Source organism: Cygnus olor, chromosome 3, assembly GCF_009769625.2.
Source record: "Cygnus olor isolate bCygOlo1 chromosome 3, bCygOlo1.pri.v2, whole genome shotgun sequence".
Lineage (NCBI taxonomy): Eukaryota > Metazoa > Chordata > Aves > Anseriformes > Anatidae > Cygnus > Cygnus olor.
Genome location: NC_049171.1, coordinates 35323708 through 35612065, shown reverse-complemented (window position 1 = coordinate 35612065; position 288358 = coordinate 35323708). Strand labels below are relative to the sequence as shown.

General features: G+C 39.1%; 2 protein-coding genes across 6 annotated transcripts; both read right to left on the bottom strand.

Annotated features, from left to right (window-relative positions):
- Window positions 1-62407: 62407 nt before the first annotated feature.
- BCKDHB (branched chain keto acid dehydrogenase E1 subunit beta) lies at window positions 62408-188114 on the bottom strand. Of its 2 annotated transcripts, none has more exons than XM_040554012.1 (11): window positions 188014-188114; window positions 185344-185421; window positions 183391-183459; window positions 166407-166540; window positions 165583-165738; window positions 161082-161190; window positions 153381-153478; window positions 148210-148320; window positions 116669-116755; window positions 68044-68196; window positions 62408-62736 (listed from the first exon to the last, which is right to left on the bottom strand). In XM_040554012.1, the coding sequence occupies exons 2-10, from the start codon at window positions 185405-185407 to the stop codon at window positions 68056-68058; spliced, it is 969 nt and encodes a 322-aa protein (XP_040409946.1). In that variant the 5' UTR covers window positions 185408-185421; window positions 188014-188114; the 3' UTR covers window positions 62408-62736; window positions 68044-68055. The 2 variants fall into 2 exon arrangements, with proteins under 2 accessions (XP_040409946.1, XP_040409947.1); XM_040554013.1 differs by having other exon boundaries at window positions 62408-62738; window positions 68047-68196; window positions 188014-188096.
- Window positions 188115-233278: 45164 nt separating this feature from the next.
- On the bottom strand, window positions 233279-265696 carry TTK (TTK protein kinase). 4 transcript variants are annotated; one of them, XM_040554008.1, is made up of 23 exons: window positions 265615-265696; window positions 263105-263284; window positions 261883-262030; window positions 261557-261779; window positions 257813-257919; window positions 252622-252765; window positions 250264-250372; window positions 250101-250176; window positions 249926-250023; window positions 248835-248934; window positions 248027-248123; window positions 245917-246098; window positions 245670-245803; window positions 244319-244445; window positions 242292-242384; window positions 241476-241633; window positions 241240-241391; window positions 239627-239751; window positions 239273-239356; window positions 236678-236854; window positions 235873-235963; window positions 235521-235615; window positions 233279-233946 (listed from the first exon to the last, which is right to left on the bottom strand). In XM_040554008.1, exons 3-23 carry the CDS (start codon window positions 262028-262030, stop codon window positions 233857-233859), a joined length of 2610 nt encoding a protein of 869 aa, XP_040409942.1. In that variant the 5' UTR covers window positions 263105-263284; window positions 265615-265696; the 3' UTR covers window positions 233279-233856. The 4 variants fall into 4 exon arrangements, with proteins under 4 accessions (XP_040409942.1, XP_040409945.1, XP_040409943.1 ...); XM_040554011.1 differs by lacking the exon at window positions 265615-265696 and adding an exon at window positions 265409-265465; XM_040554009.1 differs by lacking the exon at window positions 265615-265696 and adding an exon at window positions 264962-265081.
- Between the last annotated feature and the right edge of the window lie 22662 nt (window positions 265697-288358).

Sequence of the window (288358 nt, the reverse complement as noted above, 5' to 3'; positions counted from 1 at the left end):
TTTGACCACCCTAGAAATGCAAGTGTGGGAAATGCACATATTTGCACACATGATCACGGTATGAGAAGCAGTATAATAAACAAAATTTCCTTATCTCATGCCTTCCTCCATGCTCTGCAAAAGCCTTTCCTTCCAGCACACATAGGAGGGTACGATGGAACTGGACACACCTGAAGAGAAACAGATGGCAGAATGAGGATGCTGCACACTCCTGCCCATGTAGCTTGTAGAACAGGGCTTAAGGGTATGATTCCCAGGACACAGGCATGTCTTTGCACATCAAAGCTCAAGTTCAGTACGCTGCACAGAAAACAGAAATTAAATTTAGCTTTGGATGTCAAAGAATTGCTATTGTAATGAGCCAGATTAATTTCTGGCATGAACAGACACAATTGTCATTGATTTTGATGATTTATGGGAGTAATTTATCCTCAGTGTAACAGCACTGACTTTTCTGCAGTTACATCACAGCTTAATTTAGCCTGATATTTTTATCAAGGAAAGGAACAGAATTAAAAGACCACGTGTCTCAGTTCAGGCATTTGTTTCCTACTTTCACATTTTACATAGAATGCACTTCTTTAAGCTATATATCCCTCCAGCTGTCTGTTCTCCTATACTGTGACAGCATTCTCCTTTCTTTTTTCTTTGCTGACTGTTTGCATCAGAGCTTATTGAAAATATTGTCACCTGTGATGTGTTAGCTGTCTTACAAGATTACAGATGACTACTGCCTTACACTGCTTCTCTTCTCCCTCTATCTCTTACATACTGACTAGGTTGTTTCCTGGACAGCAAACACCAGATAATCTATATAAAATGTTTTTTATTCATTCCTCAGCCTCACACTGCTTTTTTCCTTTTAATGACTTTATGTCCTGAACAAGTGCAGGGTAAAGATCTTCATGTAAATTGTTGACAACTCTAAAACATATAGACTCCACACATGCTATACAATTAGTAATAAAATCTCTCTTCTCTTTTTTTTAAAAAAAAAAAAAAAACTTCATTCTTGGGCCATTTGTAAAATTATCATTACAGTGAAGAACAAACACAATGCTCAAAATGGATACCATGTACAAGGACATAAGTATCTATTCCCTCTGTAAACCAGATTCTTGGAAACTGCACAGTTGTAAAATCCAACAGCTTGAACTATTTTATCCTGTGTGCTTAATTCATATTCTGGGCATACACTGGCATGAGTGTTTAACAAAAACTGATATTCTGTTTCATTGCAATCTCTCCCACCAGGGGTATGGGTACCCCTGGGAAACTCTGATTTCTCCCTGGTTGGGCACAGATTCATTGAAGAACCAAGCTATTAAAAGTACTTGCATGTAATATAGCTGGGCTGCTATAGACCAACAAACAAGTGAAAGCCTTTTAAAGTCTCTCTGAAATCCTCCCTTCAAGCTTGCAGGAGCAATTTTAAAAACTGTTAGGATGCAACTATGCATCAAGGTATCTCCAGAGAAATCTGTGATGAGGTTGCCACAGACCTTGGACCATAGCACACAGCCCTGCAGGAGGCCAGGAGAAAAAGAAGGAGGCTCCGAGGCAATTGAAGGCATCCTCCTGGCATCAAAAATCAACCTGCAGCTCCACCAGCTCCTCACTAGCTCGTCTGTCCCCACACCTGAGCACATTGGTGCTGAAGGGAATTAGCTACAGCACGCAGAAGGAAGTTGTTGCTGTAGAAAACTACAGACAGCATTTAACGGGTAGGTTTACATATGTGTGTTCTGCTGTTTGTATTCTTTGTGCATGCTCGATTCCTGTCAGAGATGCCCTATCACAGTAATTAACTGAGGTTATTAGTTGATGATATGTTGATATTTTCATACACAGACAATCCCATTCAGTAGATGTAATGCGCCTTCTTCCTCCAAGCTGAGTGATGAGACCTTGCACAAAGAGGTTGAGGCCCCCTCCGACAGGAGGCCTTCGAGGTGCACGGCCTGATCCTTTGTGTCTGCTTGCTCGTTGCCTCTGCTCCTTCAGCTCCACAGCAGAGGATTTTCAGGCACTTCTAATTATATTTGCATGTAGCAACCTTCTGCTGAGCTACTGTTCAGAACAACAGCCATAACAAATAAACAAACTCAGGGCTGCCAGTTCAGGCAGCAAGTGTGCTCGCTCTGAGGATATCTGCCCTTCCCTAGCACCAAGATCACTGACTATCCACAGTGGCCTTTCAATTCACAGTAGTCTTTGAACATTAGACTAGCATGTCCTTGGCCCTGCAAAACCAAAAGTCCTCAGAGACTTTTTTTAACTTTTTATTTTATTTTTATTATTTTTAATTTTTTCTTCCATTTTCTTTATTGGGCTTTCCACAGCCCTGGAAAAATGTCTGCAATATCTTTCATAAACATCATCATTTATTAATGTACTGCAAGCCTGAAACAGCCCAGTTGTTTGGGTGCTTGGTAACATCTGAGGTTAGCTCATGTATAAAGAGGAGCAACATTGGAAAGGGTTTCTCTTCAGAGAACCATGATGATGAAAAGTTGTTTAGAGCTCATCCAAAATTCTGTCTCACACTGGACCTTTAATATAGTTTATTTTGGATGAACTTACAGTATGTTTTTTATTCTCCCTAATAACCACCAGTATATTTGTATGCATTATTTTAATGCAGAGATTTTTTTTTGATGTTATGTGAGAGATGGAGAAACTGCACCTGGGAAATTTGACTGATGTATCTATGCAAGTGTAACAATAGTGTGACAGCTTAACCAAGTGGGTATTAGTATTTAACTTGCTTTTCTTTGCATTTAGTAGTTTCATATGCAATTTGAGTATTCATAAGATAACAAACCAGTGACTCATTAAAAAGACATATCATCTATAGAGTGAAACACTGCAGAAATAATCCAGCAAGTCTGCAGGTTGAACAGATCAAATACAGCAGAGGCCAGAAGAGAAGGACCCACAAAAAACATCACTTTTTTTTCTTTTCTAAATGTGTGTGCATAAGGGAAGGGTTAGGATCATCACGTAATATTCAGGAATTACACGGGAAATACATTTCCCGTAGCAACAGCTGGTTTAGACATTAGAGAAAGATTAAAGAGAACCTATTTCATCTATCTTTTCTTTTAAATGAATGGTTATCTGCCAAACTAGCAGGTCAAAACAGGCACTTCTGTGAAGACAAACATCTCTTCACAAAAATTATATTCTTTCTGTGGTTTTGGTTTTCTTATCTGATGATGGGCAATCATGTGCCATACTGCAAGTTTCTGTGTGATTACTAATTCACCATTTCAGTTCTACATGGTTAGCCAAAAAGGCCCTTAAGTAAGTAAAAAGCAATGCAAAAATGTTAATAAATTCAAGATGTTAAACTCTGATTTGTACCTAATTTTATTAATAGATGCAGTCCAAATTAAAATGTAGCATCAGACTTTCTGGATTTGTTGGCTTTAAAAAATCCAATAAAAAAAAGGTTTGTATTATAAAAATATTATAACCCAGTTTTGTTCTTAGCTCTAGCTCTGTTAAAAGAAAACTAGATGCAAGTAATAATCTCTATAAATGAGTCATTATCAGAGATTATTATTTTTAAATAACATCCAAAAATTTGTCAGGCAAAAAAGAGGAGAGGTTTGACTTCTCTCCTTGTACAAAGAGATTAGGCTCAAATCCTCAAAAGCTTAGATACTTAAGTCCTGCAAAGGGTCCAGACTCATCTCATCTTACCAAAGGATCCTAAGTTAGGAGTCAACACAAATTCCCTCTGAAAGTTCTTCTGAGGAAATGAGGAATACCAGACAATGGCCCAGCTTTCTTAAAGGCTAAATAAACTTCTGAAAGTGTCTGCCTCTTGCTATTGGGGTGCTGGGGGGAGGGGGGGGATGCTCTTTTCAAAAGCAACTCAGGAAAACTAAATTTAAGCCCCTCACTGGAAGGTCAGTGGCTCACTAGGAGTTTGGTGCTTGCGTGAAGCAGGACGTCTGCTGCATGGGATGCACGGGGTGTCACTGATAAACAAGGGGAGGGGCAGAGAGAAACTGGGAAAAAATTATGTCAAAGGACGATGTACTCATGAATTTTCATATAGGCATGTCCTGATGGTACTTGCAAAATTATTAACTGATTTATTTTACTTATGTTAATCAGATCACGTACTGCAGGCAGCATGGAAGAAGCATTTGTTTTCGAAGTAACTTAAATAAAGAGCAGATGGCGGCCTGGTGATTAGGGCCTGGATTTGTTCTCAGTTCCAGGTTTGCAGTCACAACCTATTTATTAGACTCTAAATCAGATTATATCATAGTTGAGCCAATATTCACAAAAATCTACATGGAAAAGCTTACATTTGATAGCTGAGAGTCAGGGTGTTGATTAATCTAATTTTCAATAGAAGGAACTTAAATGTCCTGGCTACTTGGGCTCTGGCATATCTGATTTATATCTGTGGAAAAAGAAGTCAGTTATGGGGCCACATGGAGACAGATCAAAGACCTTGATTGCCCGCCAGCAAAGGCTTCCACTGGGATGTGGGAGACTCAGGTTTAGGTCCCCATTTCAAATATTTCACAGCCTACCTCTCCACAAGAAGAGTCCGAAAGCACCAAACTCCCAGAGAAGGAAGCAGAAGGATATTTGGGATATCTGTCTGTATTGCAGGATAGCAAAGTTTCCAGATCTCTGCCTAAATCAGGAGGGGACAGGGCTTGAAACAGCATCATCCATATCTCAGGAGACTTCCCTAACCACTGAGTTCCTGGACCCTCATTCTGGCAAGTTTGCCACTTGGTCCTCTGCAAGCACAGGGGGATTTGCAGGACAGAAGTGTTCCACAAAAGAGCAGCAAAGCCTGCTGTAGAGAAGTCACTGAGCACATGCACAAACATTACAGTGTATGGCAGGTCCTCATCTCAGACACCTTGCACAGGTTTTTTGTGGTTACAGCTTTTAAGCAAACTCTCTTCAGCACTTTTGGTGCCCATCAGTCCCTCTGATGGTGGCCATGGCTGAAGCTGACATTTGCTGTCTTAGGAGACATATCTGAGTCACCCTTCTCTCTTACATTTTGTTATGGTGATACAGGTCATAGACACTGACCTCTTCAGAGCACCAAAAGAATGGCACAACTTCAGTCAGGTACATCTCATCTGAGGAAAGCATCTGGCACTGCATGCCTCTTGCTGTTAGCATGCAATGTCCTCTCTCACTCACCCCACCATCTTACTAAAAGCTGAGCTCAAGACCAGAGGCAGGCCCAGCCTGAGGCACATGGGAAGCAAAAAAGAGAATTAAACTACTTTGGAAAGATCCTCTGTACAGCACATCCTGATGAATAGGCCAGGACTTCCTGACTGGTTATTTTTCAGTGGCGCAGGGGTATGTCATGTGTTCACACCAGTCCAGGGAGGGCATTTATGTATTCCCCACTAAAAGGGCTGAATTCCTCAGGCAGAGGAAGCTGCTCAGTCTGTCTGCCTGGCTTGCCAAACCTCTCCTCTCTCGGGAGAGTTTTGTTACAAAGAGGGTTTCCCCCTTCTTTCTCAGAGCACATTCAGTCATTTAAATGTGAGCTCTCTCTTTGGATCTTATTATTGCTAGAAATGTGTACCTTTCTTGGAGCTAAAATGGCCATTGTTAAAAACAAAAACAAAACATCTGCATGTGTGGGAAAGTAGGAGCTAGCACAAATAGTCACGACTGCAAATGGACACCGCTTTTCTTTCCAAGTGAATATGACCCCAGATGGTAGGACATGACAAAATGCTGGCAGTCCTTAAAGTACTAAAATAAAGCCCCACTTCAAATATATTTGCCTCTAGAAATAGAAAAGTATCCTCTATATTTATGTTATATTAGTGGTTGGTTTTGGAAGTTTTGCCAGAAGACATCCAGAAAAAAAAAAAAAGGAAAAAAAAAAAGTTTTGCATGAATCATCCATGTTATGGTCTTTATAAACCTACATCATTACCAAAGTATGTCCCAAATTGCTGCATGAATACCATACTTGAAACACTGGTGGGAAAAGGAGGGTATGAAGTTATGTCACAGTACAACTGGTACTCATATGATGGCAAAACAATATCATTCTGTTAGTCTATGAAATTTCTGTGGTGATACTCTAACTTTAAGACATATGACTTTGATACAAAAACAGATGTGGTAATACTCTATTTTACATACGATGCAATGCCTCCATCAATCTGTGGCAACATAACCTCAAACCATAAGAGTAAAATAAGGCTGAACTTATAACTTTCTTAATACTTATTATACAGTGCAGCGTTGCAAAGGCAATACTCACTATAGATCTGATTGAGGGAACTTCTTAAAAGAAGCCACCGACACAGAGATTCTTCTGATGGCATCTTAAAATGAAGAAGGCTAATATATTGAAGACAGTTGTCTTTCAACAGCTATCTCATGAAATGGGTTTTGCATGAGCTCTTAGTTATAAAAAAGAGGTTTATGAGCACTTGCTGGTGGACTTATTAAAATGTCACCCACAAAAAGAAGATAAGCATATCTGTTCCTTCTGCTGCTTTATCTGTTTTGGTTGTTTGTTATTAACCTTAAGAAAGTGAGGACAGTCAAGCACAGGTACAGGTAGCCCAGTGAAGCTGTGCAGTCTCAGTGGAGTTTTCAAAACCTGTATGTATAAAGACCCGAACAATCTGGTCTGATCTCATAGCTGCCATTGTTTTGAGATGGAGGTGGACTTCCTGAGGCCCCTTTGCATCTGAATTATGCTATGATCCTAAGATTATTTATCTATACAATTTTATATCTGAGATAATCTACACTACAGTCTCATAATTCAGCATTGCATTTCCACTGTAACAATAATTCAATCATGCAAAAGTGTGTGGATCACAGACCCTGAATCCCAAGGAGAGCTGTAACCTCCTTCACAGCTGCCAGAATGGCAACATGGTGGGACACAGGCAGTCAAGGGGATTTGTGGAAGAGGATAACTTCTTGGCTCAGGTGTAGGATGGGCAGCTACTGTAGGATATACTATTCACTGAAAAGGAAGAGCTAGTTGGGTATGTGATAATCATGGCAATACTGGCTGCAGTGACCATGAAGTAGTGGACCTGGAGATCCAGAGGAGAGTAAAGAACAAGGTAGCAGAGTACAGGAGAGCAGACCTCAGATTATTCAGGGAACTGGTAGGTAGCAACACCACAGCTCTGAAGGGTGAAGGAGCTCAGGGAAGCTCACAGGTCTTTAAAGAGGGGTTCGTTAAAGAGGGGTTCATTACAATATTCAGGAAACCAAGCAGACTTATCAGGATACTCATTTGGCTAAGCAGAAAAGCCATGACAGAGCTCCAGTGAAAAAAAAAAAAATACAACATAAAGTGGAAGGAAGGCCAGACTATAAAGGAGGAATTTAGAAACATTGTCAGGAGATGCATAGATGGTGTCACAAAAACTAAAGGTCAGCTGGAGCAAAGACATTCAAGGGATATCAAGGACACCACGAAGAGCTTCTAAGACTAAATTAGCAGTAAAAGGCTGAACAAGGAAATGTGGGACTGTCAATAAAGGGGGCAGTGATTTAGAGATAGTAGACAGGCTGATATACTCGACGCCTTTGCCTGTCTTTAGCAACAAGGTCTCCCAGGCCTCTACAGTAAACGAAAGAGTTCAAAGAGGAGAGAGTAGCTAATAGAAGTGAATGAAAACTGAGTCAGAGATTACAGGCAAAATCTTGACCCAGAGAAAAATTTGGCCCTGGGCATATGGAGGAGCAAAACCTGACTGCCAGCATGGATTCACCAGAGGTAAATCATGCCTGACAACCTGATATCCTTATCTGATAAATTGCTTGGCTTTCTAGATGAGTGCTGGGTAGTGGCTGCCATTTACCTTACTTTAACAAGGCTTTCAACTTTGCCTTCCACAATTTAAGTAGGAGTAACTTAAATTAACCCTAGTCAAGACGTTAAGGTATGGACACGTGGAAAAACAAATGAATAAAAGTTCAGCTGGATAACTGTGCTCACAGGTTAGTGGGTAATGGGTTGTAGCCTACCTGCAGGCCAATGACAAAGGAACACCACAGGGGTCTATACTTGAACCTTTCCTGTTTAACACCCCTGTTAGTGACCTGGAGGAGGTAACAGCGCACCCTCAACAAGTTTGCAGTTCACACCAAACTGGGAGAACCAGTCAATATGCACTCCTGCCATCCAGAGGGAGCAGGACTGGCTGGAGGGATGGACCAATTTATGAAATTCATCGAAGAATTGCTAGACTCCCTGGAAGAGGATAGCTGTGCTCCACGCTGCAGCTGCAGAGCTGCTGAATTTCAATGCTGGCTCCTTCCCTCCTCATCAGAGGAAATACCTCTGTATTGAGTCTTTTCACATGCATGCAATGAGAACCTATATCAGACCCCCACACCCAACCTGTGTATCAACGCTACTGAAAACCTGCCGTTGAGTTCTTACTGCACAACTTCATTACAATTTGCTCCTTATAAACTGTTTAGTCTTTCCATACACAAGTGGGTCTGATACAAAACTCATTAACTTTGCAGCAAATCTTTCAGAAGAATGCAACAGACTTTAGATGAAGACCTCTGCAAGTTATTCTTCCCCTTTGTGTCAATATATTAATAACTGTTTCATGGCTTGCCCTATTTATACCCTTACATTCGCTGGTGGCAATGGCTCTTGTTGTTGTTTTTTTTGTTTTGTTTTGTTTTTTTGTTTGTTTTAACTTTGATCATTTTATATGAATGTCTATAATCAACTCAGTTCTTTCAGCCTTGACCCTATTTTCATTGCCCTTCATAACTTTGTAGCTGACCCTGCTTTGATCAGGAAGTTTAACTCCTGAGTCCCTTCATACATGCATCTTCGCATACTCCTGTGAACTGCTCTTCTCTGGTAGGATTGGGGATGAGGAATTTCATTTTCAGGCTGTTTTAAGGAAGAAATCAAATGCAGCTGCAGCACTAACTGGCCTCCTTTTCTCCCACCTTCATCTTTCTCCATACTCTGCTAAGTCCATTAGGCTTCTTTATGAAATTTTCAGCTGATGAACTATTTATAGAAGCTTTCATGACATAATTGTAGCAAATACCTTGAAAACAAACAAACAGGCAAACAGACAAAGAGTTTGGCTCTACTACTAAGGACTAGACCATATCTTTGTTCCAAGACCCAAGACCCATGCCCGGAGGGGTACTCAACTGTGCTGTGCTCAGCAGTAGATTAAAAAAAAAAAAAAAAAGAGTTATCCTCTTAAAAGATTCACATTCAGCATGCTGCTACTGTGAGAGAAAGAGGAAGAAAGGGGGAATGGAAACAGAAGCACATGAAAATTGTTACAGTCCTATGCCAGCATCCACTGATATTGTACATGTACACATACCCTTAGATTCCCAGCCAATTCCTTTTACAATTTTTGTTTTTTGCATGCTTTGAGGAGGTTGAGGGGGAGGTGAGGGGGGAGCATCACATGTGGATGAATTAAATTTATCTTGTTCCTGAGCCAAGGTATTGTACTAGGAATTTCAGTCTTCAGTGATCTAGCCAAAGAGAGCCTAGCAGATTTCTTAAGCATCCTTAGTCACACACATTCTTCATACCAGGAGCTAAAAATATTAAACTCGCCGGCACAGCAAACTGACAGAACAGCTAAACATTTGGTCTGCTAAAGGCATTAACATGGGGAAAAGCTACCCTACAGATATTGACAGTATACTTGAGCACCTCTAGCAGAGTCTAGAGAAGGAAATTTAACACTTGAAAGATGCAAAAAATATTTTGAGTTCCTCAAGTATAAAAGTTGCTTTACTAACCAAAATAAGGGGCAAGAAGGAGAAGAGTGGAGAAATTTGACAAGACTCATAAAAATCTCTGAGACGTAAATAACCATGTGGTAGGAATCTCACAGTTAGGAACTCACAGGAAATACCCATGGTCAGATTTCCAAGGGTACTAAGATGTCTGTGAGCCAGGCCTGAGGCTCTATGGAAAAAAAAATGGATAGGGACCAAAAGGACTTAAGGAGGAGACCTATGACCTGACTTATCATGTTAGATGTCCATGCTAAAAGTATCAAACCACAAAAGAATTGGACAGCATTTTCCAGTTCTGGTAAATATATCTGTTATATAATATAGATATATATAATATATCTGTTTCTTTGATACCAGAATACATTGGGCATTTCAAGTCACGTCCTGTGTATCTCCAGAAGTGCCTCAGGCATGGCAATGCCAAGCAACTCTTCAGGTTGAGGCAATGCAAGGCAGCTTCACAAACCAATGTTCCTCCTGCCCGCCTCATGTCTGGCAGCAGACCTCATCTGGCAGCAGCCCCAGAGCTCACCAACACATAAGGGGGAGGAGGGAGGCTACATTTTTAATCTTGATTTGGAGCTGGGAGATAATCTGGATCTAACATCTAAACCACATCTCAATCCTTCACGAGCATGCTAATTACAGAGCCAGAGGGTATGCTACCAATGCAGAGAAAAGAAGGGAGATGGCAGGAGGTGCTACCATTCCTGTCAGTTGCAGCTGTTTGACTTTTCATCCTGAGTGTAGGAGAGAAATTTCCTGACATCTTGGATAAGGTGCCCAAGACAGGGGCAGAATATAAACATTGTATCATCTCTTCAGAGATTCTCACTGTATCCTCACCCCAGCCAGCACCACAAATGGTCTTGGAACACAGAGGAGATTCCAAATTCTCCTGGAGTGGGAGTTCCAGACAAAGTCAGCATACCTAGCTTAGATTGTATGAATCCCAGCAGTTGAAGAGATTTGCCTAAATCCACTTGGCAAATCCAGCCTGAGGAATGACTCTGACCCCAAAACCTTCTCATAATGCTGTTATTTTCACCTAACATAATGAGGAAACCACTGAAGATAAAAAAAAAAAAAAAAAAAAAAAAAAAAATCTCTTGAAAGAGGTTTTAGACTTCTCAAGAAAGTATGTGAGTAAGACCTGTTTTTGCTGCAAATAAGGACAAAATTCCAATCTCGGGATTATTTTAAAAAGCAAAGCTGATATTGGTTAAACTACAGGTTAGGCAGATGTTCTATCCAAGGAGCCAAATCATTACTATTATAGTTGTGTTTTATTGCAGAGCCTCAGAACCACAGTCACGGGCCAGGACCCCACTGTAATGGATGACATACAAAAACAGAGCTAATGTCCTTCCTGAGAGAAACCCATTGGCTTCAGTGTGATTATTCACACCACAAATAGGCAGCCAATTTGCCCTAATGAATAAACCACCTATATATTTTTACACAAACACACCTGCACACACACACACCAAACAGGGAAAAAAAAAAAAAAAAAAAAAAAAAACACGTCCACCATGAAAATGAGCATATACATCCGAATAAACAGCAATTTGTCTTTTTTTCTTGGAAACAAAGAGATCCATCTTTTTCTTTTTCTTTGGCTTTTTTTTTTTGTGTTAGTAATTTCCAAAGAGGCAGAACGGTCCCATACTTAGAATAGCAAATTTAAGCAGCATAAAAGTTGATTATAAAATTATTTTAATTCAATGTTGCCATTTCTTACTTCCAAATATGATTGAATAGTAAATAAAAACCTGCTAGTAAGTCCTAAAATATGACTGTGATTAGAGCAAAGTATTTTAATCTGTAGGCAAGTTCTATTAGCAATACACACTAACGTATTTTGCTCATGGCCATGATCAGTCTTTACCAAGAAGCTAGCCAAAACATGCCACAAAATTAGAGATGTCCTAGAAGTTGCATGAGAAAACTACTTTCTTGCCTTCTTTCAATCTTAAATAAATAGCAGGGTACTGTGTGTGCTGAAAGGAAATCGTTTATGTTGGACTAAAGCAGAGAAGGAAAAAAATATGCAAAGGCCAGAATAAAAGTAGGCTGGATGCCTGGAAATAAATATGAATATATTAGAAAAAATATTTCAAACTAAGGATGTGAAAAATGGAAAGCCCAAACCAAAACTAGGAAAGGAACTTAATATAATTTGGTTTTATGGCTAAGAAGTGCCATAATACCAGTCCAAAGAAGGGCAAGACTGCTTCTGAGATCTCGAAAAACAGGATACATTTCTACTCCTTAGCTGCTCTGGTGTGAGCCTTGAACAACTCATTTGGTTTCTGCAGATTTGTTCTAGAATTAAGCAAAAATATTTTGCCTTAAATTCCTGCAGATATGGGGTGATCATGATGTATATCCTTGCGGATGTGCAGAGACTACCTGCCAATTGACTTGCAGGATTACAGGTTTTATCTGACTGAAATGATGAAAGCAGAATCTGGGCCTACAAAAATGTGCATTCACCATCACCATGTCTTTCATTGGCACCAGTATAAGTGTTTCCCACTTTAGCTGGAGGAATATGCTTGATCTGCCTGGGCATGCCAGAAAAACACCACTACCCTCTGAGGCAAAGACAAAGTGAGATGACAGCATACACCAGAGGACAATTGATAAAAAACTCTCCTTATTTGCTTCCTACCGCAAAATCTGGGAAGATGTTTTCTTCTAGTGCTTTCTACAGCTTTATCATTGCAAAAACGGAGAAACAGCAGGCTAAAGCTACTAGTTGTTACATGGCCAGCTGGTGATAGAAGGCTGAAAATTACCATGAAAACATGACTGAAATGAGGATTTTTCTGACATTCTGCTTCTGTTTTGAAGCTAATATTATAAGCTAATTTTTTGTTGTTTTTGCTGTTTCATGATGAGCAATCTCTCTTTTGTGACCGCAAAATAAAGAACTAGGTCATCAGGTTTATAAAAATGCACCAGAAAAATAGGGGTCTTTTTAATATAATGGAGTCTGAAAATGTTAGCAACAGAAAGACCAAGAGGCTTTACTGAGAAATTATCTGTAAAGGCAAAGATAGAGTGACTGCAGAAAAAGATCAAAGGAAAGAGCAAGGACAAGGAACACAGGAAGGCCCAGGGAACAGAAAATGTACTGAACTGTAAATACTGAATTGAGGGAAAGAAAATTATCTACAAATGGAAAAGGTAAGAGTGGAGAGAGCTGGCACAGAAAATATTATAAGTAACATATTTTCAAAAGATGATATTTAAAAATGTCATATAAAAAGGCTTTTGAAAAAAAAAAAAAAAAAAAAAAAAAAGAAGAAAAAAAAAGCCTTTAAAAAAAAATGAATGAGCAGGAAAACCCGTCAAATTGAACCAGACAGAGATAGAGAAATAGGCATGTCTGAAGCAATGAATGGTGAGATAGGTTAACAGAGAGAGGGAAAATAGGATTTTAGACAAATACTGGAGGAGTTGTACTGTATATAGGGCAAATTACATGACAGGCAAAGGAGCAATTAGTAGAAAAGACTGTCATTTAATCCTAGGAGCTGGTTACGACCTAACCGGATGAGAAATGTGGTTTAAGTGGTTTTTCTAAGATCAGCATCCCAGAAGCCCAGCTAAAGAACATAAACAGAAAGATGGTGTCAATCACACTTGTTGGAAGCAAAATGGCACAGAAATGGTTTAACTTCATCCCAGAGGGTTAAATGTTGGTTCCAACTTTGTTTTCAGTTTTCAGCCTGAATTTAAGAAAACCCCTCTGTTCCGTTTGTTGCCCAGAGCCTCTGACATTCCACTTCTTAACTTTCTTCCTTTTTTCATAACTGAAAAAATCACTGATCAAACCCAATTCAACAAATGTCAAAGGCATTCAGTCAAAGCCAGTATGTGGTCTCAAAACATCTCACTTCTTGGCAATGACAAAGAGCAAGATGACTGGGTCTAAGACAAGATGATCTTATTATTTTTAAAGAAAGGTATTCATATTTAGTCATACATTCCATCTAAGACATACTATTCAAAGGTTGTTTGTAATTCTAGCGGTCTTGCGCTTCATTAATTCCCACGGGACCCTTGGGGTTTAACTGTCATGTTTAGTCACTGGAAAACTCTCCTCCACACAGACATCTGTTGGCCTGTGTAACTAAACACAGGCATAACCTCTTACTTTTGGGGGAGATTGCACCAGAGCTTCAGGCTACAGAGCATGTCAGAATCCTCCAGGCTCATGTTGGTAAGGATCACCAAAGGCAGAGGGCAGGAATGTCTTGATGCCAGCTACAGCCCTGTAAACTCCAACTATTCATCATAAAGGCAATTAAAATTATTGAGTTATAAATTAAAAATAAACAGGAAGAGCTTATCAGAAATTATAATCATAAGTGTGCATGTAAGTGCACATATATGCACTCAGTTTTATGTACACCTAGATGTTTTTCATAGATACACTGCAGCATCAATCAGTACAGCTGTGTTACCACATAGGATTAGCAATTCTATAGTGCTCAGAGCTGTTTATAACCAGTTGTAATCTTCAGGATCAAGAAATTTAGAGGTACACCTCAGAGGTGGGGCTGGTATAATATAGCTGCATACTGCACTTTCTGCTGCTTTAGGAGTGTGTGCAAGTCTACGCCAACAAAAACTTTAATGGGACACAGGTAAACTCTCAAAGTGATCTTTCCTCCCATCGCTTATGAAAACACTTGGCTAAACTAAGGCCAACAGAAGAAAAAGAAGACAGAAACCCTCTGAAGTTATGTTGGATCAGGCATGGTCAAGAACTTTTGGGTGCCCCATATACTACCATCTGACCCTAACTGCTTCATTACAGAGGTTTGGCCAATACTGTCCACTGTTGCGACTTCTTTGGTTTGCAAGAAAATTATCTGTACACCCTTTATATATATATCAATCTTTACACTTCCAGGCAAAATTCAAAAGCCCAACTTAATCTACTTCCATGTGCTGTTTTCCATATGTGCAGGATTTTCATCCTGGTTAGATGAGACCTGCAGAGTGAACACCTGAGCTTTGCTTGCAGTGAGCACCAAGAGCCCGGAGCACCCCTATTCACTACACACTGGCATGCAGCAACTTCCTGGATCTCGACACATCCAGGAAGGCAGGTGGGCTGGAGTCTTCTTCCAAAGCCAAAAGAATGAGGAGGACTGGTCCTGCTGGCAGGCTCCTATCTACATCTCAAATAATGTAAAGAAGTGATTTTGAGATGTTGCATCTCATAATTAACAAGATTGCCAGCGCAAATAAAACTGAGCCACTTTTTTTTTTTTTCATTGCCTTTTCTTATTTCCAGATTTCTATCTGCAATTACCAGTTTGGGGGTTATATATAGTGACTGCTGTACACAAACAGCACCACAAAATCTGTTTGAACGTGCATTTGTTTCTGTAGGCGCACAGAGCTATTTTTGTTCACATCACTGATAAATACAATTTTCACAATGCTTTCCAGTGTTCTGTTTTTGTTTGCATTATTTGTTTCTGAATTACTGAATCTTATTTATCTGTACTGCCTTAATAACAACACTCTACTGAAGCTGATGTAGGAAGAGACTGGCACAAGTACTACTCTTACCACAGAACTTTATTGAACTTTCTGCACCAACTGTGATTTTTGGCAACCCATGCCAGCCTTTTCCAGCCTTGGTTGATGAAGTCATACCCACAATATCAACAAAGAGAGAGTCAACTTCTGCTCACTCACATTAGGTGGGCTCTTCAATGTGCTCCTAAGAGAAGGTGATGCCTCCAGATACCCCATGAGAAACAGCTTCAGTTTATTTCTGCTGTCATTGCTAGCATCTGCATGCCACATATTCTCTGAAAAGAACACAAAGCAGTGCTTGGAAACTTAGGATCACAAGAGTAGATATGTTTTGCATGTCTCTAGTTCACTGAACACCGCATGACTAATGCTGATGGCTGGTCTTCCTGGGTGATTATGGGAAGCAGAGCTCAGTGCCTTTGTCATCTCCATCTGCTTTCCTAGAAAAGCCAGGGAGATAGTTGGGATTTCTGTGTTGTAACTTTATGTCTTAAGACTTGTGCTTGAGTAAGTTCAGTAGGACAGTTGACAGTCAGTGACTGTGACAGTCATTGAAATGTAGCAAATTAATAACGATGATGGTAATAATAATAGTAATAATAATAATAAATCACAAAGTGTTCTTCCCAGTATTAGTTTTACACTGTATGTATGGTGTGCATGTATGCAAAGCTGTCTGCTCATGCACCCCCCAACCCATTCTTGCCCAGTCCATTAGCTTTTGAAGCTGCTGGATCATCTCAGTTAAATTTGACAAAAGCTGAAGCTCTCAGTGGCTCTCCTTACTGTGTTTCCACAACACATAAGCTAAATTCTTGTCCCTTGACCAATTACAGAGTAACCTGCATCCACTGTTACTACAGAGCATAGTCCTCAAGTCCACTTCCCTAGCTCCACATCTTGATTTCTTCCACTCTCTTTGCCCTGGACCGGAGGTAGGGTGGACGTATCACTTTTAAGTACAGGTGGACACCTCATTCTTCAGTTCCTGCCAGTTTCCCAGGATGTGAGTGGAGAGACACAGTTGGTGTCCTCAAGTAGAGAAAGGTTGCTGCAGGTGATGACACTTCAGGCACACCAGGGCACTTCACTCTGCTAGCTCCAAGCCATTTGTTTCAGAGTTTGTTGCTTCTGCCAGGTTCTTCTTACTTTCACTGATGGCCTCTGTCACCATAAAATATTCATATGCATTCATCTCCCATTTCCCCAAGGAAACACAGAAAAAAAAAGTGAGTCCTCTCTTAATGTTTTTGTTTGTTTGTTTGTTTGTTTGTTTTGTAATGCTGCTGAAACTTTAACAGATCACAGCAGATCAGATTTACACTGTCACAGGTACAAGTTTTCAGTGGTATTCAAAAAGAAAAATGTTCACTCTTCCATCAAAAAAATGAATTTTTATCAAGTATGAAACATTTGGGAGCTGTGTAAATTTTGACAGGTTACAATGGAAGATAATAAAAATTAATAGTACCAAATCTTCCTGTCTTTTTGTGTCAACAAAATTTATTTTATTACAATGAAATTTTGCATTTCAGCAGTTTTTCCATTATTTCATTTTAACTTCTAGATTATATTTTTAGTATTATATTCCTATACATATTTCATTTTTATATTGCAGTTTCGATGTTATCCAAGTGAAATATTGCAATGGCTCTAAATGTAATTTTTTTCTGGAACAACAGGCCCATAACTCACTTATATTCTCTTTATAAACTACATTCTGTAGATCTCAGCAAATAATAGAGTTTGTAGGCTGGTAGTGAACCAAAAAAAAAAAAAAAAGTTAAAGGAGAAATTTAGTTCAAACCACATCAAAACAGAAACTGACATTACAAAAATAAATGAAAAATGGGCTAGGTTATTAACAAAAATGAGGTTTTCCTTTTCTTTTAAAGATGTTAATGTCTCTGCCCTGATATGTCTTATTAGTCATTGATTTTCCACGCTCAGCACAGCATCATAAATGTTTTTTGTCCATTTCAAACCTCATTTTTGGTGAACACAATGGGAAAAGATCTTCATGACTCAGACTTTCTTCTCCAGGAGAGGGTTTGTCCTGTGCCTTCTTTGCTAAAGGCCTCTGATCTCTGGAGATACCCAAGCATAGGCTAGTCCCACTCATGCTCTTGTTTCCTATTTTTCCTAATATTTAAAATGATCTGGAAGCACTGAGGAGCACTCATTTCATGTGAGCTTCTGTCTAGATGACACCTTCATTGCTGTCACCATCCTCGGCCAGAAGAGCCACATAAGTTTAACCTGAAATTTGACAAATCTTGGTGAGTGGGGAGCTAAGGAGTAGTTGCAAGGAATCAGATCCTCTGAAAAAGGAGGTTTAGGAGCTCTCCACCTCCTAAAGTGACTTACCCATCACCAGAAATCCTTTTGGTCTCTGTAGTGACCACAGTGGCAGCTTGCTCACATTACTAACATTGCTCTGCCTAACTGAAGAGTGAAAGAATTATGGGACTTGCCTGAGAAAGAAGTTCTCGAGGCAAAAATAACAAGAAAAAGCAAAAATTATAATGTAAAAGGTTCACCCTCACAGGAAGATGGTTCCAATAAAATAAAAACAAGCAATTCCCTGGGTAGTCATGTTCACAGACCCAAATGTCATATGTTGTCTTGTCTTGGAACTGAATTCTCTAGTGTCCCCCAGATTTTAAATGCCTCATTAAAACACTGCCTTGTTTGGGGTAGTTGTAATGCTTCTTTCTTGTGTGGGCCTCTGGTGTCTAATAAAAATAGATTGGCAGGACCTTTGGAGGGGTCTTGCTCTTTCCTCCACATAGTTGCTTATCTTTGGGAAGATCACAAGAGTCTTTCAGTTTCCACTAAATTTTGTGAAACTAGCCAGGGAACAGCAGTAGATGCCAGAATTCCTAAGGCTGTTCTTTCCCATGTTTTTGTTGTTGCTTAGGCTGCAACACAGTATCAAGAAGCAAGAAAGACCTTGAACAATGTCTGTCTGATTCAGGAAGTGCTCCTCTTGGTCGATTTAAAGTCTAACCCTCTTTGGTTTGATTATCCCCATTTCTGGCTTTTCTTGTTCAAATTTTCTGTAGTATAAAAGAGACTATCTTTATTCCATTGACCTGCTGGCTGAGCTCCTCATAATTATGAAGACAGGATTTCACATTTACCATTTTTTTATCTGACACTTTTTCTAAAACTAGGTGGAATTTGGTCCTTACTGAGATGTTGAACTCATGGGTTATACCCTGTCTTCTGCAAGATATTCAGAATCAATTTAAATTATCTAGAAAGCTCTCCTTTCTCCTGAGACCTGCACATTGTTCTGAAAAGTACCTGCTTTGAATGGTGCTTAAAGTGAAAAAAAAATTCCCATTATGGTCCTCTAGCAACCAGCTTCTGTTTCCACCAAAATTATTGTAACTTTTAATTGCTTATTTAACAGTTCCCAGCAGGATGCAAGGTACTTCAAAATATGTATAAGAAAAAAACAGATTACTGCCTGCTGAAGCTTATAAATCTGATGTGGTAATAAGGCTGACAATAGAATAAAGTAAGTCAGTGGGAAGGAAAAATCAAGTATTAACTGTAAGGCTGCACTACTGTTGATTTATTGCACAGAGTAAAGGAGTAGAAAATCAAGAATTTCTAAACATCTAGGAAATATAATGACTTCTTTTTGTTTTCGGTTTGTTTTTGTTTGTTTGTTTGTTTGTTTTAAGCATCGTCATAGATGATGCATAAAAGCTCAGAGCTTTTAAAGATGAATTTAAATAAAAAGAATGCAGAGCTCTTGTCACCAGCTCAGTATTCTACTTTAGCAGTGACTTCAATGGTAGCTCGATCACACTAACTTACTTTTTTGCCAGAATGGCAACAGGCATGGAATAAAGTCTGAGTCAATGATTACTCTGGAAATATTGGCATCAAAAATGTTTTATTTCTCAAACATTTTGACATTTTGAAATTTATTGACAGCATTGCATTTATAGAATACAAATTAATTAGTGAGGTGGTTTTTTTTTTTACCAATGAATTTTTCTAAAGATATAATTTTCAAATGGAGCTGTTGTTTTGGTTTGGTACATTGTGGACAGAACAAAATAAGAGCACCCTTTTGAAGAAAAATATTGTCATTTTAATAGATTTTAATATTATTCTACAAACAAAAGAAGTGTTTGACTGCAGAAATTACTTTAGGCTGGTCAAACCCCAAGCCTGGCTTGGGAAAACAAATGTAGGAAGCTCTTTATTTTCATTTATTTTTCTAAGTGAAAACTGTGCCATTGATTCCACAAGATTTAAAACTTGATGTGGTGTGAGCCACAAGATTTTATATGGATAGTGTTATTTCAGTCTGAGACATCACCAAAAATAACTAGTATAATCTCATTAGTTTTAAAGAACTTTTAGTTTTATACTTACTTTTGCAGAAATGCAGAATACATTTTATTTTTTTATGGACGTGTAATATCAGTTAAAGGTTAAAGATAGTACTAAAAATTAAATATCCTTTAAAACTATATGCCTCATTCCTGTAAAGAACTCGACGAATCCATGCAGCAAGCCAGTTTAGATTTCTCCAAAGAATGTCATTCTAATTGCGATTATTCACATAGCAGTAGCATCCAAATATACTTCGATGATTTTCAAACCTCAGGGCTTTAAGCAGTGTTCAAGATTTAACAAAAGACAGACACTGCTCCAAAGCACTCAACAAAAGACACTGAGGGAGGAGTGACCACACAAGTTGTGCATGGTCCACGCAAATATATTGTCTGTATGGTAATTACATAATAGTATGGATAAAATCCAGCAGAATTTCTCCCCAGTTTCAGACAAAAAATTAAAAAGAATTTAAAGGAATTTGAAGACCATGACACTTCATACATCCAAGTCATCAGTGAGGTTCCTATTGACTGAGTGACAAAAGCCTTGTATTTCAACCTGATACAGCATGTGCCTACTCCCAGCACTTGCTTACTGAGTCTTTTCTGCAGTTTTCTACTATGGGATTATTGAAGAACTTTTATCAATATTCAGTCATTCTTTCTATACGGTCAAGTTTTCTGCATTTGGAATTACTGAAAGTTTTAAGTACACTGAACTAAATCTTTTAAGTATGTTTATCAGTCTTTAATAAATACTGAATTCCTGTAAATTCACCTACTCCTTCATTTATTACACACTTTAACGTATGTAAAATTGTGTTTTGATGTCCTAAAATATTTTCTACATTCTGATGTCTATGAGATATATTCTGAACACAGTGACACATTTTCTTTGTTTTTTTTTCAGTACTCCATTGTCTGTGAATAAAATATAGCAAAATCTAAACACGATTTAAAAATCTTTTGGCAGATTCCAGATTCAGAAAGATGGAGAATCCAGCAGAGGGAAAAGCCTGTTGTAACCAGAAGTACTTTAAATTTGAACTGATTAAATTACTTGTCTGAAATAATATGATTACATATATAATTATTTTGTTTCACAGTGAACAGTTTATGGACTAGGGGATTAGCTCATTATTAAATTGTTTTTTATCCATAAATATTCATAGAATAATCAGAATCATCTGCAGATTCAGGATGTTCACCAGATGTTCACTCTGACCACTTTGTTGTTGTTATTTGTGCTGTGTGATTGGCCACTCAAACCATATGGCATTGCTTCTAATTGCTGAATCAGTGACAAAGGTTTAAATCTAGATACTGATGAAAAAGTAAAGTTCACTTTCATTATGAATCTTCAAGTGAAAAAATCATGTCCAAAAATCTTTCGTTTTTCATGAATTGTAAATATTTTCACCCATTCCATGTGGACATCCAAATAATGATGAATAACATAGCACATAAAATTAATCCTAGGGTACTGCTTTTTTCTCACAGTTTGTACAAATCAGTCTTTTCTCATTTGATGAGCTCTAACTTTTCCCTGGAATCTAAATTTTAATGACAGCTACATTGTTTTGGAATTTATTATCATCATCATAATAATTATTAACTTTTGAACTTGTTATTTCTTCAATGAATTTAATGTATTGATTCAATCAACATATTTACTTTTCAAAATGGGCTTTCAAATAAATATTTCTGGGCAAGGCAGACCTATTGGCTCTTTTCTTTAAGAAAATAAATACCATTGTAGGAATATTAGGCAAAAAAGACATATAAATTGGCACTTTTCTTAAAGATTTCTGCACATAACAGCACATTTTTTCACAGTTATATAAAAGGCAACTTTTCTTGAATATTTCTGAGAAAACTAACACTTTTCTTCAGTATCTGGAAATGATTCCTACATAAAATAGTGCATGTCTTAAATTTCCAAAGTTTAAGAATATTAAAAACAATGTCCATATGGTGTATTTCGTAATACTAGCCTATTTTATTCATACCCTTACATCAATCAGCATGTTGGTATCTAAATGCATCAAGAGAAAAAGGAAAAAATAAAAAACAACTTCTCAGAGATCGAAGAAAGTAACTCCAGAAAATGAGCAAGAATTTGTTCTAGTCTTAACATTAATCTCTATCTTTCAACATGAACTAATATATACATATATACATACATATATATATATACATATAATATGTACATATAGTTGGTAAAATGACAAATGGGGGGGCGGGGAGGCAAAACAGTTAGACCAATTTGGATGAAAACACAATTTAATCCCACCAAATGCAAGGTGATCAACATAGGAAGAATGAACACAAATCACAGTAATAAAATGATTTTTTTTTTCCCTGAAAATCAGTGACAAGCAGGGTGTTAGGATATATGATGTAGTAGAACTAACCTGATGGTCACTGTTGTCCCTTGTTTATGTAAAATTTTGTGAAGCTGCAAAATGTAGAACCAGTCTTGGGACCAAACAACCACAAAATCTGCTATGCTTTTTCAGGATTATGAAGAACTAAGATGCCAATTTTGGAACACCATGATAATTAGCAAGGTTTCCATTACATTACTAAGCAGTGCATTTGGATAACACATATGCATAGACGGTGTGAAATATGCCACCAGCACTGCATTTACTGTACATGAACAATACATGACCTATGCATGCATTATGAGCCTAACTATAGTTTCTGTCTGTACAGTAGCCTAGCTGGAGCTACCCAACATTCACAATAGCATCCAACCTGCTAGAAGCTACCAAACTTCCAGAGGATCCTAGGCAAGAGTAAAGTATCCCCAAAATTTACTCAGAACTGAGTGGGGGAAATAAAACATGATTCAAGCTCCCCTTCTTCCCCTGCTTGTTGGAACAACACTTTAATCAGGTGTTAGTTTAAATGTGGAAACAGCCCTGGTCAGAGATGCCCTGGTCCAGGTGATGGCCCTAGCTATTTACAGCTGTGCTCCCACCAGCTATCTTTTTCATAAAAGAGCACAACAGCACAACTTGCACAGCAAAATGAGCTGCCCTTCAGCAGCTCAGAAGAGAAGATAACTGGAGGGGTGCTATGAGAGAGATGAACAAGAAGTACCTGAGGCAACAAGGGAAATTACTGGATTCTGGGGAAGCTGCTGTCAGCTAAGTCTTGAGAAGAAAGGTATAGAAGAGGATGGCACTCCTCATGTGGGTAGCACTCCTAGGCAAGTGGAGGTACTTCCTTAGAGCATTGGTTTGGAAGCTCAGCTCTTTCATCAGCTTCAGATAGCTCTTCACTGGTTAGGAACACCGAGTTGTAAACTCAGCCATGGTCATTCTCTTCATGACTTCTCTTCTTGTTTTTCCCCAAATACTGAACAAGGAGTCTAGATTCTTCACTGACAGTCTTGAATTTGACTCCAAGGATCCCATGAGTTTGGCAAAGAGAATACTGTCTGCTAAAAAAAGGAAAGTCTGCTAAAAAAGGGAAAGAGAGAAAGGGGAAGGGGAAGGGGAAAAAGAGGAAAGGGGAAAAAAGGGGAAGGAAAAAAATGAGAAAAAAAAAAGAGAAAAAAGGATAAAAAAGAAAAGGGGAAACAAAAAAAAAAAAAAGAAAAAGAAAAAAGAAAAAGAAAAGAAACCCTAGTTGTGCACCATAGAACAGATCTTTTCAGGATGGGTTAAAATTGATGATGACATTGCTCATTTAGAAGAACTGTTTCTCATTAGACCCCAGAGCATTTCGCCTACAAATTCTAATGCTGATTCAACTTGGTCACTTCACTCTCTGAAGAGAACCATCTGTTTCTGATAAAAATCCACAGTGGTCTTACTGTTTTTTTCACCACTTCTGCAGTACTCCAATCATTTTTTTGTGTTCTTATTTAGCTGGCTTCATTCTTCTAGGCCACTGAGTGTCATCATAACTTTTGTTGCATTTAAAATGTATTTGGAACACTTTCAACAGATGAAGAAACTGAGATGAGGCAGTCTGACCTGTCAACACTATGAAGTAAACTCTTTGGTCCCTCTTTTGGTTTTGTGTTTGTCTTCCATTTCTTCCAGCCTTTGAGTGGGATATTAATACACACCACCTGACTGATCACCATCCAGTTTCAGCCCTTGTGGAAACTCAAGTTTTTATTAAATGACACCAGAGGATGAAGCTGGCCTAGTGTGCAGAGAATGTAGAATGACTGAAGCCAAGGAAAAATGGTAAAGAAATCTAATGTGATGTAAGACAAAAATCCTTTGTGTATATAACAACTTCTATAACTTCATTTCCTATTAGAACCATATACATATACATAGTACAGAAGGATGGTTATTCATCATTTATCTTGACAGCAATTTTCATGTTACTTCATTAGCCGTGGCACCAGATGTTCTCACACTGTCCATCAGGAGGAAGAGCTAGGGAATGTGCACATATATGAATCTGCAAAAGTAAACTAAAAGAGATAATTGTGCAGAAGTCTGTAGCCTAGATTCCTTGTTAGAAATACTAGATTTAAATACTCTTCTGAAAAGGAAAGGTGATATTTTTTTCTTCCAAACCCAGAAGATTCCTAAAAACACATCTCATTCCTCAGAAGAAACCAGAAAGCTCCCACATGGGGCTTGCATTTCATCCACAGAATCTGATTTAAACTAAGGGAGTTGAAGACAAATATTTTTCTAATTTTATGTGTGCCTCTAAACCAAGCTTTAGATGGAAACAGAAAGAAAATGATCTTAAATAAATAACTAAGATATTCAAATTTGTGGTGTATCATAGAGTATTTTTTTAGGAATCATTGTCTCATCACTTTCCAGTGATAGATTGTGGCAGGATATTTTGATTTCTAAGACAGGCAAATTCCTGGACCAAGGTAACCTACATTTGGGGTTTTAAGGGGGAAAGGAGTTGGTGTCTTCACCCATTATAAAGTTATTTAATTTGTATGAGGACCTCTAAACAATACTTTATGAAGTACCGCTGTTATTTAAAGTTTGCGGTGTTATTTTTTCATTTTATTTTAATGGAAATCCATCTATTAATTGGTTTTATTTTCTGCAGGGTGCCATGCCAATTGCTTGATACCACAAGAGAAATCTACTGTCATAGCCACACAAATTTCAAGGAGTTAACTAAAAATTTCTTAAAACCATTTCAGAGGTTTGATTTCAAGTATGTCCTTCGGGACTCTCAACTACAGTTGTACATTTTGATAAATGAAACTAACAACTGGAACCCAGATCTTCCATCTCTGTTTATACACTTTAAAAAACAAGGGCAGCAAAATTTGAAAAGAATGGAAAAGGAAAGGGAAAATAACATAAATGGGACTGAAAAGAATAACAAAAAAAAATCAAACAAATCAAAAAGAAAAAAGAGCAGCAGGCCAAGGTTATGTATCCAGCTTTGCAAAGTATTATTTCCTGATGCATATTTTCCCACAGAAGTGATTCTGTAAAGTAAGAATACCCAGGGCAGTCATTCAGTTCCTTAAAGAAATATCAGAAAGCCACCATGTATTGCTATCCTTGCAAGATAAACAGTTTTCTATTTGTTGAAGACACAAACCAAAAGATTTGAAACTCAGAAAATACATTAAATATTCAGCTATTAAAGATGAAGTACAGCCTTGTCAACTTCATCTTACTTAAATATATATATGCCTTATAATTTGGGATTGCACATTGTGATTGCACATGTTCATTGTGACCTCCCTTAGATAAAATTTTAAATAAAATCTTCAAAGGGGGCTCACTGAAGCCTGTCTTGTCTTGAGAAATCCATCACAGTATGTGTCCCAACTCTGCCTTTTCATCAAAACATCAGCGTGTTAAATGATGTTCATACTTCCAAGCCAGATCACTATTTGAGGAAGGTGAAATATATGTCTTCAAGTCAAAAACCTGTAATTTTGACTGAAGCTAACAATATTCCAAAAAAATTATCTTTGGAAAGACATTTTTTTCAAAGCCTTTCAGTTTTGCAGCTGAACTTTCTCAGACTGTCTTGGGTATATACTCTCCCATTCCTGTTGCTGCCAGCCCTTCTCAGTCCCCTTTCTCCACTCCTTCTTTTCTCTTGAGCTGCCCTTTGTTCAGTTTTCATCTCCTTTCTTGGTCATTCTGTTTTCTGTTCTCCATTGGATTGCTTCTGCAGCTTCATCTCTGGTTTTTGTTCCTGCCTTTCTCTTCTCTTGCTTTCACAAAAACCCTCCATTCACGAGGGCTGAACTCATCTTCAACAGCCTGAGCCACTGGTTGGTTGTTGCCTTACCCTCTGCACTTCATTTGACCTACAGTCCCAGCTCATTCCAACTTAAAAATGAAGGTTTATTCCATTTGGCCAATTACAAAATGCACCTTTCCTGTCTGATCTCTTTGCTGCAATGTTTCCCTATTGTGACATCTCAAATCTCCCTGTTCTTCTTTCCTTTCAGTCTGATTTACCAACTTTTAGTTTATCAGCATTTAGTCTCCCAGCCTACCCACACCAACCATCTCCATTTCAGTTCTCCATAAGTAACACAGATTGTTCACACAAGTGAAATGTGAGGTGTCCTCCCCCTTGTTTTCTTAAACTTCATCCTTTACATAGAATAATAGAATGGTTTGTGTTGGAATGGACCTTAAAGATCATCCATTTCCAAACCCCTGCCACATCTCCCATCAGACCAGGTTGCTCAAAGCCCCATCCAGCCTGTCCTTGAACACCTCCAGGGATGGGGCATCCACAGCTTCTCTGGGCAACCTAATCCAGTGCCCCACTGCTGTCATAGTAAAGAATTTCTTCTTTATATCTAATCGAAATCTTCCTTGATGTTAGCTGCTCCATACTAACAACACTGCAACAGAAGCAAGACTTTTGGCTGGCAAGAGCAAGGAGTATGAAGACAAGCTTAAATCTCCCTCCACCTGTTCATTGTCCCAGTGGTGCAGGCTCAGGCAGACTCACAGAAGAACATTGAGACCCCCCAGGTCTGTCAATCAGGAGGCAAATCAGCTTTGAGCATAAGGCAAGACTGCTAATCCAGCAACTCTGAGATTATAAAATTTCTTGTCATCAAGGAGAGAAGGTGTGTTCCTCCTATGCACTTACATTGTGCAGGACAAAGCTGTACTGACTCTGCTCTGGAGTGGTTTCTGTTCAGAATGAAAGCCCATGTAGCATCCAAACCAAGGCAATATCCACAGTCTCACAACTTGTCATTTCTTAAAAAATAATGTCCCTATAATATTTGCAGAAGTTAAAAATAAGTTTTCCTTCTTAAAAAATGAACTAATGGAATATCTGTATTCAACAGCTGTACAAATGTACCAGACATAGACCAGCAGTCTTGTATCTGTAGCATTGTGTCTGGTACCCAGCAAGGTTTGTTGCAGGGCACTGTTACTGTTTCCATTAAATAGCCCAGGCACAGTTAGTTTTGAAACAGCTTGTTAGACTTAGTGATGTGGGATATTTAGGCAGGATTTGGAGTTTGCTTTTGGACGATTCATACTGCGGTGCTATTATTGGCATATTTGGTGTTTAGACATTTTTTTACTGTCTTCTGTAAACCCATAACTCTAAATAATCTAATTTTTATGCTGTTTTTCTACTGGAATATTATTTCCAGTGAAACCGACCCATGTGCACTCCATCTGATTAAAAAAAAAAAAAAATGAAATGGAAAAACAAATCCTGGCAATTTTCCTGTTTTGAGATCTTGTCAAAGGCAAACGCCTTTTCTTCCCCAAGACTTTTGCCTTCCCCACCAAAAAAATAGATTTGGACGTGGATTTTTTTTCTTGGATTTCTTAATTTCAATTCTTAATCAAATTCTTAAAGAAAACTGGTGGTTAATCAATGGAAAACTATACTGAGAAATAGACCGCTTTATGTCCCTACTTATCTTTCACAGCGCATAACTGAGCACACTCTCAGTGTGTTCTTGGGAGACGGAGCAGAGCTTAGGGTCTAACCCCAATTCGTTGGAATCAGCAGGCTTTGAGTCAGGTTGAAAAACAGATTACTACAGAATCAGTCATCAACTGCCTAAGCAAAAGAAAAAACAGTTTTTATCACAAACCTGCCTTCTTATGTCAGGAATCTCTCAGTTGAAACACCACGTAGCTAAACACAATGTCTGGAATACAGTCTCTGATTTTAGGAAAGCTCTGGACAAAACAAATATGTTTATCTTCCAGTCACCGGACAACCCAAACCACTAGAATGAAACAGTACTGTGGTTTTGTGTTGAATGCTTATAATTAGAGCACAGATTGATAGTTACTTCCTTATCATCCTTCAAATTCTTCCTTAAGCTGTTTTTTGCTAACACAAAAAAGAAGTGGCAATGCTATTATGACTGCTTATAAAGCTAAGGTATATCATCTCCTTGTATTCCTGATCAGACTGTATCCATCTATTGTTTTAAACATAGAAGTTCTTTATTCTATATTTATAAAGTGCCTATTAAAATGGGCTCCAGACCCATGACTGGGAGTTCAGAGCATCACAACAAGATGAAGACAAGTCGACATCAGGCCTTCAGACTTCCCAAGTTCAGAAGGTTTACAATCTGAATGCATTGAAAGTTTAGCTTGAGACATAACCCACCTGAGCTTATAAAATAAGTGGTTTTACATTCTCATGGAATAAAGAAAAAAAATGCATGATCCTCTGGTTTTGATGTATTCAACAAACCATATAGCTTATGTGCATGATATGCCATCATCATTCATGTTGTGGATGTCTCTGTTAACAGATCTTGCCATATGCAAGCACTCCCTTCCTCTTCTCTCGGCTACTACCACGCCATCCGTGGTGAAAGGAGGTAGTTAGAGTACCTCAGGTGACCACCAGCTGGGGACAAGATAATGGCATACTCAGTTGAACAAGAACTACAACCTTGGGCCTGCAACACGAGTATCCTACTCCAGATAGAGCACTACCCTCTCTCTTTCAGCAGCATTTTACCCATATTGGGAGAAGGAGGAAGAGCCTGAGCCTAGGTTTTGCCCAGGTAATTATAGAAAAAGTGGAAAAAAAAAAGAAAAAAAAAAACTACTTTCTAGTGAAGGATTTAACATTCAAGCAATGTGAAGGAAGCTTAAGGAATACACTTCTGTTACTTTTGTTAACAAGAAAAAGCTTATTGGTAGCACTATTAGGAGTAGGAGAGACTACCCCAACCTGCTGGTAGCCATCCTGAGTTTGTTCTTCACTTACTGGAGGGAAAAGACAATTCTCCAGACCCAATGCTGTTGATACATACTTATCAGCCCTTCCCAGGGGAAGCATATGACGATACAGCACTGTTAGCAATGGCTGACAATGGGAACACTCTGCTTTATTATATCGTTCTTCCCTAACAAAGATACTGCTCTCAGGAATCAATTTTCCTTAGTCTTCAGGACTTTCTTCTCCCTGGGAGGTGTGGGCTTGCAACTTGCCACAGGAGAAACTATCACAGTGGGTGGAATGCCATGTTCCCAATTTCTGCTCAAGCGCAACCCGGTGAAAAACAACACAGCATCTGGGAAGGGTCTTTCTCTCTCTTCCAGTGCTGGCTTTTCATTTCATTCGATTCTTTCTTGGAGACCACAGTCTCTCGTATATTTTTAAGTCCCAAGGAAAACCAATCCAGCTTGTTCCTGAAATAGCTCCAGCTCTGTTATGACAGGGCAAGAAGTCAGGGATTTGTTTTTCTTTCTTTCCTGGTTTGGTGTTTAGTGCTTTTTATGAGACATGCAAGTGGCAAACATCAAATTAAAATACAATCAGTCTCGCACTATATTGACAGTGAAGACAATGCTTTCCTTCATACTCATTTGAAAAGTGTTTATGTCTGTAACAATACATGTCTGTCACCTCACTGCATGCAGAACTCAGTGCACCACCTTTTCAAATTTACAGGGAAAGGAATAAAACACTTTTAATAAAGTTTTATTTCCTCCAAAACTGAAAACCAACATTGGAATAGATATAACTACACGTAGCCAGATGCAGATGTACACAATTAAGCGGAAAAAGAATATTTTGATGAAAAAGCTGTGGATGAATCCAACAAGAAAGATTTGGAAAACACCAGAGGTCACTCATAATAGACGTGTTGGAAATGGTATCTATACTTGAATTACTCTGTGAAAATGTACTTCTGTGTTTAAAAGTCTTGCCTCTCATCTTTATATCAAAGGCATTAAAATTGGCAGAAGGGCTGTACTATATCATAAAACAGGAATGATATGCCCAAGAAAATTTGCCCAAAACTGGCTACAGTTCTGAAAAATAAAAGGTAGATAGATAGGTAGATAGATAGGTAGATAGATGAAGATCAAATACAAACACTTCTTAGCGTTTGGCAGCAAAATTATCCTAAATGTGTTTCATTTAGCATGCTTCATCTTGTATTGATAAGATTTAGTCAGTACTTTACACGTAATTGCTCTTACTCTTGCTAGAGCCCCCTGTAGGAGCAGACACAAGAAATGACAAGAGGCAGTTGCTCCCTCCTGTTCTCTCTCCTGAATTTCCTACTGTCATCAGATAGAACAAAAAAACAGTTGTCTCAGAGGCAGAGAAAGGTGACCCAGATGGATAAGACTATCGCAGCAGCTATGAAGTGGACAAGAATCAGCAAAAAAGGCTGCAGAAGGAAGGTGGCCAAGGAGATGCCATGGGGAGAAGAACCAGAGTGAGTTATGGGGAGGGGAGACTCATGCATAAACTTCATGGTTATTTTGAAAAGTAAACACAGTTTGCTCCCAGAGCCCTGCAGGCATTGCACAATTTCTACCTTCCCTTTTCCAAAAGGAAAGATGAAGCCAGCTCTTTTGCCCAAAGTCACAACTGTGGTATTTAAACAGATGTAGGCTGGAGCTCTGAATTCAGGTTTTAGAAAAATTTGGCCAGCACACAGGGGTGTACCTATCAGTGTGGGAAAGACAGGCTTTCCACTATTCCCATCTCTTTTTGTCCCCTGGCTGCATCAAGGGCAGCAAAGATCAGCAGCATGCTCCAAAGCTCATTAGGTGGGATGAGGTGGCACGGTGGGGCTGGTGGGGTAGGCATTGATGTGCTGCTCACCACGGGGCTTTGCGCTGTCATTGCCACTGATGTTCACCACCCCTCTCTTGCTGCCTCCATCTTCTGTGGTGTTTCTGCTTACAGTTCCTTTCTTCCAAATTCTTCAATCTTCGTCTCTTATATTTGGCATTCTGGACACATATTTTTGTCCTTATCATGCCATTCAGATTTGCTCAGAAACATTAAAAGTAATGAAATAACCCGAATCCTGCTCTAACCTACCAAAGCCTCAGCTTTCCAGTAAACAAAGGAAACTCCCATTTGGCTGTATTCTGGTAGGAAAGCGGTTGCAAGTAAACTAACCTCAAATTACAGTGGATATTACCTCTACAGCACATCTTCAGACAGAAAATTTAATCACAGTAAAACCCTCCTGATTTACAAAAGACATTCCTGAAGTAAGTACATCATTTTGCTCTCCTTCAAACACAAAACACAGGTCTGAGGGAGCTTTTGGCAAGGTAGCAAAGGTTAAAAAATATTTTGGAATCAAATTCAAAACTCAATGTCAAAGTAAAATATAAAATTTGACTTTGATATAGAAGACTGACAAGATGATTTGCACAAACTATTTTACCTTTAATCTAAATACTCTTTTAAAATGGGAAGGTGTTTTTGTCTTTTTATTTATTTGTTTATTTATTTTGGAAGAAGAACCATCTGATGCTAATTAATTAAAACTTTCACTGGGCAAACAAAAAGATACATATTTCTTTTACATCACAAAATAGCTGGGGGCGTATTTATTTTCTGAAGACAGCAGTTCAGCTGAGAAATGACATTTTCTCAGAGCTGACCTGAGCTGAACATCAGAACTCTGCTTCAGTCCAATTCAAGGAAGGCTGTAACTGGAATAGGGGCAAATGTGTCTGCAAGAGTTTTTTCCAAGTTTTCTTAGTAAGAAAAAGATCCTTTCATTTCAATTAACTATTCTAAAAGTTCTTTAATTTTTCAAAATTCTATAGCAATGTCAACTTACCCATGAAAACTGGAATATTATCAATAAGGGGATGAAGAAAAATGTATGTCAATGCAAAGAGCAGAAACTTACATGAATAGCACTGGGTCATATTTCTTTTTAGTGACTAGATCAATAAAATTGCATGTCTTCCTAAAATTTTTCTGGTTCTACAAATAAATTACCGATAAACTGTTTGTCTAATGTACATCATGTGTGACAACCCAAAGGCAAATTCATTTTCTGCAATTAAGAGCTCAACAATTTCTAAAAGCAAGCCTCTTGTAACTAACTTCTCGACGTGTTTCCAAAACATCGCACCCCAAGCCTGTGGTCCTTTTTTCATGTTTTGAAATCTCTGTGTTAAGAAAAATAAGCCCAGGTTTGATGTATGAAAATGCAAAGTGCATTTCTGCACATCATTGTGGCCAAATTCCAGATAGGAGAAGAACTTTGCACTTGCAGGTCTACCTCTGCAACTGGTGTCCACCACTGGAAATTTCATCAGGGCTCCAGTCAGAAGAATGGCCAGAAGAAACATGAGGCCACATCAAGAAACATATCCCAGAACAAATCTCCATGGTCAATGGCTAGAAGTTAAAAACCGATGAATTCATATAAAAACAAAATCCATAGCCTAGCAATGAAAGCACAGTTGCAAGGGAGTGGGAGATTCTCCATCTCTACAGAGCTCACAATGAGGCCGATGTTTCTGTAGAGAACTGTTTATCTGAGCAAAAGTTACTGGGATCAATACTGCATTCATTCAATGAAAGTTTATGCCCAGTGTAACAGACTCAGCCCTTCCCATTTTATAGCATACATAGGAGATTGAAAGTGACAAGTATAAGCCTATTTTCTAACAGACAGCAGACGTTACGGATATGCTGTCAAACTACCACAGGGAACAAGATGAGGTGCATAAGATGGTCCATACTTATTTTCCCCAGTAAAAAACAAGTCAGTTATTTTATATTAAAGGCAGAGCAAAAGTATGCAGAGGCGTTATAGAACAGGTGACATATAAAGTCCCATATTGTCACACTCTGGAGTAATACATGAATGATGACAAAATGCCCATTCGTGTGCCACCTCTTGAGCTGTGTGGATTTCTGCAGTTCAGGGAAAGCCCTTGGAAGAGCAGTAGTTGACAAGGGACACATTTCTGTCCCATCCTCTTCACTGTTACAGAACTTAGGAACCCACTTGCTTTCCTTGCAGGGGGCACCTACATTTCTCTAAACTGGCTGCCCTTGATGACAGGCAGTACTCCAAATAACAGCGCTAAAGAATAAGCATTCCCCCTACCAGCTGATGAAAACATATACATAGGAAGTTAAACCAGAGTAATAGAAGCACACTGTATTAAATCTGAAGTGCCCCCATCCTTGGATTTCTTAAGACACTGCCAAACACAGCAGGCCAGTATTTATTAGCTGATGACTAGACAATGCAACTTCAGATGGCTTCTAAAGTGAAATTGATTGTCTTAATTATTTATCTAACCAAACAGTACCTATCAATATTTATGAGTGGCAGGAAAGTAATGCAGATTTACTTTCAAATAAATTTGAGAAGCACTGGAGTAGCTATATAATAGAGAAATAACCACTGTAACCTTTACTTACTTTTCCCAGACCACTTACCCAGAGTGAGTGGTCTGTGCAGAGAAAGGAAAGTAGGCAGTTCTGTAGAGGAACTTTGTACTACAAAAGACAGGATGCAGTTTTCCATTATACGTAAGTAATATATCAGTTAAAGCTGAACAAAATTGTGTAGTCTATATGAACTCATGGTCATTTCACATCATAAATTAATTTCAGTCCAAAATGCAGTCTGCTTTGCTGTATTCTATATCCCTTCTGCAAACAGTGCATTTCAGCAGGTGATGTGATAAAGCAGGAGGAAGGAACCAAGCCACAGGCCAGCTTTCTGCTTTCAGGCCCCCAGCACACAGCAATATTAAGGTTCAATAGGCACTGACTCTAAGCCAAATAACCCAGATGTGTGTGCATGGTGGAAGAGTTTATGAGCATTTTAAAGATGTGTTCGTGCTTCTGGGAATGTTGCTGAAACAGATATTGTTATAAAAAATTTAGCAGAACTGAATGTTAACAACTCTTTTATGCCTAAAACTTCTGAACAGTTGCTGATTATTATTTCTACACTTAATGAAATTTTCACCATCTCTTCCAATAAGTGAACTGAGGAACATCGACTGAGACTAGGAAGGAACAGGCTGAATGTAAATAAAATATTTCTTTGCACAACAGGACATTCAGCTGCAGAAGACCCCTCTGCAATATGCTGGGCATGCTAAAGCATACCTGAGCTTGGCCATGGATCTGCATGCTGCAGCATCCTGTCTCCGGTAGGGTCTCTAGCCTAAAAGAGGAGTCTCTCGATACACCTGTTCTTAACTTGTTTGGCAGCCCTTCCATGCAGACAAAAACAAATAAATTTATGCACAGTCTGAATCCTTGTGCGTGGACACTTTCACTGAAAATATCTCCAGAAAAGACCTGAATTTGATTTGCTATATAGCCAGATCATCACAGGTCATCCAGGAACTTGAACTAAGTAATTTCTGTCTTAAAGAAATTAAAAGCAAGGTACATGGATTGAAGGGGAAATAGATTAGAGGCACTGATACACAGGCCCTTTACATTGGCAAAAAATAAATAAATAAATATATATATATATATATATATATCACAGAAAATCTCAGATCATTCCACAAAATGAATTAGACCTCAAGCTACCAAGTAAGTGTGTGTGTGTATATATATATATATATATATATATATATCACATCAAAATCCCTGTTATTCTGCTGAAGATAAAGGCAGCAGAGAAGATGGCCTCTCAACTTCAGGTGATGAGAAAATGGAGACATCATGCAAGCAACAAAGCCAACAGGATTTGCCACACATACAGCCTCAAAGGGTTCATGAATCCTATCTAGCAGCCAGCTGTTGGTGCTCTGGAGACACATAAAATAGAAATAATAATAATAATAATAATAATAATAATAATAATAAAACCAACAAAGAGAGAGCATGTCAACACAGATGGGGCTTCTTGGAGAACAGCTCTTCCTTAACCTGCTTAAGAAGACCTGCAACTTCTCCTTTGCTCCTCAGCACTGTTAAAGCTTGCCCCATGAGACAGTTATTGCTTGCCCACCACAGATAGACGGTTGCAAACAATATGAAGGCAGGCATGTCAGATTTCTGAAACCACTAACAAACTCTCTCTCACCCTGGATTACATGCCCAAGGCTCATTATCATTCTCCAGCCACAGCCAGCACAACAGACTTTTTTAATAACATTTGTCCGATTTGAACTTTGCACAGCATATGTTCAATCCTTCAGTCCAGAGAGGGGTAGGAGAAGAATATTCCAGATGGTTTAGCCCCTTTTCACTGAGAGAAAGCAATTTCTTATTTTTGGGGCGGGGCCTGGCTTGAAACCTCGTCTATGTTAAATCAAAGAAAACACTTCCCTTGGCTTGAGAGAAGTTACCTTCTATGAATATGCTATTCAAACGTGGGGTTGGAAAGAAAAGGCTGTAAAGCTCAGGCAGCAAGCAGCTCTGCAGTATAACTGGACCTGATCTTCCTAGAAGAAAGCACATGTTCCTCAGCCCCATAGGTTTGCCAAGGTGCTTTGACCTTCATACCACAGCCCAGAGCCCAAATGCCTCCATGGCATGCAGGATTAAGGGTACCAGAATGTATGCAGGGAATGAGGCAGGGATTATGGCATCTCTGGATGTGGAACTGCTCTATCAGGTTAAGATACAATGACCCATCAACAACACAGCAACGTGTGCCACAACTTGCCGCAAGTTTGGGACATGCCTGGAGCCGGGCTCAAAGACTCCTCCAGGAGACAACAGGAATATCGGCTGCCACAAGGACCATGGGCTTGGATCAAACTTTTATTAACTACACATCAAAATCTGCTGCTGAGGTTTAGAGAGGCTGCTGCGTGGATTCAGCACTGGCCGACGGGAGCGCGACACCCTCTGGTCCCGCAGCCACTCCTGGCTCGCGTGCCCAGTGGTGTTTTGGCAGGATTTGGGAGGCAGCTGGGGTCTGTGCAGATCTGGGCAGTTTTCACGCCTGCTATGCATGATAAATGATGGCTTCGCTTCATTTCACTTTTGACTTCACATCCAGAGTACTCTGTGTGTTTCACCTGACTGTCTTTTATGCTGGTATTTGCAGTATAAAAGAATTCAGGTGAAACAAAAAATGCAAAGCCTACTTGAGAGGCTACATTATACATCTCCTGTGTAATAGATGTATGCAGACTGCATAAAATGTCTGCCACTGAACCCTGTCAGTGTCCTGAGAAATTTAGTAAATGCCCCTTGCTGGCTCCAGACCTGAGTCAGAGGTTGAGACACCAGTTTGGGAGCCCACTTTCCCAGCAGTCCTGAGAGTGGTGAGGGTGTAAAGGACTCTGGAACACAACAACAGCCCCTCTTGGTCATGATTTGCTCAGATCAGCCAGGTGTGCAACCACATTTAGTGCACAAATGGCTCCTCAGATGCGATCACTCGTGCCACCTGAGGTCTCAGATGCTACCAAGGCCCAGCTTGAGCACTTTGCTTTCCCCAGCTGTCCTCACCTCCCTCCCCCGGCTCTGGGTGCTGTAACTTGTCTTGTAGGGAGCAGGGAGCAGGGATGGAGAGGGAGGGGAGCAGTGGGGCCCTGCAGCCACAGCCAGTGCTGGGAAGGCAGCTCGGCGAGCTCCACACCCAAAGGGACAAACCTGGCCCGAGAGGGGCAGGGAGGCACAGTTTGCTGTCATGCAAAAGTGGGTGGTAGAGGCCACAAACGCTGCCCAGGAGCATTTTAATTTTCTGTCAGAGAGCACCAGGCTGGCATGCAAGCTGTGGCTGGGGTTAGGACGTCAGCCGCTTGGAAAGATTGAGCGTGCGGCCTGGGCCGAGGTTTGGACACAAACCTGCAGTGCTGGAGCCAGCGCCAAGGCAGAGCCGGGGCCCGACGGGGCACAGGCACGTCCGCGTGGACGGAGCCACGGCGGGTGAAGCGGTGGCCGGAGCCGGTGTGGCAGTCCCCACGGCCCGGTGTTTTCCTAGCTAATATTTAGCTGAGAAGCCTCCAAGGAAAACCCGTGGGGCTCTGGTGCTGGTGATTCAATAAGTGTCATTCTTCCCTCTGAGTCAGTGCGCAGCCATTTCCCATAAACAGGGTTAACAAGTGCTCTAGGGCCGTGGAGAGACGTCTTCTAGGCCAGACGTGAAAAACAGAAGTCCTGAACAGTAGTGTGAAAAGCATTTGTAACTACAGCAAAGTAAAGGGATTTTCCTAGTTCAGTATAAACAAATGGGTTCCCTTCTGCACATTTGGTTAGAGCAGTATCAGGCCCATTTTCCATGGAGAGCACGCCAGCTTTAGAGCAAAGCGAGCCCTGGTTTAGGGTGAAAATGACTTTTTTATTATGTATGAACAAGGTGATATTTTTGTCTGGGTTTTGTCCTGCTTTGAGGGATCCAAGGTCAGGCAGTGAAGGCGAGCATTTCCACTGTAGGCATGTAGGAGACCATGGCGAGGGAGAGGCACCTCCACACGAGACACTGCAGCAGGGTGCAATCCCCTGCTTGAGATAATGCCTCAGTAAATGCCACTGAGCCAGCATGCCGAGGTCCCCAGCATCCAGGGACAAGCATGGCCACCCTGAGCTCCCCATTTCACCCCCCTGCAGTTGGGCTGGGGAGGAAGGGTTGTGCTGGAGTTGCCAGCAGCTCCCTGGGAGAGGTTGATGAGCAAGAGCTACAGCACAGCCCTTGGTTGTAGCTGTCCTTAGAGATTCCTCCCGATGGGAAAATTAATAGTTTTAGGGCAGGGTTTAGGAAAAAAAAAAAAAGCATAAATAATAATAGTGAAAAAATTTCATGCTGCACCCTGAGCTGGGGTGAACCCCTGGAAGGCTCCAGGCTGTTTGCGATTGGTGGCATTGGAAAAACAAGCCAAGGAGCACTGCCTGTCACACCCAGAAGCCATAGGCTGGTTTTACAGGATAAGGCTTCCTGAACTTTGTTCAGCTGGCTTAAAACAGTCCAAGCAGTCTTGAGCCCTTTGCTGCCAGATCACTCCACCCGTGCTTGGACAAGTCTTCTCCGTTCTTCCCTTGTCCAACCATCTGCAGGTTTTTGTTTGACCCATGTTCTCCCAGCTTGCCCTGTGCATCCTTACAGTATCCTGACTGCCTGTTTTCAGACTGCTCCGTAGTGCTTCACACACCTCAGAGGCTTCCCCTACTCCCTCCAGGGTGCCCATGAAGGGGATGAACCACAGCAGGATGAACCTCTGCTGTCAGGAGGGGAGGGACAAGGAAACCTCCCACACCTGCTCATGCCACACCATAGCATTGGTTATACTCACTTCTAGCAGTCACCTATCAGGCTATTGAAAACATTACCATCAACCATTATCTGCTGGACTTCACCTGGCATAGGATCAGCTGCCCTGCAGAGATTCAAACTCTCCAGCCACATATAGCTTCAGTCAAAATTAGTGCAGGTTCTCAGCCTCTCTGGAAACCAGGTACTTGGCTTTCTCCCTGCAGCCCAAACGCCACAGTTCCCTTCTCTTCATCTCACATTAAACAAAAGCTTAGAGACCCTCAGTGGCATTTTTCAAAAAGTTTTAAGGTTTACGGTTTGAAGGTTTAAATTTAATGAGAATTTCTGTTCTCATTTCCTGCAAAGGGAGCCTTGGACAGCCACACTGGAGAGCTTGAAAGAAACTGGTATGCTCAGAAAGCCTGATTGTTCGATTGCAGGCGGTCATTAGAACTCATTGTTCATCAGACTATTTCTTCCTGTTGGGCTTTATTTAATTGCTATTTGGTTTCACCCCTGGGTGTGCTTAAAGGAGTTTTTAAAAAAGCAGGAAAAAAAGTCTCAATTGCATGAAGCTGTTGTTTTTCCCAGCAGGAATGCTTCAGCCAAGATGCAGTTCAGGGTTAAAACTCCTAAATCGAAGTGCCTGCATGTGAAGTAGGTGCGTGGATTCCCATCAGAGCTGCAGCTCGGAGGCTGACTCAACTTACTGTAAACATCCTCGGGCTGCTCAGCCAAAGCACCACGCAAGCTCCGCTCACGCTGAGGGTAGGGTCCAGAGCAGGCATTTTCGGTGCTTTGGGGTATCCCCTTGCTGCAGCTGAGCATGGAGAGGATCGCCTGCCCTGTGCGCTCAGTGCAGCTGGTGGGACCCTGTGGGGTGAGCAGGGGGACAGCCCCAGGCACCCACACCTCCCCCTGTTCCCGGCCCCGCTGCCATAAGACTGCCTTCACTGTGCAACAGCAGTAGCACGCTTGGCACACTTGGGGTTTGGGGAGCTGAGTTCACCCTCTGACATTGTATGAGCAATCATCTGCCACTTTGATTTATTATTTTCAGATGTGATGCCTCTACCGTTTTGTCAAGAAAACTCGCCCTCTGACAAGTTTTGTTTCTCTTTCTTTCCCTGGTTGTGTTGTGACACAGCCGTCCCTTTTTTCTGTGATCTCTTTACATTGCACTGCAGCGCTGACAGGACAGGGTACTGGGGAACAGCACATTTTTGATTTGCTTGCCACTTGCAAAAGGGAGCTCATTTCTTGTTTTAGTACATGGTATGGTTGTTGATCATCACACACCTAGAAGGTTAAATTTAATTGGAGAGCTGCAGCCTTTTGCACCTATTTCACAGATATTTAAATGTCTCTTCTGTTTGCTCCCGCATCTGCCTGTGCTGTCAGCCATGACCCCTCCATTGCTGCAACACAATGCACACAAGAATGGGGTTGTAATCCACACACGTTTTGAAGAAAGGTGGAGTTTTGCTGAAGGCATGAGTCCTTTATGGGGTAATGCAAATTGCTTCTGGACAGAGAGGTACTAAGGAGGAGTTGCTGATGGGTCTTGGTCTTCCCCTTCCACACTTCCAACAAAAAGAGAGCTATCAAAGGCAAATGCCTAATTACTGTGAAGAATTAAACAACTACCCACATTCAAACATTTACACTAATGAGAACATTCTCAGAATTTCTTGATTAAAACATCTGTTTCCCAATTACCCGCTCAAAATTCTCCAAGCTGCAATAGAAAATATAACATGGGTTCAGATGAGAGAGGTGGGGGACTAAGGACACACTTCAAAAAGAAACACCTCTTGATGGAGAGGTGCTAAGTGCCATCCTCTGCCCACCCTTCCCTTTTGCTGAGTTCCACCTTTCCCATTACACCACAGAGAAGTGTCTTCTTCAAGGAGAAATTGCACACCTCTGCAGTGTGTGGCCCAGATGGCCCCGGGGATGCGGATGCAATCAGCATATCAGGTAATTGTCAGGGGTTTGCTCATAAATGCATATTCATACATACGAAACCATTTAATTTAATTTCAGGTTTCGCAGACCTAGAATTACAGCTTAGATTTATAGGTTTGGTTTTGGGTGGTTTTTTTTTGGTTGCTATAGGTTTGACTAAGCAGCAATGGTACCTTTGGGAAGAGGTACAAGTGATCAGAAAATACGTGTGTAGTTAAAGACAGCTATTGAAATCAGAAGTGCTGACAAGAAGCATAAGCACAGTGAGTTAGTTCACTGGGGGAAAGAAAGGACGTTTCTGGAGCATCCCTTTGACAGCAGTAAAATGGCCATAAATGCAACCAAAGTTTCATAACCTGTTGTTTCCAAGATCAATGCCACCAAAGCTTGCAGGCAGCAGCTAGGCATTGTATGCATCCCTCACGGCTGTGACAGCACGGTGCCCCAGAAGCTGACTTCCCATAAAGTAACTGCACAGACACTGCACTCTGGGGTCCCTTTCAGCCAGCCTCATGAACAGCAGGCAGAGGAACATGTTTACGAGCAAAAAAGTGTTACAGGAGCTGAGTGTGTGTATATGAAACAGTGACACAAACAGGTAAATAGCCATTACCTTTAACATTTGGCTCCACAAAGACCTTTCTAAACAGCCCATAGCTCCATTTGAATAATGAAATAATAAAATGAAATAATAAAATGAAAAGAGCAAAAGAGGCTGAGTGCTGATGATATCTGCCCTTTATAAAGGATATTTATTTAGTTTATGCCTCAGGTAAATTGCACAACATCCCTCATTGTCTTATAGTAAATAAGTCAGCATGGTTATGACATTTCCATTTTGCAACACCACAGAAGTGATCGTTTAATAGGAAGTAATGGGATATTTTACTTCCATTTTCAGCACAATGTGCCATCACTGATTTTACAACACACTGACTTCAGGTATACTTTCCTTGTTTAGAAGAGGGGAAAAAAAGGACTCAGCTTTGCTCAAAATCTGCATTGGCTCCTTGATTTGGAAAAAATGCCTAAGAGGGACTTAGCTGAGATTACCAGTCCATTTCCATTTGTGACATTGCACAAACCTGGATCTTGATCCAGAGTTGAAATCCTCACAGTTATCAGCAACATGCCAAATGTCTCTGCTAGAGCCAGGCTTTCTGCCCCAGGTGATGGCGGTGGTACATGACCCTACAATGCTTTGTTGTGTTCTCTGTCATTCCTTTCTGTCCTGGAAATATTTGGTCTTGCAGCAGGTCCTCAGGGCACCAGCCCAGCAAGACTTGATTTAACCCTCGGTGCCTAAAACAATGCCAACTTCACAAAACATCTACTTATACTAACAAGTTCCTTTCACTTAAAAAAAAAAAAATAATAATAATAATAATAATAATAATAATCAAACAGAAGTGATGGGGTCTTAATTACCTCCCAGAATTCCTTTAGCAAAATTAAACACAATGAAGAGTCCAGGGGAAGGGGAAGGAAATGAGCTCCATTTCCATCACACTGGCAGCGTTTAGACCCACAGGGACATCTCCCACAGCAAACCTACCTTGTATTGATGCTGTATTTTATCAGGCAGTTCATCTCTGATGCTACACAAACCAGCTTTTGCTTTTGTTCTTTTTAGTGCAAGTTACCATTGTGCACCTCCAGTCTCCATTTGGTTACCAGTGAGGAGGAATCTTTATGAGCAAATTATCACAACTGCTTTTTATGACTCTAAGTTTTAGTACCATAAGGTAAGTCTTAAGCAAACTGTCTTAAGGATGGCCATGGGCACTTAGGTCCCTTTGCCCAGGTGGCAAAGCCACGTGAGCTGTACGATGTCACACTGTCCCTGGGGATAACAGAGATGGAGTCAAGTGTCCTCTCCTAAGCCTAATCTGATAGATAGGATTAGAAAAATCAGTGAGTATGTTAATAAGATGACAGATTTCCCTGATGGCAATGCATTAAGCATTAAGGCACTCATCTGAGCTTGTCTGACAGCTCAACATATATTGGAACCAGAGTAAACTTCATTAAACCATCACGCATCCAAGCTCTGGTGCTGTTGAGTTTCCTGTTGATGCAGAAGTCACAAGAGTTTCTCCTGCTATTGTAATTGCAAATTTCTCCTTTAAATATGCAGAAAAGAGTCATAACTCCCTTGTGTAATCACCTGTTACAATGCTTAAACTGCCACTACAACCATCAGCGTAATTTATGTAACATCATCACTAGGTCTGACAAAGATAGATTGATAGATAGGGAATGACTTTGGAAAAGCAAAGGTAACAAGGATATGTGACATGTTTAAAACATACACTTGATATTTCTTCAACAACATGAACCTGGGGCTAAAAATCATAAATGTGTCATATGAGACTTCAGCTCCGTATTATTTTCTGATGATATCTGTAAATGAGAGATAAAGTATGTTTTATTACCATGTGAGTACAACCTTCTAAAATGCCCCAGTTCAATAATAAACCAGGAACTATTTTTGTAGGTGAAGAATTGCATGAACATGTAAAAGTCTCAGGAAAAAACATGTTTCCAGAATAAATATTGTTGTGCAACTCTTTATTTAGTTATGTTTTCCATTTTTTTAATTAAGATCTTATCTAAACTACATTTTTAGACAATAGTTATACACTGATGTCCCTACAGAATTTATTCTAAAATGCAGATTTTATGGATTTACCTGCACGAAATCTGCATGAAATAAAAATAGACCAAAGTTTTTGATTGCATAGCCTTTTTGAGGGGGTTCAGCAGGTGAAACAGTACTTATAATATGAACAAAGTTATTAAGAGATTTTTGTATTGGAAAAACAGTTAGGACAAAGTCAGTTAGTGCATCATTAAAATCCCATGGAGGGAGCTTCAAGCTATTTTACAAGCTACTTTGCAAAAGAAAAACTGAGTAAGATTTTCAGTGTAAGCTGCTTGAGACATATGCAATACCTTGTGTCCCCAGTTCTAAAGTCCTTCCCGGTACAAAATAATTTACTACATGTGTAAGACCCCTGAAATCTAGTCATTATGACCGAAGGGTGTTTCACCGAATACAACTTCTCAGCAGCTTCATTTCCAGAGGGGATAGGTGGGCACTGGTGGTGCATGGAAACATGGGTGGCTGCCCAGGGATGAAGGCCTGGGAATGGTGTTGTTTTGCTTTCAGCAGAACTGTTTGGGCCTCGTGACTCACCGAAGGACTATTTTATGGCTCGATGTCCGTTCACATTTCTTAAATACATTCTACATTCAGCACGAACTAAAATAGTCACAGAAGCAACTTACCATAGAAATGATGAGTGCTGCAAGCTGAAAGTAGAAGAAAAGTATTATTTTTAATCATGCCAAATCCTGCCTACAGCTCCAGAGTTTACCTAAGTTCAAGCTAAAATGAGGCTCTCAAACCCTTGCTGAGGAATAAAATAACCTGCAGGAAAAAAGCCTTCCACAGGCACTTTTTTAACTAGTTAATTCGGGGCCTGGGAAGGGACAAGAGCAATAGCCCCTTGCAGATGACATCATGGGCAGGATTTTGATAGGTACCAAAAATTTTGGGGAAGGAAGTGGGAGTGCAGGAACCTTGGTGAGAAGATGTCCATGAGAAGAGGAAAGCGAGGAGCAGCCAGTGGCAGGGGGAGGTGGGCTGTCTTCGTGAGTGAGGGCACTGTTGACTATCAAGTCAGATGGTGATTAAATGACATTTAATTAACAGTTGCTGGTTGCTGAACAGAGAACAATTAGCCTAGAAATCTATAGTTTTATTTAAGCATCCATCAGGAGGTGAAGTTAATTCTTCTTATAGAGAAAATCAGTGAAGTTGTTTTTACACAGCTCAGGAAAAGCAAGACAGCATGGTGTCCAGAAATGTGACTGGGGACAGTCACTGAAGAACTAGCTCATTAAATGTGTTTGTTTTGTATACATATATACATGCTTACTTATATATAGTTTTATTTTTACACCTTCTTGAAGCATTTCTTCACCACACTAATCAGTGTGTTGCAGTACCCTCTTTATTGCAAAAATGATCTCCACAAACATTACAAAAATGATCAACAACATTACAATGACACAATAATCAGATTACAGAATATAGTTATAACTTAGCCTTGGGTTTTGTGACTAATTAAAAATAATTAATCAGGCACTACAGAATTAAAAAGCAAACAAATGAAGTAATAATAATAATAGTAATAATAACAACAACAATAACAACAATAATAAATGTTATTCTTGCCATCCAGTTCAGGGGGGTCCCAAAAGCTTGGGAAGGGAATGAAGTAACCCCTACTAGTTGTCTCCCCAAGACATCAGTCCACAGAGTCCTCAAAACAAAACCAAAAGGTCTCATGCTATTGAATGCCTTGAGAGAGAAAGAAGCTGAAGCTACCTGACAGCAGCTTGTACTTTCTGCAGAAGATCTGTAGCCGGTTGCTCTGTGTGACTTGCTTTCTGGGTATTCATAAACTGCTTGTTTTATGGGGTCTTATTGAAATATGAGGCTGTAGCTCATTGAGGAAACCCGTTGTTTTGCTGTTTCTGAGGCTCTATCAGGAATGAAACCTGCCCACTGGTCTCCGTCACTCCAGACCATGTGTCCATGTAGCATCCCGTGCAACTGCAGCAAAGCAACGCAGTGGAGTTGTAGGGCCTGAGTTAAGTCCTCGGGAGAGATGGGGAGAGAGGGGGCAGCTCTCATATTTCCCAGCAGGTAACCAGGGTCTGTGGGGAAACATGGCAATACGTTCCTCTATTTGAAAGCCCTCAGCAGGGAGCAACTGTTTAGGGCTGACGGTGTGTGAACAAATATACAACTCACGCTGTTGTTGTGAACTCAGGAAATGAGGGAAGGGGAGTTCTGCAGCTAATGCATCCTTTTCTCATGTCCAAGACAAAGTGAATGGGAATTTAATCTACAGGTGTTCACGCAGAAGTGATCACAGAAGTAGTTGAATTAAGCAGACAAACAGCAATGACAGCCCCCTGAGCCCAAACATGTCTTGTTCAAAGAACAAGTACTGGCAATGCATGAGCTGTGATAAAACTGATTAGGCTGCTGTCTGGGAGAAAATTGGTCTTTTTTTGTTGATGTTATATTGACCAGATCCTCTGAGTCTATTAATTCCTTAGAGTTGTGCTTGGGTAACACTTAGAACACTGCAGGACATATTCTTTGAGGAATAACCTAAGTAAAGCCACAGATGCAACACATGCAGAGATAAATGAAACAGAAATTGGAGTCACACAGATAGGCTCTGTTCCTTTTATCAGAAGTCAGGTGAAAATCATTAACTAGTTTTCAGAGCAAAACAAAAGCAGAAAGCCCAAGGATGTGGGTAGGGGAAGAGGTGATCTTTGTAAGCTCTTTTGTTTTGCACCCTGGGGGCTGGGCAGGAGAGCTTTAGCATAGCGCTGCATGCTTTGGCTGGCAGAAGACCCTCTGCAGCTAGTTTGTTCCACTTCTCATTTGGGAACAATTAAGTTTTGATTATTTGCTTTCGTTTCCTGAAAACTCCAAGCAGCCACCAAAGATGAGTTATAACGAATGTAACCTCCAAACAGGTGTCTGAGAGAAACATACCAGGGACATCCTGAAGACAGTCACCAGATTGAAGAAATCATGGTCCTCCTCCTGTCTGTCTGCGGTGTTTTTTGTAGTCCTTAGGAGCCCTACAAGCAGTATTCAAACTACACAAACGCTGTGTCACTTTTCCTTCCTGTTTACATGGAAGTATACATTTGTACAGATAAACTTAGAGCAGCTGATTATTGTTTTACTGACCTCCAGTGAGAGGGAGGGAACATCTGGACAACAATAACGTTAACCTTAGCTGCTGTTGCTGAAAAAGCAGAGAGGCTTTAAAGCAATCTTCTGAAAGCCAGAGGACAGAAACTGGCTTTGTCTTGCAGGCAGCAGCTTTCCAAGCAGTGTGTGCTGCAAGCAGCTCTGCGAGACCGCAAATGAAAAACTGAGCAGAGCTTGTTGCATGCTAGAGGGCAGAGCGAGGCTCTGGAGTATGCAGCAGACGTGCACAGAGGTGTGGGAGAAGCACCCAGAGCACACCAGCCTCGGGTCAAGCAGTACACCCATCCCCTGCTCTCTTCTTCCCAGTAACCCTCCAGAAGGGCAGATGCAAGAAAACAAGATTTCTTTGCCATCAGAGCGAAGTCAGGTCTGGATTTTCAAACGCAGCTCAGTGATACAGGAGTAAAGGTGCCTCCGGTTTTCAACAGGGCTTGTTCAAAGTTACCTGGGGGCTTTGGGAATCCCAGCCCACTTGCCTCAACTACTCATACGGCCTTCATGACTGCACCGCCTGAGCACAACACTGCTGTTACCGCATTAATCTTCCCAGCACCTCTGCTAAGAAGCACAGCTGTATCAGCTCTGCTTTATAGCAAGCAGTGAACAGCAACAGAGACCAAAGGCTAGTGCCACAAAAAGACTTAGGCGTTTTGTTGCCCATATAAAATGTAACACAGATCTGGCAGCATGTACAGCATGAGCATATATGCTCACCCCCTACTTTTACAGTATGTGGGTATGTATTTTTTTTCTCCTACTGACATTATCATTTCACCTGAATGATTCCTTTATTTCTCCCTATTATTTCACACCATTTATTTTTCCAGGAAGGTCTTGCTTTCTTCATTTTGTTGAGCTAAGCAAGTCACTTGCTTTCATTCCCCATGTGGATGATAGAGTTCCCATTCCCTTGATCACCCTTAGAGCCTTTCACCACATTTGTTCCAGTTTATCTTAAAAAAAAAAAAATCACAGCTGATCAGAGCTGGAAGCAATTTTCTAAACAAAATCGTACATAAAGCCTTGCACAGCAGTGTTAATGCTTCCCATCTCTACTGAGAAGATGTTGTCTGTCTCATCTTAAAGCCTGACTAGATCTTTTTAGTCCACATTTTGTCTGCAGCTGGAAGCTCTTCTGCAGCTGGGCTCAGCTGCTTTGACTGCTTGAGAGGCAAAAAGAGGCAAGCCTGCCTCATGCCTCGCTTCTTGATTTACATGTAGCAGACCCATGATGAGTACTTACTTCATACTTACCTTTTGGGGCTTTGCCCACTGAGGTCTTTTGTGAAATGTGTCTGTGGGCACCATGGGAAGGAAAGGGAGGGTAAAGTGGCTGCTATTGCCTTTTGCAGGACACTCCCCCCACCCCCAGATGTGATTATGACCTACCTCATTTTGGCTGTTGAATTCAGGCCAAAGAAACCTATCTTGCAAATCACCAGGAGCCCAAAATAGTGAAGAGGCTCAAAGATGGTTCCCCAAGCTTTTGCTTGTAGACATCCTTCTGTTCTGAAGGCACAGGAGATTTTCTGAAGGTGCAGAGACATCACAGTTCCTTTGCTGCTCCGTGAGACCCCATCCCCTCTCCTCTGTCCTCCATGTGCTCCAAGGAGAATGCCCTAGTGCGGTAGGAAACAGCTCCCTGGAGCTCCTTGTTCTCTTCTTCATCCATCTACCTAAGCGGTTAGTCTCTCTCTTTTTTTTTTCTTTTTTTTTTTCTTTTTTTTTTCTTTCATTAATACAATTCTCTTTGGTGAAATAATCCAGTTTTGAATAGGCCTCCCAGAATATGGGACCCAAGTGCTTTATGAAACAAAACGCTAAGAAAAGGACTGTATTACCTTAAGAAAACGACAGGAATACCAAAGCTGTTACGGTGTCTGATTCCAGCCTTCCTGTGCTTCTGAGGTTCAAAGAAAACAAACAAAAAAGGTAAACACAGCAGAGAGAGCACAAAATAAAAAGTAATGAACATACCAAGGTACGGTTTGATAGAGGCATCAGATGAGCAAGCTGTAATTGTTCAGCTTAGTTCTTAACGTAAGAAACTTCTAACACCAAAAAGTGTCTTTGATCTTAACAAGGGAACAAGTGTCTTTGATATGGAGAAAAATAAGTGTGTTTGGAGAGAGATGTATCTCGCATAATTACAAAAATGTAATCAAAATGGAGCTCTTTGGTGAGCTACAGGCAGCATTGATGTGATTTGTGCAAGGATGTGATTAGACAGAATCTGGGAAGCTGTGGGCCTAGACTTCACTGCACTTGTGAAGAGATGTATTGTGGTCTTTAATCTGCCATCAGTGGTTTGGAAAAAAAAAAAAAAAAAAAAAAAGAGAGATCGAGGTCTAAGCAGAGATGATTATGCAGAAAGCACATTTAGAACTTATTTTGAAGTTGGTCCAAGTTTTATTTCATAGCATTTCTTGACCACATTCCTAGCATTGCATTGGAATGATAATTAGAAAGGGAACTACCTTTTCTAGTGGAAAGCCAAGCTTGTGTTCAGCTGAACTATTTGAAATGATCTGGGGAGGAACCTGCCTTATACTTCTGGGACGGTGGTAAGCAAGAACATCCCATGGTTGATCACATCAAAATTTGGTTCAGGATAAAAACAGTGTCAAAGCCCTGAGACTCAACCTCTTTGTATAAGTAAAAGATGTTTTGACAAGAATCATAGAATCATTAAGGTTGGAAGAGATCTTCAGGAACATCTGCTCCAACCATCCCCCTACCACCAATGTCACCCACTAAACCCTGTCCCTAAGCAGCACATCCAACCTTTCCTTGAACACCCCTAGGGATGGTGACTCCACCACCTCCCTGGGCAACACCGTCCCAATGCCTGACTGCTCTTTCTGAAAACTAATCTCCTGGAGAACGCAGGCATCGATCCTTCTACCTCTCACATGCTAAGTGAGCGCTCTACCATTTGAGCTAATTCCCCAGTTGGCCATTATTTTTTCTAGTCCCACTTTGTGTAACATGGTCTTACTGTTTTGTTACTGGCAGTGACAGTCACAAGTGCTATATGCTGTTATCTTCATAAACAAGGGGAAAACACTAGTACACCAGAGACCTCCCCCCTCAAGTCAATGAGCACAGAAGTGATGGAAAACATCAGATCCATCAGTCATGCTGATGTCCTCATCTGCCAGGCACCAGAAGTCTATTAGTGACTGAGAAACCATCGGTGTCACATACTTAAATTACTGTGTCGTGGTGGCCTGCAGTAATACCCCATAAAAGGCTCTCAGAAATCTTTCCCCAAACTCTCAGGAATGTGACATAACAGGCTTGTCCTCAGCCAGGCTCCAAGCAAGCCCAGCACATCATAAAAAGCACAGTTCATGACTTGCTGCATCCCATTCTGTTACAGACACATGTGCAGCCATGCACACACATCTGGCTGTGAACATGTGGCAGCTGTCACCTCTCCAGCTATTATGGCACTGGGACAGAAAGCTCTGCTCCACAACATGCAGGGCTCAGGATGCGCAGTGACTTCAGGGAAAGGAAAGTAGCTGGAGCTGAAATGCAGTGGGATCCAGCAAAAGCAACCTGGCTTTGTAATGTTCCAGTGTCTCACCGTTAAGTGTAGTAAATAGATTAAATGAAAGCAAGGGAACAGCCCGAGGTTCCCATGTACACTTAAAGTCACTGGCAATCAGATTCAAAAAAAAAAAAAAAAAAAAAAAAAAAAAGAAGCAATGCAAGTGGTATGACTTAAGCTTCGAAGCATTACACTTCTTTCACTTCTTTTTCTGGGTGTAAAAAGACCTATTTTTTAATTCACAATTGGAGCGAATCAGCAATACAATACATGCACAATAAATTAGTGGTTCATCCCTGACCCAGCAGGCCATAACCGTGACTGCCCGGTTCTTTCTATCTGGTTTTAGTCTCTATGACACATAAGCCCAACAGATGATTTCTCCCAAACCGCAGCCTCTGGCTCTTTCATCTAAATCTTTGTAGCTGATCTTCAGCTCATTTAGGTCGTTGTTAATGTTTTGTTGACACAATGCTCTTGGTCATCCACAGTCTATCTTCCCAAACATTTTCCGGACTCATGTTGGCTGTAGGACCTTGCCTGCTTTCCACCTCACTATGTGCCTGACCTAACCAGCTTTTCTACCATAGCTTACTGGCTCTTGTCCAGTTCTCTCAACCATTTTCAGACCCATAATCTAGCATGTTCCCTCAGCTTTTATCCTCTGTCAACATTTTGAGATGAAGTGAACAGTTTTAACTCTCACCAACCATGTTTCCACCAGAAAGCACAGTGTTGGTATTTCACTGCTTTGCCTTGCTACTTGTTAAAGGGCTTCACCACCTTTTCCCCTAGACTTTTGCTCTGGCCTGTCTGTTGTTGCCATACCTGTACAGGGTCACCAAGGAAACAAAATTCCTCAGTGTTACTGACCTTTACTGCCTCTTGTTGAGCTGCATCTGCTGTTCTCCGCCGGCAAAAGCAAACAAGACTTATTCAGGCCTCTCTCCCGTGTCGGACACTGCTTGGCACCTTTGCCTGCATGCCAGGAGTAAGTGCCGTGAGGCATCTGCTCTCCTGCCAACCCAGCACCACCCCAGGGCTGCTGTCTGAGGCATCCCTTAGCCAGCCCAAAAAGCAGAGGCAATTGCCATCACCTTTGCCCAATTTCTGTCACTACGTTAAACCAACCTGTTAGTTTGGGGTTGGGGTTTTACACCACATCCACTGCTGGTGTAGAGTTGCAGTGTTGTTTCTCTATTTCTTCTGCTGTTTCCCAGGTGCTATAACCTCCCCTGGGCTCTCTCCATGCTGCTACCAATGTGAGAAGACCACTTCCAAGGCAGTATTGTTCATGGATGGTCCTCGGCTCTCCAGTGCATTTCTTGGAACCCTTCCAGAATGTATATTTGTTCCATACATCCATCCCTGAAACCTGCCTGTCTACCCCTGACAGCAGCTGCTGTCCCTTTCTATAGACGAGCTTCTTCTGCTGGTTGGAGATCTTGCTGGGATTAAGTATGAAACCATGAGATTCCCAGTTATTATAATTACTGCAGTTAGCGTATGTGCCTCTGTTCTCCACTGTGGGATGCCCCCTGTGGACTGATTGTTGTTTTCTTGATAATTTGCACCACATTTTCACTGAAGTCATTGTGCTCAAAGGTGGTCTTGAGCAAAAGTTGGTATTTTTTCTTACAGGACAGCTCACCTCTGCAAACATTTGTGGTGAGAATCATGCCTGAAGCATCTGTTTTACCTTTCATTTACGTAATGTCTAAATGCCTTTCTCAGTTTGTATCAAAATGTAAAGTGGGATTTGGGGGAACAAAACGAAAAATAATACTTCAAGAAATTCCAGTTTGAAAAGGTTGCTACAAGATTCTGGCACAGAGATCTGAATTAGAAAACTTCAAGTATGTAAACATCCCCAAAACGCTACAAAAGATCAGTCTGATCATATCTACCACATGATTGACTTTGTTATAACCAGAAGCCATACAGGTACTGAACTAGGATTTTTTTTTGATACTTGCAGATATTCTGTAAGCTTCAGAAGGAAATGCTCTGCATAAATATTGCTTGCAAAAGGACTTTTCAGCAAATTTATTAATCTTATGGGATGTGCCAAAGTGAAAAATACAGCTAACTTTCCATGGATTTCCTGTCTCTTTTGGCATGTTCATACAATAGGAAAGCTTTTAGCTTTTTTAATTATTATTATTATTATGGAACATCAATAGAGCTCTCAGGACTTTAATCCTGGTAACTGTATTCCCTTGTTGCAGTGAAACCACTGACCTGTGTACTAGTTGCAACCTAGGAAACCTACAAGGGACTTGATAAAAGTTATTTCTCTCTGCAAAGCCCTGAAGGCACCAGGTAGGTCTGAGTCGTGGTGACCAGACCCAGCTTACACTTGAGGACATGGAAAACAAGGAATCAGCTCTTACTTTCACACTGAGCTTGCCTATAAAAGTTCACAGGGACAATAGCCCTCTCAGCCAGCCTTGCTGAATTCAGTTGTAATAACATGTTTGCTGCAGGATGTAAAAATGGAAATATATGGATATGATAATCCCTCCCTCAAAGCCCGGACGGTGTTGCTTGGGGAATGAGTAAACATGTAAGCTAACACCTATCACACTTTCTTGCATGCTTTTCATCATTTTTAGCTGTACCTATGCTGCAAGCTGAGGGCAGCCAAGTCAGAGAGGCAGTGGTGAGAAAAAAGTAAATCAAGGGCTTTGTTTAGACAGATTTTTCTGTTAAAGAAATTGTGTCAGTTTGGAAATTTTACATCTGCGTGAAAGTATTTTTAGCTACCATTGCTACAAGCCCTGCCTTAAGTCTCTGGAGCTAAAAATGGATCCCAGAAAACAACCTAAAATATAACCCCTTTCTTCCAATGCATTTACCTGGTTGAATTCCAGCTTTTGGCAGACTGGCAGAAACTTGGCACTTTTTTCTTGAATTTTTTTTTCACATATTTTGCACATTTTTTCAAAGAAAGAGAACAACAAAAAATTACAAAAAAAAAAAATTCTTGGTGAGGGATGCAGACTGATATTAGCAGAACTTAAAACAACTTCATTCTTCTAAACACAGTCAAGTCAACATCAAAGACTTAATTTAGTACTTTGCTGGCCAGATTTTTAGGTGTTCTCAATACAAATCACTGGAGAAACCTCATGGTCATTTTTTTTGTTTTCCAACAATGATACAATAAGAAAGGAAAGGGGAAGCAAGGAATTAAGCTGACCATTGGTAATATGTGCAGACTTCATCTCAATTAAAGAACAGTTGACCTGATAGTGTATACCTGACTGAGTATACATAATACAACTATGTATCAGTATGCCATGTATACTGCTAGTACTATGACAAGCCTGAAGTAGAAATGGGAGTGAAGAGGTAGTTTTTAAAGGGATTTAGCTGACCCTGCTGAGGAAGAACCCCCTCAGCCGCTCCCAGGTCAGCCTGTACCTTCCCTTGTGATAGACCGGTCACTTTGGACATAGGCAAGGGTCTCATCCACCTCATTCCATGTCCTGCAACATTTCCAGAACACCAACAGCATTGCACAGGTGACAGAAAGTAAACTGGCCAGATGACAGCCTTTTGTTTGCAGTTGCCTGGCAGTGCAGGACTGCTGGTTGCTGTCAGCAGCTCTGTGAGGATCCCAACAAGAGCTGCTGCAGGCTCCTCATGTGAAAGCAATGCTCCCAGTGAGCTGGTACTGCCTTGGTCACAGCCTTGGGTGTCTGTGGCCAGTCCCTCACCCTCTGATAGTCCCCAGGCACACTGACTGTGGGGCAGTTTGCATTATTTTGTGGCTGCCAGCTCTTCCCAGGAATAAGTCAGGGCTGTGACTGGGGAAAAAAGGAGCAAAACAAGGAGGAAAAATGAACAGTCTTGCAAATAGGAGTCCAGAAGGAAGACCTGGGAACTAGGTGGGTTTCAGCTTGTTCAAGGGTCTACCTGCACACCCTTGCATCTGGTGCGCTGTGGGGTTTCTCTGCCCAGGGCTGGCTCCAACTGCAAGCAAATGGGCAACTGTGGGAATCGTGACCGGCGTTTGGGAACAGGATAATTACAATCTGTGCTCTGCAAGGGTGGGTTGGCTTTCACTGAAATAAACAGCTCAAATCTATGATGAATATCAACATTGTAGGCACAAGGGGCAAGGCAGTAAATTGTAGTCGGATGAAATACCTACATTTAATTATGTCAAATTATATAGAATTTGAGAGAGTTTTTCTGATGCCTGCTATTTAAAGTTACGCCTAAGTGCACTTCCTTTCCTGAATAAAGCAGCTTTTGTTGCAAGATGTGGGCCTGCTTTGTAGTTTATGATTTATAGCCTTCACCACATTTTGTCACTTTCTTGTGTCTTGACTGAGATCTTTCTGAACACCTAATTTCAGACAATGGGGCACAGCTAGAGAGCATGACTATATACAGACTTAAACAAGTACGAGCAATGTTTTGTTGTTGTTTTTTTTTTTTCCTCCATGATACTTAGGTGTCTTGAGCATGCTGTATGCCGAAATATATATATAGCACATGCACATGCTGTCAGTAGTCGTTGTGCCACCCGCCTAAAATTCATGCATTTCTACCTCAGCCAGATGGGGCCAATACCACAAATCTTCATTTATGATCATTTTTGATCCAGCCCCTCAGGAGCACACAAAGAGCCCCGGCTGGCCCAGCCGTGCACCAGTGTGGGAGGCCTCCTGGGGAACATCCATGAGCCGTGGGCCGGGCTCGGCCTGCTCCTTCCTGGTGGAGCTGGCAAAGAAACAAGCCTCCACCTCCAGGCAGGGGACACCTCAGCCCTTCCACCACGGGCAGAGGAGACAAAAGGCTGGTGAGGCTGAAGAGTGGCCACCCACACAGCTCGGGAAAGGAGAGATGTGTGATGGGCTAACAAGAGCCTGAAATGCTCCTGGCCTGATGGGGTGGGTGTGCGGGGACGGTGTTGACAGTGAGCATGTTGGTGGTGGCCCAGGCCCGAACCACTTATTCCCAGGGAAAAATATGGGAGCATTTCCAAGCTGGACCTTCCTCAGCAGCCTGCCCCAGCCAGAGGGACACGTGGTGGGGTGGCAGGACCTACACCAGCCCGGCCAGCATCTCAGATGGCTGTCAGGCATGGCGACTAGGCTGGAAGCAATGAGTTTCTCCAGGCATACTGTGAGCAGTACAGTACAGCCATCACTTTATTTACCAGATATTTAAGGTTTCTGTGCTCCCTGGTAATGCACCAGGAGCATCCACACCCACTGCTCACCTCACTGCAAGGGACTTGCCTTGGAGAGGCCTGGCTAGCAGATTGCTCAGCACGACACCGGTTAACAAAGGGACTCAAGAGCTCCATGAATAGGTAATAAAAGAACAATTTAATTTAACTGTTCCCGCTGGTTGAAAAATAAGCAAATAAATCCAAAGAACCCACTTAGGAAATGACCCCATTTTTCATACCTTGATGAATGATTGTAAGGTTTCGTCTATGGGCACAGACAGATGTTACAAACACAGCAGAAGGAAATGACTAAAACCTGAGGACTGTTTTTCCTTAAAAATAAAAATAATCAAACTTCTTTGGGAAAACACTTTGAACTTCAGCCTTGTGGAGCCAGATTCATTCAAGAGCAGTGTCATGTACTTCAGTGAGCATGTGTCGATATACACACACACACACACAGCAGTTTGCTTTAGCACCTATGTTCCACTGAGATAATTTTAACCATATTAAGAGGTTGAGCAATCCCTTCCCCAAAACAGCAGGCTGAGCAAAGGTAATTCCTGCAATGATGTGATGAACCACCGGTTCTCAAGTGGCTGGGACCAGGACCAGCAGCCCCACTGTGGAGCAGCAAAGTTTTGCCTGTGCTGCAGGAAGCCATGGGTTGATCTTGGCATGGGACAAAGCCGGCGAGAAAAGGACCAAGGGACAGTTGAAGAAAGCAGTGGCTTCAGATCATCTCTGCTCTGCAGGGCTGGTCTCTGACATTCCGACATCCATGTGCCATTGCTGCAGCCACCTCTGACTCAAGCAGAGCAAACACCAAATGAGGAACAGCTCAGTAAGTGATGCAGAATCACAGAATGGTTGAGGTTGGAAGGGACCTCTGGAGATCATTTAGACCAACCCCCCTGCAAAGCAGAGTCACCTGGAGCATGTTGCATGGATGGCATCCAGGCAGGTTTTGAATATCTCCAGAGAAGGCGACACCACAACCTCTCTGGGCAACCTGTGCCAGTGCTCTGTCACCCTCACAGTAAAGAAGTTTTTCCTCATAATCAGCTGGAACTTCCCGTGTTTCAGTTTGTGCCCGTTGCCTCTTGTTCTGTCGCTGGGCACCACTGAAGAGTCCAGCCCCATCCTGTTGACACCCTCCCTTCGGATATTTATACACACTGATAAGATCCCCTCTCAGTCTTCTTTTCTCCAAGCTAAACAGACCCAGCTCTCTCAGCCTTGTTGGTTTTCTTACAAGAAAATGAGATAAAAGTCACTTTAAAAGCTTAAAAGTGTTGTAGTAGTAAAAGTAGCTAGGTTGTAGGCAGAAAGGGAGGGGAAAACCTAACTGAAGAGGTGGGTGGAGGGGCAAGAAAAGATCTCTAGAAAGGAATAACAATTATGGTTACTCTAACCTCATCCATATTCCTTTTTGTTCTGCAGATATTAACACTTGAATGGCAACCTGCCCACTCTCTCCTTCCCAAGTTAAATTGTGTTTTGTGAATAAAGCACAGGAATGGAGGGTTACAACAAGAGATGCCATAAAGCCGTTCAAGGTGCACTTGAACAAGGTTGCACTTTGTTCTTCCACTGCCTCACTGCTATCTCAAGAAGTATCTTTGGACACCCCTGAGGTCAAGAAGTAGGCTTTTGCGTCACAGCAGGCACAAGCTTGCTGCTTTTTTTATGGGATTTAAAAAAAAAAAAAGGGCCAAAACCACACTAATATGACACATATCTCTCAAGTGTCTTCTGCTTTGACTTGAGGCACGGCCCTGCACCAGGGTGGGTGGGCAAGGAAAGCCTACAGTGCTGGGTTGCAGCCGTGGGTCCTCCTGGGGCACCCTGCCCATCTTTTTTGCACAAGCCATTCAAAAAAAAAAGCGAACAAAACTATTTTGCTGCAACCCCCTGGTTAGAAAATAGTGTATGAGCTAGCCGAGCTAGCCGAGCACATGGAAAGCTGCGGTGCTGCACTGCAAATGCGTGCAGGTGCTGAGTAATTCAGTGCCCATTGCCACTGAACAGCAAACTCTCCCTAATGCCTCCTCTGTGCAATCGCATCACACCTGCCATTGAGACCCACCACCTGGATGTGCTGCTCAAGGCCAGCCAAGCACCGTCTCCAAGCTTGCAGAGATGAGCTGGCTCCTCGATTCGTCTCCCGTCACGCCTTATTTCCTGCCTGCTGAGCACCAGGCTGCTCTGACTCAGCTGCAGGAGGAAGGCACCGTGAGGCTGCTGCCTGCGTTGCCATAGCATGCCCTTGTGCAGATTGCTTCTGTCACCCACTGAAGGTCACCGTCCCCGCGTCACCACGCAGTATCACTGCCGCAGCACAGGTGGAGGAACAGTTTGTATGAGTGCTCCTTACCTGACCTGGGGTGAAACTAAAGAGACTTGGGATACTGATGTCGCTCTGCAGACTGACGTTGTCCCTCACCAGTCGGACCTCAGCAAGGTCCGAGACACTGAGGAAGAGGACAATGGCTTTACTATCCATTTGGCTTATGCCAGAATTCTGGCAAGCCAAACTGCCTTTGTATAGAGGAGTATCCTGCTGACACTCACGGGCAGAAGCAGCAGATGGGCCTGTTGTCCCCACCAGCTCCCTCAGGCAGAGCCCAGCGCCCTGGCCATGCTCCTCCACCACCACCCAGGTTCCCTGCTGGGAGAGACAGGGCCAGTCCCGGCCAAGCATGAGCTGCCTCTCCTGCTTCACAGCCTGAGTTAACCCAAGAGGTTCGGCCTGGAGGGGAACCCCCATGTTTGCCTGCACCGCCACATCACCTGGGCAAGTCGGGGGGCTGGTAAGGGCCGCAGTGGAATGTCTGGAAGGAAATCATCCATCCACAGCCCAGGTCACTTAGCTCAAAATTGCTTGGGACTGCACAAAACTGGAGCTAAGGTGGCTCAGATACCACAGAGCTGTTAAAAGCAGTGCAACCGCTGGCGTAATAAATTCAGACAATTTCTGTTTTCAGCAAGTACTCAGCTGCAAGCAAATGGAGTGCAAGTAAAACAGGAATGATTTAATTATCATATAAAATTAATTAATTAGACACAGGAATCAACAGGGAATCCTTTTCAAACACTGGTGCCACATTACTGTCAGTTGTAGCATACTTATCTGCTGACCTACATGAGCAAGAACAGATTGAAGTTTCTGCCCTTAATGTACTATAATTATTTGGCTTATTTTTCCCCCAAGACAGGCTAAAATAAAAAGGGTGACCGAAGAACGTACAATCATTTCAAAGTAATGTAAACCCAAAGCTGGGTTGATTCAGTGTTGCACTGGCAATGTGAAAATAGACTAATGACCAAATCCATCGGTTGTTCCTTCTGGTACAGGGCTGGGGACAACTAACAGAACAGGTTAGGTCACCACGCTGGTAGCAGTAGACTGAGGGACAGGCAGTCTTCTCCCAGCTTCTTGCACCAGTTTCTGCGTGGCCCCAGCATCCACTTTCATGTGCTGCTTCTTTCCTCCCTTGTCCTTCTGCCAAAAGCATGGAATGGGAAATTTTGTTTGAAGTTAAACATCTAACACCATCCATATTTGGGCTGTGACTCCATTACAGCCACTGAGAATTGTATCCTGTTGCCCACACGAGCATCTAACAATGATGGTTGAGATGTCTGAGACTCAAGAAACATCTGAGCTAGCAGGTGTGACTGAGGACCTATGGAAAATCTGAACCCTTCTAAAGTACCAGCTGAAGGCCAGGCAGGATGCCTTACAGCATCTCATTTGGCACTCATTTTGGCACGGACAACCTGAGGCAGTCAATACAATCATTTCAGCCTACAGAGTGAGTCAGACTGCCCTATAAACACTTACCAGCTAGCTCAACTGCTCCGCTCAGCCAAACACACATATATCTTGACACTTAAATATAGGTGGCTTAACGCTGAGCTGAATCCCACGCACAGCTCCAGCAGGAAGCAATGGGACTGCAGTGCCCTCAGCTCCCATTGAATCACCACTGTTGCTCGTGGCTTCGCTGAACTTGAACCAGGTCCGTCATGAATGCTATCTTCAGATATTCAGCAGAAGCTTGAAGAGCTGCAGCCACTAACTGCAGCCAGGGGACATTTGCAGTGCTGGAATTTTGCTCTAAACTATTCTCCTACGGGAACTAACTTCCCAGTTCAGCAACAGCCCATCACCCCGAGGACAATCCTTTCTTTCACATGCACAACGTCCCGTATCCCACCTTGTGTACTTGCTGGGGATTTGAGCAATTTATTTTGAAAATTGAGGCACGCACCAATCTCAGTGCTAGCATTTTATGCAAGCTCACAGAAAAATAGTCAGACATCAGCTATCCAAGTCCCAGAAAACAAAGGGCTCCATTTATATGCCTGAACACAGGCATCTAGTGCCATTTGAAATACCCTAAGGCACCCAAGATACACATGGGGTTGGCAGAAATCACATAAGACCTATGGAAGCAGCAGCTGGAGACCCCACAGGATACCCTAGGGTGTCTCAAATGGTAATTGACGCCAAAGCATAAGCAACTGAATTAAGTTCTAAAAATCTTGTTTATACTGAAGTCAGATGTACATCTCCTGTATCTAACACACACGTATCTTGCAGAGCTGCTAGGCAGCAAAAGAGCTACAAAAGAATTGCATCCTTATTTCAGGTCTACTGAAATCTGGCAGAGCTTACAGACTATGTCAGCTTATTTTGTTATGAGCATATAATGCTCACTGAACCCCATGAGTTGCTGTGATAACAATCTCTGCCAGCTTGCTGAATGGGTGCCTTTCAGTTGCTGCCTCTGAAGTTATGTGGCTAGAACAGAGCTTCAGCAATACACCAGAGCACTGTGAACACCATTTTTTAGGTGCGGAAGCAGGAGAGCTGTCTGAAAAGATTCATGAGCTCGGAATTGATTATCAGACCATAGGAGGGGAAGGTCATTGTGTCAAGACCCATGGCTACCACAGTGAAAACACGCTACTGTGCAATCCTCTCCTAAAAAATGCACAGTTCCACGAGGGAGAATACCTTGAATGATTTATTTATTTATACTATTAACTGGTGCACTGTTTATTACTGCAAAGTTTTTATGGCAGAAAAGTCTGAGCTATATGAAAGGAGACAAACATACAAGCCTTTACCACAGTTAATAAATCTGTGAGCCCATGAAGGCTACGTATGTCTGCCTTGAATTTCAGTCTGCTGTCTCAGGACCCAGCATTGAACTGCGTTCATTAATTATTTCCAGCAATTTGCATTAAATGAGCATGACTAGATAGATTACTAATTTTCTGGACTAACAGCAAGGAGTGATGACACAATTTTTGCTTTAAAATGAGTTACTAATAGCGAAACAACCACCATCCAGGGTAAATCAGACAATATTCCCCGTCACATCTTTTGCATAATATAATTAAGCTCATTAAGAGACTTCAGTGATTAAAAAACAGAAAATATGACTTGCCTTTGGATTTTATTATTGAAGAATTTAATGAGATAGTTATTTGTATGTAACAGCACACACCTTCCGTTCCGATTAGAGTTATATATTATTTTTCCATAACACTCTTTCAACAGCCACCACCCCGGACAGGTTACGTGAGTGCATGCTGCCATCTAGGCAGGGTTGTGGGAACAACACGTCTTTTACAATATTGATCATCTTTGCGAGGGAAAAAAAATATTCTATTATCCAATGTGGAGGAGAAAGGAACAGTTTTTACACTATTAAAAAGTGACACATCACTACTCACTGAAAACACAAAAACTAGCCCCAAGTAGATTGTAGTAGTCTTCTTAAGAGCAAATATTTTCTGTTTATTGAGAAATATATTATTTCTGTATTCCCATACACGCAACTTAAATTTAAACTCTGCAATAAATTAGAAAATGCTTGTATCTATGAAAACCACGAATACAAGTTCTATAGTATTAAGGCTATTAAGACAGCACTTTGTCAGTACTGTATCTACTTTAAATGCTTTGAAATATAGTAATTACACATTTTTAAAAGACACAATAAAAAATCTCATGATTTTCTACAAAGAAAAATATTTTAAATCATTTTTCTTCATAAAAAGCAAATTTTTCCATCAAGCAGAAAAAATATAAAATACATAATGCACCTATTGTATTTAAATCAATTAACAAACTCTACGCACAGCATTTACAAAAGACATACAGGCAGAAGACACTTACAGAAGACTTGACTGATAATGTCAATTTTACCAGAAACATTAATAAATAGCTTAATTTTCAGTTGTGTTATCACAAAATGTCTTCCTCCTCCTTTCATTCCAGCAGGATAATGTGGGATTCTGTAGGGAGCACATGAACTGTGAATGCAGAATCTTACACAACACGGCAGGAGAACCTCAAAAAATTGTAATTTAGCACTTTCCATCTCTACATGTCCTTTGAAGATGGATCTTTGAATCGAGTTCTGCTGGAAAGCAAGCATTGCACCATCTTAGAACAACAAACTACTCTACAAGGATTGCTCCTGAGGTTTGGGAGAGTGAGATGAGAGTTGCCTAGTAGCCCTGAGAAGCCACTCAGAGACGTGGGCACATGCACTTTGGCACCCATAATCAAAAGTGTTGCCCCAAAGGTCCAGTTTCCCCTGGATTTGAGTGGATCTGCCTGATTAACAACCCTCAAATTCATCAGAACAGATGATGGACAAGAAAGGAGAGGGAATATCTACTGACAATCAGAGTGAAGTCACCCTCCTGAGTTTCCTCTCTAGGGTGTTTCATCCATCATCTTGGGAATTGCCCTGAACAGTTTTGTGTACAAAAGTACTCTTCTTTCTCCCTGCAACATCCCCCTGAATAAGAGTAGAAATGTGCTTTTTTGGCTACTGGCATACTTCTTCCCACCTCTCCATTCCTTCCCCCATAAAATAAGAAGCAACACATTATTAAACTGATTTATACTGAGAGAAAAAAAAAATCTAAGTTTAGGTGGTGGAAAAGTGAGCAAAGTTGATACCAGAAGTATTCAGCAATAGGCTTTGAAACTACTGTGCTAGTTCTGTTGCCCTTTGAACAGTCCTGGAATGCAGGACAAGGGAGGACAACTTCCATAGCAAGCATCTTTCCTCTGTCCTTAACTTGTTATATGGAAAAGAAGGACATTATTAAAAATTAAGCAAACATCCATTGACTTCAGAAGCTCTCAGCCAGAAAGGCTGGAATTCTTTTTGCACTTCAGAGCATTCAGTGCCCTTTATGTTAGCACAGGAAAAAACATTCATGTCTAATTTTATTGTAGAGTCTTTTTGACAATTTTGCATTCCTGTGTCCTCACCAACAGAAAATGCTACACGCGGTGCCTCTCCTCCCACCACCGGCATGAATTTGGTAGTGTACTGTTACCTTTCCTGGACAAGTTACCACGTTTTAAAAAATCACTCACCTGCAGACACATTCCACATTGAGATGAAGAATAATAAAAACAGATATTGCATTAAGGTGGAGCAATGGAAATTCTCAACTATAACAACAAAGCAACATAATCTCTCCTCCCTTCTCAAGAAAAAATGGAGTTTTTATTTCCCTTTCAAAAAGGAAAATCAATATTTGGGACCGCTTTACATGAAGCCAACTCTACTGAAAAGCAACTAATGGCACAGGTTAAAGGAGGTCTCAGTCAGACCAAATGCACAAGTTGGTCTGGCTGTCCAAGATTTATTTTGTTGAAAATACAACTGCATTCAAATAGCTTCTTTGGGTTTTCCCAAAACAATAACAAAACCAAGAGACAACATGTGCATAATATGTTTTATTGAATAAAATCCCACTTCTAATATTTACACAATTAAGTTTTAACCTAGTGAAGTATTGCAATGTCTAACATTCATAGAACATCTGGAGTATCTTTAAATACATCTGACACCACTTATTATAGCAATCACCTGTCCATCACTGACTTCTTAATTAATGAGGATTTGAACTTACTGAAAATTAATCAAGATAAATATTAAGAACAGTTGAGTTCAGAAAAAACAGTTTTCTGTGTGAATTCCAAAACCGAAAGACCTTAGTGTCAAGAGTTATGAAGAAGACTTCAGTATTTTCCTGTTCTTCTTCTCGTCTCTGCAGAAGAAGATAAAAGAAATTACAGATCTTAAGGCTGAACATAATATCCACAATTTAAACACCCAACACTCTCCAAGGTAATCTTACTTTTAAAATTTATTATGTCCTCCCTGGTATATTTAAAATTAAAAAAAAAAAAAAAAAATTCCTTTATCAGGCATACGTTTGGACTTAATCCATTTCTAACCATTAATGAAAAGAAAGTTCTTAAACCTGAGCCACTTGAGATGTTTTGCTCCAGTGTGGCTAACTATGCAGATGTGATGTGAACACCATCCTTGTCCACTTAATTCAAGATAAAAATAATAAGCTAATTTAACAAGATGTTTACTTATTATGTATTAAAAGTGTTATCAAAAATTTGAAGCTGCCAAAGCAGATAGACAGAAATTAGAAATGCTGCAACTGATGTCTAGTGTCATGACAATACTAATTACTACCATTTGTACAAAAACTTTATGATGAATTATCTTCCATCCTGCTCTAGTATAAGTAGAGTCATGTGTTGTTTTTTAAAGCTCTAAGAGATATTCTATCCATCTGCTATTACAGTCATGAGGGGTCTTGTAAAACAACTGTAGTCAATACCTTTCCTATTTTGTTGTTGTTTAAAATATATATATATATATATTAATCACTCCTGATCTTGCATGGATTCTCAGGAAGGTTTGAATGAAAGACTAAAATCCCTACGTATAGTCTTGCAACAGCTATCTTAACTCATAGCACTAGTAAGACTGTTATCTTTTATTTGGATTGCTCCCTAGTTGTGAATAAGATATGATTTACTGGCCATTTTCATGTTTTTTTGCCATCCAGCAGGAAAACATTATGAACCAGGAATGCTGTGTTCTATTCAAGCCTCTGGAGGTTGTTCATTCTATGGGTTGCAGATGGTGCAGCATGAAAGGCAAGCTGCCTAGCCTGCAACATTTAGGATTCTGTGCTGAAAAAAAAAAACTGGTTGTTAGTTTCAGGTTAAAAAGAAGTTATCTTCCATAGTCTCTCATTTTATTCATCAAATGGGGAGGAGTTATATTTTTCCTGTGCCTCAAAGTTAACATTTATGAGGTACTGCCTAAAACAAGGACAATAGTAACTGCCTGCAAAGAATAGCTACTAACCTAAGTATCTAACTTAGGAAGTCCCTTCCTGATTCCCAGCACAACTTACTGGCCGAGAAAGGGCAAGCGTTGCTGTCATTTGCAAGCCTCTCCCAACTGGAGCACTGGTTCTGAGCAAAATATATTGGATGTTGACAATATAGGCTCCCCAGGGATGTAGTCACGGCACCAAGCCTGTTGGACTTTAAGAAGCGTTTGGACTGTATACTTAATCATATGATCTGAATTTTTTGGTAGACCTGTGTGGTGCCAGGAGTTAGACTCGATGATCCTTATGGGTCCCTTCCAACTCGGGATATTCTGTGATTCTATGATTGACAACACCTCAAATACATGCTTGAAAATAAAAATAAATAAATTCAAATCTATCCCTTTCATTCCCTAACATCACTTAACCTTTAAGCACCATGCTTAAATTTTCCATAAAAAATAGTTCCATAATGAAGTTAACAGTGTGATCGTGATAATTTTAGAGGTTGAATTTGTAACAGCAATGTTGTCTCTACACACACCACACACACACACAAACTCTTAGGCAGGTGAACTGTTAACAGCTTAAAAATTAATAATTTGACAATAAACCAGAATATGCAGATGTGGTTGAAAAAGCTGCAAAGGTAACAGAAAACCACTTGGCTATTTGCTACAGTCACCCCTCAATATATTTGTGTACCATGAGAGTGTATCTTATAACATTTGTTGGTTGCCGCCTTCTTTCTGTTTCTTCTTTTGCTCTCTCTTTTTTTTTTCCTCCCCAGATGAGCACAGACACCATTTCAGCTATCCAGGAAATGTGTATCCATCTTAATCTCACTGATTTTTTTTCTCTTTATCTTTTCTTCCAACTACAAAGAGTTGTCTGGAACACAGCTGCCTACCTGGAAGCTATTTCTCTTATAGCTAACATAGCTATAAATTTTAATAACTAAGAAGCTGCTGAAAGATACAGATTTTGCTCTTGCCTGTCATTGGCAAGCTCTACAGTACATGCTGTCAAACTATCTTTGAGCAGGAAAATGATCTGTACTGTCAACCTCAAGACAAGCAACTATGTGTGTGTGAGACATTGTCAACACAGTTTGAATAAAACCAAGTATACATTAAGATAATAAGGCTATGTTCGAAAATGACTGACTGTAGCATCCAGCTTCCGACCCTGCATTAGCCCCAGACACAACGTTGTGAGTGAATTCTCTGTCATTTCAAACGAAACTTCACTATCAAACTAAAGAGATGTCAGGCCATCTTAGAAAGGACGATCTGATATGTGCTACAGATGTATTTGACAGCTTGTTTATCACTTGCTTTTTTTTCCCCTACATCCTGCCTCAAAGCAATGGATGAAGCAGGTTCTAGTAAAATGCCGATTATGAGGAATAAACAAGAAAAGAGCCAGACATGCCACCACATTGTATTCACAGGAATGACTTGGAACATAAGCAAAGCAACAACTTTGCCAGCTTTGCCATTTCTGTAATTCAAAAGCCAATCCTGTATCTCTTTCCACCACAGGGAACTACTAACTCCCTTTTCTCTCCAGCAGTAGGACAAGAAGGGGCCCAACTTCTCCAACATCCAGAAGACTATGGTCATCTTCGAGTCCACAGGAACTGTAGCACCACTTCTGAGAAGAGGTGCCCGTCTTCCTGTATATGACGTGGTTTGGAAAACACATTAACCTCATCAGTCCAGAGTGACAGCAAGTAACCTCACTAACGAACGTTACACTGAGTACAAGAAGCAGAAAATGCTAGAACAAATGCTTCCATTCCTCAGAGACATAAAGGTACTACCCTACATGCAAACTCTGAGGAGCAGATGGTGGAATGGAGAACTGAAACGCTGTGTTGGACAAGCACGTAAGACCAAGTGCATAGCACAGCACACAGACAAATAATGCAGGTGACTTTTCCAAATTTTAGTCAATACTACCTTCACAGGAAAATTTAGTATAAACTTCAAGTGTAGAAATTGGACTGTGTGCAAATTCACTGCAATCACACTTCTTTCTTCTCATACATCCCTCACTTTAGCATCCTGTGTAGGAGGTAGGGGGTTAAATTAAGCCTCTGAACCACCCATTTTCCTTGTTTTGTCTCCCTCTGTTTACATAGCGGTAAGAATATTTGGTCTTTTGGGTTTGGTTTGGAAAGAAAAAATTAGAGGCTACCTAGCACGGTCCAGTAACTTGCCTGAAAGAGTACAGACTTCCCATTCTCTTTAGGACAGCTTCACTGACTGCAGTACTGAGGTGCAAAATGAAAATAAAATAACTCTTTAATATGTTCAACTCAGATAAAAGGCAAGGAGAATTGTTGGGAAAAAGACATCATTTACCTCTACAAAAGAGTTTACAACATTCTTCAGTTTTAAGCCTGAAATGCTGCAGTATGTCAATAATGGGTGATTTTGGAGAAATATTCTAAGTGAAACTACTTTATTTTTTAGAGATGCTGCCTCATTGGTAGCTTTCCCATATCACATACAAGAACTCAAGTTTCAGCTATCATGGGAAGCAAAGATAGTGAAATGCAAAAAGTCACCCTGAAAGAAAATGTGTGTACAAATGGGATTAACATTAAGGTATTGACAACCTTCTCTGCCGGGTTCTAATTTAATTCACAGCTTTACGTATAGATAAAGTGGACACAAGAGGGCGCCCCTGATATAGGGCCTACCTTGGACCGTGGTCTTCAGTGTCAGCAGCTACAAATCCCCTTTACGTATTACAGGATCTCCTTATTCCAGAAACAAACTGGACAGTTGTTTTTCGTGTGGTTTTTGGTTTGTTTCTCTTTTGGGTTTAGAAGTACAAGACCCATTGAGTCTTAATCTCAAAAACTATGCTACTTGATCTGCTTAATTAAAGGAAATTCAGAAGACAATGGATTGATATATTTCCTGATGATTAAACTTTGGTCATTAAACACAAAGTTTTATGAGAACACCACCCAATACTTTCTGAAGTCATGGTTGGCCAATGCGCAGATGAATACTTCTTAGTATGATATTAGAATGAAATCAAAGACTAAGACAATACAGACTATGATTAATGAACACATAATATAAATAAATTACTTCACAGACTAGATGCCTGGAGGGCTCTGCAAATAGAAATATCTGTATGTGATCAGATTACCTAAAAGTTATACAGAAGACTGTTTATTAGAGTCAATATTAAATATAAGCCTTATAACCATATTTGAATAGAACTGCAAAACATTGCAAATGCTTCACACATTTTCAGTGCTCTGTGTATGCTTGTAATGCAGTGCCTATATTCAGTGTAGATCGAGACTTACTAGTACCTCACAGGATTACAATACAACCCTGAAGAATGAAAAATCATACAGCTTAACAACATGCTTTGCCTACGAAATAACTGTCTTTAAATATACCTGATCTTACTTTTCAGGATATAAGACATTTTATTTTCTGATTGATTAAGGAAGGTAATTCATTTCAAACACTGAGTTCCGTGGCACTACTAAAAAAATATTTAGACACTTTTCAGACTGAAGGCCCAAAGCCATGTCCCCCTCTGCTCTGCCCTCATGAGGCGCCACTTGGAGCCCTGCATCCAGGTCTGGGGCCCCCCAGCATAACAAGGATGTGGACCTGTTAGAGCAGGTCCAGAGTAGGGCAACAAGGATGATGAGGGCTGGAGCACCTCTCCTATGAAGACAGGCTGAGAGAGCTGGGGATGTTCAGTCTGGAGAAGAGAAGGGTCCAAGGAGACCTCATTGTGGCCTTTCAGACCTTAAACGGGGCTTATAAAAAAGATGGAGAGCAACTTTTTACATGAGCAGATAGTGGTAGGACAAGGGGAAATGGTTTTAAACTAAAAGAGGGGAGATTTAGATTAGATGGTAGGAGGAAATTCTTCACTGAGAGGTTGAGGGACTGGAACAGGCTGCCCAGAGAAGCTGTGGGATGCCCATCCCTGGAAGTGCTCAAGACCAGGTTGGATGGGGCCCTGGGCAACCTGGTCTGATGGGAGGTGTCCCTGCCCATGGCAGGGGGGTTGGAAATAGATGATCCTTAAGGTCCCTTCCAACCCAAACTATTCTGTGATTGTATGATTTGATTCTTGTTAAAGAAAATAAAGGAGCAGTACCTTGCAATCACCCTGTTGGAATGTTTTACAGGCAAACTATCAACGTAAGACATCATTTCTCACCTGAACTACTGATCAGTAGTTAATCATTTTTCGAAGAGCATCATAGCATTTCCATTTGTCTGGGATGTAGAAAGGCTCGAAGATGTGAGGGAAAGGAGTGTCATAGCCACAGACTCTTGAAATAGGAGCCTCCAAATTCAGAAAGCATTCCTCCTATTAACAGAAATATAGAATAAATGTTAGTGAGGCCATTATTTGCAGGAGTCTTGCATCACAAATTGAGGTCAAATGAACTCTGCCAGACTGACAGTCCTGGAAACTGAAACCTTCTATTTATATCACAGCATAAGTATTCCAGACCAGAACATTACTTCCTTTTGCCCACAGGTCCATATTAAAGCAACAGTTTTCTATTAATGTTATTTTCATTTTCTACATGTGTGCTGCATTAAACTGTATGCAGGTTATATTTAGTACATCTGCTATACATCCAGAAAAATGCTGCCAGAAAAAAAATATTTTAGGAACAAAGGATTAAAGAGTTTCTTTCCTGTGCCACTTTTAAACAAACAGAAGAATTACGTAACCTAAGAGTGCACGTTATTTGTTGGATACAAAAGCATCATATTTAACTTCTTTGAACCCTTAGGTAATTAAGGCTCTGTCTGAGAAGTGCTAAGCAGTCGCAGAAATTATGAATTTGAACTTGAATGGATTTCCACATCTCCAACACTTGAATCAAATCTATGCTCTACACAAATACACACAACTTTTGTTCTGTTCAGAAATCAGATTGGCAACTGAGAGCGTTTTTTTTACTCGGCCTACTAAGGCACAAACTTTGCACCACATTAATCTGAAAATAACCTGTGGAAATATGTGTAACGTGTTACTAGCTTTAATAACCAAATATACAGTGGGGTCTCAAATAGGAGAGCGAAGACATGGACCATGACAACTGTGACAACTGGCAAAAAGTGGATGCAGTAATACCTCTTGTCAGATCAAATCAATGTCAACGCTGACTATCGTCTCATTTTCCCCCACATCTTTAGCATATGTGTCCACTTTCCAGAGCAGACAAATGAAGAGACAAAACACGTCTTTTCCTGGACTCTCCCTTATAGATCGTAGCAACTGAGACATCCTGGCCAACTTCCTCTGTACTTAGCTCAACAAAATAGAAGGTAACGTATTATCTACCAGTCTTTTTCTACCAGGTACACAAAGAAAACAGTCAAACAGCTGTGCTTTTCAGCAGCAAAGTGCTAAGTATGTTCTCAAACTGATGAACTGTTTTGAATGAATGTTGCCTTGCAATCAGTGGCAGCCTAACTCTAACATACTATGCTTTCTGTACATCGGATACATGGCAGCATAGAAGGTACTCATAACATATCATGAATAGTTTTTCTCCAGCTACCATTTCTGTGCAGTGTGAATGGACGTATTTATTTGAAGTCGATGGGAGCAAAATATTCAGGAGGCTGTGAGATTGCATACACCGTTGCCACATTTAATAGCAAACTAACCCACCTAGAAAGCTTCAGAGTCTGAATGGGTCTGAGGTAAAGATATATGCGACCAGTAACAAGATTTTTTGAGATCCATTTTCAGGCTCACCTTTGCTTTTACTTGTAAAGTGAAAGATCCATGTTAGTACAAAATACTGGGAAGCAGAGTGTATTAAATCCTTTACCTGTCCATGAGACTGCATCATGATGTAGCACCCCAACCTGCTGGCAAGGGTATTTTTGATAGTAATCAGCCTTTACTTCCCATGCTGTGACTGCCAAAGAAGACAAAGCAATAGCTTTGGGAAAATCCATAAAAATTGCCAACCCAGACCACCCATGATGACTACACGAAACCACACGGGTGTATTCTAGACCCACAGCCTCCCAGTTCCACACCCGACTTTTAGACTTTCACTGCATCACTACACAGGACAGATCTTTGTTTAATGTCACAACCAGCTCTGCGGTAATGGCCCATCCCAAATAAAGTACAGAAAGTTCACTACAGTGCACTGAAAATATTCACTGCAATATTTCCCAATACATTGGGCATCCATGCAGAGACCAGCCCTGTACCTTCGGTAGCCCAACCAGTTAACAGAGAAATACTGTCTGCAACTGGCGAGGTGCTATACTCACCTGAATCAACCCCCAGGCTTGGCTGTAAATATTAATCTCATCATAGCAAAGCCAAGTCACGTAAAATATTTGCAAGTATTCCTTTTATGGAAGTTATCTGTATTTTATTTAATACAGAATACCAATGAAGTCATAAGACTTTTCAGAACTACACTTGTGTTTTTTTTTTCTTTATGGAGAACCCATAACTGCTGTTACAAATAATCTCATGTGGTTTTAAAGCTCAGCAATTCCTTTCAGTTTGAGTATATACAAAAGTTTTGAAACTTTTACAGCTTCCAGAGCTATGTGGATTGCCTTGCCTCTGTGAAGAAGTCAGAGAGAGAAGCTGAGATGAGCAGACTGATGTATTGTCAGATACCATCCAAAAACAAAGGTGGAAGAAATCTACAAGTCTGTCTGGGCTATTGTCTGTGTGTTGACATGTATGCACAACTCTCTTGTATTGTTTTTCTGGAGGTAATGGTGTGTGTTTGTAGAAGTTTATCTAAGGGATTCCACTGTATGAGTTAAGTATTTCAGAGGCAGAAAAAACAGGTCCAAACCCCCAGCCAAACCCATAAAGGAACGAACTTACACCTCACCTGACAGACGTCAACACATTTTCAAGAAGCTTCACACCCAAGTGACTTTGATTATAACAGCGTCACACAAAGAATGTCACATTGTAATAAAGTAATTTTCCTAGAAAACTAATTTTCCTAGAAGATTGGTAAAATTTGCATTAACAATATCCTGAATAAACTGCTTACAGTTTCAGAGTACCATCAGTCTTTCCAATGTATTTTTTTCGCTTACCTTGCATACCTAATTCTAACGTAAATCCTATAGACATGTTTAGTTATTTCACAGAGGATTGTTAGAGTTATTGCTGGCATATATTTTATGATGCAGTGTCTGAGTCAGATGATGTGTTGGTTAGGGAGCTTCCTGGAATAAATCCCACAAAGTCAATGATGAGAAACATGAAATGCTTGCAGGACCTAGCAAAAGGAAGAGGATTCAATTGACATTACTTGATCTAGATTTACTGACAATATTGCAAGAATATTGGCAAGAGCAAATTGCAAAGAAATGCTTCTAAGTTTTTTGTTTGTTTTTAAGACTGTAAATAAAATTGTAATCCATAAAGCTGGAGCATAAAGTTATTAGAATAAGGTACCTGAAAACAGTCAAGAAAATGCAGATTACAGCACTTTTACTTTACAATGTAGAAGTATGTAAAGAGGCAAGAGTCTTGATCTTGCTAAGAGTTTGAAAAATACTTGACTTGCAGATCATGGTTCATCATTCAAAACATACGAGGGCTAATGTTTTTACAATTTTCAATGTGGCTTATTGTAGGATAGCTGGATTTACATACAGAATCAACGATATTCCTGCCATACGCTAAGTATTTGGTCCCCCTCCCCAAAAAAAGTCACAAATCCACACATTTTGCATATGAACAGTCACAGAAAACAGGCTTAAGAAAATTTCATCATAAGCTGACTTAGAGGGCGACAGTATTATTTTTTTTTCCGCAAACATATAGGCTGCTTTGATAGAGATACTACTTCTTTATCAGCAGTGCTTAGATACATTTAGATACCCAGCAGTCTTTTCTGGGGCCCTTTGATTATTTTGGTCTATATTAGGTTTGGAGCCAGTTTTGCTTAAAATATACTAACATAATTCATCAGGTCATGGGGTGTTACCTCTGGAATCAGTTCTAACCTCTGGAACAATATATTCAGGGTCGAGTCCTTTAAATTTAAAGCAAGGAAACTTTTTTCACGTAGTTACAGAATATGAAACTGGCAGCTTGATGGCATTCATCTAACAACTGCAATCTAAGGAAATAAGATGATGCTCTTCATTAGATGGCATTATATTCAGAAGAATCATCAGGGTTAGCAAGAGCCGGATGCTAATACAAAAAAATAGTCCCTGTGGACATATTTCTAACTCATCTTCCCTTTGATCAGCCCATCAAATAGCCTATCTTATATGGATTCTTGTTCAAAGCTGCTGTTGAAAGTTAAACTGCATGAGAAACAACAGGCCACCTGATGAAGAATACGATACTGCCTCATCTGCTGTACAGATTGTTGTGCCAGATTTTTTGCACCTGTGCAACCACACTGTAGAGAATATAATTGAGTATATTAAATATAAAACATCCAGCTCTTTTTAAGGAGTAATTAGAAGACATCCATTATACAAGCCTACCAGCACAAGTACGTTGTAGTGTTTAAAAGAATGATAGAAGATCAAAATTTTACATTTTAAACAGATTTACTCCATACCACTTGGGCATACAAGAGCTGGTACTGCCTGAAGTGTTCTTGCACTGTAAAGGAATGCAAGCTTAAAAGCTTCAATAAGGCTCTGCTTATTCAAGAAAGACTATTAAAAATCTTAAAGGTAAATGTTTTTGAAGTAAAGTAGGTATGGGGTTTCTGATTCAGTGTGAAATGCTTTAAAGTTCAATTTTTAAATGCAGTATGAAAAGTCACACTTGTTACTAGAACATCTATTAGATTCCAAAATTCAGCTGAATTATTTCAACTGAAATATTTTTGTTAGAGAAAAATGCTTAGAAGGGAACATATATGGTTATTACAAGGATTAAAATTAGGATTTTTACATATATTTATATAAATATTATTTTAATTCTACTACTCTGTAGAATATGCTCTAAGCTGGGAAAACTTTTGTTAAAAAATCAATTATTTCTGTAACATTTATGTTCCAGGAGTCTCTCCCATGCTATTCTTATTTTGTGACACTGCAGATACTCAGAAAAGATGAAGAGCTTAAACATTATCACATGGCTACAGAGCTGCTATATGACAACAATGATTTTACAACTCCTTTTTTCAATACAGGAGTTCAGTTTCTGTAAGACGACAAACAAAAAAAAAATCAATTTTAAACACTAACATGAATAGACCAAGTTGGATGGAGCTTTAATATTTCTTTTGGCGTTATAGCTGTTATAATAAAAATAAGACTCAACATAAGATTAAAGTCAATTATATAAGACAAACTGTAGGAAAATTCTGAGGCAAGACTATTTATTTTTCTGCAGACAATAACTGCAAAATTTAGACCCAAGAACTCAGTGACCAGTTGCAAAGGTTTAACTCAATTGCGAAATTTCTGTCAACAAGAATTTTGAATTTTGCCATCTGTAGAATATTCAATGATTTATCTTTTTTAAGTATTTATTCAAATAATATTTCAGAAGGAAAATTCTACAAATTTTCAGCTGTGTATTATCTACTACTGTAAGAATGAAACGAATCCTACTCTAGGCTAGTAATTAGCAAGATGAGCTCATTTATTTATTTATTTACATTGAAACCTAGATAAAGATTTTCAAGGAGGCAGTTGATAAAAGCCAGTTCCATAAAAGGTGGATTTCGTGCAACATCAGTGCTAAGTACAGATTAAGTCTTTCTTCGGTTTCTGCTTATGAAAATACACTAATTTGAACAGTTTACTTTCAAGATCAGAAAAGTTCCCCAGTTTTCAAATGTCTCAATTATAGCACCAGTACTTTCCCTGACAGCTGCAAGCACCAGATTCTGAAGGTTGTTAAACAGAATATGCTTTGACAACATATGAGTGTTACATACTTCTGAACAGTCACTTCTATGAGCTGTGTAAGTGCTATACACCCATGAGACATTCTGAAGTGAAGATATGTTTGTTTTGGTTTGAGTTTTAGAGAGCTTTTTTTTTTCCAATGGCTTAGTCATATTCGACTAAAAATAACTATATAAATCTCCTCCTGTTAGTTGCAATAGTGATACATTTTTTTCCTCAAAGAACTCTGCAGTTATATTTTTTTAATGCTTAATTCTATCAAAAGTTTTTTGCTTTTTATGAGATCATGTTAAAACAATTATTTTATAACTTAGCATGGCTTGTAATGTTTATTTCTTACTAGTTCTTTGAATTTACATAATTAATATCCTGTCAAATACAAATAAATAGTTTGCTGCTAAAATTATGTATTTCATGATTTCCAAATAGATAACATTTTTACTATGAAGTAGATCAACAGTTAAAACAGAAAGAAGCACCGGTGTGTGTGTGTGTGTAAAACAATATTTATAGATGAAGTCCAATATAAAAGATAAAGTATTATAATATCAAATGAACAAGCTTATTTCCAATTAATTCATATTCCTCTTAAATCCATCACGCTAAAATAAAGAATTCACTTCATCTATTTCTAATGAGCATTGAATCTATTTACAGTGAATATATTATTATTGACCACAGTACTTTTAGAATCCAGATAAATAAAACACAATGCAGCATTTTAACAGGAAAGCTTAATCCAGCCTGTTTTAAATCATCTATGAGATGTTGCATTATCATACTCATCAAAAGATAAAATAAATAAATAAAATAAAAAAGGAAGCTTGGTGTATGACTTATTTGTATTAAGATCTTTACCAGAAAGGAAAGGGACAGCATGCAGCATGTCTGCTTTAAATATCATCTTCATCAAAAGAAATACATACAGTGATTGTGGGGGGTACAGTGGACAGGGACATGGGTACTGAGTAATATCTAGTTCTTTTATTTATAACGCACACACATTTAGAAAATAGATTTCTACCATATACCACATAGTTAAAAGTTTTCCCAATAAATGCTGAATGAATTTGAACAAAAAGATGTTTAAAAGATGTTTAAATTGCAAGCAATGTAAAATGAAGATGATATAAGTGGAAGTAACTCCGACAATATGAAATGTAGGAACAAAAACATCTGTATGTAGTAAATCAAGTATTTTCAAAACTGCTCCCATCAGGCAGGATACAACATTTGGTGCCATGACCATAACTGCAGTCCCGTAAGATGATGTTAGATCACTACAGCAACTATGGTGTGGCTCCATACCAACAAGCCAATGCTGTTAATACAGACTCTTTTTCTATCATGCAGAAGTAAAAATAAAATAAAATAAAAATAAAATAAAATATTAAATTAACATTTTCTGGAAAGTCACTATCTAAAAAGAATCCAATATTACTTTTCCGTAATCCTTGATACGTTGCAGATACATATTTCCATGTTTTGCTTTGGCACATCATTAGCAGATGAAACTAATGACATTGAAAGGATGTTTTAATTCCTTTAAGTCACTGAAACATGTTTATGTTGCATATTTTTCCAGACCATTTGCAATTGCTTTATATTAAAAAACAACCAGTTTACTCTGTCAAGCTCATTACTTCCATTTCACAGAAAAGAATGTGCATAATTAGACAGGGAAAACAAATGAGGATAATGTTGTCTTCATTGTCACTTGTACCTCTGGGACTTGTAAATATTCTGAAAGAAGATTTGACCAGAAATTCAGGACAGTGTCCTTCCTATGAGCTGAATTTAATTTTTGAAATCCATATGCATTATTTTTGTAAAGTCATACCTTTTGTAGCTCACACACTGAAATGAACTGCTCACAGGCAAACAGCATTAAATTCACGGTGAATATTTCATAAGCAGTAAAGAGTTCTGTAATTTCAGAAAGGGATAACCAAAATTAACTTCTCTAGCTTCAATAGTTTATGGATAACAGGAGACACTAAATGGCAAGTTTGTCTACCTTAGATTTTACAGAGGGTCTCATCACCATTTATGCAACATAGCCCTGTTACACATGGAGAAATTTTATATGAACTCAAGAATATCTTATTTCTTATTTTACATCTTTTGAGGCTTCATTATTTGCGTTAAGACAACACCAGTTATCTTAGAAATGTGCTGATGGAGCTGGGTTCTCATGCATACACTGTTTTGAAAATTACCTTCAAATTTAGTTTCAGCTAGCTTCACAAATGAACTGTAATAATCTTAACAAAACACCAGCCTTGCATTGGGTTATTAAAGTTCTCTTTGTCAAGTTTACAACACAACCACTCCAGCAAACACTCATGGCAGCAGTATTAACTTGAAGCTGGGACTACACGCTTGGTCAGTGACTTAGTAGTCCTGGTAGCAGAGCTTCACAAAAACCTTACCGAAGGTCTCTCATACAAATTACGTACCCTATACTTCATATATCCCATATATAACCAAATTCTTCAAATAGAAGTTACTTATTCTGTAGAGTAGCAAACAACCTCACAGCATGTTCACTAGACGTTATGTTATTCTATAGTAAATCCCAAGATTATTTTGCAGTTTCTTCAGACCAGTGGCAATTATGACTATTTTGTACCAGGACCACATATTTTCTAAAAGCTTGCCCTAAGCCCCATAGACTGTTACAATGCCCCAAGAGTATCTGAAGATACTTGCTTTATTTAATTAGTTGGCATTGCTAACTCATCTCTTCAGTCCATGATCCTGCAAACTACATACGTTAACATACGTTAACATGGGTAAAAAAATCCAAGTAACATCAACGGAGCTAAAGTGCCTGCATAAAATTATGTATATGTAAAAACATTTGTAGATTGTCATTTTCCCTCATGAACAAGCAAATAATACACATTTGTTAAGATTTTTCAGTGAGGATCATCTGACTTCTACTTACATCCGACACCATTTAATCACAAAGCTTGAAATACCCTACCAATATAATCACATTTTGTACTTTTAGATCATCTATGATCTAAATCTAAATCATTATTCTAATCATGATTAAATACTTTGCAAGCGCATCTCTTAGTTAAGCTCAACGTGCCAGAAGCGACTGCAAGGATTTACTATTAAGAGTTTTAACAACCAGTGAGTGGTATTTTTATTTTTATAGCTGTTTAGGCAGCTTGGAGATTCTTGCAAAGACAGCCTTGTCAATCTGCACATCTGGCCCAGTAAAATAGTAAAACAGAAGTACTTCACTCAACAAACTAATGAAATTATAAGGAAATGTAATTTCAGCTTCTGGTATTAAATAATTTATTTTATACCAAAGCATTTGCAATTGTTTTGACAGCATAAAATAAAAATACTGCCATTTTGATTGACCATCATTAAACATTTCACTATTGCAAACCAAGTCAGCCAGGGAGAAGCAAGTACAAAGGAAATGATCCCTTCCGCGCATGCAGAGGTGGGACCCAGTGTTTTCCGCAGCATTATTTAACATACCATCTTTGTAAAATGATCTCGGGTACGGGGAGATGGACGGGGGGGAGAAGGAAGGGAGGGGGAAATATTATATTACTTGAAACAGATGTATAAGGAATTTTATAGCATATTCTTTAAAGCAAGCTGGTGTTTTTAATTTAATTTATAGGTTTTATAGAACCTACTTGATGATTCAAACCCACAGACAGAAGTATTCTACAGCAAAGTTTAAACTAGTATGTTAAATATCCTCTTATGTAATGGTAAAATAAGTGACTCGTAAGTATAGAGAGGCGATTTTTATTTTACAGAAAAAAAAATATGGAGAGAAATGCAACAAGCTTTTACAAAACGTAAAAAAGGATTACTGTAGAAAAATACTCAAACACTGAATGAACTGCACTGGGGATTGAGCAAACTGTATACAGGCTGACTTAAAAAGCATGAAAGAATTATTTTATCAAAAAACTTCACATTTTTATATGAAATTATGCACAACTTTTTTACAATAATTAGCTTTTCTTCTTTCCCAAAGGTATGTACTTGTTTGATAGCTTTAATTATTTTTCACTACATTGCCTAAATTGTCTTCACATAAACACACTACATAGCTATTGCACTGTAAAGAAAAATTGGTATTACTCTCCTTAGTCGAGACAACAAAATAATAAAAAAGCTTAAGGAAACAAAATACTTTATTAATTTTCCCATCTAGAAAAAGTAAATGCAACTGTTATAATAGAACAAGAGATGTGCTGTAAATTAAATACTTTCATTTTAAGATATTTAATACAACTATCAAAAAGCTAACATTTCATCTCTTCATTTAAGAACTGCTCTAAAAATGAAGACCAATAATATATTTCAAAGGCTCTGAAAGTTTACTTTTATCCCAGAATTAAAAACTCAAACCTATTGACCCGATTGACCTGTCACCTGGCAATAAATGGACAGAAACTGTGAAGTACCCAGCAGTAACATTTAAGAACACAAATGCATTTAAGAACACAAATAAATGCAATAGAATTAATTATGTTTAAACACTAGAGAGACGTAAAGGTAGAAGTTAACAGTAGAGGTTAACTGTATATTCTGAGAGCCTCACTGAAGTTTTCATTGGATCAAGACCAAGTATTTAACTTGGTGCATGTTTTAGAACTGGCCATTTTAAAAATACACACACACACACCATATATGCATAAAATGACGACGTGAACTTTACTTTTACATTAAATCAATTATGAAGTTCTAATTTTCACTCCAGTAATGAACTTCCTGCTGTACATCTAGAACTGTAAATCTTTTATGTAACTTAGCATGTCTCTTCCACCATGTTATCTATTGCATAGAGATTTCTTAATAAAGATATAGAGTAAAAAGTGAAATATCTAAACTGCTGCCTTAGTTAACCTGAAGAAACTGCTAGAATTTTCTTCTTTTCAGTTACACAAAGTGTCACTTAAACTACAGTTGCCATGAAAAAAATAAGCTACTGGTAATATTGCAAAAAAGGAAATTGCAACCCATCGCAGCTGAAATTTTCTCTTCCCCCATGTGACTGTTAAATACAAAAAACTCAAAACATTTCCCTCATCTAAGTAAGTTACGAAGTTATTTCTCTATTTATTCAGTAGGTAAATTTTTGCTGAGATTAATCTATCAACACAAACTGCATTCCAGAGGAGTAGAGACACGAACAAACGGCTTTTGATACCACAAATATAAAACATAACTATGGTATGAACTGGGATTTGTTTCAAAGTTTAGAAGGTCTGATTCTTAGAATTTAATCAGAAAACATCAGTCAATCTCCCTCATCCGGAAAAAAAAAAAATCCACCGTTATTAGATTAAAGCAGGATCCTTTAAGAATTAGGGTCTCTACATCAATTGATTTTTTCAATATTTAAAATACTTTTGGAAAAAACATTGGGCTTCTTGTTTCACCTCATATCCAGTACTGTAATTACATGGTAGCATAAACTTCAGCTATTTGCAGTCACAGAGGCTGGGATATTGACATAATAGGAAGCATAAAGAAGAAGAAACCAAAAAGCAGAGCTCTGTAGAAGTCTGAGTTTTCTTTAGGTTCTTTTCCTTTGCTGGTGGCCAAACCCACTGTTTGGCCAATTCCTGTCCCATAACATCACTTCTGGTGGCAGAAGTAAGGGATGAAGTGCACTGATATTGACGTTCTCTTCCAGCTGTGCAACCACAAGACCAAAACACATTTTTAAACACTGATTATCCATTCAGGGAAATTCCTGCTTCCACCATCCCACGTGTCTTTATTTCTTTTACAAAATCAGACCACCAGGCCATGTCCAACTGAGCAACTTTTCTTTTCGGAACTTCTGAGAAAGCATAAGGACATAGGTCTTGACGAGGTCTCAGAACAGAAAGTTCAGTCTCTGCTACCACAGATGGCCACAGATGGTATCATAAACAGATCACATTTGACTGCATTGTACCATACTGTAGTGATACTGTAGTTACCGTTCTTTTAATTGCAGCTCCTGCTGTATGACAAGCAATCTTAAAACCCTTTTTCTCATTTCAAGCTTAAAGTCATTCATTTGTTCCCAGTATTCCAAGTAAAACAAACTGTGATGGTTACCTTTGGTCAATTCCCATTAAATTTATGAACAGGACTTGCATTCTGGTAGCCTTCATTCTCATTTGGCACTGTGAAGGTGCTCATAAAGCAGGCTCTCCACACCACCCAGCTACCCTCACAGCTCACACAGTCTGGTTTCAATGTTTTTTTCTTAATACTAGTCAACCCACTTCTATACAATGCTCTGCATGAAAACAGTACCTTCTACAACAAAATAAATACTTACTACTTCTACTGTAAGCATCTCTTCAAATGCACTTGCCCTTTTATCCAAGTGCATGGTGTTGGTGGCACGTAACTAAGCAAAATGGATTTTTTCTTTTGGTCAGCTAACAAGCTATATGGTTATGTCAAAAAAAAAAAAAGGTATCAGTCCCTAGCTATGTAAGCTTGTAGTTTACATTATTAGACTGCATCTTGTTTCTGCTTCTGAAAATCTCAAAATCATTCAGGTTTATTACAAGATTTGAATTTTCACTCTATTAACAGTAGACCACCCTTGTGATTGACAAATTCTATTTTTTGTAACTAAGAAACTAAATCGAATATTAAGATCTAACTAAGTATTCTAAAAGTCTGCTAGAAGCTTCTTACAAGTTAATAAATTCTTTTTTCAGACCTCTATCTACCACAATTTCATCCTAAAAGCACATTTCATCATATACCTTGCAGTTCTTGTACTGTCAGGATTTTATTATGTTAGGATCTGTTACGTTGATTCTGGCACAACAGAGACTTTCTATATAGAAAGCCTTGCAAATTCAGTAACAAATTAAGTTTAAGAAAACATCAGCCTGACAAAAATTTGTATCAGAATACAATAACTGAAGAAAACAAGTACTTTACGTGTTTAGGAGGAAATTTAGAATGATGAAGATGGAAAACCAATGTTGAAAAAACAAACAAACAACAAAAAAAAAAAAGCAGGTACAAAGATTTTCTCATTGTGCTTGGCAACCGTGTATTTTGTTTTGCTTTTTTCCATGTGTCAGCTGGTAGAAATACAGCCCACCAATTCTGCGAACAACTGTAAGAAGGATTCCTTCAGACACTGCGGGCATGAGTTTACATTACTGAAGATCCAGCTTTAAGTGCTTGACATTGTCCTTTGTCTTGATCAAGACAAGAAACGTGTTTTGAATATTCTTGGTGGTTGGTTAAAAAAAAAAAAAAAAACCACAGAAGTAAAACTCATATGTAACACATTATTTTCATGGTTTGTATCCTCTGTGAATCCAGAGATACTCCAGAAATTATGGGTTTTGTTGGGTGCATATTTTCCTATCCATAGTAAAAATTAATATTATATCATTTTGAATGCTTTACAATAATAAGAGGGTAAAGTAGCTTTCTCTGAACAATATATGATTTTTCAAGATATTTCTACTTGTTTTAGTGGTCACCACAAATTATGCACAGAAAGAAAATCTTAACTTTTAGTGGTTAATAAACAACTTCAGCCTAGAAGACCCTCTGACCAAGCAAAGCAATAGCGGAGGTTTGCTGCAGTGTGGTGAGCAAAGCATCCTGAAACTCAAGTTGCTGCTTTGCAGTTTTCTTATTGCATATAATGGTTTCCAATAACCAATTATCTTTTTTCTTTCTTATTTGCTATAACTTTTCTAAATAACTACTGTTTGCTGTCTTAAAAACGGATGTTTTCAAGGCTTCTTTTTTCCTGCTTTATTTCCCCCCCAAAATAGGAATATGAAATATGTACTTGAAGTATTTGAATTTCTCGTTTCTAATCAACCAGTCTCTAAAACTCCTCATTCACTGCTGTTCTGTGCCACGTTTAGTCAGTTTCTTTGAAAAAAAAAAAAAAAAAGATAGGCTTTTTTCTTTTATTCTTGAATTTTCCTTTGGAACGGGCCACTTCAGACTGAGTGTTTCTAATTAAGGAAATTGCGGAATATTACTAAGGTAGTGAAAAACTAATAAATCCAAACAACAGGAGAAGAAAGCTATATAACCTGTTTATAATGTAAAGGTAAATATTTGGGGGGCTCAAACAGATGTAACCAAAAAATTATTTCATACTAAAACAAAAGCAAATCAAAACTTTAATACTATTAAAAATTACGTAAAAGCCATGGTGGTTCAGAACAAACTGCAGAATGGAATGGAATCTACCTCGCAGACAGCCTGCCAACACTGCAAAGCAGCTGAGCATCTTTAATTCTCAGTGATCATGTGCTGCCCTCTGAAGATGTTTACTCTTACTGACTTGACTGTGAAGCAGGCCTGGAGTGACTAAATTACATTAGATTAATCTCACCTGAGTAGGAAATTCAAATCCGTGTCATCTCCCTGCAGTGAGCATCTTTACACAAGATCAGAGATAAAACAGTTAAACTACATTATAGTGGAAGTAACTAACACCAAACTGGACTAACATCAAACCTACAGTACCTTGTGCGAGTGTCCATTGATAACAGTAAGAAGGACATTGTCACTTTAAAAATCTTTTGTATTTTTCTCTCTTTTCTGACCTTGTCAATTGGTAAAGGAGATAAATTTATATGGACATAAAATAAATGACAACATTTTGATATGCTACCAGTATACAGATGGTGGAAGGTCTTTGGATCTCCCAAGTTTCTTGATTACGTGCTGGAATTCAAAGTGGTGTAATATTCAGCTTCTGTAGTGAACTCATATAAACTGGCAAGGAAAATGTCTAACAATACACTGGTCCATGCTCATAACACCACGCACCTCTAAACTTGTAGGTAATGCAGCATTCAGAAACAGATGGTCTCCCTCCAGTAGCTCAACATCCCATACAAAAATGGGAGAAGTTCGACTCTCCCTACTCAACAAGAAATCAGAGAACTTCTATCGTATAGAGAATGGTAGGAGATTCTTTGTAACTTTTGAAACTATAGAATTTAATAATTCTATAACATCCATATTTTCTTCACTTAGTGCTGTCACACTTATTTATATGAGAAAGCCTTTTCTTAGTATTCTGAATATAGACAGTGATTAAATATATAAAGATTAGAGGATTTCGCCTCAAAGGAAATTAGGTTTCTCAATTTTAGTCTAACCAAGCAGAATTCCTCTAAAGGGAAGTTGTTAAAATGGTCTTTGAAATGCAACATTGATTAAGTAATCTTAGAATAAAACTGAATTGCTTATTCTGTATTAGTTACTAGGTTTCTTTGCTCATCTGAAGCATTCTCAAAACATGCTCAAGATAAATTGCTTCTCTGAAGCATTCTGAATAAATGGGAACAATTTGCTTGCTCAACAAACAGCAATATATGGTGTTACAAATGGTATTTTCAAAGGCATTTTCTGTTCTTTCACTTCTGCCTGTGGGATTGAACACAGCATAACTCCATCAATATATTATTAGCATATAATTGCATAAATTCTACCAACATCAATGTGGTGCTTAGGGACATGGTTTAGTGGGTAATATTGGTGGTTGGGGATGGTTGGACCAGATGATCTTGGAGGTCTTTTCTAATCTTAATGGTTCTATGATTCTAAAATTCCATGTATTGTGGTGACTTAGACGTGTACTGCAGAATTGACACCTACCACATACATAAGAACATTTAATGTTAGTTTATATATTATTTGGTATTTTCTCAGCAAACTAGCATTCATAATGTGTTTCTTAACTGCAAAAAAGAGGAAGAAAATTAGTTCACAACGACATGTAGCAGCTGCACAAAATGTACCTGGGCACATTTTTCAAGATTCTTGCCAAGATAACACTGAAATCATACACTGCTGTTTGCCAAGATTTTTGTTTATCTTTAACTTTTTGTTGGTAGTAATTTCACATACAGACTTGGTGACTTATACTACTGATTTTTTATATATTTTTTTTTGTCAATCTGTTGCAAGGGAAAAAATCCATAATAAATGTAATTTTTCAGATAATTCTGTTTTTGCTGTGCAAGGGGTACTTCTCTCATTACAAAAACAAAAACAGACAATTCACAGTTTTCTAGCCATTCATAAGGACCTAAACCTAGGCATCGCCCACTTTTAAGCATACTTAGAAATGCTCATAACTCCAAGGTTAGCAGCTATGAAAACTATTTGCTACGACAAATGCTTTGTCAGATATATTTGCAGTGTGTTCCAACATAAATATATTTATTTTTTATTTCAATGGTTCTTTCTTTTTTAAGGAATACAGAACTTTAATGAAACTTGAGAAAAGTTGGAAAAGGGATCTTAAACCCTGCAAAACTCTAAAAACACGCCAAATGCCACTTTAGAATGACATTTTACAGAAATGGCAAGTCACCTTCATTTTAAGGAGAAGCAAAACTAAAAGTAAAAATATTCACTATATTACCAGTCCCTTCTAGGCAGTTTGGAACATGCTGAGGAAAAACATCAAGCGAATTGATACAAGTTGTATAATCTTTTCGGCCTTTGTAATATCTACACTGTAAACTCAAAGCCTTTTCGCTTTCTCCCACAATAAATTTAATTCATTCTCTCTGTGACCACTTATTATTATTTTGACAGCCTCTTATGAGCTGATAGCTCAAAAAGGCCATAGCCAGACCAGCACGATACTGCCGTATGCCAGGCAAATCTGTATTCTTGAGGACTGCTTTTATTACCAGCTTAGGGCAGACAGCCCTATGAGACTGATGCTGTAGCTGAGAACTAGCAAACCTTGCAGGCCCTAGCACCTGAAGCAACACCAGGGCTTGACCAGCATAAAAACTACCCAATATTTTCGGCAGACGGTGAAAAATAACTCTCAAAACAGACCTCACTCAGCTTTTCAAATGGTCATTCCTGATGTTGACACATCAAATAATAGTGCCTCAGCCACATATGGCTACATCTACGCTTCTGTTTTCTAATCTGGTTCAGCTCAGGTATACCTCCATTTCAGCTCAATTTATTTTTCTCTCGAAATTTTATCAATACACACCACAAGACCGTCTACTTGGAGTAGATCTACTTCACTGATAATTAGCTGCTGAAGAATTTGGCTGCACCTGACCATATGTGAAGGCATATACTCACGTCTGCTTTCCCAGAACTAACACTCCTTCTCCAGAAGGAATACACACACTCCAAATGACCTCCCTGCACTGTCATCCTCCTGATACTTTGGCAAGCTGTGTAATTTCCAATCCCCTCCCTATGCATCTTCTCTCACTCTCTGAGTAAATCAGAAAAAAATCTGCCTCTAGGAATCCCTGCAGTTACAGTACACACACTTTATCAGGTGTTGCATCCTAAATATTATATTTATTTCTAAAGAATTATTCAGGCTCTTCACACATACCAAAAAAAAAAAAAAAAAAACTTTCCTGTCTGCAGTTGTTTTAAAATGTTTTACAACTTTTTTTTTCCCTGTAGATATTTTTGGGAAGTTACAATGGTTGCACCTTATGTAATATGACACACCCTAAACTAATATAGGCTCTGCAGAAGCTTCTAAAAACCCTTTATGGATTTTGTCTAAATACACCGAATGAGATATTTTAAATGCAGAGTAAAGTCACACTGAAGATATGCTAAAATCCTAATATATTTGGTACTTAAACCATACTAAAAATCTAACTACATTCATCTGACAAATTAGCCTTTGGCAAAAGCAGACTTATCCACATAGATGTAATTATGTCTATATTATAAAAATGTTGAATATATAAATGCATCAACTTCTTTGTATTACATTGTCTATATGCTGCTACAGCAATAGGATAACCCATACAGAGCATTCATCCATTCTTGCTTCTAAACCGTAAGATAATTGCCTCAGAAATGAGTTTTGACATCTTATTTAAAAAATAAACAAACTAAGGTTATGCTTTAAACAGTCAAAAGGCAGAGTGCAAAGCTTAACAACCAGCTTCACCTGGCCGTGCAGGAGAAAACAAACTACTCACTTTTTTCAGGCTTTGAACTAATTAACCAGCCACACCCCGCTCAAAAAACAAACAAACAAAAAAAAAAAAAAAAACCACATCCTACACACCAATATAAATCACAGGAGTCAAGAACTTATATGTACTTGTCCAGCCTCATTTTTTTTTTTCTTCTCAGTTGGTCAAAAAAATCTTGCTCCTTTCACTAGTTTCTTAAGAGTTGAAGAATGACCTGATCAGTCCTGATGATATGAAAATCAAATGGAGTTCTCTCAACGTTGCCCTTCCAAGAAATAGGTGGTGCTAGGAAAAAGAAGACCACCCCCTATGTGGTATGCAAAAAATAGAGCTTACATTTCTCACCCTAGCAGAAAAATGGGTATGTGTTGGGGAGGGAAATCAGTGGGATTCCGAAAGTGAATTTTCAAAATCTCAGGCAGAAGCCTATTTGCTATCTACATCCTGTACAGGCTGGTTAAATGACATGTCCCAAATCCTGGCAAGAATTTAAAAAAACAAACAAACAAACAAACAAACAAAGCTAAAAAATGAGTAATGTTGGAAAGAAGAGCATTCTCCCCAAGGCACCCCAAAGAAGCAGTGCCACTGAAGAAGGAAACAAGTGTGAGTACAGCACCTCTGCTCCATGGCTCATCATCAGGACCGGCGCTCCTGAACTCCTGTTCCTCCTCATACATACATTTTATCCAATGGCTATGAATGCAAAATAGAGAAGCAGACCAGGAAAGAGATTCAGATTTTCAATCAAGAATGGCACTTTTGTCAGAAATTCCATCTGGAAAGACAGAACTGCTGCCTGTCAGACTGCTAAAACTAAAAAAAGATCCGATGTCGGCATTTTCTGACAGAACAACATTTTGTCAAAGAATCACAGAATCATCTAAGTTGGAAGAGACCTCCAAGATCACCGAGTCCAACCTCTGACCTAACACTAACAAGTCCTCCACTTAAACCATATCACTAAGCTCTACATCTAAACATCTTTTAAAGACCTCCAGGGATGGTGACTCAACCACTTCCCTGGGCAGCCCATTCCAATGCCTAACGACCCTTTCAGTAAAGAAGTTCTTCCTAATATCCAACCTAAACCTCCCCTGGCGCGACTTTAGCCCATTCCCCCTCGTCCTGTCACCAGGCACGTGGGAGAATAGACCAACCCCCACCTTGCTACATCCTCCTTTAAGGTACCTGTAGAATCTACAGTCAGTCCAAATATAGAGGCATTTTATCTTTTTTTTTTTTTTTTTTTGCTAAAGAATGAAAGGGTTGCATGTAATTAGCTTCCTGCCTGACTGCAATAACAGGTTTGCAGGGACTATGTACGAGCAGCTGCAAACAATAGAACAGGATGGTCATTCATCCTCCAGGTCCCAAGTAATTTTCATCTGTCATCTTCTTTCCCTACCATTATTTCCTTGCAAATAGCCACGACTTATAGATGCATTCAATTATAAGAGTCTGCACATCTGTCCCAGTTCATCTTAAAGAAAAATAATGAAACTATATCAGGCAAAGAGAGAGATACTTTATATTTCTACTTGAGTATTTCATAAACGAAATGTGATGCTTGTTTCACTTGAATAACACCAGTCAATGCTAGCCACCCAAGGGGCCTTCCAGGATTTAATTACAGAAACTTGGGCTTGCAGATAACTTATTTTCTGTGACAATGCTGCACAGTATAAGTTTAACTGTACTCAGAGCAGCAGCCAATCTTAAAATACTTTAGGATTCATCCATTTCAGCTGTCCAACAAAAGCATGGAGCTTTCACATTATAATGTGGGAGTTAAGCAGTAGGTTTTTGTTCTTTTTTTTCCCCTTAAATTTTTACAGGAACACCACGTGAGTTGTCTTTGGACTCATAAACCCAAAAGCTGTTTCTTGTATGCTTTTTAGATTACACTGTTACTAGCATTTCTGCCTCCCTGATGGAATATCTTAGGTCTGAGGTTTCATGATTCAATGCAATTATATTATAAAAACTGAAAGTTAAAACAATTCGTTTACACATACATTTATGTTACTCCAAAGATTCTGTAAGCTGAGATCAGATTATAAAGCACGTGGAACTAGACCTGTGTGTTTCAGCTTCAGCTGACAGATGATTCACATTCAGTAAACTGCTTCAAAATAAGATGACTGCACTCCATTTTAGAGTTTGAGTTTTTTTATAATCATAAGATTATACCCTAATGTATTTTTTACACTTAATTAATTACATTTGGCAAAAGTACAAATGTAGCCCGTGAAGTTTCCTTTGTATTATTCAAAACTGTTTTTGACTGCAGAAATCTATGAGCAGCTATACAGAGGAAAATTTTTACTTTAATTTAAAAAAATAGCATACAGAGTTTCAGATACAATACTACAATTAATACCATAAGTTTTACATCTGGAAAACTTAGGTTTCAGATTTACAATGTATCACACAGTATTTTAAAAATTTAAAAAAAAATGCATTTCTGAACAGATAGTGTCTTTCTAATATGTTCTTTTTTATCTATAGAATTACTTTTAACCGTAGAAAATGATAAATGATAAACAGGTCAATTTAGTGAAGAAAGACTATATTTAGGTTACTGTTTGTATTTCAGTTCTGCATTTATATTCTGTAATCTACCGTAAAAAGAAAATCTCATGCTATGAAATAGGCATGAGAATCGCTTTCAAAATTTAAAGCTGTAGTGCTACTGCACGCTACAGCACATGCAAGCAATTAGCTCAAATTGCAATCATCTTAGGCTGTGTTTATAGAAAATAAAGCTTTAAAAATACTGATTTGAAATGGTGATACTTTGCAAATATGCTTGTATACATAAAGATAATTAGAGGTAATTTATTATGTTTTACTATCAAACTATGTAATGAAAAGGAATATACTATGATGTAATAGCAAAAACATTTTTTCTGTTGAATATAATTTTGCAATTGTTACTAATATTTACATAGAAAGACACCCTAAATTCTTTCATTCTAATATTCATTAATTACCATTCTGAATCCTTTATATTATGCAAACAAAAAGGTTGGCTCTAAAATGTCAGAAGGGGTTAATGTTGTGTAGAGATTAGAAACACCAGTACCCTGAGCTGTGAAATGCTTTCAACGTTTTCTTAAAACTCCCACACCTCAGTGAGAGATGACAGAAACAAACACCACAAAGAATTGTATTTTCAAAGGTTACAGTGACTGGAAATTGCAGAAAGTCTATCAGAGGTTGGTACTTAAAATTTCATAAGGAATTGATCCCCTTTGGACTACAGCATGGATAATGCAACAGGGTGATTTGTTTGGTTTGGGTTTTTTTGTATGAAAGAAACAGTACCACACAAATTAAACAACACGCTGAACTTCCTTAGTTGCATTTGTTTTACTGATCAAACATCTTACAGTCCACTAAACTGTGGACCAGAGAACATTTCATTTGTAGAACACTTTCCCAGTTTGTTTTGGGGGGATTCAGCCCTACTGCACTAAGGCAGGACTCTATTTTAGCTCAACAGGTATTTTGGCCATACAAAAAGACAAGCATCCACGTTATTAAATGTTACTGTTTCAGTGACATCAGGTCAAAAATTGTAAAAGACAACTGATTTTGCTTTATACTTACAGTAACTTAACTGGTTGTAATACAGTGACCAGTCCACTTAGACTGCTTATCTGGAAGGCAGCACCTGAAAAAGCAGTAACTTGCTCCATTCATCACAAGTTTGTTTTGATAAAATCAATTTGGTGTGCACTCTTCCATATTTATTTTTAATTTCAAGTAGCAAACACATTCTACGCACTCTCAACACAAGCATTTTCCAGACTTACAACACCACTTTGTCCAGAATATATTTCAAGACAACATGCATCTCAGTGGCTAGCAAAGCTCCTCAGTTTGGCTTCTCGATTTATGCTTGTGCTTTATTCCTACTTCACTGCTGTACAAACTAAGAAGAAAAACATCCAACTTGCAAAGTGACACAGAGTAGCGTACGGGCAGCTTCTGAGGAGGCTCACTCAGTGTGCCACAGCTGTGGGTGTCTTACCTCTGATGAGGCTCTGATGACCACTTTTAAGGTAAGCAAGAGGCCAGATGGGTGCAATTTAACTTCAGGCTTCAGTACTGGGGCTCAGGGAGGGCCTGTGCAAGCGCCTGGCCTGGCCTCACGGAGGTGGTGTCACTGGGGACAGCGATGGTCCCCTCAGCACCTGAGTGCCATACAGGGACCACCCGTCAATGTGGGTGGCACATACAAGGCCTTGAGGTCACAAAAAAAGAACTTCACCCCCCACTTTGGCAGTTTTAGAAACCTAAAAGCAGCTTCTGTTACTCAGAAGCCACTGTGTAAGTTTGCACTGCTGTGAACATTACCCAGAGGGGAATGGCAGCAGCTGAACGTTACCTGACAGAATTTCAAAACACACTTTGGACAGTGAAATATTTCATTTAAAACTGTTTCAACAAAGCACCCCAGACCAGTCCATTGGGGTGGGCAGTCTGACTGTCAGCAACCAGTTTAAGCCACTTGTCGGAGATCTCCTCACACCGTGTGGGAGCAGGGGCCCACCTGCACAGGCAACTCAGGCCCCTGGGACATGGCACCACCGAGATTTCTGCTTTTCGACTGGAGAGGGAGCTTAAAGCAGCAAAACTGCTTGGCTTGAGCAAAACTTCACTTAATCTGACCCAGGCAGTAGTCACGTCAAGAAATAATTAAATCAAAAATTCAGTGTTATTTAGAAAATACATATATATATATATATATATATATATATATATATATATATATCAACTCCAAACTTCAGCTATTCAAGCCATAACGAATATTAGTAAGCTGGAAAATTAGGAGGGTTGTTTTTTCTTATCATTATTTTTTTTTCCTATGTACAGCCCTAGCCACCCCAACGGCTCCTTACTTAATGAAGTGATATCTTTATTTCTCATACAGTGCGATAAATCAATACATGCTGGTAGATACCATTTCAGAGCACATCCTAAATCGAAAGAGCTGCTTCGGAACAGGAAAAAAACTATCCGGCCAAAAGACTGCAAACCACCAGTACTAAAAATTCCCATATGCCTATAGTGTAAACAAAGTATAAAAATACTTATGTGGTATTGAAATGTTCACGAGTTTATACCACTGTCACATACTTGACTATCAGCATGCTTATCTGCACAGCCACATCTTTAACACATTTGATTTATATCAAAGATCACATTTTTTCCCAGTTCTCTAGTGTCAGGCTCTGGCTCCAGCACTTTACCATTTCATGACCTTGCTCTGTGCCTGGATGAAATGAATCTATCTTGGATTAACAGCATCACTCAGTTTAAAACTAACTTAAATATCCAATTTTTACATCTGAAAATCCTAATTCCATAAATATGTAGCACTCCTGAGCTGACAAGAAATTTCCTTTCCTTAATATGCCAGGGTGAAGAATCACACAAGAGACATGAGTAATTGGTAGCTCACCATTTCCCAGCTACAGAATGAAAACTTCAGTGGTTCCAACCAGCTCGGGTGTTTTGCTCTGCAAAGTCTGAATCAGCTTTTCGAAAAAATTGAGTCTTTAGAAGCTACAGTACACGAACAAATCAAACCACCAAAAGGAAATGCAGAGCAGATTATTTCACATACACTGATTTTCAAAAATTCAGACACAAAATATCATTCTCAAAAGTCTGCTGAATACTGCTCACACTTAGCAGTTTGGATTTTATGAGCAATGATTGCAAAGAAAAAAAACAGTAACGGCCTTTATATTTACCCCTATCTTATTTTCCAGAAGAATGTACTTTTACATTCAGGGAAAATATATATTGAAATATGATGGAGAATTCAGATTCCTAATACAGAAAAAAATTGAAAGTCCAGAAAAGTGTCCACATAATTAAAGAATTATAAGCATATAAAATAACTTTCTATAACAAACTATTTCTGTGAAAAAGCCCAACAGATGTGAAAGGGGGTCCTTAAAATCCTTAAAAACATAATATATATTTTGATGTTGTAGTCCCGTTCCAATTTTAATCACAATCCATGAATTTTTTTTTGCACACAATATACATAGTCTCTGTCTATGCAGTTACCAAAGCTAGTAAATCAAGGGCAGAGACATTTTTATATCATAGTTTCAATTGCATTTATTTATTTAACACCCTATTTTGTTGTTCTTTATATCCTTGTTACCCAGAATTAATGTCATCTGTCCTTTACAGTACTATCAATTTGATTCTGTTCCTTTTTTTTTTTTTTTAATGAATTCTGAGCTTTGCAAACACTCCCGAGTTCTGCTGAACTCAGTTCTCCTGTTGGACTCCTTTCTCAATTCCAATACTATTTTCTTCCAGTAATATCAGTGAGAGAATATTAAGTATTGAACTAACACTCTCTTTTCCCCCCTGAATCTGACACTCTACTTAAAAGTAATTGCATTGCACAGAAATTCAGATTTCTGAGTCATTGTTTCAGGACGTCTGAAAACTCAGGCAACTTCCAAATGTATCAGACTGATTGAGCTCACATTTTTAATGTATTCCTTACTGACGGGTAAAGAATTCAAGTAGTAGCTTCTTAATTTCATTTAGCAACGTGTCATTTCAGCTATAGCATTACACTAAACCACCATTTTTGACAGACCTATTTCAGCTGTCTCAGGAATTAAAACACAAGAAATTATCATTTAATTCATTTTCAGAACTTTTAATCCCTACATTTCCCAGTTGCATTGTGCAAAAAAATACCTATTCCTCCCGAATGATTTCAAAGCCTGTCATTCATCAAGAGTAATGTTTAAAAAGGTATGCTACTGCTTCTCTGAGAATAATTTAAGGATTGGATTTGGAAGTTTAGTTTGGTTTAGTTTACATAAACTTCCCACTGAATATTTGCTATTAAAGAGTAAGGGGCTGCTTTTGCAGTCATCTTCAGAAAAAAAAAAAAAAGAAAAAAAAAGTTTAATAGAAGCCTTTAATTTCTCCTTTCCCCTGACCGACTGACACCCTTGCAAGGTGCTCCTACAAGCCAGTGAGCAGTAAAACTAAGACTTCTGGATACTAGGAATCTAGATCTTGCTTGATCAAGTAGAATGCAGCTTTTCTGAAGATGCTATGGTACACTAAAAAATAAATAAACAAAAACCTTTGACTGGGTTTTGGTCTCATAAATACCTATTCACACACTAACATGTGAGAGCATTTTCCCCCACAGAGATTTATAGCTGTGAATTACTATTTTATACCAATCTAGAGGTACACAGATATATTCAAAGGCGTGTGTATATATATATATATATATATTCAAAGGGTAGCTGCTCCTGTTTCATTTTCTCCAACATCTTATTAAAACTTTTCGTATTACACTGCCATTAGTTATTGCCCTGAGTGCAAAATTCTTAATCACTTCCACAGTTTAAAACTGATTTTCTCCATATCTAGCCCTTCAGAGGTAGACATGTTAATCTCACTTCTAAATGCTTTCCTTACTTTATTCAAAATATTGGTGGTATCCAAAGTATAAAACTGTCCTTTGGAATAACCCAATAGTCCTCCTTCATTTGGCACTTAATGCCTACTCTGAAAATGATTTGTTTGACTCTAAATTGACAAATGAGTGTTTCCAAAACAAGTGCTAATTACAAGGAGTTTACTACTATCATGTTTCCTTTCACCAATAAAACTGAGAAAAATACTTCTGAAAACACTATGCTGTCTTTTAAATGTCTGAGCCGATGATATTATCACTTCTTATGGAAAATAAGATTTTCAGCATGTAATTGTTACCAGGCACAGCATTTATAGGTCATCCTTTATGCATAATGTGACTTGTTTTGTGCTGCCTGTTACTCATCATCTCTACAAGTGGAACTTCTCTCTTAACTTTAGTCTAAGTCAGGCATCTTCAGGAACCTAGCAAAAATTTTGGGGTAGGAAATAAGATACAGCAGAGATTATATACCCTCTGTGTGTGCCAGTCTACCTATTTTAGAAAAGGGTCGGCTATTCTTTGAAAAGCTTTGGTTTGTTTGTTTTACATATAATAGAGAAAATAAAATGAGACAAATCATACCTTAATTGATTAAATCTCTGACAATGTGGTATGTATTAAGAAACTGTTCGCTGTACAACTTTAAACTATCATTTTCCTTTGGAGAACATTCATATTCAAGCACATATGTTGCATATGAATATTAAATGTTCACAAATGTAATCGATTCAATATTGTTTTGAATGCTATTAAACAACCAGTTTTATTTCGATTTTCTAAAGTAATGCACAATAAGCAAATACACCAATCCCATCCACACATCTCTGATCTGAACTATAAAGGTCACATGCCGTTATAATTTGTAAGTGAAGTTAGTGAGCTTTGTACAACTTTGAAAGTTTAAAGAATTTATTTTCAATTGTTGATGTTGTTGTTGATTACATCGATGCAGAGTCAGTGGCAGCAGAGCTCAGTGATACAGTAATTCAATACAACTACACAGTCATTGCTGATGAGCACCCACCTAAAGCAGCAGTTTCAGCAACATCAGTTATCTGCTTGCCGATACTGCCAAGGTTGGCAGACTTATTCTGCATTCTAAATCACAGCACCTTTGTGACTGGGAGAAGCACTTTGTGTTGCATTTTGCAAAACCCCTTACAGACCGCACTTGCTTGCTCTGCAATTCGTCTGAAGACAATAGCGAGTTTACTTGCAATTTCACAACACTTCTCTAATTATTTTTATGGCTCCAAGTTAAAAACAAATCAGTTTACCATTAACAGTTTTCCTTAGACCACTTTAAATATTTTTTTTTAAATACAACCATATGATTGCTTTCCTTCCAAAGAACATTTGAAAAAGCTGCTGAAATTAGTGAATAGTGCGATAACAAAAATAAGCAAGGTATGTTCAAAACAAATAGTAAGAAAATGAAGTCAAGTAAATTTTTAATTCTGTAATATGACCATATAAAGTGATAACGTGGAGATCTGAAAGGTTCTTCATCTAGTCCATTGTCCCATAAATGCTTATGAATTGTCTGAGCAGCTAACATGTCCCATAAAGACTAAGCAGTAACGTTTCACCAAGGTATCTTCCAGTAAACCCAAACATAAACGGGTTCAAACACAAAAACCCTATAGAAACTATTCAAGTCAGAAAAGCAGGAGATGAAGTGAAAGCCACTTGTCAACAGCTGCCAAAGCTTATCCAGCAGCAGGGAACTGATAAGAAGTATGTACTAGTTATCCCCGATAACAGATGAACACCCAGGCTGCAACACTGCACTTCTGATGCTAATTATCCCCACATAAACACAACGCAGGCTTCCAAACTTTCCAAACTTAAGTCCAGTTTTCTCTAAATCTGCCAACAATATACAAAACAGGAACCTGGGAGAGAAAATTTTCCAAATTTTCCTCAGCAAACTGTTCCATTTGTCCCTTTTCTCAGGCCAATTCTAGATGCTGCAAAGGAACACATTGCCAAAAACCTGCAGAGAAATCTGATGCTGAAGACGATGCACCCCTTTGGGATACAAAGCTTACCGGACTTCCAAAATAAATATCTTCCTTCTCTCAAAAACAATACATTGTTCACTTAGCTTATCTTTTCCAAATATCTCAAACTGTCATTGCTTGAACCTTAAAGATACGTACATCAGGTGAATGTTTGAATAAAAACTCAATTGACCCGTTTGACAAGACCAGATGAGAGGAAATTTGGGCACTGAGAAGCGTTAACACTACTTGGAGCAAAACCATCCCAGGCTCGAACGGTCACTGCAGCTTTTCAAGTTTACACAATAACTTTTTGCAGAAATCCTATTGTTAGTTTTCCTTTCTGTCCATTGTAAAATTCTAAATTAATTACGAAAATTAATTATGTAAGAACAGACCTAAGCTACTACACTTGTGCCAGTCCAGTCCATTCAGGTCACTGGGTACTGCATAAACAAAATGCAGCCTGACCTTCAAGCTAAATCAGATGGCTCATACAAGGTTGATTTTTTTTTTTTTCTTTTCTTAGATGGACTCTGTGGTAGCAGAGGAAGATTTATAATAACTGACTTCTTCCTCAAACCTAGTATGACTGAAAGAACAAGACACAATATGGACATGAGCTGTATACAACATATTTAATTCATGGTTTTAGGAAGAACAAGAAAGAGCATCCAACAAACCATAAAGCAGTCAGCATAATCTCAAATTCCCACACAGGCAATGGAGCAAGCCATCCTAGATGCCATATCCAAGAACATCATGGACCACAGGTTGGTTGGGAATGGTCAACACGAATTAAATAAGGGCAAACCTTGCCTGAATAGCTTGCATGCCAGGCAGCAGCAGAGGCAGCTGATGGCAAACTGGGCTATATTTGCAAGTCCAAAAGCAGTTTGGTTTTAAAGACTTTGCTTCAATGTCTTTTGTGGTTTCACAAATCATATTCCTTACAGGACTTGAATGTAATACTTGTGGATTAGTTTTCAGCTAATGATTTTTCCTCAGTTCTCACTGTTCTTTCTTTCATACATTTAAACTTTGCTTAGATTTTCATTAAAAAATAATTTAAAAAGCAGGAAAAGAAAATGTGTACACCAAAGCCTGACAGTTACATTTGTCTAATTATTTTATTTTTCGCTTTGAAAGAAGGTGTTAAAGAATCATAACAGATAAGCCCCATTCATACTATATTAGTTCAAAAGAATAAAAGCCAAAAATAATTAGCATCAGCAAGGACTTCAGATTTTAAAAGAGTGAGCACAATGCATTCCTTGTGTTATTCCTCTGTACTGTACTAGGAACTCTGTAATATTCCATCATTACAAAGTGTGCTTGTGAAAGAGTATAAAAATAGGCAAACAAAATAAAGAGCAAAACACTCAAGCTCAGAACACACAGTGCACAAAGTACATTCCCATTGTATTTACCCAGTCATTAGCTATCTGTTTGCATTGTATATGGGGAAGTGCAAAGTAAACTAGAAAGCTTGCTTGCGTAGTCACTGACATCAGTATTGTAGAGTTATTAGACACTGGACAGCCTTCTGCAGAAAGCTTTTACGATTTGAAACCTTTCGAAAATAACAGACCTGGATTTACTGTGAGAACTGAGACAGCTCCAGCCCACGTTGTCCCATTGTCCTGTTTTCCCTAATTAACACTGCTCGGCATGGCGGGCACAGTCCCAGACACTACATGCCAGAGGGAACAAGCGCTCACGCCTTCCGCTAACGAAACATTCTTGAATTTCAGTGTGTGATCATTTAAAACCCATAAACACGGAGCACAGGATGATATATTTTTGTGTTAATAAAGAGCCATTATTTGCCCCCTCGGTCCATCCCCAAACCCTACAAAAATGAAAGAAAAAGTGGCCGTGGCTGCAAAAATATCACCTAGATCTGTTAACGATCTTCTAGAGAGCCTCAGCTCATGTTGCAAGATGCAGATGAGAAAGTGGGGAAAAAGGTTCAATAGGACCAGAAGAAACAGTAGCATGAACACATCTGTTTTGGCCCCCAAAGAAGCCATGCAGGAATAATTCACTGTCATCCTTAGCACAGAACACAGACATGACTGTAGTAGAATGGCTACACTAAACCTTGTTTTTTGCAAGCATGATAATAAGAGAATAGTGTGAAGGCAGCATGCTTACACACATCTTCCAAAAATTAGTTTTTCCTATTATTTCTCATCTAAAAAATGTTCAAACGGTATAGGAAAAAAAATCACTTATATATGAAACTTAATGCAATGACTGTCTTGATTTTCCATGATCAAAGGATATAACTCTCATAATTTAATCCAGTTTGAAATCTTGGGAAGAACAAAACCTCTTTCCCCCACCTTCAGAAAAAAAAAAAAAAATCTTTTTAGAGTTAAAAAAAAAACTTTCATCTTGGAAGTACTTCAAAAATATTTATTTCACTGCTTACTTTCAAACTTCAAAATTGCCAGTAAGATCAGCAGCCATGTTTCTCCACTGTTTTTCGTTCCCATTTATGTATCCTAAGGTTCCAGAAAGCACACGTTGCCACTTCATTCAGAGGAGGAAAAAAAGGCATGTTGCAATATGGTTGCTTTTAATCACTTCAGCTATAAAGCCAACATTAATAACAACTTTGAAAACTCTTTATATCGGCCATCTTCCTCAAATGCTTTGCCTTTTTAATAAACATACTGTTAAAAATTCTGGCAAAATAAAAAGCGAACACAGATTAGAAAACTTTGCAACTGTCTGGGGAAAGCGATGATGAATGTGTAAACTCCTAAGTGATAGGGCTGCCCAGAATGCAGCCAGGAATTTGCCTCTGTGCCTTTGCATAAACTGTCCGAGTTGTAAGGAATAAAGCTATTGCACAACACAGCTGTGTGCAAGCAAATTCTTAAGACTCCAGCATTTGAAAGTGGGTGTAAACGACAGTTCTTAAAGAAAACCAAGGGTTTTCCTTCTAGCACTCAATAGATATCAAAAGGGGGAAGGTGGGTGTATAGAGTCTTTAATTTTTGTCCAAAATGCTGCCTGTGTTATGCTCTCTCTATTCAAGTTAACATGTTGTAAGCTTAAAGTCCAAAATGACTCCATTCCAGTCAATTGATTTATACCAGAGGTGATTTTAGTTTTAACATAAAAAGGGGTTGGGTTGTTTTCTGTTGTTGTTCTGGGGGGAGTATCAAGTGTGTGTTTGATACTTTGAACAACCTTTCTTGTTCTGTCATATGCTGCTGGTACAGTTGTACTTTCCTTCTCATGAAGCAGATGTTTCCTATCATTCTCTATGGACAGATTACACTTGCACTGAATAAACTTTGAGCAATTTGAAAACGCTTTCTTCCCTTTGCTTGTGAGAAGTGTGAAAGTCAAGGAAATGTGTGTGCGTTTAATGCAGCCTCCACAACTGAATGGCTTTCCACTGGCAAAACAATCTGCACGTCCAGCGCACAACGAAACAGCAGCCTTTCCTAAAGCTGCTCCCAAGCTTTTAGGCTTTTTCAGCTTTTTTTCCCTGATTGTTTCAGAGCTGAATTTTAAGTGCTTGCTTTAGGTGCGCTCCTGGCTGTGATACTGGAGTTGTTACTCAAGTACAGAGCTAACCTAGACGTTGGCCCTTCCATACTTCACCATTACTTTCAGCCCTGTTTTGAAACACTTCAGTCACTGGCACTATATATATATATATATATATATATATATATATACATATATATATATATACGTGCTACTCAAAATCTGTGCTATAAATACCTGTCTGAGCTACTCAACTATTGCAGAACCACGACTGGATTAAGACTCACATTGTGCAAACCCTGAAAATGAGCACTTACCTCTGATTTCTCAGAGCGCCAAACAACTGGCTAGGCAGCGAGCACCGGGCTACCACCGACAAAGGTCAGCACAATACCTATCAGCACACAAACAAAGGACTGGGACCTCAGGCTTGCAATGAATTTTTAATACCACAAAAGGCTTTTCAAGTCTGATAAAACTGAATTACTTCCATGGGTGTAAGATCTAAGATGATCTTTGCCACATTTTCAGCAGAACTAACTCCAGGCTAATGATTCAGAGTAGGATTAACAGTATGCAAAACCAAAGCCCACAGTAAAACACTTGAACATTTGCAGAGAAGCAGCCTTTTTTTTTCCAGAACATATTTTAAAATATCAGTGAGGACTTATTTTTAATAGTATGAAAGATAATAATTATTAATTATTAATATTTTAAATGCTAATTAAAGCAAAGCTACCCAGTTATAATATTGTACAGCGTATAAACCTCAATAGGAAACCAAAACTTCACTTTATGTAACACTAAAACTGTTTTGAGATATTCTGCAATTTTATTTAACTACTTGGCAGCGGTCAGATGAGTAAATGGACCTTCTTTTGCAATACATGCTTTGTACAGTTAAAAATACACTTCACTCTGACCGTAGTGTCAGTTACTGATAGTGGCCTGCAAGTTTCAACGGCAGCTTTTCCCTCCTCCTTTCATTCAGACAATAGCGTGTAGAACCACAGCTTATACCAGAAGTTCGTTTTTGCAGTATCAAGCCATCTGTCTGTAAATACTTCTACTGTTTTCATAATACAACTCTAGTACGTATCACTATAATTCTGGATGTGACGTTAAAACATACATGCACTATTTTCATTGAAATTATTAACAGCTGATTTTATTAAGCCACCTGAAGTGCATTTAGCTGAGAAGCAATAATGAGTAATTATCCCCACCTTGAGATCAGAGTGGAGCTTTAATTATTTCTGCTTGCATTAGACTGTTTGCATACACTAAAGAGAAAATATTTTTATCAATTTAACAGAAAAACAAAATAAAAATTATTATACTATACAAAAGCATGATTTTATCACAGTGGTTATTCCACCGTCCAACGAAGGTTATGTGCATGGTAGAGAATATCACATCTGCATCTTTTAACCAAATCAATTCCTGAAAAACTGATGTTCCTAATCACAGGAGGCCAACATTATGTACTCATATAATCACAGAAGTCAGATAACTTTCTACAAGTCATTAAAGGTGCACATCCCTGACATATGAAAAACTGAATTTAGTAGAAAGATGCCTGAAACACAGTTTGGGCTAATTCACAGCTATCCTTTCTAGCAAGGCATCCCATCCATTAATAAGGCTTGCTCTGGGGCAAGTTCAGCCCACAGGAGGGGGAAAAAATCAGAGAGAAGGAAATAAAAAGTAATTTTTATTCCACAAGTTAATTTTATTCTTATTTCAAAAGATATCCTCAATATATTAAGTTAATGGATTTTTATACATATTCACATAATACACTTGCAAGCCAAGTATCAATCTCTATCCCTGGAAAGTCGAATTTGGCCATTTAATTTGTAAGCCATGAAACACACCACAGTTAACCATGAAAACACTGCTACCACAGAAGAAATAAAATACTCTGAAAGTTACAATCCATATTAAGAGAACCTTTGAACAACTTTATTTATTTATTTATTTATTTCCACAGCACTCTAAATTTAAAAGATATTCTCAAGCCAGTAAATAAAGGGACATACATGCACACAAAAACTAATTCATTTTCAGTCACACAGTTATGAGTGCAGGGCTGCTGAAGGACCTCTGCGTAAAAGCCTGCTCTCTCTCGCTTTCGAAAGGTGCCTTGCAGATGCTTTCAGTTAGCCTGGGACAGCTTCTTTAAAGAGTTTGGAAATGCTCGTCCTGCCAAAGTTAACTAAATGGCTTGCTGCTCTGAGTGGTTCAATTGCCCTTGAGCAGGAAACTTCAATATAGATAAAAACCAGTTACTAATGTCACTGGCATTAAGCCATGATGCTTCTTTCCTTTTTCTTTCAACGCTTTCCTGTGAAAAAGTATCACTGTGATCACGTACTTTCTCTCTTATTTCTTCAACAGATGATTTATTGAAGAGGAACGCTAAAAGGAAAAACTGGAAGATGCTTCAATTACCTTTTTCAAGTACCTGATAATCACTGTTTTTCAGGAACGAGAAGTTTGAAGAGAAAGAAGCCAGCAGTAATATTTCAGTAAGTTTCATGACAGAAGAAGATTTCTGTAATTCAGAACACATACTGAGGTAACCAAATACAGACCTCTTGCCATAACTACTTGTTCACGATAAATTTTAAAAAAACAACAACAACAACAAAAAACACAGACGCTTTTTTAAAGAAAGCTACGTAGGAGAAGGACTGAAAAAAGGAAAACAGCATAGTCATACAAATGGCATTTAAGATCAAAGGTTAAAAAAAAATAAAATGACCTTTTCTATTCCTCTACCACAGACCCACCACAACTGCGGTATATTTTTCTGAGGGTTGTGTAATGTCTCTAAATGGGTTACCTTCTATAAATTCCACCAAGGCAAGACACATACTAATTAATTTGCATTTTTGAAAGACTAATGGACAGTGAAAATCCCACTTCCTGCCTGTAATTCAAAAAATAGGATTCCTTCTTTATGGAGCTTTTCTCTTTTGATATGGTGTGGGTGCAACTTTGAAACGAATCATACTGAAGAAATTTGAGTCCTCTAAAAAAATATTACTACATTAGGACATTTATCTTGAGCTATATTAATCAAAGTTACACGTTTACTCTAATAGCTGGCTGCTAAATAACTTCATTTATCTCTCCTATTATATAATAAGCTCTGGTTATTCTTGTAATATAAAATGCAAAGCCATACAAGATTCTGATATAACATAGCTGAAGTCAACGCAACTAGAGAAAGTATAAAATATATATATATATCATATATAAAATGTTATATATAAATATAATATATATAACGTATTATATAATATATATATATATATTAAAATTATATTATTATATATTATAATATATAAAATCACCATTCTAAAAGACCTAGCAACATTCCTTTTTTTAAATAATATTAATCATAACACTGTACCAGTAGAGTACATTCTTGGCGTTTTCTTTTCACAAAGCCATTCTACTTTTCAGAGATTTATTTATTGTGTGGTTAGTTGTTGGTGTCCAGAACATCTGATGTTACTGCTTAAACAAAAGAAGGTGCAGGAATACAAACCACTGCAGGTTTTGCTGCAAAGACCTCTAGCTTTCCAATGCTACACATGTGCAATCAATTAAAGAAAAAAATGAACAGGTGACTCCTAAGGCCAACCCTCCCCTTCATGCACTGACTTGTAAAAGCAGTGAAATACTCAAAAGAGGCATTCAGAATTAAACCTTAGTTCCACTGACTTCACCGCCTGGGCCTAGGTTTTCACCCTGGGTGAACTGGAGCCAAGTGTGCAGTGCCAGAGACGCAACGGGGTGGGAGAGGATGCAGTGTCCACACGACGGCTCTGAAGTCTCAGCAGCCTGCATTTCCTACCACCTCCCTGCCTAAAAGCTAGGCATTTTTGAATGTTACCTCTCGTTGGGAGCCACATTTTATCTTTATTCCTTCCTCCCCTGCAATTCTCCTAATCTAGAACAGCCGTTTCTACAAAAGGTAAGGGAGAAATGGTACTTTTTCCACCAAGTGATGGGAGAGAAGGAAACACTTCTGCCCCCCTGCTTCTGACCAAGAAGATACTTATGCTCCTCAGACGTCAAAGTGACTGCACTGCCAGTCATTTGCTCATGCTTTGTGCTTCACCAGAAAGCAGTCGGGCGATCAGACCTCCACTTGCCGTAGCATGGACAAAAGGCACTTACTCAGTGATCACAGTGAGCAAAGTACTATTTTCAAGCCAATGTATCTTAGGAACAATTCCAGTTGCGCAGATCAACTTTTCCAGAGTCAGAAACTTCCATATATAAAGAAAAGATGTGCTTGGCTCTCTGCAGAGAAACTTTTTTTTTTTTTTTTTTTTTAGTTTCGAAGGGTGTTTCACTTCATGTGTTTTATAAAATGCACACTTCAGTGTTTGGTACAGGGGAAGCAAACCTTCCTTCCTGACTCAGTCATGTCTAGCACTAAATCCCCATCGAGTTTTGCTCCTTGCAAGAAAACCAGGTAAAATGACTCGTGGTGTACGTGCCTACCACCTCATTTCCCACTTAGTTGTCCCCTATTAAACGTGGTAACTAACAAACATTTCCAGCGAGCTGTGGACAGATGCCTGCACTGCTACTGCTCCTCCAGTAAAGCTGTCTTTCAAAATCCCATTTCCATAGCAAACAGAGCACAGCTACAGAAAGCATCGCAGGCACTGACTATACTGAGCCCATGAATCATGCTTACAGCTAGGACAGTAACTCCTGTTCATTCATTTCTGCTGGTGTTACGGTACACAATGCACCTCTCGCCAGCAGCCTACAGCATTGCTGCAGGTAAGGTCAGAGAAGAGAGGGGCACGCCAGCCTCTTCCCCTGTGTTGTTGTTCTTCCCATGCAACTGGAATTGGCAAATTTATTTTTTCTCAGGAACTAATTCTTGGCTTACATCTGCTCCTCGCAAATTTTTAATTACTTTGGTAGCTTTTTTAATTGCCGCGTCCATCACTGTAATGCAGGGCCACGTGCCCACTTAATTCAAAAAGCCTATTGGACGAAGAAATAGGATTCCTTAAGTTCTTCCGCTGGGCCTATTTAAGCTCTTATATGAAAATTGAGCACTGCCACAACTTATCCTACAATCGTACATCTAGATCTGAGACTTGGGTAACTAATGGCACTAACAACCACTAACTAATTGGGCACTAATTCAAGCTGTGTCTGTGCACAGGACAGCAGGCGGTTGCCTTCTCAAGGATGCAGCAGAAGCTGCTAGCCTAGGTTTTAAAGGCAGTAAAACTGCAACCTTCATTTTCCTCTCTACCTTAAAGAACTTAAATGTAGCCAACAGCAACAGTATAAAATTTGCAGCACTCTGGAAGGGCACAGAAGTGCCAAAGAGTTCAAGAGGCTCTTTTTACATCATCTCTTATGAATACATTCAGTACGGAACTGAAATAACTTGATCTTGTGCGTACATGAAGTGCCAATACACACATGCTGTTTTACAGGCCTGTTATGTATTAATTAGAGTAAGACCCTAGAAAACTAAAAGTCAATGATCTTTTGTTCCTTTAAATTTAAGTATTAAAAAACCTTCAGTGAGACATGAATGTGAAAGTATCAATTTTTCTTGATTTTGTAGTGTATTCTTCCTCTCTGTTCTGCACAGATTTTTATATGCCACTGACCACTCTGCTCCAGTCATGCTGCTCTGAACTACACCCGTTGCTATAAGCTCATCATCGTCTAACCAGGTCATTTCTAATGACCATATGAAAGGCCAAGAAAATAAAAACCAATGTGCTTCCATGAATCAACACTTTGCAACCCTAAACCTACCCACTAAAGTAAATTTTTTGACCAAGAAAGACAAGCTGCTGGTATTGGCACCAAAGTAAATCTGACATGCAACACAACTCCAAAACTTCCCATTATTCTTTACCGTGGCTCGCCCTTAGAACTCATGTTATGGTACGTGTGGCCAATAAAGAGTTCTAGCATCCATGAAAGTGTATTGAGAAAGGTTGCCAAAGGCAAGAGGCTTCAAGCACCCCAGAAGTCTTGTATAACTGTAATGCACTGGAAACTGGAAGAGAGCTCACTGCTGTGCTGTTACTGGGACTGCTGGGCATGACATCATAAACTGCTGTTCGACAGCGACTCGTAACTCATTCTGAATAAAAGATAATGCCAAACAAAATAAAGCAAGTAAAACGCAGTATTGCTAGATTTTCAAGCAGAGAGGTTAAATAACCTCTGAATTATTAATTACTTTGCAGGTTGGCCTCAATCCAGAGTCCTGCCACAGGATGTCTTTATCAGACTAGAGTCAGAGTTTCAAAGCACTGTAAAGCCATTAAAATGAATGGGTTTTGTTTGTTTCTTGTTTGTTTGTTTGAAGTAATTTGCATTAAGCAACAAGTTGGTAGTTTGACATGGTATAATATAAAGGTCTGCTCAGTAGCAGCTTTAACATTTACCTAAAATTACTACAGAATAGCTCAGCACTTTGATGTGCTCCTAAAACATCATCAGTTATGTTTACATACCAGTTAAAACTGCTGATGCTACTGAACTCTAATATGCTATTAGAGGAGGGGGGGGGGGGGGAAAACATGTAAAAATACCACCACATTACAGAGGAGAAAACACAAGACACACCGTCATGGAAAGGGTTTTTTTTGTTGTTTTTTTGCCCTCCCTCACTGTCTGGAGGGAAACCTCATTTCTATCAGCTCCGTGGGTTATCTGAAACATATGGTTAGCATCACAATGTAGTTCTAATCAAAGCAGTTTGAATTAAAATTATATTTCTGCAAGTGCAAACTGTACATTAGAGTAAGTATAAACGCAAAATATTTCCTTTCCCTTGAAGAATAATGTCTAACAGCTCGAGAGATTGACATGCTGAAAAGCAGGGAGTGCACAGCAAAGTGCATTTTCATTCTGCCTCAGTGGACAGAGTTTTGGCCCCTTTCAGTATTAGCATGTGGAAGGCCAAACACATTGTTTAAATTTATAAATCACACAGAGTGAACACAGATCCATCAGCAAGATGATGCTGGAGTTCAGCCTCAGGCATATGGACATTTGCATGCCAAATTAAATAGCAGAACATGGGAAAAGTGTCCTCAATGAATACACTAGGAGGATACTTAACATTACACACTCTACTGATTAAGAAGAATCCAGCACTGAACTTGTTCAGCAGTCAAAACTGAACTTTCAATTTAATTTCCCTGCACAGCTACCACTCTCCATATATCCTGCCACTTTACCACTATGTGTTGTCCTGAGATAAACTGCCTGTGCCTGTCCAAAAATTTGCATAAGAGATGGAAAAGTATGCAGCTGCACACTTGCATATCTGTCCAATGCAGGAAAACCAGCTCAGAAGGAAGACATCAAATAGGTTTTTGATGCACCTGGAAGAGATGCTGCCCCCTGCCTAACAGCCAGCACAGCTGGAACCAGGACAGCAGCAACCATGTGTCAGGAGGGGGCTAATCGGCATCAGTGGCAAAAGCATTGATTTGAAAATAATTTGAAAACAATGCCAAAGTTTGAAAACATTCTTCTCTTAGTTTAATGCTTTCCTAAAAAGCGACTGATCTTGCTGGGTACTGCGTACAGTGAATGATTGCCTGGACAGACAGGCAGGAAGTCTAAATTAGCACACACCTGTCATCGTTAGCCACTGCTTCACTCTGTGAACTGTGATCACATATCAGCAAAGTCATGTTCTCCCTGGAGAGTACTTCATTTAAAAATACAGGTACAGTAATGGTTTCTCTGCGGATTTCCTGCAAAATACTATGATGCTCAGACAAGCATCTTGAAAGCTTAGAAAAGGATGTTACTATTTTTACCCATGGTTAAGTAAAACCATCAGTGGAAAAAGATGAGATTTAAATAGCTATTAAAATAGCTCACGTATTTTCAGCTATTTAGTGTTAAGAACCGATTTAACAAGATTTCTCTATTATCTCTACAATACAAATTCAAACAACTGCTAAACTTTAGTTTTGTTTTTTTTTTTTTCAGAATTAAAAGCTGCTAACTGGACAACTTTATTGATATTTACTAATGAATCCCATAATGCAACACACTTATTAAACTGTAATGATATTGAATAAAAATGCCTTAACAAGAAGTGCATACAGCACGCAGCGTTGGACTAGAGAAAAGTAAATGACAAAACTATCCTCACTTCTAAATCTGTACTTCAACTGGAAGCTGTGAAAACTTAAGGATGGACATCTAACCTCACTAATAGACCAATATTTACCTGAAATTAGTTTCAACTGTAAAATACAGCGTGCATATTAATGCATTTGATTAGCTTGTAATAACCGAAAACACTCATCTGTTAACGTCAATGTGATTTTTATTTTTGGAGTGAAAAAACAGCAGCAGAGCACAACACTTGCTAGTGTGTGTGCTCTACAAAGGCAGACAGATGTATTCACAGACACTGGGAAGAACCACCCAAAGCTTCACTGGTGACTTTGCTCTCTCACTTATTAAATACTCATAATGAGGCAGAGCTTATCATCTCTCCGAGCACCTATGGAAACTTCCAAGCAACTGTCACATCCTTGCCTCCACCTCTCTAGAGGGAAAAAAAAAAAAAAAAGGAACTGTTTTAACTCCCACCAGCAGTCAGAAAAAGCTTATTCCAAGCCATAGTTTCTAGACAGCAAGAATCCAAAAACCAGGTAGGCAGTGTACACTTTACCTGGGTGGGAACCCTTGTCTGAATGAGCATGAGTGGGATTCAAGCCTGGGTTATTTATTTATTTACCAGCAATGCACGTGGGTGGTGGGGTCATTTTGTGTTGTCTCATACAGTTAATGAGACTGTCCCCTAAAATACAAGAGAAGCATGTGCATAAGAAATCCCAAAATCTTAATATATGTGCTCATTCTTGCATGGATGTTTTTATGAAATTTTTCACGTAAGTTTTAAGAAACTCTGAGTCAAGCTGCAGACAAATAAGAGATTGTGATTGTTATGATTCTTGTTGTGCCTACAGACTGGACCAATTGCACATACCTACCCTGCATTTACAATTATAAAGAGTGTGTTTGAGAGTACATTTTATAAAAATCCCTCACAGTATCTGAGTACTTCTCTTTGCATGTTATTTGAGGAGTTGGGCTTTGTTTGGGTTTATGTGCTTTGGAGTTTTACACAACACAAATAGATTACTGCGTGTGCAGTCCAATATTTGGCTATATTCAAATCATTACCCCACTTTTCTCTCCTCCTTATTGAATTTATTCCAATTTAGAAGAGAACAATCCCTTGTAGCCTGCGCAGGTAACAGATGCTACTGCTACTATGAGCTTTTCTGTTTGCATTTTAGAGAGATTTGTCTTTCCTTATGTCCCCCAGAAATAAACATGTATGAAGTCTCATGAGCAAAATGTACATTAGGACATAACACAGAATCACAGAATGGGTTGGGTTGGAAGGGACCTTAAAGACCATCTAATGCCAACCCCCTGCCATGGGCAGGGACACCCCCCACTAGCCAAGGTTGCCCAAAGCACCATCCACCAGAACTTTTTAAGAAGTCCAGTCATCTTGTGCTGCATTTCTTACCAAGGAAGACTTTAGTATTGATTTAAGGTATCAGAGCATGAAACCAGATGAAAACTGAGACAATCCTGCGCTATGAGTTAAACTGTCATGAGAGACTTTGGAGAAAGATCCAGAACTCTAACCTCAAATTAGTGTGGAGAAAGTGCAGGCACTACCATATGAATGTGCCTTCTTGTCAGATCATGGTTCCCTTTCGAGAGTGACCCAGGCTGAGAAAGCTACCACCCCTGCCAGACAAACACAGCCAAACCCATACAGCTGGGCTGGTGAAGCATTGATCCCATGCAGGCACTGCATCAGGGGATCTCACATGCTATGAGGGGGAAGGTCCAGAATGGGGGACACAGTGGAGTGAGACCAAAAAACACTAGTACTTCTGTTTGGAAAAGAAAATAGAACAGATCCAATGTTTATTGCTGTATTCGAGCTCTTTAAAACACAGAATAATTCTTACTTCCATAATTAGTATGAAAGATTCAAATTCATAAGTCAAATTCATAATATGAAAGGCCACTTTTTCATATTCATTTTACTGAGCTTTACAGTGAATCTCAACTTCTACTCTCTTTGTAGTATATCAGCTTCAACTTTTTTGATGAAAAGCAGTTTTGTTTCCTTTTATAAATCTTGGTTTTGTAACATTTCATCTCTTCACTTATTTTCTGTACTCCTTATCAAATGTTCTGACATATAAGACTGAGTGCTGAATAAGACAGTCAATATTATCCACAAATTTAGACTTGCATAACTAAAATTGCTTCTAGTTCACACTGCATCAGAAACTGGGAGTTCACTGAACTGTCTACATTCATGTTTTACAAACACGATGAGCATCTTCATGCACCTGCCACAAACACTTTTAACTCAAGCCACTGAATGAGAATTTTATTTAGATGACATGATGACATTTCCCTTATTACTCCCAATTCCTTTCATAGGAAATAACACTTTTTTCCATTATTCTGGGTTAATTTCTGTATGGTCTGATTTTCTTTCCTTTCAATTCAGTTCTCTTTTTTCCACTGCATTATTAAATATTTTCTGCCCATCTTCGATTTACTTTGCTGTGTTCATTCCAGCTTTTATTTATGTTTTATACCAACACTTCCTAGATCATTCTCCTAGTGACAGAACCTGACGTTGCAATCTATAAAACCAGGCTTTTATGGATTGTGATTCCTACTACAGTGACTAAAAGCATGAAAGTGGCAAACAAAATTATGTAGAATAGTAAATGAAGCACTAGACTGCCTATTTCAGTTCTTTCAATTTTACTGCCTATTGTGATTGTGTCAAAGCAAAGTTAAGAAAAATTATTAAATCTGAATCTTTTTATGTGAACTGAATGACCATACTCCTGTACCCACGTTTCAGCATGCTGTTTTATTAAGTGTCCATGCTATATTTAGTCCAGAACCTCTCTATTTAGCTACTCCCTGAAATTGTTTTCAACAGTGAAAAAAGTCTGTGTCTTATGAAAAGCTGTCCAGGCTGACCTGTCCTGAATCATCTTTCTAGTCAACTTGGAAAAATGTGTTTGAGACTTTTATGATTCCTCAAACTGCATAGAGAATTCTTCCATAATTCCTTCATTTCCATAAGTAAGTAGGGCTAACACTTTATATCTCAAATCCCTCCAAATTCTTACGGATTACACATTCCATTTTAACTCAATGCTCAGTTCGATAGTCAATTTATTTCAGCACGTTATGAGAATGAAATGATTTAAATATAAATGAATTACAATTACACTATAAGAATTGCTTCCAGTAAAGACAGACTTTAAGAGAAGTTTGCACCCTGTTCATTTAAACTAATTTTAAGTGGCACTGGCACAAGATTTTATGTTATTCACCATAATTATAAAATAAATCCCACAGAGCGCTCCAAGTTATTATTTAGTTCCTATTGCATTAAGTAAATCCCTAATGCAGACACAGATGCATGATTTCAAACTCAAATCTCTCTCTCAAATATTTTGGAGTACTACATTGCAATCACCTGTTCTAAGAACCACAAAAAGCCATGGAAGATGTCACAGCTTCATTGGGAAAAGCCATCTTAACTTCAGCTTATGGGAAAAATGAAGTAATGGAACCGTATGGAGTATCTAAACCACCCAAATTCTGAAGACATATCATGAAGTCGTATGAAAATTGATTCAGTTCAAAGATTCTGGAAGTGTAATGTTGGGAAGCTGATTTATTTTCATTTTTATTTTTTGCTGATGAAGTTATTGAACTGTTCTTTGTTCTTGTTGTTCAAGCTTTTTTGTTTTCGCAAGTTCTTCCTATGGTAACTCGCTAGAATAAAATTGCTCTGAAGCTGTTACAGCTTTGAAAGGCATTCCTAGACATATTTACTTTTCCTTTTCCTGAAATACATCTCTCAGAAATAGCTCATCTAATAGTTTCTCCTAATGTTACACAGTAGCAGGAAATTACCCCGCTTAGAGCAGATTAGGCCTTATTTTGCAACAGCAGAAGGAAATCTAAATCCCCACCAATCCAAACAGACTTTATTCTATCCAATTTTACATACAGAACTGAAGAACTGAAAAAATAAGATCACATAACTCAATCCTCTGATACGGGTTATTTCATTGAATTTGCTGGGACCTTTCCCCTGATTAATGTTAACCTTTTGTAAGACAAAGCTTGGTGCAACTTTGAGAAGCTCATGATTTCTTCTGGAAGAAATCTGTGGTAGCTGATCTCCCATTCCTCAGATCCCCCCAAAGCATAATCAGATGCCCCATGTCAAAGTAGCTGCTAGGCAATAAGAAAAGAAACTGCACTACTGAGGTAGAAACTCACCCTTAAACCAGCACTGCTCTGTTCTTGCAAGAATGAAGAAAATATGTGCCCTGTTACATCTGTGCAAAGCTTGTGCAAATGACAGTGTGCCATCCTCTTATTTCATAGACAGCAATGAGCTCACACCCTTCTCGAGCCATGTATATTTTTGTAAGTCAGTAAGTAAGGCACATTTTTGTGGTGGATTCTGCTGTAATGTTACTAATGTGCACAATCCAATTTCATAAATTAAATTTCAAAAACCTTAAATAAAATATTCCAAATTAGTAAAGCATCTTCTATTTTTCAGTAACTTAAATACTATTTGTGGATAGTGGGGGAGAAACCACCAAGACTGTTTTGTGACACAGATTTTCTATATTTGCAGGATCAATGCCAGATGGTTTGTGTATGTTTATTTACATTTATTTTCAGTCCTAAAAGAAAATAGTGACTATCACATTGTTGTAACCATAACACAGCATTCCCACACCTAGTCCCATAAAAAGCAGGAAGCTACACATTTGATGTAGAAGCCCTAAAAGACAGGAAAAGAAAAATCAAGCTACTAGTCTGCACTCATGTCATGATCCTTTCCCAGGTACATTTCCTAAACTACTCTACCTATAAATTCCCCCAGCAATTTTAACTCTGTTCTCCTCAACTTTCCAATTTCTCAATACATACTCTGTCAATTTACCATCGCTTCTCAGAAGCGTAGTACAGTTTTTGTCAAAGAGTTTGCATAAAGAAGGAGAAGAAAGGTGACTTGAATAACAAAAAAGGAAATTACATGCTGTACTATGCCAATTCAAGTGCTGATGAAGTCCTGCAGTTAAGTAGTTCATATTTATTGGATCAAAATGCACCAAAAATTAAGCAGAATAGGCTCTAAGGTTCAAACTAGCAAGCACATTCCATCATACACAGAAGCTACATAAATATAGCAAATTGCAACAACTGCCTATTATACTAGTGTCAATTTAAAATCCAATTTTAAAAACAAAAGCTACTTGTTTCAGATTTACATTTCCCTCAAAACTGTATAATTCAAAATGTTTTTAAAGAAATATCAGACAGCTTCTTCAGATTGCCATGAAGTTTTCAGCCACACCCAAGTTTCAAATAATCTCTTCTAATACATCATGAACTAACAAAAATAAGTGTTTGAGACTTCAGAGGAAAAGGCCACCTGCTAATAGAGGAGGGGAAAATATAAGTGCTCCACAGAATTCTCTTCAAATCTGATATGTTACATTGACCACAACAAGACTTATAAGACCTTCAACGTAAACTTAGCTTTCTAATGTATTACATTCCAGAGTGAAAGACAATTTTGAAATAAAACAAAGAGATGGAGTGTTATGCTGGGATAGAGTTAATTTTCTTTGTAGAGGCTCATCTGATTGCTGTGTTTGAATTTTTGATGAAAATGGTACTGTTAACACACCAATGTTTAGTTGCTGCAGAGCAGTACTTACACAGAGCCAAGGCCTTTCCTGCTCCTTGTGCTGCCCTGCCCGTGAGGAGTCTGGGGGTGCACCAGGAGCTGGGGGGGGACACAGCCAGGGCAGCTGGCCCAGGCTGGCCAAAGGGATGGCCCACACCTGGTGGTGTCATGATCAGCAATAAAACTGGGATAAAGAAAGAGGAGAGGGGTACATTTGGAGTGATGGTGTTTTTCTCCCCATCACTACCTGCGATGAGCCCTGCTGCCCTGGCAGTGGCTGAATTCCTGCCTGCTGATGGGAAGCAGCAAATGAATTCCCTGTTTTGCTTTGCTTGCACATGTGGTTTTTGCTTTACCTAGTAAACTGTTTGTATCTCAGCCCATGAGTTCTTGTGCTTTTACCTTTCTGATTCTCTCCCCCCATCCCACCTGGGGAGAGTGAGCAAGCAGCTGGGTGGTGCTGAGCTGCCTGCTGGGGCTAAACCACAACATGACAACATCTAATAGAAAAAAGATCACCTTCGAGTTAGTTTTAGATGAACCTTTCAACAACTTCTCATTGTTGAAACCCAAACTTTTGGTATCTACAGCCCTCTGGGGTGACCAGTTACTGCAGGATTACTACTGCCGTATATTTGGATTCCTTCCCCCTTTACACTGCACGCTCAGCAGAACTGCTCATAAGGGCCTCATCTTTCTACAAAGTGATCAATACAGCTGTGCTCAGAGGCTTATCCCAGTAAAAGCAACCTAGAATAATAATCCCTTCATTTGCAAGGAAAAGAAAAACAAAACTTAAATTGGAACACTGATGGCAGCTACAAATAAAGAGATCTGATAAAAGGGTTATTAACCACCGAAATCATGAAAGACTTCTAAAATGAAGTATTGTTCTTTATCACAGTGTTCATCATAAAGTTCTTTATCACTTTATTCTTTATGTAACTGAGTTTATTTTCCCCTTGTACAATTCTTTGTTTATAGCCCCCTATTAAGTCTCCATTTCGTTCTGAAAATACATCACACCATCATCTTTATTTTGTCAGTATGGCAGCAATGGCAAAAAGGAAGCAGGACTGCAAGCTGCTTCTCTGCAAGGCAGCTTTTTACCACAGACACCAATGAATGAAAGGCAGTCTTCAGAAGGTTCCCTGATGGCTTTAATTAGAGAAACAACATGCTTTGAGGTTGGCCAACCTCACCTGTAAATAGCTCTGCACAGCAGACACTTTAGAAGGTGAAACATTACAAGTCAATTAAAATAAAGCAAAGACAAGATTAACAGAAATGAATAAGCAAAATAGTACAGCATGCACATGACATAAATTCCTTCTCCTGTCAGTGTAACATGCTCAAAGGCTGCTAAGCCAGTAGCTGGCTTAGACCTCCTGGTCCCTCCAGTGGGCAGCTCCTCCAGTTGACTCTCCCAGAGATACCCCCACGTACACCTACCTCCCGACTCGCTCAGCCTGCTGTCCAGCTTGACGTTGGCTGGTGACAGACACTGACACGCTCCTGGCACTCAGACCATACACACCCTTGAATGCAGGACAGAATGTCCCACATGGGAAAAGAGTTAGAAATTGGGTGTGACGAGAAGACCGGACACATGGTGCTGATTGGGCACAGTGCACAGCCGGACAGTCCTATCAACCAGCCCAAGGGCAAGCAGCCAGTCCTTCTTCCCCTTTTACCCAAAATCCGCCTTGTCGGTGGTTGCTGGCTGTCTCTCCTCAGCCCACAGGGACAGCCCCGGGAGGAGCCAGGTGAGGGGCTCCATCTCCCAGGCTGGGCTATTGGGGTTCCCCTGCTGCAGCTGTGCCTTCTGCCCCTGCTCACAAGGGAGCCTCCCCCTGTCACCCCTCTTTGAAACCACCCTGTTCCTCTCATTTTCTTCTTCAACACAGGTGCAAACACTGGATTCGCATTCTTCTACACTGCAAGTTAATAATGTGCTGATGATTTCCACACCCAATTTTGGAGATGACATCTCAGTGGGCCTTTCTCCGAGGCTCTTCCAAATATGCTCCAATGTGTCCCTTAAGGAAAAGAAGTTTAGGGCCCTCCCTGCTGAACACTTCTGCAAGCTTTTATACACAATATGATCAACGAGCAGTATTAAGAGTACCTATATTGAATTTATCCTATCATCTGCTGCTCACTTCATAATACCCATTGAGAACATATAAAAACATCAGTACTAAGGGCAAAGTCTTATCACATGGAGTTTTAACTACACCACTTCATCCTTTTCTTAGTTTTATATGTTTAAGTAATCAGAGTGAATGACTACTTAATGCAATAATGTGCCCCCTTTTAAATATTCTGTACTTGACACAGAAGAGTTCTGATTTAATATGCTCTCCTAACGCTTTTATCTTTCAAATAATGAAAAGGAAACCTTCCATATAGTTTTCTCATGAGTGAAAGCCATCATTTCCAGTCACACTCACTTCCTTGAAATCTACATTACCATGAAATGTTTATGGCAGTTAACTGTTTTGAAATAACCTGTGTATTTTTATTCACCTTATTTCTATGACGAGAGACCTCATGGCAAGGATGGAATAACAATATGGAAACTAACCATCTAATCCAACTGGACACAATTGATTTAAGTCTTATTATTTCCATGTGTAAGAGGAAACTAAAGCCAACTGCAATCCACAGTTTTTGGCATTCTCAGTATGCTTCACATCCAGTAAAAGTGAATTTCACTTTTCATTTTTATTTTTACTGCACACTGATATCAGACATATAGACTTTACGTGATTGTTTAAGAAACATGTTTACATAAATTTAAAAAGCAAGGTCTTTATTATGCCTACTGCTCTTGAAAAAGCTGTTACGTTTTGTAAATGATGTTCTGCTCTCTTTTGCAGAATGGATATTCTTAAAAATAACTAGTATCGAAACTTTCGTACAGGACGCTGAAATCTTCAAGAATAGATACAAAGAGTAACGACAATATAGTTATAAAACGGATCTGAGTCAGCCAAAAGAAACTCACGACGGATAAATTCAATGCCAAAGAGTTATATTTCAATTTATTCTGAAGTAGCATGTGTGATAAATTAACTAATATTTCTAAAGAAACAAATCCTCATTTCCTAAAAAATTTGAATACAAGATTATTAGTTACCATCATGAAACAAATATATGCTTTCAGCATGAACCAAAAGAAACAGCCCTTTATTAAAGGCTTTTAAAGTTCATTTGCTAAATATGTCCTATTTGTCAATATATATATCCCTGGTACGAAAAACAAACCAAGATGGATCAACCACGTGAGTCCCTTTCTTAGTGGACGTCTGAGGAGATTAGAAACTCATTTTTTAGTTTCAGCAATATATTGATCATACCATGAAATGAATCTTCCAGTAATATTTACTGATAAGCTTTTTTCTTCAACTTTTTCTCTCCAACAAACATATTTTTTATGCCACTAAATCTCACTAAATCATGAGATTGATGCCTGACTTTAAAAAAAGTTATCTCCTCGGGTGTTAATTAATAGTAACACACAACACTAAAAGACAAGCACCACTGATTATTTTTTTCACATTTTCCTAAGAATTTAAGAAAAATCATCGCTTTCAAGACTCAAGGTTGGCAGTGCCAAATGACTTTACTAGACCTACTTTAATCAGCAAGGTCACCTATAGAAGGGGAGAAATAGAAGAGGGATCAAACACTGCTTAGATGATAAATGCTTGCTTCTTCATAAAGACAATTTTCATACACAAAGTGAATTATCTTCACAGTAATATTAAAATTAATACAACTACTCTTAAAAAAAGTTTCACAAACACTAATAAACTTAGTTTTCTGACTCCTTATGCATATTTAATTCAAAATTACATTCCCAGAACAATTAACCCCATTATTTTCTAGAAAAAAGGCTAATTCCCAAGTTTAACTGCTGTCTGTATAGCTTTTTTGTGTGAACTTTAGAATCACCTTTGTTTATCTGTTCAGATAAAGTAATGCAAGCATGCACAAATCTGAAATTAAACAAAAAAAATATGAAAACCCCAATTTTTAGTATAGTAATAAACATTATTTCTATACATAAACACACTCAGACATGCAGAATGCTTAAATACAAACAATCTGTGTACCTGAACTGTAGAACTAATTTCAGATGCAAACCCTCCTGTCAAGGGAGCCTCGTGGCTGATCAGCAATCGCCCAGTCTTCACTACTGACTGAAAAAGAAAAACAAATACGAAAATGTAATCAATTACAGCTCTTGAGATTTCTTACCTGTATTACTTACAGAATATATGAATTGTATGATATTATTAGCAGTACTTAAGCGTAGCTGCAATTTCCCTCTTGCATTTTCACTGAAATGAGGAATCATCCCATAAATCTGAGTAATTATTAGAATGTTTTTACATTTACTAGAGAAGTGCAATCTTCCATTCCATTTTAAGCAAATATGAAGAATAAAAATAGATTCTACTGAATTTGAATTTATCCTATCAATTCAAATTGTAACATTTCTGAAAGAGAAGAAGATTTCTAAAAGTCATCAACTTGGATCCTGTGAAAAATAAGACGCACACATGCAAATAAATCCTTCACTGATAAGTCTGCCTGACCAGACCCTAGGTAAAACTCATGAATAACAACCAATCAAAAAGTATACTTATTAATTTATTTTTATTATTATTTTTTTTTTTTTAGCAAGAAGACAATTGTATAGATTAATGTTTCTTATTCAGGTTTTACGCAGCAATTGCAAACATTTTCTAATTTTAAATCTCAAAGTTTGTGTAGTTTATATGGAATTCACTTCAGAAATAATTCCATAGCACAATACATACAGAATGTAACATAAGCTACTTTTAACCAAAAACTGTCTGTGTTTATGTTGAAAGACAATGATGAAAGCAAAATAGTTTAATCTGATGAGAGTACAAAGCTTCAATATAACCAAATATCTTGACGTATATTGCAACTACATGCTAAATTGCTTAGATTTCACAAATATCAGATGCCTCTGGTTAGAAATATGGCAGCCAAGCTTTACTTTTCATAATAAACATTTTACCATTTCATATGGTGCATAAAAAAGTTCCATGAACTTCTAGATTTACATGTTAGGGGAAAGAAAAAAAAAAACATCAAAAGGTTGTGTATAGTAATCTTTCAAGGACAGGACAGTTACAGCCGTATTTTAGAGATAATTACACGGTGTACTGTTAGCATACCAGTAGTTATCAAGAAGGAAAGCCCAAGATACTGGTAGCTATCAACTCAACTTTTCTTAAAGATGTGAACTTCTCCAGTGGGGCAGCTCCAGGCTATCTACTTTACAGAATATATAAAGGCTATGTCTTAATAATTCTGTTTTCATTATGAACCCAGTATTTTCCTAATCCTTTCAATTTTCTAAGGTAGCTCATTGGCTAAGTAGCTTGTCCACAGAGGTACTGGCAGGTCACAGGCCAATAAGCAATGTGAACCATATACTGTACTGTGGAGGAGCCTGAAAACATTCAGATCTAAGAAAGACAGGAAAAGGCAGTTGGAAAATTATCCATTGTGAGGTAGGGTATTTCCTGTATTTCTTATGCCTTCACTGGAAATTCATAGCTGAAGAGCAGAGACATTAAATGCACTACAAATCTGTCAAATACACCAAAACAACAGCTCAGAAAAATAAACACTCCAGTTTAAATTTGATATGATAAAACTGATATGATTAATCAATTTACAAGTTTGGTGTGTTTTTCTTTTTATTGTTTGGGTTTTGTTTGTTTGTTTTGAGAATCCTCCTATTTTAAATGAAGATATTTATTCTTTTGCATATATTTGTTCTGAGAAGTACACGCTTTGAAACATTACAAGCTATCATTAAAATTAGCGCCTCAACTCAACTAAAAAGTACCTGTCAGGCAACCATGCTAGCAAGGCTTGGGGACACTTGGTACCCAACCCAACTTGTTCAGGGCCAGCGTGGATACCTGCAGCACATTGTGCCATATAGAAATACCTTTAAAATACTTCTATATGTTAATACAGAATCAAAATGAGCAGATGTTAATCATTATACTGCATTGCAAATATCAACCTGGATTTTAAGGAAAGATCCAAGTACTGTAATTCCTGAATATTACAGGCTCTGCTGCATTAATTTTTGTTTGAAGTTTCACACTTGTTCCTAAAACACTGTGCATCTTTCAGAAAGACATGCAATGTTAATTATGGCATTTCCAGTGTTTGCAAATGCATCACAGCTATTGCTAAGTTGTTCCAATGTTTAACTGCTTTCCCTGCTAAAATTTTGCATCTTATTTCTAAACTAGTTTGGCTGAGTTCAACTTCATGCTGCTGGTTCTTATTTTTCCTTCTGTTTGCTATCTATCATCTTCTAGGAGAAGCTATCTATTATCACATTTCTGCTCCCCACATGAACACGTTAAGATTGTGATCAAATCATCTCCTACCCACGCTTTCGCTAAACTAAGCGGACTGAGCTTTAAATCTTTCATCATATAGCACACTTCCAGTTCCTTCATCACTCTTACAGCCCTTCCCTGAATCATCTCCAGTTTTTAGTGTCCTACGCCCATCTTGAACCAGCATTCCAGCCTTTTACAGAGCAACACCAAACACAGAGGCAATGTAACCTCGGTACTGCGGTTCTTGGATGCACAAGGCCTTTTGGCCAAAGCATAACCCCACGAGTCCAGTTTCAACTGACAACTGTGATTCCCCATTTTTGGGAAATGATTTTTTTTTGCCTTCAACAAATAATTGCTTTCTGGAATAAAGAGGGAATAATAGTCTACATTCATTATTTCAAGATGCAAAATTATATTTGGATATGCTGAAAAACATAACATGAGCCTGAACCCAGCCCAGCCAATGAATCCAACTTCTCTTTATCAGTGATCGAGTGTCTATTTCTCCAACGGCTTCCTATCTCCAACATTGTTTTTTAAAATCAGTAATGGTTTTAAACGTTTTCCATATCTTTGATAAAAATACTAAACAGGTTAAAAAAAATCATACTATGCAGGACCTCAGTGACTTTACTATGACCATTCATTAACATCGCCCTTCCAAACCATATGATTTAAGTCAGGGTAGCCCTACTGCCTTACTTCTCAGCTATGTTAATTTGTTTTGTGAGCACCTACTAAAGTTCTCAAACAACTTCTCATTGTTGATCATGTATTTCTAAGTTATTTCTCCCTACTTGTTTTTTCTAAGCTATTCTTTTCATGCTTTTATAGATCATTCCTCCTAATAGTTTTGGTACACAGTTTGGAGGGTGGAGTTGTTTTTTTTTTTTGTTTGTTTGTTTTGTTTTAAAAGAAAAACAGCTCTGTAATGCATGAGGTAATTATTGAATTACTGGTCAAAAAATACTTTAGTTCAGCAAAGATAATGGGTCTCTGTATGTCCTCTTCATTTTAATTATATTGTTTTCTCTACCAAAGACAACAGTACCATACAGTAATAACTGCAAACAGTAGCAACAGATGTTAATATTTTTTTTTATAAAGCAAAAATTTTATATACATATATATATACTTTTTCTACATTGGCAGTGTTCTAGAATGGCTGTTATAAAGTTCCCTATGAAGATGTAGAAATTAAAATCTTATTTCCTGGAAATAAAGTAGTTAATGAGTTAAAAGGGAAAATCTCACAAGTAACTGTTCTACAAGCTATAGAGCACAGAGGACATGAATTGTTAATGATTGTTTGCAGATATCAAAGCTCTTCTATAAAACATTAATTTCATTTTTAAATTAAGCTACAAAGCATTACTCCCTGTCAGATCAAACGAGTCAGGCACTCAACCTCCAGGGTAACCAAAACCCACCATTCAGAAGAGCATTTTGCAGTCCAAATATTTTATCAAACAACTTTGTCTACAGTGCAGTAGACATCAGCTAATGGGGTCCTCACCTTTCAAACTGAATTGGAAATACCACTGGCATAAAAACTGAAGAAAGCAGTGGATAAATCAGCACGGTGTAACAAACTGGCCATCACAGAATTCTACTGGTTTGTCACCTTTTAAGAAGGCATTTAGATGGAGTGCTTTTTTCATTTGGATTAGCTAGAGAAACTGGTTGTCTTTCAGGGAATGAAGTATTTTGTTCCCTCACACCGATACCTTTTACATTTCTAGAAGGGCTTGACTCTTCTCCATTTCCCCAACAGCTCTCTATCTTTCGAAACACCAGTCTTTACATTTAGTCCTATGTCAGTGAGGGATTCAAAGGTTTAAATGCACGCACATAATGCAGCTCACACAGAGTACTTTAAAAATGCATCTTTAAAGAATACAGTGTGGCTTAGGAGACTGGCACTGATATAAAACATTTCTTCTTTATATCCATAACCAGAAGTTGTTGCTAGCTGATCTTTAAATTCCAGAGAGACTTTTGAGGGTGCTAAGTGTAATTGTAGATATCTCCTGTCTTAAATCAAATGAAAATGGAAACTTTTGTTGATTAGCTTTAGGAACGGTCCACAGAGGAAAGTCAGAAGAAACATCCAGGGATTTAAGAGAGCAGGGGTCTCAGTCATTCTGTGTTTTCAGAGCTGAGTCCAGCTGATGTCACCCTGGTTGCTCCCAGAAGGGAGGGCTCCTGTCCTACCCAGCACCTCAAGTTCCCATCCTGGCATCTCCTCAAAGACTTATGGGGCTGTGGGGAAAGCCAGTTTCAGGAGATAACTTGGTTTGTCCTGCAGCATTGTACAGTTAGCAGCCAGCACCACCAGAGAGATGGCGCAGATCAGGGTCACCTCCTTCAGAAGCGGCCCGGCACACTTCAGCAGTGCTCCCTCCCAGGGGCCACTGAAGCCCAGTCAGCAACGCTCGACGCGCAGGCCGTCACACCACTGTCACCTGTGCTGCAGCTGGGCATTGGAGAAAAGACGCTAGGGCTTTCAACTACTACATTAACCCTAAAACAAGAACAAACGCACATACTGAATATAGATTTTCACCTCAAATTCCTTGTCAGAACTGTTTTACATCAGTTTAACACACAACAGCAACAGTTTAGGTTTCTCCAGAGCATGAGGCTAGCGGCATGATCCCCCAACCGCCCGCTAGTGCCTTTGCCAGACTGAGGCTTTCAGGTTGCACACTGAAGGTTTTCTGAACTGCCGCCCAATGTTTTTGCAGTGAAGCAGCTTAGCAAATTATTTTCAACCTCCCTCACCACACTCTTTATCCAAGAGTTTCCATAATCACTTTTCTATTCAATTCTCAGTTCGTCATCTTGGCTGCTTTCTCCTCTCCTACAGGCACTGATGACAGAATGAAATAATACACGCCTGGTGCTTCCAAGCGCTTTGAAATCTAAGTGCTGACATTACCAGTAACATACTGTGCCCTTACTCATGGGAAAGCTGACTTAAACCAAAACGAGTTTGATGGTCAACTGTATTTTACACTATTACTGTATGCCCACGGTAACAGCACTATTTCCACTGTCACCAGCTGCTTCACTAACACAGCAATTGCCTTTAAGGAAATGATCAAAGCCAGTATTAGATTATATATGTCTGTTATTTTATCACACTGGCAAGTTGTCTATTTCTGTAAACTTGTTCTCGGAAAAAGATTTTCCATCTCTTATAGAAATTGTTTTGATGTTCACTCTCCCATTTAAAGTTCTGCATACTTTTGATCTTGTTCTTTATAGACTGTAAAAATTTCCTGCATAATTTAAAAACTAGCTTTCCAAAATAATTTCAATGAAGCTGGCAAAAGCATTGAAATATTATATCTCATTTTCAATGAACACGTATGCAAACAATTATAAAATTACATATAAATCAACATTAGTAGATATGTGTCTTTACTGAAAACGAGCCAGAATATGGAAGCTTAAAAGAAAAAACACCCTTGGTAAAGTTTCAATAAATGCCTTGAAAAACTTTGTTCCTTTCACATTTTCAGATTAGCTTTAATAAATTTGTCCTTAGAAATGGTAAAACCTGAGGAAGGCTACTTTTTTCCCCAGATCCCCTAATTTCTACTTTCCTTTCAATGTTTCAATAACAAATGAAATTGCATAGCTGTATTTGTCGTACTGAATATCATAAGCACAGGGATAGAAGTAAGATCTCAGATTTCTATTCAGCATTTCCCAGAGAGAAATGTGCAACATAACCTGCCAGATGAAACACTGAGGATTAATGTTTACTGTGCACGTGCAGATCAACAGCATGACACTAAGTCCAGTGCATCCCAGATACAAGGAACTATTATTGGTTCATGTGATATATCAACAATCTTAACAAATGCAGTAATTATGTCCCCAGTTTCCAGACACCCTAGAGCCATGCTGGAGCTTTAGGATCTCTGGAAAGTCAAACAAATAGATCCTCAAGTACCCTTTTACCATAGCACAGAAAACAAATGAAAGAATAGGAATAGGATGTGTCCCAAGGGTTTTGTACCTCCAGGCATCTTGAACTTACTAATGGTCAAGATCCAGTTTGCGAATTATAGCTATCAGTTGCACAGAACTACCTTCTCCAGGAAATAGTTAAAGCAAAAAATGTATGCACTCTTTAAAGCTTCAAAAATAATTCTTGAAGAAAAAATATGAAATTAATCCAAATTAAAAGAAAATATCATATAGTCTGACTTTCAACAGTACTAAATTCCCAGAGATGGAAAGTGAAAGCAAGCCTTCAGATCTACTGTATTATATCTACACTACGCTCCCAAGTTAACTGAAACTTATTCATCAGTAAAATCAAGATGCAAAGATGAACAAATGACATGCAAAAAACATTATTTCATCACATACAGCTCAACAGCCCAAAGTATAAATAAGATTTCTCAACTACTGGTAATCAGGGAATCATAGAGTAGTTTGGGTTGGAAGGGAACTTAAAGGTAATCTAATTCCAACCCCCCTGCCATGAGACAGTCTGGCTTACACACATTTTGTATAGATTCATAAGGCTAGTGTAGGTAAAATAAACACACATGTCCGAGTAGAGCAATAATATAGCAGAGAATCCTAGCTGAACATTGGCAGCAATGTAGGTAGATCAAGGGATAAAACCACTTGGAAAAGAGAAAATGTCATTCTTATTCCATCATTCAGGAAGGCTATCAGAGAGAAATCTTTAACAAAGTCTTTCCAAACAATAAAATGAAAAAAACATGAAGCTCTATAATAGGCGAGACTGCTGATTAACAAACAGCAGGGAACAAAAACGAAAATCCAATTTCTTTTTAACTTCACATCAATAGCTAAAACATTGCCAGTCATTTTAACCGATCAACATTAGCAGAGCGCAAATCCTTATCTACCTACTAGTAGTTAAACAAAACAGAGGCTTTTAATACATTACTGCCTGCTTGTTGAGCTCACGCAGCAGAGGGCTGTGCTTTCTGACCGAGAGGCCGGCATCCATGCACTGCAGGTGGCACAGCAGCTGCTGCTGGCACCGGCTGTGGTCTGGGCAGAGCTCAGAGCTACCACCAGCTGCTGCAACACAGAACAAGTTCCCCCAAAACAGAAGGAACTGCAGTAAGAAATTTATATGGCAAGGAAAACAGGTCCAATTTGCAATTTATACTGCGAGGACAATCCGGTCCATCAGCATCTCAGACTGCAAAGAGCATGAAGATGAATGGACAAGAATTCTGATTTCTAACAAAGAACCAGAGCATGGTCCTTAAATGCACATGACATTTACAGGAAACAAGTGGGGGGTGTGAAGGAAGGAACTGAGAACAGCCGTGTACTACTGTTAAACACAGCAGGCATCCTTATCACACTGGGGCAAAGAGGCTGTCCTGCTGCACAGCCCTCCTGTGACATAATTACTATACCCTCACCTGCCTTGTGTGAAATGAAAGATGAAAATAAACCCCCCCAAGATTTTAAAACTAAAAAAAAAAAAAGTTTGTAGTCTAACCTCTTGCCAATTTGTTTCAAATCAGAGTAAAAGGTCAGCTACTACAGAAAATAGACAGAGATCTAAAAACATAATGCATTACAACTCCAAGTAGCATAATTATCTAAAACCAAATGATTAATGCTACATGGAAGAAATTATCAAAACACATACTAGAAGTTGTAGACAGCTGTCATACTGTCTGTTGAGGTCTTTCGGAAGTTATTACTGTGCATTCAAATATTGACTTCTAATAAGGAATAAAGCTCCCAGAATGAATTTAAATTAATTTTACAGGACCAATTTCAATCTGTTTTCCCTAACAAGTCAGTCTTGCTGTACTTCAACCTGGCATCTACTTCCACCAACTCAGTGGTATCAGCACAATATACTCAGATTAAAATCCTAATGACAACTCAAAGGCAGGGAAAGGAACAAGCAGTTTGGATCACTGGAAAAAATTGGAATGCATTTTTGACAACAGCAAAGGCAGAAGCAGGAGTAAGCGTTAGCAGCAAGATGGCAAAGAAAAAAAAACTCAAACCTAGTTTTATTTGTAGCCACCTGTCCTTCACAACTCTGATCTTTGACCTTCCCTTAGCACTACATTTAAGAATGAGCTTAAGTATCAAGAGAGACTTTATATTACAAATACTATTCTCTGGGAAAAAAAAGTTCTGATGTTTCAGTAAAACAACATTATTAATATGGTTCGGTGTCCCAAGGAATATGGATTTTAAATGATTTCAAATGAAATCATATAGATATGCTAAACAAAGAAGAGACATAATAGTTATAATAGGTCTGTAAGGCTTACCATTTGATAAAATTCCATACAAATAGGGAGGTACACACACTGTACGCACACACGAGCACACGCACACACACACACAACACATCCTTATCCATAACTCGACTGCCCCAAAGAAAGTAAAACTTTTTTTTTTCTTCAAATGTTGTTAAGCCCATACATTTACATCATTTGCTGGAGTTGTTGAGCCCTGTTTCCATTGTGAGGAAGGTTATGAATAAAATCACTTCCAAGGTTTCCAGCTGTACTCAAGAAATCTAGCTGTACATTCAGTACAGGAATTCTATGTTATAGTCAACAAGCTGGAAGAAACAAGTTAATAGGCTTGCAATAATTCTTGAAACATGTTTTCAAACAATTTTCTAAAACCTCTGACTCTGAGTAGAGAGAAAAAATGACCCTAATAGGTAGAATGCTGATGTTTTGATTCTTTTTTCTACAGTGAACAATAAATGCAAACTGAATGAAAAGTGTTCCTGTTAATACAAATACTGCTAGATGGCTTACCAAGCTTTCAAAAAAAGTTACTTAAAGACTTCTCTGCACTTTGTCAGTTTCTATAAGCATATCTAGCTATCTGCATGCAGATGCATATGTCTATATGTTTTCTTTGTTCCTAACTGAAATGAAAATATTACATTGATCTCTGAGACGAGACTAAAAGAAGTAAAAATTTGTTTGAAGCCCAAGATGAATAGCTCAAATTCAGTTTGTCAAAGCAACAAAAACGTTTTGCTCAGGAGTCATCATTCACAATTTGTTCTGACATTCAGCATAAATAACTTCTGAGTTGTCTAAAAATAAATGATGTCCAATGACTAATTCCCAGTTCTCTTACCAGCTTTACTTAAACAACTGTGCTCCTCTTGAAATCTACATAGCCTCTTATGGCAGAATAAAAACAATTCCCAGGAAGTATGATGCTATGAACCCCAGAATGTCCTTACCTCAAATAGCAGTGCATTAAGCTGTTGAAGTTTTTACTGCCTCTAACCTCAAGTGAGGTCCTTGCAATGACTTAAATTGCTGTCCCAGCTTCCTCCTGTGTGGAAGTACATTTTCCAAGCAGTGGATCTGACTGTCTCCTTTTAATAAGAACAGTTACAAATGGAATCAGCATTGATATGAAAGTTTGACCCATTTAGTTACGTAACCGTTTATACCCTTTAAACTGTGCCCATTCACCTAAGAAGCAATGATTTTGTTACTTCTGACAAGCCATGCAAATAAACAACAAATAGGAAAGCCAAAGTTGGTACTAAAGCTAAATTTATGAAAAAATGCCCTTATCTAACACAGAGGTGAGAGAAAAGCTGTGCTACGTGGAACACACAGCATCTCTGCTATGAGGAAAGGCTGAGAGAGCTGGGACTGTTCAGCCTGCAGAAGAGGACGCTTGGGGAGATTTTATCAGTGTATAGAAACACCTGAAGGGAGGGTGCAAACAGGATGGAGCCAGGCTTTTTCAGTGTCCCAGGGACAGGATTCAGTGTACCCAGGACTGCACAGTTCACAGTATTATGCTGATGTTGCAAAATGCCCTGGTTAAACCTCACCACTTTGAAATCCACATCAGGGTAGATCTTTTTCCCCAGTTTAAAATGTATGTATGCAGGAACAGTGCATAAAGAACTAATGTGACCACAGCTGAATGCACATAGGAAACATCTTGGAGAGAAATGTTAGTGCAACCATAGAGCTTACTGCCTCAGCACACCAGGACGTGATTGTTCCAATAGGTATCATTTTACACTATAAATGCCAAAAACAATTCTGAAAGACTAATGTGGCTTTTTCCCGCATAGCACTGAAAACATAACATTATAGTGTGAAGATAGTGATGTAGAGATAACACAGAATGAAAACAGGCACAGGAGTAATGCAAAGTAACCTGGAAAATTAAATGCCAACCAAAATCACAAGAGTTGGCTACAGAGCTAGGCTGAACATCCACAGAAGCAATGAAAAGGGTGGATAATAAAATAACTAAGATTACTTTATGACCTATCACATAGATATTGTCAGGGTGTGGCTGATCTGTTCAACATAAATATTCGTAAGCTTCGTGCAAAGCTAACAGCCAAGGACAGATTCCCGATGTGTTAGACACCACAAAAATACAGAGTAGCAGAGAATTCATGTCCAAAACAACTTGCAATTTGAGTAGCTAAGACCGTGAAAACAGAAAAAAAGATATGACACTCAGCATGGTGCACCTCAGCATGGTTTGGGATTTTTTTTTTTTTTAACAGAAGAGGGCTAAACTAAATTAAAGACTCCATCGGTGACTTTCTAATGCCTTTCAGTAAATTTAGACTCTTGCAAAACAACCCTGCTAGAAGCACTCCTGTAACACTTTCATACCACCACTCTACATGCTCTAAAGCAGTTAATGGTCATGGATGTGGAGACAATGGAGAAGAGTTGCATTTTGTGCAGACAGGTTCTTCTGCTTAATCAGATTCTTCTGCTTAAAAAAATCAGGAAGATATTAACCAAATTCAGTGTGAGCTAAGCAAAGAAAAATTACTTCTAGGATTTTGGTGTGACTTCTTGATATCCTTAAGATCAATTGCTACGTACACAGTGGAATCAATTAATTAGGAAAGAAAACTGATTTTGTATTTTCAAAGTTGCTTTTGACTTCTAACCTACCTCATCCCTGTCACTTTATATATGGTATGTTGATTTCACTCATTCTTGTCCTTCAGTTTTTCACATCTCATTTGTTTTCTCATTCCTATATTTCTTATAGCTTTCCTTAATAGTGACAATTAGTAGTTTCATATAAATTAGATGTAAAGAGCCCCTAATGAGTTTTGGGGACCCCACATTCTACCTGTGTAACACTACTGAAATAAGCAATGTGAATACAAAAAAAAAAAAAGGCTTTTCTTAATCAAATGTCTCTAAATCACCCAGACATTGTCTTCTGGGTAATAAGTATGAACAGAATGCTTAAATAGTCTTTTTTAAGTATAAAGTCAACTAAACTAATGGAAAGCACTCATGAATCCAGTGAACTGGTAGCTCACAATTCCTTAACGCGTTGAGCTGTACTTGCCTACTTAACCACAATTAGATACATCTATCCAAACAATCTTTCTGACTGTGTAACCTAAAACATAAGACTAATAGTAAAAGTTCCAAAAAACAAGGACTTCAGCAGCAGCCTCCAAACTTCACCAGTCCTTGACCAATTGTTAATAACGCACTGTGGACAAATTTGTCCTTCCCTTTGTCCACTAGCCTACTTTTTACATCTTTTCATGGAAGCAAAATTAGGAAGTCTCAGAAACAAATGCAGATGGAAAATGTTGCAATAAAGAGATCCTTTTCACTAAAGAGGTCCTGTTCATCCAAGAAATCTTCATGGGCATGTTATAAAACTCCTTCAAGTTTGAGACATCACCATGTTTTGTCAAGGTTCCATAGACAGAAATCTTCCTGTGTTTTTTGTTTTTTGTTTTTTTTTTCCTCCCTATCATTTTAAGCACACTGTTAAACATACAAAATAGTCTTCATAAATTAACTTGCTTCTTCAGTTTTTCTATCCTCATAACTAATATTTATTTTCAGAGTTAGAAGTAATAAGGCTATTAAAAATAATATTTAGATTAGATAGCCCTCCTTCTGTCTTTCAGAAATGACATGAATATTATTTATTAACAATCTCGAGTTTTGAAAATTTCCACAAACTCCTGAAATAATCAGGCTGTACTATTATATATGCTTTTCACCACAATACATTAAAAAAAAAAGTTTGAATCACACAGAAAAGTCAGGCAGCTAAGCTGCTAATTACGAGGATGACCAGTGGTTCAACTAGATCCCTGTGTGTAATTTATTATTTTATTCGTGAAAATCAGATGAAATCTTGGCCAGTTCTGAAAGAGCTCCTATGGACAAGCCAACTCTTTGCAAGATTCACCCAACTCCTGTTAGGACAAATCTCATGCTACAGCTTCTGTGCAGAACATCCAATAAACAATCTCTCAGAGTATTTCACTGGAACACAAGTGCATGGGCTGTTCCTTCCCTGAGAATATGATCATTATGAAGCAGCAATTGATGACTGTTGAACACCTCACTGAATTCCCTAATGAATTTTGATGCTATTTTGGAGGATCCAAGAATGAAGCGACCAATTCACTGTTTTTCCCATGCCCCAGAACACACATACAGAGTCTTTTTGGAACAAATTTTGAGTGGTATTCCTCGAGCAGCAAAAGTACTATACACATATTTTAAATAGAGTGCTGCTGGGAATGACTACATATCAGGCCTCTTCAGAAAATTTTTGCTGACATTAGCTAGATCTTTGGAGATCAAAAAAAAAAGAAAAGCAAACAGTTGTTCTTTACAGAGAAAGAGCATCAGGTTACCAAGAAAGTAAGTATAACAGACAAATTTTATTGCTGAGCCCATCATAATGGTTTCCTTCCCCTCCACCCCCCAAAAAAAATTACTCAGTAATTTCTAAACTGATTGAAATAACCATGTATGACAAGCAATAGCGAGAGTATTCCCAGCAAAAATAAAGAGCTTTGACTTTACATTAGAAAAAGTTTTTTAAAGTGCCAAAGCTGTCTGAACCAGCTTGTTTCATCTTTACAATTACATTAAAAATGTAACGAAAAACTTAACAAAATATATGGCAATTTACTTACAGCTCATAATACAAAAGCTATCAGTCATTAACAAGGTGCAGCATGTGAGTAAAAGCTACTAGGTAGAAGAAAAGCAGATGCAAGGTATCCTTTGATATTCATTAAGGCTCACTCTCTATTTTCCAGATAGAAAGATTAAAACAAAACTGATGTTTCTTACAGCTGCAGAGAAAGAGCGACAGAAGATGAATCAAAGAATGAGAACATCATCTGCCACTGATATCCTTGATATCCTTGTCTCTAAATGGGAGAGACATGGATTTGATGGATGGACCACTCGGTGGGTAAGGAATTGGCTGGATGGCCGCACTCAGAGTTGCTGTCAACAGCTCAATGTCCAGGTGGAGATAGTAACGAGTGGTGTTCCTCAGGGGTCAGTATTGGGACCAGTACTGGTTAACATTGTTGGAACTAGGTGATCTTTAAGGACCCTTCCAACCCAAACCATTCTGTGATTCTACGACTCCATGAAAATTAACAAAGTAAAATACATCTGTAAGTTAATCACAGCACTCAGAACAACCAAGAGCCCAACCAATCGAGTGTGAAGTTTCGGAACTAGGCAAAGGGTTTTTGTTTTTCCACCACAACCAGAACAGGGAAGTACTGCTCCACTTCTCACCAGGAACTCAGCATACCATGAAAATAAGTCTCCTTCATCAAGGAAGACATTCTATGCTTGAAAAGACTTTTCTTCCAAGTCAGAAATCATTTAAAACTATTACCAGGAAAACACACTATGAAATTGATTCCCATCCCCAGAACCTATTTATCTAACCAAGGCTTCTAAGGTTCTCACAAATAACATCAACTACCCTTATGATGGAAATAAATAGCAACTGAAAGTTAAAATGAGATTTCTGAACCCAAGACTAAGGATGTTTAAATATATATATATATATATATATATATATTCTATGTCTTCAAATATTCAAAACATTCATAGATCCAGAGTTTGGCTTAAATAATGAGCCCAGCCCTAAGTCAGAGTTCTGTAGTTGCCGTATCTTCACAAAACACCTTAGATGCAGAAAAACAGATCGGTAAGTTTCTAGCCAGCAACAAACATCTGTGAAGATGTCTTTCAAGTGGGGAAAGAAGAAGAAAACACTGCTGATATTCCTCAGATCAGCAACTGTGTCTTTCAAGTAATTCTGAAAGACTCACATCAAGGAAAAACAGAATATGTATGCTAAATCTGAAAGCTAGCACCTTTTATAATCTGAACAGCCATTCTGGAAAGCTCCACCACACTTCTAAAAAAAAAAATGTTTTACTAAAACTCCAAGAGAAGCAGAAGCTCCAGCATGTAGGAATCCATTGTCTGCCTCATCTCCAGTTCTTCAACTTAACCCCAATTCTGATAGCCTAAATTCACACAGCTCATCACAGAACAGATGAATTGGTTTCACTGCAGATGTCAAACCCATTCACAGCTAGGATTCACTGAGCTTAGCATCTGAATTACTAACGCAGGTTACATGGGAAACACGAGGTAATACAATGGAAAGACCCAAGCACAATACTCACAAAATAATTTACAAAAATATGAATTTGACCAAGATAGCCAAGGAGATGTCTGAAAATGCCACCTGCACCATCTTTGACCCCTTTCAAAAATAATAGTTATCAATAGTAGAATGATACATGGTCTACACAATGTTCTGCCAAATACCTTGCAAAACTGTTTTAAAAATTACTGTACCTTTGTTAACATTCTTCTGAATACCATTTTTTCCTTTATTTCTTCCCCTTTATATTTATTTTTCTAAAGCAACCCGTTCCTCTATTTTCATTCTTGTAGTGCTATGTTTTCTACTATTCTCTTTTCTATTCTTTGTGCCCTCTTAATCAAAACCATCTAACAATCTGTATTTCTTCTTCTATCTCCATTCTTTATCAGTTACAAACTCTCTCTATCTGACCTAGTTCAACTGATAGCAAAATGAATAGTCATTTTCAAGGTACAGCTATATTCATTTTCAGCCTGTTAGCCAAGGAAATGAGGGTTCTGTGACCTGGTCTTATTTTTCTGTCTATTTGTCAGTCTCCTGATAGCCACTTTGCAGCCAAATGCAAGTCTTAATGATTAAAGATAAAGTCTTAGAGTTCCTGCAAGCTTGGTAAAAATCAGTCTCTCTGGGTAAGGGAGATCACTACCGCTACTAAATTGGCACCCCAATAAAAGAAAAGCTGCACTTAGCACCAACTTTCCCACTGATTTTTCAGCAACCAATAGGCACCAACAAACTTTATCCCTGCTTTTTTTCTAGCCAGCCATTAGAAAGGAGCTGAGCATCCTAATTGGGTAAGTGGGGAATAAGGAATGGCAGAAGGTAGGAAATATGGTACATAAATCTGTAACAAAACAGGCATCATTACTTATGCAATAATTTCCATTCTTTATGATAATGTTATCCAAAGCAAAGAAGGAAATCCAGTTCTATACATTCACAGCATTGCATGGAAAGAGGACTGATGGGAAGGCCAAATCCAAAGTCCATTAAACATATCTTAAAAGAATTGATTTTTTTTTCTTCAGGCTTCCATTTCATGGAACTTTTCTACTTTTTTTTTCCTTAATTCATTAAGGCAATTACTGTTCAGTAATCTGAAGCAATTTTAAAATTCAAATTTCTATTAAAATACCATAACATGCAAAACAATATTTTCTATTTAAAAGAAACAACTCTGGTGCTTCTACTACAGCTTGATCTTTTTGATGCTTCTTGCTCAATCCAGTAACTTGGATTTAACCTATTTTTCCCAGAGGAGTGATTATAGCCACAATGCTTTGAATAGAGCTAAAACATTACCTCTCAATACTATTTTTTTTATATATCTCCGAGCATATCACTGAAAGAAGTGTGGCTCTCAAATTTGTCAACTGAGCAAGACTACATAGGTTAAGACTATAAGAGCCTATATACGACTATTGGCTCTTCCCTGCAAATGGTGGCATCCCCACTGAATTCTGCCAAGACCTTTGAGCCAAATGTCTCCAGGGAAGCAGGATTCATTCTTGGAGCAGAATAATTAGCAAAGCTGTAGGTGTTTTCTCCATATTGCTGCGTTGAACAACATTTGCATTTTCTTACAGAGTTAATAAGAAAACCACTGTAGCAAAGCCTTTCTTAAAGATGGCATAAATGTTCCCAAGTCCCTTTGACAGAAGTTCATGAATTACTGCTCCATAACAAAATCTGTGCTCTCTGATACTGTTTTGGAAAAAAGCTTTTTATGTGCAAATTTATCACAGTTTCTAGATTTCTCAGGTATGGCCTCTGCATAATATGCAATCGCTTAAGAGAGCTACTGTTGCTTAGACTTTGTGGAAAGGGAAATTGGTAAAGCAGGTACTGAACAGCTAGCATGGTGAATTGAGAAAAACAACACTAGTTTGATGGACCATATAGTTATATTGTAGTAACTTGAAGAAAATTAGACAATCTAAGTTTTTAAAAGCTACTTGAAGCCCACAGGTTGCGTTTATATTAGATGACACAGGAAAAAGGTCATATTAGTACATACTTTATTAATAGTAAGACCATGACACAAAGAAATCCAGTAACTTGCCAAATCCTAAATTTGTGTCAGAAAGGACTTGTGACTAAGGCACTTGACTAACACAAATCAATCTCTTCCTCTATAGCCCTGCATTTTTAATGACATTTAGTTACAAAAGCTTTGAGTCTCTCAACGTATATAATTTTAGATTGTTCAAAATGTTTTCTGTATTTAAAGACCATCATTTTGGCATCACCACTACATATTTCATTTCTTTAGAAGCTTGCAGATGTACACAAGATTCACAGTATTTTAAGAACGCACATTGTGAAAGCTTCAACACTTCACCACAACCATTTTCTCACTCAGTACTTTGCTGAATAATCAGTTTACTCAGCTATATTGGTTCTGACATTAATTTAGGTGATAATGAAATAAAGATGAAAATAATAAGGAATACAGGAGAGAGACTCAAAGGAATGTGAGTCTTGACTTCTACTTTACAGTGAGCTTTACTTTCATCTTTCCCAAATACTAAACAAAAAAAATCTGATATCTTATTTTAGTGCATTACAAATACAGGTCAGAAAGCTACTTAACACTATGATGCTTTAAGAAAAACAAAGTTACAATCATTTAAAAGAATTAACAGTGGTTGAAGTAACAAAAAATAAAGTATGTACATAAATTTATCTTTTGCAATAAGCAAATCCCAACATGATACTAAGAAAGTGTCAAAAATGACAAAGATTCCATATATTATCTGTTCAATTAATTTCCTGAAATAAATTTCAATTACCAAGTAATTACCCTTAGAAAATCTCTACATTTTTCAGCATTTCATTAGTGCAAACAAATGTAATTAAATAATGAAGTTCTTTAAAGTTCAACTGCAAAAAACTAAATCATCATGACTAAACAATCATCAAAACTAAACAATCATGGGGATGCTCTTCAAATCTGGACTTACACATACCTTTTAACATATACATTAACCACTTTATATCCATTTTTATTTTTCAGTAGAAAGAATAATTTACACATGACTAGATAGATTACTTTGATAGATTTATTTTCTTTCATTGGAAAATAAAATTAAGACTATACAAACACAAACTGCCAACAGTATTTTTAAGATCTCAAATCACATTTCCCTCTAGTCAATCCATTATTTAAAACACAATTAAGCTCTAAGCCAAAAAAAAAAAAAAAGATAGTATAAAGAGATTTCTCTAGAGTCAACAAAACACTGGTAGCTGGTAATTAGAAATTGTTTCCACAGGCTTTTTAAAGAGCAACACTTAGTGCCATGGTATTTCAAATAGTTCAACACTAACAAACGGAAAGCTAAAAGACAAGCCTTCCCTGCTTAATCCACCAAACATATTAAAAAAGAAGTTGAAAAAAATAATATCTCAGCTTCTGCTTTTAGTGTTAAAATAATAAACTGTCTTACTGGTAAATAGAAAGCCACTTACTCAGCCACTTACTCTTTAAATTCATAATGGATTCCCATTTGCAACAAAGCCACTTAAGCCCCTTACCTTCCATTTGCAATAAAGTCCTTTTTCCTTAAGGAAGTTTGCAATCTTTCAAATACAGCACTCTTGTGAACTTTAGAGTCTAGGTGACATGTCAGTAAGCGCACCACAGATGTCAGAGATGATAGTATAGCATAGATTAGCACTTTGCGGTAGCCTTTGACCACATGCCAAAAGAGTGGTTTTACAGTTTTGTCATTAGTAGACCAAATAACTTAATAAAAAGGCCTTTTTTTTTTTTTTTTTTAAACACAGGATGGAGTAATCATAGTGCACACTTCCAGCAAGAGCATTATATATGCCGTAACCGAGTGGTAATAAATTATTCTTTACTGTTTTTCTCAACCAGAAAGTTTAGCATTTTCTGTAAACAACTTTTAAACTGCAAGACCTTAACCAACGTACTATTGAAACTCATGGCACGCTGCACTGATGGTCTAAGCAACGTGACTGCCATTCAGACTGTGCATTGTTTAGGCAAGTGCCTCAAACATGGTTCACGTGGTACAAAAGCTCAATCACACAATCTCAAAATGACATCATTGTAAGTATTTTGTAACACTAACACTCTTCTCTCTTGATGAATTTAGGCCAAATGAATGAATCCCCTACTTAACACCTGGTTTTAAAAAGCAATAAAGATTATTCTAGTGCTTAACATGGCTATGCTTAGATTGCATCAGATTAAGATGTTCCAGTACTTCACTAATTCAGTCTCCCACTGCTTTTTCTTCTTATACATTATCTTTCATATTCCATCATACTCAAAAAGTAGAGAAAGTGACCTGGACTAATTCCTCCTGAAGATTTTGTTGCAATTATATTTTATAAATAAAAAATATATATTTTTTTAAAACAAACTAAATTTGCAAAACAACCAGATAACACGGGAACTGTGTGCTTTTTTTGTTCACTAGCTAGAATCTTGATTCATGGCAAAAGCATGTACACAGGTAATCACACTGGTAAAGAGGTAGTGGAGGAAGAAGAGTCTCAATGAGGGAATGCAGGAAATGTATTTTGTACTAACATTTACCAAAAGCAAAGGGCACCTGTTCTCACCCTCCATGCCTAGCAGTGTGGTGACATTCACTAGGCAATAAATAAAATCCCAACACTTCCAGAAGAACAGCTAGACAATTCTTGGTAAAGGCATAAGACTGCTATTCACATCAGGGGATACGAAACAAAATTGTGATGACATCCTAGCACTGCTTATTGAATGTCCTCCATTTTCTCAGATGCTACTGGTCCGTCTTGCATATCCTACCACTACAGTCCTACTTCTTTCCTTCTCCTCAAATTAACAATGACAGATGCCATAGATCAGAATATTTCCTTTCATTTTGCTCCTTCTGGTCCAGCATTCATAGCTTTAGCTAGATAGTAATTCAGGTACAAGGGCTAGAAATTAATATAACACATCCTTGAAAATGGATAAGTGAAAGAAAAGAGCAACAAGAGCAATAACAGATGTTGCAACAGCAATTCCTCCTGCTGTATGTGTTTGGAAGAGACGGAGAACTGCAGGAATCAAAGACCATTATTCTCAATTGTTATATTTTTCAGTGCCTAGGAAAATTAAAAGGAACAAGAGCAAAGCTTTCCTCTTTTTAGGCCAAGAAAAGAGAATATACCAGGTGCCAATAACGAACAGGTGCACAGATCTTCAGAGATATTAAATGGGTGTTGGTACAGTAGCTGAGCATCTTCTGAAAGATGAAAATCTGATCTGGCAAACAACCATACAGAGAATGGTGATGGGACCACAGCATCACTAATCAACATCACTGATCAGCTGCTTTATCTACTTCCTTCAATTTAAAGCAACAGCAACCTTATCCCAAAATATTTAAGACAGTAAATAGAAAAAGATGAAAATTATTAAGTATATATATGTTCAAGTACTCTTTAATATAAGAATAAAATACTATTTTAAACCTTACCCATCTTAAATCACAATTAACAATAAAGTAAATTATACCAAATCATCTTGTTTCCAACAATATCACAGAAACTCATGGTCCGTTTCAGAGAAGATTTCTCTGTTACCTGCCCAGGGAGTTGAAATCTAAGAACTAAATTTAAATAAACTAGTTGATCATCAAGTTTGCAAAGAATCATCAAGAGTGGTCCTCCAAGCAATTCATTTTTGCTCTTTGGACACAACTCATTATGACTGGAAGGGGCAAGACAACACACAGCTCAGGCAGCAGATTAGACCATGCTTTGAGGTATGGATAAATAATTTTAGCAGATGTAAAGCCCCAAAACAATCCCCTCAAAAAAAGCAAACAAACAAAAAAAAACAGACAAAGATTGACACCAAGCATGTGGAAACCTCAGCAATTCAAGTCTGGCCAATTTACATGAAACTACATTTTTTATAGGACTTTAGACAGTTAAGTATAGAGAGAGCTACTACATTCACTTTAATTAAAAACCGTATATTCACTTTAATTAAAAATATATATGCAATTCAGCTGGGAGCAAAATTTCAAGCAGAAAAGATTAAGCCCTTAAGGTAAGAAGTGTCTTGAAATTCTGTCTGTCCTGTAAAAGGATATTCTGAACAAGAGGCACCTTCTGGGTTCTGTAGGGTTAGTTATATATCACAGCTGAATTCAAATCATACACAAAGGGAAAAAAAATTGCTCAGCTGCTCTGCTGGAATGTGATACCAAACACAGAAGGCATAATTCATGTTTCTGATTTATGTATTTATTTTGCCATAAAAGCAGAAGTCTTCAGGAAGCTCTGAAATACACTTATCACTTTAAAGTAGTTTAACAAATACTCAAAAAACACACATCAAATGAAACAATTCCTGAATACTAGTAGCAACAAGTTTAAATATAAAAAAAAAAAAAAAATGTTCCAAACACAGAGCTAGAAAAAACTTCAGCTGGATTTATCTCAGCAAAAAAAAGATATTTCTAGACCCATCTTTTCCATGTGTTAAACCACTACATAGTCATGCAGTAACTGAAATTCATACACCTCATTCTACAACACTTTTCATGACCAGACAGTTTTTTTGTTTTTATAAATTCACATGCAAAATTCAATTGTACACCAAAGCCCATGCAAATTCTGTCCTACTCCAACATATTATTGGGTGAAATATTATAACATAGATTTCAGGACAATGAGGGTTACATGCAAAGGAAAAAGCAAACCACGAGGCTTTCAGATTAGTTCAGTCCCCATCTGTATAAAAGTAGCAACAAAAAGCTTACTAACATAACCAAGAAGTCAAACATTTCAACATAGTAAAGGTCTTAATGTCTGTCAGAGCCTTCAGAAGATCCATAACAAGACAACAGGAAAACACAAGAGACAGTGATTGTTTTCTGTCATAATGTGAAAGTTTGGTAGCCAAACATTCAGGATTTGATGCATTAATTCAGTTCACCAGATTTGCAGGGGACAATAGTCAAACAAGCTAAAAGAATTACAAAAGACTACAGAGATTTTAGTAATACTTCATAGCAGCTTAAAAGAAAAAGCTGCTGTGGAATATATTGAGACTGAGCATAGATTTTCTTGAGTATATATGACAACAGGTACATTAAATGGGCATTTTACAGAGACCTGAACTGCTCTTCCCTACTGACAAGCCGACTTACAATAGTGTGAAATGTTCATTAAAACATGCCTTAAGACTTGGGGAATTTTACTAGTAGTAGTGACTTAGTAGAAAAGTTACTGTAAAATAGATTTTATTTAGAATAAACCCTCTGATTTTGATGGGTGTTGTTGAGCGGCACACCAAAATTGAAAGCAGTCCATAAGCGCAGGCTCTTCAGCACAAAACAAAGACAGGAGAGAAGGTAAAAGGTTTCTCCAGTCTCACATAAGCAGCAGTGGAAAATGGAATGGTGTAATGAAAACTAAGTGTAATCAATACATCTATCTGATCAGCATTTAGCCTGTCATCCTACCAGATACAACTCTAAGAGCTTTGTTAAATATCTTGATGATTAAATATCTTAATGAAAAACAAAGATCTTGTTATAAAATCAGACTATTTACATTTGGAAATCTCTGCAGTCTATCTAGTACAATTACAAACAGTTCAGATTGCCTTCACAGAAAGCTAATCAATACTGGCTGTTGAAAGAAAAATACTTAACAGTAAGCCAAATATAATGCATTATGCTATTACACAACAGTTTGGTAAAAAGCAGACTAAATCTTGATATCATAAACATCAAAGTTAACTTAAAAGCTACAAAAGTATTGTAGAAATACTTAACACTAAAATCTCTGGGGTAAAGCTTAATAACGCACACAGAGTAAGAACGTTTGAATCCTGAAAAAGCTAGTTTAGAAAAAGTAGCTGGCTCAACTAAGTGATAATAACAGGATAAATAGCTGCAGACATTTAAAGGAAGGCGATACTGTAGCGAAGTAATAATTATCTCCATGGAAGAATGATTCATATATTATTACCACTGTGGAACTTCATCCCAACTTCCATTAGAATTCAATCAGCAGCAGTTACAATGGAAAAAAAAATAAATAAATAAAAACACACATTGGAGCTATAAAATACCTTCTAGCCATAGACTAAGCACCACTACTCATTTACTTGCATAAGTGCCTTTAAGTTTGAAGCCCATAACATCGAATGTGGGCAAAAGGGAAAATATTTTATGACGAATTCATAGACCATATTATTAACACAATGTTCAATGTTAACAGAAACAACATGCAAATGCCTCTTCCCTATTTAATGAAGGTAGTTTATTGTGGTTTGTTTTTAAACAATCCTTCTGTATTTATAATCTGTATATATATATTCCTTCTGTAGTAGCACTTATCAATACATATGTGAAAGTGAATTCAAAGGACTGAGAGCTACTTTTAAACTGGAAGGGAGAAAGGAGAAGGCAGAATTATATATACAAATGCCTCAGCTTTGAGGTACCTGCCCAAAACAATGACTACAAGCTTTCCATTCAAAGTTTTCTTGAAATATAGAAGAGCAAAAGATGTGAATAATTACTTTATAAAATGGTTCTATATATTCTCATAACTCAGAGATGACTACTTGCAAGCATGGTTCCAGAGCTCTGCTTCTTCAAGCCAACCAATAGCCCATGGCATGCTCTAAAAATCTGAAACTACAAGACCAAAAGACCCAAGTTTCTCATGGAAACAGTGACAGAGTTAACTGTCATCATGTAAGTAGTATAATTTTAATCACTTTTTATAGGTATGAGCATCTACTTAGTAAGAAATCCAAAGAGCAACAAGTAAAATGGCAAGAGATCAAGAACGGACAGCCAAGAAACATAAATCTGATCCCAGGATACCTGCATTGCAATTGTACAGTTCAATGCCCGGAGCATGCAGTTAAAGAATAAAGAAAAACACATCAAGCTTGCTGATTTTGATTTTCCTTTATTCACAATCCAATTAGATGAAGTAAACTTAAAGGAATGGGAAGAAAAGGCTGGTAGACCACTAGGTCTGCCAGGACATACTGCCTATTAAATATAGGACACCGAGTATCTACTGCTTATAATTATTCATTCACTTTGATGACAATGGCCAACAAAAATGCTACCTGTGCATTAAGGAGAAGGCTCTAATGCATGCCGTAGAAAACCGCTCTCATCAAATACTGTTGATGGAAAACATGCACATGATTTGCCCTAATCCACTCTGTGGTGCTGTGTTATCTGCTAGCTCCCACTCCTGCTCCTTTTTCTTCCACTCAGATTTGCTCTTGCCAGCGAGTGCAGATGGTTTCCAGACTGCTGAGCATTTATGTTGACCTGTTGGGAGGTCTGCAAAGCCTCTTCAAGAAAAGAGCAAAGCAACCCAAGTGCACAGATGAACATATGCCCCTTCACTTTTCTGTAATAAACTGTATTACATTATATTGATTCTTTAAATCAAGTTCACAGTTGCTATCACTGATAACGTCAATCTATAAACTACGTTTCTGCAAAGACACCCATATTTTCCTGCAAAATGCACAAAGTCATATCCCAGTTACACAAGCTCACACTAACCCACAGGCCTTTAAAACTGTAATTCAGTTTATAGAGCCTTCATTACTAAGTCATAAAGGAACAATCTGCAGCATTTCTTTGCATTACAGGAGGAACTGTTCAGAAACAGGATGACTAATTAAGTAATAAATGCAAATCTTCATCAATATACATGGCAAATACTTGCCTTCTAAATAATACATAAGAAAAAAAAGCCCATTTGTGAGTTTTCTCTTACAAAAGTGAAATCTACTGAACAATTTGATTGTAATTAATTTAAAGTGTAAATAGCACGCTTGATTCAATATAGGATGAATAAAATAGAATAACATGTACAGTCCTTTAGGAGTACTTAATCCTGAGCTACATTTCCCACTTCCAATAGCACAGGCTTTTCAGTACAAAATAATAATACAGCCACCAAATTTTACCCCTCAGTGTGACCAGGGAAGCACTGGGAGGTGTGCTATTGGCTTTTTAATCAGTACCACACCATCCAACAGTTCAGAGACAGGAAAATCCACACAGTCTAATCTCCCCAACCCTTCAAAGCAAATCTGTTAAGCATAATAAAGGAGAAAAAAAAAATCATCTGAAAGCATAATTTCTGGAAGGAAGAAAAGCATCTTTAAACAGTTTTGTAGGTTAAAAAGAAACAATTTTTAATAAATATTAGATATAGAACTCATATTTCAGTTTCTGGAACAGCACCCTTCATGACAGATTGCTATGCTTATACGAATGCAGCTGATCAGTCAAGTAGTAGATCATTACCAATCTGTATGGTAATCAACATCTTTGCTGTGGCTGCACTAAACGTGGAAGTCTGCAGGCACCTGCACCAGCTGGGGAGTCACAGAGCATGGTCAAGGCAGAGGTTTGGTTATCTGCCTCCTATGTTGGGAAGCGCATTAGTTTTGTGTGTTTGCATTTCCAGTTGAATGTATAAAGGGGAGAGATCACTCCTGATCCCAGCTCCTTTGTACATGAAGTAAGACATCAAAATAAGATGCTGATGTTAGAATAAGCACAGGAAATGCATACTTCTCTCTCTCAAAAAAAGCAACCCACTCGAAGGAGAACTAACTGTTCTCTTTCAATCATAACCACTGTATCACTCATATGCCAGCCTTGGGATATAAAGCAAGACCTTTAGTCAGAAATCAGTGAAGATTTTCAGAACAAACAGGAATCTTACCAAATTTTTCACTGAACCTTGAAATTACATAGTGTTTTGAGAACGTATATATAGACAAGGGGATCGGTAATTTAAAGACAGTTTTCACTGTTAACATTTCCTAAATAAGCAGCAAAGGCAGCGCATACACTTTAAAGAAGCCTGTTTACAGTTGCAAGAGTTCAGAGAATGTTACAAGCATGCTTAAAATCTGCTAACACTGAACTCACAGCCCTGAGGACAAACACTTGTGAGCTACTCAGCTCTTCACCTAGAGATGGTGATAAAGGCAGAAGTTCCAGAGGGGCAAGACCTGGATTCAATGCCTTATCAGTTCCCAACCTACCGTCTCCCTGAGGTGTGACCTTATTAATAAACGATAGCATAAAACAGGGGGATCAGCTTGCTCATATTCTAGTGATGTTATTCCCCTTAATTGCACAGAATTAGCACATGGTCAGAGAAAGCAAGAGGGAATGTGACAATTCCTGTAAGGAGGGCACCATAAAAAAGAAAAGGTCCTGGGTTCTTGTCTTCAACTTCAGGATACTGTGCTTTATTAAAAGTCTCTACAGTGCAAAGACACCAAAATTTATCTGATAGACTCAACTAGTGACACTTTCACCATGATCTGAATCTCTTGAGAAGCTAAATCCATGCTTATGGAATCATGACATCCACACTAGCTCAAACTTAATCATAAAACTAGAAATTAAAAGCAATATATTTAAAAACATTTTTGTCATCACCAAAAGAAAATAAGAAGTCAGTATCTACAAAAAAGATTCTCTGAAAAAAAAAAAACCACTTCATAAAATTCAGAAAAATATCACTTCAGAAATCAGTTTTCTAAGCACATGAACACCTAGATATGAAGTTCAGAAGAGATCTTACATCAACCTTTCATAGTACTGAACATATCAAACAACATATCCACAGCAATCATCATTTCAACTGTTTGAAATTTGTTCAAAATGACAATTCCTGTTTAAATATAGACAACTAAGGAATATACTATATTTTATGCAGTTTGATTTTTCTTTTTTACCTGTCTGAACTCCTGTAAAAAGCAACAGAGTAACTCAAGAGACTTAGAATTATTTCCTGCATTTTTTTTTAGTTTTCAACATTCAAAATGAATTACTTCTCTTGATCCAGAGCAAGAATGCCATTCTTTAAGAATGCTAGGGAATCTTGGAACAGGTTTGATAAATTTTCAGGGGCAAGGAACTCCATCCTTCTCCTACAAGTAAAGAAGCACCTCACATTTTACAAGAAGCTTTCCCAAGTTAAACAGCAATGAAGCCTACATAAAGAAATTGAATCTATATGAATATATACATAGACACACACACACACACACAGATTCTTTGTTTCTGTTCTAGCAAAAAGATTCCTGACAATTTTAAACAGGGAAACTCCCTGATTCCTTTGTCACCCAGCCAAACAATGACTGGGATTTATCTCATCTGACTTTACACTACACACCAATCAGGACTCCCTTAATTTTTTTTATTTTTTTTTTTAACCCAAGAAATTTCTAGAGGCCACTATTTCAACCTACAATGGGCTGAAGAAACAGATGAGATGAATGACCCTCAGGAGATATCCATCCTCCAGAATAACTCATGAGCTAGTGTCACTAGCTCAAATTTTAATACCCTCATCTCCTCCTCATGCAGATGACAAATGGTAACCTATTTCAAAGCTGAACATAATATCAGAATCTTGAAAAATTCTTCGCAAATTCTTATTTATGTTTCACCATATTTATTATCCACATTTATTTTATTTATGTCTCACTCAGAGCCATACACTCGTAAACACACTGACAGGAGCGGTGCAAAGTCAAAGCAGCTGCTTAACTTGGCTAAAAAGAGGCCTCTGGTGGCAGTAGTTAAGTATAACTTCTCAAAGTTCTATGGAATATATATTTTGATGACAACTTTATATATAAAAAAGTATCTATAGAAAGCAGACTAGGCAGTTATATTTGCAGTGAAAATTGACACATTACTGCTCATCTCCAAAGCAGTAACCGTGTCAGTCCATTCATCTTCATGCCTACACCACCCTTGTCAAATCAGTCTTAATGTTGCATATATTTTCAGTTAAGTAAAGTAGTTCATTTTTACATAGCTGCATTGAAAATTTCAGTGTTACCTTATTACTGCAGATAGTAAAAATTAATAAGTTAAGGTTGAGGCCTGCTCATTCCCTGAGACCCACCATGAAGGCACCTGGATTTTTTTTTAAAAAATTACACAGATAAGGAAAATTCAGTGAAATATTTCCTTGTGATTATAAAAATGTAACATTTCTTGAGTAAGTATAAGAATAAAATAAACCTGCAGATTAAAACACATCAGATAGGCAAATGCATACGACTTGATAAAATTCAGTTCCTTTATTACAGCTTAATGACTTTAACCCACAGGCAACACATGTCCTTTAAAAGTCTGTGCCAAACTTCTGGCACATGATTAGGAACAAGAAGATAGCCTACAAGAAGTCAGATAAGGCTTCCTGCCTTCTAGAAAGAGCCAACAGACAGAAGAATCGTGATAATGTAGAGAATTGGAACGGAAATGTTAAGGTCAGTATAAACGAAATGTGAGTGGAAGTGTATGTGCGCAGGAATTGAAAGCAGCAGCAGAACAAGGACTAAAAACAGCCTGTACTGAGAACAAAGGACACCACTCCCAGCAGTAAAACAGAGGGATGTGTGAGTAAAACACAGTCCTTCCTGCTCTCTGATAAGACCACAGCACAGAACGCTCATCGACGGAAGACCCTGCATCCCAGCACCAGCAGAACAGCAGAAAGGCTGCAGCTTATCACATACACCACCCTTATCTCCTTCTCCTGTCAGATGCAAAGGAAAGACATATCTAACACATGTAATGTAATGAAAAACATAAAAACTGCTTAAGATTGCGGAGGCTGACATAAGTAAGACTCTGAGGCAAAGTGCTGCCCTGTCACAACAGATATTGCTTATTGGTTGGGACTGCTGTAAAACCAATCCCATTACCTATTAAAATCCCACACACAGACCCATGAACAGCCAAGGACTCTCTGGTATGGTCACCTTTTCTATCACACTCTCTTGGTCCCTGATAATGGAATCTCAGGAAGAGAATAAGTGAAGTACAGCAAGTCCTGTTGCTGACTCTGAAAGCCACTGCCATTTTCATCAACTGCATCAAGAAGTTCCTCTTGGTTCCTCTCGGCTTCAGGTTACAGCAAGCAGCTACAACTATCATTTCCATCTTTCTACTTATGTTAGAAATTATAGAATCATAGAACCATTAAGGTTGGAAAAGACCTCCAAGATCATCTGGTCCAACCACCCACCTGCCACCAGTATCACCCACCAAAACATGTCCTTAAGCACCACGTCCAACCTTTCCTTAAACACCCCCAGGGATGGTGACTTCACCACCTCCCTGGGCAACCCGTCCCAATGCCTGACTGCTCTTTCTGAGAAGAAATGTCTCCTCGTTTCCAACCTAAACCTCCCCAGCACAACTTGAGGCCATTCCCTCTAGTCCTATCACTAGTAATCTGCGAGAAGAGGCCAACCCCCAGCTCCCCACACCTTCCTTTCAGGCAGTTGTAGAGAGCAATAAGGCTCATCTTCTCCAGACCAAACAACCCCAGTTCCCTCAGCCGCTCCTCACAGGACTTGTGTTCCAGGCCCTTCACCAGCTTCGTAGCCCTTCTCTGGGCTCACTCCAGGGCCTCGATGTACTTCTTGTAGTGAGGGGTCCAAAGCTGAACACAGCACTCGAGGTGTGGCCTCACCAGAGCAGAGTACAGGGTGACAATCACCTCCCTGCTCCTGCTGGCTACACTATTCCTGATACAAGCCAGGATGCCGTTGGCCTTCTTGGCCACCTGCACACACTGCCAGCTCATGTTCAGGTGAGCATCGACCAACACCCCCAGATCCTTTTCCTCTACACAGCTTTCGAGCCACTCTGCCCCAAGCCTGTAGAGCTGCATGGGGTTGTTGTGGCCAAAGTGTAAGTCCTGGCACTTAGCCGTGTTGAACCTCATCCCATTGGACTCTGCCCATCGACCCAACATGACCAGGTCCCTCTGCAGGGCCTTCCTACCCTCTGGCAGATTGACACTTCCCCCCAGCTTAGTGTCATCTACAAACTTACTACTTAAGGTGCACTCAATTCCATAAATAGAAGTCATCAATAAAGATATTAAAGAGGATGGGCCCCAACACCGACCCCTGGGGAACACCACTGGTGACCAGTCACCAGCTGGACTTCACTCCTTTCACCACAACTTTCTGGGCCCAGCCATCCAGCCAGTTTTTAACCCAGCAAAGAGTGTGCCTGTCCAAGCCATGGGCTGCCAGCTTCTCCAGGAGAATCCTGTGGAAGACTGTGTCAAAGGCATTGCTGAAGTCTAGGTAGACTACGTCAACAGCCTTTCTCTCATTCACCAGGTGGGTCACCCAGTCATAGAAGGAGATGAGGCTGGTCAGGCAGGACTTGTCTTTCATGAACCCATGCTGACTGGGCCTGATCCCCAGGGTGTCCCGCACATGCTGTGTGACTGCACTCAAGATGACCTGTTCCATCACCTTTCCTGGCACCAAGATCAGGTTGATAGGCCTGTAGCTCCCCGGTTCCTCCTTACGACCCTTCTTACAGACGGCCATCACATTAGCAAGTCTCCAGTCATCTGGGACCTCTCCAGATGACCATGACCACTGATAGGTGATGGAAAGTGGCCCAGCAATCACATCTGCCAACTCCCGCAGCACCCTCAGGTAGATCCCATGTGGCCCCATGGACTTGTGACAGTCCAGGTGGGGTAGCAGGTCTCTAACTGTTTCCACCTGAATTGTGGGGGGTTTCTTCTGCTCCCCATCCCAGACATCAAGGTAGGGAGGGTGAGTACCCCAAGGTGCTGATCCGACTATTAAAGACTGTTGTAAATAAGGCATTGAGAATCTCAGCCTTTTCCTTAACCATAGTAGTCATGTTCCCTACCGCATCCAGTAAAGGACGGAGATTCTCCTTGGCCCTTCTCTTGCTGTTAATACATTTGTAAAAACATTTTTGTCCTCTTTAACCTACCTTAAAAGCTGCTTAGGATACAAGTGTTGCATAGTACCAACTGCAAACTACTGATTATTTCCAGTTCAACAGAACAGACAAGATCTATAGAAAAAGATAAGTTAACATTTCTCCCACCAGACTGGGCAGCCCGCATACATACTAATGTCAAAGCAACACTAAAAACATTTACTATTTGACATTTATTATAATAAATATATGAACTGCATAGCCAATGTTCACTATACTTCTCTAGAAATAATTCTCTTTTAATTCTTAATTTAAAAAAAAAAAAAAAACAATTAATAGATCTAAAGCAACAGGTCTATCTGTTCCATCTTTTTATTTATACCACAATTGCTTTCAGAGATGTTCAGGATTGAACATCTGAAAATCTTCAGAGAGTATCTATTTTTAAAGTTCAGATTTGCAAAATATTGTACAAATACAGCTCCACATTTCCTGTGCACATCTGCATTTCTTTCCTCATTGCATTTCCATGCAGATCCAATCCAATGAAACAGACTTAACTGTTCTTTCAGATAGATACTTTGTCTTCATTGCATGACAGCTCTAATCTTTAAAGAGGAGGGAAAAAAATACCTAAAATTTTGATTAATTTTAGTTGTCCAGAAACTCTTATAAAGGATTTAGGAGAAATAATTGAAATAATGCAAAAAATTACCAGTTACTGCCAAAGTTCATATTGATTCATGTCTTCATATTGATGGCTACAGCTCAACCCATTTCATTTTTTACAGATAGAAAGTACATCCAAGTAACATGAAGTACATCAGAAACAATGAAAACACTTCAACTGAAGATCAAACTTACATAAATCAATACAAAAATTTAGACCGTAAAAAAAAAAATAAAATACAAAGTCATAATTATTTGCATTTAAATTGTTGTTAACAGTAGTTTTTTGTTTTGTTTCAAAATTAACATTCATCATTTTCTTACCTTGCAAACAGTCTCTGTATCCCAGGGTAAGATGGTCCTCAGATCAATAACTTCACAGGACACACCAAGCTTTTCTTGAGCCATTGCTGCCACTTCTTTGATCACATGTACCTGAAAAAGCAACTTATTATCACCAACCTAACATTTAAGTTCTTTTTAAGATGTTCTAAATTAACACATATGGAATATATACAGTGATTTAACATATTACGTGCATGTTTAGCAGAAAGCTTTTTATTTAGTAATGCAATAGGCACCCATCTACAAGAAGGGCCGGAAGGTTGACCTGGGAAACTATAGGCCTGTTAGTTTGACCTCAGTGCCAGGGAAGCTCATGGAGCAGATTATCTTGAGTGTCATCACATGGCACTTGAAGGGCAACCAGGCGATCAGGCCCAGTCAGCATGGGTTTATGAAAGGCAGGTCCTGCTTGACGAACCTGATCTCCTTCTATGACCAAGTGACGCGCTTAGTGGATGAGGAAAAGGCTGTGGATGTGCTCTACCTTGACTTCAGTAAGGCTTTTGACACCGTTTCCCACAACAATCTCCTCAAGAAACTGGCTGCTCTTGGCTTGGACTGGCGTACGCTTCGTTGGGTTAGAAACTGGCTGGGTAGCTGGGCCCAAAGAGTTGTGGTGAATGGAGTCAAATCCAGTTGGAGGCCGGTCACTAGTGGAGTCCCCCAGGGCTCGGTACTGGGGCCGGTCCTCTTTAATATCTTTATCGATGATCTGGATGAGGAGATCGAGTGCACCCTCAGTAAGTTTGCAGACGACACCAAGTTAGGTGCATGTGTCGATCTGCTCGAGGGCAGGAAGGCTCTGCAGGAGGATCTGGACAGACTGGACCGGTGGCCTGAGGCCAGCTGTATGAGGTTCAACAAGGCCAAGTGCCGGGTCCTGCACCTGGGGCGCAACAACCCCAAGCAGAGCTACAGGCTGGGAGATGAGTGGTTGGAAAGCTGCCTGGCCGAGAAGGACCTGGGAGTATTGGTTGATAGTCGGCTGAATATGAGCCAGCAGTGTGCTTAGGTGGCCAAGAAGGCCAACAGCATCCTGGCTTGTATAAGAAGCAGTGTGGCCAGCAGGGCTAGGGAAGTGATTGTCCCCCTGTACTCCGCTCTGGTGAGGCCGCACCTCGAGTACTGTGTTCAGTTTTGGGCCCCTCGCTACAAGAAGGACATGGAGGTGCTCGAGAGAGTCCAGAGAAGGGCAACGAGGCTGGTGAGGGGTCTGGAGAACAAGTCTTACGAGGAGCGGCTGAGGGAGCTGGGGTTGTTTAGTTTGGAGAAGATGAGGCTCAGGGGCGACCTTATCGCTCTCTATAGGTACCTTAAAGGAGGCTGTAGCGAGGTGGGGATTGGTCTATTCTCCCATGTGCCTGGTGACAGGACGAGGGGGAATGGGCTCAAATTGCGCCAGGGGAGGTTTAGGTTGGATATTAGGAAGAACTTCTTTACTGAAAGGGTCGTTAGGCATTGGAATAGGCTGCCCAGGGAAGTGGTTGAGTCACCATCCCTGGAGGTCTTTAAAAGACGTTTAGATGTAGAGCTTAGTGATATGGTTTAGTGGAGGACTTGTTAGTGTTAGGTCAGAGGTTGGACTCAGTGATCTTGGAGGTCTCTTCCAACCTAGATGATTCTGTCATTCTGTGATACTCAGTTCAATATTTTAATTTACTACTTACATTATTTGCAGTATTTTAGCACTACTTCATTAAAAAAAAAAAAAAAAAACTTCAGTGAAGGATCACTGAAAACAAAACTGTTACTTTTTAGAAAAGTATTTCAGTCAACAGTATCAGACCTTACTATTTTATAGTTGTAGTCTGATTGGGTTTTAGGATAAGCTTTTCTGAGAACTACAACTACAAAATCCAAATATCAGAATGATGTATTTTAACACAGCAGTCACATGAAATCCTGCAAAAAGCATTACATACAAAAATAGTCCTAGTAACTGCATTTACTACCATCTACTGAAAGTGCAATAGATTACCAAATGATCATCTCCTTTCAAAAGCATTATCTTATGAACAGTTAGGAAAGATAGCAAACACCACATAAATAAAAATTACCCATAAATATCTAGTCCTGACCCCCTATCGACAAAGCGTACCGGCACTAATATGACCATACGACCACTCACTGGTCTTCCAACACAATTTAATACCAACATTCCAAATGTCACATTATCTAATTATTATAATTAACATTTCACCACAACAAAAATAATTCCCTTCTAGCAGGAGGTTTGCACTGAATTAGGATACAAATCATTCACTATCCACCAGCCAAGGGGTCTATTTAGCAGCACATGTATGAGCTTCTTAAAATAGATGTAAAACAGCCCATGTCTATTAGCATCCTTTTCATAAAGTATGTTATAACATGAACAAAAAAGCAAGCAACACTGTTTGCATTTAAAATTGTTATATATATGATGTTATACAACTTTTTTTTTTTAAAGCAAAATGCTTTGTAAGCATTGAAACAAGCACAAGCGAGCAAATGCTCCAGCACTAAACATAAGCACCCTGATAACAGCTCAGATTATCCTCCAGAAATATCTAATTGAGAAGTATTTGCTTGTAAGAAGCTAAAACAGAGTTTCCTGATATGACATTATCAATAGATTCTGATATTGTCCTTATTGTCAGAGGGTTGGAACGCTTCCTAACACAGGTTTGGACTGAGGCAGCTGAGCTCCCTCGAGCAACTGCTAGGCCCAGTTCAGTGGTGGGAAGCCAAGGACCATCCCCGACGAGCAGTTTGGATGAGGTTTGGAAGGCAACAGCATTTAACAAAATGGACATGGCGAGATGGTGTCAGCTGCCTGGGGATCAAAGGGCAGCATTAAATTTCACATGGAATAAAAATCTATTGTAAAACAAGCTGATTAAGGATTTAAACATGAATCTACATGACACAAATATGAACACCAAAGGACTATTTGGGGCACTTAGGGACATGGTTTAGTGGGTAATATTGGTGGTTGGGGGATGGTTGGACCAGATGATCTTAGAGGTCTTTTCTAACCTTAATGATTCTATGATTTTGAAGATAAATCACAATACAAGTATTATAACAGTAAAAAGAATTAGCCTGCAGTGCTTTGGTTTAGACTTGTAATACATCAGTGACTGTACAAGGTTTGCGATTTTTCAACCTGACCCATGGGAAGGATGTTTTTGCCGTTTCTACAATACATAAGCGAAAATGTTTACCTAGTTCACAGGGGATAAGGATTAGTTAATGACCGTAAAACACAGGGCACAACTGGAGAGGAACTAAAAGCCTTTACTGCCCTCCATTAGTACCACTCAGGAAAGCAAGCATAAGATAACCCCGCCAGAGCAGCAGCTGCCAAACAACTACTTAGCATGCAAGAATCATATAAGAAGTAACCACTGTGTGTGCGCAATCACTTTCTGCTTATTGAAAATGAGCTCTGGATTTGTTGGACCTACTGCATATGTGGCAATCAAGTTCCAAGTTTATGCACAGAGCCTAAAAACACCCTCAGCACAAACTTACTGAACATATTTGATCTGCAGAAGTCTGACACGTCCAAAACATGCTGGATTTTCTTTTTATGGGATAAGCATCTGTATAGAGGTATGCTCAACAGTTGTGTAAACCAGCACAATACACACCTTCCATGTGATGTACATGCTCATACTTCTGCCCAACAATTCCTGAATAGAGGCAGGAGCACTAAGTAGCATTCCCCCATGCTGCATCATTTGGCCACAGACATGGTTTGGTCAGATCCTAAATTTGGATTAGGGCTGCACATCTGTCCTATTACTATTCACATCAAAAGAACTGCCTGTCTAAACGCTTGGCTTATATTTTGCAAGCTCCAAAGCACATCGTATTTTGAAAGTACGTCATTCTGAACCTTCTCCATTCTACTGGGTAAACTCAGGACATTACTCTAATATCCATAGATAGCTTTCAAGCCATTACTTAAGTGACCTTCAAAGCGTAACATCTTTATGGTTATTCATCATTACAGTTTTGGGGACTATGACGAACACTAAGATTTCATCCAAATGGAGCATGAAGTATCTAGGAAAAATGAGCATGTACTTTCAAAAGAGAGCAAGGATAAAAGTAGAAACTGGTTTCTGCTAGAGAAATAAACACAAGTAAAGATATTGAAGGAGTCTATTATTTAATACCAGTGCAAAGTATCAAAGATTAGTAGAAATAACCACAGATATAAAGGAGTTTCCCTGTCCTCTGACTACTTGATCCATCACAGAAAATCAATGAAGACTACAGATTTCAAAGAAAGAGCAAAAAACAAAAAGACAACCCCACAGATTAACGCTGTTGTGATATATAGTGTTATAACACTCCCTCCTCTAACAGCTTCCCAGACATAAATAAGCCAGGAAAATAGCCATTTTCTAAATTACAGGTTAAAGACAATAAAAAGATTTTTCTGGTAATTCCAAAGTTGACTAAAATTTGTTTTCTACAATTCTTGAACAAGAATGTGTATTTTGTTGTTTTGTTGTTTTTGTTGTTTGTTTTGCTTTTTTTTTTTTTTTGTTTTCTCTCTTTTTTTAAACTTCTTTTTTCCAATATTTGCACATCTTAATTGGAGCGGGGGGAGGTGAATCATATTCTTGAACAGCTTTGAAAATGAACTGTCAGAATCAAAACTACCCCTATTATTATTAAAAATTTGAAATTACCTAAATTTTCTTCTTTTTTTTTTTTTTTGTAACTCTATGCATGAAGGCAACCCCAGACTGATTGCGCTACTTTTTAAATCTTGCAGTAAAAATCCATGCTTTCTTCCAGCATACTACTTTCAATTGTCCTTTCCCAGTCATATCCCTCAGTCATATCCCACTGCCACATTCTTAAACATGTAACTTGCATAATTGTAGATAAATCATTAACCTGCAGTAGAGGTAACTCTTCCATATTTCCAGAGTCACCTTCAACCAAAAATGAGTAAAAACTCTCTCATTAAAAAGCAGGTTTCATGTAAGTAGAAACAAAGGGAATCATTTATTCAAGCATATAGCAATGGAAGATGCACATAGTTTATTGTCTGGCACCTGAGTCCGAATACAACACTGTTTAAACAGCCCCAAACCCTTAAACTAAGCTTTGGTGGATGACAAATAGCTCGGAGGAACCTTACTGACCTGAGTGCCCCAAGCAACCATTGTCACATCACTGCCCTGCTGTAGCACCTCAGCTTGAGACAGTGGAATGTTGTAGGGCTCCACGGGAACTTGTTCCACTGAATAAATAAAAGCAAAGGGAAAAAAATAAGCATTAGATTCCTTTACTATTCAGTATTATGCCATAGAAACATACACTATTTTTTAAATAGTAATACCATTTAAAAGAGTAGACCAAAATCACATTATTATCTCTTATTTCAAATGTTTAGCTGTAATTAAAAATATTTTTATTTATATTGTACACTTGAAAGCATTCAGTGTAATGTTTCACTTACCTTGTGTAGTACACCAAAAAGATACACAGATACACTACTGTAGTAATAAATCCAGCTGTTTCCCAAGTCAAAGATATTAGCATCAGATTTGCAGATGGACACTGCTATAATTGATTAAAATCCCAAGCACGGACTGCAGTTGATGAAGTGAAACAAGCATCAGAGCCTTGAAATCATACTTTAATACTCAGACGACAAAAAAATTTGTCTGCTCTCCTGATATTACCAAGAATGAAGCTCCACAGTTTCATGTTAAAGTGGTAGAAAAAACAATTTTTAGAACCTACACAAAGACTGCCACCGGGAACTTGTGATTATAGCAGTTTTAAGTGACTCAAATATTTTTGTTTTGAAGAAAATGTTATTAGTTGACCAAAAATATATCACAATTAGAGTAACTAGAAAACAACTAGGCATCATGCCCTTCCTGACCACTACTGAAGGTGGTTCCACTCAACTTAAGATCCATTTAGTAGTTGTCAGATGGAAATATCTTAGGTCAGTTTTTAGTATTTAGAATCAATGATGACCTAAGTTGCTTCTTGAAGTTATGATAAAGAATGCTACTGAGCAACTCCAGCAGGAAAAATTAAGCATCTTGTATTTTCCCTAATTGGTATAGCAGATCCAATACAAGTAAAATGACTTCAGTTCTTTCCTGGCTTACATATTAGGACATAAGTTTTTAATAAATCAAGTGGTGAATAGTTTTCTAAATTACAATTACAGCATTTATTATTTTTTCTCCAGAGATGGCAAACAAGCACTACAAATGTCACAGAATCACAGGATGGTTGAGGTAGGAAGCAAGTTCTGGGGTTCACTTAGTCCAAGCTCTCTGCTCACAGCAAGATCACTGAGAACCAGTTGCTCATGGCCATGGCCAGTCAGGTTTTCAGTATTTCCATGGTTAGAAGACTCCACAACCTCTCTTGGCAACCTGTTCCTATGTTTTACCCTGAGTAAAACGTGTTTTTTTTTTTTTCCTTATGTTTACATTAGAGATATCTCACTTTACCCGAACAGGCACGGAGCAGGCATAGATATTAATTAAACCATTATTACTAATAACAGAATAGGAACCTTCTCCATGTAATTCATAATGTTTCCATTCAGCCAAGAAAAAAAATCAATTTTAAACAGTGGTTTTTAACATAGCACAAAAATCACACGTATTTGCTGACAATTATTCTGAACGTATTAAATGATCTATGCCTTCCTATAACAATTCCTTTGAATAACAAATGGGGAGAAGAATCTGTAGTGGGGAAAGACAGACGGGAAAGGCACAGCCAGCCCTTGCTCACTGCACATCACTGGTCAACAGCAAAGCAGACCAGGCTGCTCCAGATTTTGCACAGCATAAAACCCTCAGGCAAAAAACAGGCAAGATTTTGAAATATAATGAAACCAATTTGTATAACATAACTGTCTTTTTCATGGGATTGTCACGAAACCTGGAGAACAAGAACCCTATAAAGATACCACAGGACCTTCACGTGGAAACCCAGGCAACTGACACGAATATGAAGGTCTGGAAGGGAGCTGGATGTACCAGTGGAAGACCTGGAATGTGCAAGTCATACAAAAAGAGCTCCTTCTCTGTGTAATGGTTTTATCCATTTAGGGAAATTAAATGTAACATACAATTACAAAAATTAACTAATTTCTTATTATAGCTAAACCATTCTGAAAAAAAAATCCTTTCAATGAGCTCAGCTCGTGCCTTTACAAAACTCCTCCCTCCACTAACAGCGATGAAAGATAGCACTGAAATTATTCTGTGCATTTTCTTCCCTACTAATTAACCAAAACACAATGATGTCTGTATACAAAGCAGCCTACTCATCTATTATTGAACATAAAAATATTTTAAATCAAATATTTAAAAAGCAGATTTCAAATAAAGCAAATAACAAAGTTGTAATCAGAGAAAGAGGGCCATCACTAGTTAATTTTAAGAGGCTGCACCATCTGTTGCTCCCTCTAAAAGAGCAGTCTGAACAGCAGAAGGAAAACATGTGTTCTCTCATCTTACCTGTCTTGTCTCTATAACAACCACCGATGCAAGTCATATTTATTTCTACACCACCAATGTCATATATAGTACAATTAAATGAAACTGAAAAGGTCAAAAAACATCAGAGTAGGTTCTCCACAAGATGTCTAAACCTGATAATGTCAAGGTGACTCATCTTCTCCTTTGGTTCGTAATGATTATGTGCTCTTGACACTGCACAGGTTGTTAACTACTTTTTATAAATCAAAGCCTCCTTTTTCTTTTTTTAATCCAGGTATTTTCTTCGCATCTCTGACATTTAGGGAGATGTCACCATGGCACTTCCAGTAACATTATAATCTCATAATTTAACCAGCAACAGCATTCTCCCAGTATGTGTACTTTTGTATTTAACTCTGGACTTTTTCTCAGAAAGGCTCGCATCTCCTTGCTGCTTTCTAAATTTATACAAGACACATGAATATACGCAAAAGCTTCTGATGACTGCTGTAAGGATACGTGGAAGGACACCCTTAAAGGGTGTCTGGATAAGGACCTTTGCATTGCAAAAGGACGTGGCTTCCCCTCTTTTCTTGTTCTAAGTGCGAATACCCACAGACATAAATCTGGCCAACGAAGGATAAGGGAGGCAGCCACAGGAACCAAGGCTGCCCAGCCATTTACTGATAAGGCTATGGGGAATAGGGCAATGTTTATTTCTGTAAGTGCGTCTGATGGAGGACCTTGTTCAATAGGATGATACAGAAATGGGGAAAGCCATAAGCAAAATACACAGAGACTCAAACTTAACAGATCAGAAACTAAGCTGGTCAGCCACACCAACTGCTGGGCTACCAAGAAATTACAAACAGACTGGGAGCTTGCAAGCCTGAAGGCCCAGGACATTGGAGCAGGGTGGGTGGAACTCTGCCAGCTGGGGAGGGAATGTGCACAGGAAGGGGACTGGGGAGGAACAAGGGGGGACTAAACAGAAAGGAATATAACAGGGGCCAGATACGTGTAAAACAGGTGAGCAGGCAAGACACTGGGCCAGGGACAGGAGCCAGACAGGGGCTGCAGGTGCCCCTGCTCCACAGGGTCAGCTACTGGAGAGAGTGGGGGTCTTGGCCCCAGCCACTGGGGTGAGAGTGGTGTGTCCCCCCAAAATCAGCTACTGGCAGTGGGACAGCAGCGAGGGAGCAAGCAAGGTGCTCAGCGCCAGGACTGGCACTAACAGGTCTTTTACAGGGCCCAGGGTGAATAAAACAAACCTGCAAGTATACAGAAGCTCCTAAGTAGGCATTTACAAAATGGCTTCTGAGATTTTCTTAGAGGGATTTTCAGTTTCAGACCTAAGCTTGCTTAAACTTAGGACCAACATTTAGCCTTCAGCTGCTGGTACTGCTGCTTCTCAGATGCTGGGAACCTCAAGATGTTCCAGAGCTGATTAAGTTGAAGACTTCAGGCCTATTCTTGTATCTTCTGTGGGCAAAGCCATGTTTGGATAGCAAATACTCATATAGAAATGAATGATTATTTTGTAAACATGATTAGTTTTACCTCATGTCTGAATAAGCACACAAAATATCAGAACAAATAAATCTGTGTTCATTTAGGAAGACATCCAGCTAAGTCCATTATTCCAAAAAATATTTTGAAGTGTCTTTGATAATATTCATTCACAACGTTAATGTGATAGTCACAGTGAAATATTTTGTGCTACGACTCTGCTTTACCTTGGAGATGAGACATATGTTTCATAACACTTAAAGAGTATTTTTTTTGTAGAATGTCTTTACTGTTATAAAAATATACACATGAATCTTGAAAAAAAAAAAAAAAAAAGCTTTGTTATCAACAACCCCCAAACTGCAGATTATAAGTGGACCTGAAAATACAGTTTGACATCAATTGGTGGGCTGTTATAGCTCACTGGATAAAGTATGCATCAAATGCAAACTCACAAGCTTGGTTCTGCACAAGAACTTCTGTAAGACGCCAAATGACCTGGCACACTGCTCAGAAAGCAACTTCATTTTACACATCCTAAGCTAGATATGTATTCTTATATTCCAGCACTAGCATCCAACAGCAAATTTCAACAACAGCAACAACACTCAGGGGCAGAAGTAAATAGTATAATTTTGCTTTGTTTATTTATTTTTAAACAAACCATTAGTAACTTCCACACATGTGAACAAGAATAGGTACCTTGTGTTTTAAAGACTACCCAACCTTACAGCTTATTTTCAGCTGAAATGTCAAAGATATTAAGCAAAATATCATCTGTAGCTATTTAGAGGCCTCATAGGGAGAGAAAAAAATCCATTAGACTACAATGATAAAGCTTAAATATCTACATTAATTGTACAGGTAGGAACTACTACTTCACATTATCCCCTGACACCCTATTTTTTTCTAATGAAACCCCTACAAACCCAATGCAACATTGGTCATGAAGTCCTCTGCAGCAAGTATGTCTACTCATAGGAAGCTAGAAAAAATTATTTCATTATTCAATATCTTAACCATCATTATGGAAATAAAATGATTTTTCTCTGTATATGATAATCTCTAGTCACTGAAACAATGAAGTCCCAGTCTTGAGTGGGGCATATTATAATATTTATACCCTGTCTTTCTGCTGAAAGTATATCAATAAAGTGGAAATTTCCTGTAAAAGTCAATAACTTAAAAAAAAAAAAAAAAATTAATAAAGCAGCAGAGCACATCTAATATATTTTTGTCTTCCTTGTTTTGGAATGTTTGTATGTTCCCAGCTTTGGGAAGACCCTGTAGTATTTTGAGACAATAATAGAAAGAGACAAGAAATACACAGATAGATAAAGCTTACTCTGTGAACACAATCCTGAATTTGTTTTCTCTAACTAGAAAGAACACAGTGACATGGAATATCAATAAAAAAAATCTACTCAAAACAAAAGACAGTTGCATTTTTAACATCCTTCCTTCCACCATTATCCTGTTCTTGTTTATCAGGCTTGTGTTTTACTGCTGCTGCATCTGGACCAAATCAAGAAAACCCTGGTCCATTTTGAATTAAACAAGCCAATTCATTTCTGTAGTGGAATTACAAGAAACCCTGACCACAGCCAGCAGCACAGGAAGGAATACTATAAGAAGTTAATTTTCTAGGACAAACTCCCAGACACTACTGTTTTCCTCTGGTTCATGCTGATCCAACCTACAACAACAGCTCAACAACCAGGACAATGAATCAATGATGCCAGAAGGAAGGGTTTGGGGGCAGGGGTAGAAGGGGCAGGAGGGAAGGAACACAATATCAAAACCCATCCACATAATAAAATAGTCCTGTGTTATGTTGTACAAATACAAAAACTATCACAAATTGTCTTAAAGTGAAAGAACAGAAGCTAGTCACAATTGTAACTGTCACATGGTAGCACAAAAGTACTATAAATTTCAGCCTAGATCATTAAACTGAAGTTCTTAGAAATCTTAAGACAAAAATATAGGTAATGTCTCTGAAAAACAGGCCATGAGAATATAGAGGAAAATCAACACCTTCCAGATACTACTAAGATCATCTTGCAGCAATGCTATGGTTGGTTATTGACCAGCATATAAACCACACTAACCACTAGTCCAGCACATCTTCACTCAAGATTTCAATCACTTGAGTCATTTATGTTCACTAGAAGACCCAGCAACTGTTTTATAGGTCAACCCTTCATACATAAAAACCTCACTATAATCTCAATAGCTGTGTGATATTTTTGATGTAATTCATTCATTTCACTATGAAAGCAAATATTTTATTAACTCTGCAGTCTGTGATTGTGACTTCTAAATACCAGAACCAAAGAACAGCAGGGATGTTTGAAGATGAATTCTTTTTTGTTTGTTTGTTTGTTTAACTGGACTCTAATACTTGAGTTCATTTTACAAACAACTTCATCTAAACAAAGAGTCAGAGGCATTTATTGCTGAATTACTCTAAGCTTTCAAAACACACTGATCTTAATGTGACACTCTTCGGGCTCATCACGTCACTAAAAATAGTTGCACTTTTAAAAATACATTGCTAACTGGAATCCAAGTTCTGTTTCGAAAGCATAAAAGCAAAGCAGCAGTCTCCCCAGCAAATATTGTATTTGCTCCCAAGTTACTCTGCTCTTTTTCTGTGGCTTTAATGCCTGTTTTTTAAATCCTTCCCTTCTTTTTCTTTGGTTTTCTTCTTTAGAAAGAGGATAAACTTCCTAACAAATTGAATGCACTAATGGAAAAGTGTTGTTAGAAGGTTAGAAGGTTAAAGTATGAACATTTGGTCTTTCACCCAACTTCAGTCCACTCAGAGAGTTAATTTATAAGTTGTACTGAAAGATTTAAGAACAGTTGATATACAACACTATATGACATTAGGAAGGATGAAAGTAAATGAAGGCTTGGGTTCTATTTCATTAGTTGCTCACGCAGATACTGCCTATCTCCACTTGCAAATTTTTTTTTTTACTCTACACTCTGTTGTCAGTACAGCTTCTCCAGTCCCAAGGAAATAACAAGTGTACCGTTACAATAAACACACGCACTATTATCTTCAAATTGTTCTTATATGTTATGCATAATGATGCGTATAATGAATAAAACTTTATTCAACCAAAAAGATCGTGTGACTGAAACAAAGGAAAAAAGTAACAGCAATCACACTTCCTTCCAAATAACATAAGAAGTTAAGGGGCAGATTTTCTAGACTTTTAGAAATGAAGCACTTCAAAGAAGTTCTAACTTTGTAATAATGGTGATGATGTTTAGCTATTTCGGAAAAATAAACACAAATCTGGCCATTTATTTTAATATCTAGAGTCACGAAAACAAAAGCAGTTTAACTTTTGTGAAACGTATATTGTCCTGTTCCATTAAAAAAAGCCTTCAAGCAACTCCATAAATCAACATGCTAACAACATTAAGTTTGCCCTTGGAAGAATTAATTAATTAATTAGTTTCTTTAACTATTAAATGCTCACTGTTCAATGCCTACTCATCTCCCATACTTAAATGGACTTGGTCTTGTTTATATTTCCACAACTCAACTTGATATGGGATAATGCCTTTTAGTTCTATTTCTCCTTTTTTTTTTTTTAAACACAAGACTGTACAAAGCATTCTACTTCCAAAGTTCACTAAATATAAATCAGACTAAATATTCATCCTTGTATTCAAACTTAGAAATCTTACCCGATTTTCATACTTCCTCTCAAAACACAATCCCCCAAACACAGGTAAAGGCAAAACAATTGCAAATAAAGATTTTTGCTACATTATCAATTTAGCTGTGACTATGGAAATACATGTGCAAAATATAAGTGTTGCTTTAGTGGAAAACACAACAATATAAATCTTTACCTGCAGCTCTGTAAAGTATTTTAGGTTCAAAGAATATGCATGGATTTTTGTCCTCTATGCATGAAAGCAGTAGTCCTTTGGCCTGAAGAGGACTCCTTGGAATAACAACCTGCAAAAATATTTTTAAAAGAGTTTATTTAAAGTACAAGTCTCCTACAAGCTTCCTCAATATTACACTGAATGTCAAAAAAAAAAAAAGTAATTACTTGCTTTAAATAAAATTATGCAACTATTGCACAGTTGTTACAAAGTACATTAACATCAGTACTACCTTACTAACACAACACTCCAAGTTTTCAGTTTTATTTCATTTATTAATGAGGCTTGAATAGTTCCCCTCTACACAATGATTTAAATACTAATTTATTCCCCTCAGATAAGGTAGAACTAACATAACAATAGCATTTTGAGGTTGAAGAAATAGAAGAAAGATTCAAAAAAACTATTATTTTTACAGAACTAGTATTTTAATGTGGATGGATGACAAGAAAAAAATCAGCTGAGTGATCTGAAGTTGTTTAGGTAAAGGTTCCTTGGAACGGTCTGGAAAGGTCTTCAGACTGGTCCAGTAAATTTTGAAGACTTGAAAAGGAGTTAGCATTTTAAAGTTGATTTCCTTTACTTATGGTGGAAGCCTGAAATTTGATCATTCTGGAGGCCCCTCCAAAAATAAACAAATAAATAAATAAATAAACACTGAAACTACTGTCAAACAAACAAAACTGTAAGCAAGTCCTCTAGATGTAATCTGAATACTTGAAAGGAAAAAACGTAATTGTTTTTCCAGCAGAAGAGTTAATTATGAATGATCTAAGAAAATGTTGATTATAATAATGATCAGAAAATCACCAAAATGTCAGTTTAAATGAAAATAAAAGCCAAGAGAGCTCAACTCCCTCGAATCAGAAGGGCCAGCTAAATTACATCTCAGATCTCTAAAAGCTGGTGCAGGCAGGGTCAAGACTACTAGTGAACGTTTTATAGCTGTGAAGTAAGAAGTGGCAACCTCTGACTGAAAGCATTAGAAAAAAACAACACACACACACGACACGTAACTACAGTTATGTTAACTTAGCACCTAACAAGGAGTTTGCAAGGCTTTAAAAAACTTTGAGAGTAAGAACATTTAATGATATAAATATAACATAGAAGAGTCAAAACACAACCCAAATCAGCTATTGCCTCAAATTAAGTTGATAAGTGATTTTTCTAAGCAAGGGAGAAGCAATCTTTTTAAACTCCAAAAAAAACATTTGACGTGGAAAATTGTCAGACTTACGGATGTCACCAGCACAGCTCCTTCAGGATCATTTTTAGGAGGGACTTTATTTACTGTATTCATTTGTGAAATTAAGTCAGAGCGTGGAAATGAAATCTATTAGAAAGCTCAGTCACCACCAATACAGAAAATGATGTCAAAAGCACCAGTTCACATAGTGATAAGACGCACATCTATGGACTAAATTTTTATTATAAATTTAGAACTCAGCAGTAGAAATTCAGAGAAGGATCTGAATGTATTATTTGCTCAAAGGATAACTAGGACACTGTGCAGTACAGCCGCAAAAGACAATCTTGTAGTCAAGGAAGTGTTAGTACTATTGCAAAAATTGCTGCTAGAAAGTCAGTTGAAATACTTCATGACTACATCAACAGTTCTGAAAGAAAATGAATCAAAACAGATGCCAAAAAAGCTTCGGAAACTGTTTAACGTCTCTTTCATAGTTTGATTTGTTTAGTCTAAAAAGAAACAATGACTAAAGAGAAAACAATTGCTCTTAGCACATGAAAGAGAAGATGAAGGACAGATAAGTTAAAGATACAAGTTAAGAAGAAATTTAGCCTGGAACCAAAAAGAAAGCTTCTAACTGTGATGGTAAAAATCCTGGTGCAGTCTTCCAATGGAATAGAGAGTCATTACAATAATTTAAGACAGTTGTATCCATTAAGACATACCTCCTTACAACAGTAGACAAGACACAATGATCTAACAATGTCCTCCTCACTTCAACAAGCCCTGTCTTAAGCACTAATGATTACAGTCCTTCCCTTGAACAGCCCAAGACATACAAACCCTCTTTTGCTTAGGAAAACTAAACCTCAGTTTCACTTAAGAAAAGCAGAGTATAAAAATCTTCAGTCAGTAATCAACCACTGAGCTTAGTAAGTGGGTAGTTTTGGAAACCATCCTCCCCCCCATGGGTATCTCCTACCCTCCCAGGTTTGTAATACATGGCCTTTCTTCCCATGATTTTGACAAAATATGCACAGACACAGGACTCTGCAAGTACATCTGGACCAAAGTTTCATTTGCATTGCTGGATTTATACATTAAGGGATGGATTTTTGTTCATTTAAAAAAATTTCCTGCAACTTTGATGCCAAAAGTTTTCACTGAGTAATATTAATGCTATACTACTAGCACATTTATATGAAATAGAGATAGGTTTCAATTTCAGCAAAGAAGCTATAACTGTTTCAAACATTAACTGCATTAATGAACAGCTTTGCAAAAAATATTAAAGGAGCAACATTGTTTTCACAAAGATACAAAATTCAAGAGTCTAATATACTTGTGTGTGCATCCAAAATTAGAATATTGTTCCACCAATTCCACAGAATTTAGTATGCCCTTTAACTGAGATGGCCGCAATGTATTTTAGCACATTACCCAAGGAACTTCTGCCCTGGGTTCCTTCAAGCTCTTCAGCAACTCTGAATTCCCCTCATTCCCTGTAGCTACTTCCCGACCTCACTTCCCATCACTTCTCCTCAGTAGTATTTGCAAGCCACACACCAGCATATTTATATTAATTCACCTCATCTTTGGTATAGCTATGATATACAGTTTATGATGTTGATCTGGAAGGGTATTTTCCTTACATACATTTACACTGAAAGAAGAAAATGAAGAAAAGAAAAAAAAGAATTAAAGATGAGAGAAAAGAATGAAATTATCAGGAGTGATAAAATGAAATTCTGACTTACTAACTTATTCAGAAGACTAAACACAGTAGTATTAGGTTGCACTGAACTTGAAAGGGGTTTTAATTAGCACAGTGGACTGCAAAACCTCAGCACTTTGTTCAATATGAAGATTTGAGATTGACCAACAAAGACCAGCATATATTAGACACTTTCTAAGATTAAGATACCGATGCCAGGTCTAACTTGTTCTTCTATGCCATAATAAACAACTAGCTTTTGAACAAGCTCGAGAAACCCTTTGATTCAATTACCTGGCAAGAGACTTTGTAATTTACTTTTGTCTATATAGGGAAATATTTTCAAGTTTAGTATACAAACACTTCAAAGAAAAAAGATGTATTCCCTTTCCCAAATATCACAAAATAAAACGTGAATAACATGCAAAAAAATGTGAATATTCCAAGCTCTTATTTAATTAAACAGAAGCAAGTAGAAATGGCCTACCTATTAAAAAAAAAAGTCTGACATTTATATTATTTATTATTATTTATTCAAATATCTGACATTTTAGAACACCGAAATAATATTAAGGCAAAAGTTTAAACAAAATATAAACAATGAACATGTGTCTCCAGCATACAAATACTGCTTTTGCTTAAGACCTTCACATTAATCAAGCTATGAGTCATTTCTTAATGGACTGGATGCCAGTTAATCCAAAAGTACAAGTCCATAGACACCAAATTTACTCAGAAAAAAACTGAGAACTGGCAAACAGTGCTTGATTTATCAAAGATTAACAGATCTGTCCCCTCTATCTTCACCAGAAAACTTATCTATCAAAATGCTAGGAAACTCAACTCTCAAGATATGCCACTTTCTCATGTTGAAAGCTTGCCCCAATTTATCATCCACAGAGTCATAGAATGGCTGAGGTGGGCAGGGCCCTCTGGAGGCCATCTGCTCCAACCCCTGCTTCAGCAGGGCCACCCAGACCAGGCTGCCTAGGACCACATCCAACTGGCTTTTGAATGTCCCTAGGCAGGGAGACTCTACCACCTCTCTGGGCAACCTGTGCCAGCACTCAGTCACCCACCCGCACAGTGAAGTGTTTCCTGGCACTCAGAGGGAACCTCCTGTGTTTCAGTTTGCACCCAGTATCTCTTGTCCTGTCACTGTCATTCATTTGAATCAATTTTATAATGGACTTAATATGACAGATACAGAGAGAAAAAAGAAAAAAAAAGGAAAGCACTATTCGTTAGTTTTTAATTTCTATACAATGCTAGACACCAAACAAATGTAGAATGTACGCTTTCAGTGCAAAAAGCACACAAACACAAAATGCTAGGTCTGCTGAAGTTTGTTTCAATAATGGCTACAAATTCTCAAACTCTTAATACAATTTAAGTTTTATAAATAGTAAACTTCTAACAGTACTTAATTAGCATATTCACATTTTTTGCTGTGTACTCTGACTACCATCCTCCTTTCCCTGCCTGCACTCAGACTCATCAGTCTGGTTACTCTGATTCACTCAAAATCAATCTTTGTCAAATGTGAATTACTGTACCTTAATTCCTGGACAATGAGCGAAGAAAGCTTCTGGACTCTGAGAGTGATACAGTGCACCATGACCCACACAACCCCAGGGGGCTCTGATGGTGAGGCTTCCACAATTAAACAGATCTCCCGAGCGATAACGGTATTTTGCTGCTTCGTTAACAATCTGGAAAGGAAAACAAAACAAAATCCTTTCCATATACAAAAGTAGCATCCAATACCCTTAGTTACATATCATTAAACATCTACAATGCATGAGATGTAAATACATCATCTACTCCATGCTCGGAATTCACAGAACCAAATTAGAAGCAAAAGATTCCTGTAAGTCAGTAGAAAAGCAAACATTTTCCAATGCAAGTAAATTCAGTAATTTAGCGTGTTCAAGTTAAATGCCCAGGCCTCAAGGGTAGCCATATAGCCCAGTTGTTTCCCCATTCCCAGACAATCTATCAGCCCCATTTAAACTTGTGGTTTATCATGTGGCCATGTGGTTGGCTTCAATCACACAAAGAAGTGAGAGATGGTGTGGGGAAGACACAGCTGGGGAATTTAAAGCTGCTTAAGCCAACGTGGCCACAAAACCAATAATAAAATCAAAGACAGACATTTGCTTCAAACCACATCTTTAATTTACGTTAGTTAATCAGGACTTCAACCTGGCCCTGGTATCTTCCTGTTTATTTAAAGTATTCATAAATACTAGTAATACATTCGTGGATATTTTTGCAAAAAATATATATATTTAAACCAATATTAATGTGAACAGAAGAATAATTTAAACATAAAGCCATAACATTTCATTTTACTTCATTCAAATTTCTAAGTACTAACCTGATCAAATGCTGGAAAAATATAATCTGCAAACTGAATTTCTGCGATGGCCGTAGCACCTGCAACAGCAACTCCAATACCAAATCCAACAATTCCTTGCTCACACAAGGGTGTATTGAAAACTCTATCTTTACCTATAAAACAAGAACAATTTCTTTAATACACTGGTTCTAAGTGGAAAACCTAGCCCCAGAAATACTCAAGTTATAAACAAATCCTCTTCAATTAAGCACATGGCTCTTTAGATGGGCTTTCTAGGTTTAGCAATCATACACATCCATTACAGATAAGGATATTTTCACTTTAATTTGTAACTGCTTAGAGGAAGACAAGGAGAAACAAAATGCAAGAACAGTTTAAGTAATTTACAACATTCTTATTAGCACTTCAAGGAAAATAATTTGTTCTGATGTACAGATAAACATGCATCACCATGTTTATACAGGAGGTATAAAAAAATACTTACAAGCATTAAGAAAGCTTACAACACAGAACAGTAGTGTTCCTTCAACTGTTTGGTTTTTAATCCAGACAGTCAAAATGATCTGTCCATAATCAAATGTACACGGCTCTACAAAGGCATTTATCAAGAGTATACTCCCGACAATCCCCATAAGCAGAGCCCAGTCTAACCAGCCTTTTGTAAGTTAAGACTTCATTTCCTAAATAATTTGGTTCATCTCCAGGGCAAGAGGGGGAGGAAAAAAAAAAAAAAAGCTGTTTCTGCTGTTGGAGGCACAAGATGAAATCAAATATTATGTTTTGTATCTGCCCTGTGAGAGTGTAAAAGGTCATTTTAACTCTGACATATTTCTGTGCTACACCAGTTTCAGATTCCAAATATGCATCAATCTAATAGGTAAATATAAAATTGGTCAGTGCGTGAAATTAAAAACAAGGAGGGGGAGGGAGGCGAAACACCATTAAAATTTCTTCTATAAGATATATGTAAAGTATGTGCTACAAGTACCATACTCCCTCAGCAGACCAACAAGAGAACACAGTGATGCTATTAAATTTTCCTTTTAGAGCACTGGGAGATGGACAGCAGGTTTTCACAAGAGTGCATCGTGCATGAATATGCCAAGACTTCAAACTGGGTGGGAAAAAAAATTGAGCATGGAGCACATCAGTGGCTATAGAGTAAATTAAACAATAGCTTGCTAACCACTAAATAAATAACTAATAAAAGAAAGATTAATGAATTAATAGTTAGGAAAAATTATTACTCTGAAAACTCCTAGTCTCAATAGCTGCAAGTTAATAAACTGGAGAAAGGGAAGCTAACAGAAGGTTTCAGAAACGGATGACAGAAGCAGAACCACTACCCACAGCTGTATTTATGATACAGGAAGGCATGTTTAACAAATCTTTCATGTACATGTCTTTCATCTTCACACATCACCCAGCATATAGCACTGTCACTGCTCGTGCATTGTCCGTGTGCCCTACATGGTGTTTTGAGTTTCACACTTCAAGGGTTACTTTGTTTTGGTGTTTGACATATCAGGAATTAGTTTTTGGCTCTCCCTCCCTCTGCATTTCTCCCTCTCTCACCCCAACAGGAACATTACAAGGTAATTAAGGTAAGTTTAAAAAAAAAAAAAGCCATCCAATGATATTAGAACATTGGTAGTGTCAGTGAGGCTATGCAAGTCATCACATGTCCAAAGGGCTACCACAATTTCAGGACACTCCACAATTTTGTAAACAAGACAGAAGAAACTTTGAAGCACCTTAAAAATTGCCTTTTTTGAGGGAAAGCACTTTTTCTGAAATTAGTGATTTTGAACTTCCATGACTTTGACTCATTTCTTATAAATCTGTGTTTGAAACACAGATCCCTATGATCTACAATACTTTTAAGACACGTGCACACTGGGCTGCTTCTTGTTTATAAATTAATATCCAAGAAACTTCTAGCTTTCATTTCTTAGGACTTGGATGGACTTTCTTAGTATGGCCATTCCTACAGAAGACAGAATGTTACCACAACTAGCTCAGCAATTAAAATTTAATTCCAAATATTTCAAAAGCTATGCTATAATTTTATTAAAGTTATTTTTGCTGTCTGGATGCCAAACACCCATCAAATATTATCCCAATCAACTCTGAGTCAGAGCAGAGCACCCTGCAGATCTCAGAACATTTCACAAGTGGGAAGACCAACTAGCTCTCATATCCAAGATTTATGAGCAAGCTGATCTAAGTAATTTCCAGATGTGGGTCAGCTGTACTTCATTTCACAGCTCCTGGAAAAAAATAGTAATAAATAATCTCTGCAGGTATTGTCCTCAAAAGTTGTTCAGCCTGAAAATAGCACAGGAAGTCTGAATGGCAGTACCTTCATAGCACTGCCATTTATTGTTGCCAGGCATTATTTTACCAGTGTGCCTCAGTAACATGACTAGCCTGCCTATTTTTATTCTTCCTTTACTAGAACTACCAATTTGTCTGGCAATATCACTACATAAAAACTTCCCCGGCCCCAAAAGGTTCCCAGAGAAAAAGAGAATACTCTGAGAAATCCAGAAGTGGGGAAGATCCTCATAGAAGATGTAGCTTGTTTTTATTGTCTTCAATTATAGTAATTTTCCATAGACGTCAATCATTTCTTGGCTTTACTGCTGAGAAATTTAACAAAATTAAAAAAAAAAAAAAAAGTTCAAAAAGCATCAAAGAGGAATTGTGTCTTCCTTTAAAAGCTGACAAAAGGGGAAGGTTTCAGTCACATCAGGCCTTTCCTCCTCCTATGCAGAGTAAGGAATTCTGGCTTCCAGGGCTATTTCTGCAGGATCCGTAGATCAGGAAACTAATCCATAGGGTACAGAAGGAAAATAGTGCCATGAAAAAAAACTCTGTAATTAGAACATAATACGATTTTTGAAACTAGAGTGACTACACACTGTACAAGTTGTCCTCGATTCCTCCCCTGACAGGCATCGTGGCCTTTGCCTTGCTCCCCAGGCCATTCCCCCACATGCAACAGGCCTTGGCCACAGATATCAGCACCACCTGTAGTGGCCTTGGCAATCCAGGCCTCCATTTAACATCGACATTTTTATTTTTCAGGACCTGTAGAATCCAATGATCAGCCAACTTTCTTCAGCCTAAGTACTTTTTAGCCAGGAAAAAGGAACATGAAGCACCTATACAAATGCACATTTGCCCCCAGGCCTCACCACTGCGAGGAAGCTCTGCTTCACACACAGCCTCCAGAGCTGTCCCCAGACCCACATCCATCTGCAACAGCTGACAAACATCTCTTCCCCTCTTCCATATTCAGTCTAGCATGCCTTGAATTTGACATTTTATTTCCCTTCTTTCACTGATGCGTTTAATGGTGTTTTGTTTGTTTAATGTAAAACAACTCATATTTTACCAAGCTAGGAATGCATTAACATTACCAAGACATAATTATACTTCCCTCCTTCATAGAAGTCTATTGGCAGCTCAATGCATTTCACTTTTATTCACTCACATGGCATTTTGATCATATACAGGCAAACGGAAACTCCAAAATGTTGTGGGTTTTGCTGTTTTATTTTTGTTTTAATTCACTACATTTCATGGGAGCCTGAAAACCAGTATAACAGTAAGTAGCTGGGGAAGGGATGGTTAGGACATAGTTTGCATTTCAACTTCTTGTTCTTCCAGGGTATACTATTCCATTTTGTCACGATTCCTCTCTCTCAAACACCACGTTGGAAGACAAGTCATGGACACAGCACAGATAGGAGGATAAAACAGGCTGGCAATGCGTACAGTCACATGAGAAAGTAAACAGATTGCTGAGAATTGCCCAGGAAAAGTCAAATCATGCAAAGCTTACCTAACCTTATTATTTAAGAATGGATTTTTCAAAGTACACTGAAATAACCTCATGTGTTGGTTCTATAAATAATTTTATATCGCCCTGAAATTTAAATGGATTTGAACAATCTTGTAAAATTAGTTTTCAAGTAGTACTTTATAAGAACTTCAAAAATAATTGCTTAATATCAATTTTGGGTAGATGAATGAATTTAAAAGCATTTTAGATCTACCACACTAATATTCCTTTCTGTGATTCTGAATATAAAATACATCCCAATAAAATTGCTGAATATATTTTAAATTAAATTAGATATTAAATTAGAGGCAGTGTGCTGCAATCAATGGAGTACAATAAATCAAGTGAGAATCAGTGAAAGCAAATATGAAATATACCATGACAGTTATAACATGGGCAGTCTGAAGCACCTCGTTTAGGCTTTCAGAACTAAAGGTGTAACCCTGAAGTACTATAGCTTAAAGCAGTAAAGACAGAGTCAGGTAATTCTCAATGAATAAGATTCATTACTCAGTAATGTTTTCTATTTAAGATGTAAAACAATAATACTGACCCCTTCTTACAAGCAAAGCCTAAAAAACTCCTTTTCTTTTCATTAGATGGGAAAACAAGCATTAGATAGGGCTTCAGTAAGTATTGTTTTACATAAAAGCTAGCCTTTTAAGATTAAAGATATACACATTGTTAGGATAAAACAAATTTACTAATTTCCCTGAACACTAAAACTTTTATGGTATGGCTTTAGCCTCCTGTTTGTATATATGCAGTAAGAAAATCATTAATAAAAGTAATACAAAATATTTAAACACTGAAAATTTAAACCCTATGTATTTTTACCTATTTTTCAAATGTGAAAAGGACATCATTTTGATTGTCATTCTTATCAACCTTGGCAAACCATTCACTCAGCTGAAATCTAACTTAAACAAATAAGCCAGAGATACTGTGTCATTCCATATTTCATTTCTATATCTATGAAGAAACATTTCCTAAAATGTACCCTTCCCCTATTACTTGCGTCAGCCAAGCAGCTCAAAACAAATGAGCGCAGACTCAGCAAGCTGGCTTTTCACTACAGGTAGCAGTAATACCTCTGCATTATCTGAACTCACATGCGTCAGCCTCTGAAGACAGATGTTATGCCTTTGTCCACTTCAGTCAGCCTGCCCAGCTTTATCAGCATCCCGGCTTTCAGCCATCCGAACATGTTGATGCCCTTATCCATGCAGTTAGTTAAACAAGATGGCACACGGGGCTATGTGAAAAATGGATGCTTCTCCTCATGTCTCCATCCCAACAACTCAGAAAGATCAGATGCATGTTAAGAAACTGAATAAATACACAGTAGGTAAATCTGAAAAGATTAAACACTGAAGTAAAAACGCGGTAGCTGACTAAAAGCCATTTTTTTAAAAACAATTCCTTCATCCCCCTCTGAACTATTTTTATTTGAATAAAACAAGATTGGTCTGTGTGATTTTTGGAACAAAGAGTTAAGCACCTCACAAATGTTCAAATTACCACTGATCCTCTGCCTAAGGGGCAACAGCTTTAACTCGGTTTTACAGTCATTTTCTCCTCCAAGAGGGAAGTTTCATAGCAACCTAACAGAACACATGTTTACAGGCATATGTAGTCGATTATTATGCATTAATGTTTTGGCCTGCTTCTTCTTTATTTATTCCAAGCTGTCAGGAAAAAAGTATTTCAGCTTTCAGTATCTGCAATGAAACATGTTCCGGTCTTAATTTATCTCCAAAAATGAGTTGTTCAAACAGTACAAAATCTTCTATATACTAACACATCACTCAAGGCTTCAGCCCTCTGGAGCCTTTTGCTCTGTAAGAGCTTATGTTGGAAGATTTGGGTGGGTTGGGTAGCACTGCTGATTTACTTAAAGGCATTTGTCTATTAAGATACTTGTACATCACTTTTGTTTAAAGAAAAGCATCTTAAAATAAATAAATAAATCAGCAATCTATACAGGCACCATTTCATTTGTCCCTGTGATCTTAACAACTTCCATTAAAAATACCCATTAGAAGTCAAATAAAGGAATCCAACAAGCTAAATGTATTCTGTCTTTAAGTGCAACGATCGTGGGTGCACAAGGAAAAATAAAGGGCTGGAAAGACAAGGAAATCCCAGCAGACTAGCTCCTTGCTAATTATTCACTGGGGAGTTTGTGTAGAAAATTCAGGTAGAAAGAATTGACTTCAAATCAATTGTGCCTTTAGAAAACTGTTCCAATCCTGGAATATCTAGGACTCTTTGTAGACGTACATCTACTAAATCTATTCCTTAGCATAATTTAACACAATCTATCCAACCTTCAGATTTTCCTAATCCCACAACTCAGGTAGAAGAAAAATTAGTTTGAATTTTGACTAATTAGCAGCTAATTCCATGGCAGTTTTCCATCCCTTTCCTTAAGGAATCTAAGAAGTCATGTTTTGGCAATCAGACACAGCTAAGACAAAAAAAAAAAAAAAAAAAAAGACATTTCACAAAACTGTGAGTGACAGAAAAACGGGTCAGAAAGGAAATTTGCACACAGTAAAATACATTATCCGCTCCCTCCTCTGGCATTGCAAAATCTGCTATAGCATCTACTTTGCAATGACAGAGCCCAACTTCCTCCGTACAAAAGTTTTACTATTTACTACTGCCAAATGAGAAACAAGTCTTCATACACGGTTTCACTTTTACAGGAATTTCAGTTAAGCTTCACTTGGGAAAAAAAATAAAAAAAATCTCTTAGTTAAAAAAAAAAAAAAAAGTCTCTTTCTGAACCAGTAATGACCACAGTGCTGCCCAAAGAAAAGGACACCCATCTTCACAGATAACTATGAAGAACAAGAACTAAGGGATTCCTGTTCCAGGTCAATCCAGATTTGTTTTGCCCCACTGAATAACCAACACCTCTGAAGAGTAGTTCAAGTAAATTGGAAATTATAAACAGCTGAAGGGTAAGGTTTTCCTTTCAAGTCCTCTCTGATTACTATTTCCAAGGCATTCGTACATGTGAATAGACCTGCATATTGGAAGTAGCAGCTCTAGTTCCAATTGTTCTCAACATGACATTCTCTCGCTCAAGATGGTACATTTTTCTTCCAAGTGCTCCATACACCCAACCTGTATTTTCCTCTCCTCTCCCCAAGACTCCCTTACGAGAAAAGCATGTTTATTGTATTTTCTTTTAATCTTCAAAGAACCTAAACAATATCAGATTCGGGAGAACTACTGGAGCATAAAGAAAATATTACTACGGATGGGGAACAGCCTCCTCAGTCATCTTATCATAATCTTACACAACTAACTAAACTGAAAGTTTGGAATGAAAATAAACTTACTTTCTAGTAAAACTTCATAAATTCTTAAAGTTGTTCCTAGCATGAACATAACATTAACCACTAAGATAACTGTCGGGTTTACGGCTCTCTGGATGAGGGAAGACCCAGGAAAATTAATTTATTAACAGCTCTACCTACCTAACACACATAGGGTAAACTTGCTTTCCCTCTCCCCCAAATCAGACTTCCTGTCATTTGTGACAAACTAGCATCCCACCGACAGCTAAAGAATAAAGCAAAAATGACAAAATATATTATCTAATTATCAGCAGGCAAGTGGGAAAAGCAGAGGTCATGGAGGTTAACGCAAAGCTTTTGCACCAACTTCAAACGGCCAGTAAATTTGTATGCCACTTAATCCTTCCATAATAGAAAAGCAGCCAAGCAGTAGTACAGAAGGGGGGGGCAAGATCGGATTCTTTTCAGGTACACAGTGATAGGTGAAACAAAGATGCAAAAAGGGAAAATGATTATATATGTGGAAAAAAATCACTCTGATAGTAGCCAAATGCTGGAACAGGCTGCCCAGAGTGTGTAAGCTCCTTCCTCGGACATATCCAAATCGCACCTGGACAAGACCACCAGCAACCTAAACTGACTCTACTTTGATTATCTGTTTGGAGCAGATGACCTTCAAGGATTCTTCCTTCCAACCCTTATTATTATATGGTTCACTAATGGCCCCAAGCAGGGCTACATGCTGACTGCCCAAACTTCTTATGTCTGCACCTGTCCTGCTGATGGAAGCACTTCATGACGCTGATAAAATAGCACTGATTCAGCTCCACACTGTTCGAAAAATGTTTTATCAGCAGCTCACATCAAGGCAGCAGATTTACTCATCAGAATTGATTTTTGTTGATGACTGTGCAGGTAGCCCACTCCTGATCCCACTTTCTGCTCATCTGGCTCATACACCAAGTTATACCAGCCTAAAGAAAAAAGCACTGTGCCTAACCACACCACGGCATTTGTGTGCTCCTCCAGCAGTAACAATCCTTGCTCACCCACCAAAAACTTTTGCTGTGAGAAGCACGCTTGCAGAAAAGCATAACTGACTAGAGAGACTTGCAAACCTATATCAGATGACAGAATACTCACTTGGAAAAACAAGCTCTAAAATCAACATCTACCAAACATTTATATATAGGTATAACCACGGGATAGTATATCAGCTTTATTTAAGAGGCTTTGATAAGTCCCATGTATTTTCAGAGGACCTGCAACATTACCTGACAAGTTATCCAACAGGAAAAGGCTAAGAATTAAAACTGATGAAAACTCTGCTATAACAAGCTGGGTAAGCTATCTAGATGACAAACCAAGGAAGAAGCAAAATTGTGATATATACAAGGCAGCCTCTCCCACACTCATTAGTATCAATACCGTAGAAATGTTTTATGAAAGTTTGAAAGCATGCTGCCTCTACCCTAAGTTGTGATGCAACTATTCTCAACCCAACAGCAGAGATTTAATGCTGATAAATAGTAATCAGAAGTACTGAATGACCAGTAATCTGCAGTAATGAAAAACTGGCATCTCACAGGTAATGCAAAGCATGTGCATGAGAAAAATCAATAAACTGATCTATACCTGGTGCTTCCATATGAGAGTGAAAAATCCTTGCCAGACAAGGATTCGATGTTTCTACAAATTAACAGAAAGATTTTTCTAGATTTTCTATAATGAATTGGCAGTGTGTTATGTCAGTCTAGTCACTAGACGATGATATTGAATCAAGTTAAATTAAGTTTAACCTGCTCCTCAAAGTGCTTCTGTCACAAAGCTGTTTAGACATTTGACTGGACTCACAGGCAGTGGTCGTGAGCAATTTGACCCTTCCAGGCTTCTAACAAATTACATCCAAGAAAACTCAAAAGTGTTGCACCCCCTGTAATAAAGACTGCAGCACCTTCTTAAACTGAAGTGGTGATAATTACCACACTCTCATCACCAACCACAGAGGCAGAAAAAACAGTAAATTAGTCCCACGTGATGCATACAAATGAAACAGAAGTCGGACTGATCACAGGACCAACCAAGAAAACTGAGAATCACGTAAATTCACTTTAGGAATAATAAAGGCATCAAGACTGACATCTGAGACATGGCCAAAAAAATTATGCAGGAAGAGCTGGTATCGATACAGACTGCAAATACTAGTTACGTCCATAAAATCCATCTTGCATTGTTAACGAGTAGAGTTTCATCCTCCTTGACACGGTATTGCTCCAATATCATTTTTAAATGTTTCAGTGCAAGTATTCTATGAAGTGGAAAATTCCATCCTGATGGAGTTCAGCAGCAGCGCATACTTTTTGCCCAGAAATGTATCTTGAAATATCTTAAAAATGTGTTAGAACAGCTTTCTTAGAACTTGATACTAAGCCCAGAGCTCATATTAAAAACTATATCCTTATCTCTCCCTCAGATTTACAACATATAAAGCGAATCACAATAAAAATTAGCGAGTCTCTGACAAAACATTCATTGTTTTCACAACCTGCACACTATCAGAACAATTAGAAAAATTAAAAGCAAAGCTAAAACCAAAATATTTAGCTGACATTTATTTCTTTATACCAATATTCCATCAATACACAGTGTAAAAGGACATACTACACCATATCAAATTCTCAAATAACTTTTCTTTTCCTAGCTGTAAATCTTAAGAAAAGAATTGGCTATTTAAGATGAAAATGAACAAAATGTACTATTGTGTAATGAGTCTGGAACACATTCTCCAGATGTTACTGTTCAAAGACATTTATATAAATCAGCACAAAACCCCAATCTTGCCAAACTGCTCTGGAAGAACCAGGAGGAGAAAAAAAAAAAATCTGCAGAATTATCTGCTTAAATCTATCTACAATGATACAAGGATAACCAAACTCCAGATTTCTTAGATTTTACTCACTCTCTATATACCAACCAGTCATTTTTAACTCAATAAAATTTTCCACCCTCAGCTTAAGTCTGACACATCAAAAATACCCAACCACATTCAACCACATGCAATATGTCAGTAAAGACAAGAACTAACATAAAAGAGGTAGCAGGGTGCTTCTTCAATAACCTTGCAGTCTGCTTCTGAGGAAGAAAAAAATTTAATATCCATCTCTTTATACAATAACCCCCAATCACATTTCTCATGCTACTTTAGGTTGAGTTTTTCTTTTCACTGTAACAGCTTATTGCTATGTTCTTACAGGATGCAGAAGACCCCGTGATTATTGATTAAAAGAAACTCATGGAAAAACCCCAGAGCATCTCTCCACCAGCTGCAACAATACCCAACCAGTAGCAGCTTGTGGGAGGCATTAATGCACTGCATTACTTGCCTCAACCAGCCTATTCCTGCTGTTTTCAGCTACTTCCTGACCTTGCAGTGCAACGCCTGGCACCATGAGCACAGACCCAGAACCTCCCCTGACAGATCTCCACTCCCTGGGCAGCAACATGCTGTGATGTCTCCACGATAACCAACTGCCTGAAATGACTAACAAAAAATCAGTCACACCATACAAACATTGTAAGGTATTTTATGGATTTTGGAGGCAAACTATTAGAATTTTTAAAAAATAAATTTATATCTACCTCTATTTGCTCAGCTTCAGTAGCATGAAATAGTGGAAGAACCTTCTAAAAGCTGTCAGGACATTAAACAATTTCTAAAGCATATCCTATCCTTAGCCAAGAAACTTCAGCAAATACCGTAACAACCTGGGGTCAGCTTTATCTTCTCAACCAGATTTTCCCAATAGGCATTTCATTTAAACACAGAGCTTGCCTTCAGTGTTGTTTTTGGGGTTTTTTTTGCATCTCATAAGCTCATAAAAATATTTTGTGTCTAAGTAAACACTTTTCTTCAAAGAATGACTACCACAATTTTAGAAATGCTGGCATGTCTTGGGCATGGTGAGGTGAGGTATGGCCATCTCCTGGGCCAGATAAACAAAACATCCTGAATTATTTTGCTGGACTATAAACAAACCATTCATTTACCGAGAATGAAGTGTTCCCTGAAAACTCACACAGGAGCTTACACCCTAGACACAAGATCTGCAAAATAACATCCAGGGATTACAGTGGGTCAGACATTGGAAACAAACATCAGTGCTGCAGGACAAGCTAGCATTATCATGAGACGTATCAACAGAAAGCTGTAAGCAATCCTGTTTTTTCTCAGTAAGACCCAAGCAGAGTAATGTATTCAGTTTTGGATGGTCCCTATCCTTCAGTTGCAGCAACCAGAATCCAGAGAAGATCTATCAACAAAAAAAAGCTTTGAACTAGAAGAATAATCCTGCACTGGGACAGCGTGTGTAGGGAAGCCACAGAATCTCCATCACTGAAGGCTAAGACCAGCCTTGGCACTTATCTGTCCCAAAGCATACCCTGTCCTTTAGAGATCCAATTCTGTAAGGCAGGCAGAGAGTAGAGGAAAATAAATATGGAAGTGATAAATAAAATCATTTTTCAAGCATCCAGCCGATTACGAATGATGTGGCTAGGTCATCCTCACATAAGGATGTTATTTTGTTTCTATAACTGTGGTTTCATATGCAGTTAAGTCACTTGTTGATTGATGTGTTTGAAATTTTCCACAGGGAAAATCTTTGATTCGACTCCCCCTGCGCCCACGGGATTCAATACAAGTACTATTTCTTTTCTTGATTTTATTTTTCTTCTGCAATTTTCCAATTTGAAAGAAAATACCCTGGACAAATTAAAAAGACACAAATCACTGTTTACAATCTTCTTCCTATTCACTTCACACTATTTTATTTTTTAAGCCTGGTTTGGATGAAAAAATTCTACAAACTTTATTTGCACTTATAGATGCATCAGTATAATAAAACATAAAAGGATTATTTATAAAACAAGTCTATATGCTCGAATAGGTCAATGAAATAATTACATTTCAACACTATACTTCCTCTGGTTACATGAACTTTCCAAAATCTTCATTTTGGGCCACATTAGGCTAAGTGGACCTTTCTTTGGAGTTTCCATTTAGACTGCTCTGGCATTCTTATGAGTAGCATGTCTTGCCAATCTCTATTTCTGCTATTCTTGCTTATCAGTCTTTACTTCTGTCCACTTTCTCCATTTTTTCCTTTCAGTTCTTCACCTCTGATCTGTTCTGTATTTTTGTAATGTGGAATGAACAAGGGAAAGAGTTAATATACCGATCTTTACATGCTGCAATTCTATTTCACACTTCAAACAGAGCAACCAGACACGATGTATTTACAGTCCAAGAATCATTACTTCAAATCCATCTGCAGACTCAAAGACAAATGTACAGCTATTTCATTCAGATAACATTTTATTCAAAAGAACAAATGTACATCCCTTTAAAGAAAACAATTTTAGAAGTTTGCACACATTACCGAGGCTACAAAAATACAGTAGGCAAGGGAACCAGCTATGAATCATATAGTTTACATCTTTCCTCTAGAGACAGGAAACACCTCCAGACAGCAGGAGTATGGAGCAGCAGACATTTGTTACTTTTTCAATAAAGCTATTCTGCAGGTTAGAGTGTGCAACCTCTGCAAAATGCTGACAATCAAAAACCTGGCAGGAGGTGATGGGGAAGGAAGGAAGAAATCAGCGTATGCCATCCAGTGTGAAAGAACTAAGGTAAGGGCCAAAGAAAAACTGTACAAGACTATTTCTTTTCCCTTTTCCAAAATGAACTTTCCACATTAAAAAATAAATAAATCAATCAATCAGATGTCTACTTGTTTTCAGGAAAGAGGATTACACAGCAACTGACTTCTAAGCATTCAGTTCATGTAAAACATACTGAAATCCATAGAAGAATGATGAGTTGCAAACGATGCCAGAGATCTGTAATCAGCCTATTTCAGATGTTGGCATAAGATGTACAGGAAGAAACACAGTATCCTAGGTTACAGCTATTGCAGAGAAGAAACTTCTGCATGCTGACTTGTTTGCACATGATTCCTCAATTAAACCATTTCAAACAAAATTCCTCGTAACATGTCAAAAATTCATCGGATCAAAAACTAGGATTTACTTCCCTACAAAGTCAATGAGCTGCACTTCTTCTGCTTGTTGGCACAGGCCTCTAGCCGTGTTTGTATTAACGCTATACTCAGAGCTTAAATGGCTTTTCTGGAAAAAAAAAAAAAAAAGAGTTTTAGATGTGATGATAATTTATTCTAAAAGCAATTTTTTCCTCTTCTTTACCTGTCCAGAGAGACTTGAGTAACAGTCTGGATAGGAAGCACCACCTGTATAGTACTACAACTGAGTATTAATACACTAAATTCTCCCTACTGTAATATTAGATGATAATTAGACATTCATGTCTATAATATGCTTTAAAAGGAACTATTAATTTGTATCAAAGTCTAAGTATTTATAGGCATAGACTGCCACCTAGTGATTTGGATTATCTACAAAAATGCAAAAAACACTCTGAAAAAGAAAAGAGCATTTAATTCCATCGTATTTTATATCATCATAAAGAGACAACCTCATATTATGCCACTTCCATCTCCTATTATTATGTTGATGGTACATGCACGAGGTAGGTGGTGAAAGAAAAGCCAGTAAGTATGTAAACTGCATTGTACAGGCAAGATCCATGAGGTTGCTTGTTCATCAATTGTCTGGAATTCCTCCTTACTTTACTCAGACTAGCTTCTGCATAAAACAAGCACTGCATCCGGAACTTATTTCATCTCCAAGACAAAGCTGACAGACAGCCACACTCCTGCTGAAGTTTTGGATTCCTTCAATTTTTGTGCTTTCAGTCTTTCCTGGCTCTCCTAAGCATAGTAACTAGATTTTCAGTATGTCCTGTAGTTCATCTTTGCCATTTCCTCTCCAGCCACTGCCTGTTTTCCAGAGGATTTCATTATTAGAGAAGAAGCCAAAAGTTCTTGTGTCATCTTACCTGCCTTACAAAAAGTTGAATTATCATTACGCGGACAATTCTTAAGATCACCTCTTATCTTCAGACTTCTCTCTCTATCCAAATTTGTAGTTCAGATACTGCCACCATGTACTTATGGGTACCTCATCAGAAGAATTATAAAGAACTCATTTATTTCTCCTGTCATGCCTTCTCCACTACCTTCTGTCTCAATCACTATCGACATCTTCAGTTCAATTCTCAGCAAGACCTAAATCTTAGAATCTGCAAGACAGAAAGGGATCTTAACATCTTTATATAATGTGTAAGAGAAACTTCTTTTTTTTAAGATAGGAACACATCAAAAAGCTTTTATAATTTCTCTCTTTTAGCAAAGACGCTTTTCCTGTAGCAATACAATCTTCGCAACAGTCTGAATGAATTTGAAGAGGCAGCTTCTCAACTTGTCAATTTGATTTCACCAACACTTTATATACCCACCCATTTTATTATACAGTCACATAGAACATAAGCTTAGTTCTTCCACATCTAATCTATCATCTTTTTCACTATGAAGAGATCAGCACGTTTTCTGATCGAACATCAATATTAGCTTTCATTGGCCCTTTCTGAATGCTGATATAAGTACTTCTACAATTTCTCATGTTGTCTCCCATGCTTTAAAGGAGTTCCATTCAAAAATCCCCAAAGTATCAAATATCTTTCACAAAAATTTCACTAAAAATCCTCGCTTCACACCCACAGAACAAATTTGATTCTACCTAGGCTGCTGATGTGCTGAGACTATTGTAATACCCTTTATAAAGGGTTTTCTGCATTCCCTCAGCAGCACCCACCTCAACAGCACCCCTGCACTCTGGGGCAGGGGCTGTCAGTCTGTGAACAGCACTGGCAAACCTGAACACATGGTGTTAAAACACTGCTATGGGAATGAAGTAATGCCTTTCCTTCATTCCAATATTACAAGACATTCTTACATAAAAGAAAACCAAAAAATCACCCTCAAAGCAACACCCCAGTAATAAAAAGTTTATTCCTTTGTGACTTTAAAGTGGGGATGTTCACTAAAAAACTAGAATGTTGCTTATGAAGCCATCTGCTCCTGTTACTTACTTCCCAAACAAAGTTTTCTGTTGCTTGTTTTTACAGAAACCAACTGCTGTCTCAGGAACTCCATTTTCACATGAAGTCTGGTCAGCAGAGTAAACATATCCCACCAGAGTTACAGAACTAACTTAACCCCAACATGAAACTCTAAAGATCTTTAGTAATAAAAGTATGATTGAAACTATATGAACATTTTAATATACAAGCATAGAGTGAGAAAACATCGACATAGTAATTGAAGCAGAGAAACAAAAAGACAAAATAGGGCTATGTTTCTAAAATTTCTCAAAAGCATAGTATTCCTCCTCTCCCTTTTTCAGCCTGCTGCTTTCTTGTGATCTCCAAGATAGCAGTAATTCATCTTCAGCAGATGAAAAAACTAAAATAGATGTAATCACTTGCTGCAAGTCATTTTTGTGCCTCAAAGAAGCTATACTGCCAAACCTTAACATTTTTATAACATCCTTCAAACTGTTTGAAGGCCCAGGGGAAGACAATTCCCATATAAAAAGCCAGCAGGTTACTGTAGCCACAACCAGTTTCCAAGACCTGTAAATCACTATGCGTCACCTCACATGCCTTACGTGGAACACTGGTTCTTTTTTGGGGCAGTAACAGTTCTTCTTGTAGGGAAATGAGTACTTAGAAACCACACAAAAGGGAAGAACAGTACTTTGAAAATTCCTCCAGATTGTGGACTAGGTGGCTAACTCTATCCAAAAAGAACTGTGCACACAACACTTACTTTTTTTCAGACCATATACTGTAACAGAGGCATACCTTTTTTTTCCCCCCACATCTATCTTATGAACCACTGATGCTCTTCTGTAGGAGGGTGTCCCCCAGAAACAGCAGAAATAAAGTTTCTTCCAAAATGAACACAATATAAGGATTAATTTACATCACAGATCATGCAAGCAATTATTGAAAACTCCTGCAGGTTTTTAAAATGCAGTTGGACTAGATGATCTCTGAAGGTCCTTTCCAACTGAACTACTCTATTCTAAGAAGTTTCTTAATTAAAACTTCTTTAGAAAATAACCTTTTTTTTAAAAAATATAAAGTTTTTGCAAGTAACTACTCTTTTTCTTCCACTGAACTCACCTCAACTGTTTGTGGTCTGAGATAATTAAGTATCATTTAATTTTCATATACTTTTGCAAATCTGTTTTTGCCTACCTAGTGGACAGACAAAGGTTACTTCTAAGATTACTTTGAGGCAAAGGCTGTAATATTTCTCTGAATGCCTTCTCACAGGTTCCCAAATATGTAAACCAATCGCATTCTAGATGAAGAACAAGCATAGAACACGTTTCTATACTGTGTTGTATTTCTGCATTTCCAAGGCATATTAGACAACGCTATATTTAACAAAGTGTCTAAATCAATTTTAAGGTAATCCCTTCCTGGTTCTTGACTGATAGGACTGAAAAGCACCACCGTGTATTGCTGTTAAGAGGCTTTAATTTGATGACAGTAATTAAGCGGAGCCAAAATGATGAATATTTAAAAATGTGAAGTTATACTGATGAAGTTATTTGAAGAAATTGAAAACAAATTAATTTACATCAGGAAGTTCAGTAACTTTGAAAGCTTACATAAATGATAACACAAATGATAACACATTCTAAACTTATATTTTCAAAGGCAAATAGACACAAAAGTTCACTGACAAGAATTTTCTCCCACATATTCATCTTTTATCCCATAAACCATACAGGGCAGAAAAGAACAGAGATGTTAATATGAAAATAATGTCAGATTTAAATGCTAGCTTACCATACTTGTCTCGCAAGCCAACCGTACACCTGAAGACTCCACCGAAGGCCACATCTTCACCAAATATTACTGAAAAATAAGAACAGTAGAGGAAGGTTAACGTGACTCCAATGCATCTTATTTTTAATGAACATGTTTCAGAGGTTTTTATGTGAAATACCTAACACTCCATTTTACTTCAAGATTTTATGTTGACGTCTCAGTTCTTCTCATGTACAGCCTAACCGTAACAAAAAGAGAACAAAGGCTAATGAGGAATTTGTAAAGCAACACAGCTATGTCTCAAAACAGAATTAACATGATTGATTCAACAAGGGTTTCATTTAAACCATCTATTTTTCTGAAATATTCTATAATATCACATCATCTAAATTAATACAAGCAATTCCAAGAAGCATTCAACCACGAAAAAGTGTCCAAAGTTACGTGATCTGCTTCAACTGGCAAACACACACATTCTTCATCCACAGATTTCAGTAAATACTGTGTTTTGAAAAAGTTAAATTGAAGTGTTCTTCAAAATACAAATCAAGCCAGCTGGTACTGAAAAAAAAAAAAATGCCATTTCACGTGGCTATCAGCATACTTCCATGGACTTACTCATTCTCTTCATCCACTGAAATACTTTTCTGGACAGATTACACGAGCACGAGGATTTCCACTACTTAGACAACAGTTGCTCAATTCCCATACAACTAAAACCATATGAAGGACATGCTTTCTACTGCAAGAAGCACTGATTAATTTAGTAAGTAGGATAATACTTTACAGTTCATAGATCTGGACTGCAGAATTCCAGTATGGTCTGGCAAAAGGACTTTACACAGATCCAACCCCGCAACGCTGAGTAGCAAGGCTGGGGCCTTAAAGCAGCTAAAAGGCTGAAGGTTAGGTTCCTGCTGGAGTAACATTCTACTCACTTTTACATAGTTGATACTACAGAAATGGCACTAAAATCTGTTCCTGGCACCAATTTACCTACAGTTGTCTAAGTCCAATTTAATAAAGCTGACGTATATAATACAGCTCTAGACTGAGAAGGAATGTATACAGGCACAGACTGGATACAAAAGATGGAATTTGTCCTGACAGATAAGACAACTAATCAGACTTCAAAGCGAACAGCGGTTTAAGTAGTGCCAAAAAGTGTTACTAATGCACTGGAGGAAAAAACAAACTGACACAACAAGATCATACAGCTTTTGCGGCTGCGTTTGTGGCACTAAAAATCTCTTTTAAATATCTGGCCATCATCACACCTTTGTTGATGACAACAGAAGCAACAGACCTCCTGTTATCTGTAAGAATTAAGAGTAAATAGTTTTGCATAAAAAATAAAAAGACGAGAGGTTTAGAATAACCCTTTTTAATCAGACCACGATGAGCTACCTTCTTTAAAATTATAGGTTACCCAGACTGTCAAAGACTGGAAAATATTACATCACTTATGTGCAATGACGAACTGAAATCAGTAAAGCTAGAAAGGAATTTTGGAGGGCAAGAAAGGAGAGAAGGGAGAATGGACAGAGCAAGAATATGTGGTCTTTCAAAAGCACCACTTTTTGAGCATGGACAGTAGAAGGAACTAAAAAATGAAGACTTACATAAGAAAAACCTCCTTTACTTACTGCTGCAGCTAAAGCTGCCCTTAAACACCAGAAGTGTGTTAGGAAACATAGCTTTCTGTCCCAGCTTTCAACCAAAATACAACCAGCTGATAGAGAAGACACAACTACATCTTAGATCACATAATCCATTAATAATCCGTTAATATTTTATTTATGTATTTTCAACCCTAACAACACATTTTGAAGTTTTGTTTGAGATCAAAGTGTAGAAATAACTTATTAAAAAGCTCTAAAGGCTAGGAGGAATGTATTTAATTGTGTGCACAAACAGGCAAAACAAAATGCAATCTATACAAAGCAAAACACACTAACGAGTACAGCATACCTGCAGTCGGATCTTTGGCTAAAGCGTTATCCAAGGCACTTGTTATGGACTGGAAGAGGTTCATCTTCTGAGTTTGCCCTGTGTGAAAGGAATTATTTAGATATGTAATTGGTTCAAAGCACAAAATGTGTTAGAAGACACTGGTACAAAACTTTAATAAAAATTTAGGCAAGAGTCATAAACAAGATCCCTGTCAGGAGAACCTCAAAGGCTCATTGGCTGAGTAAACTTAAATTATGGGACAGATGGGATTGAGCACTGCATACTTTGCAATCCCAAGGACTAAAATTCTACTCAGCCTGTTTTCAAACACCATGTTCATAGCTGCAGATGCAGCTTTGCAATGCTTATTCAAACACAGAATCATTAAGGTTGGAAGAGACCTTCAAGATCATCTGGTCCAACCGTCCCCCTACCACCAATGTCACCCACTAAACCATGTCCCTAAGCACCACGTCCAACCTTTCCTTGAACACCCCCAGGGACGGTGACTCCACCACCTCCCTGGGCAACCCGTCCCAATGCCTGACTGCTCTTTCTGAGAAGAAATGTCTCCTCATTTCCAATCTAAACCTCCCCTGGCACAACTTGAGGCCATTCCCTCTAGTCCTATCACTAGTAATCTGCGAGAAGAGGCTGATCCCCAGCTCCCCACAGCTTCCTTTCAGACAGTTGTAGAGAGCAATAAATTCTCCCCTGAGCCTCCTCTCCTCCAGACTAAGCACTACAAAGAAATATTAATACAATGATTTTTCAAAGGGAAAAAAAATAGTAAGGCATTATTGTTTTGAGGATAGGCATACTTTCTCCTGAGGTTCACCAGATCTCATCGAACTTTCTTTATCACTCTTAGATGTATTTGTTTTTAAGCTCCAGCCTTTACTGTTTACAGATACCTACTATTATCGTAAGTTTTCTACACCTCCTGCCTCTCTCTGGCCTGCACATAGGAAGTGTCAGATCAAACTCCAAGTAAGGAGGAAAACTGGATGCTGAACAGCTATACTTAAAAAGGGTAAAAGGAAAGCACTTGTCCACTGTATTGAGATCTACTGCACGTCCCCTTCTTCACTGCAATGCTGCAAGGAAAGAAACGGCCTTAAAACAAAGATGGAACAAAGCGATAGCCCAGTCCCTGCTACTGTGACCAACTCAGATTCTCCAATAAAACAAAATGATGCCTTATCAGAAACTGAGTGAAGAAGGAAATCCCTGGCTGATGTTTGGTAGCATTTTTACTCAAAAAACCTCTGTCTAGCTCACAATTACGAGCCACAGCCCAGGAGAGGATTGCCTACCAGCACACACAGCATGCCAAACAGAAAAAAAAAAAAAGGTGGTGGTGGTGTTAAGGTGAGGAAAGAGTAAAAACCCCAAAGAAATGTAAAACCAGGAGTAAGAAATCACAAAGAAGAACAAACTACAGTCTGTTTCCAGTAGGTACAGTATCTCTCAGCCATCACTCAGTTTCCCCTGCTCTTAAATTGTTAAGTAACATTCGGGTTTTTTGTTTATTTAAGAGCTGGGTCATGGCACAGCAGAGCTAGGGAGCTGCTTTCCCATGTTTGATAGCTTCACTTGTTACACATGGCCCTTTAAGAGGAGGAAACTGTAAAAATTATTATGGGAACCACTCAAATCATGAGGTAGCTACAAATGATCAACATTTACAAATTCAGCAGAGGGAGAGTTGTGAACAGCAATTGTTCATCTCTTTTCCCCATCATCCACACAAGCGCTGAGGTTATCCTTTTACCAAGGCACAATCATTCCAGCATTTGAAGCAAGTAAATGCCTATTACTCCAACCACTGTCAGAACCTGCTGGCACTGACTGCTGTGACCTGCTGTTCTTGTTTACAATAAAGGCTTTTGTTTCAGCCCGTGTGGGGAAGGAGACAGTAATTGTGCCTTGCAGGTGTGAACGGTGGATCTGGAGACGCATTAATGTCCAGACAAGTATTGGCGTTTCTTTATTTCACTTTCAGTGTTTATCACAGGATTTCTCAAAGCATGTTTTCAGGCACAGGGAACTAGTTTTCCTCTCTGCAAATGGCACCAGCACCAGGCCTGCCCACAAGGGCTTCTCCACTGGGACCTCAGCAGAAGCTGGCAGCGTGCTGGCATTGCTGTGACATCTGGCATGCCTGTGCCTAACGAGGAACGGCTGAGAGCTTTCTTGGAATTAATTGCTGAGTGGTGACACCGAGGTACCACAGAATATCCCGAGTTGGAAGGGACCCACAAGGATCAGTGAGTCCAACTCCTGGCTCCACACAGGATCACCCAAAAATCAGACCACACCACTGAGGGCGTTGTGGAAGCGCTTCTTGAACTCCAGCAGGCTCGGTGCTGTGCCCACTACCCCGGGGAGCCTGTCCCAGTGCCCGACCACCCTCTGGGTGCAGAACCTTTTCCTAACACCCAGCCTGACCCTCCGCTGTCCCAGCTCCATGCCGTTCCCTCGGGTCCTGTCGCTGTCCCCAGAGAGCAGAGCTCAGCGCCTGCCCCTCCGCTCCCCTCACGAGGGAGCCGCAGGCCGCCATGAGGCCTCCCCTCAGCCTCCTCCTCCCGGGGCCGACCCAGCCCCGCGCCCCAGCCGCGGCGGCGGGGCGGGCCGTGCTGCGGAGCCCTGCCCGCGGGGAGGACCCGGGCCCGGCCCCGCTCTCACCGTAGGCGCTGGGCGCCGGGTCCGGCTGGAAGGCGAAGTGCGCGGCGGGCCGGCGGGGCGCGGCCGGCAGCGGGAGGCTCCAGGGCGGGCCTCGAACCCGCGGCCGCCCCGCCGCCGCCGCCCCGGCCCCGCGCAGCGCCCGCGCCAGCCCCGCCGCCGCCATCGCCGCCGCTGCCGGGGGCCGCCGCCGGCGCCGCGCGTTCTAAAGAGGCGGGGTCCCCGGCGGGCGTCCCGATTGGCCAGAAGCGGCGGGGGGCGGGCCAATCAGAGCCCGCTCTGCGGTGGGTGGGGAGGGGGGAGTGACTGGCTTCTGCACCTGCGCAGGAGGCCAGCCGGGAGGGGGCGGGGCCGTGCGGGAGTGGCGGGGCTGGGGGCGGTAACGGTCGGGCGCGGCCGTTGGGCGGGGCGGTCTCAGCGCCGGGGAGCCCCTCGCGGGTGGCGGAAAGGGATCCGGGCAGAGGCCGGTGGGTGGCCCGTGAGGAGAAGGGGAACGAACGGGGAGAGCTGAGCATACAGCCGCTGGCCGTGGGGTAGCTGCATGCCCAGCCACTCCCTCTGCCAGTACTAATTGGGGTTAATTCTTCATCGTGTCCCAGAGCTGCCTTTTCCAGAGTCCCTTGGGTCATAACCGTCGTTATATATACACACATTCCAATATATACATATATACATATATATAAATTTCAAGTGCTAAATATATATATATAATTAATATACATATAGAAACACAGAATCATTACGGTTGGAAAAGACCTCCAAGGTCATCTGGTCCAACCACCCCCTACCACCAATGTCACCCACTAACCCATGTCCCTAAGCACCACGTCCAACCTTTCCTTGAACACCCCCAGGGACGGTGACTCCACCACCTCCCTGGGCAACCCGTCCCAATGCCTGACTGCGCTTTCTGAGGAGAAATGTCTCCTCGTTTCCAGCTTGAACCTCCCCTGGCACAACTTGAGGCCATTCCCTCTAGTCCTATCACTAGTTACCTGTGAGAAGAGGCTGACCCCCAGCTCCCCACACCTTCCTTTCAGGCAGTTGTAGAGAGCAATAAGGTCTCCCCTGAGCCTCCTCTTCTCCAGACCAAACAACCCCAGTTCCCTCAGACGCTCCTCACAGGACTTGTGTTCCAGGCCCTTCACCAGCTTCGTAGCCCTTCTCTGGACACATTCTAGCACCTCAATGTCCTTGTAGGGCCAAAGCTGAACACGGTACTCAAGACAATTTATTTAGTAATTGAAGTTAATTTATCTTTGGTCTTTCCTACACATACATTTTTCTTGCCGGGTATTGTAAAGCATTCTTCCTGATTTTTCCTTACCAAAGCGACCACCCCTCATTCCCACTCAGGGTGAGGTTTACCACCTGCTATGACATGTTTCACTCGGCTTTAGATAGTGGCTTTTTCCAGCTCGCTTCCAACCCATTGCCAACTGTTCCTGTTAATGACCTCTGGACCATTTGTGAAGACCTTTGTTGCACTAGGCACTGTGTGAAAAAATATTTCTGTTTATCCTGAATTTCTTAATTGCTGGGGTTTATGCAAGATGAAAGGCTAAATCTTACTCCTAATTGAGGAGCCCAGTGGTTTGCTCTTTAACATGCCCTTTATCCTTGGAGACGGTTGACAAAGCTCTTGAGATCATGGGGTCAAACAAGTTCTAACATATCCCAGTATATCCCATGGAGGCATAATACTGATGAAAGCTTAATGAGAATTTTAAAAGACAGTAGAAAAAAAAAATCCAATAAAAGCGGAGTAAACGTCAGATGTTGCAATTGCTTCTCACTCCATGGGGAGGCAAAAGTTAAATACCTGAAAAAGTTTAATACATGAAAAGCGTAATAGCTGTCAAATGTTATATAACTATTTATTTGTATGGCTGATAATAGAGTAGGAAATTATGAATAGCCCAGTTTATTATTCAAAGAATTGCCTATGTTTCTTTCAGTAAGCAATGTATTCTAATAGGAGGAATTTAGCTGTATTTACACATTGTTGTGGCCAGAACTGCAAAAACTTCCAAATGGAGAACAAACAGTACAGAAAAACACCCTACTTGTAAGTCATCATCTATTATTATGTCAATCTCTAGATCTGTGAATTGCTACATTCAAACTATAAAGTATGAGGTTTATTAGGTGTATGTACAATGAGTGTTTCTCATGATGATTATGATTATTTATAAAACATACCAATAACCTTGGTCAGATATTCCAGGAGATGCCTCAGTTTTCACCACAGGCAGGTAAAGGATACTCCTTGCTGCCTTAGTTCAGTGTCCCACATCGGGTGGTACGTGGAACTTGGAAAGAAAAGAAATGGTTTTGCAGCCCAGTGGAAATTCTACCATGTACAATGGAAGGATGGAAAAAGAAACACTCACCTCCAGTAAGACCTGTTTACCTGCTGTTCAGACCTAGATGAAAGAGAAAAAAGTGTCCAGAGATGACACTCTGAATTACGACACTCTGAGATGAGTGCTACCTGAATTATTACTGCCTTTTGAGTACAAAAGGTAGTTAGTCCACACATGGCCTTAGGAAGCTGCACTGGTACTGGAAATGGAAATGGACAATCAAAGGGTTTTATCCCAATGTACTTTGGCTGACCGGTATGTTAGTAGAGATGAGTCCTAGCATTCATGACTTTCCAGCTCTGATAGAGTGATAACAATATCCACATTGTTTCTGATATATTCCAGCAACTTGAATTACATTTTGAAGAGAGCTCTCTCATTTGGAAGTTGTTCACTCAATTAGGGCCACTTCGGTTAAATCTATACAAAGGATTTTGAGAGCTGAAATCAACTGCCTTCCCCATCTCTGCATATTAGTCATTATGTGTATCCTTCATGTTGTTGACAGCCATTGAAAAACCCCTGGCAGCCATTACTATTATTTCTGGATAATCACGTAAAGCAATTAATGAGGATCTGATGGGGATTGCAGACCCTACTGACATGGACCAGATTATGCCCATGTTTATGTCAGCATTATCCAGATGTAATGTCTTTGAAGTCCATGGTGATATTTAGGATTGACATGGATCTAATTGTGAACTAATTTCAAGTATTGGACTCTGACATGAGCATATAGCCCCATATCTATCATTCTACTACAAAATCTCCCCAGATTTGAAAATAGCTGGTAGCTGAATCTTAGACTCCTTCTGAGCTTCTTACATTTCCCACTGTGTATTGTTTTACTTACATTACTTACATCTGCAGATGATGTAGATGAAATCCAGATGATTTCTCCTTTGGGTATAGTTTCACTGTTTTTATCTTGTAAATTCTAACAGTCATGCTATAGTCTTGCTGTCAGTTTTCCTCACTGCTTTGTGGTTCATCAAAGTCTCAGATGGCTACCCCAACAGTCAATGAGCTGTTCCACCTCCTCCTGTAGGAGGTGATAGTGACCAGTTTTGTCTCGCTGATGCTGTGTCTTGGCACAACTCCTGTTTTATCCTTTGCTGTTTTCTCTCTTCCTCCTACCCTAATTATAATCAGCTTCATCATTCCTTTTCTGTAATTTATTGGTCCTTTGGAGCTGTTTTCTCCCCTCACCCTAGTCCCTCACTCACAGAAAGAGGGTATTTTGCTGATTAGGGAGTCCTCTCTCTCTTGGGTACATATAACAGGAACTGTTCTCTAAAGTATACCGTGGAAAGGACCAACTGTAGATTTTGGCCTGTCTGTTTTTGTTATTAGGCCTGTACAGAATCCCAGTTGCCTTTAGATTTTTAGAATTCACCAGAATGGTCACACCTGAGTTAAAGACAATTTCACTTTTAAATTATATGAGTAATTCCTAATGCTAAGTGAAGCGATGCTAGAAAAAGCAGGGACTATCTGCAGAGACATCATTCAACATTTTTTATAAAAAAATTCGTAATTATGAGAAGAGAATTCCACTCTCCCCCACTTAATTCAATCAGTTTTAATTGTTTTGAAATCACAAAGCATATTTAGCTCTTCGTGCTACTGTGGCTCAATCTAGAAATACCTGTATAGGGAAATTGTTTTTAATAGTTGACACTTCATAATTCTAGCACAAAAAAGCAGCATAAAATCCATTTTGCCTGAAAAATAAGGAGCACATTTTTATCTTGAGGATAATTAAAAGTAGGAACAATTTACCTGAGAGCATGCTGGATTGTTGTCACTTCTGTTCTTCAAACAAAATCTAGATTTCTTTGTAGAAGGCACAGTAGATCTCACAGAACATATGCAAAACATGCTAGACTGCCTGTTTGATATTTGTGACAATATGCTACTGTATACTGGTCAGTTTGGGCACCTGCTTGTTATAGTATGGTCATGTTCAGTGGAAGTTAAAAAAGGGAGAATAAAAGTACAACGGAGCAACTTGTGCAGGAACCCACTGAGCCAAAGCCCCCCTGTTTCTCCGGCATCATTTCCCTAGAGCACGGTGCAGTTCCTGTGTCTGTATAAATGTCCTGCCTTTATGAAGCATTTCTCCTCTATAGAGAAGTCTGAAACATAATTCCGTAGTTTTGCTGCTATTGTTTTTATTAGAGGACTAATTGCTTATTTCATTCAGACTGATAGTGTTAGTTCTGGTTTGAATAATAATAATTAATAGTAAGCCCTGTCTCATCACGTGTAAAGATAAAAGTGTGCCACAAAAGGAAATCAAAAGGAAAATCCACAGCCCTTTTGTCAGAAGATATGGTTTTATTCAGTTTAGTTGGCTTTAAATAATGGTCATGTGGTCTAAAGTCACGTTTGGATCACATGAGTTTCCTACAGTTTTCCCCTGTATTGCTGTCTGCCACCAGCAGATACTGCGCTGGAGATAACAGCGTACAAAGCAACACATTCCACAAGGCTTAAATACGTGTTTGAGGTTTGGTTCACCTTGCCACAGACTGACCTTGCACTGTTCATAGTAACTTCTGCAAACTGAACGTGCAGAATTTGTACTCTGTCAGCAACCAAACAAGTAAAAGTCTTACTCCTGCCATACAGTTATACAATTTTGACTTATAAGTGCAGAGACATCCATTTCTATGTATCAGTTATCCAGTCGTTGAACCAGTATCAATAGCCAGATAGGCTATATTGTATGAGTCAGTGCAGCATCCAGGCCCACATTTCATTGCTCTCAAACATGAGATGATGGAACAGAACTGTATTCAGAGTGTGAGGAATCAAAGCTACCCAAGAACAACAGATCATACTCCAGGGACACCTGCGCTACTGACTTTATGAAAGCAAAATCCCATACTGAGCTGTCAGTTCTCCTACGTTCAGCCTAAGTGGATTTTTTTTTCCAATCTGTGTACTTATCCCTTCTTGCTTCACCAGCTTTGCAGTTACATGACAATCTAGGCATTTTCTTTCTAGGTTAATTTACAAAGGTTTGTGGTGATGAATAGTATTCAGATTCTACTCCTGCAGTCAGTGTTGCACTGGAGTCTGCACCAATGCAGTCACCTGCATGCAGCCAGGAAGTTAGTTGTGGTACTAAATCTTCCCCTTTGCACTCAATCCATTTTCTTCATCCCAGCGGAAATGTCTAGATGCACTTTTATTTTTAACATTAAAAGAGTATATCTTCCTATATGCTTTTTTGACTTGTGCAATTCATGTGGTTATGGTTAAATCTAAGTTTGGTTCAACATTTTTGTGCCTCGTTCAAAATAAATAAATAAATACATTAATTATTTTTAACTTTTAAATACAGGGTTGCTTAAATAGGTGTATGTTTTGCTTAAGTTTTGTTTTGCCTAAGCTTGTGTTAGATTAATAGAATCTCTCTTAGCAGGCACGCTGGCCTCCATCCATGAACCCACAGGCAGTGTAGGAGTTTAATTTAGAAGCACAACTTCACTGACACACAGAATTTAGACTATATTAGAAAGCCTGGACCTCCCTGAAGGACTGTAGTAGTTCACATTTTTATCCACAACCTTGGTCTTTCTTTAAATAAATTTACTAAAGTCTATTAGAAATAGCACAACCTGAGAGTTGTCTTACTGATTTGTAATTTTTCACAAACACCATTAGGTGGCAGAGAACAATAAAGTTTTACTTGATGGAATTTAATACATATGTTGAAATGCAGTTCTGTCAGACCGTTCCCTCCACCCTTTTTGAATCAGAATTATTCCCTGCTGTGAACTGTCAAGAGCTCTGTCTAGTTAATTATTAAATTACTTACAAACAGGGCTCACTGCTTTCATCAAGACTGTTTCATATTTAATTTCTCTGCCTTTTGTCAAGTGAGAAAAACTGAGGCATGTTCACCCTAACGGGAGTTCTCTACAAGCAGTATCTCATCATAGCTTTATCTCTACTTCCAATCTCCACTTCTACACCTAGTGAGGCTAAATGTGAGTGCTGAAGGTAGCCCCTAGGCCAGGATAATTCCAGCAGCAGCCATTAGTGAGAGGCAAGAAAATTAATTTCGCTTTTGGGAGCCGCGATTCTAAACTGTTGGAAAGGAATAGGCTTTTGTGGGGGTCCAGGTAGAAATAAAGGATTTTTACATAGTGTAGATAGAGCAGGGTTGGAGTGATGGGGTTTAGATACCCAGGCTGACAGACAGATGGGCGGATGTAAGAAGACGGGAATTCATACTGCCAGCAGCTTTTGTTTCTCTTAACTCTAGATGGCTGCTGATTTTATAATCCCTGTGTGAGAATTCCAAGTGGATTCCAGTTTAGATTTCAAAGGGTGAGAGGGTAAGTAGCAGGAATCACTGAGCAGAGCTTCGCTGCTTAATATCTCACTTGCTCACTGATGCACAGGAGGCCAATTCTGCTCTTAGTGGTATCATGGCAGTCATGGATGCCTGTGGTCAGCATTTCCCAAAGATGCAGATTTAACCCGCTGGCAGGAGCAGTCCCTAAGAGATTTATCTTATTCCCTAAAACTCTCTGCTTGTGCTCTTGGTAGGAACTGTGCCACAGACTGTTACATGTGCTTAACTGGAAAGTCCCAGTGAAGGTTTTTCCATAAGTTCATGTTTCAAATTGATTGCCAAAGTAAGAAGTAACAATTCCAGAAAATACTACACAGATGCAGTTTGCCATACCTGCTTGTTAAGCTTACACTGGAAAAGAGGAAAAGCACACGAGAGACATTTTGTTGACTTGCTATTGACTTGTCTGATCTGCAGAGGAATTCAGATCAACGCAGTTTTAACCTAAGTGAGTGACAGTACAGACTGAAACCCTTTATTCACAGAAAAATGTGTGGTGGCAACGCACAGAGCTCCTGCGGGTGTCTCTTCTGACCCCGGCAACCATGTTGGGAAGCCAGGAGTTCTTTGTTGCTTCAGTTCAGCCCCAGAGTTGCCTACAAAAACTGACAGTAAGCACACAAGCTGTAATCTCAGCATTTGTGAGGTCTACAATGTGTCTGCTTCAATTTATGTTTAGTATTTTTCATCTTAGTGCCTGAGTATTTCGGCAAGAGGAGTTTCAGGCACTATGCATCTGCCCAGGCCAGACACAGGCAGTCCTGTGGGAAACTGCGTATCTGAACAGAAATCTTCAGTAGTTAAAAACCCCCAGCCCAGTAATAATGCTGATACTCTGAGATGACTCAGGCAACATACTGTATTAATGTGCAGTGCAGAAAATCAGCTTCCTCTCAAGCAGAAATACTTACTGCCTGTGCACATCGCAGTCACCACGCCACCATGGCTGTCAGCATGAGAAGTGGGTCATCTTCAACAACCAGTCCTTTGCTTCTCAAGTAGCTCTCACAGATACAGACTTCAGAAAGCTGTCAAACAGGATTCAACCTAATTCAGCATGCTATCAGCCTGAGCATCTGGCAGCAGTCTTGGTACTCAACAGGATTAGGTTTACAGTCAATCCATAGATCACCCTGTTCTCTAGACCATGGGTATCCCAGGAAGAATGCAGCTTTTCCTGTAGATAGTTCACTAGGCCAAAAAATCACCATCTTTGGAAAAATGAAAACGGGGAAACTAAGCAAACGTATTTCTTTGAGGAGGTCGTGTTCAGTGGGGTTATCCAGGCTCTGGAGAACAGGTAGGTCACGCAGTTCAGTGTACAGTGTGAGCTGTGAGCACATCACAATTTGCCCCTGGAGTCAGCATCACGTTGTGACCCCTGACTTGGATTTCACTTGGAGTGATCTGTGCTTGGAAGCACTGACGATGCCGTCGTGCTCTCACTAGCTTGGTGTCTTACAATGCATTGGGTAAGGCCATGGACCATGGCTGGGGCAGAGTGGATTGACTTCTCTGCGTGGAAAAGGGAAAGGAGGAGCAACCATAAAAATCAAGCTGATCACTTATCGCGCCGTATGATTTTAAAACTGCAGAATAAGTACTGCCAAATACTTGGATCTCCAGACAGTCTTTTCAATCTGCACGATCCACAGTGGGTTACCACATGCCTGAAGCTAGGAAGAGTGTTTATCTCTTACCAGGCTGTTTTCCTTATGATACTCTTCACAATCGTATCAGAAATGTCAAGAGCTGCTTACTCAGCTGGATCCAAATCTTGAAGATCTTCGGGTTGTGCCTTTGCTCCTTTCATTGTTTTACAATCAGATGTGAAAGCCTGCCCCAGGAGAGGATAAATACGTTCTGAGATACTGTCATATTTTGATATGTAACAACCTGAGCAAGATTCAGTCTCACTGAATTCTCCTTTTAAGTTATAGTTGTTTGCAAGAGTTGTCACAAACATTTTTTTGATTTCTTCTGAGCTGTGTCCAAGAGGGCAAAGTACAGCAACCTTTGCGTGATTTTGTATCTTCCATCTACTCTCTGAGGGGGATGCAATAAAGGCAAGAACATGACAAATTATCTGCTTCAAGCACAAAGAACCTAGCATTATTTTGTTATTGCTATTCTGCCTCATCTCCTTGATTAGCTGGAAGAAAAATGCATGCTATTTTAATATGCTTTTTCTTAGCATGCTGAGAAGACGATGACAACAAGCAGGATGAGATAGAAAATGGGAGGAGCAGTTTTGTTCGGTATTGCCAGGTCTGCAAGATCCTGGGATGATTTACGTTACAGTAGGTGAATGCTTACGGTTGTTTTCCTTCAGGTGTGCCAGGAGGTGGTACAAGACCTACTGATGGTTTCATAGGTACCATCAAAGCTACTGCTTAACGACTGCATACATTCAGCTTCTTGTGAAAGACTGTTACAGGCAAGACCAAGGGAAAAACTACTCTTGCAAGCAATACTGTACCTGTCCAAAACAAACAGAAAGGGTGGTTGTGTAGCAATTTGCAGGAGGAGGTCTAAGGATTTTCGTCCTTTCTATAAGGCTGGGATCTAGGAAAAGAAGATGAAGGGGAAGAGAGGAAAAAGGAGGAAGAAGGATGAAGTTATAAAAAAAAAAAAAAAAAAAAGGACTAACTATTTGAGAAGAATAAAATTGAGAAACTAACTTGCAGTAGTGGAAGGAGATGTGGAAAAGCGAACGGATGCTGGAATGGCAAAAAATATAAATAAAAATAAAAATTAGGGAAGCCAGTCACAATAGAGGAGAGGAAGATGTGACTGAGATGATAGCTAAGAGGTGGAGCCTAAGACAGAGCAATGATGCTCTACATAAGGCTATGACATAGAAAAGGAAACAAAATGACCTCCAGGTGAAGGAAACAACAGATGGGAGAAAATCTGAGAACTGGAAAGTTCCTAACCATCAGATCAGAAGGCTCTGGGTGCTGTCCCATTAGGAACAGAGCATGCAAATGGATCCTAGAAATTTTCTTGTGGAGTTTGATAAGTTTGAGGAAGTAATCACGTATAAAATGGATATCCACAATAAGAGAAACCTGGACTGGATATTGTAGGAGGACCTTCCTAATCCCTGCCCTAATCTTATTTTCCTAATAATGATGCTGTTGACTCTCATATATTGACCAGGACAGGTGCAGACAGACACGTATTTGCCTCACTTGCTTTCCAAGCCAACTGGATGCCACCCACCTCTGGAATCTGCGTAGCTGGAGTGGCCCAGGGCTGTGCCCAAGCTGCTAAATCTGTGCAAATGCATGACTTTCAGATCTGAACCGGACTGCTTTTGCCTAACGTGGGGTGTGGGCGAGGGAATCCACACCTATCCGTACCGCTGTGCCCTCGGAGGGCTGTGCAGGGCTCACATGTTTGGTGCCTTAGAGGAGTGTGAAAAATACTTAAACGAAGAGTGCAGGGACTGTACAAGCTGGATGTAGCAGAGAAGACTGTACAAGCTGGATATGAAAGGACTGGAGATCCAAGAAGTGTAGTAGCAATGTTCACTAATCCAGAGTATCGTAGCTTCGTGGTCAGGAGCAAGGTGCAACGCCTCTCTGGTCACTTCTGCATGCAGGTGTGAAGCTCCATGGCATAGTCTATCAGTCTGATCCACCAACACTATCTATGACACACCAGTAAAAAATGACTTAAATCTGTGAGAGCTCTCCCAGTTGTGCTGCGTTCCTAGACAATGTTGTACAATGGAGATAATGCCACTGTTCCTCCTCGGCAGAGCATCCCTTCCTTGTCTGTCATCATACTTCACATCACACTCCCAGAAGTTACATTTCTCCTCCACAAAAGTACAATCCCTGTTCATAACTGCAGTGACCACAACCATCTACCACATCAAGTTTTGTTGCAGTGCGTTGACTGATATTTGTATATTTGGAAGCAAATATTTGTATAGTATCAGCAAGTGACGGATTATTTCTAATTGTTAGGAAGATCCTGGTGGGAAAAGATTTTTAGGTCCTTCACTGCATAAGAAAAAACTTTCTTTTGGAAATTCCCCTTCTGCCATCCTTGCTGCTGTTTCAGCCACACTGAATTTCTGATCTGCCCTCCTAGTAAATATCTATCTTTGTGTGAGCGTACATGGCTCACACCATTTCCTCTGTGACTGAAACGGGACCTTTCCCACGCTACATGAAACCTTGTGTTTTCTTGACTCCCCAAGATTCCAGGCTAGCAGATAGCTGTGACCGTGCCTCCCTTTAGTGGAGAAGCTCTTATCTTATCTGAGATGAGGAGTGCTTCATCTTGCAACATTTCTGCTACTGCCCCAGGCAATGTGTGTGTATGTTTGTGGAAGGGGGGTGAGCAGGAAGGGTGACAAGTTGTACTTTCAAAATCACAACCTCACCTGGGACAACAGCTGATAACAAGCCCAAGCAAAACTGCACTACTGCCTCACCCTCGCCTGTCCTGGCCCACTGGAAGAGAGCGAGGATTTCTGAACAATTAGTAACACTGTCTTCAGTGAGATCCTTTTTGTCATTACAAGAGTAGAGGTTTCTTTACCCTATACCATTATTATAGAAACTTACGTCCAAGTTTTTTTCTCCAAGTTAGGCTATTTTATCAGTAGATCTATGATGGAAATATACGGCATATGCTTCCTTGTGTGACATTAATAAGTACAGCACCACGTTTGCCACATAGCCATACCCTACCATGGTTGGCTCAGGTGCAAATAAAATGATATTTAAGACTGAGATTGAGTACAACTCATAACTGCTTTCTAGCAAACGTGAAATTTTAGTTTTTGAATGAAATACTTTCATTCCTACTAAAGAGGTACTGAAGGCATTCCACAGAAAAATAAATAAATAAATAAATAAATATAAAAATATTGATAGAAATAAGGATAGAGATAAGTGAGTGAGATATCCCATGTGATTTGAAGCCTGGCATTACTTAAAACAAATGACTTTTCTTAGAGAATAGTGTGTCTCCTTAGTCCTGTCTGGTGAGGTGAAGAAAATCACTGAATTATGTTTGTTTCCAAGCCCATATCAGATATCTGTTCTTTATTACAAACACACCTTTAGCTGGAAACATAAATCTAAAATCTACTATTTAAAGAAGATCAGGACCGCAGAACCAAGCATGCTAACAATAGAAGTCTTTAAAGTCAATATTGTGTATACAAACTGAATCCAGATCACTTCTGCATTTATCATAAAGGTGGGATTAATCTCACTTTTGCCATCTGAAAGTTAAGCAGTGAAGCCCAGATGGCCAGGTAAGCTCCACAGCCGTATCAATAGGCAGAGGTAAAGCACTTCAGAGTGTGATTCACCCTAACCTAAGACAGCTGTCTCAGACAGGTGATGCACGACTCCCTCTGATCACGCTCGTCTTTCTTTCCATGCTCCAGAGAGAGTGCAAGGGACTCATTTGTAAGGTGGATCCCACTGTAATAAATGGTTTGTTACTTTTGTCACAGAATCACTGCCTCTCTCAGTACTTCCTAAATCATTCTCTTTAGTATCTTCTCTTTTCATCCTCTCCCTGTAACATGTAGGCCTCTGCTTTGCTTTACTGTGCACTGTGGAGTATGCCACAGATTATTCACTTTTTGTGGGACTTTCTAAGGTGCTCAGGTGTAGCATTCACTACTTCATCACAGACATTGATTAATACCTTTAAAGATCTGTCACAAAAGGGAGCAATATGCAATTGCACCTGCTTTACAAAGGAGTAATAAAAGCAGTAAGATGAGAGCCGTTGAAAGCTTCCCTGCATTTTGGCTGCGTGGGGACTGACTTTTCAGTGCTTGCAACACTATGTGGCATTTTGTAAGTAAACCTGGAAGAAACCAGTTTGTTTTGACCACTCTTGCAGCTGTAAGAGCTCACTGACTTCTGTAAATCACACCTCTAGGTCTTTTATTTGCCCCTGTGAGAAACAAAAACTTTTTTTTCCACATAGCACTGTCAGTTGCAGCTTTAAGCTGGGACACTCACCACGCTGAAGTGACTGGAATAAAGCCACCTGAGCTCAATTGGTTGCCCCCACTCTGTAAGATGTCATTCATCCCATTTAGCTGTCAGACCCCTGCTTGGCACTGCAGACCCGTTTTAACCCAGGTTCTGCAATGTCAGTTCTGCAACAAAAGCAGCTGAGGCTTAGCAGACGGCAGGCTCCCCCCTTGCACAGTCAAAACTAATTAATTCCCACAACACAGGCCATTCTTTGCCCCAGGCAGCCCTGAGGGGGAACCATACAAGGCTGTAATCATGTCATTAAAAGAGCTTATGATAATATTCAGAAGGAGGCTGGAATAAGGTTTCACAAGCAAATTTAATTTACTTTTTCATTCCTGATTTTGCAAATGTGGGTTTCTTCTAACAAGTTAAAAATATCACCATACAATGTTTTGAAAAAGTCACCAACGGGAAGAGGAGAGGTGTCTTTGAGTGAAAGCTCCACCTGGGTCATCGGCAGTGCTAACTGAGTACTTTATTTGGCAGGTCTCTAGCAGTCAGCTCACACACCAAGTGGTGGCAATATTGTCACCTCCTGGGCGCTAGAGGGAGATGGATGTGCACACTGCTGGTGGATGTTAGGGCCACATAACCTGTGCTTCTGCTTCTCATATCAATTCCAGAAGGTAAAGGAAGTGGTGGCAAACGTTTTTCTCCTCATCATCTTTTTCTCTTTTCTTGAGGAATTCATGGTGGGGGAACTGCCCTTTGTCTTCCCACTGACATTTGTTCATTTCTGTCTCTGGTTCTCCATTCCAGTGCATTATTTCCCTTGACTTCCAAAGCCTTGTGCTGTGCCTTCCCTTCTTCAAGAGAGCTCCTGCTTTTCCTCATAGCCTCTGCTCATGATCCTTAACCACCTGTTCCTGCCTGCCTTCACGTCTTCACAGCTTCCACCTTCATATGCAGCAGCTTAAGGAGAATATGTGGAGGTCCATACTCTGTCCTCGGCAAGGCAAAGGTATCTCAGCCCCTTTAACAGGATGTCAGTCAAATGATCGTTAACATTCATGCTCTCTGTTGTCAGGCCTGTGAGCAGGGGAATGTCTGGTTATATGGAGCTTTAGCTCAAAGTTGTTGTGTTTTTTAATTGTGTAGGTACTAAAGAAGACGTGTTTTATGTTAAAGACCTGTTGAAGGACTGAATCTTGTATTCAGAGCAGAACAAGGTGAGGTCCATAACTATCAGATTTTGTGGGAGTCCCCACAGTGTTTGAGGCCTAGCCTTTGTGGCATGGTGGATCTTCATCCACGCCATCTTGAAAACCAGCACTGCTCCCGTGGAGCACGAGGCATTCCTCTCAGGCAGCTGGATGCACGGAGACCAGCCAGGCCTAGCGAGCAGTCAGCCAGCACGGTGTTGCCTTCCAGGTGAGCCAAGCCATGGGAAGCTGTTGGCACCGTGTCCTCCTATTCAACACAAGTTGAATTGAAGCCATGGCATACCTTGAGGATAAAGTCAAAGACCTTGAAGCTGATTTCGATAAGAAGTAAAGTTAAAGCAGAGACTGTCCGATATGCTCCCAATAGCCTGAAATACTGGCTCCTGAATATTGAACCCTGTCCTGGATTCAGGCTGTTAGTGAGTCCTTGAACAGGCCTTTGGCTTATAGAGGTAAGCTGGACAATACACAGAAATTGTCTTGATTAATAAGCTTCTTCTGTCCCACATCCTGCTTTTTTGCTCCTGCCTCTAACCACCCATGACTATTTCTCCTTTTCCATGTTCTCTATGCTTTTCTCCACTATCCAAAGTTCCTTACTGTTGCACTGATCTGAGGTTGTTTCTTCCCCTCTCTGCTTTCTCCCCACGAGCAATGGAATTACTGAGATCAGAGCAGGGATCTTCTTCCCATTCTCATTCTTCCCACACCTGCAGCCCTGCCCTGCGCTTCACAGTCACATATAGACATGGACCATTTGTGGTAGCCAGAAGGTAGAAGCTGTTAGGACTTGGGAGGTTTTTGAGAGAGTCACTCTTCTGGTACTTCAACTACCACATGATATTGTTGATACCAAAAGTACCAATACAGTTTCTGGAGATACATTGCTTGGGTGAACATTTTTAAAATAATAGGCAAAAAGCAAATCTCTGGAACTAATGTTTCTATTCGCTAACATAAGCAACTAACCATGGAATACCCAGTTACCACCTACCACTTGATCTGTGGCAAGTACTGCTGAACCATTATAACAAAAACTACTGAAAACTTCTAGACTGAAGGTTTCATACAGAACATCAGCCCCCAAATCTTAATTCCAAAATGTTTGGTTAGCCTGTAACATAAAATGGCAAGTTGTGTTTACTCCAGATGTTATCACTTCTGTTATCACTAGTACCCATGGGTTTAGTTGGTTTGTCTCATTTGGGGTTTGCTTTTTTTCATTATTTTTTTTTTTTTACAATTTATTCTTCAGTTACCAAAGTGGGGAAAAAATGTGCAGTATATAGTCAAAACTGCCAGGTAGCAAGCTCTTCTTTTAATTTCATCTTCTTCTCTTTTTGATTGGTCTTCTTTTAGTCCTTTGAACATCCATCTCTGCAAATATTTGTTGATATTGTGGATATATATACCCGTGAGATTTTCTTACAATTTTAGCTTTCTAAGGAAGCATGGATTAAGCTATCATACTGTTTATCCTCCTGTCTGTCTACCTGCCTGTCATTTGGTGAACTTGAGCCCTCTTGCCAAACAAAACTTTATTTGACCCTCTACTGAAAAACTCAGAGAGAAACAAATTCCTCTAAGTTTCCTGAAATCCATTGGAAGACGAATGGGAGAGGAAAGATACAAATTGCTTCCCTTTCTACAGCTGAAGTATAAGCTCAACAGTTGTTTTTATCCTGATGGACGACCAGTCACATTGCTTGATGCCAACCCTAACACGTGCTGCCTCTCCTTCAGCCAGCCAGACAGGAGACGTGGAGCCTGTGCAGCGAGAGATGGAGGAACAGATTGTACACATCTGTAGGAAACCACGTTTCATCGTTTCTGCTGTCCAAGGAACATCTGCCATCTGTTTGGAGGGAAGCCATGGTAATTATAGAAGGGTGCCAGAAGGGCTAAATGGGAAAGGTCTTAAATATGTAGGAAACCAGGCTACATTAGTTCTGCAGCTCATGGCATGATACAGTAGCTGTCAGTCTTTGTTAGTTCCATCCTGGAAGCAATTCTGAACAATGGCTTTTGTCTGCTCATCAGATCTATGAATCATATGGTTCAATTTTTTAGTCAGGGAAGGACTTTATGAATAATGTAAGAGGGATTTTATGCCCACAGTTGAGTGCAAGACTTAGAAAAATAACTTATAGGAAAGGAGTTAGTAAGGGGAAGCTCCAGCAAGTAATGACAGACAATGACTAGCGTTTTCAGTGAAACAGAAAAGTAGGGTAGGGGGAGATCAGGGAATGACATCCCAGGAAAAGGAAGGTTTTATTCTGATTTTACCATTGCTGAGCCTTTTATGTATCTGTCCATCTTCGATGGGTAATGTATCGAATACAGTTTACTGCTGCTGCTTTTCCTGAAAGCAAAAACTTCTGGAAAGCCAAAAACATATAGGATATGTTAACCAGTTGTAAAAACGCTTACTGGAAATAATATGGCTGGACCTAGCACAACTGCAGAATTTGCTTGGAAAGACAGTCTTTGGATAAGTTAGACTAAAGATTTTTGAATACACACAGAATCACGAAATGTTTATATTTCTCTGATTTTAGTTCTAAAATGTTACAAGATGACTTCATCATACAAAAAATAAATATGGCTTACAAAAATGCATCAATTATTTGTTTGAAATGTGTTTAACATTCAGATTGTTCTCATACCTTCAAAATTAGGTATTGTAGAGCACAGAGGTCATCTGTTTTCAAAGCCAGTCTGGCTTGATACATAGGGTTACTAGAAGCAATTCATTTATGGTGGCCTCTCCTAGGATGGACCTGAAGAAGAGCTCTTCAATAGCATCTGCATCAATGTCACGAAGAGAGGTGATTAGCTGAAGTATCCAAGCAAACCTGCTTAGGTTTCTGCTGAACATCATTGAGATAAGCTCTATCAAAGCTTGCTGAGCTTCCTGCTACAGTGTTTGTACATAGGGGAGACATCTTAGGACATGACGTCCTGCCAAAACAAAACGTGAAACAACGAATCTTGAGTAAACATTTTAGTTCTGTACCCTTCATAATTATTGTCTGGCTTTATAGTGCTACTCTCTCTAGAAAAGAACAAGAACTTTCTAAATGTACTTTTTGGAAAAAGAATATATGTGTAGTTCAATAATTTGAATAAACATCTAGCAGCATTGCAAGAACATTGGAATCCAGCATTCCCTTACACTAAATTCAGGTTTGAAATTGCAACACGAGGTAACTTTGACATGGAACAGATTGAGAAGCTTTACAGCACTATTTATCCACCAAGTTATTCTGAGACTGTAGTCTGGATAGGTAGAAATACTCCAGCTCTAACGTAAAATGAGTAGACAACATCAGCAAGGTGGAGGTGGTGGTTTGGAGTAGCAGGCAGGCTGGCAGTCCAGAGTCTTAGGTTTCAATCTACCCAACCCAATCTTCCTTCTGTTGTTGCCTCTAGACTAAGCTGGGACCTTGCAGTTCTCCATGCTACCTAGATACCTTCGTACACAGCCTAAAAAGAGCACAAAGGCTCCCTGTGAGATGTAGCATGACCCACAATAGTAGGAGAGAGAATTATATTCCCTGGTTTTGTACTCCCTTTCCTCAGCCATTTCTGAAGAGGGAAAGGTCTCTAGTGTTGCTCAGAAATACCTGTAGTCTCTGAAGACTTTTCTGCAATGGCCTTTGGCATGCTTCCAACCCACCTCCAGCACCAAACCACGCCGTGTCCTGTGCTTGCTTGTCAGAGGGCACCATCATAGCTGTGTTTGATACTGCTGGACTCAGAGTACACACAGAGACAGATAAAACAGCTCGTCTAGTACCTTTGTATTCTGCTCTCCATCTGTATATACTCTAAAGGGGTGAGGGAAAGAGGAAATACCTGAGCCATGCTTCTGCTTAACTTAGTCATTTGGTCCCAAACCATTTTTATGTATCCTGTCGATTCTTGACTGAGTAAAATCTGGAATATGCTTTCTGTTTAGATATCATCCATCACTTTCAGTCATACCCGTTTTCTTTGCTGGATCAAGGCTACATCACAGACATTGACAATTTTAAAACACAGCAAGTAAGAAGAGATACTGTCTCTATACAGGGGCATATTTGATGCTGTCGTTGAATTTAGTAATTTCAAGTACTAACTATTTTTACCATTTGTGTAGATTATAGTATGTATGCTTAACAACTTAAATTAGTGCACAGACAGACTGAAGAGCCCCCTTGGCCCAGTCTATACATTATGCTGATGCACAGGCTTAACTTTAAACACTCAATAAATTAGGATTCAGCAAATGATGGTGCCTGTTGCCTTACAGAGTCATGGCCTTGAGCCTTGAATCCCCAGGTGCTGACTTCTGCCTCCCCTGCCTCCCACCTCTTGTTTTGTCCTATCCTCAGGGCCATGTAGCATCTCATACAGTGAGTGACTCCACACCTGCCTGGGATGGGGTCTCAATGGCTTAGACTGGGACATGCAGGATTGTTCAGTTAAGTGTGGGAGGTTCTGCCTTCCTGCCCTGCAGTAGGGCAAAAACAACCTGGTTGTTTTTTTCAGTCTGTAGCTGGCTGCCCTTTTTCAGCAATTCTCTTTTCCCTAGACATCGCTGCCAGAGGAGAAGAAGCTTCCACAAAGCCTGCAAGCAGGCTAGCCAGAAATAAGGGGTTTGGAAAAGTACCGCAGGAGTACCACTAGCTGCAGGCTGTGAGAAGGGTGCCAAGTGCTGGAGTTTTCACGGAAAGGAAGTTGTCAGGATTTTGTGTATTCAGGATGAAATTCCAATTGGTATATTCCTTCAAATCTGCTCAATTTTCCCGTTTGGACTTCTTTTATATGTAATCAAACACTTTTTTAACGTGCAGGTAATGAGAAACTTGTTCTGAGATCTGTTGTAATAATATTCAGTCAAGCGTGTTCCCAGCTGACCTGCAACCCTCTGAAGAGCATCTTTTATAACAGAAGTCCTCTTGCAGCCCCGATGGAGTTACACAGCAGCAATATTTTTCACAGTTCCCATCTCCTTACAGTGCAGCTGCTTTTCAGAAAGTTGTCAGAAGCAAGAAGAGCACTTTCACCTCGTGCCGTGCCGTTGATGCCCGGTGGGACAGGACTACCTGCTCCTTCCTCTTCCTCTTACCTGCATCCTAGAGAAGACCTCGCAGCTGGGCCCTTCACCTGAGCACACGCTGACCTTTCTGAAGGTACTGAGCTAAGGAAGAGCAATATCTTATTTCCTGGCTCATTCATCGCCACTCTCTCCAAGGGTCTGAGTCATTGCTACCTCTGTCTTGAAAGAGAAGGCGGGCTGGGATTATCTTTACAGCCTAGCGTTTCTGCTGCCTAATCATCCCGAGGAAACTGTGCTGTAGCATGAGGGCCCACCCCCCGTTCTGCCTCCTACCACCCTTTCTCCAAAGGGATTTTTTGTGACAGTAAGCACCATCTCTATGCCCCAAGAGATTGCATAGGCACAGAGAAAGCCCTGCTGTGCTTGTTTTTCATGTTTCTTGCCCAAACACTGGCCTTGCTGTGCTGCTACAGCCACACTTCTGGGCACCTTGTTGAACTTTAACTCATAACCCAGCTCTGGACTGCTCCATGCCTGGTCCCTTCCCTTTGCCCTGTCCAGTTTCAGTGGTCCTAGAAGGAAATAAACCACACTGAGCAGGAGTACGCAAGGTACTCCGTGATCCAGGAAGGATTTAGCATTGTCGTTGCTAGCGACTGCCTGAAATCCTCTTGGAACCGAGGCCTGCAAAATATTAAGATTTGGCCAAACATCAAGCCAAAACTAAGAGGCCTGCTGAAAATGTGCTGCATGTATGCAGAAGACATTTTCTGAGCCTGGTGGAAAGTGTTCAAAAAACGTTAAGAATAACTGTGAAACAACAGCTGTCCAAATTTGTTTGCAGCAAAGCAGGTAGAAGAAGGGCAGTTTGGGCTGTGGAAAAGCCCCAGGCAGCTGCTTCAGCCCAGAGTCACCCACTTGAGAGTCAGGGCGTCTTCCTGAAGCTCTCGGCTGTCTCTGCAGACAGCATGAAGGACTGCTGGGCCTCCAGGGAATCAGCAGTTGGCAGAAGGCACAGATCCAGAGTGTAACACTGCTGCTGCTGCTGCTTTCTCCTTCATTAAGTGAAAATTACATTTTATCCACAGAGATAATAAAAACATCTGCTCGTTAAACTGCGTAAGCCTCTGCAGATGAGGGATTTATCCTCTTCTCATCACACTGGATAAAGCAGCGTGATTTTATTGTGAAAATTTGAGAAAACAACTTGCGCTGAAATGAATTCCACTGGTTTGCTGCTGCAGCACAGGCACTCAACACAATACAAACCATCTGGTTGACATTACACACAAAGCATCAGAGCCTGAACCCTATTGGAAATAAATACAAAGCCACTACAGCCTTTGAGCGGCCTATAAGCTGTTCACCGCAAGAAATACCGTGGAGCAACTGAAGCCTTCAAGCATCCTTTTGGTGTAGCCCCAAGTACAGCATGCCGCTGACAGCACAGCCAGCAGCAGGGATGGCTGTGGAGGGAGGGACCGGAGCCAGGGCAGGCTGGAGGCAATAAGACTTTCCATTTACTTTAGAGGACTCGGAGCTCAGCTTTGAATGAGTCATCGCCTCTGTGGTGCTGACCTGGGCAACCTTCCTTCCTAAAAGAGGCTCAGCTTGGCACCAGAAGCAAAAGGATGCAAGCGCTGGTCTGAGCCTGCTCCCTGACTGCTGTCCCAGGCTTTGCGTGCAGACATACCCAAAGGATAAATAAACGAACAACCCAAAGCCCTGCGACCTTGGCACTGTGTATTTTTGCCTCATTAATGATGCTCAGATGATGTAGGTTGGTTTATCTTCCCCAGTGCTCTTGCTACAAAGGAGGTCTTGATCACACAAGTGTGACATTCGCGACTCACACCCAGGTACCATCCCTCCTTCCCTGCACCAGGGATGAGGCTGATGTATTACTTATGAACTGAAAATCAGCCTGAAGTGGCACAGTTAACTGCTTACGACTTAATAAAATCTGTTTTAGCTTACAGTGGGTGACCTGCTCCCCACATCTAAGAAACCTAAATAAACTGCTTCAGGAAGAAAATCGTTAAATTGCGGGATGTAGATTTTGAGAACATTTAGCTATATTCATAGAAAAAAGAGTAAAACTAAACATTTGTCTATACACAAATGAAAATGCCAAATGTCCTCCTAGGCACATAACCAGCTGTGTAATTTCCAGGAGAACTTACCAGAACGGAAAAGAATAATTCCTCTGAGATAGGCGTATTCTCTTGTGCTTATGTCCAGGTCCCAAAATTTCCACAATAAATTCTTAATCTTCTGAACCTCTGCTAAGGATGTTCCCAGGGATGTGCTGCCCGGTTCATTGCTAGCTGTCGAAGATTGATTGAGGAGGATTTTTTTCAATAAACTGGGGCCCAAAACCTCTCGCAGGTCAAAATCCATCCTTTCTTGTGCCAGGCCCAGGTCAGAAAGAGGGGCCCAGTTCTGCTGTACGAGGACAAACCGACCCTCCCAAGGCACATGATAAAAAGAAGGCAAGTTCCTAACAAAAGTTAACGTCTTCAGGAGCACTCCAGAAGCTCTGCTGCATGTGGCTCCTGGCGTTTTCAGGACAACTCTTCTTTCATCCACACAAGAGCAATGGCTTCTTGCTGTGGAGTGGTGAGGTCCATGACACTGCTGGTGCCGTTTGGCCTCATTTTGATGCTCTTCCGTAAGGATCTGGTACAGGATGCTCTCGGCATGGCTCGTCTCGCACTGACATCCCCCAAATTTCTCAGCCGGGCTCTCCCCAGCCATGGAGCCGGCCACGGGCTGCGGGTGCCCCTCCTGTGGCAGCAAACAGCAGGCACAGGGCTACGCTCCTACAGCCCAGGAAAGCATTTCTGCCCAACAGCGAGGCTTTGTGCTCTTTTTATACACAGAAGCAATGTGACCCGGTCTGTAAAGCTACCTTGAACTTGTTTGCCCCCGGCCGCTCCTGCCCGCAGCCCAGCCAGGCGGGGCTGCACACTGCCGGCAGCATCACACAGGCTGCCACAACCCCGCAGCAGCACTGGGTTTTCCCCTCCATGCACTCAAAGTGGATGTTTTTATTTCTTCTTAAAAGGACCTACCTGAAGATGCTGTGGATGTGTACAATTATTTTTCATCGGGCACTTAGCAGTCTCAGTACTTCACGCTGTAGCTTACAGGATGCGATCCAACGTCAAGGAGCTCACAGACGAAAGTCCCAGGGATGTAAATCTCACGTATACAAATTACTTCATGTTCCTGGAGGTTTGAGAGGGACTTCAGAGAATGTCAGGTGCTGTAGGTCATTGTATAAGATAGATAGCTCCAAACACTGAACGTGCAGACTTCTCCCTGACTTGCAGAGCAATTAAGTATTTTTCATACACGCTGTGGAAATAAAGCTGATGAAGAAAGAGAGCAAAATGGCAATTCATACTCTTGCATGTCTGAGCTTTTCTAGCAAAGGACAAGCTGAACGCTAGCATTGCACAGACTATTCAGTCTACATCAGGGAGCAATAAATGGCAGGAACTCAGACTTAAAAAGAAGAAATTCGTCCCTCAAGTTTTTGCTACTTTGCACACTCTTGTCTGCTCTGATATGGGGAGGAGGTACCAAGGTTTTCCACCAAGCGCAATGTTTGTGTATTGCTGCCATCTAGGCTCTTAGTGTGCCTTCCAGGAAAGCAAACATGAAAAGCCACAGCTCCAAGAGCTTGTCCAGCTCTCCATCTGTTCGGTAGCTCTCTTCTGTTGGCCACTGGTGTGCTATCAAAGAGCTCATTAACTCTTAGCTTAAATGGCATGGCAACAGAGGTCCCCAGGCTGTCCCGTTCTTGTCCTCACTACAAAACTCCAGCCGGGCTGAGGTTCAGTTCAATGAACTCTAGTTACAGGGTTAATGCAATCTTGGGCTTTGCATGAGTTAAAGATTGGCTAGCGGCTGTACTAGAAACAGGGAATGAGCTTGCTAAAACCATTCTTGCACAGAGTTTGTTTGTGAAAAGTTCTCTCCGCTAATTGCCAGTGAATATTGTATTGCGCTGTGTAAGTAATCAAGGTAGGAAAGCAAGCTCTGATAAACCCCATTCCTTCTCTGATTCCAAAGGGAAAAAAAATTGACTCCGTTTGAAAAGAGCATCATTTCACAGTTCACCCTCCTTTCATCATCATGGTTCACTTCATCATTTCACAGTTTCTATTAATTGCCCTTATTGAAATTCTACCCTAGATTAAATTAGATCCTTTCCTACTTTCTTTTTTTTCTTCTAAGATCTGCATCAGTTATATTCAGAGCCCTGATATCCAGTAACATGCGGCATTAGATACCTTTTCTATATATCAGTTTATCATAGTTGATTTCCTTTGATAGCATTTATTTTTAAGAGGCAGAAGCAAACAGGGTCTTTCTAACAGGAATTCCTGGTACATTTTAATAGCTTTATGATTGTTTACCAAAAAAATACAGAGTAAAGGTTACTGCCACAGTACGACTGCTAAAGACACATCTTCAGCTTTTTATATGAGAACAATTACTTAAGAGTTTTGAACTACCTCTGGGTTGTAATTGAAGGCAATTGTAGCGATCCTGATTCAAAACTGAATTAAATGAAGCATCTGTGTGATCTGATTTTCTCAAATGTAGAGGACCAGCAGATACATTTATCTTGATGCTCATAAATTAGACAACAGTTACTCTCTTATAAACCTTACCAACAGAACAGTCTGGAAGACATATGCACCTAGATTTCAAGCATATACAGTCTTCCTGTAGCAATAATTTCTGATACCAGAAATCCCCATGGTTTTTTGTCTTTTAGCTGTTTCTAGCATGATAGTTTGAGAATAGCTCATACCAGTGTTATTTTTTCTGTTTTGCATTTATCAATCTGTTTTTCAGACAGTGAGATACACACAATTATGTGCTTCCACCAGATTCTCTCTGCAAACATCAGAATGGCTACTCAGGCACAAGTGCTGCTGTTTGGACAAGAAAAAAAATGTACCCTAACTCCACACACAAAATTGCTGCAGACAGCTTGTGGATATTCACACCATCACTGGGAACTGTCCTGCTCCGAGCCAGGCTGCCTTCTCCACCTGCCCCGTGATGAATGTTGCTTTGCTCATCTCTACTCTGCTATAGCCAGGAGTGAGTTTAATATAGCTCTTCATCTTCGTTGTTTGGGTGGTTCACAGGCAATGCAAGCTTTTTCCTAAAATCCCTGGATTTCTCAGGTTTGTAGTAATTGCCTGCTGAGCCTGGCTTCCCACAGCGAGCAGGCTTTATGCTCTCTGAGCAGCACGGTCAGCAGGAGCTGAGGGATGTTTGTTGCTAGTAAACATCCAGGGACTTATTCACATTCTCAAAGATGTTGTTGGGCCCAAAACTATAAGGCATGTAGTATTTTTGGCCCTTAGCCCCTAGTTTTAATTTGCCTAATAGAATATCTAGAAGGCTGAAGAGACTTTTTGAGATAATACAGGAGCATAAGGACTACATCGTCTGGTATTTTTACCTTGGCAGCTGCCAAACATGAGTGCTTCAGGAAGAAAATAAGACATGCACCACACCTCTCAGTACTTTCCTTGCCTTCGGTCTTTTGCAGCTGAACCAGAGTGCTTCTCATGCAGTCTGCCCTTGAATCACAGAGTCACAGAATCGTCTAGGTTGGAAGAGACCTCCAAGATCACCTAGCCCAACCTCTGACCTAACACTAACAAGTCCTTCACTAAACCATATCACTAAGCTCTACATCTAAACGTCTCTTAAAGACCTCCAGGGATGGTGACTCAACCACTTCCCTGGGCAGCCCATTCCAATGCCTAATGACCCTTTCGGTAAAGAAGTTCTTCCTAATATCCAACCTAAAGCCATGTGAACATCAGCCTGGGCAGGCAGCAAGGGGCTCTGTGGATGCTGAACGTGAGACAAAACCTGATCAAATGACAGTCACTGGGTTTGGTGTCTTCTTGCTCTTATACATCTTAAAAAAAATATCATCATGGCTCTGGCCCTATGCATGCCACAGTGTACTTGCTGCTATTGAGGCATTTCTCCCCAGTTTAAAGGGGAGGTTTTGTTTGAAGCAGCTCACGGAGAAGGGCATGAATCTGGAGATGTGATAGGCCTTAAGCTGTCCAACATAAATCCTTTGCTTTTTGCATGCTAGAAAAATTGGTTAACCTTTATAAGGGCACACCTGGCAGGGGTGGGGGAGGGAGATTATAAAATACACAAGAAATGACCTCACACCAGACAGTGCCAGACATTTTACTGCAGCTCCCCCAGCAAGGAGACAGAGTTTGTACAGTCACCCTTATCAGCACCAGGGCAGGCACCACCTGTCATTTTAAATATAAGTAGATAGACCACTTGTTATGGCTCAGCAAATGCAAAATGAGGGAAAGCAAAGTAGAGCATGGGCACAGATTTGAAAAAGCAAAGTTAGGAAGTGCTCCTGGCTGGCAATGCCATCTTCAGAGGGACACTGAAAAGGTGACTTATCCCAGCAGCCCTCTCCCCTGCTGAACAGCAGGCTTGAAAGCTAGAAACAGTGGTAGAGAAAAACTTTTTTTAACACAGTATGGAGCCCACTATCATATTAAACTGAAATCTGTCTTATATCATTGAAGATAAATGCCTAGCCCAGTGATTAGCATCTCCATAAACACTACATATTAGCTAGAAAAGGTGAGAGGGCAGATTAGATATATGGTGTAAATATTCAGACTTGTCTTTACACATTTTATTTATCTCACAATAAAATGAGAAGGATCTTAACAAGTAATCTGTGGTCCAGCAAAACAAATCCTAAGTACTTTCATTTTATTTTGAAATAAACAAGGTGAGAGTAACTTCTACTGGGGTATAGGACTGATGCATTGAGTTTTCCCTCTGATAAAAGAAAAAAAAAAACATGCCCAAACTTCCCAGACTGTTTGCTATAGGATAATTTCTGCATCAATAACTCTTACATGAAATATCTATCTATTAATAGAGAAAGAAAAAAAAAAAAAGCATCTCTGTCTCAAAACTGGGATTTTCTGATCAGTAGCTCAGGCTACTTAAGCTGATAGAAAATTCTACATTGTTTGGGTTGGATTCTTCGTAATCAGTTACTGATTATCTCACAGAGCCTGCATGTACAAATCTCCAACCCCAAAGAGATTCTCCATCAGACATTTCCTCACCACAGTTTCCCCAGAAGAGCCCCATTTCTTCTCCCTGTCTTTGATCTCCCCGCCTTGCTTGCTGTGACTTTCTTCCACCACACCCCTGCCAAGGAGATACCTGCTCCTTTCTCTCACAGCTGGTTTCCCATCTGATGTGAAACAAGTCTGGGAGCAGCTCTGATGCTGCAGTGGAAGGCTCTTGTTGCAGAGCTATTCCCTTACTATTTCCCACTGTTTCCCAAAGGGGCAGGGACAGACCCACCACATCAGGGGACCAACGCATCTGGGGATCCCTGCAACTGAGAGGAGTACCAAAACCCAATCCACTTTTGGAGCTTAAACATCTTTGCAAAAGCTATACATCCAAGTCTAAGCACATCTTCAACGGTATGAGCTTGAATTACTTCAGATTTTAGAGATTCTCTGATACTACACACAACCAATACTCAACCAGTTACACTTGTACCTAACTGGCACCAGTGAAGACCAATAAGGGTCTGCCAACTTTTTTTCTGGTCCTTTGGGAATAGGTTGCCCTGACAAAAATGTGAAGGAAGATGTGATGTGGCTCCATACATGAGCCTCTACTGTCAGCCTTCTGATAACCAGAATACTAAGATTAGGAAAACAAATTTCAAGTACTGAAATCCGGAGTAAGATTGTCACAGCAAAAAACATCTGCAGCAAAAGTACAGTTATGGCAGTAGTAATGATTTGTGTTGCATGTTAACTTGACTAATAACACCCTGCGTTACTTTTACATGTGCCAGAACCTGTGGAGGGAGGCTGGGGTCCTGCTCCAGCTCCCCCGCCTGCTCCATCTCACAGGCAGGTGACAGCAGCACTTCCCGATACGGGGCAGCTGCTGGTGATTTTGTTCACCCTGAAGTTACGCTGAGCATTGAAGCCAGAGACTGCAACTCACTCAGTAGCAAAAGCAATGTTTGGAAGGACAGCATTTGCATCTGCTCTGCTTGCTATCATGCACGTTGATGGTACTTTACCAATAAGCTACAAACTATGGCAAAGCGTATTTCTTTCTCAGTGTAGGAATAAAACATCCAGTAGAAAACAAACCTGTGAAAAATTTGATTTCACACACATTTTCATAACAGGAACAATCAGCGCAAGATGTCCAGTTTATTGTGACTTCAAATATCAACTTTAATCTCCCAAAATCTGGAGCAAATAATTTAAGTCAAAACAAATGATTTAAAAAAAAAATGTTTTTACTCAAAATGTCAAAACAAGAAGTTTTCACTTTAATATCTACTAAAGTTACAGCAAATAATTTAGAAAATATAATGAGTGCCATGGGCATCAGCATTTATATAGTTTTGAAATATGTAAGTATTTTTGAAAGAACTTTTTTTCTAAATTCACATATCCACAGCAAACTATGGTTTGAAGAACAACAAGCAGAGGCTCAGCTGTTTCATTAGCCAGCCTTTCTCAGCTGCTGCTTGAATTTGTGTTTCAGTGTGTACGGAGGATTAGAAAATTGATAATATAACATCAAAACTGTCCACAAACAAAAAGTTGTTTCCAGGACAAATAGAACAGAAAAAAACAAGTAGAAGACAGGAAATAGCACCCCACTAAATAATCATAATAATGGGAGAGGAAGAGGTCTTTGGAAGATCAGACTCGGTTCTCAGAAATATCCTCAGAAATATTACCAAGGGTGTTTTGACAGAAGAGTATGTGCACAAGTACTGATATGATCAAAGTAAATGATTTCCACGGTGCAGTAGCAATGTAGTGTTACAGTTCCCTTTTAATTGCACTTCTGACATTTGCAGTAAACACATGAAAATGATTCAGATGCCACATGGTCACACAGCCACTTTGGCAGCAAAAAGGATAACAGCAAGAGATTAAGAGCAATGTCTTCGTGCATGCTGTTACACATTAAATCCCAACACTAAAATCTAAACAAGTGGAGAAGATAGAAAAAAACAAGGGAGTAAAGTGAACAAACAAACAAAGGAAAATTCTTAGAAAAAGATATCAATACTGATTATTGTTTTTCATTATTAGAAATTATCACTTCACTGTCTGAGCTAAGAGTTAACTAAGAAAGTTTTAATCTGAAGACCAAAAAAGTTAAGAGCATGGGGGGATCCTTGTTTGTTTTGTGTGTTTGTGTGTGTGTGTGTGTTTTGTTTGGTTGTGGTTTTTTTCTTGCTTTTCTTTTATTTTCCTTTCTAACAGCAAAATAATTCATCTCTTCTAATAAAGCTTTTTCTAGCACCGATGTCCACAGAAAACCACGCAATGAACAGTTTGTTTTGGATGTGCCTTTACTGAAGATAGCTGATATTATCATTCAGAATGATAAAACAAACAATGACATATGAAGATATCAAAATTTGTACAACCTTCCTTTATAATCAAATGTCCTCTACTGCCCTTTCTATTCTGCCTTCACTTTTGTGTGCCTTTCTGTTGCTGGGTGTTTTTAAAATGTGTAAAACAGCTGGACTCTGAGCTTCTTTGGAGCTACCACAAAACAAATGAATACAAAAGGTAAACATGCTCTACCAACTTACAGGTACATTCTATCTCCTTTCTCCCCTGAATACAGAACGCCTAGATGTGAAATTAAAAAATGGAAAACAGATTAGTGCTGATTACCATATCATCATTTTCAGTATACTTGCTAGGATATACCTTCATGTCCATGTAACACCCACTATTTCTTGCAATACAAATATCTAGCAAGTACAGTACTGATGGAAAAATATTCCCCTGTTTACAGGGTGCTATGAAGCCCTGCTCAATCCTTGTAATTTTGAGACTTTTTTCTGCGTCCACCATTTGACAGATCCCGGTACACTTTCGAGTCCCTACATGTGCAAACGGATTAGCTATCAGTAGGATGTTGACTTGACTGGTACTTGCATGAATGAACCCAGTGACTCTTGATCTGACAATGATTTCCAGAAGTTTATTGTTTGTTTTCACTCTGACCATCAAAAGTTAAACCAAACTACCCAGATGTAATAGCAAAATCCAAGGACAGAGAATTATATGCAGGTTGACTTCACAGACAGAAAACAACTGATAAGAGACAATATGACATCTGACTGTAGTTAACCTTTAATTGGGATCCAACACAATTTAGCATGTGTGTGCTAAACATGCTGTTTCAAACACAAACACACAAGTAATTCCATTTTGTTTATGCAACAAGTAAAATGAATGTAAAACATTAATCTTTGATCTAATTTGATGATGTTTATATTATAAAACTACTCTGTATTCGGTACCATTTCATACCAAACCTCAAGTAGGATTGCTTTGATTTTGTCTTTACTTCACCCTCTGTGAAACCAGGCCCTTAATAATCCCCTTTGTGAAGACAACAAAGTTTAAAAAGCAAAAAGCCATGATTTACACATACCTGTATTTAAGCACAAGCAGTCCTCTTTGATCAGGTTATAGCATATGCTTTGCTGTGTTTTAGACAAGTCTTGAGAGAAAGCCCAGGGACAGCTTTCTCCAGCTATCATCACCTATGGGTGATCCCTTGCTGCATCTCTCTCCAGTGGTGTACTTCTGATTTCCCTGCTTATATTCACAACAGACAGAGAGAGAGGAAAAAAGGAGGGAAAAGAAGAAAAAAAAGAAAAAAAAAGAAAGCAATCCATTTATCTCCACCTAAATTTATTGACAAAGTCCTTCACACCTTCATCCCTACCTTGCACACTATGGAGAGATTTCAGTCAGGTTGAATAAGCCTACAGGTGGGTAGAAATATTCTTCTCCACCCCCCCGCCAAAAAAAAAAAAGTTTTTTTTGAAGTGTTAAATAGTCTTCTCTTATATCCTGTTGGATGGGAACCACTTTCATTTGATAAATATGACAATCTGCATTAAAATGGTGTCCCAGAAATGGTCCTGAAGTATGTAGTCACAGTTCTTAATTCTGAACTCTCTGCAGAACAACAGTTGATTATCTGGGATGGGATAATGACAACGACCTGCAGAGCTTGCAAACCATGTGCTGATTTGAACTACACGAAGCCAGAGACAGCCCAGGTACCACAGAGCAAACAGGATGCTGGAGGTCCCTGTGCAGCCCCCTCCCACTGAGACCAGGCATGGGAACACAGAGGGTGAGACACTTTTGTTCTCTCTGCAGAAAGCTACGTAATTATTTCTACCAATATTCCTTCCCCAAACAGCTAATAAAAGTCAGCTGCCACCCCACGTATTTCCAGGGGCGGTAGAGGCAGTGAGTTGCTCCTCACTCCGACTCACACAACTGAGACCATTTCAGGCTGCTGCTGCAGCACTCATCAGCATGACCGACAGCACCAAACCTCAAAACCTGGTCACCAGCCTCACTCAATAAAGCTAAGGTCTCAGAGGATCTATGCAAAACAGAAAATATTTAGGGAGCAAGCAACTGATCCAATGACAACAGGCATTCATTTTCCCCATCCTGTTAGACTCACGTCACTCAGCCAAACTGACGAAAATCATTAAAAAATTTCCTTTCCATATCATTGAATTTAAGCATGAGCAGTCTTGTTGACTCAGGCTGCCTCTACTGAATTAACTAAAGCCTTTTATCCGTCTGAAATTTCATCTGCTGCAGAGGAGTGCTGGAAGAGAAGAGTCACTGAGAAAAATAAGGCCCTCAATGAGGACACAAATAATAATAGCAAACATAAAAGCAACGTCACCTTTGCATTTTAGATCGCTGAATTTGTGTACAATTAAGCATAGCACACAGATAGCGAAGCGGAGGCTCAGAGAGGCCCTATAGCTTGTCATATAGGCAGCGGTAGGTTTGAGACTCAAAATTGTTTGTCCTCATGCTTTGCCTCATGGCCTGCCAGCTGGGGCTCTTAGGAGTCACAGGGTGAGCCCAGAACTGAATCTGTTCGCCTTCTCCCTTCCCACTCTGCAGAAGGGATCCTGGTACTGCAGCTTTATGCCTTTGGGACCCTGTTCCTGTGCTGACAAGCCTGAAGTGGCCCAGCCTCTGAAATACAGACAGAAATGTTCCTGGGGCACAACCCTAAGGCCTGCAGCACTTGCCAGAGAAGCACACACCTCCTCTGCATTCGTCCAAAGTAACAGGCTTAAACGTAAGTGCCCCTCAGGAAGTCTCCCTGGGCAGCGCTCCCACTGTGCTTTCAGGCCTCGCTTCCTGGTCAGCTGGTGTCCATAGCAGGAGCTGACTCTTCCTTAGGCCTCTCCAGTTCGGTCAGACACTAGGTCAACCCATTGTCAAAAAGCAGATTCACCCCCAAAAAGCAGCACACAGCCATCCATCGGCATTATCCAGCCCGCCCTCCCTCAAGTGACAAAGCCCAGAAGCCTCCTTGCTAAGCAAGGCCAGGACAACCAAGGTCACTTCAACCACAGGACCTGCTCAGGGGCTCCGCTGCTTTTGGGAACCATGACACCAGGCAGGCTCGCTCAGCCACACAAAGGTGTCTTTCTCTTGTAGGAGACTGCCCTTGTGCTCAAATCTGGACTTTCCACTGCCTGAAGTGATGTTATGGAGGGTCGTAAAGGGAGGGCAGCTTGGGCACGAATCTGTGGCACAGCAGCTGCCTTCAGCTTTCAGGCCCAGTAGCTGGCAGCCGGTCCCTCCTCAGCCAAGTATCTCCTGTTGTTGTCACAGCACTGGCTCTCCAAGAAAAGTTTGTACCTCACAAGAGCTCAGAGCTAAAGCACTCCTTATTTTGTCTCTGTTTGCATCTGTAAATCCACAAAGCTCATCACCCTACCAGGAGTAACTGGAAGGACTGGTGATATATGTACTGTATAGATGGTCTTGTGCACTAAGGCACAATGTCCGTAATCCAGGGGAAGATAAAAGAGGTCAGAAATAGGTGATCTCACAAGATAGTTGGTTGTGTTTGTTTGTTTGTTTTTAAATAAATTTCCTTAAAAAAAAATGCAGGGAACAGTCCACCTACTTAGCAGAAACTCTGCTATCAGCAATACTATGGTGCCCTCAAGTGGCGGCAAACACTGTGATATGTGCTATAAACCATAGTCTCCCCATGACCATGGTGCTGCGTGGCCTACAACCAGGGCCGGTGAGCACAGCTCCTGCCTGCCCGCCCTAAGAGCCCTTTGCGAGGCCAGAGGAATAAATGCACTTCAGCATTCAAAGAGTGCCAGACCAAAAGTCTAATCAAATCTCTAATTTACGGTTTAAAGTAGTAGAGGCATGTTTGGAAAAAGTACAGCAAAAATGTTTTCTTCTATCAAACGGCATTTCTTTTCTCACTTTAATAGATGCTCCTTCCCTCTCCCCTTAACTTCCCAGCACTGGTCAGCTAGAGCTTGCTATATTAAAGCTTTCCAAAGGAATTACTGTATTTAGGGGAAAAAAAATTAAAGAGAAATTGCAGCATTACCTTTCTGATGTTTCCAAAGGGTAAAGGAAAATCAAGGGGCTTCTGAGCCCAACCCCACACCAACTACCATGGAACTTGATTCCCTTTCCAGATGCAGTATCATTTTCCTTCCTCTGGAAATCAGCAATTGATGCCAAATTGCCTGACATCAGTCTTTGCTGATGTGCTGTCGCCAGTTTGCTCTGTCAGCTGTTGTGCAATACTTGTTTTGTTCCCCCACCAGAAGACCTCTCAGTCATGACTCCAGCAGACAGGGATCACAAACACTTCTCCACCCAACCCTGGTGTTCTGCAAGAGCCTGTCCTTTCCCGCCCACCAAACCTGGAAAACCACCAGGGAACTGCTGAAACACAGGGTCACAGAGGTGCCACCACAGGTTACAAACTCTCGTCCCCTTCTTCCAGTCCTCCAGAGATGAGGACAAGGACAAGGTGGTTCAAGACTGGTCTTGCAAAGACCTTCGTACTAGCAAGTCAGGCCAGTGACATGACTGGTGAGCTGGTTCTCTGCCAGTTGTGCTACTTCACTGATGGCAAGCTGCCTACCAGATATTTTGCCAGACAGCAGACACAGCCACTGAGCCAGAGGAGCATCTCTCCATACCCTTTGTGAGGTCCATCTCACGTAAAGGGGAATGAAGGGGTAATGAAGGTAACCTAGGCACTGTGTGAAGCAGATCTGTGAAACCAGTTACATGAGTATCGCAGCAGAACATAGAACAGAAAACAGCAAGAGTTTAAAGGTAGTTAACGATGAACTAGACACAGAGGTTAACAGCACACTAGAAAAGACACAGACCCCGTTTATGGCTTCCTCCTTTCCATCTTCAGTTTAGGAACGTACCATGCTCTTTGCCATATCAGAAAGTTACAGGGGCAGCATGAGCTCTAGCAAATACCCCTAAAGAAAACAGGGAAGATCTCAGGAGGGTGGAATAGAAATACAAAGACTCTAACACCCAGTTCACATAATTTTAAAACAAATCCCTCATTTTTAACTCAAAGATCACATGATGAGCCTTACTGAGCTTCCCTCTCAGAGGTCATAGGGCAAGTAACACCACAAATAGAGAGGACTTGAATCATGGTGGGCACTGTAGAATTTAAATTAGTTTATCATAGCAGCTAAATTACCTCAATTATATACTGCACAGGCAGAGAGAGGTCTGTTAGAGCAACACCTGTGTGGATGCACATTCACACACATGCTCAGTTCACTGCCCATCACGGCCCTTTCTGCAGAGCTGCTCCCAGGCAGGCAGCCCCAGCCTGTCCTGGCACCCAGGGCTCTTTCTCCCCAGGGGCAGGGCTTAGCATTAGTCCTTGCTGGATTTCACGAGGTTCCTGTTGGCCCATTCCTCCAGCCTGCCTAGGAAAGGCAGCCCTGCCCTTAAGCAGCTGTCATCTCCAAACATAATGAGGGTGCCTTGCATTGCCTCCTCCTCCTCCAGGCCATTGATGAAGATGCTGAATGGGACACACCCCAGCACCTAGAGGCCAGCACCAGTGGAGAACTGCAGGGGGCTGTGAAGAGAATACAGCAACCCTCTGTGAGTCCACTCATCAAACCCACGTTTCACCCATCTGGAGGTCCATCCACCCAGTCCCTCATTTCCTGCTTTGGACTGTGGGAAGCAGTGTCAAAAGCCTTGCTAAAATCAAGATAAATGTTGCTCCCCTCTTGTCCAGAAATCCAGTCATTTCATCATAGAAGGCAATCAGGTTAGTGTAACATGACAATCTCCTGAGCAGCTTTGGAAAGAATTGGCAATATAAGACTAGAGCTACAGCAAACTGTATTTATTAGAAGGAGCATTCCTAGGTACACAGAGAAATCATGATAAGTAGGAGTCAATCAAAACCACAGCTGTCTATCTAAGCAGGAAGAAATAGAGAACTCCTTATGACAGTAAATTAGAAATGGGCACTTAATTTAGCTCTGAATTATCTGCTTCAGAGCATTCTTATGCAAAAGCACCCAATGCACTGATACAAGTATTAGTAAAGATAGTGGGAAACTTGAAGGAGTTAAACTATTGCAGCAAATATGAGGTCTTGGAGTGCACAGGTACTGTACTCTTAAAACACTAGGACATATGATCAGCCCCTTGTGCCAAGCTACGTGGACCATGCACCACCAGCCCCCAGTGTGCTTGAGCAGAAATAGCAAGTTTGTTCTCGGTATAGTCAGAACAGATTTAAAATATCTTTTTAGAGGAGACCAACATTGTCCAACTCTGGACAAAAAACTATTTGCAGTCAATGGCCTCAAGAAGCATGCCTCTCATATACTGCTGAAACACTGTTTGCTTGAAGTCAACACATATAATTTGCAAATCAAATGCCAACCTGGGGGAGATGTGGTGGGTACAGAATTTTTTCCTATGATATCTGTCATAATAGGGCTAAAAAGTAGTCCAGAGCCAGTGGTGTGTAGGGTAAGGTATTCCACAGCTCAGACAACAATTACTGGGGCTGTAACTCAAAACAAAACCATACCAAGAAAAAAAAAAGGATTTTTTTTAATCCTAAAGGATTAAGGTCAACCTCTTACTGGTGTACGAGGGAACTGCCAGTACAAGTAGAAACCTGCTTAAAAGAACCTAGACTCAGAGTAACAAAACTAATTCTAGATATAAGATATTTAAAGGAAGGCTAAAAGACATTTCATGAAAAGGTGGATGGATGGAATAAATTGCCAAGTCCTGCTAGTCACGTACCAGAACACAGGCGCATCCAAAAAGGAGAGTGGACTGGTGACACAGCTTACACAAGCTTACTTAGCAAGCAAATTGCCAGCAAGCATCCATCCCAGCCCCACCTGAAACAACCTCCCCAGGGCAGATCTGTGGCCATGCCACACCATCAGCGCAAGGAGGGCACTGATTTATGGTCTTTCCTCAGACTGAGCTCCTCAGGTTTCCTCCTCCTTTCCAACGAGCAGTTGACATTCAAGCCTGCCACCCCACGGTCTGATTTCATTCCATCAGGGAAGTGAAGAGATTTATCAGGACCTCAGTGCCAAAATCATTTTGGAGACAGGTGATGAGTGGTTTTACTACAGTAGTAAAACTGACCATGAGGGAATATGTGGACAGAACCTAAATACTGCAAGGTGCTATACCATTATGGGAGGTTGGCATCCTAGAAAAGAAATCAGAGGAAACAATGTTGTAGTGACAACCTGGAAGTGACATTTCTCTTTACCAAATCACCCCAAAATCTGTGAAATCAGCAGCCAGTTGGGTTTCCTTATAGAAAAGGACAGAAGGGTTCCAAAATTTTGAGGAATAACAAGTGATCACAGGTTAAAATAAAGTGGCAGGACAAAAAACAGAAGTAGGTATAACAATAAGTCTTCTGATTTTTAAAATCTGAAAGAGCATGAACTCCAACCATAAAAAATGAAAGCCTTTAAAAAAGGTACATTTTTAAGAAATTATTCCTCATCTAAAAGGTGAGATTGACTTTGCAAATACTATTAAAATAAATAGCATGTTCTGTCATACATAAAAGAGAAAGATTACTGAATTTTTACATGTAACTTCAGAAGTAACTGATTCTTTGCCTTGGTTTTCAGTGAGGACCATATCCTCTTCATGGATGGTTACTGAAACTAGGCCTGGTATTACAGAACTCCATCCCTTTGGACTTGGAAGGGCAACTTCATATGAACTGAAGGGAAGGTGCCGATCCCAATCTCAGAAACATCACTGCACTCTTGCCCCAGGCTGCTCTTTCCTTAGCATCCACTATGGGTCAGAGAACAGATTTAGGCTACAAGTACCTTGGTTCTGACCTCACGGGCTTAAGGAGTTGTGAAAGGACCAGCCTATGAAATCACAGACAAGGTACTTTCATCTTACAGTGAAAGTGTTTGAAGATTTAAAGAAGTGCTGATCTATGCAAGACTTATCTCAGAAGTACATCCAGACATTTATTAAAATATGTGGTGATAATGATGTATTTAGAAAGTGACACAAAACACAGCTTAGGTGTATTTAAATCAGACATACCAAACAATTTCTTTCCTCCTGACAGTTAGGAGACCAGATTATACTTCATGCATCTTGACACACAGCTTCTGGCACAACAGCCTCTTCTGGTTGAAATAGGAAAAAGTGAGGGCAGGTATGTGAACCATTGAGACATATGACAACATGCAGTACTAGCACTAGTACTAGTTAGGTATATTTGGATATCATCCTGCTGCTCTGGAAGAAATCAGAACTCTGAGGAGCACTGTGAAAAGCTAGAACAGTTTCAGTAGGCTGAAAAAGGCTCTTCAAAGGTGAATGACAGCTAGTACTTTCATTAATTACAAAACCAGCATTCTAATGAAGTTTATTGCTACTCTGCTTTATATCATCCTTGATTCAAGGGCAATAATTCAGGTCTAGGTGGTTATCTTCACAGATGGGACTAAAATGAGTTGCCATACTCAAAACTCAAGAGCACAAAGAGTATGTCAAGCACCTAAAACCTGTCAAGCACCTAGAAACAAAGCCAAAATCTCACCTGCATGCTGAGAGCTTAGCAGTACACAGTGAGAAGAAGAGTTCTCTCTCAGTCATTTTTGGTTAGTTGTCAATGACGACTACTTAAGTCAACAAAAGGGAAATGGCCTAGGGATTTGTGCTCTGAAAAAATATTCCTTGAAAACAAAACAGTATTAGTACTTCCTTCTGAAAGGTTCCGGTTCTGACCTCTGGAACACAGTTCCATTTTCCATTTATCTTTCCTGACTGTGGCTAAACAGAATGTGCAGAAGGGCAAAAACAGGTTATTGGGTGGTTATTAAGCTACTACTCTAAGTAGAAAATTAAGAGGAAGATGAGATATTTTGGTTAAGGCAAGCGAGCAAGACTCCACTTATAATTCCGGCATACTGCAAGCATGAAGATAAGCTGTTACCGAAGGCATGCTTTGGATTGTACCTTTGGGTGCACAACGCACTCATGCATTAGCAATGTTTATGGATTAACACATTACACAACCAGTCTTTATGCACATCCCTCCTGAGAAAACATAGGTTTCCAGACATAGTCAAAAGTAGGATGTCCAATATCCAGGAAGAGTTATTTTTCCCTAGCCTTACATAAATCAGAACCTCCCTCAACATAATATCTTTGACCAGTAGCTGAAGGGACAAGGGAACATCTAATGCTCCCCAAATAATCAGACCACAAAGGGCACTACAAATGCTGTAGGACAAGCTCCAGGACATGTCATCCTCATGCTAGGAGCTAAGGCAGGAGCCCATCCAAATTATATCAAGCACCCATCGAAAAGCAAAACCAAGGAGAATTTGAAAGGAACACTGAACTCCTTGAACTGGTGTTTCCCCATGAAACCATGGCTGGAAAGCTTCCAGCTATTGCCCTATAGGAGTGAATAAGTACATGCATATAGCAAAGCATGAGGCAACATGCTGTGGGAAGGCTGAGCACATGGGGAACCGTGAAAGGAAGGCCGTGAAAGGAAGGGCTGGGCAAACGAGTTTTGCAGGACTGATTGTAGACCTGCCCATGCAGGAAAAAATAAGTGTGCCAAACTGCTTATTGGAACAGGGCCACCTGTAGCAACTGAAGCTGCTGGCAGGAGTTGCTGCCAGCATTGCTAACAGGGTATATGCAAAACATTACCTGGTGCCAACTATGTCAGTACATGGTTACAAGCGGAGTCAGGAGAGCTATAGTGCATACACAGGACCTACAGGTGAACTTTTATTCACCACACCAAACCTGTAAGAAGAACTGAGCCCTGCCACAAAACATGGTACTTAATTTCCTTCAGCCTTGCTCCCATCTCACATCAGAGCAAAAAAGATCTTTGTCCTGTTCCTAGCTTCCAGGTGCCCTTCTAGAAGCATGGTTTTAAAAGTATGGTTTATGATCTCAGCAGGGAAGTGATCAAACTGGCATGACAACTTGAAGCACTAACTCAGAAGATGAAGGTGGGATGTAAGATAACATTGTACAGATATGGCCAAGCCATTGCTGGTATACAAAACACCTGCTTAAAACATGATTGCTTTTCAGATGACACTAATGCACCTGATCACACACATTTGAATATTGCTTATGAAAATTGTCATGTTGACAGGCATGGAGATTGAAATCAAGTATCTAGTACCCCAAAGGCCCCAACTACAGGGCTCCATTTAGGAACCCAAATGTTGCTGAAGTAGGTCAGAGCAAGAGCCCATGGTCTGATAGGCTCTTTCCATTGGTGAAGCCCTACAGCAAGGCAAGCGATTCTATCTCTGGCAAGGCATCCCAGGTGCTTTGGAACAGAGGTTTAAAGGGAAATCCCAAGGCAAAGATTGCATCTACACAATTTTATTCAGTGCCAAGGATCATCCTAACCTCCTTGAATGTGTCTTATCTTTTAAGCATGCTTATACATTGGGCTTCCACAATAGACTCATTTCAAATGTAATTGTATTTTGCATATTAAATCCCAGTATTTTCCATTTTTCCTTTTATCTGTTTAAAAATTGACTGATCATTTCATTAAGTGCCTCCTTGTATACCCTAAGCCTACACAATGCTTGTCTTTCTGCTCCACCATCCTGTCAACAATCTGCTATTTAATACTAAGATCACTTGAGTATATGGATTACCACAGCTCCTTGACCCACTTTTTTGCAATCTTTAGGTAAGAATGACTCACCACTCATTTGATGGTTTTGTCCTACATGTTCATCTCTTGGATGGGACTAAGCAACCTGATCTGCTGGAAGGCATCACTGCCCATGCCAGGGGGTTGGACCAGATGATCTTTAGAGGTCCCTTCCAACCCAGAATCAAGGAACGGTTTACCTATGATCCAAGAAATGGTTTATCTATGATCCATGAGTAGACCTTTCTCCTCCTTGGCATATTAGCTTCTTTGAGACATTGAAGGACCTTGCTTTTGGAAAATCCAAATACATTGTACCTGAGTATCACATACTCAGACTCATTGCATGGAAGAAAAATGCTTACAGATCTTAGTTCTTCCCAAAACGTTCCTCAGCATTCACCCATGGATCCCCCAATTCTGCTCTGTAATTTTCTCCCCTCAATTTATTACTGAAATCTTAATTGTTGGTCTAATTCTCAGTCTCCACCTTTTTGAAGACCATTATATTTGTCTTCTATTTCTGCAGTCCTAGGCCTAATTTAAGAAACTCACATAGTGCATTTTCTAGCATAGACATTGCAAACTCCTTTAGAACTCCTTCAGTCAACATGGCCAGGAACTGGAGATGCTAGGGCCTTTAGGGCCTTGAAAAACTGCTCTTGACACATCAACTCCAAGTCCAAGGGGATCCTTGTAGTAATCTCTTAAAGTGTTCTGACATGAAAGCTTTTGAGTTCCTCTGCATTGAATACCAAAACAGAGAATTTACTTTTCTATCAGCCTTTTCTTCCTGGAAAAGGGTCAGCAACAGAGACATTCTCAAACTCAGCAACAATGTGCCAAAACCCAACATTTCTTTGAACTATGGAGACCTGGAGATCATCTGGTCTGACCCCCCTGCTCAGGATCACATCCAGGTGGGTTTTGAACTTCTCCAGAAGAGGCTCCGCAACCTCTGGGCAACCTGTTCCAGAGCTCTGTCACCCTCACAGTAAAGAAATTTTTCATATTCAGACTGAACTTCCTGTTTCAGTTTGTGCCCATCATTTCTCATCTGATCACTGGGCACCACTGAAAAGAGTCCAGCCCCATCCTCTTGGCACCCTCCATTCAGATATTTATAAACATTCATAAGATGCCCTCTCAGCCTTCTGTTCTCCAGGCTAAACAGGCCAAGCTCTCTCAGCATTTCCTCATAAGAGAGATGTTTCAGTCCCCTAATCATCTTCATCTCTCTCTGCTGGACTCACTCCAGGAGATTTGTCTCTCTCCTGTACTGGTGAGCCCACAACTGGACACAGTAAGTTTTCAGCTGCTCTCTCTAAAACCAATTCTTTATTAATATTACCATGTTGTGTTGCCTAATACACATCAATGCAGTTGGGACATGTCTTCACAGTGCTAGACCTCTGCTAAGAACTCCAAATCAGATTACAGATTAGAAGGGATTTCAGATTAGAAGGGATTTAGGCAGACATTCACTTTTGAGTCAGGTACCCAAGTTCAGCTCCTCTCATTCCTGAGGTCCTGTAGTGTCTGTGAGGACCTTTATCCATAAAATTCACTGGCACGCCATGGTACCACCACAGCATGTGCAGGCATCACGGTCTTCAAAGAAGGCAGCAGCTGCCTGCCTTTTACACAAACCACAGGGAATTTGGAAGTCCCATCTCAGCAGCCAGGTTCATTGAAGCGTCCAGGCAAAGTCACATGGAGCAGAGGGCAGCCACAGCAGTTTTGTTTTGCCTTACAGCACTGCAGCTAGCGCATTCATCAAAGCAAACACATAGGTTGCAGGCCTTCCCTTCCTCTGCCTGAGGGGTAGATTTTGGTCAGTGCTTCCTACCGGATGGCTTTGGAGTCCTTCCAGGGCACGGCTGCTCCTGCAGTGCCCAGTACTCTTCTTCTGCCATGGGAAGAACATCCCTACCTTCTGCTGCACGGAGCTGTGCATCCAGAAAGCAGAGACCTATTATATGAACATCCAAACACACCACGTGGATAACCAACTTCATTCCCTGTTACAAATGCTTCTAAGCATGATGCTATTCTGCAATAGCAGCATTAAGAGCTCGGTCCTTCCCACACAGGAAAGGAAACAACAAGCGTGGTACAAACTTGTGGTAACAAACACCTCGCTGCCAAACCATAAGCAGATAAAACAAAAAGCATAAAGAGCAAAGACTCATAATTTGTCCAAGACCACACAGGAATGAAGTGTTAATGCCAAGAATCACTACTTAATTGGTTTTCAACAACTACATTAAGGGGAAAAAACTTGACAGACAAAGCAGGTATTCAGAGTTTCCTTGCACTTACCACATAACTTTCACATCTTTACAATACAGTAAGAGTCAAGACCAATAGGCTGATGCTGTTTAAGCATTGAATTTTTCCTTGCATTTGTTAATGGTTCAGAACAGTAGCACCACTCTTCCTCCTTAAACCAGTCATCTCTTCCATTGCAAAAGCTGCCCAATTTTAGCAATTCATCTGATTAGAGCTGGCGTCTTGGAGTTGCATCATTGTTTAGCTGTGAATATTTCACCTGCTAAGGCAAGGAACCATGGTGAAGAGTCAGATTTTTATCTTGGGTTTCATTTCAGCAACTCCCATGAAAGCGTACGGGCAGGCTGTATAAAGCCCTCTGTTTCAGTACAGGCGTACAGTTCTATATCCTGCAAGTAATCATACTACACTGTTTGTTCCATTCTTTATACCCCTTATCTTGCAAGAAGATTTATCTCTTAATTGCTTTATGTGGAGCAAGTGAGCAAACAAGGGCATACTCCACAAACTTACTGACAAACAGACTGATCTTGGTAGGTGGGCACAGGTAACTGAGCTTGGAAGCAATACATGCATTCAGCAGGAAAGGAATTCTTGTGTTAACCATTTATATTTAGCTGGAACAGGACCTCTTAGCCATTAGTATCTAAGATATGAACATAAGACATAGCATTTCTTCTTATCCTTGCTGCTGAGAACCCATGCAAACCAAGCGAACAGCAAGGCCATGAGAGCACAGACAACAGGAAGAAAGCAGCAGTTAGTTTTTAGCACTTACTGTATTGCTGGTGACATGACTGATACCTGTAAGGATCATCCTTCCATCCTCGAAGAGGTGACCAGGACAAAGCTAGGTTGCACAGTTGAAATACATTCAAATAAACTTAACTGTTTGATTTTTAATTTGGTACTGTGCTCAAGGTTAGTTATTTACTTAGCATGAAACTACTATCAGGTGCTTAAAGAAAGAACAGAAACCCATAAGACAGACCACAATCTAATAGCCATTTGCATTTGACCACTTACCTTCAAATCAAGTCACATCCCTATCTGTACTCTCTACCATTAAGGATTTAGCCATTGCCTTCCCTCCCAGCTACACATTCAGTAGCACAAGCAGCATGCCCTTGCCAAAGGCAGAAGATAAACAGAAGCCTGAGCCATCCAGGGCCACAGGGACAGATGTAGCTCATTCCTTGGAGAGGTGTTCTGAGAGCAAAGTTATGCAGGAGAACAACCTTTTTCTCCTCAATACTTTAGAAGGACTCCATTTTGTGTACTGGCACTCCAGGAAAGTCTATCACAGAGCCTTCAGAATTTACACATGAACCTGTTTAAATATAGTTAAAACTCCATGTCTAAAGAGAAGCTGTCCCAGCTGTTCAGCCTGAGCAATTCTATGTGCATTCATAAATATCCAGAGGGCACACTTCTGTAGTTAGGCATTTCTTAGTGTTGGCTGCTGAATAAAGGTGTTTTTTTGACCATAGTATTAGATTTAAAGGTTACAAGTACCCAAACCCAATTGAACAAAATTACAGAAGGGAACTTAAGTGCTATCAGTTACCTTTTTACTCTTTATGAAGCTACAGCATCTCAATATTAGCTGATAGAGCATTATGTTATGCATGTATCCAGGAACAGTGACTACAAATATACTCTGATCTGGTTTAGCCAATTATCTCTCCTCATTCTGTACACACACACTGTCATGGAACTGTGGCCTTGAGACTAGGTGACAGTAATGCATAATGGGCTTTGTAATCTTGAGAAGCTCCAGGCAGCGACTTCTGTTAAACATTTAAGATGTTTTTTGCCCTTTAAAATTATTTATGCATAGCTATTCTGTACTTCACACTTTAAGATCCCAACAGAATCAAAGAGAATCTGAAAGAAATCTTTAGCCATCATGGAATGAGAAAAGATTGCAAAAGTAAGCACTACAAAAGAAAAGATAGGGCACAGCTTCTCTGTATATTCAATATTAATCAGCAGATAAGCAAAACAGTGAAAAGTCTAACAAGTAAAACAGTTATGCAGAAACATCTCAAGGTCTGTAATCTAGGAGACATTTTAGTAACAACTCCTCACACAAAAGGAGGATTCTACAGAGTAAGCTTTCCCCAATGAGGCTGATACATATTTTTCCCTTCTACAGAAAAAGGCAGAGAATGTTTCAGTTCCCATGCTACAAGTAGCTTCCCAAACTGCCTAGAATATGAAAGGTGTAGAATATTGACTTTTTTCTTCAGTAGCTTCAAGCTTTGTAACTATGAACTTTTTATATAAGATGAGCAGATTACAATTAACAGATGTACTCGTGCTTGAAATAATGCACTGAACTTCCACAGGAGTACAAAAATCTGGGATAAAAATCCGAACAGGACCATTACAAGGAACAAACCTAACATTTTTTTCCCTGGAAACATGGGATAGTTGCCCCCTCCAGCAGAAGGCTAGTTGAGACTACATTAATCTGTTCCACATCCTGACAATTAGATCAAGAAACTTAGGTTTATCATTCCAAATTTACCCTTATAAAAAAGGAGGGATTCCTTTGAGATGTGCTGTTCCTACATGATCATCCCAGTGACAGGACATGTTCTCTGCCCTGTGCTTCAGCCCTCCTCCCAGACCAGGCTGAGGTCAGAAGGGCCACTCTCAGGAGTGGTTCCAAATTATTCTCCCCATGTAACCCAAAGAATCCCTACTGAACTGAAATAAAGGAGGGCAGATGCTGAACAGCCCCAGGAACACCACAACCCAGAATAATTAATGCTCTTTTACAAGTACTTGCTCTGTGACAGCAGGATGGCCTTAACTGGCATAGGAAGCTGGTGAGGGCTTGGTTTTGAAACGGACTTTAAGCAGAGGCCTGAAAGTTACAGAAACCCTATTCTTCATTGGGGATTTTTAAATTACAGAATTATTTTGCTGCCACTTAGTTTTTGTTCCTCTAAATCTTGAGTCATAAAAGTGAAAGCTGTGGAAATCAGCTAGTAAATCAGCTAGTAAGGTATCAGTAGAACCTAATGTTCCAGAATCCAAAAGAAAACAATCAGGTCCCATGTGTCCAGACAATCTAGAGAAAAATACTCTGAAGGGTGAGAGCAAGCATTTAAATGCATGCTTATGAGACAACCTCCCTCCCTCCCCTCAACTTAGGCCTTTGTAAAGCATTATATCAAGACATCTTTTCCCCAGTGACTTACACGAAGTTAAACACTGAATACAAAAGCTAACATTTTTTTCAAATGTTTCAATTCTCATCTAAAGTCAAGTAAACATGAATTCACTAATTAACAAGCAGAAATCAAGGAAAGCTTCCCTAGTACCAACCTTCCACTTTTCACATTACTGTTCAAAGGGTATAACTCTTGATTCACAAAAGTTAGCACAGAGAACCACTCCAATAATAAAGCCAGGACCTTCATATGCAGAACTCACAAAAGAAAAGGCAAGAACTACTCTTGGATGTGCCTGATCAAGAACAGAACCTGACAAACTCCATCTTTTAAAGGCATCCAAGGAGATCATGGCAGCTGTCATGAAAATGAAGCCCATAACCCCAATTTGAAACTATTAAATGTTATCTTACTGTCTTTCAATTAGTTAAAATTCACTCTTGCACCAGAAAAGCAACTCACAGTTGCAGTGACAGTCACTCACAGTGACAGTAGTCTGATCAAGCCGCTAATAACCATGTGCAAAAACCAGTCCAGCTATATTCAGTATACTTCAGTGCTTAGTACTAATACCTCCGAAATTCAAAGTGATTTCTGACCATTGTGAATCCTGACAAAGATTTTGAAATTTGAAAGCATACTGAATTTGCAACGCAGTAATATTTTTAACAAAACCTATTTTATTCATATTATTCTTTAGTACAGTACTGATGCTTCCACCATGCCATTTATCAACCAGAGGAACAGCTCAAACTGGGTGACATTTACCTACCAGAATTGTAACTGATTGTTCATATAAACAGTGCTTATTTCCTTAGTTATGGTCAAACCTGGACACAAGAGGTATTTATTTAGTGGCAAAAGATAGAAAAGCGCAAAACCCTGCGTTCACATCACAGGAGATACTTTAAGGCAGTTGCAGGTTTTACATGTCCACCAACTGGTGTTTTAGGAAGTGTTTTTTTCTTAATTTACTTTCAGGGGGATGAGAAGCTTGAAGAGTCTTGTACAAGTTTGTTATCCAAACGCTGTAGTGCGTTGTTAGTAACAAAGACCATAATCACCAACTAGGAATTTTCATTGTTCTATCCAAGTGACATACAGATTTATTGTACATACATTTTTACATTTACATTTTAAAATGTGAACTTATGCTGAGTGTCCTTTTAAAAAAGCTAGCAGCACAAAAAATTCTTTTGAACAGACCAGATATCTGTTGTGTCCGGAACATTAGTACATCACTTCGTTGTCCATGATTTTTGACTCCCAGGTTTTGCAAACGCTGATACATCAAGACTTTTACCACTGTTGCATTGTTCATATAAAGTCTGAAAGTTAATGAAAACAGGTATTCAGGTAAGCATAGTATTTCACAAATGGACAAACTAAATCTTTTTAACAAATATTACCACTTGAAGTAACTTACCGCACTTGAAATATTATCAACTCTGTACTAGAACTTATTAGGAATCAGCCAATAAAGATAAAGATAACTTAAGATAAACAGCTTCATCATACCAGTTGCAATGCAACGTAGTGCCTAAAATGCATGCTGGCTTAGCAGCATAAGCAAAGGTACAGAGCTTCTGAAATCTATAGAAAATAACCAAGATTTTAAATAAAGTTTACTCCATTAACTATCTCCGATGTAGAAACAGCAGCATGGAAGAAGAGGTATTTGCATAGTCGGTGTGAGCAAGCAGGTTTTATATCAGGAAATCAAGAAAACTAGTGGCCACAAACAGCCACAACACAGTACTGTTAGAAGGATAATCTGTTTACACCCATGAAAAACTCAGGTCTGACTAGCAGTGATCAGATCCTTGAATGGAAGAACCATCTACAGTTACAAAAGACCAAACTTCTATGAGGCATATGGGATATTTTCTGTATATGAAATTCTTTTAGGATCAATTATGGCTGCTGCAGAAAAGTTTGATAGTAAGTGACTGAAGTGTTGTCAGCGAAAAAACACATGGTGCTAGAAATAGAAATACCCAAGGACTTGAAATAACACTCCTCATTCCTGTCCTTACTTCTTGCTTGTCTTTCAAAGATCAAAAGTTTGCGGACATCTTTAACAAAGGAACAGGGAATTTAGGTAGGACAAGTGAAAGATTCTACACCCCTACTACCTGCATAAAGGAAAATTAAATGTAAACCATCTAGAATTACCCAAGTGATCTTCCAGAGGAAAAAGGATCCTTGCTTCAGTTTTTCTAATTAAGACAGTTTTCCTTAAATGTAAGAAGTATTTACACTTTAGATTCACTTTACACATGCTGCACTTTCTTTATGAATATTGGACTTGCTTTCCTATCCATGAAAGCAGCTTTACATTCTATCTCAACTTAGAATAAGTTTGACCAATACCACCTCTTCTGATCCCAAGTCCAGAGGCTGGAATCATAATACCTCAGCAGAGAGGCTAATTTACGCATACAGATGTACCAACAGTTCAACTCCCAGCAATCACACTGGGGGTCCAAAAGTTTGCACACCAGACAGATCAATTTAAGTCATTTCTCCACTATGTGACTCAAGTTCATAGAACTACTGCAGTTTCTGACTTTGCCAGCCTAAAGGCAAAGCAGCACAGTAAGAACTGTTTTGGAGAGAGCCAGGGTGGTGGATGCTAGAAATGGAGATGTACAGATGTACTGGAAGATAAAGGGAAGGAGAGTTGACAGCCAAGATTGCCACCACCTTTTCAACCAACCCCTCCTATTCAGGAAGAGAAGGAGAAATCCTGCACACTTGCAAACAAAAGTACTACTCTGCTGTTTTTACAGCAGTGGTTAAAGGTCCAGCATATTTATCCCTTCTGCTGTCACTACCAAGCATTTCACTTTTTTGCATCAACATGTACAACCGTACAAAATAGAAAAGCAAATTTACTTACCCTAGCAGCTCTGGAAATAGAGTTCGGAGAATTTAAGCCAACAAGTTGACCAAGGATACGCTTTACTTCTTCTGTTCCTTTTGCACTTGGAACACCTACAGTTAATTGGAAGATATGTTACAAGTTGTATACAGTTACATAAAATTACCAGCAAAATTTCTAAGCAGCATGCAGGTCAGTTTTGAAATTAACAGTTTAAAGATGAAAATATTTAAATGTAATTTAAACGAAGTCTTTTCTACATTATACATGGGTACTAAAATATATTGCAATTCCAGCAATTGGAAGGTAAATATATAAGAAAGTGTTATTTTCTTAAGCAGAATGTTATTTCAAAAAAATAAAGATATACCTGTTTGACTGTGGGTTTGAATTTGGACATAGGGATGTATCAGCAACTCTGAAACTGATATTCTTTGTTTAGGATTTCTTATTAAACAGCACTGCAAATGAAAGAAGAGGAAGAACTTGGTTTCGTCTACCAACAGCTTTCCTAAGAATTAAAATTGTGGATAATTAAAGACACAGTGAATGTATATCAGAACTTCTTACTACCAAACCACTGATTTGGAAAGACTAATAACCTTAAGTACTGTAACAGGTGACCCCAATTGCCTTCATTAGCAATTATATTCACAGAGTAAAGTTTAGCATCCTGTTTTACTTTAGCAATGATGTTGTAAGAGGTAAAGATCAGAACCTACAATATTTTTCTTCTGAAAAGTCAGAGGATGAATGTTTCTGGATTTCAGTTTGCTCCCTCCTGAGCAACGCAATTAAGGCTCTTGAGTAGAGGGGGGAAAAAAGGCCAAGTTTCAAATGCAGGTAAACATGCAGGGTGAGGGAAAGGGATTGAGAGTACAAACACTACTTTATTACTTGGGGTGGTTCAGCCAAAGGAGTTAAGCCAGACTGCTTTCAGCATTCACTTATTTGCTACTGAGCTGAAAATAGACATTTACTAGACATTTACTACAGAAACCACGAGGTAGCTCTAGTTTTAGTAAGTCTTTTGTAACAAGGCCTGTTACTACAATCAGCAGTGAACATTTATTTGCAAGACAAGTTCCTCAAGCACAACTCATTTATTCAATTTAAGAAAATATGCTTTAAAGTTGCCATTTTATGAATCAAAATTAATTTTCAGGGACAATTACCTTTAGCACATCTTGAAGATCTTTCTCAGCAATATCTGGGAATTCTATTTCATAATGAGGATCAACAATAGCATACAGTTTTTTACGTGTATTTGTTATATGTTGAAATGGAGTCTTTCCATATGTCATACAATACAAAATGCATCCCAATGACCACACATCACTTTTTGGACTTATCTAATAAAAAAGCAAAAAAATAAAATTTCTTCCTCACTTACGGAACAGTCAGTCCATCATGCAACTAACTAGTCATTTTACTTAACAGCATAGCTCTTTTACACTGAATAATAAATCTTAGCAACTACCACACAATTGCCAGCAGCACACCACTAATACTGTGCTGTAACATAGCTTCTTTCAGTTATATTCAATTAATTTAAAAAGCTATATTTCAACTTCAACTTAAAACAAAAGCCCTTAATAAGCTGATTATCAGGATTCTATTTGGATTTACCCACAAAGCCAAAATCAAAGTATTGTGAATTCATTCAATTCACAAACTAGTAAGACATCATAGGTATGCATGTCCTGTTCTTCTAGGCTTAAGGGATTCAGTCCATATTTCAACCACCACACCTGGGCTGTTCTTTACAGGAGGATTTCCACTACTCTTACTAAAACTGAAACACTCCTAAGAGAAGAACATAAGGTTGGGGGGGTAGGTAGATGAGAAGGGATGTGGGGAAGAAGATAGCCTGATTTAGCAGCACAAAGGTTAGATTTTTGCTTAAATGAGCTGAGCTCCAGAACAACCCTGAACTTCATGTACAGATTTCTAAAAATTTACAGGTAAAACTTTTAAAAGGCAAAGAGTATCAACCTTAAAACAAGTTGTTTTATGAACTTCCATTTATAAAACATTCTGTTCTGGATTTAGAAAGATGAGATTGTGTTTCACTACATATTTCTATTCAACTGCACTACATAAGAATACTTTCTCTTGCTCTAGCTGTTAAAGTCACAACCTGAGATTGTATGTATGCATGTACGTGATTGTTCTTGTTTATTTTTTGTTTCCACAAAATTTATGTACTCTTTAATTGAAATTTGACTGTCAATGTGGAATTGCTTTCCTCAAGTATTCATAGCATTCACATTCCATTGCCATGAAGTTAAATATGACATACTAAAATATATAGTACTCTAGTACAGACAAGTCAACCAGATATACAGAACTGAACAATAGGTCCCCCAAAATACTAGACTGTCATCTTTCAAAATGCCTTATTAGGTATCACTCATTTCCTGCAAAACTGCCTCTCACTCACAGGTATTACCACATCTTGAATCCTGTATCACTGTCATAACTTCTTGTTTAAGCAAACATACTAAGGGTGCATTATAGCACAAAAGTTTCCTTGCTTTCATGAAGAGATTTTAAAGAATTATTTATGCAGAATGCTAAAATGTAGCTGTGGAGAAGCTAGCAATAGCATATTGAGCTCCACCAATTTTTGGCTATTTTCAGAATAAAGCCAAAACAGAAGGCTATGAGCAGCACAAAAGGCAGTGTGACTAAGGAATGATTGTCTCAATTGACCTTGTGGGACACCCTGCCAGAAACATCTCCCTAAAAGCTTTAGCCTGGAGTTATTTCAGTGGAAAGAATTTGTCAGAGGTATAAAACATGTTTCAAACACGTTTCTAACACCTGCTGCATCAAGACAGCTAAATATCAATATTCAGATAAAATGCTAAAATCTTTAACTGCGTACTGCACTGCTCGTCCTTTCAGGAACACCAGTGCTCACATTAGCCTTCTGACACAGCAGGATATGGAATAGCTGAGGTTTCTAATTTAGCACACGCAGGAGCAAAAGTAGAGACATCTCCACAGGCAGATTGCAATAAAGGAAGCTGCGTTAGAGACAAGCTGTTCTCTAACAGGATTTTTTAGGCTGCAAAGCAGGAGAGGGAAAGAAGCCTCAGGCATTTTTATCGGTGTTCTTTCAAGGTTAGGTACAAAGAATCATTCCAAAATGAATCAATAAAAGCACTGAGCACATCACTAAGCCCAAGATAAAGTATATGAAAACATAGGTGCAAAAAAAATCCACAGCCAAAAATAAGAATTGACAGAATAAATTAGAATAGTCGTTTTAAAAAAGCTTTTCCACTGTAAATGGCTTTAGTAACTGTCAGAAAACAAAGCCATCAATAAATTGAACTCAAACCTCAGAACACAGAGCAACATACTCCACAAAGTTTGATTCAGATCCATTATCACCGCTGAATGGCATTCACATCAATAACATAGGAAGACTGGGTGGTCCTATGCGGAGCCAGGAGTTGGACTCAATGGTCTTTGTGGGTGCCTTCCAATTCAGGATATTCTGTGAATCTGTGCAGTCTCTCTCTCTGTCCTGTTTTCAATTTCACTCAATTCAGCACTTTTCTAAACGTTATCTGTAAAATGCTTCTAGGTAGATGAGAATAATAAACACCTAGCCTTCAACCTCTGCCCACCATCATGCTGATGAAAGGGGTTTCTTTGTGCTCTAGTTTCAGCAGAAAATTTTGAAAAAAAGTCTTAAGACATATGCCTGAATTACTTCTCAACATAAGGATAGCAAGAGGAAAAGGACCATATGTTACCTTAGACTGAGATTTCCCATTTTCTCCATAGGAAGATGACATATCTTGTATTGCTTCAGGTGGCATGTAATTCATTGTTCCAACCTAGCCAAAGTGGAAAAGTATTCCTTATTTTAAATGAAGCATGCACTTAATTTTCTTACTTGATAAGTTAGATTTTGGTCTTAAAGTACTGAAAAGCATCCTGAAAGTTTGTCTGTGAAGGCCATTGTTACTCTGTTCAGCTAAAACACTGAAAACCTCATATATTCATTGAGGTTAGTGAAGTATTAATTGAAGTTGCTATTTTAACAATCAACAAATACTACAGCACTTTACAGGGAGATGCACATCAATTTTCCATAAGTATTTCACCTGAGAGTCTTTAACGATGCTCGTCACATCTGGCTGCATTTGGTTTGCAATGCCAAAGTCAATCAGTTTTAACATTCCATCAACTATCAGAAAGTTTGCTGGTTTCAGATCACTGTGAATAATACCTGTAAAGCAGAGTTTAAAGTCAATCCAAGTTGCTCCTAGTATGGTTTTTATTAATTACCCACACCCTTGCACAGAGAATAACCTCTACCTGGCTAAAACCAAATTGTTCTTTGCAGATTTCATTTAATAACGAGTTTGGGTATTTTTTTTTTAAATCAATGGTTAGACTTGCATAAGTTCATAGTTTGAAGTATTACTTATCCAAGTCTGCAGTAATCCTGAAATAACTCCATGAGACTCAAGTTGCACAGTTTCTCTCAGTTAGGGATAGGCCCTCTAGCTGTATGCTGTTTGTGCATAGCCACACATGTAGATGCTGAAGACAGTGTTTTAGCTTCAGATTCTTGAAGCTTTCTTTTTTGCTGTGACATGGACAGTAGCTGTCTTGCAACCTTCATTTCTCCCACTAAGAAATGGAAATAGTGCACTGTACTTGTTTTAAAGTAATAGCTTGAATCCAGATGTAAAATACATACAAAAGTTGGGAAAGTAGACTGAAAAAATCTAAAGAAATGGCCAAAAAGTAGTGAAAGCAGAAATCTGAGAAGCCAAGACCAAAACCAGGAACAGAACCAAAACTGGGATGAAAAGAATACGATGCAGGCTGTAGGACTGAAACCTATCTACACACAAAAAAGTAGACGGGAAAAAGAGATTTTTGTAGTTGTGTTGTTGCTCATTATGCACACTGACATACTGAACTATTGTGGATCAGTTCAAAGGCCTGTCTACTTCATTTTTTTCTTAAATAATTAGCTAAGCAGGTACTTGAAGGAAAAAAATGAGACAAGGAGATTGCTTAAGTCCGATGTTCTCTGCTCCCTTGATCTCAAAGGTACCATTCACTGAGGATTATTTATGACGCATCTCTCACAAAACCTGATGACATCATAAATTTTGATCACTCATCCATAAAGTCAACTTATCCCTCTTTATATTTTGTGAAGTCTCCACTATGTTACACAAACAGAATACAGATGCATACACCAGTTACGTGGTTAAGGATGAAAGGAAGCATCAAGACATACAAGAGATGAAAAAGCTGAGACACATAGGAAGTGAAAAATAAGAGGTGAAAAAGCTGAAACATTATGTTTAAGTAAAGATGACAAATCTGTGCAGAAGCTGTCATCAGTGTCAAAGGTTCTTCGGAGAGGATAAGTAGTCTGAATTTCAGTTTAATGAAGAAAAACAGTGTCAGGAGCATACAATGTAGTGCAATACAGAATAGGTGATTTTCTGGCTGTTGCAAGGAAATAGAAGGTTTTTAGTAACCACAATACTCAAAGATCCCTTTGATTTACCTAAAGCGAATCTACCCTGGTATTGAGATATTCATCTTTTGTTTCATTATCACAATACAGTAAATACCATCTTCAAAGATCACTAGGCTTACACCAAAACTGAGAGCAGTATCACCTCCAAAATTCAAACACATTATCTCTGCCATACAACCTATAAAAATAGGTAGAATTATTTAAGAGTACCGTGTTCATGAATTGTGTGAACAGCTTCCAACATATTTTTCCAATAGCTCTTCCTTTCCAATGGATCAATGTTTTTTTTCTTTTTCAGCCAGCTATTGAGATCAATATTTCCACACTCCATTACCATGTAGATATGGTGATCAGTAATCTCACTAAAACAAAATAAATGTTAAAATTCAAGGCACCTTTTTTTTATATCAAGCAGTATTGATTTAATAAAATGTGAATTTACTCACTAGCTGTAAAGACGAATTATCTTATCACTATGCTGCTGTAGTTTACTCAAATGAGCAATTTCATTCTTATAGCTGTCAATAGTCTGTTGATCAGCTTCTTCTAGATTCACATATTTGACTGCATACAGCTGCTTCTTCTCATTCAGTACTTGAAACACCTGCAAAACAGTTAAATCAGTGTTAGGATTGAAAGAAGTTACTTTATGGTCCTTCATTTCAACATAGCCAGAGCTCCAAAGGAAAAGAAAAGCATACCTTTTCAAAAGGAAGAAGCAACACAGCAAACTTGAAAAGAAATTCCTACCTGTTTACTGAAATCGAGGCTTTTGAAGTCAGCCATAAGTTTTCTTCACGGTGATTTGAAGTAAGAAGCCATCAGTTACAACAGAAACAACCACCAAACCATCTTGGTACCACACTGTATTTTAGTAGGTATATTTGATTACAAATCTAAAGTGTTCCTAAGATAAAGGATGCAGAATAACACCTCTCAGTGATAAGGGTTTAACCTGCCACTGCACATTCATTTCAGCACACCAAGATGATTTGGAGGTTAGACCACATAGCACACAAGAGGCTGAGAGCATTGGTCCATGCAGTCTTAAAGGGAATCTCACTGCTGTCTTCAGCTACTTAAAAGGAAGGTAAGAAAAAGACTCCTCTTGAACAATCCAAGTATGGGAGGCAATAAGTACTGCTAACTTCAGTGAAAATTCCAGTTAGATACCAGGAGACCTCTTCACCATACTTTTCAACATACATGTAACTACTAGTGCATAAGTGAATGACTAGGTCTAAAAGGATAATACATCTTACCTTACTTGAGCCTCCACTGCCTATTTGCTTTAATATTGTATAAACTCTTCCTTTGATGGCAATGCATTCATGTGCAGGTATAGAAGCTGAAACCTGTGCACATACAGAAAAGTTAAAGTAATTATTGGTGCAGCAGAATTTGGTAGAGCTCTACTTTTATCGAGTTACCATGATTTAAGTTGTCTTGGTCTTCTTGATCAATGCAAAGTGTACAAAAGCCAAACCTTAAATATATTTGTCTACTAAGAGCTGAAGATCACCACAGCAAAAATATTTGTATAATGGCCACCACAAGGTTACAAAGAAGCATGATTTCACAAGCTTGTCTATCAACATATTGAGTATAGGCCTTGAAAAGACCTTACAAAACTTTGTAGACTGCAGAACATCATACTAAGATGACTGCACTCCTGAAAACAGATGCAATTATCCATGCTCAAGAGTAATTCTAACAAAATTTACTATTTAAGCCCACCACACTTGCAGAAGTATTGCCTTTTATTTTGTTTCACTTTTTCATTTTAGACCACCCACCTAACTAGGATTACCAGATATATTAAGAAACACCTGCAGGGAAAACACATGCTATACCCATGCTCCACAACAATTTCCAGGAAAGTGGAACCTAAACTCTGTCTCTCAAGCACTCACACGATCCAAATTAGGAAACACCCATTTGCTCAGTACTAGAATAAAACAGGGTTATGATCACCACAGGAAGAAGTCACAGTGGTAATGTTGATACTGTGTGTGCTTTTATTGAGCACCGTAAGGCTCTTAAGATTGAAGACACTTACTATACAGGTAGGAAAACCTGAGGCCAAAGATCCTATTCCCAAGAGCAGCCTAACCAGGCTACACAGTCTAGAATGACACCGTACCTCCCTCTTCCTGCACAAGAGAGACTGGCCTGAAAGCAACTGAGAGACTTGCAGGGACAGAACTAGCCTGATTATGGCCCACAGTTAGGGTCCAGGCTGACATCTTCTCTAGATACAACTTATTCATTCTAGATTGAGAGGTCAGTGGCTGAAATGTACACAACAACTGCACTGAAGATCCAGAACCAAGTACTCTACCCAAGGTTGGAGACTGTCCTCAGTGTCCTGCAGTTTTCGTTCCCCTTTTGGGCACAAACATCCTGCCTCCCTTTATAAATTCAGAAGGATAGAAAGTGATCACAGTCTAGACCACCTAGAGCACTGGTGGTCGAGGCCATTTCTGGGAAATGGGTTCAAAATCCCTGCAGGTAAGAAGGGCTTACAACCTGCTCTCACTGGATGGACTGTAAATACTCAATTATTTTGAATAGAAAAAATAGCCATTTTTCCCACATAGATCCATCATTTTTATGCCAGCTATAGGAGGCATCTGTTTTGCCCCTGCTGTAGCTACACCAAGCTGTAAAAACAGCCACAAAATTAAATATTAATCCTCTGGTAGGAAGTTTAAGCCCAGTCCCCAGTTCTGCCTACAACTGGGAAGATTCCTATCAGGACATGCAACCCATCTAAGGTACTCCATTTTAATACTATTTCAGGCCAGTATAAATGCAGAGTTTGAAATCCAGCACAAGGAAAAATAACGTAGTTCTTCACTGTCTCTCCTCCCACAAACATCTATGGTTTCTAACACATGCTACTTTTGGGGTACTCCACTCTAGTGGGCAGTACCACTATAAGAGCACAGCAGAACAAAACTAGTGATTCTAGCTCTTACCCTGTCATGAAGTCAGATCTGCAATATAAGATTTGTATTTGAGATAAGTACTTCAGGATTTTGACACAAGTGAATTGATTTTTCAAGAGCTGACTTATTTTACTGCAATTCAGACATATATGAAGACACTGTTATTCGCAGAATAAGCTAGAGACACTACTTTCCAATACTCATCCGCAAATATGAGTATCAATTTTAAATGTAAAAATATATAGAGACACATTTACCCTAAAAGAAGTTTCCAATGAAAATACATGCTGAACAATGGCAGAATAGTTTAGGTGCATAAGACAGCCTAAAATTGTTACCTGCAAGCCCATCTGATTTTGAAATGTAGTTGCTGGAGTATGTGGTAGGAAATACGGCAGCTGGCTGTAGGGAGTAGAAATTTGGTATCCTGGTGAAAAGTTGTTCTTTACAACTGGCGTTCTGAAACTGAAAAGAAATCATTGTGAAGAATAACTGCATGTAGTTGTACTTTTTAAGTGAAATTTTCTAACACTAAGCTCAAATCTTCATTGCTTCTTTAAAGTTAAACCCAATCTACCAGCAAATTCCCAAGCCTCTGCTATATTTGCCAATTAGCATTAAGACCTCTTCAACTTTTACTTAGAAGTCCTTATAACTATAACAGGGAACATAGGTGACTCTCCCTATAAGCTTGACAATGAACGCACCATACAACTGGAAGGACTGCCCATAGGACAGGATGAGCCACAATTAGCATTCTTTAGCTTACTGTTCTTTGTTCAAAAGATTTTTGGATGAAACTTTGGCTTAAAGTGAGCATATTGAGACAAAACTTCAATAGTCATGAGAATTTGAGAGGTTTATCTGTGCTGTCCTATGAGCATAAAGTAGAACTTATATTTAAGAAAACTAAAGATTGCAAGACAACCTTGACACGTTTTGATTTGTTCCCTTAGTGTCTACCAAATATTTAGTTATACTACAAGATATACTTTTCCCCATTGTTTCACTCATTAAAGGCACAGGATGAATCATGCCTCACAAATAAGTATTTAAAGAAAAACATTGTACAGATGGTGCCAGGTCTGTTTGAACCTTGAATGCAAAGCCATTAGTTTCTCAAACGCTTGGTAGGTTTTTACAATATTAATTTAGGGATTCAGCAATGTGAATTAATTTATCTGAAGTAACCTAAGCCAAAACACCACTCCAGTATTTACAGACTCAAAATTGACACAACCCAAATTGACACAAGTTCGGATCAGAACTGGAAAAGAACTTGATGTACCTAGCAGTTATTACATAGGGAATAAAATGACAAGTTTCATTTTTCAGTACCCCATTACAGCCAAAGCACAGCTCTTACTGAAAATAAAAGTACTCAATTCCACATGCTTGCTATCGTCTATACATACTGTGTATAATGAGTTTGATTTCCAAAAGTTTACATATTATCCAAGTGTGAAAGAATGAACAATCTATTTGAGGATTACTTTTTACCAAGCTACATCATGAGATGATGTGCTTCACTTGCTACAAACGTTCCAACTTGACATCAAGAGTTGGAAGCAGCCAGGAATCTCTTTTGCTATCTGAATGGGAAACTTCAAGAAACTGTGGAACTACTTCAGCAGTTTTTAAGAGGTAAAACTACTGGCTACAGCTATGAAGCTCCAAGTAACAACTTACCACTCCATATAATCATATGTGGTGCTTGGTGTTCCACAAACATACAATGGATTGTTTTTCTTAGAAACAGCATCTGGTGGCGACAGTCTTCTTGAAATGGGATGACCAGATTGTTCAAGACTTGACTGTTTTCCCTAAAAAAATAAAGCAAGATATTCCACACAATGAGCCACAATGAAAAAGATTTTTTCCCCATATGTGCAGTCTGCTGCAACTAGAAAACCACTACGTATTCTTGTTACTTTACCTCTCTATAACAGCTTTTCTGCATCACTTCTTGACTTGGCCATTTGTTTCTGGAGTTAACACAGTTTAGTTTTATCTGATCCAATTGCTTTCTGTAGCTTTCAGCAGAAGTGGATTCTTGCTGTTGACTCTCTATGCTCATTGGCTCTGGTTTCTTCAATTCTTGATTCTGGACTTTACTTTCTGAATAAATCAGATAATTAAAAAGACAATATTCAGTACTTGAAATTATTTCTGGCAGATTTACCTCAGTTTCTGGAGAAGTTTCACTTCATTTTTCTACATCAGAATAAATGAGTACCACTGACTTACCAGAAGCTGACACCTTCCACAGCAATGGTTACTTAAGGCATTAGTGCAGCCTTCAGGGTTTATAAATTCAACTCAATGTAGTAACATGGTAACTTTAAAATCTTAGGTACTACTACAACAGTAACACAGATAGAACTGTTTTCATCACCAACACACAGAGGAAGACCATACTCATCAGTTGCACTACAACATCCTGGGACATCCTGAGCAGGTTTATAAAATATTAAAGATAAGCTTGTTGCAAATACTTCAAATTAGAAGTCTGTTGCCTGTGACAACAGGCAATCTATAAGCCAGTGTAATTACTGAAGCCAAAGGCACAAAGGGACAAGGCACGCTCAGTCAGATCCTTTTGCAGAGATAAAGGGACACTGAACTGCAGCAAAGCAGGCTGCAAATAGCACAGCTTAAGAGTGTTTTCTTCACCTGCTTGTGCAACTGAATTTTAAAAAAAACACTGCAGGTGATAGAAAGCAGTTCTGAACATGGGATACAAGTTGAATGTAATTGAACTACTGCAAGACTGAGCTACAAAAAGCAGCATCTCATCTGGAAGCTTAAGTGAAACACAAACAGGCAAAGGATGACCTGAAACCTAAACTGTTCCATGCAAATCAGTGGGAAGTTGAAAAGCTATCATTTTTCAAATTGAATCTTTCTTTCCTATAACAGGTCCTACCTACCCCTTAAACCCTTCCAAGATCTGACATTTTCACCTACCTTCTTCAAAGTCATTATTAGTATCCTTCCAAGTTTTACAAGTTCTAAAATCTTGCTGTATTTTAGGTGGGGAAAACACTATTACAATTAAAGAACTGCACCAAAGTAACAAATTTAACACTTAGAGGCCAATATGTATAGGGCATTTAAGTTGACCAAATACAATAGAATACAAATACAACGTAACAGGTGAAATCGAAAGGAAGGCAAGAGGAGCCTGACCAAAGCATAAGTAATTCAGCCAGAATGATCTTCATAGAGAAATTGTCATCTGTATAAAGAACAGCAGATAAAAACACCTGGAGTTTCACATACTAATTGGTAAACAGGATAGAAAGCAGAAAGTGCTGAAAGCAACAGATGACACGGACATTCTACATTCACACGGAATGGTGGAGTGTGCTTTGGACTCCCCCCTGCCCCCCCCCAACTAGATGACTGACACTGTCTCTTTTAAGCTTACTTCAGACAAAACAGTTTCAACAAACTTCAGCAAAAGAAATTAGAGCTATATCATCTAGAGAGTAAGCTACGAGCACATACTAAGAAAGTCACAGGAGAAGCGAGAGGTGAACTACTACAATCTGAGTGTACCAAGAAATCTAAACAGATCACACTCAAAGAACATTAATCCTTAGTTTGAATTGCTCTCAGCCAACATACACTTTTCCTGTATAAGCAATCATTAACCGATATGCTGGCAGCCTTCTTCTACACTCAGGTAGGCAAGTCTTAATTTGAAACCTTGCATTGGTGCAATTTCAGTAGCAATTTATATTACATATATCATAAGAGCTAAGGACATCGTGAATTAGCACTAACCACCAGCATTTTACTTCAAACCCAGCCCTCCACACACAGGATGGCTACATTTGACTTTTCAAGTTATTGCAAGTTTTTAATTACTTCCACAGGCACCCAAAAGCCAGATTTTAATTAAATGATTAAATGCTCCTGAATTCCAGGCTGAACATTTTTCACTTCTGAAGAATATTTTCTTTACTGTTCTGTATTTTAAAAATGCATTGATAAATTTTCAATACTTATTCTATTTCAAAACATTATACATTAATAGTTACCTTCTCTTTTTATCACAGGATTTGTATCCATTTTGTTTCTGAGAGTTACAGTTGAATTGGTAGCAATTTCTAAGCTGTTCTCATCCAACATCTGCAACTGTACAGAATTTCTCTTGTAAGGACTTAGAAAGAAAGCACCTTGAAGAAAGTCAAGGGATCCCAAGCATAGTGCCCAAACAACATTCTTATAATTAATGACTAGCATACCACAGAACAAATACATTTCAGAAAACAGTGCATGGTACACAGATAATTATTACTGACCCTATTTTAAAATCCATTAATACACTGGATTTCCATCACAGGTTTTATTAGAAAACATTTAGGTCTTTGTTCTCTTAAGTTTCCTTTCTGAAGGGACAGGACATGAAAATGCAAGACAGAGCTCAAAATTAGTCTTTATTAAAAGCCATGATTTACAGACCACTTAATGGACTTCATTGAATGAAGTTCATGAAAATAGAATACTTCCGATGACAAAAATCATGACTAAAGCTGACAAGTCCGCTAGTAGAGAGGCAGTCTTATTCCCTTCTTTATAAATCATCTGACAGGTTTTTAACCCACCCCCCCCATTATTTCTCCCATCAGATTTATTGTGCAGAGAAAGCTTTTTTAATGCCTGATTATGCATAATAATTTTCCAATCTGAAAGCCTCAATGTTTCTGTTCACAACGGATTGCTTAACAGAGCAATGTTATCTTATTACTTTAATAAACAGACAAAAGCATTATCGTTGTCCCTTCTAATATCGTAGGACATCCATGTAGATTTCCTTATATCTAATTCAAGAAATACTTCAGTTACCTTTAAGTCTCCAAAGTCATATGAATCACCCCCACTAGATTTTGATTCAGATAGTGGAAGAGGTGGAATCAGGGCTGTACATTTGGAGCTGGATAATTGCCTATTGAAATAACATTGTTAGTTACATTACAGGCCAACATAGAATGATTGCCTTTAAGCCAGATAAAAATGCAGTTGTGGGAAGACTTAGGTCTACAAGTTAAAAAACACATAGGATTAGCAGGTCTACTCTGATAGGGAAGTGAAACAAACCAGAAGTCTGTAACAATGCTACCATTATCCCATGAAGTTAAGTCACATTTTTGTCGTCCTCCACTGAAAACAGTAATAAGCAGCAGCTAGGATTCTAAATCCTAACAGTTCATTTCAAATGAAGTTTTGAAATATTTACAGAACAATAATATGCGAAGTACCTTACCCACTGCTTTCAGTTTCAGAATAAAGTGCTTTAATTTACTTTTGAGAGGTTGAACAAGCAGTTTACTCTTTGGTTACTTATTTCTCTCAAAATAAGTTCCACTTCTATGTGAATTTAATCACACTAATAAGAGGATGTTAGCATAACAGACTTGATTAGAGGGGGAAAAGCAATTTCCCCCCTTTTACTTTTCAGAGAGCATGTAGCAAAGTGCTGTTTAAGTTGGCAGATCCTTCCACTGCTGAACAGCTATTCACATTAAAATCAGCATAACTACCTTTCTTTAATCTCCATTGTTATGAAAGAATGTTTACAACACTAGTTATAAGTGAGGATTTACAAATATTTCAGAAGCTAAGAATGTCTTCTATTTTAGAAACTGAATACACAATTGTAACATTATTTTCAACAAAAAATTTTTGCCTTAGTCTCCACCTTTTTGAGGCTATTCATTTGCTAGAACAAAGTTGATCTTTCTATATTCTTATACAAATAATCTCAGTAGTAAGGTAGGAAGGTTAATGCAATACCTCTTGCAGTTATGATCACTTGTCAGTCATCCTTTGACTAATTTTAACATTAACACCTGATATTTACATTGTCCAATGAAAACCATTCTACTGAAAAGAAGAATTAAAACCTGCTGTGCTGCAGTAAAACCCAACAATCATACCTCTTCATAACACTAGCTGTAAGTGGGACATCTGTCTTCTTCACAGCATCATCAGTATCAGTTACTAGTTTAACAGGAACCCTCCCAAAAGGGCAGGCCTAAGAGGAAATTGGAAGTTATCAGATGCGTAAAGAATGAAGAGCTTAAGATTTAAGCAAATTGTTGCATGTTCTACCTGGTTAGATTTGTTCAGCGGTCTTAACGGATTGTGGAAGTTAACTGTACCATCAAGTTCTTGTGATTTCTCTTCCCTGAAGGCAACAAAGAAAATAACAGTAGTATGTGTGGTTTTCTTTTTTAAATGACATTTGAAGAAATTAAAGAAATCAAGCCATTACCCAAGCAGAGTTCTAGTAACACTAGAAGAATTTTCAGCAGAATCATTTCTTTTTATAATTCTGTGATTTCCAGGTATGCTCTGAAGTCCAGACTCCTGTAAACTTGATACTGTAGGTAAATTAGTTAGAATTATTCAGACAGTACTAGAGATTGCATTTATTTTTTTTAAAAGCATTCTTTCATAGTAACTGAAATTTAGAAATACATACATTTGCAGTAACCACAGTAACCTAGTATCAATGACATCACTTTTACTGACCTAGGCAGACATTTCCTACAATTATAAAAACAATTTCAATGTTAAAAAAGACTTACAATCAGAAGAAGCTATCTAGGATAGGCACAAAATGGTCTGCAACAGTTATAAAGATATACTAAGCTGCTTGTTTTCTTATACAACTTAGTTGTATGTAGTTGTAAACTACATTTAAACATGAAAATGGAGATTCAATATATCCAAAGACTGTCGAAGCAATTTAAGTTTCAGCACAAAATCCTCAATCTTATCCTATATGCAGAAGGAGGAAAATAAGTATCAAAACATTGGTTTTAGTACAACACAGGAGTGAGGTAGAAACACTGGCTTTAAGAGCAAGCTGAACATCTAAAGCTACATTCTGAGAATAAACCTTCACTCCAAACATTTCACTCCATATGTTTCTGTAACCCACTTACGTCAATACACTACACTACTCAAATATTTAAAAAGATAAATATCTCAACGTAGAACATATTTCTCAAAGTTTTGTTTAATATTGACATTGAGTGCATCTTTGACTTTGCAATTGATCAGTCTAGTACCATCACCTCCATAACATCCCCCACACACACTTTTTTCCATATATAAAGACTTTCTTGCTCAAGCTTACCAATGGACTCTCACATTCAGTTGGTGACCCGCAATACTTTAATTCCTTCAGTTTGAGACAGTTTCTCTCCTACTATTCAGGACCTACACTTTTAGTACTAGCTTAATTTTTCCCCCAGTTAAACATATTTGATTGCACTCAGTATGTCAAACACTTTATATTGCTGTGCATGAAAGAGAAGGGGAGAAGTAATTTAATCAAATACTTCCAGACTTGCTGCAGTTTTTGCATTTGCATCATTACACTATAACTGCATATAGCTCTTGTCAAAAGCTTTCTGAACAATCTTTTGAAGCTATGAAGAAATGCATTTACACAGTATTCCTCTTTTCAAATAAGCAGCTTTGAAAAGCAGCTCTTTACATGGAAACATTAAACAGACTTAAATGACTATATTAGAACAGACAAGTCTCTATTGCTCCAGAAACACTGTAAAAACTCATTTAAAACCAAGTTCAGTGATTCAAGCCACGTGCATTCTCAAGACTGTGATATTTCAAGTCTATTATCGTCTTTTAAGAACCTATCTTTAAATGGCTGAATTAAAATGTAATATTAACTATTTGAAAAATGTTTCAAGTTCACATCAATTAAAAACTAAGTTTGCCTACTCTTCCTTCAAAGTTCATTGCTTCCTAAGTTGCAGACAGGCCTTTGTTATGTATTCTTTCATATGTATACCCTTAAACTTGCAGCAAGTAAATCCAATATCAGGTAGAAATTGTACAATCCATGAAGATTAATTTCTCCTGTGGCACACTTCATCAGTTGTGACACTTATGAGGTCTATATGCAATTAATGGTAAACAAAACAGGACCAAAAATAAAGTTAAAAGTAACTAATACCATAACTAAACAGTGTAAGCATTGCCAAATGTTTATTTACCCCCACAACTAATGTTTCACATTAAGGCAACTCAACAGGAGACAGCCAAATCTCTATCATGTTTCTGAACACACATCCCTTAAATGAAGTCAGATTTCATTTACAAATTTAAGTTTTGATTTAAAAATCAAATTTTGCACTAAATCTGTCCTTATATAGAGCAACAATATGGAAGCATCAGACACTACATTTGCAAGAATTATTACACACACTTCTATACTTTAATCAAACTGTTTTTTTGCTTGGCTACACTCCAAACAAATTTATCTCTTGAAAACTTCATGAAGTAATTGTTCCTTTATTGAAGGAACACACCCAGTACTTTCCACTAGTAAGTGTAATTCTCCATTACAAACCAAAAACGCCCAGTGACAGTCAGGAACATCCTTTGCAGAATTAGTTTGCCTTCCTATGGCTCCTGAGAAGAGCTGGAACCATGTAATGAAGGAATAAGATGGAGAATATAGAGAGATATGACTGGTCATTAGGCAATAACAGATTGAGTTTGTATCTAGGAAGGACAAACAGTGGAATATATATATTTTTTTGATTTAGCATTACAACATGCATAAACGATCAAAGTTTTAAAGGTTTGCAATTACCTGCAAAGTTCTCTTTATCCTCATCTGAAAGCAACTGCTTTTTTTGCGAATTCAAGTTTTGTAGAGCCACTTCCAACATTTCTAGTGGAACAGCAGAGCACTCCACAGCTTTTTGAAGGAGCTGCTTACACTTCTTCACATGCCCTACGTAGTAAGGACCAGAGAATTAAAACTCAAGCAAATAAAAGCAATTATACTGCGGTAATGCTTTTTTTGAAGACATAATCATGCTCATGCTGCTTTATATTCACTATCCATCATTCTCTGAAGCCGCTGTTCATTAAGCTCTTTCCCCCTTAGATATCCACTTTCACAATACTGCCTGAAAGTAGTTACAAACTGATCACGTACGCCAGTTTTTCCACATGAAATTAAGCATCAAGTCACAAAATGTTTTGACTTCATATAACTACATTCTTAGCAGTTTAGTGTTATGAGAACCACAAGGAAATAACACATCAGTAGGATGTTTTTTTCCTGTAGCATAAGCAAGGAAAGAGGAAGTTTACAGGTTTGCATTTAGATCTGACCAGATACCAAATTTATTATGTATTATAAAACACCATTAGTGCACTTTATAGGAATCAAGGTTAAAAGCAGCTGTTAAACCAAACATTGCCACTCTAGAATGCACTACAATTAAGAAAGTGTGAAAAAAGTATAGTGAGTTTGCCTGCTTTTGTTTTACTTTTGACTGGGGACATTAACAAGAGTTTTGTACATTACTACTTGCCATAAGCAGAGACAGGAGAACTGGTGGGGCTATGGTTTAACAAAACACTCGAAGCATTCAGTTCACCAGTTTGCATATACAAGCATATACACACACAGCTATGAAAAAGTAACAGAGTCAAACAAGGGAAGAAATATACTGTGACCAAAATCTTTCCCTTGATTTTTGTTCAGAGTATCAAAATGATGCCAAACTGTTGCAGCTATTAACATTCAGCTGTACATTGAAGTTCGAGAAACCCTTCCTCCTCATTTCCAGAGCAGCAAAATGTGAAGCTCTTACAGGTGCCACAAATGTCTAGTTTAATATTAGATTATATATTTGAGATCTCCATGTTTCTAGCACTCAAAACCCCACTGATAACTGAAGGTGGATGTTAATCTTGCCTGCAAGACTGGGGGGAAACATGATTATTTAAGCCTAAGTTCCTAATATATTTTTAGAACAATCTGTAATGTTAGACACAGAAGTAAGGAAATGCCAAAATAAACTTCGTTATGATTTCATTTATACCTACTTATGCATACTCATTTCTTGGTTTTTAAACACGATCAAAAACCATTTATCCCTGAAATTCTTAAGTGATAGTTTTTTTTATTATTATTTAAGAACCTTTAACTAGCATTCTACCTATGGCTAGAGTTAATTACCACACAGTTCTTTAAAATGACTTGCTACTCAAAAGGAAAGTAATTTTCTCCTAGCATTAAGTGCCTCATTGAATAATAAAGAACATAACAGACACCTACATGAACAGGCTGCTCCATCCTCCTTATTAGATGGGGAACCTAAGCACAGAAACAAAGCCCAGTGTATCTGACTCTACTTCACAAAAAGCCTGGATGATCCACCTAGGCATAACATTTAATACACCCTAAAGCAGAGGTTTTATGGCCATGAGCTCTGAACAATTCACAGCGAAGCTTGCTTCAAGCGAGACTGCACAAGGCACATAAGGAAAAGAGTTCCTCATCTGACGTATTTAAATGAGGTTTCTATTTAACTGAGGCTCTTACTTATTTAAACAAAAACAGAATGTCACCTTTTTGTCACTCCTGCAGGTTACGAGTTATAAGCAAATCAATATTACTTCTTCAATCATAATTTCAGGATTGTTACCAGGGCTTTCACTCACAATTTTGCTCAAAACAGGGAAGCTAAGTGTTTAATTTTTCATCCTAACGCAAAAGGAAAGGACAGATCAATCCAGAAGCAATTGGCACACTTGCCAATACACTGCTGAAGCAACTTTGTTGAGGAGGCAGAGCACTACACTTTTTTTCCTTTAGCCATAGCTGGACAAGCTCTATGAAAAAAGGAACCACACTCTTAAAAAAACACACCATTCACATGTTGCAGCAGTCCTCCTTGAAGCAGGGAAACTAACGCTCCATTCACATTACCAAATGCCAAATTGACCAGCTCAGGGATAAAAATCAGAGACCACATGGGAGATAAAAACAAAGCCAATCATAAATGGTTTATTCCTTTGGGATTAAGGATTGCACTTCAGGTTTTTATACTTTGACAGCAAGTAGCCAACTACAGCATGAGCATGTTCCATAGTTATAGAGTAATTAAATTATCAAGTGATTGTGATAGGATTTAGTCATTGTAATCACTAATAACATTTCTACATTTTAAATTACACAATGGGCTTTATGTTTATTGCATCTATTTAACAATCTTTATTATTGCAGTTTACCTTTATTAATATACAATGCTCATAAGACAAATCATTAGTGTTTAAGTATTGTTTATAAAGTTCAACATAAGCTGATATTAGAGCAATAGATGGTCAGATAACTGACTCATCCAAAAAACTGGAATTTCAAGTCACAGATATGCAAATTTGTCACCTCTCCATCGTCTGGAGCCCCCAGCACAAGAAGGCAAGAAGGACATGGACCTGTTAGAGCAGGTCCAAAATAGGGCCACAAAGATGATCAAGTAGATGGAGCACCTCTCCTATGAAGGAAGGCTGAGAGAGCTGGGAATGTTCAGCCTGGAGAAGTGAAGGCTCAGGGTTGACCTCACAGCAGCCTTTCAATACTTAAAGGGGTCTTATAAAAAGGGTGAAAGAGACTTTACTCAGGTAGATATTGATAGGGCAAGGAGGAATGGTTTTAAACTAAAAGAGGGGAGATTTAGATTAGAGGTTGAGGAAGTTTTTCCACTCAAAAGGTGGTAAAGCACTGGAACAGGTTGCCCAGGGAGGTTGTGGATGCTCCATCCCTGGAGGTGTTCAATGCCAGGTTTGGATGAGGTCCCGAGCAGCCTGACCTAGTGGCTGTGTCCCTGCCCGTGGCAGGGGGGTTGGAACTAGATGATCTTTGAGGTCCCTTCCAACCCAGTCCATTCTATGATTCTAGTGGAGGAGTAATGTTTAGTGTTCTTCCTCTATTAGAGATGTGGTATGAATTTGAGGGAAATTTACACAGCCTTCCTGTTACATTACAGGTGTACATACTAGTTAAGAAAACACAAGACATGTAATTTACTTATTGATTTTAATAACATGGAACACATTTTGAACAGCTAAACTGCATCCTAAAATACTGTAAAACAAAAAGTACTGGACCAAAACATTCTCCATGGACAGTTGTCCTGTCTAAACAAGAAGCAAGCATGAAAAGAAATGTTTAGTAAGAGGGATTCAGGATCCAGAATATAGAACAGACAGTTTAAGCTCCCTTATTTATTGTAGTTAATTTGGGGGGATAATTCCTCATACTAGACAGTATACAACAGTTTATACGATACTGACAAAAGCCATGAAGAAAAACTTAAAATGTATCCACCAAGGCTTCTTCTTTCAAAGGAAAGAAGGAACACAGCTCTAACAGAATAGACCTGTTCTACTGAATGGAGCAAGACAGAGAGAGAATACCAACAAGGTGGCAGAGATCACTTTGCCCAATTCACCCACACAAAAGATTTTAAAAACCCCCACACAAATACAAGACTGGCTGTAGGTAGCACAACCCTGCCACCTCCCAGATAGACAAGTCAACAAGAGCTTTGCGGACTCATTTTTCTGAAGTACTGAGGACCTGTTGTTCTAGATGTGTTAAAAACTTATAAGTTGACTAGAATAGTCTAGTCTTCCATCATTTAAGAACTGAGATGGTATAGATCCTGAAATCATCTGAAACATCAAGTTTTTTCCAAGTGTGATTGCTTGACCCTGACCAACAACCAGGCATTCACTCACTCCTCACTCCCAAAGGGATGGGGAAAAATGGGAGAGCAAAAGCAAGAGAAGTCATTGGTCAGGATAGAGTGTTTAATGAGTGAAAAAAAAGGGATGAACAAAAAATAAGTCATGCAAAGCAATCATCACCTCCTACAAGCAGGCTGGTGCCCAGCCAGTTTCCAAGCAACTGCTACCATGGAAGAGCTAGCCACCGGCTTTTTGCTGCTGACCATGATGTTGTCTGGCACAGCATACCACTGAGTTCAGGTCAGCTGTCCTCTTGTCCACCCTCAGCATACTCATTGTGGTGAGGTGGGAGGCACAGTTGAAGAGAGAAAGCTTTGGAAACATGCAGTGGTAAGCTAAAACAGTGGTGTTATCAACACTTAAGCAATCACAAATGGAAAATGTAGCACTTAAGAGACAAGTAACTCCACCCAAGCCAGATCCAGTACACCAAGGAATGGGATGAATGAATTCATCTCAAGTGTCTCATCTCAGGGACAGACAGTTCACACATACCTTGAAGAAGTGGACCAGATTTTTTTTTTCCCAGATGTTACTCTCATATCAGAATGGCTTGCCTAAAACACGGCAGTACAAGTGACAAAGACTATCATTGTGTTTTGAACACTGACAAATCTGTACCACATCTGCCCACCCACCCGACTGGTGCTCAGCATCTGTGGCACTGTCAAAGAAGTTAGTCTACTGCAATTATGAACCAACATCATTCATCTCTGCTGTCCCTGCATGAAAGGTCAACAGTGGAACAGGAAAGAAAATAATTAAAACCCAATTGCCAGCTGCTTAAGAATCTGAGTGGCAGGAAGAAAATTTAATTTGACCAGATTGCATTTATAGTTTAGTTTATTTTAAAAAGAATCAACAGTTGCTTTTTGGAGACAGTCTCTTCCACAAGAGAGTGGAAGATATCTAAAGGGGAAAGTACCACCCAGATTTGACCATAATTTTTCACCCCACCAAGGGACTCACTCACACCTGCCAATAACATCTACACTTTAAAATCACAACCAGTTTTCAACTTGTTTGAAAGTTATTTCTCAAAAGGGAAAAACTAAGAACTACGCATATTTTCATTAAAAGTGAAGACATTCTAATTAAATCTCAATCATAAAAGAAAATCCAGGTTTTTCATTTTATGATTTATTATTCAATTTCCTCACAGAACATGTAACATAGCAAACGTTTAAAAAACACAACTTAAAACCAAAGAACAGCAACAAAGTTTTTCTACACACCTTGTGATAGCTCAAACTGTGCAAAAGCCACATGCACAAAAGCAAATTTCTTGCAATTCAGTCTGGCCAGATGAAATTGGTCCCGTGCCTCCTCTGGATCTTGAAGGCTGTAAAGACAGCACAAGGCTAGTTACAGAGTGAAGAACCTGACAAAGATCAAGTTCCATGTGCTTGGAGATTGCTTCAGGTAATTCTGGGAAAGCAATCCATATATAGCCAAAGTTTTTCTCTTCCTCAGAACCACTAATAAGTGCAGGTAAGTAAACAATCTTTAGAAAGCTAATAACTGAAAGAAATAAAACTGAACTTTTCCAAAAAAAGAATGTGCTCAAATCTGAAAAGAAAGGCTGTGGACTCATTTTGAGAAACAATATCAGCAGTGACAAAGAATACATAGCTATTTTCCCCTCAAAACACTCCCTAACACCTTCCAAGCCACTTGGTGATGCTATCCAGATAACCATCTCTGGATTTTGTTAGTCCATTAGCATTATTCTAGCTACATCCACTCCCACTAAGTAGGCTGCAGAAGGAGGTGTGGGGGGGTATTTGCTTGAGAATTTGTGTGGAAAAAAGTCTGCCATGAGAAACACAAGATATGAAGTATTCCAGATTACCTGATTATCCAAATGATTCCACATTACATTAGTTAGTAAACTCTACAATCAAGAAATATAGACATTTCTTCCAAAATTTCACCCTGGTTCAAAGTAAAGGAGTACTTAAAAGTATGGATGGAGAAAGAAGCAAATGAAACAGCTTAAAAAACAAGTACAAAAAACACATCACAAAGCTAAAGAGAAGGCACTTTGAGTAGAAGTCCATGGAATGGTAGTCATATTAAAAATTAGCGAAGTCTCCATCAGAGTTTAAGGCATGTTACTACTGCCCAGTATGTTTAATACATTCAGCTTTAATGATCCAGAGCAATGGAGCAGGTACAGAACCACCCATTCACAGGCAAAGTCAGAGGTAACACAAATCAGCCTTGAACACATTAATTCACTTTCACAAACCCATGTCAAAGGTTGCTTCTGTGGGAAGCAGCACAGACTTGAAGAGCAATAAGCAGAACAGGACCTACTGTTAGCAATGGGGACCAAGTGCCACACACTTGGTGGCACTGTATTACAGCCAGAATGCAGGCCTGCCATGGTTAACGCTACGTACAACCAGTTCACAGATGCACCTGGTTTCACCTTTGCCTGTTTCCAAGTACATAGTGTTTTTTCAAACAACCTCAGCATTATAATAGGTCAAGAGGTTTTAGCATGGTCAGGCTACAGCAAGAGAAGAGTCCATGCAAAGCCAGGCCCAGTGCCAAGAAGGATAGAACCTGATTTTGATCAGAAGAACCCAGCATTGGTGCAAATAGACACAGGTCTCGTTGTTGGTCACTGTCTGTTCCTAAAGTTTGATGTTCTTGTCTGGCTTTTGCTGTTAGGTGGAATATTTGTAAGAACAGCAATTAGAACACCACCAAGGGGCACCTTTCTTCTCCCAAAGGCACCACCAGACCACCTATGCATCAGAGTTACTTTACTCAGAGTAGCTAAAAAATTTAAAAACTTTAGGAAGTCATAAGGTTCTTTAACAGGAAATAGAACTGAACAGAGAAAATAAACAGTACTAGACAAACTGACAGCCAGGAACAGGGGAATCTGAAACACCAGGGAAATCTCAGACACGAAGCAAACTGCAAGCACTAAGCAAACACTGACATCCTATACTCAAATAACTACTCATTGAGTAACTCCATCATCAGGAATTGTAGACAAGCAACACTGGCTGCAGGGTCAGGTTTTTGTCTGTTTTTAAATCAGATCAGTCAAAAGCAATTTCATGTTCTGGTGAGATTACACATGTAGTTCATATGCAGTTTCATATAAATTTATAATTTAAAATAAAGTTTACTCCTAATAGTATATGGCAATCTCAGTTATAAGCTAATGTTTTCTCATTGAGTAAGAATTGGTAATCTATGGAAGTAATTTTCAAGTGGGGGAACAATCATTTAGGGAGACACTTCTAGCAAGATTCCATTGGGATTGATACCAGATTTTAGCAGGTATTTTTTTTTTTTTAAGAGGGAGAGGGGTTGTTCACCTTTTTGGAAAAATACATATTAACAAGTCAAGAAACATGACTGACTAATTCACCAATTGAGAGATGAAACAAAAATTGAGAGTAGACCTGAACTCCTCCTCACTCTAGGTAGATGCCATAGTAATGCTGGTTATCAAAGCAGAGGGTATTTTAGTATAGCTATTGACAGGGCATTTTAGGAGCAAATAAGATACTCTAGCTACTCCCAAGAAGGCATCCCCAAGGACAGTAGCAGTGAGGCAGCTAGCACATTCCAGTGGGATGCTGAAACTAAAACTGTTAACATGCATTCTAGCCTAACAGGCTACTAACTGCCTGTGCCTTCAGCTTTGCTTTTTGCAATACACAGAACACTGAACAAAGTTCCAGTATCCATACCTTCAAAGTCACTGTTTAAATATGAAGTGGAAAGAGGTCCAAGAGTTTTTAAAGTGATTAGGAAGGTAGTGAAATCATCTTTCTGAAGTTAAACTCCTGCTGTACATGAGACAGATGTTGCTTGGTAATAGGATCCAATCAACATTTTGGAAAGGAAGTTACAGAAACTGAGCCCAAGGCCTCTATCATACACCTTCTGCTCTGATAAAAAGCAACTAACCATCAAAAAAAGAACACCATCCCTCCGTATCTTTAAAAACAGGTCTTTCCCAAATACATGCTTTACTCCCAACATTTAAACAAAGAACACCATTTTCAAAACACTACGGATTCACAGGTCATTATTTACTCCTGACTTTTTCTCAACAGTAGATTCAGCAGATTACTGAAACTGTTCAATGGAACAAAACACTAATGCATTAAAACCCATGCAGATGACAGTACAAAGAAGTAGACCTTACTATACTGCAAGTTCAAGCCACCTGCGAAAAAGGACCAAATAGAATATACAATAGACAAGAACTACTAGCTATATAACAAGTGACAAAAGAACTCCTTACCAGGAAAGGTCTATCCAGATGTAATAATCCTGCCCCAAATTACATCTGAAAACATCTGAAAAACCATACTGTTTAAATTTGCACCAGATAAAGCAATAAACTACAACCAGAACTTCATAAATCATGAAAGTACTGAATGATATTCTAAGACAGGTGTTTAATGTAGCTGACATATGACTTTCATAGCAAGAGATAAAGAAGCCTAGACAAGGAGAGACTGCTGGAGTTTGGCTAGATGAATTAGACTATAGCAAGTTGTCTACCTTACAGCCACAGCAAGACAGTTACAAGAGTCTAGGGAAATAATCCTATCTTAAAATGTACAGTTTAATACACAGATTATAGCTACCCAAGGTTAAGTCATATCAGATTTCATCCATACAGTTTCTTTTGAGCTCAAGTATAAAGCTGAAATAAGGAGAAAGAGCGGTCTCATGCTGTCTTCCCTTTTACCTTATACATACAGCCCAGAAGTGTCAACAACCCTAAATCAAATAGCTCTAAAGAACAATTTTTCATCAAGTATAAATGCAAGTACTACGGAGACTAAGGAAGCTGAATAGCCAAAGCTGCTCAGTTTCAAGTAGCTGATAAAAACAATCTGTTGCAGAAACCACTAACACAAAACCCATTACCATCATTAAAATTCAGAAGTCATTGTTCGGAGTACTTATATTGAAAATTGAAAATTCACACTTACGCTTTCAACTCAGCAAATCTCACGAGGATGCGAGCATACTTCTCATCTTCACTATGCTTTTCTGCAGGTAACGCAGTTACTGCTTGACTGTAGCGACCAATGAGTCTGTTCAGTACACCAACATCCATATGAGGAATACCCTTTTTCTCCAGCCTAAGCAAAAAAGACAGCCAGTCTTCTGGGTTATTTGTCATCATTATTTGATTAACTGTTCCAGAGTTATCTGAAAGAAAAATAGCAGAAAATATAGATTAAAACTGCAACCAACTTGAATAAAAACACTTCAAAAGCTTTCACTCAGGACAAAGATCAACCAAAACACATACCTGTTGTATCAGCTGATATTTTAGTACTGTTAAGTTCATCTGTGATATTGTCTTCATTTCTGTATTTGTTTTTCAGGTCTCTAACTCTACTCATGATTGAAGCAATTCGTGGCAATCCCCTTTCACTTAGATCCTCCTCCTCCTCCATCTAGAGACACAGAGAAACCAGTGAAATTTTAGAACTGTTGCAGTTGACCTTAATTGAAATTTCCATGGGAGAGCCCCTCATGTATGTTTTGCAGATTGAGACTCAGCCACATTAAAAAGCAAATATTAAAACTTTGTCAATTTAGTTATACAAATAAACTTGTAATGTGTTTGTCTTTAACACAATATCTTTGCGGAAAAGCAAGAAAAAGCATAAAGTTCTAAAATGAACCCTTCCTTTCTTTATAAAAAGTGTTTTCAGTGGTCAAAGAAAAAAAGCAAGCATCCCCCAGAGATGCAAGACATATACAGAAAGAACTATGAAAGCTAGAGACAGCGTGCTAAAATCAGTGCTATCTAAAAAATCAAATTTTCACTGAGCTGAGACTAAGAGAACCCTCCCCTCCTTTTTCTTCAGCAGTAAAGTACATTGAACAGAAATCTAACTTCAGGGTTCATTTGCAACTTCCTTTAATACCCATTCCTCTCCACACTGCGTAGAGAAGAATTATCTTTAGCTGTTCTGAGACCACCTCTGTAAACTATCACATCTTTGGGGGATTACATTGCTAAAAATGACATAGGTGACTGCTGTAGCAAAGAGCCTTTACGTGCTGCTCCAAAGATGTTATTTACTTCACAGGGAGAACGAACATCTCTTCATAAGGAAGATTTTGGTACCTATTGCAGTTTTGCCCCTGATTAATACAGTAGAGGGGGCTACAGAAACTCAGATCTCCTCTTTATAGGTGAGAATATCCTTGAAAGGTCTGTCCTTGAACTGTACCTATTCCCTCTAAGCATGGATGAAGTCATCTTTTTGAAGCCAAACCTTAAGTAACCTTAAACAGCAAGAAATCTGAAATTTACCTCAGATAGTAATACTATGAGGTCTCATTACAACTGTAATTGACAACAACTCCCTAGTAATTTTTTTATTAGAAAAGACACAGTACTTATGTTTTCCTCACCAATATAAAGGTGTTATTTTTCTGGTGACAAGTTGCCAAATGTAGCTGACAAGAAATCATTTTCTACATAAATATCTTAAATCTCAACAACATGTCAAACTTACATTTCTGGTATGTGGCTTCTCAACTGAAGAAGGTTCAGTGTGTACAATATAGAGTAATCTTCTCTTGAAGAAGAGAGATGCTTTGTCATGAAGTTAATTTTGATAAGGGTGAGATTACTTCAGATGATCCCAAAAAGCCAGCAAAGGCAAGAAACATAGCTCTCCATCCTGAAGAAGTTCCTGAGTAACCAAAAAATAAGTGATTAGACATCAAGAAGTAAATTAGTATCAGTATATACTGCAAGCTTGCTTCATCTTCACAACTTCTCAGAAATATTAATTTTATTACTTTTCATTAAAAGAAATCAATTAGTAACAAGACTACTAAACAGCAGAAAGTCAGAAATTACTCTTGTACTAAGAGCAAGTACTTCCAGATGTGCCTGCTATATAGGACATTTACAGATGAAAGATACACTAAAATCATAATTATCTGAGTATTGTCATGATTTGCAACTGATCTTTCCACTCATACCCAAGTTCAATCATGAGCAAGTATTCAGAGTCTTGTTTTGGCTTAATCTGCTGTATAATTACTTTTTAAGAAAGCATTTGCCATGAATTCATGCGAAGTGTGTTCAAAATTTGACAAGACAATAAAGACCTAAAATAGCAACATGCAGTTATAAGCATGCTCAATAGGAACTGAGCTTCTAACTGCAACGCCTGCATGGCAGCACATCCAAGATCTAGAAAAGCCACATAGGAAACAAAGTTAGGTGCAGGGAAGCAAGGAAGAGGTATAACATGTATGCAGAGATCAGGAAAATATAAAACTACCTCTAAAAGAGCATAGCAGTAATTTTAACACCTCATACAGACCCAGTAAGAAGTCAAGGAACAGAAACTAGAACAGCAGCATGCACTGTAAGTGGGTGAAGTGGCAGTGTGGGTTAGTCACAGAATGCCATGTGCAATATACCCAGCCATGTTTATTGATACTCAAGAGAAATAATAGCATCCAGCCCTGAAATAGTGGATTTACTCTGGTATGCTACTCCTGAACAGAGACAGGTGCTGTTTTCACTGAAATGTTTTTGCTGAAAGTCCTTCTTAATCTCTGAATGACAAGATATACTCTTCCTGCTCCTGAAATCTATCAAAATACTGCATCTGTCTATCCAATGAGTTGTTGAGAACAGCCAGGATTTTAAGCAAGTGTCCAGGAGCCTACCTGGCTTTTTCCTACAAGTGAATCAGTCGGCCTAGAAAAAGGCATCCTTGTCATCCCATTACCTACATGGTTCTGTGCTGCCAGATCACTGTGGCTGCAGCTATTGTCTAGCTCTGTTCCTATGGCCTATTTTTTTCGCTAAGAAACTATGTGATGAATAACTGAGTCAAGTCCTCTGTGCAAAAGAGGAAAAATGCCACCTTCCCCACTGTATCAAGAACTTTACTAGCTTGGGTGTTTTCTGGCACCTTTTCCCCCCCCCTTATGTTTAAGCTGTTTTGCCCTTCCTACATGCAGAAAGATCCCACACAAACAGGTGGGGAAAACTCGCAGTAGCCTTAATCTTCTACAGCACTTGCATTATTTTATTCACGTATTTAGGCCAGTATTTCAATACTGCTCTGTTTAAGCACATACTTGCTGGTAGTACAGAAAACAGTGTCAGTCACAGAAAGCAGAGCTATCCCCATAATCCTTTCCAAGTGCAGTTATATCAACATTGCCTAAACACTACAGCATTGCTCTAAACCCTTCCTGACTGTTAGAAACTATAACACAGACAATTAAGTGCAAAAAAGTTCCTGCCCTCGAGATCTTGCCAGCTGTTCAATGCACAGAAGAATGGAAGCATGTGATAACACATTGCCAACCTTCAGAAAGGCGTGACATTATCTGTTATTTACCCATTTATTCTGCAGACATCAAAGCAAAGCCTACTTTTACTGTAACTCTGAAGAAACGGATACAAGCTTACAAGATGCTGAGGTTGCTTAAAACACATGGGGAGTCATGAAAGCAGATGTTCTATCTAAAAGACACATGTTTTGGGGTTGAGGTCAGAAGAGAAATTTGTAATGGTAGGAATATGAAAGAAATTCTGTGACTTTTGTTACTCTGGGTGGATATTAAGAAATGCTGCTCCTAGGAAGGGTTGAGCTAACTGCTTGTGGAATAAAGTCTGGAAGCAGGTGAGGGGCCTAAACCCTTCCAATCCTCCCCGACCTCAGCTCCCTTCCCGACCCTAGTTGCAGGCTGGGTTCCGCGGTTACCGGTCGGTTACCAACTAGTCAGGCCCGGTAACTCCCTCCTACCCTGCTCCCCAACACAGCCGGCCTGAGCCTTTCCCTTACCCTGCCTCTACGCTCCCCAAACCACACAGAAACTCGCCATTTTCTGAAGCTTCTCCCCAGTCCTAGTAAAAAACAGTATATTTAAAATTAAATAAACAAACAAAGCCTCGAGCTCCGACGCCTCACGGACACTGACCAGCCGTGAGGCCCCCTCCCCTCCCCGAGCCCCGGGGCCCCCAACGGCCGCCCCCCCCCCCCGCACTCACCTCAGCCGCCGCCCGCTCCCGGCCGGGCCTGGGCCGTGTCCGCCGTTCCCCGTTTGAATCTCCCCGCGGCCGCTGATTGGCCGGCGGAGGGGAAAAACAACGTAAGCACGGCTTCCTATTGGAGGGGGAGAGCTGAGACCCCGCCCACAGCGGTCGCGGCTCCGCCCCGCTCCCCTCCCTTCGCGCCGCGCGGCGGGGCCGTTAGGCGCCGTTACCCGCCGGGGCGCTGGGGGAGCGCTCGGGGCGCTGTCATGGCGCCGGTCGCTACTGTAATCCGTAATGCCCGCAAAGAGAGTGCGAGCTGCCTGCCCTGAGGCCATGTATACAAAGTTCAAAGCACAGAAATGAGATAACGCAAACATAAAATACATCTGAAAGTAGTTTCAAGCAATAAATACTCTATGCAGCCTCACTAACCTCTTACACAGCACTGCGTGTCCTGACCACCTCCTTAAGATCACGCCTTCCCTTTACCTTTTTCTCAGGCGGATTCTCCATAAGCTGATTCATAATCACAACTCATTATCTGCAGCGTGCCTAAGGCTGCTAAAGGCAGCGCTTCCTTTGAGTTGTCCCCTTCTTCTTGCAGTAGGATTACAGCGATGCAAAAGCACTAACTAGAACAGTTCGGCCTCTCCAAGCTTACATTCTACCTGGACTTGTTATTTACTGTCTTCTTTTTAGCCAGTGTGGCTCTTGTGATGCTCACAATATTTTCAAGATTGTTTACACGCTTCATAAAAAGCACTGAGACATATTCACTCTCTCTATATATACGCCATATTAATTAATAGCCTACTACTTACCATTAGCTTTCCATGCGGTTCCCATGTGACTTTAACAGTATAATACCTAAACTGGCATTTAATTGAAGTTAATCTTGCTTGTTTTGTATTCATCTAAAACAAACATCTTGTCTAATGTAGTGATAAAAGTTCACTCAGCAGAGAAAGGGAAGAGGCATTTCAAGAGAGAAATTGAGTCCAAACATCTATTTTGGACTCTGATGGATCATCCTGTGGAGACGTCTGTTTTCTCCAAGCACAGAGGAGTTACAACTTTTAGCTAAGATGTGAGGTGATTTTTTTTTCCCATATTGCCTATTGTTCTAGTGAATAATGCTGTAAAGGGTGGTCATCTGAGTTCTGTAGCTGTGACAAGCAACCAGGATACTATGTCGAAAGAATCCTAGCAAAACTGAAATGAATGGGAGAAAGAAGACAGAGCAGCCCCCTGAAGAAAAATAAATAAATAAATAAATAAAAATAAAGGCAGCCAAGAGGCAAAGGGGTCAGAGAAAGAAAGGCCGTAATACCAACAGAAAAAAATAAAAAAGCCTACATATAGTACTCTTCAGGGAAATATATAATGTGTGGTGTTTGGTTTGATGGTAGAACCATTGCTTGCTTGTTTATAAATGTTTATGCGTGTTATTCATTATAATGTCATGGATGTACAGGGAGTCTAAGAACTGCAGCACCTGACATCTTCACCTAAAGCTGATACCAGTCTGAATGACAAAAGGCACATGCGAATCAGAAAACCAAGGATGTGGTGAAGAAAAAAGATGGATGACGAACAAAAGATGTCAGTCTTTTGTAAAGAGTACATCAGGCAAGTCCTGTTTCATTGTTTTAAATAATCATATGGTAAGATTTTGTATCTGTTTGGATAATCGTATTGCAAACCCAAGTGTGGCAAATGCAAGTGAATTGCAAAAGATTTTTCAAATGTTGAGGAAATCTTTATAACACACTATGGAATTTTCTGAAATGCATATAAGAGAAAGGCTGTCCTCTTCTAGCTGAAAATTTGGCAGCAACCAACCCATCTTCCTGAGCTGCTTTATGAAATTCCGTGTCTCTGGTATGAAGTGCTGAGCTAAAGCAAAGATGGTGGCTTATTGATTACAACTACTGGCAGACATTCAGTGTAGCTGTTTTGGTTAAAAGTGCATTTGGAGAGAACCCTGCTGAGTATTTGATGAAATCTTTATTTACTGGGAGCATGCGGACTTGTCCTGGCTGTTGATGCATTGCTCCAAACTACAGATGTCCACAAGAAGAAGCAAACAAATATTTTAGATGGTAGAGTCACCTCAACAACTGAGAAATTGATCTGAAAATAAGTGGTTAATTAACAAAGCATTAACATTTTCAGCAGCAAGATTAACAGATATTCCCATTCCTCCTAGCTGTTTTGTTTCCGTGACACACTACTTGTCATTATTGACTACTTCAAGCTTTATGTGTAATTAATTGGTTTTGTTTGTTTTTTAATGAATAAGGAAGAGAGAACAATAGTTATTTACATCAGTGGATCTTGTTCCATAGTGCTTGTTCATTTACAGATCTGATACATGCTTTGTGACTGGACTTTTACAATACACTTTTTTCCTTACTTGCGGACATGTTCAATCACTAAAACAATGAGAACCATTGACCTGGCTTCTGTGTGTTGTGTGATAGGTACCATTTGGGGCTGAAAGTCAGTAAAATGCACAGATGTGTACACACACGAAATACCAATTTAGAAACTGACTCAATCAACAGATCTGCAAAAGGACGTGTCAATAAGAAATGGTTGTGCTGTTCATTTCAGAAGGCTGCTTCAGGGACGGGTTCTAACCGTGATGTATTTTAAGTATTATATTGGTGATATGGAGATGACTATGAAATGGCTGCCAGTAAACTGATACCAAGATGGTGTTAATGCCTGCAGGCAAATGACTTGGCCCTGACTGAGGTTAAGCTAACTGCAGGACATAGGAATCCAGTGAATGTGACATGAGAAATTGCTGAACATGAATAACTTGTGATAAGATGGTGAAAGCTACGGACAGTGCTGTGAAAGGTGGCTGGATCTCGCATGTGTTTATGGGGGAGTTATGTGAAAAATAGACAAATTCATAGATATTTGAAGGGGAATATTTTGGAAAGAGCATCTTCTGTGAAGTGCGATCTTACAAGCTCAAAGCAGCTCTGTAACCATATCAGGACACCCCACATATGAGATCACCTGGGTAATGGTACCAGATATACCACATGTGAATACAGATTTACCAAACTGGACCCAATTGAGAAAACGGAAATCAGAGGCAGGTTTTGTATTTTGGAGGACACTGGAACAGAGAAAAGGAGGCACAAGGGCGGCAAGAAAGACAACTGGGAAATGGGAAAAAGTTGGAAAAGCTCTGGAAAGGAATGTATACATTTTTCTGCTTTTGACATCTTCAAGATAAAGCTTGTTGTAAAATATGTTATATTTAAGCATAACTTATTCTGATCAATATTCTGGGCTACTACATGAAAATTCCTAAGCTGTGCTAAGAAGAGATCAGGCTGGATAATCCAATGGTCCTTTCCACCTTGAACGGTGTGAATCCACAAGTCTCAGGAGAGGCATCGTGGTGTTCAAGAATCGATCAGCATTCTTTATTGCTTGGAAAACACAGGTCTTATCTTACAAAACTTCTTTCTTTCAGGTTGTTTCTTCACAGCATCTACTTCCTGTGGAATCAGAAGAATAATTTCCAATGAGTCTTCTTACCACTTACAAAAGTTTATACATTTCTTCTTCTCCCACTTATTGCTCTTTTTCTTTCTTTGTTCCTCTCTTCCATTTTGCTCCTTAAATGCTAAGTCTCAAATAATACTCAAAATGTATCAAACAAGTTGCTTAATCTGGATGTAAACCTCTGCTGCTTGCCAAGAAACAGCTAGAGTTGCACAAGAGAGAGCTATGTAAAAGATAGGGTTAATTATACTGCTTTATAATAAAGAAATTTGAAACACATCTTTACTCATATGGTGGTGCAATGTCTGCTTGTTCATTATTGCACTTTGAAACAACTGCTAGCATTACGCTTTTGGCTACTGTTAAAAACATAACATCCCAGAAGGGCAGGTTAATTTCCTCCTTTGAGCTATCCTAAAAGGCGGATAGCTAGTCAAAGCTAATGGGACATATTCTCTTGCAGCCAGAGAGGGGGAGCCTGCCTAATCCTACATCCTTCCAATCCGCAGACAGGTAAGGCATTCTCAGGAGGTATCTTTCTTCCTCTCTGCTGATGGTTGAGAGAATGTCTGCATTGTGTTAGTCTAAACATGTAACTCACAGTCAATTAAATAAGGCAAAGTGAATTATTTCTAAACTGCTTGCTTCCACAAGCAATGCCATTCTCCCTCATCCTGTCCTCTGCTGTATCCCCTAACCTAGTTTGTTACTAGCCTTCTGCCTTCGTGGATATGCTTTTGCACTGGAGGGTCTGTATTTTATTTTAAGCTAAAAATGGAATGGCTTTAATTCAGCTGATTACCCACTTTACATATTTTAACTTGCTCCCTTGGAAATAACAAGGCAGCCTATGTATCTCAACGATGACTTGCTACACAGTCCAAACATGCATTCTCATCCTCTCAGGACTGTTTTCAGATGCTTTTCTGTGCATTGCCATTCCAAGAGAATACCTTGGAAATCTCTGAAAACTTGTTTTCAACACCTATATTAAGCTGAGAATTATTATTCACATTTTATACTGGAAAATTAAGACATGGGAAAGTAAACAGCATACCTTATGTGTACAGGATGCATGGAACAGATCGAGGCATCAGTCCCAGAGATCCTGATAACAATTCCAGCACTTTAAGAACTTTCTTGTTTGAGGATTTCTTTGGAACTCCTTTGGCTGCAGTAACCTCTGAGGAAAAGTGTGTTATTATACATACCCCACTTCAAACAGTGATAATTGTAGACCTATTATGATGTCATCTTCTACAGCTTGGCACTGACTACAACAAATATTAGGTGACTGCTCATCTACATGCTGTATAATTACTAATCTGCCTTGGATGACTTTCAAGTGGAGTTCTCCGATGTTTTGTTCTGTTATGTGTGAAATACAATGTATGTATGAGGCCACACAGGAAATCATTGTTGATATTGAGTTGTGGTACCTTCAGTGGGAGGATAATACCCAGCTGCACGTATCTATTCATCAGATCCAGCTGGTGCTGTTGAGCAGCTTTCTTCATATTTGACCAGACTGAGTTACAGGTTCATGTGGGCTGGAAATAAATGCAAAAGAACAGAGTTGAGAAATGACGTGAACAATTGTTGTACAGGTTCAGAACTTTGGGTCAGTGCTGGTCCATAAGGTTCTGTCAGATATTCATATAAAAAGAGAGAAGAAAATGTGTTTATATATATGTATATATTGTATGTTGCAAATTTTCAGGAAAGGACATTGCTTTTGAGTGTCCATCTTATAGCAGCTGAAGATGGTACAGCTGTCATGTTTACTGCATAAGTGCCTTCTTTAATATTTCTAAAGATTCCAGATATATATATTGACAGCAATAAAACCTACCAAAATTGTTTGGCTGCTAATCAGTGGAATGTGAAATGTGAGTTTTGACCTGCATAACTAGATAATACCTGACTGCCTGATAACTAATTCTGTGATTAAAGGCTTGGCAGAAGGGGCCAGTTAGGGAACATTAGTCAGATAACTACAAGCTACAATCTTCTCTGCCCACATTTGGGTCCAGCTGGACATGGACTGGGTCCATTCAGAAAAGACATGATTGTAATAGAATGGTCTTCCGAAACCTGCCTGAGAAGCAGCACATTCTAGCTTGCACATGGCATTCTTCTGTACAGTCATTGGACTGCATTGGGTTTGTGTGACTAGCTTAAGCTGGGTTAGAGAAATTTTTACTATTTCATCACTTGCTTAGAAGTCCAAGAGTCTGGAATTTAGTTTTGTAATGAAAATAAGAGGCGGGGTCATAGAAGCATGACCTGTGAATGCCTTCCAGTAGAGTTTAATCTGAAATGTCAGTTTGCTGAAGATCTATTCTTCACATACTTCTTCACAATTGACTGACTTGAGACTTTGCTACTGTTAGGTTTTTGGAGAACATACTTGGAATATCAGAAAGAACTGAGTACAATGAGTTTTACTTGCGCAACTCAAAGTAGTAAATTTAAGAACGTGCATGAGTAAAGATGCACTTGATGATGCCAGATCAAGACCTAAATTTATTACATTACCATCGTTCACACTGCATTATTAGAGTATCTGAAAGAGTAGGTGGCCATAACGCAATAATGTTCATCAGTCATTTTAACATATACCTTTCAAAAGAGGTGTAAGAGACATCTAAACAGCAATCACCATTATAGCTGTAATATGACTTATGGCTCTGGTATCAAACACTTCTTCTTTCAGTGTCTAAAACAAAAATATCAATACCAAACCATGTGTTTACTGTTAGATCAGAGGACCCTGCGGAGAGAAAATAAGCTACAAACTTGTTTCTGTTAATTCACCACTGCATGTGACTGCTATTAACTCCAGCTCGCAATTTAAAATTGATTGAGCTTCATCCCATGAAGATGTATCTCCATAACACGAGCTTTTCTTTTTTTCTTCATTGCCTCAATTACATTATGCACTGGATAGGCCCCCGTGTGGGGTCTTAAGAAGGTTGGGAGATCTACTGCTATGGTGGTTTTACACTGGTAGGTAGCTAGCTCAGCACCGCCACGCCGCTCTCCTTCACTCCTCCTCCTCCACAGAGCAGGGTGAGAAAATACAATGAAAAAAACCTCAAAGGCTGAGGCAAGGACAGGGAGATCACTCAACAATTACCATCACAGGCAAAACAGACTCAGCATAGGGAGATTAATGTAATTTATTCTTTATTGATAACAAACTAGGGCAGTAAGAACTAAAAGCAAACTAAAACCACCTTCCGCCCATCCACCCTCTTCCACCTCCTCACCCCGAGCAGAGCAGGGGAACAGGGAATGGGGGCTGTGGTCAGTCCCTGACGCTTCATTTTCACCGCTCCTTCACGGTCCCTCTCTGCCCCTGCTCCACGTGGGGTCCCTACCACGGGATGCCGTCCTTCCCAACTGAGCCTGCGGGGGCTGCCCACAGGCAGCAGCTCAAGAACTGCTCCCACACGGCTCCGTACCACGGGGTCCATCCCCCAGGAGCAAACTGCTGCAGCACGGGTCCCCCACGGGCAGCAGCTCCCCCCAGACCCCCTGCTCCTGCGTGGGCTCCTCTCTACGGGCTGCAGCTCCGGCCAAGAGCCTGCTCCACTGGGGGCTCCTCCACGGGCTGCAGTGTGGAGATCTGCTCAATGTGGGACCCATGGGCTGCAGGGGGACAGCCTGGCTCCACCAGGGGCCTCTCCACAGGCCGCAGGGAACTGCTGCGCGTGCCTGGAGCACCTCCTGCCCTCCTGCTGCACTGACCTGGGGTCTGCAGGGCTGGTTCTCACGCCTCACTCTCCAGCTGCTGTTTCGCAGCAGGTTTTATTTACCTTCCTCAAAATCTACTTTCCCAGAGGCCCACCCAGCATCTGTCCCTGTCTCAGCTCTGGCCAGCGGCGGGGTCGCTTTTGGAGCCGGCTGGAGCTGGCTCTGATCTGACATGGGGCAGCTGCTGGGCTCTGCTCACAGAGGCCACCCTGCAGTCCCCTGCTACCAAACCCTTGCCATGTAAACCTAATACATTGCACCCGTTGTGTCTCTGAAAAACATATTTAAGTATTATCATTAAAATATACATTCATCAACATTCATCACACAATTTTCACAAATACTAACAGCAACAAAAGAATTCCCCTCACCAAAATCAACATAATATCACGACACCGACAAAGGTGGACAATTTGCTCCCGTTCCACACCTCGTCCCTTCACCACATTACAACAACAAAACGGCTCAACAATTATTACTCTTTGGTAATGTGTAGTCCATGTTTTGCCTGTTACATCTTCCAATTACTGTCCTTAGCTCAACCCACAAGCTTTCTTTCATCATATTGTCTCCTCCTGTTCTGCTGAGGAGGGGGAGTGAGAGGGTGGCGTGGTGGAGCTCAGCTACCTGCTGGTATTAAACCACCATGTCTACAGACTGTACAGCTGAGACAATTGTAATTGACTCATTTGGTGACTGCTTTACCACAACCAGTGAAAACAAAAAGAGATACCACATATAATTTTGACCTGTCCTGAAAAAGTGATGGGAAATTCTAGATTTAGATAATCTAAAATGTTACTTGTAACTGAAAGGACGTGAAGTGACTTTAAATTTTTTAAACACAAAGTCAATTCCTACGCAAAGACTTGCATAGCAAGTCTTTTTGGGCATCATCAAGACAGTACAGTCAAGGTCCAACAAACCTAGAAAGGATCAGGCCTTCAGACAGTAAATCCATCAGATCAGAACACTTCCTCTGCCCCTTGGGGTAAGTACCCTCCCCACATCTATGCCAGCTGTGACTTGGCAGCCACCTCTTTTCCCAGCATCCCTTTTTAACATCTTTATAAAAACCTAGCTGATGAAAATCCACTTTTTTTTTTTCTTGCCTTTTCTCTATAAGTCTTCTACCATCTTACTGGCATTTAGTGAAGTCCCAGGGCTTTGCTTTCTTTCTTCTTCCTTATCTATGAAAAGTGATTATAATAATGCACTTATAATTACTGTAGTTCCTCATGTGGAAGATACTATTATAAGCATGCAATGCAGTTATTGTCATTATTGCATAAATAATAATATATTTGTACTGGAATGAAGTGTCCCCTCATGACTGGAAGAAATAGGGTTCAAAATTTACTGAAGTAGTTAATCATTATTAATACTCCACCCTCTGAATTATCAATACATTCAAACAATGTATTATTATGCCACAGAGATTGTACTTCTCACCAAACTTCACCTTTAGTGATGGTCTTAAGAAGGAACTAAATAAAATATTAGTTTAAAGGGTAAGTGAATGAAAGGAGTTGGAACAGAAGTAAGATATAATGACCTTAGGTGAACACAAAATAGAACTAGAACAGAAAAGAAAATGATGAGAAAAAGACAGAAGCATTCAAAAAGAAGGACTAAGTGGGCAGTCAGTAAAATTGCAAGGGTAGTATAGATGATGTTATACAAGAACATAAGTATTTCATAACAGCAACCCAAAAGCAACTGCAGTTTTAAACATTTAAGGACTCTGACAGACAAGCTCCCACACATCTTGTTTTTCATCCCTTTCTTGCTCTTCTGTTGGAGGTCCCTGCTTTGTAACAAAGATAAAGAATGCAGCATACCTGTTAAGTCCCAGTGAAAATGGGATGCTCAACTGAAATGCTCAAATACACGTTCCTTTCTATTGCATTTTAAAGGAAATGTATCCTCTGGCAGTGGGATGAAGGGAATCTCTCAGATTGGTTCACCTCTTGTCTCAATAATGTGGTCAAAACATTCAGGCCAGTTACTATCAAATCATCTCCTATCCCTGGCAATGGATAAATTCATTCCTATATTGAAAGTTCTTGTTCTTTTTACCAATAACCATGTGAAAACAGCTCAAATGCAGCATTTAGCATTTGTCTCACACTTAGCATGAGTGGAAGACTCCAACTAGGCTAAGCATTCGTTCATGTGCTCATTTCAACAGGATTTTGATGTGGTAGATGAACTGTGAGCATACGCAAACCAAAAGTCTACAACAAATTAGTGATCTACTGACAGAGAAGCCTGTAATTTCATCCAGGATGTCAGGGACACAAATTCAAACACATTTGCTGCCAGAACTAGCAGAGAGATCAGATTCAGACTTGCCTATTTTCTTCTTAAAAGCACTGGACAGACTGCATCAAAAGTGTTACTGAGGCTACTGATTACCAGGTTACAAAAAAAATAAATGCTTGCAAACTGAAAAGAGTTTGGAAAAACATTAAAAAATTCAGGTAGTTGGTAAAAAATAAATAAAAATTAAATGGGGAGAAAATTGAATGAATTTATTTATGAAGCTGAACAAGAAATAACAATGTAATCATACCATAATACTCATTTAGAGTTATTATTAAAATTGCATGCAGAAACAACAGATTCTAGTACCACAGCGACAAGTCAGGTTCATGTTGCATCACCTTGATAATAACGTCGTGAGTGCTCTTCGGAGGTACATTGTAATTACTGTTCATTAGTATTGTTGAGAAAATGGACCCTGTTATTTCTAATCATATATAAAATAGGAATTAATCAGACCTTGGCAGAGGGGAAGATACCCTGATATATAAAATCTTTGTGCCCGTCTCAGAAAAATACCTGCTTGTGGATACTGATGAAACTGAAGTTACCTAGATTGGATTTTAATTGCCAATACAACCAAATAATCTCATCCACATTTCATTCCACAACATGCACAGTGTAGAAAACTTTTTCTTTGATTTTCTCTGCTGTGCAATTATTTTTCTAGGTTTATTTTCTTCAAAGTAGTAGTTCCCTTGAGTTGGAATTTGTAGTTTGGTTGTAGTTGATAAGAACATTAATAAATAGTTTCTCTCTGAGTTTTAAACTGTGATAGATTTTAAATTAAGGCTTATTTTCCTACTTCTTTTTAAGGAAAAAGGAAAACCTTGATCAACTGAAGAGTAAGCATTTAAGGGAACTGGATGTTTCTTTGGCTATTTCTGGAATATCTTTCAGTAAATGGAAGTGAAGAGCTTTTCCGTTTTCATAATATGAGCTCATGTCAACAGGGAAGAATGGTAAGATTTGAAATATCAATAATTGATTACACAGCTGGAACAGAAAAAAATGTTTTAAACTTCAGCAAAACAGAAGGAAACTGAAGACGCAAAATTGCTTCAATGCTGCTTCTAAAAAACATTAAAATTCAAGCTCAAGTTCAAAGTCTGGTCCCCAGTAATAAGTTATTTAAAAGGGCTGAAATAATGATACTGGATGATGTTTTCCCACAAAAAGACCTAATCTTTTAAAATGTGGTTCAAGTTGACACAATGAAAGAAAGATAGTGGAAGCTTCTTCTAGGCAGATTGCCCAGAACTGAGCCTCAAGAGATACTTAAAAGAAAATAAATAAATAAATAAATAATCTAAATTTGCTGAAAGTGAGGTGTACTTTAAGATCTTATTACTAGGAATAAATATGCAATTGATTTTTATCGCAGCTGTAAATAGCAGCAAGAGAGCCAAAACATCTACCTCAGGACACCATTGTTAGAGCTCTTAATTTTAACCTGGTTATTGAAAGCAGTCCAAGGGCAGTAACAGAGAGCAACGTGGACTACCACACTCTGCCCAGAAATGCTGAGCTATGAGCCGTACGTTATCTTGCATGGTCCTCCATGCTCTCACTGTTGTTTTTTGTACCCAAATAGCATTTTTAAGGAATACCTACAATATACGGCACTGTACAGGCTAAACAGGCTGTCTGATAAAAACTATTGCTTGCTTCTCAAGAATCTGACTGTAACTTAAGATATGATTCTGATTTTGCACAGAGTCAGTTCCTCTGTTCTGTCCTGACAGGTCTGCAGAAGGCAGACAATGAAAAATCAGGTTACTTCCTTGGGAACCAGATCTTGCATGCCAACCTGCACAATTCTCTAATTGGTGGGGTATGAATGCAGCAGAAAATTAGGAAAGGAACCATTGCTTGGGTAGCAAAGCGTGCTGGTGTTAACTCACTGAAGCAACACCTCATCCCAAGGTTTCTCAAGAAAGGAGGTTACTCAAAAAGCAACCAGAGCTTAATAGCACAAAGGAACTAACCACCAGGAATGATATAATGAAAGGTATGAGAGCTGAAATTAACAATTAGCAAATGTCCAGACACATGGTACTGATAAAAAGAGATGAGCATTTTGTCCATCCTGCTTTCAATGGGAGTGTGAGCAGCATGAACAGACATGCACAACTTAGCTTTAATTTAATAAGCAGAGGTAAAATTAGCAATGGAGACATGGCAGCACAATGTGGGGCAGTAATCAATATATTCTGCTGTCATTGTATAACCCCTGCTACTGCTGATTTTACTGTTATCAATGCTAGGGTTACCTGAGCTACCCAGATTTTACTTTTACTTGCCAGTGTTGCTGCCATGCATCCCATTTGTGGGCAGACACGTGGAGGAGCAACTGGGACACTAGGAATGCAACCTGGGGTCTAAACTTGCCAGGGCAACTCCAAGATCTTGCTGTGGTCTTGCAGTAACACCTGTTTTCACTGGGCATGAATTAGTTATCCAGAGGTAAGACAAACCTAAATATTTTTTTTAAAAGCAAAGAGAATAACCAGTTATTCAGTACTTACAGGATTGCATCACAAGAGGATTTCTCCCAAGGGAGAAAAATATGGGAACAAAAGAAGAGGAGTCATTGTGGCAGTGCAGCGGTATACATTTCTGATGTCATCTAGGAGAGAAACCATTTCACTGTCCTTTTTTTTCGTTGTTGTTGTTTTGTTTTTTTGTACCTTATATCCTTACAAAGTGTAAATTCAAAGATTATGAGATCTTAGGGGACCTTAAGTGAGCAAATGATCTTAAAACTGCTAATAACAAAGCCTTCAAAGCTGAAGTAGTCTCAGGTATGTATGTAAAGTTGTTGACATTTTGACACTACATATGCCAGCCCATTCTTACACACTAGCTGAATTTGATTATTAGCTACAGTAATCACTTAGCAGGACATTAGCACTTGGCTTCATTCTCAGTGAATTATTTCCTATGCTGATGTAGCCAAATGAAGCTGTAGTGTATGCTTATGTAGACTGCATTAAAAGTAGCATGAAATGCTTGTGCTTGTTGGCAGTAGGAAGGGAATTTATTTATGACCAAACAAAATATCCTGATTGTCAAAAAGGAAGATGCTTTATGATCAAGAAAACACTGCAAGGACCGCCTTCTAAATAAAGACAGCTTTCAGAAACCCTTCAAGCTTAATATTATATTATGACTTATGTTGAAAAATGTAAACCGTTAATATCTGAAACTCCAGTAGATGTTCAGAAAATACTGAACCCTCTAAAGACGGCCTGAGCATTGAATAGGTAGCAGCAAAGATTGAGAACTGAGCTAGCAGAGGGAAAACCCCTGGGCAGAGGACATGACTGGGGTATGTTTGAATTAGCAGTTAATCTGACCTAGCAATGCATGATGTAAAAGAAAACTACCCCACAGATGTAGAAAGTGGTTTCAGCAGATGATCTCTGTCATTTTTGTAAAGAAAACAGAAATAAAGCATAAATTCTTAGTGTTTATAGGTACTCCTACTTATACAGCCACTAAACAATATAGGCACGTCTCATACCTTTGTACCAACTCCTTCATATAAAACTGTAAAACAATACTTTCAAGAAGCCTTAGAAAAACAGATTACAAATGAAAGTTGTCTTACTCACCAATGTTATTCATACTAAAAATAAATGATAACTTAAGACCATAGAAGTTAAATTAAAAAAAAAATCTTATCAGAGTAGGAATAGTAAATTATTCACTGTAGTCTTCAAATCCAACATATTCTAAGTAGTTAAGGAGGTAAATCTTTATTCTTTGTCTTAAACTGAAAGAATCAAACATTCCTGGTTGAAAATATCCAATGTCTTATATAAGACTGTGAGCTCTCTATGAAACATTCATATTTCCTATTTTGTCAAAAATAAAATAAAATGTCTGGTTTTGTACTGAATGCATGGTATCTGAATACTTGATTTATGGCACTTCTTCCCCAAAACCACAAAGTACCTTAAAAAAATCTGCTCTGAGTTCTCACCCAAATTTAGACAGATCTAGTAAAATTTTCTCACATAGTAAACCATTACACCCCCTGTTGACTGTTACATTGGAATCTGAATTACCATGACTAAAAATCCCACAGTGTTTCAAACTGGCAGAGGAACCAGTATCACATCTGGTTTTGCCTTAGTCTTTATCTTACATGTTTTCTAAGAAGAAACCAAGTGTGGTCTCATTATTACCAGGCAGGTTAATTGCAGATATAAACATATCAGACAGTTACTGTGGGCTAAGGTAGGGTATGAATTCACAATGCATCAGCTGCCCTAATTGCCTGTGTTACAATGCATTATTGTCTGGTTTGATCTCTGAAGAACATCGCAAAATATGTCACCCCTCAGCAAGCCCTCTTACCACAGGGTTAGGCCAGGCACATAGGCAGATACCGATGAGTAGTTGACATATAGGGAGTTCAAATCCCTAGATTACTGCCTGGCAATCTGTCCATGCTGTTATCCTAAGTTTGATTGCTTATGGGTCTGGGACAGTAATTGCATTTGGGAAGAGCAATTATTTTCATTCAGGAAACCCAGAGTACCTACCTTGAAGTAGGGTGTGATTGGCGTATCAAGACTCATCCACTAAACAAAAGCCTTCCTTGTGTATTTAGAGATAGTATATTAACCTGTGATTTTATGAATGTCACTATGTATTGAAGATTGAAAGATCAAATGACTTTAAGTGAAATGCTTTCTAATACTATCCTGGAAAGATTTTCAGGTTGGTTTTATATAAGGTGCCCCTTTATATGAGAAAATGTGGTAAGAGAATATCCTGAAAAAGTCAGCAAAAACATTTTCTTAGACTGCTTGGACATATGAAGAGATAACCAGTTCATTTTTATTTTTTTAATGGCAATACAAAACTTCTTTAACATGCTAAATCATGAAATCTACCAGAGAGACTGTTCTATAAGTAGTTTTGCAACTTGGAAGCATGGTCCAGATTTTGCTGAACTTTTTCGCTGCCAGTCTAGGGACATAAATGCAAAAATGAAGAGAATACAGGAATATTTCTTAAGATTTCTGCCTTGACATGAACAAGTTATTGATATAATATCAATATAATTATCAATAATAAATCTATAATATAATATATTATCAATATAATAACAAAGTGTGCAGTTGTCATCTGATGACATACTGGTTATCTGATGACATATTGGTTATCTGATGACATATTGGTATTTTAGAAAAGAGAAATTTGACATAGTATTTAAAAGACAAGAACGCAGTTCACCATATGAGATATAAGCAGTTGTAGAAATGAGGATGGTGAGGCACTGGAACAGGCTTCCCAGAGAAGCTGTGGATGCCCCATCCGTGGAAGTGTTCAAGGCCAGGCTGGATGGGGCTTTGAGCAACCTGGTCTGGTGGAAGGTGTGGCACTGCATGATTCTATGATTCTGTACAACTCTCTGTGTCTTCTTACCTTGAATATGATTCAGTTACATAAATTGCAGAGGGTGTCAAAGGGGCAAAAGATCCAATAAGTAATGCAGATTGTTTTGTTGTCCAAGGAGTTAGCTCTAGCTCTGAGGACAGTAATAAAGACCAGTTATTTACAAGGCCAGTAAATTACAAGGCCAGTAATAAAGGTAAATAAATATATATTGGTGTAGGGAGGAGCTGACCCTATTCCTTTAAGCAGGAGGTGGGGCCACAGACCTCCAACTTGAATTATTCTGTGATCCTATGGTACAGGCGAAATGGTAGGTATCTAGATGTAATAAAAGACCAAGACCATAAACTGAGAATGCATTAAAGGAAAACATTTTAAATAGATTCTTCTACTCAGTAAAGAAGAATTATATATACATATTCACGTATTCAAGCTGAATCATATTCATATATATACATATAGGTAAAAAAGGAGAACATTAAAAAGCACTTAAGTAAAATAACTATTTTAAAATCAGTAAACTCAAATAATTTGTATCTGGAAGTTGTAAAACAGGTGATCCTGTTCTATTGAGGATTTCCAGGAAATTCTGGAGAAACTAAGTAATACTAACAGTTATTTTGGCAGTGTTCAAAAAGCAACCAGAATGAAGTAATTACAGAATGGTCAACCAGGTCAACCATGAGAAAAATAAAGTAAAATGTAGTATTGTTCAATGGATAATGAATAGAAATATAAAAAGTATCAGTTATTTTGTCTTTATAACATACTTAAGTATAAATACTTAAGCAAGCTTGATGCCATTTGATGGAGGATTTTTAATAGAAATAAGCACACAGATAAACTGTATGTAAGCCTTATAATTTCATTGACTAATGCATGACATCATGTTAAAAAAATTGCACTGAAGAATAATATAAGGATTCATTATTATTTCTAGTAGGTTTCTTTGTGAATCAATGTTAAGGCATATAAACTGTTACAATCAGTTGTGTTGATTCTCTTTTTACCACAGATTAATGAGGGAATGATACAAAGATCAGCAAAGTGGTAATGGTGAATACAGTTTAGGGTAGGGCATTCATATGTACAGTAATCTGGATCACATAGTAGACCAAATTAGACCTTTAGACATGAGGAAGACAAGCTATACCTTGTAGCTTCAAATCTTGGCTCTAACCTGGAAAACTCTGAGATTTGTACGGATTTTAAGGACAGAAAACTCAAAGCAGTGATGTTACTGCCAAAGGAAATTATTCAAGCCTCGTGTAAAAGTCAGGTGATTAGGGAGTAGGAGTCAAGAGGCAATTTTATTTTCATGTACAGTGCTGGTAAGTCTCAGACAACAGCAAAGAATCCTCATTAAAAAAATGAGTCATGAAAATGCATAAAAGAGTCACAAAAATACTTCAGAGCTGAACAAAATGTTTACTTAGTTATTTAAAGAGAAAAAAAAAAGTGAGGCCTGAGGGATAACAGTTATTTTATGTATATATCTTCACTGGGAGCAAAATGTAGGTACTGCTGTGGTCTTTAATGTCGTGGAGAAAAAGTTCAAAGGAACTAATGTCTGGAAGATAAAACTGGACATATCTGAAATGGAAACAATATATAACACTGACCACTGAAATAAAACCTTCAAGAGAAGTGGTGAATAATCATCTTTGAATCAAATTTATTTCTTCTGAAAGTATGTTTTAGTCAAAAAATGTATTTGGCTACATATGAGGGTAATACAATGCAATGCTATGAGTCATCACAAACGTTCATTTCACAGTCCTGTATGACTTAAAATTATGTTGAATAATTAATTTCAGATGTCCTGACAGTGAGTTTGAAGGCCAAAAGCAACGTGAGATGGCAAGAAATACTATCTGTACAGGTCAGCATGCTTGGTGCTGTTCACCTAAAGAATACCAATCAGGCTGAGGTAGCTCTGGTCTCTGTTGAGGCATGAATATCAAAATTACACTGGAATTGAAAACCCGTAGCCCATGAAGGATAGATCAGAAAAACAATCTAGCAAAACACCATTCCATTTTACCAGAAGGAGAAGAGATTTCACTAAACACTGAGCATTTTGGAACTCCTACTCAACAGTATTTGAATCTACTTTTTGTTCTAATGAAGTTACCATGGAATTTTGTCCATTTATGTCACTGTCAGCTCATTTTTTTGTGTATGTACCTTACTCTGGTTTCTTCACAGTGCAGCTTCTATTATGGAGTGGATTTTGTTCTAAATAAAATTTCTGAAGCTATAAATGCATTGCCATGTTTATTTTATTTTTTTTGTTTCCCAAATGTCTTGGCATATGCTGAGTGACCAGATTTTACAGTTCCATAGCAGGTATAATTCATTTGACATGAATTTTTGGGGAACTCTTTTTTGCAGCACAATCCATTTCCCACCAGTAGGCAACTTAGTCCCATCTCTAGTCAATCTGTTAAAATGGTAAAATGTGAACTTGCTAAAGATAACTTTAAAATGACATTTCTGAAAGGTAGGTTTCTTGGAAGTGTCCATTTTGCTGAACAGTGTTGAACTATTGCAAGACTTATGCATTGTATTTGCTGAATAATTAATCAAAATTTTTTATCATAAGGCGCAAACATAAAGAAGAAAGTAAGCTATGTTACAGAATTACTCAAGGAGCTTGAAGAACTCAAGAATAGTTCCAGAGGAACAATTGGAATATCCTTTTGCAATGTCTTTTAAACATACATCTATTAAAGGTGTATTGGACTCAGAAGCTACAGTTGGATTTACCTGTGCCCTACCTGTTTGATGACTGAATAGCTCACCAGGGCACAGCTCTGGTGACAGGTGAATAACGCTGAAGAGACTCAACATCAGTGACACTTAGCTTATGCAAATGCTTTTGGCTGTTTAACAAGATTCTGAAAGTCACTGAAATGGGAGTGTTAATAGGACAACTTTTGCCTTGCTTCAGGAATACAACATGTACATGTCTATAAAAAAGCTTGTGATCCTGGAGCCTGGTCCAATTCCTTAACAATTAGTTCACCTTTTCTCCCTTTTCCACTCTGAATTCTCATCAGCCTTCTAATGCACATAATCTTTCCCAGAGAGGTCCACACATTTCCTCCTCTATATCAGCTTCTTGTTTGCATCAATAACTAGCTCTGCGGCTATATTTTTTTTGCTCCTATCCCTTTTTCTAATTCATTTGTTAACATAACACCATATTGAGTCAGTAAAATGTCATTGAAATGACACCTCTGGGTAATAGGACAATTCTTCAAATACATCTGAAATAGCAGCTGTCTGAAACCGGACTTCCCAAGCATTACTAGGATCATCAGGGGCACTCACATGCATGTTAGTTGCCCATCAGAAGAACCTAAAAAACAAATTACTGAGGCAGCTGCTCTATGATTCTCAAGTTACATTCAACATGCATATGTGTGTGTCTGCATATGCATATGTTTATATAGAAGTATTGGCACAGGTATATGTTTTCACATTGTTGAAGAAACCTGATGTTTGCCTTTTGGGACAACCGAGACTTTACTCTCTTACTGACAAGGTAGTCAATAAAGCACGTGATTTCACCATTGCTGTAAGGAATCCCGTTGACCTGCTCTGACCGTGATGCCTGGTGATTGCTGTATGATGGAAGAATGTGAAGGCTGTTGCTTTGTAGGGAAACACCTGGATGCTGTCCTGGCCGTATCGTTGCAGTATGCTGCAGCTGACATAGAGAACACCTACCTACTCCTTATGTTATCTCATTAGCTGAGAAGATAATGGCAGGCTCTGTTCACATGCATTATCCCAAGAAACACTCAGCTTGTAGATCTGACACAGAGAGAAATCATGTCTCTTCCCTCCGAGGATAAGGGGAGGCAACCAGGGAAAATGAGGGATGCCTCCTGCTCCCACATCCTTTATTGCAGGTTGATGTGGCTTAGGAATGAAGGAATGCCAGGCGACCGTGGGTCATGTAGTGTGTGTGCACTGCTGCGTTATGCAGATCCACTTTCCTGTTATGGACCGATTTGCTTTGGTGCATCAGATACTTTTGGTTTTACAGAGTTTTAAGAGCCTCTTACTACAATGTAAGTTTTGGGTGCAACAACCTGCTTCTCCTTCATTTTCCAAGCTTGTAATCCCCATTTTTAGGGTACTCAGCCAACGTATTAATAAAATCAAAAGTATGTGCAAAACCAGAAGTAAGTGCAGAACAACTGAAAATATTTTAACAGAAAAGTGATGAAATGTCATCCTCTTATCTAAGCAAAAGAAAAAGCTTTTTAGGACTTTTTTGTCAACATGACATGCATTTATTCCCACCTGAGATAATATGCATTTACAAGTCTTTAAAGCAAAAGCTGTCAAGGCCAAAATAAACAAACAAAGACAAAATAAACAAACAAAACTACCTTATTTTATTATTATTATTATTATTCATTTTTTATTAACTACTAAAAACTTCTAGTAACTGGGAAAACAAAGGAGGAATTGCTTGGTAGAATAATAATACAACATAGTATGGCATCATGGCCTTGTTACCAGAGTTGGTTTCACTATTGCTTCATACTCATTAAGTCCTGTAGTATAGTATTATTGGAGACTGAAAAAAAAGACAAAGTATGGAAAAGATATGTGTAATTCCACCTGTTAATGCAAAGGAGATTTCTTCATTACCTGGTGACTCAATGTATTGTGGACTGTAATACATGTTAGTTGTGGAGGTTGCCATTGGAAACATGCACTCACTAGCATCTCATTGACTACCTCGAATCCCACCCAAATGAAATGTTCTGAAGTGTCACTTGCCAGCTAAAGGGAAAATTAATGCAAGCCCAACAAGAAGCCAAACCATGAGGGGAATTTCAAAAAGCAAAGTGTTTCGTGCACCTTTTCCCGTTCATTTCAATCAGAAATGCTTGCTAAAAAATGACACAAGCCAAAGAATGTAACTGTATTAGGATCCACAGTCTATGAATTTGGGACAATTTTTCAGTGTTAGTTAATTTACTGCTGGGATAGAGCTATAAAAAAAAAAAAAAAAAAAAAAGATGGGTACTCTCACTTACCAGACCTATAACCCATATATTTCTGCTAATTGCAAAGATGTAAGTCCCTAGATGTGTGTTTAAATCATTTCCTTGTCATTCTCTGTAGATTACTTGATATAGGAAAAAAGAAGTGGTACAAGAGAAATACTGTTTCTCCCATCTTTACAGAAAACCAAATATAATCCATAGCTGTAGAATAGTAATAAACCCAGTGTGGAAAACTGGATACTGCAGCAAAATTCGGTAACATCTTCCTGTTCTGTTACAATTCACCCATGACAATAGTAAAGAGGATCAGTATACCTTTGCCGGCCTCTAGACCATAGTCTAAGATGTGTCCATAACTTTTTTCCTTATTCCAGTGCTTGTAAAATTAATTAGAAAATCTTCCAGAGTACCCACTCCCCATCCATGTGGCCCATGGTCATTGTGGTCTCTTCTCCTTCCTCTTTGCCATTACCATACAACCTCTCTGTTACTTTCTCTGTATCCTCCAGGAAAAGGATGAGAGAGCCTGTGTTCAAAGTTACGTCATCGTAGGCAATGGTGTCTGAAGGAGCTGGCTGCTGGTTGCTCACACCAGAGTTAACCCAAACTGTACCGTGACCCAGATCGTGTCGGGAAAGGTGACTAGCCATTTTGTTGGCAGGCATAGCTGAGATGAACTGGGTAGCAATGGAGAGGGCCATATGGAAATGGAGACTTAAACATTGTACAAATGTCTATGTATCGGGAAGTTATCTGGTACATAGGAGACTGACATGAAAAAAAAAAAAGTCGGGAGAGCATAAACATGAATGGAATTGTGTGAATAATACTGTGAGACTGTTTCAACAGCATTTGAAGTATCCGTGTCTTTGCTGCTTTCATATGGCAAAACAAGAAGGTAATCTCAGCGCACAATTTGTCCTGCAGCTCCAGAGAAGCTTGCCAGCACACACTGATGATAGGTTTAGACATGCACTTAAGAGGCATTGGGCAAGAACGGCAGTAGGGGGCAAAGCCAGGAGTGGGGAGGGGTGAGGGGTGATTTGGGCAAAAATATGCAGCAAATCCATATTTAAGATCCCTCGGAAGTCATGACGTGAAGCCTGCTGAAGGTGTGAACAAAGGCTGGCATCAGTGGGTGCCTGTGCAATTATTAATGAATTTATGGCTGGGAACGTTCCACAAACCGGAACTGAAATCACCTACACCAACCAGCTGCTAAAATGCTCCCTGACACACTTTTAGCCTTCTACGCAGTGGTTCCCAATGTATGTCCAGGGGCTAGGACTCTCCTGGGACCATTCCCAAGAGGCAGCCCGCATGTAGCCCCTCTTCTCTGCAGGTCACCAGGGCACGTGCCTGCCAGTTGGCCTCAGTACATGGAAACCTTCCTGGACTCGTGCCATTTACCAATACACAATGTAGTCAGTGTTGTCTATAGATTGAAATCACCCAGTATGACTTAATGCTCTGTATTCTTTTAAAAGGAAAATTAAAAGAGGGATACATTGCGTTTCTTTGGTAAAAGCTGGGTCCTGCAGAATCCAGTTATGTGATTTGTATGGATAGACAAATGTCTCGAGCATGTGGAACAGGTATTTGACCCTTGCCCTGCTCTTCTGTCCTTAGTCAGTCTGGCTAGATGTACACCGAGCTTAATGTACAACTGATGTGAACACATCGGGAACTACCCTGCGCACACCACACCTCAACCTATTTACTGTGAATAGGGCGGAAGCGAGCACCGTATTACACTGTTTGTATTGATTCGGGAGCCACACCTTGTTATTAGCTTATCTTTGGGCTATGATTGTGAGGCATCCTCCGGTATTTACACTTATGCCCCTGTTTTCTGTTTTTATTTAAACATGTTATGGATGCATTTCTTCATCGCTAAATTGGGGGCAATTCTTTCTGCATGAGATTGTTATGAAGCCACATTAATTAATGTTTATGAGGCACACAGAGGATATCCCAGGGTGAATGAGATAGGTTAGTGGAAAGTATTTTTCTTATTCATAATAGGACAGCACATTCTCCTTGAATGCATACAAAAAGAGAATATACACACTGGCTTAGAATGGGTAAAGTTTACCTAAAATACAGATAAAGGTGGGATTCATTTTCATTAGCCATCTAAAAGTTCGGTATCTCAGCTTGGTCATCCTTCTAGGCTCTTTACATTGTTGGTAGAGGCAGAAAACCTCAGGCAATGACTTGTTTTACCTAAGGGTAACAGGATGCCTTTTCCTTTCAAAGAATCTATTTCTCCCCTTTGGCTGTGGAGCCTAAACTAGTTCTTACAAGATATCCAGTTCCCATGTGCACGAAATGAGATTAATCACAGACTTACTGTTTTGTGCTATCAACTACTGTTAGGTATTATTTACTCATAAGAACGACATGGCTAATTTATCAGCTATTAAAAAAACATGTTATGCATCCTAACCGCCATAATTCTCCATATCCTTTAAGTCACGCTGGACAACACCTTACAAAAACTGTACAGACGTACACCCAGCTCTAGCATTGCACACGTGGGTTATTATTATGCTGTGCTGTTAGTGTACAGACCCGAAACAGGAGAATCTGCATGGAAAATCTACATCCTGGAGGCATGAGCTCAGGTTTCTTCGCTGAATGCATGACAAGCCCTAACCACAGAAATTGAATACGTTGCAGGAATCTATTTAGACTTG

Excerpts from the sequence above, each read along its gene's own strand:
- BCKDHB (XM_040554012.1), bottom strand. The coding sequence starts at position 185,407 with ATGAACCTCTTCCAGTCCATAACAAGTGCCTTGGATAACGCTTTAGCC. Across the intron at positions 166,541-183,390 it reads TGGCTTGCGAGACAAGTATG|GTAAAGATAGAGTTTTCAAT; the intron begins GTAAGCTAGCAT and ends CTTGTTTTATAG. Across the intron at positions 153,479-161,081 it reads AATACTTTACAGAGCTGCAG|TGGAACAAGTTCCCGTGGAG; the intron begins GTAAAGATTTAT and ends TTATTTATTCAG.
- TTK (XM_040554008.1), bottom strand. The coding sequence starts at position 262,030 with ATGGAGGAGGAGGAGGATCTAAGTGAAAGGGGATTGCCACGAATTGCT. Across the intron at positions 239,357-239,626 it reads GCATCGTTAAAGACTCTCAG|GTTGGAACAATGAATTACAT; the intron begins GTGAAATACTTA and ends CACTTTGGCTAG. Across the intron at positions 235,964-236,677 it reads ATCTTCAAGATGTGCTAAAG|TGCTGTTTAATAAGAAATCC; the intron begins GTAATTGTCCCT and ends TTTCATTTGCAG.